Genomic DNA, 262,841 nt, shown 5'->3' with positions numbered 1-262,841 from the left:
GCATGAATGGCACCCTCTGGTGGGTAGATAGTGAACAAATAACTAAAGTAGGATAATGATGCTGTTGCTTTTCTGGATGCTTGAGCCAACAAGGGGTATGCTTTTTGCCCTTTAACAAAGGTTATGGCATACACCCACATACACCCACATACACCCACAATTAGATCCTATACAGCCTATGGCAGCCTTAGCCTATGGGCTATTACAGTTTGGTAATATTGTATAAGACATGTTCTTATAACCAATAAAGGGATGGCGTTTCTTCCCTCAAGATGAGGTATGCTGCTGTTATAAAATGCTAGTCATTTTAACCAAGTGACAAAGTAGTTATTTAAAGATAGACTAAGCGTTCTAACGTTGGCACAAGCAGCACCTCTTTCCCGCCTAAAATGCTTTTGTTTCGTAGTGCAGCATTGCTCCTTGTCAGTCTAGCCTGGTCTCATAGACGAGACGTAACATAGTAAAAGTAAATATTATTACTCTATTTAGAAGGATTTTATTGATTTTAGTATGGTTACATAAGACAGATGGTTACTTAGGTTACTTATAACCTGAACTTCTAGCAACCCAAAGGTTGTGAGTTTGAGTCACATTACGGACAACTTTAGCATTTTAGCTAATTGGCAACTTTTCAACTACTTACTACTTTTTAGCTACTTTGCAAATGCTTAGCAATTGTTGCTAACCCTTCCCCTAACCCTTTTAGCTAACCTGTAACATATAAGTTTAGCAAATTCGTAACATATTGTACATTAAGCAAATTCATAACATATAATATGAATTGTAATTTGTAACATACACTATATATACAAAAGTATGTGGACATCCCTTCAAATTAGTGGATTCGCCTATTTCAGCCACACCTGTTGCTGATAGGTGTATAAAATCGAGCACACAACCATGCGATCTCCATAGACAAACATTGGCAGTAGAATCGCCTTCCTGAAGAGCTCAGTAACTTTCAACATGGCACCATCATGGGATACCACCTTTCCAACAAGTCAGTTTGTCAAATGTATGCCCTGCTAGAGCTGCCCCGGTCAACTGTAAATTCTGTTATTGTGAAGTGGAAACGTCTAGGAGCAACAACGGCTCAGCCACGAAGTGGTAGACCACACAAGCTCACAGAACGGGACCGCCGAGTACTGAAGCACGTAGTGCATAAAAAGTGTCTGTCTTCGGTTGTAACACTCACTACTGAGTTCCAAACTGCCTCTGGAAGCAATGTCAGCACAATAACTGTTCATCGAGAGCTTCATGAGCCTAAGATCACCATGTGCAATGTCAAGCGTTGGCTGGAGTGGTGTGAAGATTGCCGCCATTGGATTCTGGAGCAGTGGAAACGCGATCTCTGGAGTGATGAATCACGCTTCACCGTCTGGCAGTCCGACAGACGAATCTGGGTTTGGCGGATGCCAGGAGAACACTACTTGCCCCCAGTTTGGTGGAGGAGGAATAATGGCTGGGGCTGTTTTTCATGGTTCGAGCTAGGCCCCTTAGTTCCAATGATGGGAAATCTTAATGCTACAGCATACAATGACATTCTTTTTGTTCATTTTTGTTCATTTTTTTTCATTAATTTTTTTGTTTTTAGAGGTGTGACTGCATCTAGGGTATTAAGCAAGGTTACATTTAGATCCTTGGTTAGGTGGATAACTGGGTAGATGGAGGGAGTCTGGAAGGGAATTTATAGCGCAGCTTTTTATAATCCTTGGTTGGGGTCTGAGCAGATAGGTTACGTTTCTTATTGGTATGTATTAATTTGTGGATGTCCATCACCCATTTCATATGATGCACTACATGACCAAAAATATGTGGACACCTGCCCATCAAACATCTTATTCCAAAATCATGGGCATTAATATGGAGTTGTTCCCCCCTTTTGCTGCTATAACAGCCTCCACTCTTCTGGGAAGGCTTTCCAATAGATGTTGGAACTTCTGCGGGGACTTGCTTCCATTCAGCCACAGGAGCATAAGTGAGGTCGGGCACTGATGTTGGGCAATTAGGCCTGGCTCACAGTCGACGTTCCAATTCAACCCAAAGGTGTTCGATGGGGTTGAGGTCAGGGTTATATGCAATTGGCTCTCCACCAAACTGGAAGTGTTAGCTTGGAAAGACAGTACCGTGCAATATCTAAGAGCCCTCACTGCTGCTCAATCAACCTTATTTTCTAACCTAATTGGGGAGAATTAAAAACAATCCAAAATGTGCTTTTGATACATTCACAAAAATAACTAAAAAGTAGCATTCCTCTTCACTTCAGCAGTGATGAATTCATTTACTTCTTAAATGAAAAGATCATGACTCCCTGTCCTCCAGATACGTACCAAACTCACTAAAAGGGGCAGTCATAAAGCCTCTCCTGAAAAAGCCAAACCGTGACCCGGAAAATTTGAAAAAAAACTATTGGCCTATATCAAATCTCCCATTCCAGAAAAAAAACATTGAAAAGCTGTTGTGCAGCAACTCACTTGCTTCCCGAAGACAAATAATGTATACAAAATGCTCCAGTCTGGTTTTAGATCCCATCATAGTACTGAGACTGCATTCGTGAATGTGGTAAGGGACCTTTTAATGGCATCAGACCAGACTGTCCTCGTGCTCCCAAACCTTAGTGCCGCTTTGACACCATCGATCAACACATTCTTTTGGAGAGATTGGAAAGCCTAATTGGTCTACACGGACAGGTTCTTGCCTGGTTTAGATCTTATCTGTCTGAAAGATATCAGTTTGTCTCTGTGGATGGTTTGTCCACTGACACATCAGTTGTATGTTTTGGTGTTCCTCAAGGTTCCGTTTTAGGACCACTGTTGTTGTCACTATATATTTTACCTCTTGGCGATGTCATTCGGAAACACAATCTAAACTTTCACTGCTATGCGGACGACACACAGCTGTACATTTCGATGAAACATGGTGAAGCCCTAAAATTGCCTTACCTGGAAGCCTGTGTGTCAGACATAAGGAAATGGTAGCCATTTGTTTTATTTTAAACTCAGACTAAACAGAGATAATAGTTCTAGGTCCCAAGAAACAAAGACATCTGCTGTTTGATCTGACAACTAATCTTGATGGCTGTACAGTCATCTTAAATAAAACAGTGAAGGATGCCTGCGTTAATCTTTTCTGACGAGCATCTTCATAACATTGCAAAAATCTGAAATGTTTTGTCCAAAAATGATGCAGCAAAGCTAATCCATGCTTGTCTGAACCACTAAATAAACTTCAGTTAGTGCTAAACACGCTCTCATGGAGCTCATGAGGACCACCACAGGAAAGAAAGACCCAGAGATACCTCTGCTGCAGAGGAAAAGGTCATTAGTTTATTTATTTATACTTTTTTATTAATATTTAAAACATACAATATACTTGCAGTGAAGCCGCTCAACAACTACATCACATTAGTCATCTAACAGACTCCCACCCAGAGCAACACACTGAAGCAACCAGGGTCAACACTCTGCTCAAGGGCACGTCTACAGATCTCACATCAGGTCAAAAACGGGGACCTGAACCAGCCATCCCATCAGCCACCGGCCCAAGCCCCCAACCGACAGGCCATCATCAGCCCTCCAAGATCCCCCACACAGTTCCCCAAGAGCTGCCCCTCAACCATCCGAGACCCCCCCACAGCCCCCCCCCCCCCCCCCCGAGAAAACAAGATAACAAAATAATATTCCATTCCCCACCATAACGAAGAAAATGAACAAAAGAGAAAAAAGAGAAAGACAAAGGAAAACAGAAAACAACAATGCAAATAACAAAACACATCAAGGACAACAAAAATCATATCAGCAAGGCATGTAGTGCATGTATGGCACTATTTACATGTGTGTCTCCGTGTATGTGCATCTGTGTGCATTTGAATGAGTGTGTGTGTATATGCATGTGTACAAACACCTGCACGGCATCAGCCTCAGGCAAACCGGCATTAGCTGTAAAAACACTGCCCCTTAGTGTCATTCAAACATACTTTTTGTTATGTTTTATTTTGACAGTATTTTTCATTTGAGTTACCAGCCTCAGAAATTGCATCCCAAATAAATGCTTCACAGAGTTCAAGTAACAGACACATGTCAACATCAACTGTTCAGAGAAGACTGCGTGAATCATGCCTTCACAGTAGAATTTCTGCAAAGAATCTAATACTAAAGGACACCAATAAGAAGCAGAGGCTTGCTTGGGCCAAGAAATACGATCAATGGACAAAAATAAAACTGTCCTTTGGTTTGATGAGTCCAAATTTGAGATTTTTGGTTCCAACTGCCGGGTCTTTGTGAGACGCACAGTAGGTGAACGGATGATCTCTGCATGTCTGGTTCCCACCGTGAAGCATGGAGGAGGTGGTGTGATGATGTGGGGGTGCTTTGCTGGTGACACTGTCTGTGATTTATATAGAATTCAAGGCACACTTGACCAGCTTTGCTACTACAGCATTCTGCAGCGATACGCCATCCCATCTGGTTTGCGCTTAGTGGGACTATCATTTGTTTTTCAACAGGACAATGACCCAACACACCTCCAGGCTGTGTAAGGGCTATTTGACCAAGAAGGAGAGTGATGGAGTGCTGCATCAAGTGACCTGGCCTCCACAATCACCCAACCTCAAACCAATTGAAATGGTTTGGAAGGAGTTGGACCGCAGCGTGAAGTACAAGCAGCCAACAAGTACTCAGCATATGTGGGAAATCCTCCAATACTGTTGGAAAAGCATTCCAGCTGAAGCTGGTTGAGAGAATGCCAAGAGTTTGCAAATCTGTCATCAAGGAAAAGGGTGGCTACTTTGAAGAATCTAAAATATATTTTGATTTGTTAAAAATAAATTGGTTACTACATGATACCATATGTGTTATGTCATAGTTTTGATGTCTTCACTATTATTCTACAATGTAGAAAATAGTCAAATGAAGAAAAACCCTTGAATGAGTAGGTGTCCAAACTTTTGACTGGCACTGTATGTACGTTTGAACATCTTGAAGAACGATCTGGCCTTAATGTCCATGCACATTTATAATCTCCACCCAGCACAGCCAGAAGAGGACTGGCTACCCCTCAGAGCCTGGTTCCTCTCTAGGTTTCTTCCTAGGTTCCTAACTTTCTAGGGAGTTTTTCCTAGCTATCGTGCTTCTACATATGCATTGCTTGCTGTTTTAGGCTGTGTTTCTGTATAAGCACTTTGTGACATCTGATGATGTAAAAAGGGCTTTATAAATTAATTTGATTTCAGCTGCTTTTATACTAAATAGAGTGTCTCGGATTGAGAACAGGTTGGTCAGCAAAGCACTGAAGAGCTACTACAGTGCTCTGTAGCGCACATCCATTCCACTGAGGCAGCTGGGATGGCACTTGGTAGTAAGTAGCCTGCAATTCACACCTCCCATGTAGATAGTGATAATTAGCATAACTGTCAGTGCTCCTCTTTCCCGCCCAAAATTACTTTGTTCATTGAGCAGCTTTGCTGATCAAGCCAGTAGGTGGAAACCAACTTCAGCGCTGCAATTCATTGCCATTTTGCCGACGTAGGCGATGACTCTACTTCCGTTGGTGGCAAAAAAATTCTTAACCGCTGGGACACTTTTGGGGGGGCTATGAACCCAGTGTGAACCGGCAGAGTTCTATCATGGAAGGTCTAAAGAATCAGGAGAGACTTGGATAATTGTTCAAGCAATCGTACTTTAATATTGATTAATTAGTACAATAATGAAGCTGGTCAACGAACCAGCCATAGGTGATTCGTTGAGAGCCCCACAATACAGGAAATGCAGACAGATGGCCGCCTCGCTTCGCGTTCCTAGGAAACTATGCAGTTTTTTGTTTTTTTTACGTGTTATTTCTTACATTGGTACCCCAGGTCATTTTAGGTTTCACTACATACAGTCGAGAAGAACTACTGAACATAAGAGCAACGTCAACTCACCATCAGTACGACCAAGAATATGACTTTCGCGAAGCGGATCCTGTGTTCTGCCTTTCACCCAGGACAACGGAATGGATCCCAGCCGGCGACCAAAATAAACGACTTCGTAAAAGGGGGAAACGAAGTGGTCTTCTGGTCAGACTCCGGAGACGGGCACATCGTGCACCACTCCCTAGCATTCTTCTCGCCAATGTCCAGTCTCTTGACAACAAGGTTGATGAAATCCGAGCAAGGATAGCATTCCAGAGGGACATCAGAGACTGCAACGTTCTTTACTTCACGGAAACATGGCTCACTGGAGAGACGCTATCGGAGTCGGTGCAGCCAGCTGGTTTCTCCACGCATCGCGCCGACAGAAACAAACATCTTTCTGGTAAGAAGAGGGGCGGGGGCGTATGCTTCATGGTTAACGTGACGTGGTGTGGCCACAACAACATACAGGAACTCAAGTCCTTCTGTTCACCTGATTTAGAATTCCTCACAATCAAATGTCGACCGCATTATCTACCAAGGGAATTCTCTTCGATTATAATCACAGCCGTATATATTCCCCCCCAAGCAGACACATCGATGGCTCTGAACAAACTTTATTTGACTCTTTGCAAACTGGAATCCATATATCTGGAGGCTGCATTCATTGTAGCTGGGGATTTTAACAAGGCTAATCTGAAAACAAGACTCCCTAAATTGTATCAGCATATCGATTGCGCAACCAGGGCTGGAAAAACCTTGGATCATTGCTATTCTAACTTCCGCGGCGCATATAAGGCCCTGCCCCGCTCTCCTTTCGGAAAAGCTGACCACGACTCCATTTTGTTGATCCCTGCCTACAGACAGAAACTAAAACAAGAAGCTCCCGCGCTGAGGTCTGTTCAACGCTGGTCCGACCAATCTGATTCCACACTCCAAGACTGCTTCCATCACGTGGACTGGGATATGTTTCGTATTGCGTCAGACAACAACATTGACGAATACGCTGATTCGGTGAGCGAGTTCATTAGAACGTGCGTTGAAGATGTCGTTCCCATAGCAACGATTAAAACATTCCCAAACCAGAAACCGTGGATTGATGGCAGCATTCGCTTGAAACTGAAAGCGCGAACCACTGCTTTTAATCAGGGCAAGGTGACGGGAAACATGACCGAATACAAACAGTGTAACTATTCCCTCCGCAAGGCAATCAAACAAGCTAAGCGTCAGTATAGAGACAAAGTAGAATCTCAATTCAACGGCTCAGACACAAGAGGTATGTGGCAGGGTCTACAGTCAATCACGGATTACAAAAAGAAAACCAGCCCCGTCACGGACCAGGATGTCTTGCTCCCAGGCAGACTAAATAACTGTTTTGCCCGCTTTGAGGACAATACTGACACGGCCCGCAACTAAAACTTGCGGGCTCTCCTTCACTGCAGCCGACGTGAGGAAAACATTTAAACGTGTCAACCCTCGCAAGGCTGCAGGCCCAGACGGCATCCCCAGCCGCGCCCTCAGAGCATGCGCAGACCAGCTGGCTGGTGTGTTTACAGACATATTCAATCAGTCCCTATCCCAGTCTATTGTTCCCACATGCTTCAAGAGGGCCACCATTGTTCCTGTTCCCAAGAAAGCTAAGGTAACTGAGCTAAACGACTACCGCCCCGTAGCACTCACTTTCGTCATCATGAAGTGCTTTGAGAGACTAGTCAAGGACCATATCACCTCCACCCTACCTGACACCCTAAACCCACTCCAATTTGCTTACCGCCCAAATAGGTCCACAGACGATGCAATCTCAACCACACTGCACACTGCCCTAACCCATCTGGACAAGAGGAATACCTATCTGAGAATGCTGTTCATCGACTACAGCTCGGCATTTAACACCATAGTGCCCTCCAAGCTCGTCATCAAGCTCGAGACCCTGTGTCTCGACCCCGCCCTGTGCAACTGGGTACTGGACTTCCTGACGGGCCGCCCCCAGGTGGTGAGGGTAGGCAACAACATCTCCACCCCGCTGATCCTCAACACTGGGGCCCCACAAGGGTGCGTTTTGAGCCCTCTCCTGTACTCCCTGTTCACCCACGACTGTGTGGCCACGCACGCCTCCAACTCAATCATCAAGTTTGCGGACGACACAACAGTGGTAGGCTTGATTACCAACAACGACGAGACGGCCTACAGGGAGGAGGTGAGGGCCCTCGGAGTGTGGTGTCAGGAAAATAACCTCACACTCAACGTCAACAAAACTAAGGAGATGATTGTGGACTTCAGGAAACAGCAGAGGGAACACCCCCCTATCCACATCGATGGAACAGTAGTGGAGAGGGTAGTAAGTTTTAAGTTCCTCTGCGTACACATCACAGACAAACTGAATTGGTCCACCCACACAGACAGCATCGTGAAGAAGGCGCAGCAGCGCCTCTTCAACCTCAGGAGGCTGAAGAAATTCGGCTTGTCACCAAAAGCACTCACAAACTTCTACAGATGCACAATCGAGAGCATCCTGTCGGGCTGTATCACCGCCTGGTACGGCAACTGCTCCGCCCACAACCGTAAGGCTCTCCAGAGGGTAGTGAGGTCTGCACAACGCATCACCGGGGGCAAACTACCTGCCCTCCAGGACACCTACACCACCCGATGTCACAGGAAGGCCATAAAGATCATCAAGGACAACAACCACCGAAGCCACTGCCTGTTCACCCCGCTATCATCCAGAAGGCGAGGTCAGTACAGGTGCATCAAAGCTGGGACCGAGAGACTGAAAAACAGATTCTATCTCAAGGCCATCAGACTGTTAAACAGCCACCACTAACATTGAGTGGCTGCTGCCAACACACTGACTCAACTCCAGCCACTTTAATAATGGGAATTGATGGGAAATGATGTAAAATATATCACTAGCCACTTTAAACAATGCTACCTAATATAATGTTTACATACCCTACATTATTCATCTCATATGTATATGTATATACTGTACTCTATATCATCTACTGCATCTTTATGTAATACATGTATCACTAGCCACTTTAACTATGCCACTTTGTTTACATACTCATCTCATATGTATATACTGCACTCAATACCATCTACTGTATCTTGCCTATGCCGCTTTGTAACATCACTCATTCATATATCTTTATGTACATATTCTTTATCCCCTTACACTTGTGTCTATAAGGTAGTAGTTTTGGAATTGTTAGCTAGATTACTTGTTGGTTATTACTGCGTTGTCGGAACTAGAAGCACAAGCATTTCGCTACACTCGCATTAACATCTGCTAACCATGTGTATGTGACAAATACAATTTGATTTAATGATTTGATTTGATTTGATATTGGACCTAAAAATGCTTAGTCATGGCTGGTTCCACCTTTCCCTGGCAGATCAGGGAAACAGAAGCTACCTTGTTTTCTTCTTGTGGCTATGTGTATCAGGTCATAGCGCACAAACAAGTGATAATGTTTGTTCCGTTACTCCTCTCTGTTCAAGCCAGCCTCTATTCTCTTCATATCTCCACACAGCGGTGCCCTTGGAAGACGGTAAAAAAACATGATGGACTGAAAAACTGTGGTCACTCTCAAGAGGCTCTTTGCCTTGACCGTGTGACTAAGTTGAACAAAGGCAGAGTGGAAAAATACCAGCTCCTTCTTACAAGACCATCAAACAGACAGTGGAAATGTACAAGTTTAAGGTTCATACAGTGCATGTGCATAACAAAGTTTAGCATTAAGAACTATTAAAGTAATTCTTTATTACATTGTCTCTGCTATACAAACTTAAAGAGGTTATACAGGATTTTTTTCCTCACAGTTCAGCCATTGGTGGTTTTGCATCACCTCACCTTAGCTGAGACCAACGGTGGATTGCATCAACCAATGGACAAATTCCTGTCGGTTCAAGCTGGTTTCATAGCCGTAAAAAAGTATCCCAGCAGTCCCAAAAAAGTATGCCGCCGACAGAAGTGGAGTCACTTCCTACGTCAGTGAATTGGCAGCAGCACGGTATATTATTTTGTTTTTTTTTTAGGAGTAGATCAGCTTTAATATTGCAGATAGACCGTGGCTAACGTGTTGGGCCAGTAAAATGATATCTATATTTTTTTTATATATTTTCCTTCATTATTATTTTCCCCTAACTCTACCACCCCTCCCCTAATTGGAGTAGACTAACGGACAACAATACTTAGTCTTACACTTCCAGCTTATGCATACTACATAAATTTGACGGGCAGTATATTTTACATTAGTTAACTTTAGTTTGTTTTTAGTCCAAGCCTTCAGTTATCCATCTTTTGCACATCTACCATTCCAGTGTTTAATTGCCATATTGTAATTACTTCGCCACCATGGTCTATTTATTGCCTTAACTCCCTTATTTGACCTAATTTGCACTAACTGTATATAGACTTTGTTTTCTTTTTTCTACCTTATTATTGACTGTATGTTTTGTTTATTCCATGTGTAACTCTGTGTTGTTGTACGTGTCGAACTGCTATGCTTTATCTTGGCCAGGTCGCAGTTGCAAATGAGAACTTGTTCTCAACTAGCCTACCTGGTTAAATAAAGGTGAAATAAAAAATTACAACAAAAAAACATAAATACCATTAACCCCTCCCATCTATCCCTGAAGACCATCCAGTTTTGATTTCTAGATGCCATAAATTTTTCCACTGTGCTGTGATGTTTCACAAAAGTTAGGAACCTTTCCCATTGTTTCTACAGATTGTGAATTAAAGATAAGCACATTTGCTAAGAGTATTATTATATTATTGATCGATTGACTATGGCTTTTCAAATCACCCACAAGTGCTATTTGCAGAGTTAGCTCTATGTAAATGTTGCAATTTTTCAGCTATTCCTGAACCTGTGACCAAAAACAAGCTACATATGGGCAGTACCAAAACAAGTAATCTAATTATTCTGTCTCTTCGCACGCAGCAAAATATGCAGAGCTGGGATGGGATGCATTCGGAAGGTATTCCGACATTCACTTTTCCACATTTTGTTACGTTACAGCCTTGTTCTAAATTGTGTTAATCCAAAATGTGGAAAAAGTGAAGGGGTCGGAATACTTTCTGAAATCACTGTATATATAACATTCTATTGGTTGTAAGAATTTTGATCAAGTATTTTAATTGAAAAACTTTACGTTTTGAATCCGATATCATTTTGTGTATCAGTTTGTAAACCATGTGCCATGGAATAAGTACATTGAAAATCTCCTCCCAACTATTTTGCAACCTGTATGGTGCAGCTGTCAAGTTTTTGGTCCTTAAATTAAACTGGTGTGCTTTTTTATTTATCACAATTTTCTTTAGCCAATTTTGGTCTTAGTTGCTCTACACTGCCTGGGCCATGCAGCAATGCTGCCCGGTTAACAAACAAATGTTAGGCAGGAAAGAAGGGCAGAGCACTGAGTGTTTTGCTTGTTATCGCCATCTACATGATGGGGTGTGAATTGCAGTCAATTACCACGTGTCATGCGCTCAGGTAAAAGCAATAAGCCATAGCCATTAGCCCAAACAAAGAAAACCATGTTTCAAATTTGATACACCCAGGTATACTTATGTGAGTGAGTCAACTTCTATGAATTGTATATAATTTAATACCTTTTATTAACAAAGTGTGCTCCATTTGAAGTAGAAATAAACATGATTAAATTAACACAATTTGTATTAATTTGACACTAAAGGAAATAGGTTGACTGTTATGTTAATAACTGTAGTCATAGCAGTCTTGTGGCTATTGTAGTCTTTTGAAAAAAAAACAACAAAAAAAACAGCAATCTCTAAAGTTGTCCCAGGTGAGGCATGCATTCAAGGGAGGGGCAATTACTCCTGTGCCTTCCACCACCTGAACAAGGCCACAGTCACGACTTCCCAGGTCGAAGCACTGAAGTTCCAATAACTCTGACAGCATGTGAACTCCCCCCATTAGTAACTTAGTAGGACTGAGAGCAAAACATTGAATGAAATATGTTTGTCCTATTGTTTTTGTTTACATTTTTTCACCTCCAACCAATGAGTAACAATGAGTCACAGGATCTGATGTGGTGTGTATTCATGGATGCCAAGGGAAGCCAGGCGTGCCAAAAACAATTTACAAATAAATTAACACAAATGATAAAAAAATGTATCTTTCTTCCCTCTGTGTTTTCATAATTGTCCTTCAGTTCGCAATTGGCTGTATCTATCTCACCGGAGAAAGCGCCCCTCTGTCTCAGAATGTGTACCACATGTATCTGATGCTGTCTGGACAAAAAGAGTACGACATGTTGCCGCCAAAGCGTTTGATTGATTGATGCCAGCGAGCATTTGGCCTCAGTTGATAAACCAATTCTAAAGTAATTAGCCAATCAGCATTGAGTTGAGCTCAACTCTGGGTGGTCCTGGCGCAGCAAAACACCCCCCAGGGGAGGCCAGTCTGGATTTGGCTTCACACCAAAAGCAAAATGTAATTGTCAGAAAAAAAATCTGTTTCTGGTCTGCTTGTTGTCCTAAAGTAGCTAGCTAGCTAAATCGGCCCTTTACTAAGCCATGGATGGAGATGGGAACTTGGACTTGCTATTTTTACTTAAATCTCCATACAGGCCAATGACTATAATGGCAATTCTGATCTAACTATAAATTCATACATTGTACCACTGGCCTGAGAAGATTTAAGTTCAGTATGTATCCTAGATGTAGTAGGCTCACGTTAACTAGCTAGCTAGTTTAGCTATGGATATTCAATTTAGCTATGGATATTCAAGTTGATATTCAACATGTCATGAGTCCTTCAGTTTTAATACAATGGAGAAAACGTGTTTATATGTCCTTTTGCGCGCTTGGCGCCATTTTGTATTTGTTACAATGCTTAACAATTCCCAACTCCTCTTCAGATTCATATGCAGATCGCTTAACAATTCCCAACTCCTCTTCAGAATCACATGCAGATCACCAGCTGGTCTGCTGACTTGCAGAAGGGTCTGATTTATGTCTCCTTAACCTGCTCAGGGCCATTCAGAGTTGTAAAGGGAGAAAAGAAGAGCAGTTTATTGGTCTTGTGATGGGTTGAATGGGGGCGCTGTCAATTACAGAACTGTAAATCTTGGCCTGGAGTGTGGTACTCTGTCCACTCGTGGGCTAACATTACAACATTCCCCTCTTGTGGTTTCAGCTTGGAAGGTTTCCCCTAGCTGTAAACCACAATGTAGGGCTGTCCACGAGTTGTAATTTTGATGCTGAGTCTCCTGACCACGTCGTCCAGTCAGCCATCTTGGTTGACCTAGGCAGTAACTTAGCTACAAAGTTAATGGCACATGACACTCAACCAATACACCATTCCTTTCCTATGAGTGGACGCTATGGCACTTCATTTGTGGTTGTATGGAAGACTGTTCATGGCAGTTTAGGCAAAAATAGGTAAATAAACACATTAATTCTGGTTACCACACATTAACTATCTACATTTTGGAAAAATTACTCTATTAGGACACTTGTCTAAGATGTCTTACTTAGGGTGTTCCTACTTCAGTGGTGTGTTGCTTAAGGCACTAGTATATGTGGACTTAGGGGCATCAGCTTAGGGAGCCTGCAGCTCTGGGGAGGCAGTGGCTGTACTGCTTATAGGACTCTCGCGATCACTTGTCAGCTAACCAAAGACTGGTATTGACTCGAACCTGGCACTAGTGATTCTAGTATAGATCCTTGTTGCATCCTCCATTGGGTGTGTGCGCCTAAGCATGTAGTAAGAACAGACGCCAAGGGCAACCAAGGATCATGATAGCGGTCAAAATACTGTCAGGCATTGTCTACGAGTGGGTGACGGACCAGTCTTTGGACTTATCATCAGCAGGGTTGATTACCAGGCCATCATTAAGTAGACTATGATCAACGACCATCGGTCCCTCATAACAAATTTGGTCTTGAATGGTACAGTTCAGCCAATTCAAGAGTGCGATTTGAAAATGAATCAGGGATTTTTATCTCAGTGTCCAGTCTGTCCCCGTGGAGATGGTACATAGCTAGGTCGCCTATGTGGACAATTGCTCCCTCTTGCACACTAACAAAGACAGTCTGGTTAGGAATGCTAATTTCAGTGATTGAGGTCATGAAAGTCATAAGTCATGGCAGTGGATGTGAATGGTGTGTTAACAAGCCACTTGTCTTCTACTAACTCCACCTGAGTGGTGGACACATCATCCCTGGTTGTCAGCCTTGCATGGCAGCACTCATCGCTGGCTAGGGGTTTAAAAATGTTTGGTGTTGTTCCTAACAAATGGTTCGCTAGGGCAAAAGTAATGAACATCTTTAGTTCTAGTACACTAATAGATTGTTTGTCAGATAAAAGTCTGGCCTTTCCTACTGGAAAGTTACAATCAGGGATGTGTTGATTTTCACGTGTGTTGTCTTGCCAGAACCATATGTTGAGTACGATTTTTAACCTGTAGATATTCTCTACATCAATGACAAAGAGTGTGAGCAGCAATCCCACATTCTTACCAGCTGTACATGGGCATAATCATGATTTATGACCTCTACCAATTTTCCTATTGAATGCATAGTTCTATTAATGAGAGTAACATGCATGTTACCCAGAATACTGCCTTGGAGTGTCTTTCCTACATGTTGTAACTTAAGTGACTGGGCTTTAATCTGCTGTTGGATCAGGGGCATCTCATCTGTTAGTTCTCTAACATAATTTTTGACAGTGGCCAGACAGACGGCGTTGACGGCAGTGGTACCTAAAGAGAGTAGTGACCCTAAAGCTCTTGCTACTGAGAGTAAGGCTCCAATGAATCGCTTCTGCCGTCTGGGCTCTGGTAATTCTTGGAGAATTTGGGCCAACATAGAGTTGGGCCAACATGTGAGCAGTGTCTAGCTGGGCGTGCTTAACTGCCTGGGGAATGTGTTCACGGTATACGTTCACAGAGTCCACTCTAGAGATTAGTGGACAACTGTGTACTCTACAGTTGGTCGTTAATAGTCCTGGATCGTTGTGCAGGATGATAACCGCTGGTGGTCTTCCCGTTAGTACGTCTGGTTGGTTAGATTCGACAATGGCACAGAGTGCCAGGATCAACCAGAGCAATCCCATCCTAATCTGGATTGACCTCCCGGGATAAGATACACCATTGCATTGTAAGGGTTCTTTGTGAAGGTTTGGAAGGTTGGAACTGGCAACAGATTAAGCATCCCTGTACGTGCTGTGTCACATCATGTTCCATGTGTGGCCAGTGGCCCACTTGTTGAAAGACTTCAGACGTAGCCTTGACCCCCTATGGCCTTCCGCAAGGCTCATTGTGGGCATGGGCTATCATCACCCCCCTTTGTGTCTTTGGGACCACACATCTGTGAGTGATGTTGGTGGACCGGGACACAAGCCAATAGGTTATGCCCAACTTTGGGGTGGAACAAGTGTGTGAGCAGGGTCCCATGTTCATGGGAATCATAGTTTTATTGAGGCCACCATCTAGGAACGATACTCATCAACTGGCAATGGGTCCAGAGCACACAAGAAAGCCTCCTTTTTGTTCAGGGGCTGGGTGAAGTGCCATGATTTCTCGTCCGCAATAAGGGATGCTGGAGTGACTGAGTGGCCAAGAGGGAAATCCTCTGTGTCTGGCTCGGTGTCATGGGGTGGTTGAGTAGCTGAAATCGGCTCTTCACTGTGGAGTACAGTGTTGCACCAAGTGTCTTGGGAAGGTGGTAAGGCCAGGGGAGCAGCTGTGTTCACTTGTCCACACTTGGTTCTTGGTCCAGTCTATCAAAAGGACCAAGCAATCTATTAAGTCTGACCCAATTAGCAGTGGCTCGGTTTCAAGGCTGGGAACGTACACAGGGCGAACAAGGGTCACTTTCTGGAAGGTTAGTTTTAGGAGAATTGTGAGAGGTGAAGTTGTTTGGTGTCACCTCGTTTCAATTTTAACTCACGTTTACCCGGGTTGACGATCCTTTTAAGGTCACCCAATAATGTCAGAGAATTAGGGAAATGGCAGAACCAGAATTGATCAGAGCTTCACAGGGCAGACAGTCCTCAGGGACTGTCGTAAAGGTAAGGCCTCTTAGAGTTGTTTTTACTTGTCATCTCCCCAACAAAGTGGAGAGGGGGTGTTTCATAGGGTTACGGCTCATCATTAGTTTTTGTTTTGATGGTTAAAACAGACGTGCTTATTTCAGGGTCTGGAAGTCACATGGTTGGATTTTGAGTGGAAGCGGGAGCAGACCTATTAATGTTATACTGATGTTCCACGCCTAGTGATAGCGATTTGTTTTCCCTGTTTAGCTGTTCACGTCTTTTCATCTCTTTGAGCAATTCTTCCACAGAGGCCGTGCTCAGCATTGCATTCCCATTCCATGTTTTGTTACCTTTTTGGTCTGACCCTTTGTCTGACTGATTAGCAACATGTGTTTTATTAGCTTGGCTGTCATGCAACCTATTTTGCGCGTACCGGTCGTTATTTTTATGCCTACCATGATAGGTGGGGGAGTTGGAATTATTGCGTTGTGGTTGGTAGTCAGGTTGATAATTTTGGGGGGTGGCCGCATTCCCTGTCTGTCGTGTAGGTGGCTATGGCAACGGATACAGAGGAGGAGAAGGTAGGTCCAACCGAAGTTTAGTTTTCCTCCATTTTTGCTCAGCTGCCCGCTTCCCTGTTTTGTAAGCTTGCAATGAGTCACTCATCCACGGGCTGGAGTAGAGAGCCGAGCCTGGAGGAAAGGAAACAGTGAGAGTTATGGGAGGAAAGGAGACAGTGAGAGTTATGGGATGCGGAAAGGGAGGAGAGTAGGGTCGAAGTGGCAGAATCAGGGGACAAGAGGGGAAATTATTTAGCAGAAGGGAGAGATTATAGGATAGAAGAGGAGAGAGTAGTAGGAGAGAGAGTGAACATTGCGACGGCGCATGGCAATCTGGGTAGGGCTGAGTGGTTAGGGTTGGAGGAAACGAAGACAGAAAAGGAAACAAAGCAATGATCAGAGTTGTATGAATACATTCAATAAAATGTGCAAGTTCAATTTTTTTTAAGTCAATTGACGAGTATGAATATTCTGCTGTGAATCAAAAATACACATGCAGATTGTCACGACTTCCGCCAAAGTCGGCTCCCCTCCTTGTTCGGGCGGTGTTCGGCGGTCAACGTCACCGGCCTTCTAGCCATCACCGTTCCATTTGTTTTGTCTTGTTCCCTGCACACCTGTTTACATTCCCTAATCAACTGCATATATATATTCCCCAAGTCTTTGTGTGGGATTGTTTTGTTACGTGTTTTGTATTGACGCGCCTAGCTGGTTTTTCCCCGGGTACTATGTTTCAACCCGGAGTATGTTTAAATTGTTAAACATGTTTGCTTATTTGTGACTTTGTCGAGCTTTGCACTTTTGCCTTTGGCTGGAGGATTGTTGGACACTGTTGCATCCGGCTGTTGTTTGCTTCTGCCGAATAAAGTGTGCACCTGATCACAACTCTCTGCTCTCCTTCACCTGACTTCAACACCAGTAGCGCATACGCTGACACAGATTTAGAATCTGCACATGCTCAGGGTTCTGTCACGTTACCAAGAGATTTGTTAGCTTGGAAAAAAGTTTTGTACGTTTGTAGAAAGAGATTTGCAAGTAACATTTTTATTTGCGCTCTGGGGCAGGACCTTTTACTCCTGACCAATCAGTTCCCTCTGCCAAAACCACAGCCGCCTAACCATTGGCTGGATTGTTTCATCAATCAAATCTCAGGATGTAGCTACCCACAGGATGAGGTAAATAAAAACAAGATTCAGTGCGGCTTGGCGGGGTCGAGTTTTGGAGGACGCACGGCTCTCGACCTTCGCCTCTCCCAAGTCTGTACGGGAGTTGCAGCGATGGGACAAGACCGTAACTACCAATTGGGTATCACGAAATTGGGGAGAGAATGTGAATATATATATTTCATACTCATAAATGGAATAGTTCTGAAATTATACCTGCAGATGTTACTGAATGTATTCAAATGTCAAGACCTTATTTCCCACCATTATTTGCAAATAAATTCAATAAAAATCCTACAGTGTGATTTTCTGGATTTTTTTTCTAATTTTGTCTCTCATAGTTGAAGTGTACCTATGATGAAAATTACAGGCCTCTCTCATCCTTTTAAGTGGGAGAAATTGCACAATTGGTGGCTGACTAAATACTTTTTTGCCCCACTGTATCTGATATTGGTGGAAAGCCGACATTCTTGTTAATCTAACTGCACTGTCCAATTTACAGTAGCTATTACAATGAAAGAATACCATGCCATTGTTTGAGGAGAGTGCACAGTTTTTAACATGAAAAGTTATTAATAAACAAATTAGGCACATTTGGGCAGTCTTGATACAACATTTTGTACTGAAATGCAATGGTTCATTGGATCACACTAAAACTTTGCACATACACTGTTTCCATCTAGTGGCCAATATCTAAATTGTACCTGGGCTGGAATAATACATTATTTTACTTACTTACTTACTGACTTTATTGTCCCCATGGGGAAATGTTGTTGCAGTGTCATGTACATGTTTAAAGTGGCGTTTAAATGCAAAAAAAATTGACAATACATTTTTCATAACAGTTACATACCAATAAAACATTATTTTTTTGAAGACTTAAAATTATTGTCTAGTTCTGTTTTTCCTGCTGAGGGGTGCCCTATACCTGCGCCCAGAGGGGAGGAGTTCAAAGTCCGGGTACAGGGGGTGGCTTGGGCCTAAAATGATTTTGCGAGCCTTGCGGAGGGCCCTGACCTTAAAGATCTCATCCAGGCCTGTCTGTTTGACTCCAAGTACATTGCTTGCTGTGGTGATAATCCTTCTCAGCATATTTCTCTGGCTGACAGTGGCATTGCCAAACCAACAAACAATACAAAAAGTTAAAATACTCTCAATGAAAGAATTGTAAAATATAGTCAGTATAGTACATTAAAAGATCCCAGCTTTTTGAGAAAGTACAGTCTCTGTTGGCTCTTTTTGTAGATCAGGTCTGTACATTTACTCCACTGAAGCTTATTGTCCAAGAGGACACCCAGGTATTTGTATTCCTCTACAATCTCTATATTTTGACCTCTGATAGATGTTTCAGAGATAAGTGTTGGACACTTCCTGAAGTCTATGCACATTTCTTTGGTCTTGTTGGTATTGAGGACCAAGTGTGATTCCTCACACCACTCTGCAAAGTCATCTAGGACCGGGCCATGATGTTCCTCGTCATCATGCAACAGGCTGATCAAGGCAGTGTCATCAGCAAACTTAAGGAGGTGTCTGTCACGATGGGAACTAGTACAACTATTAGTGTACAAGATGTACAGGAGTGGGGACAAAACACATCCCTGAGGAGAGCCTATGTTGGTATTGCGTATGTCTGACACGTGAGGACCTATTTTGACTCACTGTGAGTGTTGGCTCAGGAAGTCCAACAGCCACAAAACCAGCCCCCCATCTAAGGAGAAGTCCCGAATGAGTCTCTGTGCCAGAATGTAGGGCTGGATTGTGTTGAAGGCAGAAGAAAAGTCAACAAACAGAACCCTAACATGGGATTTGGCACCCTCTAGATGTCTATAGACCATGTTAAGGAGGGTAAAAATGGCATCATCAACTCCTCTGCTAGGCTGACAGGCAAACTGAAATTGGTCGAGAAGCTTCTGGGTGACGCTGAGAATATGACTTTTCACAAGTTTCTCAAGGCATTTCATTACTAAGGATGTCAAGGCGACAGGGCGGTAGTGATTCAGCACAGAGGGATTAGATGCTATAGGAATTGGTATAATTATTGAGTTTTTCCACAATACTGGCATGTGTTGCTGGTGTTGCTATTTTTCCTAGTGTGACATTTCACATGCTGGTGGTATGTACGCAGGACTTTGTGCAAGGTACAGTTGTTAAAATCCCCTAAAATAAATGTGGGTGCGTCGGGGGAGATGGATTCCAGTTTCTGTGTTTGATTATAAATAATCTCTGATGCCTTTGTTATATTAGCTTTCGGGTTGAATGTACACAACGGTAATAAACAATTGGGGGAACTCACGGGGCAGATAGCAAGGTTGCAGTGACACAGAAAGCAGTTCAATGGCGGGGGAACAGAGTCTCTCTCTTACCAGGATCGATTTACACCACTGGTCCCTGACAAGCAAGCAGAAAAATTAAAAACATAAAAGAACGCCACACCAAACACCACGCAACACCAAACGTCACACACACTGCAGGTATGCAACGGTACCAAGAAAATGCATATCCTTGCTTCAAGGCAATGTCATACAAGGCAAACATTATTTTTTTTAAGTGTCCGATCCTTAAGAGGTTTTAAGTCTTTCACACATCATGATACAAGCTTTCAAAATTAAATGACACGCTTGCGAATAATACTTGCAACCACGAATCTCAACGTGTGACCACGAAATTCTCAATACAAACGTAGTTCTGTCATCGCTATAATCCCATACACTAATTGCCTAGCAGAGGTGAAAAGCACACCTCCAGGTATTAATTGCTGATAGCCTAGAAGAGGAGAAACCACTCCCCCTCCAATACAGCGACTGATGACCAAAACAAATCACAAATTGCCCTGCCCTTTAATCCTGGTTGATGTGTGAAAAATCATCTGCAATTTATGAGTAGTCAGCCGTTCACACACCAAGTAGGCTACTGGGAAGACAGGCAGCACTTAAAGTAGATGGCCCTAGCTAGCAAAAAGAAAGTACTAAACCACAACAGATAAAGACAAAAATTGTACTTATCACTCCTGGGGATATCAGGAGTCCTCTAGCTATAGAATGAAGCACACAGCTATAGAATGACGCATACCATCACTGGACAGAGTCATATATAACATGTAATAGCATAACACAACAGATTAGATCAACTGGATTGACACTCTCACTCACGGTTTCACACAAAAAAGCTGGAAACAAACCACATCCCCAAATTCTCCTCTGGTGAAATAAAGGTTAAATGCATTTTTTTTCGCAAAATATTGCGCTGACGCCACTACATTTTTAATGATCACTAAAAGTTGAAAGAACCCTTTCTTGAATTGCAAAGAACCATTGACGGGCTCAAAGGGTTCTTTGGGTCAGTATGGTTCCACATGGAACCATCACCTTTCACAAAGAACCCTTGAGGAACCGTAATTTTTTGGGGGGGTGTGTACGCCACATCAGGATCTTATGCTTGAAAGATACTTGAATGTTTAATGTTTATCTAAATTTTAAAGCTTCACAAAATAGACAGGGATTAGTCAGACGCACGTGTTAGCGAATGTTACCATGCAACTTTTTGGAAAGAGCAAGATATCAAGACCCTAAATGAAGATGTACTGTATGAATGAATACATGTTACATGTACCTACGATCAGTAGATGGCGCCGTTATACAGCTGTGAGAAGGCGATACACTGTGCTATTGGAATTCTGGAAAAGCCTATGTATACTTATAGCCTTGGGAAAGTTATAATCAAGTGATCAACTTATTCACCAAGATGGCAAGTGGGTACAAGTTCCCAACAAAGAGACTGAATGGTGTGAAAATACAAATACATATTCGGTGTGTCACAGCATATTCCATACGAACAATGAATTGCCCCGTCAATACATGGATTCCTTTGCATAACTCAAGATAATGTGAAATCCCTCCCATTGTTACACTTGAGTGTAATTAGATATGTATTGTAGTTTTGACTCTTTCTTTCTTTGATTTGATGAGATTTGTACGTTTCAAGGTTAGATGTAATAGGGTATAACCCCATTTAAAGTACAGTGGGGCAAAAAAAGTATTTAGTCAGCCACCAATTATGCAAGTTCTCCCACTTAAAACGGTGAGAGAGGCCTGTAAATACTCATCATAGGTACACTTCAACTATGACAGACAAAATGAGGGGAAAAAATCCAGAAAATCACATTGTAGGATATTTAATGAATTTATTTGCAAATTATGTAATTTGGGAATGGTGTCTGCCCATTAAAATCAACCGGGCATATCTGATGAGTGTCTAGCACTAATGAGTTTGGAGAATGTGTTATTTCACGTGCCAACACTGAGGAGCTACTCAAAGTACATGAGACTGTTGAATTGGCAATCAAAATGACACAATTTCTCACTAAATGTATAAACATACACAGATCTTGGCACGACTGCTGGTGCCTTTTCTGTGAAGTCATTTGAAATTCTGGGCACTTGTGTAACAGGGTTGGTTAGGTTTCGACTTTCCACTGCAGATATGTATTCTATGTTTATGTATTCCGATTGGTTGGTTCGGAATACATAAACATTGAATATAAATCTGCAGTGTAAAGTCGAGGCTACCCTTGCAGATAGGGGGAGATTGCGAACGTCAATTCTCCCCAGGATGATGAGTCTATGCACGTGTGAGGTCACTTTCTAAACGACTGTATTCTATTTTCATTTTAATGTTTACGAGTTCACTATGTACATTTCCTGATGTGTGTGTGTATATTTGTGTGTATGTGTGTGTGTACACAGTGCCTGTTAGATATTGAGGGCTTCCTGTGCTTTTGTATGTATGATTGCTGTATGTGTGATAGTTAGCTAGCATGCTTGAGCTGTAACGATCACATTAGCCCCTGCTAATACACACAGTCCAGCGGGTAGGATAAATAATTGTTTCATTTTATGATACAAATATCAAACATGGTTCACTAATACTAAATGCCTTAATCAACATTTTAAAGATTGGAGGCAATCTGGGAAGAGTGTAAGTCAACCAGGTTAAACATCCAGGTTTTCTGTTAGCAGAAAATAGGGTAAAATCATTCCAAACAATATAAAAATGACTTTAATTTAATTTACCCACTAAATGAACTCCACAGATAATATAGACAATCATTCGGATCATAATGTACTCTTAAGACCTTAATAGGGGTCATATTGAGGTCATTTTGACCATAGTCCAGTGCATAAAAAATGGTGGACAAATTTCAAGTATTTTTGTAAATAATGCCATCACAGATTTTGTCCATTACCTCTCTGGTGGCCATTTCCAATATGGCCAGCAACCAGCGTTATTGGGACATATTGGACTAGATTCATTTGTCAATATGTCCATAAATAATTTGTAGATATAACCCAATGATGGCTTCAAATATTTGAGGGTGTCTGGAAAACACTATTTAAAAAAAAAACGTTTTTACAAACTTTGTGTTAAGGCTAAAATGTCTAATCATAAAAGTAGTTGTTAAAATGGGTTATCTGTCTCTCCTGTGTGATTTTACCTAAAGTGATGAGCACAGGGCAGGTTTCCTGTCATTTTTCATAAAATGTACACAAAACAGAATACCATATTACATATCATTGCAGTCAGTAGACTTCAGGAAACACACATTTTACTTTTTAGAGTGTGTACATGTAAACTATTGGAACTAATCGTGTTCACCACTCTTCTACTAAACGTTTAAATGATACGTACATATGGCATTATTGCGTTCTCCAGAGCCCAAATATTTTAAGCCATCGTTGGGGTGTATGCAACAATTATTTATGGAGACATGGCCAATATGGCCCTGTGCAGCTGGGCCATCACATGGCCATCATATTTCTAATGTTGATCATTGAAAGAATGTAGCCGGCTACATTTCCTAACGTTTTCCTTGAAGTTAATCTTGCATTTTACCGGGGGAAAAAGTAGGCTGGCTACAACGAGAGAAGTACAGGAGAAAAGTAGCTACACATCAGTCAGAGCGCTGTCTACTGATAGAATTCCCGTTAGTGCATCCAAATGGAAAAGTGCAACTGAAGCAGAACATTTGTCTGATGCCGAGCAGAAATTCTAATACGAAGTTTACAAAACTCAGCAAGATATTTCTATTTGTTTTATCTTTTTTTTCCTGCGTGAAAAATGCAGAATTCTGTGTTAACGCGACCCCTAAGTTTAACTTGCTAGTTATCTAAGTAGCTGAATTAATTTGGTGACGGGGCATCATATTGTGTAAGCTTTTTGCCATGTTTGAGAAGTCAAAGCCCTTTGGATTAGTTATTTGTACAGCTTCCACTCTTGATTTACATGAATTTTTTCTTAGCCGGTCTTCTCCTTCCCTCTCTTGTCCTGAGCAGAGCAGATAGCCCTGTTGCCCTAGCGACTCCAGACTCCACACAGACATAGAATATACACATTCTGCTCCAGAGCCAGTACTGTTCTTCCTTCAGACAGGCATGCATCAAAATGTTGTTCATTTTCACAAAATGTTGTTAATTTACATAATACCTCTTGTTCACATTCACTTGTAAATGTCCAAACTCACTAAAAATGATATTCGGTAGCTCCTACCTATATATGTATAACTTTATGAGCTGGATTACCTGTCTGCAATTAGTTTATTTATATTATTTAGCTAGCAGCCTCCATGGAAATTCCATATTACTTGCACTACTTTTGTTAGCATTCTGTTAATAGATGCCCAATTGTCTTTTTCTGCATTTTTTTGGAGCCCCCTTGTGTACTATGTATGTACTAGAGTATATCCCAGGAAGAGATAAGGACGGTATGACGACATGAAAATCTGGATACCGCCCAACCCTAAACATTACAAAGTCATTTTGATATTGTTTGGAAGGATTTTATCCTATTTACTTCAAACAGGAAATCTGAATGGCAGCCATTTTATAAAAAAGCCCACCCTGGTTATCTGACACACTTCCCAGACTGCCTCCATCTTTACAACGTTCCTTAAGGTACACTACATGACGAAAAGTATGTGGGAACCTGCTCGTTGAGCATCTCATTCCAAAATCATGGGCAGTAATATGGAGTTGGTCCCCCCTTTACTGCTATAATAGCCTCCACTCTTCTGGGAAGGCTTTCCACTAGACGTTGGAACATTGCTGCAGGGACTTGCTTCCATTCAGCCACAAGAGCATTAGTAAGGTTGGGCACTGATGTTGGGTGATTAGGCCTGGCTCGCAGTTGGCGTTCTAATTCATCCCAAAGGTTTTCAATGGAGTTGAGGTCAGGGCTCTGTGTAGGCCAGTCAAGTTCTTCCACACCGATCTCAAAAAACATTTTCTGTATTGACCTCGCTTTGTGCTGAAATAGGAAAGGGCCTTCCCCAAACTTTTTCCACAAAGTTGGAAGCACAGAATAGTCTAGAATGTCATTGTATGCTGTAGCCTGAAGATTTGCCTTCAATGCAACTTAGGGGCCTAGCCAGAATCATGAAAAACCGCCCCAGACCATTATTCCTCCTCCACCAAACTTTACAGTTGGCACTATGCATTGGGGCAGGTAGCATTGTCCTGGCAACGCTGGTCCAAACCCAGATTCGTCCGTCGGACTGAAAGTTGGTAAAGTGTGACTCATCACTGCAGAGAATGTGTTTCCACTGCATTTCATGAAGCTCCTGAAGAACCGTTATTATGCTGAAGTTGCTTCCAGAGGCAGTTTGAAACTCAGTAGTGAGTGTTGCATCTGAGGTCAGATGATTTTCGCAGATAACCCATTGTTGCTCCTAGACATCCCTTCACACAACGGCATGTACAGTTGACCAGGGCAGCTCTAGCTGACAAATTGACTTTTTGGAAAGGTGGCATCCTATGATGGTGCCACGTTGAAAGTTACTGAGCTCTTCAGTAAGGCCATTCTATTGCCAATGTTTGTCTATGGAAATTGCATGGCTGCGTGCTTGATTTTATACACCTATCAGCAACAGGTGTCACTTATTTGAAGGGGTGTCTGCATACTTTGTTATGTATATATTGTATCTATATAGTATTAGTGTACCAAGTTTGACACTTGTATCACAAAGTGGAACGAGCTCTTCTGGTATGTTTGGTTCTTAGCCACTGGACTAAAAGTTGTTTCCATGCTACAGATGACTCTACAGCCATCGACAGACTTCTTTCTGTACTGCATACTTGTTACTCTTGCTCCGAAGATCGCGTTAAAGATTCCCTGAGATAAAGTGAGAATAAAAGATTCCCTGAGATAAAGTGAGAGTAAAGAGAGAATGGACCGGGAGAGGGAGAGAGAATGGAGCAAGTGCGAAATGTAATTTCCAAAATTAGAAAGTTCAATTAGCGTCTCAAACATGATCCTTCCAGTGAACTATTTGTATTTTCTAAGACTGCGAGTAAAAATAAAACCTCCAGACCAAATCAAATGAAATCAGTTCATGGCGACTGTATTTCACTTGCCGTATTTCATAAACATTTACAAATAGAGCAATTATCAACGAGAGTAAGGGGACCTGGTCTGTTTCTACGGTTATGCCTGTTATGTGTGGCACAGGAGAAAGCACAACGATAATAATTAGAATTGGCAGCACACTCGACAGACACAGCAGCACAGGGACTACAGTAAAACTTGTCCCAGCTGCCGTGGTAATGTTAAAATAAAGAGTGTTGTTCAGACGACCCAAAAAGTAGGCGCGTCCACAAGAAGGGGGCGGGAGGCAGAGGAAAGGGGGAAAATGTGGGGTGAGCAAAATAAGAGGGACAGATTGAAAGGGAGACGGGGAAAGAAATACGGGATAGAGGGGTAGAGATCGGACGGGAGAGAGAAACTGCATGGGAGTCTCTCCAATTTGATAGGAAGAGTGTAGAATAGAAGAGCGGACTGGTGGTGCATGCACTAAGCATAGCCTCTCGATCAGAGCACTTGACTGCGCTCATTCAAGAAAAACACACGCATACAAAAACAGACACACACACAGGGGAAGGAGCTGGGAGCCGGGAAGGCAACTCAAGACGAGAAAAACCGAATGGGGCAAAACGCGTGAGTTTGAGAACCAACAGAAGTCGCAAGGGGGAGCGGGGGTATTCCATAGGGGTGGGGAGGGGGGGGGGGGGGCTCCAGACAAGCGCCAGCCAGCCATGGGAAGCAGAGAGGCGGGAGAGAGAGAGGGTAAACCAGAGGAACGTGTACCCAGCAGGACACAGACCCTCACCAGCAGCCCTGCAGCTTCACAACACCAGACGGCCACTTATCCCAGAGATGACAAGCGGGATGAGAGGGGGCCGGATAGCTAGCTCTTGCTCCTGAGCAGTTTAACCAGGGGTGGGAGGGGGGGTTGCAGTCCACAAATGTGGTCGTTGCGGAGGACCATGGGTCCATTACGGGGTGGCTGTTTGCTCAGTTGGCTGGGGTTGAAAATATGCCGCAGGAGCACGCTGGTGTTCGCCCTGCTCTGGTTCGGCACTTGGGTGTTCCTCAATGGCTTGGTGTTTGTGCATCGGACCATCCTCTCCGACTACTGCACGGATGACAAGAGCAAGAGGATACTGCAGAGAGTGGTGAGTAGCCTACGGGGGATGGAGGGCTCACGCTTACGCTTCTGTTTTGATGTTGACATTGAACTTGAGTTTAGTGTGTGTGTGTGTGTGTGTGTGTGTGTGTGTGTGTGTGTGTGTGTGTGTGTGACAAACATGCCACAAACCACATACTACAAACATGCCACAAACCACATACTAAGCAAAATAATATAACAGGTTAAGATACTGTAGAGTACACAGATTCAAATATTGACTGATCCAAACAAACTGACTTGGAAACAAAATATTTTCTCAGGGTAAAGTTATTTAATCAATCTGTCTTGGACAAATCCCTTTTTAATTCCACCAACCAACACTCACGCAATTAAGCTGAATTGACTCAACTGAATCACAACTCAATTGTAGAGCATTCCTAAGCAGTTGTAGACAATAAACCTCCCTTATTCTTAACCTCCTCTGGGCTACAGCACAGCAAATTAGCCAGTGTTATAATTTTTTTTTTTAACACAGAGTGTTAAATCAACACCAAAAGTGTCAAGACTGAGGACCTACATAGGCACCATAACAGTGTTAAATTAACACACTGTGTAAAGCCTTATTCAAATAGTTTTTTTTAAAGCTGAGTTCCTTGCCTTCTGAGTAAATTGTAGATTTACCACCCATGACTGTATTTGTTAGTGAGAGAGACATGGTTGTTGCATTTGGGCTTCAGTAAGTGATATTCTAAGTGAACATTTTATCATAATGTTTTTTTTATGAGCACAATTTAACACTGGTCTGGTGTGGTATGTATGTATGTATGTATGTGTGTGTGTGTGTGTATATATATATAGACAAAACACTTTGTGTTGATTTAACATGCTGTGTTATTTAAATAAAAACACTGGAAAACTTGCTGTGTGTATGTAGCCTATCACATTTATGCCTTTTAATACAATTGCTCTATTCGCCCAGAGTCCACAAACAATCCCAATGTTTACTTAGGAGACATAATTATCTCTGCGCTGCCATGCTCTCTACCAATTACACCGACTAATGTTTCAACCCCAGCATCTTTACGTAGCCCTAGAGGCATTTCACGGACTATGCATTTCGTGGACTGCAATTCTGTCTGGGATTACTTCTTGGTTCTAAAGTTTTCATATAAATCTCCCTTTGAACCAGTGGATTACACACAATGTTGTGAGTGCGATGAAATGGTGGAAAGGTGAAAAGTTCGCAGCATTTTTCCTGAAGGGAATTCCATTTACAGGGTAGAATTAAAAGATTAAACAAAAGTGACAAACAAGCGTGACAAGAGCAAACATAAGGATATAGGATAAATATTTGATTATCTATGCCTATTTGTGTACAATCTGCCCAATCAGATATACAGTGCCTTCAGAAAGTATACACACCGCTTGACTTTTTCCACATTTGTTATGTTACAGCCTAAATTTAAATTTGAGATTGTGGGTCACTGGCCTACACACAATACCTCATAATGTCAAAGTGGAATTATGTTTTTTGAAATTTTTACAAATGAATTAAAAAGGAAAAGCTGAAATGTCTTGAGTCAGTAAGTATTCAAGCCCTTTGTTATGAAAAACCTAAATAAGTTCAAGAGTAAAAATGTACTTAACATGTCACATAATAAGTTGCATGGACTCACTCTGTGTGCAATAATAGCGTTTAACATGATTTTGTAATGACTACCTCATCTTTGTCCCACACATACAATTATATGTAATGTCCCTCATTCGAGCAGTGAATTTCAAACACAGATTCAACCACAAAGACCAGGGAGGTTTTTTCAATGCCTCGCAAAGAAGGGCACCTATTGATAGATGAAAAAGACAGTGAATATCCCTTATCCCCTATCAATACACCCAGTAACTACAAAGATACAGGTGTCCTTCCTAACTCAGTTGCTGGAGAGGAAGGAAACTACTCAGGGATTTCACCATGAGGCCAATGGTGTCTTTAAAATGAGGATGGATCAACAACATTGTAATTACTCTACAATACTAACCTAAATGAAAAGAAGGAAGCCTGTACAGAATACAAATATTCCAAAACATGCATCCTGTTTGCAATAAGGCACTAAAGTAAAACTGCAAAAACTGTAGAAGAAATTAACTTTATGTCCTGAATCAACACAATCTCACACCAAATTTGTGCAAATATGTACAAAAAGTATTTCAGCAGATTTTGTGCGTTTTTGTGTGGCTTAATTCGTGTGAAAATACATTTTGGGGGGGCATACTTTTGAAGTTATTAGAGCAATGCATGATGGGCAATGGTGTTCTACACTTCCTTATTTCGTGTCCCACATTTATTTATATAAAAACCAACGTGTTAACAACCCACTATTGTTAATCAACCAGGTTGTCACCGCAATAATTATAATATAATAGTATCCTTACCTTTTTTATTAATGCCAATACGGTTTTCTATGCTTGGGATACTGGTGCACTTGTAGTCAGAAAGACTGTTTTTTCATGTAGTCAACAGTGGCCTAGATGATTTTCTTCATAACACATTTCATATTTTGTGGAGCCTGCATTACACACATTTCTTCATAATGCATTTAATACAAGGCTCCACTTTTTCGTGTTCATTACACAATGGCTTTTTTGGGGGGGGGGGGGGGGGGGTTTCGATGAAGGTATTCGATTGGGGAATGAGGATACATTATTATGATGGGAAATTATAATACACACTATGATACACACACACAAACACTTAAACACATATACAACACACTCACTCTGTTTGTACTCATGTTATAGCCAACTCTTGATTTTTGTCTGACTTATTTGTAATAAAATATTTTTAATCTAGTTGTCATGTATTCATTATCTTTAAATGTTGGTAGTTTGCATCTGTCAGTAATGACTAGCATGGTTAAACAGTCATACATCTCTGCTTGATTCAGCTTTTGATATATTTGGCATTTCTATACATTTTCTGTATTTCCACTGAAGAACGCAATAATTAATCAACACACTACTGGAAATAGCTATGGGTTTCAGCTATGGGTTTCACAACCTTCTAATAATGGTACAAGTTATATCAGCTTAAAAAGGGTTCATTTACAAAGTCTGGGGTAAAACATGTTGGGCAAAGTGGTACAGGAGAGTCTGACATACAACCCCTAACTTGAGTTCAGCCTTCCCCAATGAGAACCAAGAGCGGCCTAGCTTCATCCTTCACGACTGGGAAAGGCCTAAATTCTAGGCTGTAGACAATCCTACATCCATCTCATTAGATGCATAACCTTTATTTAACTAGGCGAGTCAGTAAAGAACAAATTATTATTTACAATGATGGCCTACCAGGGAACAGTGGGTTAACTGCCTCATTCAGGGGCAGAACGACAGATTTTTACCTTGTCAGCTCGGGGATTTGATGCAGCAACCTTTCGGTTACTGGCCCAACTCTCTAACCACTAGGCTACTTGCCGTCCCAGATCAGGACAAGAGGGATCAACAGAGATTGATATTACTGGTTTCCATCCTTAAAAAGCATAGTTGTGTTTTGCCACGTAACACACATTATTTGTCTACCCATATGATGTGGATCATTGTCAGGTTATTAGAACATCGTGGTTGCAATAACACTTTAAACAGGCTGCTTGTAAATGTGTAGAATGTGTTTGTTTTGGGTCCACACTGGTAAGTTTACTTATGTAAATTAGACAGTCACAGAGGATTTTCTTCTGAATAACTCACGTCAGGGTTTTGCACTTTCCATTCAGCTTCAGGCAACTTTTGTATAAGGCTGGATCGCACCTGTAGTGACTATTTATATCTGTCACACCCATTTATGCTTCTCCATTGTTCACTAGATGTAGCAATGTAATTACACCCAACGCAATGTTGAAAAACACAATGTTTTTATACCACATAACTAGACGTGAGCTGGACGTGATCCCTACACTGCCACCAATGTAGAGGAAGAAAGTGAAAGCTGCAACAGGGACTCTAACCAGGGCTTATACGTGGCAAAGTGAGTTCTAACGGCCGTTGACATGAAAGCCTAGCAGGCCTCTGGGCAGAGGCAGTATGCCTACAATGCTGGCATATGCCTTGTTACAATAGCCTAAGTATATAACATAATCGACACGACCGCAATAATCATCATGAAACAGCCTTGGAAGTGCCATAAGTGTAAGCCAACATAATTCATTATTTTACATTAATCTGTTTAACTACATTGATATGGCTTAATTGATCATAGTCCAGACTCGTTATTGTTGCAAAAACCATGCAGTTGCACCGAGGGAATTGAAACCAAACAGATTTTTTTTGCAAGTCTTCTGTGTCCCCACATTAATTGATTAATTAATTTCCCATCATGAAAATGAATCCCAATTCCCCAATAAATGCAACCCTCATAAAATCTGACATCACACTAGTATCCCAAAGTATTAAGCGAAAACAGCATTGACATGAATAAAAAAATCAAAAAAGATAAGGCTACTATTTTATTATAAGTATTTTGTTGACAACCTGGTTGATTAACAATACTGAGTTGTTAACAATTTTTTTATATATATAAAAAAAATGTGGGACACAAAAAAATGCAGTGTTGAACACCATTGCCCAAAATGCATTGCTCCAATAACTTTCATATGATATTCACATGAATGAAGTCGCATAAAAATGTGGTTTTCCCTACAGAAAAGCTTGGAATCTGCTGAAATACTTTTTGTACATATGTGCACGATTGAGTGTGAGATTGTGTTGCCTGAATACAAAGCCTTATATTTGGGGCAAATCCAAAACATAACTGATTACCACTCTTCATATTTTCAAGCATGGTGGTGGCTGCATCATGTTATGGGTATGCTTGTCAACGGCAAGGACTGGGGAGTTTTTTAGGATAAAAATAAATGGAATGAGCTAAGCACAGGCAAAATCCTAGAGGAAAACCTGCTTCAGTCTGCTTTCCAACAGACACTGGAAGAAGAATTCACCTTTCAGCAGGACAATAACTTAAAACACAAGGCCAAATATACACTGGAGTTGCTTACGAAGATGACATTGAATGTTCCTGAGTGGCCTAGTTATAGTTTTGACTTAAATCGGCTTGAAATTATATGGCAAGACTTGATAATGGTTGCCTAGCAATGATCAGCAAACATATTGACAGAGGTTAAAGAATTTTAAAAATAATAATTTGCTAATATTTTACAATCCAGGTTTGAAAAGCTCTTAGAGACTTACCCAGAATGACTCTCAGCTGTAATCGCTGCCATAGGTGATTCTAACATTTATTGACTCAGGGGTGTGAATACTTACAGTATGTAAATGAGATATTTCTGCTCTCATTTTAAAAAAAATGTGCTTTAATGACAAAAAAAGACAACATGTGGTAAAGGCAAACACTTAAGTACCAATTGCTTATTGCATTGCTACATATTTAAATCCCAATGAACATTGCGCAAATCATTTTGGTAGGCAAGCCTGAACAAACAAAATACACAAGGTAATAATAGCTAGATTTCGTATTATGATTAAATGCAGGCAATCCATTGTCTCCCTTCAACATTTACTCTGCCAACTTCATAAATAACGCCAAACATGCTTTGAAATTATGCAGCCATTCTAATAAATCATGTGGCGAGACAAGAAATGAGCACAAAATAGGCAAATATTGGTTGCTTTTGCAACAGGTCATCAGTCAGTCGTTTCTGGTTTTGGCTTTGTTGCAGGGCCTTATGTTGGCCAACCTTAAAATGTATCCCACTCTTTAGGGTCAAACTGACCAATGATTTACTGGTCAGCAATGTCAGCCAAGGTAGAACGCAAGTAAAAACACCCCAAATCTGTATTTGCTGTCTGAGACTATATTCCTATTCAGACAAAGTTCCTGTTCTGTCTGATTTATATTCATCATTAATTGTTTGAAATAGTTGCAACACAATCATACTATTCATAATATGTACACACATACAGTACTCAGTATTTACTCTGAGTACATTCTGGTAAAATGTACAGATAAAAACATGTTAAGGCTAGGTGTGTAGATTTTCACATTTTTAAGGGACATTTCATCATGGCCTATAGATTATTAAGCTTTCAATCTACATTTCATTGCAGAGGAGGCTATATATGTATATATATTATGTGGCTTGAGGCAACCACTGAGGATTGTAGCTAAATTGTATATAATGTAACAGTTAAGGGTATTTTTAACTAAGCTACGAGATGAAAACTGTCACACTGATACCTTGTGAACCTATTACTAAAACCACACACAATGAAGGCAGCAGGTAACTTTGAGAGCGGACCTTGACTGAAATGCCCAATATCCCGATGATACAGTTGAAGTCGGGAGTTTACATACACTTAGGTTGAAGTCATTAAAACTCGTTTTTCAACCACTCCACAAATGTCTTGTTACCAAACTTTTAGTTTTGGCAAGTCACTTAGGACATCTACTTTGTGCATGACACAAGTAATTTTTCCAACAATTGTTTACAGACAGATTATTTCACTTATAATTCACTGTATCACAATTCCAGTGGGTCAGAAGTTTACATACACTAAGTTGACTGTGCCTTTAAACAGCTTGGACAATTCCAGAAAATTATGTCATGGCTTTAGAAGCTTCTGATAAGGCTAATTGACATCATTTGAGTCAATTGCAGGTGTACCTGTGGATGTATTTCAAGGCCTACTTTCATACTCAGTGCCTCTTTTCTTGACGCGGGAAAATCAAAAGAAATCAGCCAAGACCTCAGAAAAAAAGTTGTAGACCTCCATAAGTCTGGTTCACACTTAGGAGCAATTTCCAAACGCCTGAAGGTACCACGTTCATCTGTACAAACAATAGTATGCAAGTATAAACACCATGGGACAACACAGCCACCAAACCGGTCAGGAAGGAGACACGTTCTGTCTCCTAGAGATGAACTTACTTTGGTGCGGAAAGTGCAAATCAATCCCAGAACAACAGCAAAGGACTTTGTGAAGATGATGGAGGAAACAAGTACAAAAGTGTCTATATCCACATTAAAATGAGTCCTATATCAACATAACCTGAAAGGCCGCTCAGCAAGGAACCGCCATCAGCAAGGAACCGCCATAAAAAAGCCAGACTATGGTTTGCAACTGCACATGGGGACAAAGATTGTACTTTTTGGAGAAATGTCCCCTGGTCTGATGAAACAAAAATAGAACCGTTTGGCCATAATGTCCATCATTATGTTTGGAGGAAAAGGGGGGAGGCTTGCAATCCGAAGAACACATCCCAACCGTGAAGCACAGGGGGTGGCAGCATCATGTTGTGGTGGTGCTTTGCTGCAGGAGGGACTGGTGCACTTCACAAATAGATGGCATCTTGAGGGGGGAAATTGTGGCTATATTGAAGCAACATCTCAAGACATCAGTCATGAAGTTAAAGCTTGGTCGCAAATGGGTCTTCCAAATGGACAATGACCCCAAGCATACTTCCGAAGTTGTGGCAAATGGCTTAAGGACAACAAAGTCAAGGTATTGGAGTGGCCATCACAAAGCCCTGACCTCAAGCCTATAAAAAATTTGTGGGCAGAACTGAAAAAGCGTGTGCGAGCAAGGAGGGCTTACTCACCTGTCTCAGTTACACCAGCTCTGTCAGGAGGAGAGGAATGGGCCAAAATTCACCCAACTTATTGTGGGAAGCATGTGGAAGAGTACCCAAAACGTTTGACCCACATTAAACAATTTAAAGGCAATGCTACCAAACACTAATTGAGTGTATGTAAACTTGTGACCCACTGGAAATGTGATGAAAGAAATAAACGCTGAAATAAATCATTCTCTCTACTATTATTCTGACATTTCTCATTCTTAAAATAAAGTGGTGATCCTAACTGACCTAAGACAGGCAATTTTTACTAGGATTAAATGTTAGGAATTGTGAAAAACTGAGTTTAAATGTATTTGGCTACGGTGTATGTAAACTTCCAACTTCAACTGTATATACAGGGACTAACATTGTCCCAGTGTTGCTATGGTTTGCTACGGTTTCCTGATGTGAAGTTAAGCATATCTACAGCTTGGAACAACTTCTCACATTGGTAAGGGGGCATATACACTAATTTCATCACTTCTCAGCTGGCAATAGGGACTTTGTGCTTTAGATAGCATCATGTAGCTATGCCTCTAAGCCCGGAGCAGACATGAAAGTGTCTGTATGTGTTCAGGACTATTGTCTATCTGTGAGGCGTTCAGTCAGAATAATCAAAGAACGGTAACATCCTCTGAGGATTTCCTCAGGTAGAGTCATATTTGTTTGTCAAGTTGCAATATCCATGAAATCTCTTTTCTCATCCATAGTGATAACAGACAAAAGCAAACGAAGGGAAACAAAACAACAACAAAAAATGTAGACAGAGCTGAACTTCAATTTGAATATAACCTAAAAAAAAACACTTTGGAATGCGTGCTTACTTCCTTACCTAACCACATAACCACATAAATACCTACAACACCACCCCACCCCTAGTTGTGCTACTGTATGTAATAGATAGTACTAGAAATATTCAAGTTTACAGGTTCTGATGTTGGATCTTAATTTGATCACCAGGTTTCAAGACAACTTTCCTGCAATGCAGGACATTTTGAACTTGTAGTGTATTTGAGGTTTTAAAAGGCATCTGCGGTTTGTAATTCCCACTTTGACTTGATTTTCCCTTAAGAAAAATGTATCAACCCCTACAAAAATGTCCATTCATTATAATCCACCTAATAATTCACATTTCCTGTTGCTACATGATTATTTTACTGCTCTAGCAAACTGGCACACATTAAGATCCTACATCTATCTGAATGCTAAATTAACTAAAATTAAATTAATCTAAATGAACTAAAACTAAATCTTAAAGGATCCCATTCAAAAGGCTATGTTGTGAGTCCTCTTTTTAAACAGTGGAGCCATCTTTTCGAAGGTCTTTTGGCAGCCTTTGCCAGTTGAACTAACCCCTTAAGATTTTTACTGCACACCTTAATAGCTTTCTGCTCCAGGGTTTACACTACAGCTTGGCTATTTTATTCTTTATTTGTGCATTTAACCAGGCACAGATGGCAATGCCTGGAGATAGGGAGTTGTACCAAGGCCATTTCAATGTGAATTCTAATGAGGGTTGTGTTTCATAGGATAATTACAGTAGGCTACTGTTTTAGAAAGTATACATAATATATATATTATACTTTATATCTGTAAAGTAACTGTAAATATGATATTGTGTTCCTTTTATACCATGCCATTGTGAATAATATGATTGCTTAATAATATTGTGACAATTCCACATTTTGTTGTGTTACAGCCTGATTTTAAAATGGATTATCTTGTGATTTTTCTGTCACTGGCCTACACACAATACCCCATAATGTCAAAGTGGAACAATGTTTTTTGAAAATGTTACCAATTAAAACCTGAAATGTCTTAAGTCAATAAGTATTCAACCTCTTTGTTATGGCAAGCCTAAATAAGTTCAGGAGTAAAAATGTGCTGAAAAAGTCACATAATAAGTTGCATGGACTTACTCTGTGTGCAATAACAGTGTTTAACATGATTTTCTAATGAATCATCTCTGTACCGCACAATTGTCTGTAAGTGAATTTCAAACACAGATTCAACCACAAAGACCAGGGAGGTTTTCCAATGCCTCTCAAAGAAGGGTACTTATTGGTAGATGGGTAAAAAAAAAAAAAAAAGCAGACATTGAACATCCCTTTGGGCATGGGGAAGTTATTCATTACACTTTGGATGGTGTATCAATATACCCAGTCACTACAAAGATACAGGCGTTCTTCCTAACTCAGTTGCCGGAGAGGAAGAAAACTGGTGACTTTAAAACAGTTACAGAGAGTTATGGCTATTATAGGACAAAACTGAGGATGGATCAACAGCATTGCAGTTACTCCACAGTACTAACCTAATTGACAGAGTGAAAAGAAAAAAAGCATGTACAGATATAAAATATTCTAAAACATGCATCCTGTTTGCAATAAGGCACTAAAGTAATACTGCAAAAAGTGTGTCAAAAAAAATGTGTCATTAACTTTTTGTTCTGAAAAAAGTGTTATGTTTGGGGCAAATCCAATACAACACATTACTGAGTACCACTCCCAATATTTTCAAGTATAGTGGTGGTTGCATCATGTCATGGGTATGCTTGTAATCGTTAAGCACTGGGGAGTTTTTCAGGATTAAAAATACATGTAATTGAGCTAAGCACAGGCAAAATCCTAGAGGAAAACCTGGTTCAGTCTGCTTTACACCAGACACTGTGTCACGCCTGCTCCTGTTCCTCCCCTCCGGCATACGAAGTCGCCAGAGTACTAACCACCGGTCCTGGGATTCATCATTACACAAACCTGGCTCTCATCATTACGCGCACCTGTGAGTCATTATGATTCACACATGTACTCCATTAACTTCATCATTTCCTCCCCTTTATATGTCACTCTCCCAGGTTCACTCACCAGTTGGTATTGTTCTTGTGTATCGGCATACTGCTTTATGTTAGTGTCATGTTCTTGGTTTTGTGGTTTTATTAAAACGTTTCACCTGCACCTGCTTCCAACTCACCGCCCCATCATTACACACTGGGTGTTGAATTCAATTCTCAGCAAGACAACCTAAAACATAAGACCAAATCTACACTGGAGTTGCTTACCAAGAAGACAGTGAATGTTCCTGAGTGGCGGAATTACAGTTTTGACTTAAATCTACTTCTAAAACTATGGCAAGACCTGAACATGGTTGTCTAGCAATGATCAACAACCAATTTGACAGAACTTGAAGTATTCTTAAAAGAATAATGGGCAAATGTTGCACAATCCAGGTGTGTAAAGCTCTTAGAGACTTACCCAGAAAGACTCACAGCTAATCGCTGCCACATATGCTTCTGCTAAGTATTGACTCAGGGGTGTGAATACTTATGTAAATGAGATATTTCTATATTTAATTTTCTATACATTTGCTAAAAAATATAAAAAAATTATGTAACTTTGTCATTATGGGTTATTCTGTGTAGATGGGTGAGCGAAAAAAATCTATTTTAATCCATTTTGAATTCAGGCTGTACCACAACAAAATGTGGAATAAGTCAAGGGTTATTAATACTTTCTCCTATGGAGATGGAACAGGTCATGAAAATAGAATATAATATTAATATAATGTATGTGGTAACTTTTGTGTTTTTTATTATGTGCTAGTAAACCAGCTGTTTGAGACTAAAAACAATATGACAAGGGCTTGAATCCCACAGCTAAACGATCAGATCATGCAACACTAGACTACTGAATAAAGGGGTTTAGTTTCCAAATAAGCAGCAATGAAGTTGTGCACAGTGCATGCATACATAATTATGGGATACTAGTACTTCCAGTGAACTGGACTTCTCGATAAAAAACAGGCCACCCTCTCAGTGCCCTCAAAATGAATGTATTTATTGTTCTTCTTCGTTTAAAATGAATAAACACAATAAAGTCCACCCCACATTCACACTCCACACAATAAGAGCAATTATGGCTTGATGATTTACAGTCCTGGCTTACATTGGCTGTGATGCGTGAGTCCAAATAATTATCACATTGTTTCCGTTTAGCAAATCGAGCCAAATGTATATAATCTAGGCTACAATGTATATATTTTAAACTATGGTCTGTCGAATAATGGGGAACAAAAGGTCTTCTCTGGACGTATTTGAGCATATCTTTGTTTTCGGACAAATTTTTCCAGTGAGAGAAATCTTAGTAGAGCTAAGGCCACTGTTGTAGGACATTCCAGACATGCCGACTCTGACCAGTGCTTGGGCCAGACTGCGCTCCGCTCAACGGTCCGCAGCACACTGGTCCACTGCACTTTTCTTGTGTGAAACTTGTGAACTGTCATGTGAACTGAAGCCACTACAGTTCAGCCATTTACAATAATTGTACAAAATAAGTATGCTTTTAATAACAGGAAACTAACCATATTTATGACACATGCATTGAACTAATGTAATTCCGAGGGATTCGTTTGTTATTACGTAAATGCGAAGGGACATTGCGTTATTTAGCTCCCTTACCCATTAGCGAATAAGATTACAGAATGGTGAGTACTGTAAAACCTATACTGCCACTTCCAGGTAGATTCTCTTCATGGGTAGATGGCTTCAGTTTTCATAATAAGAAGTGTGTGTAAACAGGCAGCAGTTTGTGAACTTTGTCTGTTTGATTGAATCCCAGTCATAGAATAGGAATAAAACATAAATGGTACAATTAAAAGGTAAATGTTTTATAATAGAAAAGTGGACCAATCTTTGCAGTGGTGCAGACGCTTTAGGAAACCTTGCCATTGGGTTAAATAAAACAATGAATGTGATTAGCTTTTATTGGGCCTTTTAAGGTCTATGTATTTGGACTTTAGTATATGGAACGTGCTCCAGAGATGGAGTTTGGGCTTTGCCCAGCCAGCAGCTATTTCCCTGATTCTGATTGATGGTCAATAAATGTTTGCTTTGTTCATTACCTTTTTGGGGATTTCGAGACATACAATGTAAAAGGAGGAAAAGAACAGAAAGCAAACACCTGCTGATTTGTTGTTGTTGTTGCTGTTTCGACCCTGTAATCATGATGATGTGACTTGGCTGGTCAACCGAAGGTTCATTAATGACTTGGACTACTTCAAAGTCTGGAGTGTGTTGTTTCCCTGAGCCCACGTATTCACGTCATTAGCTAGAGTTTGAAATGCCAAACAAACATGCTGTGGGCGCCAGCAGGGCTATTTATTGACTTGAACTCTTGTTGCCGTATTTTGGCTTCTCTGTACATATCCACATCTGACAGTATGACATGTGTAACTATAGCTGAAGCCACTGTTTCTCCACAAAGCAATTATATGTACATTGTAAACGCCAATGCTTATACAAAATGCCAGCAAAACATCATGACAGAGTCCAAACACCACAGTGGGAAAGTTTACATACAAACAGAAGCTAAAAACAGCTGCAGTCTGACATTATGCAAGTCCCAGGAAATCCAGGGAATTAAAAATGGATGTGCGGAACTTGGATGCCTTGCTGAGGAGGAAAAAAAAGAAAAGAAAATACACGATTTGGCCTGGGCTAGATGCCTAGGCTGGGATATTATAGCCACGGCACCGGTTAGCCTACACAAGGCCGAGAGATAGCAGGGGTGCATTAGGGGCCTCAAAATAATTGCAGAGGTCTCTGAGTTCAGCTCTCTGGAGATAAGGGGAGGACACTTAGGCCTTTCAGATGGCTGCAATGACCGTCAAAACTATGTGATACAGCTCAAGACAGGCCACTTTCATTTGTGTTGTCACCCAGCCTAACAGATAGCAAAGTTGGAGAGCAGGAAAGTCTTCCAATGCAACCATAGTATGAGACTCAATATCAGGCACAAGCCAAGCAGAGAAGGATGAGAATACTGCTAACTCTTTTTCATTTATTTTGTGAAATATACACTACCGGTCAAACGTTTTAGAACACCTACTCATTCAAAGGTTTTTCTTGATTTCTACAAGTTCCTCATTGTAATAGTGAAGACATCTAAACTATGAAATAACACATATGGAATCATGTAGTAACCAAAAAAGTGTTAAACAAATCAAAATATATTTTACATTTTAGATTCTTCAAATAGCCACCCTTTGCCTTGATGACAGCTTTGCACAAGCTTGGCATTCTCTCAACTAGCTTCACCTGGAATGATTTTCCAACAGTCTTGAAAGAGATCCCACATGCTTAGCACTTGTTGGCTGCTTTTCCTTCACTCTGTGGTCCGACTCTTCCCAAACCATTTTAATCTGGTTGAGGTCGGGGGATTGTGGAGGCCAGGTCATCTGATGCAGCACTCCATCACTCTCCTTCTTGGTAAAATAGCCCTTACACAGCCTGGAGGTGTGTTGGGTCATTGTCTTTTTGAAAAACAAATGATAGTCCCACTAAGCGCAAACAGATGGGATGGCGTATCGCTGCAGAATCCTATGGTAGCCATGCTGGTTAAGTGTGCCTTGAATTATAAATAAGTCAGCAGTGTCACCAGCAAAGCACCCCCACACCATCACACCTCCTCCATGCTTTACGGTGGAAAATACACATGTGGAGATCATCTGTTCACCTACACCGCGTCTCACAAAGACACAGCAGTTGGAACCAAAAAACTAAAATTTGGACTCCAGACCAAAGGACAAATTTCCACCAGTCTAATGTCCATTGCTTGTGTTTCTTGGCCCAAGCAAGTCTCTTCTTCTTAATGGTGTCCTCTAGTATTGATTTTTTTGCAGCAAAATCAACCATGAAGGCCTGATTCACGCAGTCACCTCAGAACAGTTGATGTTGAGATGTGTCTGTTACTTGAACTCTGTGAAGCATTTGTTTGGGCTGCAATTTCTGAGGCTGGTAACTCGAATGAACTTATCCTCTGCAGCAGAGGTAACTCTGGGTCTTCCATTCCTGTGGCGATCCTCATGAGAGCCAGTTTCATCATAGCGCTTGATGGTTTTTGCGACTGCACTTGAAGAAACTTTCAAAGTTCTTGAAATGTTCCGTATTGACTGACCTTCATGTCTTAAAGTAATGATAGACTGTCGTTTCTATTTGCTTATTTGAGCTGTTGTTGCCATAATATGAACTTGGTCTTTTAACCAGGTGACTTCCTCATGAAGCTGGTTGAGAGAATGCCAAGAGTGTGCAAAGCTGTCATCAAGGCAAAGGGTTGCTATTTGAAGAATCTCAAACATAAAATATATTTAGATTTGTTTAACACTTTTTTGGTTACTACATGATTCCATATGTGTTACTGCATAGTTTTTTCTTCTTCTACAATGTAGAAAATAGTAAAAAAAATAAAGAAAAAGCCTTGAATGAGTAGGTGTTCTAAAACATTTGACCGGTAGTGTACATATGATTATGCCACATGGACCAAGTTGTTGTTATGTTAATGATTTTGTAGCACATCTGCAATGAACATAAAACAATCACTAAATTGTAATGAATATAAATAGTCCACAACCACAGTTTTCAATTATTATCAGTGAAGTTAATGTTCAATTTCGTGTTATTTTACCAATTAATTAACTTCAATGTGTCACTACATTGTGTGCGTGTGAAGTATGACCTATGCTTGTAAGCTTGCAATTGCAATGCAAGCCTACAAGCCTAGAGAGGAAAGGGTGTGGAAGGACCAATAAACATCTGTGAGGGTTGGTGATAAGAGAAACAAAACTATGGCTAACGTGTTAATGCCATGCCACCCAGTCAAGGCTATTAAGCATCTCACTGAAATCTTGAGAGAATCAAGATGACAGCTGTTTACTTTGGAATGTAGGCAGAGAGGGAGTTTCTATGTAATCCCGCTAGGAACACTAATCATTTCCAACCTCTGGATGTACATCTATGCACTGAGATGTACACCAATCACATTGGCTCGCGAATCGGAGACATAAAAAGCAGGTTAAATAGAGGGCGAAGCTGTATTGTAGTGGGATGTAATTTAATTCACCATCAACTGGAACATTTTCAGAAAATGTACTGCCTTGTACAGGATTGTCCATTTTCATTTCAGTAGCACAGTAATACAGTGCCATTCCCTTATTAGGATGTGACGTAGACTACAAATCACATTTTTCAAATCTGCTGTTCAAAAATAGACGTTGTTTCCTGCAAAATTGTTGGTGCCTCGTCATTTTAGAAGAAAAAAAAGATGAGCAAAAAAAACAACAACAATGTTTTGTGACTCTGCCATGACAACCTTACTATGTACACCAAAAATAATGTGATTTTGTCTGTGTTTGTCTCTGTCTGTCCCAGTGTGAGGAGTACCGCGAGGGCGCCCTGACTGGTGACCTCTGCGAGGACCTGTGCGTGAGCGGCCAGGTTGAGTACAAGCGCTGCCTCTACTACGAGAATGGCAAGAAGGTGATCGAGGCTCGGTGGCGTGGCACTCCTGTGGTGCTCAAGTCCAAGCTGGAGAACTTCTCCTCCTACGAAAGCCTGGGCCTCCTGGAGTACCAGGACCCGGCCGAGGAGCTCGCTCCCCTGGACGTGGTCTTCTATGCCACCCTGGAGATCAGGAACTCCCTGGGGCTGGACATGGGTGGCAACGCCTCGCTGCCACCGCTGTGGGGCCAGAGGCTGAGGGAGCGTGGGCGGCCCTACTCGCGGGCAGAGCTGGCATCGCTTTGGTCTCTGCTCCAGCAGGAGGAGTACGTCTTCCTGAGGGTGCTGCAGGACCTCAGCCGCCACGTGGCCAAGGTGCTGGGTTCCTGCGGACACTTCTACGCTGTTGAGTACTTGTCGGCGGGCCACGCCTGGGACCAGAACATATTCTCTCTGGAGGAGTTATCGGCGGGCCCATGGACGGCGAGGGACATGGTGCACCGCATCGCCCTCAGCTTCCTGGACATGGCATGGCGCTTCGACAATGACTTCTCGCACCGCCTCCACCTGTGCGACATCAAACCAGAGAACTTTGCCATCCGGAAGGACCTTACGGTGAGCTGACCACGTTCGCACACATACACACACACACATATGAACACACTCACACACAGAGTACACTCATAGACACACACGCACATGCTTCAAAGCAATAAGTTGCTGACTCTTTCACACAGGAACGCTAAAACAGCATGGAAGTCTCATTTGGAGATAAACCTGTCATTAAAACTGTCCCAGAGCGGCTGCTTCGTACCCCTCACAGATCTGAGATCGGCTTCTTTTTAGTGGGGGAGTTCAGATTCTTTCTGTGTAAACAAGAAAAGGTCAGATTTAGCTCCCTTTTTTCATAGTAAAACAGTAATTAATCCACACAATAATACTGCAGCACATTCATCCGCAGAGTGCAAACCATTTGATGAGAACAACGCGCCATCTGAAGAATGATGAGGCTCCAAGTTGTTTAATTGTTTCCAACAAGGTTAAAAAAACAGCCGGTTGTGCCATTTTTCACAATTATATGACGTTGCTTTTTAACGTGGAGGAAGCCCATGATCCAGGCAACACACCGAGGAATAGGATTAAAGATTTATTTAAATATGCTTGTTGAGGACACCCCTTATGCATTCCACGATATAAGTTTGTCTGAGTTTCACCTGAGTTTCTCTGTGTGAAACCTATACACCTTTGGCTGACTCTGACCTATGAAGGACTGAGAGCAAGGTGCATATACACCTCACGTTGCATTATTGTACCCCAATTGTGCCATCAGGGTGTCAATAATCAGTACAAAACATGTTTTATTTCTGCTGATGGGGGATTCAAAGCATAGACAGATATCCAAATGAACTCTTTCTGAGTAGCCTAGATGAGACAAGAGGAATAAATAGTGAAAATCATTAACACAAAAGCATAGTGTTACCATAGAGGGTATTACAATTTATTAACAGTCCTCTCTGGTAGGCACCATTTTCATTTTATTTCCATAAAAATGTGATAAACTTGCCAGGGCCGTGAAGAATAAGCTGTTTGAGCAATCAATGAAAAACATATGTATTATCTTTAGAGTGAGTAGATTTATTTATATTTTTATACTTGGCTTAAGTTGCTGTACACCAATTGCTCATGTTGGCGGCGGTACCCGAAACTGGAGAACATTAGTTTGATGAGGCCCTCGATGAGATAACTATTGTTATAAGGACATCATTTAGTTTGCATAACAGTTAGCATGCCAAAAACCCAAATGATCTTTCGAAGTAAAAACAAAATATAAAAAACATGCAAGAAAAAAATAAAGATGGAAGCTTTTACAATTTATCGACAGCGTAGAAAGTAAAGCGATGACGCTGTTTGAAATGAAATATAACATTCTCGTCCCTATTATGGTTTACATCAACCGTGAGCTCATTTGATAGTGTGGACAAAGACCAGGAGGAAGGAGAGGAGTCCAAAGGAGACATGTTATTGTCTATGTTTCGGCTGCTGCGTCGTCAAAAAACAGTATCCTTTCAATCCCTCCTTTCTTTTTATCTCAAAAGTACATGTATATAGCTCCAGGTGATACTTTGTTTTTTTACCGTGCAGCTGATCCCTTATTTAGTTTTCTCATGTGATAATAAACAGAGGAAAGGAATTCTCTGTTATATACTGGGGGGGTATATTGAAAGGGTGTATTGTGTACAGTATATTAAATGTTGAGGGGGGGGGGGGGGTATACAGTATAGGGGCTATATTGTATATTGAAAATATATTAGGAGTATATATTTGGTTGGCTTGCGTCGTTGCATTAGCAGTGGTAAGTGATACATAGGATACCAATTATTATCATATCTGTCAGATCTACAGCCCCTTAAAGCGCTATGCTGATTTGGCTGGACGTGATGGATGAGTGAAGAGCAATGTCGAGAATACCATCTCTTATGTTCACTGATCACTAAGGGCCCTATTCAGTCTGTATCGCTGAAGCATCACAGATTGCGCACTAGAAAAATGAAGGTAATTTCCGATTGAGCCGACATACCGTGAATGCAGTCTCCTTGACCAGGAGAACATTGCCTTTAGTTGTCAATCACGCTATGAAGCTTCACCTTCCGCGATACGGATTGAATAGAGCCCTTAAGATTCTTTCTACCTTTCAGAATTCGACAGTGACTTGTTTTTTTGTTTGTTGGTCTTCTGACATGTTTGCTACAAATCAGCTGAAGCTGACATGAAGTGCTGCAGTGGCGTCATTCCTCACGGGCCGTCACTTAAGCAAAGAGGACGATTATAACAAGCCATACAGATGAAACAGAATCCCAACGCCCTTAAACAATAGCATGTGTGAATAAAAAAAAAGAAGATTTACTGTATAATTCCATGTCAATGAGATTCAAAATATCTCCCACAGGAATAGCTGCAATGTGGTTATTCTTGATTTATTCCTTTTGCTTAAAAAAAAGAACAAGTGGTGAAGGAAAAGGGAGGTAGATGAAAGTAGTGAACGTAAGTGAAGATACTGAAAATAAACGAGGCTAAATAAAAATACATTTGATTGATTGATACAGCTATTAAACCCTTGCCTCTGGGGTCAATGTGAGCTCCGGAGTTGGCAGCAATGAAACTCCGGCACTTACTCACCTCTCTCTGTGCTCTTGTGCAGGTGGTGGCTATAGATGTGGACATGGCTTTCTTCGAGCCCAAAATGCGAGACATCCTCGAGCAGAACTGCACTAATGACGACGACTGCAACTTCTTTGACTGCATCTCGGAATGCAACATGAAGACGAACAAGTGCAGCTCAAAGCGGAGGAATAGCAACCTGCAGGTAAGTGTGATTGCATCGAAATATGAACGTGATTGCATATTATTTTCAACTCACTCTACATCTCACCATTAAGTAAGTTATTCAATTATTGGGTTGGTTGCTCCTCTGAAGAGCTAAACAGGAGCACTCAACTTTTAATTATTTTTAATTATGAATGTGTAGTTGAGCGCTTCAAGGAATGTTAATTGCTTATGATAACACTATGGAATTTCAGTGCATGATTATAATACAAGAACCAACCCAAGATAGATAAGACCTCAAGAGACTATTTCCCACTTTCGCTGTAAACACAGAAGAAATCATTTTCGCTGTAAACACAGCAGTTGTCAGCTTTAGCAGAAACCACCTTTACGGCCCGGGATTCAATACGATCGTGTTTTTTGTCAGCATTTTAATTGCTATGTTTCCGCGTTTGCGGAGACTATATCCACAGTTGACCTTTCAATGTTGACCTTTCAATGGCACATTGTTCAAATCAGCGATCGGTTTGAAACCCGGCGCAATGCAGTACAAAAGCGCAACATGACTGCAAAAGAGACAGGTTGGAATGTCTGAGAAATTAGTGGACAAATGAAACTTTTTGGTAAATTAGTGGTGTTTGAATTTGTTGATAAAATGCGGGACATGTTGTCACCCTTGTCAATACCTAGTCTTTGACATAATATGCGTCCAATTGATAAGTTGAAATACTGTCGTCACTCATACTGCCGGATGCCCTGGAGAAGCAGAGAGCTCCCAGACAATGTCGCATATGTGATGACACCAGGTCCACCTCAAGGCCACAGGTGGCTGCTGCGAATGATACCTTTCCGCCGCTCCTGATCACTTATCGCGACCCTCGCTGACCCCTACCTCTCCATTGTACTGCCTGCCATCCAGGAGACAATGGTGGCTTTGTCTTTAAACGATTGTGGGGGTCAAGGAGACGATTTGTGTCTCGGGGGCTCTCGTCCCCTTCAAACAGGCGTGTAATAAGAATATGACTGATGATGGCCCCGGTGATAATGAAATAAGAACTAAGGAACAGTAGGTTACTCTCACAATGACCAACCCCCCTCCCCTTTTCTCTTGTCCACCCCTCTTTCTTCTCTGCTCTGACTGTCCACTTCTGTCATCCCCCCTCCCCCACTTTCCTTGTGTTTCTGACTGTCCCCTCCTCTTCTCTCCCCTCTCTGTTACCCCCCTTCCTCCGTTCCTCTTGGGTCTGCCTCACCCCCTCTTCTCTCCTCCTTTCTTCGCTCCTCTCTGGACTGTCATCCCGTCTTCTCTCCCCCTCTCTTCTGCTCTGGACAGGTGATCTGTCAGAAGATCTTCAGGCCCTGGTTCTCTCCCACACTGCTGGGCGCCAAGGCGGGCCTCCCCCTCCAGGTGGACCTCCAGCGGGCGGTGCAGGAGTGCGCCGAGACGCCCTGGGGAGAGGACGAGGAGCGTCCCCAAGCCGTCCAGAAGCGCTTGCTGCACCTCCTTACGCGCCTTCTCCACCAAGGGACCGCCTCTGAGCGTGGGGGCGCAGATGGAGAGGGCATTCACTCCCACACAGCTCTTAACTTCTGAGACATTGCACTGTTCACTCTCACAAAAACTATACACTGAAGAAAACAGTCATATTGGCTTCATGAGAGTTATTTAAAGTGTCTAGATGTTTTGTGATGTGGTTCCTGCGGACTGATACTGGTTGTTGATGTAACATAAGATGCACTGATGGTGGTAGTACTGACTATGTGTCTTTAGTACCTACGGTAAGCAGACAATGGCAGTTTCTGAGGTATAACTGAAGCATCTGCCAATAATTGGTGGTCTATCAAGCAAGTGGTTCTTATTTGAGTCATCATTACATTAAATAAATGCAGATACTTTCTTTGAACCCTTTTGTACAGTCGATCTATTACTATGATCTCATGTTGATCACTAAGGATATGCCCCTTTTCTTCAATTTCTGCCAAAAATGACATACCCAAATCTAACTGCCTGTAGCTCAGGCCCTGAAGCAAGGATATGCATATTCTTGGTGCCATTTGAAAGGAAACACTTTGAAGTTTGTGGAAATGTGAAATTAATGTAGGAGAATATAACACAATAGATCTGGTAAAAGATAATACAAAGAAAACATCTACAGTTCTTTTGTATTTTTTTTGTACCATCATCTTTGAAATTTAAGAGAAAGGCCATAATGTATTATTCCAGCCCAGGTGCAATTTAGATTTTGGCCACTAGATGGCAGCGGTGTATGTGCAAAGTTTTAGACTGATCCAATGAACCATTGCATTTCTGGTCAAAATGTTGTATCAAGACTGCCCAAATGTGCCTTATTTGTTTATTAATAACTTTTCATGTTCAAAATGGTGCACTCTCCTCAAACAATAGCATGGTATTCTTTCACTGTAATAGCTACTGTTAATTGGACAGTGCAGTTAGATTAACAAGAATTCAAGCTTTATATCAAATATGTCTATGTCCTGGGAAATGTTCTTGTTACTTACAACCTATGCATTAGCGTTAGCTCAACCGTCCCGTGGAATGGACACCGATCCCGAAGAAGTTAATAAAAAGTTACTTCAGTAACAGTCATGCAGTGTGACACACATAGCTTTTTAAAAATGTTTCCCAATATCTGTTTGATACCCGCTTGCGATCAACTAGCCAAACTCACAGCTGCCTGTTGTCAGATCTGCCTTTTGTTTCAAGTAACATGTCAACACCTTCCAGGCTAATGGACGGGGAGAAGTATAGATCAGAAACAGCGCTCGGTTCCCACCGTCTGGCCCGGTCGCTTGTTCCAATGGGAAATGGCGATGCTGTCGGGCAAGTACTCCCCTTTTCTCTACAGTGGACTTTAGCTTCCAAGAAGATCAGGTTCCCTACGCTCTCCAGCTGGTTCACCACAGGATAGGGGGAGGAAGGAGACGAAACCCAGGCTTTGGACGGGAAGGGCGGGTGGGATGAGGGGCAAAACCCATCCCATCCACAGGGGGCATCGAGAGTGTGACACGGACCTGGTAATCTGGTAACATCTTACCTGCAAGTGAACTCTGGCCCTATGGGGACCTACAGGGAGAGCCACTGATTTATGTTCAAGTGTCTCAGCTTTCTCTCAAAACACAGACCTCTGCAGCTCCCAGAGTCTCCAAGGTGATACTGAGGGTCTGGTTTGGATCTACTCCTAGGGACTAAGCCAGGGGATGGTGGAGATACTGTAGTATGAAGGAGAGTGAGAGATGAGTGGACTCTAGGTTCTAGGAAGGTCTTCAGCTGGATCACTGTCTCGTTCGGAGATAAACAGATTAGTTTAGATAGAGTTACTGTAAAAGGGAGAGATGGAAAAAAGGAATGAGAGCGCAAGAGACTCTTTCCAGTCCCTACTGTCAACATTCCACTACCTCATCTTCATGGGAAAGAAAAAGCCATGGGCTTTTATTCCTAGGTTCAAGTGTGCAGTGGAAATCTGCTGGCCTCTGTTTTTGTGTGTGCAGACACAGACCTCGTAAAACATTGAGTTTTATAAGATTGGATCATAAAACCGGCGTCATCAGCGGTTGCATCCTGTTCATACTCTAACTCTTCTAACAAACATAAGGGAAAGTGTCACTTGATATGCCTGACCAATGATGTTCTGAAGTTTTGTGCTGTCTCTCCCTGAAATCATGTTTAATATCAACCTATCAGTAATGTGATGATCACAATGTCCCAATAACTGTCTGTTTCATATTGGACAAGGCAGATTTCATGAGTTGACGAGATACTATAGCTTGGAATAATTATCTACATTTAATGATCAGAAACATTTGGGACTTGGGAGATAATGCCCCCCCAAGTGATTATTATTTTTTTTTAAAGAAAGGTTTGGTAAGATTTAGATATGTGCATAATGTCTATCCTTAGGCAAACACATTTTTAAGGGGAATAAGTGGGCATATTTTTGTTGTTATTCAATAGAAACAAAAACTTTAGATTTAGACCATTTCTGGGCAAAATGCCCCCTGAAGATTAGTGTGTTAAAATCCATTTTATTTAGTATTTTTTTGTAATTGACTCCTAAAAGATAAAGTCTAGGCATCTTATTTTAATGAAATAATCTCTGAAATAATCTCACTATTAATATCTTCACTATATTGAGGTTTTGATGTAAGTCAATGGTACATTTTTTATTAAATTTACATTTGTTCCCTTCCTGTCCAATCATCCTAAAGTTTCTCAAAATTGACTGTGTAACTCAAAGAAGTTACTTATAGATGATTTGAAAAATGATAATATACAGTGCATAAAAACCTCAAATATCACATTACATACATAAGTATTCAGACACTTTACTCATTACTTTGATGCACATTAGGCAGCGATTACAGCCTCGAGTCTTCTTGAGTATGACGCTACAAGCTGGGCACATGTATCTGGGTTTCTGTCATTCTTCTCTGCAGATCCTTTCAAGCTCTGTCAGGTTGAATGTGGAGCGTCGCTGCACAGCTATTTTCAGGTCTCTCCAGAGATGTTCGATCGTGTTCAAGTCCGGGCTCTGGCTGGGCCACTCAAGGACATTCAGAGACTTGTCCCGAAGCCACTACTGTGTTGTCTTGGCTGTGTGCTTAGGGTCATTGTCCTGTTGGAAGGTGAACCTTCACCCCAGTCTGAGGCCCTGAGTGCTCTGGAGCAGGTTGTTTTCTCTGTATATTGCTCTGTTCATCTTTGCCTCGATCCTGACTAGTCTCCCAGTCCCTGCCAGTCCCTGGTTTTCAGGCCAAATAGTTCAATCTTGGGTTCATCAGACCAGAGAATCTTGTTTTTAATGGTCTGAGAGTCCTTTATGGGTCTTTTGGCAAACTCCAAGCGGGCTATCATGTGCCTTTTACTGAGTCGTGGCTTCCATCTGGCCACTTCACCAAAAAGGCCTGATTGCTGCAGAGATGGTTGTCCTTCCGGAAGGTTCTCCCATCTCTGCAGAGGAACTCTAGAGCTCTGTCAGAGTGACCTCCCTGACCAAGGCCCTTTTCCCCCGATTGCTCAGTTTGGCCAGGCTGCCAACTATTGGAAGAGTCTTGGTGGTTCCAAACTTCTTCCATTTAAGAATGATTGAGGCCACTGTGTTCTTGGGGATCTTCAATGCTGCAGAAATGTTTTTGTACCCTTCCCAGATCTGTGCCTCTACGGACAATTCCTTTGACCTCATGGTTTGGTTTTTGCACCTTATATAGGCAGGTGTGTGCCTTTCCAAGTCATGTCCAATCAGTTGATTTTACCACAAGTGGACTCCAATCAAGTTATAGAAACATCTCAGGGATGATCAATGGAAACAGGATGCACCTGAGCTCAATTTCGAGTCGCATAGCAAAAGTACTTCCGTTTTTTATGTTTAATACATTTGTACAAATTTCTACAAATCTGTTTTCACTTTGTCATTGTGAGTTATTGTGTGTAGATTGATAAGGAAAAAATATATTTAATAAGGCTGTAACGTAACGCAATGTGGAAAAAGTCAAGCGGTCTGAATACGTTCCGAATGCACTGTATATAGCATATATTTGATGGTCCGAACACATTCTGTCCCTTATCAACAAGAATGACAGAAAATAGTCAAGACAACTAGCTTAATCGAGCCTGCGCCATGTATATCTTAATACTTTCTGAATGCACTGTAGGTACCATTGACTTGCATCGATTGCCCTAGGGGCATTTTGCCCCCACTGGATTTTGCCCCAAATTGTACTACTATATTAAACATCCAAATTCCCTCTTATTATTTAATTATGTAAGCAATAAGGCATAAGGGGAGGTGAAATATGGTCAATATACCATGGCTAAGGGCTGTTCTTAGGCACTACGCAACGCAGCCCTTAGAGGTGGTGTATTGGGCATATACCACAAACCCCTGAGGTGCCTTATTTCTAGTATAAACTGGTTATCAATGCAATTAAAACAGTAAAAAATATTTTTGGGTCATACCCGTAGTATACGATCTGCTATACCATGGCTTTCAGCCAATCAGCATCCAGGAGCCAAACTACCTGCTTTATAATTATCTTTAGGCTCCCCTACTGGTATTTTTTTTTTTACATGTATAGATCTAACATTTCTTAAAATTGACAGAAAACAGAATATCATATGATAGACTGAACAAAAATCTAAACGTAACATGCAACAATTTCAAAGATTTTACAATTACAATTCATATGAGGAAATAGGCCCTAATCTATAGATTTCACATGACTGGGAATACAGATCTGTTGGTCACAGATACCATAAAAAAAAGGTAGGGGCGTGGATCAGAAAACCAGTCAGTATCTGGTGTGACCACCATTTGCCTCATGCAGCGCAACACATCACCTTCGCATAGAGTTGATGAGGCTGTTGATCGTGGCCTGGGGAATGTTGTCCCACTCCTCTTCAATGGCTGTGCGAAGTTGCTGGATTTTGGAGGGAACTGGAACATGCTGTCCAAACATGCTCAATGGGTGACATGTCTGGTGAGTATACAGGCCATGGACAAACTGGGACATTTTCAGCTTCCAGGAATTGTGTACAGATGGGGGCAACATTATCAATCTGAAACATGAGGAGATGGAGGCAGATGAATGGCACGACAATGGGCATCAGGATCTCATTATGGTATCTCTGTTAATTCAAATTGCCATTGATAAAATGTAATTGTGTTCCTTGTGCGTAGCTTATGCCTGGCCATACCATAACCCCACCGCCACTATGGGGCACTCTGTTCACAACGTTGCCATCAGCAAACCGCTCACTCACACAACGCCATGTACACCGTTCGCCATCTGCTCGGTACAGTTGAAACCGGATTCGTCCGTGAAGAGCACACTTCTCCAGCGTGCCAGTGGTCATTGAAGGTGAGGATTATTCTCTAAAACGACAATGAAGCCGGCTTACGGTAGAGAAATTAACATTCAATTCTCTGGCAACAGCTCTGGTGGATATTCCTGCAGTCAGCATGTCAATTACACGCTCCCTCAAAACTTGAGACATCTGTGGCATTGTGTTGTGTGACAAAACAGCACATTTTAGAGTGGCCTTTTGTTATCCCCAGAAGAAGGTGCACCTGTGTAATGTTATTGATATTCCACACATGTCAGGGTGAATGGATTATTTTGGCAAAGGAGAAATGCTCACTAACAGTGATTTAAATACATTTGTGCACAAAATTCAAGAGAAATACACTGTATGTGAAATATTTTATATCAGCTCATGAAACATGGGACCAACACTTTACATGTTGCATTACATTTTGTGTATATCGTTTTGTTGGAGTAATTAAAAAAGTTGAGGTGAGGCAGATTTTATGTTGAGAATTCAGCGAAAGTGTTGAAAGAAATGTTGCAGACATAAAGCGGTTTCTGGGAGAATTACATGGGGTGGCGTGGGGACGTTTAACCCCAAGCCACCCGAATGCTATTGGATTGGGAAGAGACAGAAGTGTGAATGGGAAAATGTATGGCTAGTCTGTCATTTGGAAAAAATTTAACACAGTGTAAATTGCTGTGGGAGCGCAATAAAACCAGCGAGCTGTGACAAATTAAATAAATAATTTGCGAAAACGCACAGAGTTCCAGACTAACAAGCTGCTTTGCCAAAGTTAGCCACTCTTTTGTTTAGACAGCAGCACAAATAGGGAAAATGTGAATCATGAAATACGCACCAAATCCAAAATGCACATAGCTCAGTATTTTCCAGTAAGATATACACCTATGGAAAGAAATCGAACATACTGAGACAAAAACCCAGTTACTACTAGGTTCCTCTTTGCAGTTTCAAGCTTCCACACCTTGTCATTGGTGGGCTTAGAACCGCTGTTGTCATGGTTCTGTGGTGTGGAATGGCTGGGCCAGGCTTTGTTGCAATGCATATTATCACGTGTGACACTTTGAAGTTTCTGCACCCCTGTGATGTCGAGACTGGAGATGCGAGCCTGGCGAATTGCACACAGATGTGCGGAAATTGGTCACAAATTTTGAGCGTTATCGACTTCGCAAAAAAGCTGAGAAAGGTCAACTGTTATAATAGTTTGCGGAGACCTGAGCAAAATAAACTTTGGACTGCTATGCTACAACCCACATGAACAGAATACTATAGTATTCCCTGTAGTGTTTTTGCGGACTAATGAATTTACTTCATTGTCTTTGTTTGATTATCTTTGACATAGAAGGTTTCACGTACAGAATAAATAATAAAAGAGTACATTTTCCATAACCTGTAGGTAGAACTGGGGCCTGACCAGATAGCTCAGCACTTCTGCTGTTTTATATGACATTTAGAGAACACAATATATGAAGTATATTTGGCATGAAGGTTTCTCATTTATGGGTGGCACAAATTACGGTATGGGGAGGGGAATGGTATATGTAAATGAAATACTGTAGCATTGACAATAGTTTAAAAAGTGTAGTGTTTATGCGGACTGTCGTGTTTTTGCAGACATTATTATAGTTTTTACTACAGTATTATCCGCAAAAAACACTGTAGTATTTACTATAGTATTTTACAGTATACTAAAACATTATATAGTAAGTACTACACATGATCGGGGGATATTACAGTGTGTAGTATAATATTCTATAGTATTCTATTGTAAACTGTAGTATTTCATGTGGGAGGGTGGCAACACAACAGCAGTTTTCCAAACAGCAGTAGTCCCAAAGTAGTGATAGGAAATGCAACACAGAAAAGCTAGCTCAGTGCAATTATTAATCTTATCACTATTGCAATTGCCTCACTGCAATTTAAAGGGACAATACACTTCAAAATCTAAGTTTTTCCTATATTTTCAGACCTCACTAACGATCTTCTGTTTAAATAAATCCATGCGCCAGGCCATTTGTTTTGTACATCCAGTTATATAGCACAACCCAAAATAAATGTAAAAGATAAGCACAAAGAACCTGGAAATAATATGGTGCTTATCTTTTCAACTCAGATGGGTTTGCGGCGGGGGGAAAAACTTTTGAGGTTTGAAAATATTCGAGAAACTTTGATTTTGGAGTGTAATGTCCCACTAACTAGATACATCTGCATAGATAAATAACTGGCATGTTCTCATATCCTGTTCAGTTGAGAATCTTGAATGGCACCATCCATCTGGAAGTCATAGAGGAAATTTGTAGCAAGGACTTGATCAACTGCTATCATATGGGCCACCGACTTAATATAAGGCTGGTAGGCCAAACTAAACAGTTTCACATGTCTCCGGCAGAGATTCTCCGTTGCGCATCAGTCGTCTGGGCAATTTTAGCAATGGGGCTATGGAAGGAAATATGTGGGTGAGGCAAAATTCTCTCACTGACTTTATATCTAGTGATGGATTAATGTGTTGACAATCATAAGTGTGCTTTGGGAACCAGCGCACCGCTGTGGATTGACTAATATGGACTCTTGACCAAAAAGTCAAGAGTTCAAATGTTGGTTAGGAAAATGTTACAATCTAAAAAAAGGCTGGGTTAAAAACAACCCAATCTGGGTAAATATTGGACAGAACACATGTTGGATTATTTTGACCAAGCCAGTTGGCTCACAAACAACCTATTGCTTTCTTTAAATGTGGCTGCTGAGGCTGGGTTATTGAGCTATGAGCCACTGGGTCAGATCAGAAAACTGGATGTATGGCTTAGTAGGGGCGTGGCTTTCATGTAGTTATTTTTCGCCACCCGTGAGAGTAAATGTCAATATGCTCTGTTTTATGGTCAACACATTCAAATCAAATTGAATATTATATGTTATATGTTATATGTTACTGTAAAAAAGTATCACATTCCTTGTGTATGATCATATATTTTGATACATTGAATGTTAATATTGTGACACTATGTTATACATTTTGTACCTCCTGTTTCAGGAAGTGATGTGACTGAGTACTGCCCCAATATATAGGACCTTCCACCCCCACCTGGGATTTGGATGTCTGATGAAGACCTAACAGTCGAAACGTTGTTGTACATAAATATCACCTGGGAGGATGAGCAGCAATGTGCTGTGTTTTCCTTTCTGTTTTCCCTGAAATAAAAGACCCCAGAATTTTTTCATAATCCTCAAAAAGCACATTTCTTTTTTTTTAAATGGCACAAATGTATTTACATCCCTGTTAGAGAGCATTTCTTCTTTGCCAAGACAATCCATCCATCCACTTGACAGGTATGCCATATCAAGAAGCTGATTAAACAGCATGATCATTACAGAGGAGCCCTTTGTGCCGGTGACAATAAAAGGCCACTCTAAAATGTGCAGTTTTGTCACACAACACAATGCCAACGATGTCTCAAGTTTGAAGGGAGCTTGCAATTGGCATGCTGACTGCAGGAATGTTCACCACAGCTGTTGGCAGAGAAGGAATGTTAATTTCTCTACCATAAGCCGCCTCCAATATTGTTTTAAAGAATTTGTCAGTACTTCCAAATGGCCACACAACCACAGACCACGTGTAACCATGCCAGCCCCGACCTCCCCATCCGGCTTCTTCACCTGCAGGATCGTCTGAGACCAGCCACCTGGAAAGCTGATGAAACTGAGGAGTATTTATGTCTGTAATAAAGCCCTTTTGCGGGGAAAAATTCATTCTGATTGGCTGGGCCTGGCTCCTCAGTGGGTGGGCCTATGCCCTCCCAGGCCCACCCATGGCTGCAATAATAAATGTAAAAAAATTCAATTGGCGCTAATCTTTGGATTTCAAATGACTGGGCAGGGGTGCAGTCATGGGTGGGCCTGGGAGGGCATAAGCCCACCCACTGCCTGCACACCTGCCCGGTCATGTGAAATCCATAGATTAGCGCCTATTGAATATATTTGAATTGACTGATTTTCTCATATGAACTGTAAATTGTTGCATGATGAGTTTAAATAATTTTGTCATTTGTATCAAACTGGGCTGAACTACACTCCAATGTTTTTTGTAACAAGATGCTTTCGAGAGCTGTAATTTTTATTTTCTAAATACAAAATACTTTTCTATACCATTTATTATAGCGGTTCATAATTTTGTGCCCCCCTTTCACCCTGCATTGGTATCCGAAGTCTGATGGCACTATGGTGTGATAAGAGTGTCTGCTAAATAACTAAATATCAATGTATATGTAAAAATTAACAATTGCAAAGCATGCTGAGTATTTTTCTTATGAGCTCCTCCCCAAAACAAGGCAAAAATAATAACACTCAGTGTGCTTTGCAACTAATTTTGCTATGTTCATTTTAACATATACATTTTGGTCATTTAGCAGAAACTCTTATCCAGAGTGACTAACAGTCAGTTGAACACAGTTCAACTAAGGAAGATTAACAACAACATATCACAGTCATAGCAAATAAAACGTTTCCAGAACTGTTACTGAGAATGTTGTTGCAGTTTGGGCCAGCTACTTTTAAAATACTAAATACTGTTGAAGTCGGAAGTTTACATACACCTTAGCCAAATACATTTAAACTCAGTTTTTCACAATTCCTAACATTTAATCCTAGTAAAGATTCCCTGTCTTAGGTCAGTTATGCTCACCACTTTATTTTAAGAATGTGAAATGTCAGAATAATAGTAGAGAGAATGATTTATTTCAGCTTTTATTTCTTTCATCACAATCCCAGTGGGTCAGAAGTTTACATCCACTCAATTAGTATTTGGTAGTATTGCCTATAAATAGTTTAACTTGGGTCAGACGTTTCGGGTGGCCTTCCACAAGCTTCCCACATTAATCACAAAATAAATTGGGTGAATTTGGGCCCATTCCTCCTGACAGAGCTGGTGTAACTGAGTTAGGTGCCTTGCTCGGAGTCAGGCCTCCTTGCTCGCACACACTTTTTCAGTTCTGCCAACAAATTTTCTATAGGATTGAGGTCAGGGCTTTGTGATGGCCACTCCAATACATTGACTTTGTTGTCCTTATGTCATTTTGCCACAACTTTGGAAGCATGCTTGGGGTCATTGTCCATTTGGAAGACCCATTCGCGACCAAGCTTTAACTTCCTGACTGATGTCTTGCGATGTTACTTCAACATATCCACATAATTTTCCTCCTCATGATGCCATCTATTTTGTGAAGTGCACCAGTCCCTCCTGCAGCAAAGCACCCCCACAACATGATGCTGCCACCTCCATGCTTCCCTGTTGGGATGGTGTTCTTAGGCTTGCAAGCCTCTCCCTTTTTCCTCCAAACATAATGATGGTCTTTATCGCCAGTTCTATTTTTGTTTCATCAGACCAGAGGACATTTCTCCAAAAAGTACAATCTTTGTCCCCATGTGCAGTTGCAAACCGTAGTCTGGCTTTTCTATGATGGTTTTGGAGCAGTGGCTTCTTCCTTGCTGAGCAACCTTTCAGGTTATGTCGATATAGGACTCATTTTATTGTGGATATAGATACTTTTATACCTGTTTCCTGCAGCATCTTCACAAGATCCTTTGCTGTTGTTTTGTGATTGATTTGCACTTTTCACACCAAAGTACGTTTATCTCTAGGAGACAGAACGTGTCTCCTTCCTGAGTGGTATGACGGCTGCGTAGTCCCATGGTGTTTATACTTGCGTACTATTGTTTGTACAGATGAACGTGGTACCTTCAGGCGTTTGGAAATTGCGTTTGGAAAGGATGAATCAGACTTGTGGAGGTCTACAATTTTTTCTGAGGTATTAAAACAAGTTTTAATGACTCCAACCTAAGTGTATGTAAACTTCAGACTTCATCTGTACATTTATTTTAATTCAAGACATCTCAAAATACAAATATTTTGTAGTTTATTTTGATAAATTGATCTTTATGGTATTCTGTAATTGTATTTTGCAATTATTTTTTACATTTTTGCCCGTCCCTGCCTACAGTAATGTATCCCTTTCCTTGTGGTATATAGCTGAGAAACATTTGCTATGTCCAATCAACAAAATTCAGGAAAGGAAAAGGGTTCCTCATCAAGTAACCGAGACAAAATTCATCAAGAGGATGGGGAGAAGAAATCCTTTTGATGCACAAAACAAGCTGTTTGTTTGATCTTATTCATAATCTGGCCCTGCGAATGAAATGAAATGCTTAGTGAGATGAAGTCTCCAGTCGCTTCATTAATCCTCATGGTTCTTAATACAGTTTCTGAGAGAGCAGCCGAGTTGAAGCAAACGTGTTGACCATAAATCATATCGTCTCTTCGCAAATCCTTATGAACAACATAGCTGTACACTGTTAGACGTTTTTGTAATTTTATCAGTAAGTTACTGTACTAATCAACAGTATGATTCTGTATAAACTGAATACAGTAGATTACTGTAGAATGCACAGTAAAATACTGTATATTTGTACGGCAGCACACTAACACCTATCTGTCATTTCAACAGTAAAACACTGTAGAATGCATAGTAAAATACAGTAAATGTGTTTAACAGTGTTAGTTATGGCACATTGTGAGAAAGTGTTGTGGGTGGGGAAATAGTCCCTGGCTCATTAACGTATTTTAGAGGCTATATTTGTTGCACCTGTGAGTGAGAATCCTATACCCCCACAGAATATAGTAATATACTGTATTTTTGTAACGTGGGATTCGGGAAGCAAGTTCAGGGAGTGGATCATTTAATAAACAAATGAACAAAACAAGAAACAATAACACCTGAGGAAAGAACCAAGGGGAGTGACAGATATAGGGAAGATAATCACGGAAGGGATAGAGTCCAGGTGAGTGTCATGAGGCACAGGTGCGTGAGACGATGGTGACAGGTGTGCTGGATAATCAGCAGCCTGATGACCTAGAGGCCGGAGATGGCGCATATGTGACAATTTTATGGATTCTCCAAACTAAACAGTAAATTACTGGCCAATTGCTGCCAGTAATGTACTGTAATTCAGAATACAGTACCATACCGCCTTATTGGAGCTACAAAAATCATTCTCACTCGTTAACATATTTTGAAGAGTCTTGTAAGAGGCTATATTTGTTGCACCCATTATGTGGTAGTGGTTCCCTAACAATTAAATATAGGGGACAGAGCCGAGTGACAGCAATTCTCAAACCTTTAATGGTTCGCCATGTCCATTTGATCTGGTTTGCTATGTAGTCACTGTCAGTTTAGAGGACTTTGTTAAGGCCTGAAGTGCAAGTGATATTAAACACCAAATGTAAGCTGGTATGCTGTAATGTATAATACAATATTCACTATTAGCAATTGCTGATTTTATGTTCACTACAATTCAACTACAAAGTGCTGTTTTGCTATATTTTTTTTTACAGCATACTGTAAATTATGGTGCATTGTGGAGAATTATTGTGGAAGGAGAATCTCTGGCTCATTAACATATTTTAAGTCATGCCTTGTACAGTAAGTGGCTATATGTTTTGACCCGTTTGTGAGTCCTGTACCAATTTAAGTGATATGTGGTAGTAGTTCCCTAATAATTGAACAGATCAGAGTGGTAATGGGTATTAAACCTTTTCATAGTTGAATATTTACTCATATCCAATTAATCTGTTTTGCCCTGTAATCAATACCATTTTAGAAGCCTTTATTTATGAGGCTAGAAGTGCAAGACATATAAAACACCCAGTATTCATAATTATGCTTTAATATTTAAAGACAACCTGCTTGTGCTAATCCCTTGTAATTACAGTAAAATACTGTAGAAATAATTTACAGTTAATGGTCACTTTTACTGTATTGTATTGTGAGTCATTGCTCTGGCATCAAGTTACTGTGAATATCTCAGTATTGTATTGGGGCTCCCGAGTGGCGCAGCGGTCTAAGGCACTGCATCTCAGTGCTAGAGGCATCTCTACAGACCCTGGTTTTATTCCAGGCTGTATCACAACCTGCCATGATTGGGAGTCCCATAGGGCTGCGCACAATTGGCCCAGTGTCGTCTGGGTTAGGGTTTGGCCGGGGTAGGGCGTCATTGTAAAGAAGAATTTGTTCATAACTGACTTGCTTTGTTAAATTAAGTTTATAAAAATATATATATTTTTTAAAACTATCCAACAAGATATCTTGTTGTAATTACAATCACAATGAAGACCAATGTATCCTTAACTACAACAATTTTCAGTAACAGTTATGGATACTTTTTACTTGCTATGACTGTGATATGTTTTTTTTATCATCCTGTAAATTACCAAGGACAAGAGTGCCCGCTAAAAAATCTAAATGTAAACTTGCAAAGAACACTGTAATATGCCGCAGCATGGGTAATTCCAATAATATACCGTAAATTAGATTTCAGTAACATTTCCGGTACTGTAAATGGATTACCGTAAAATGGATTACAGTAGCTGTGCTGTAACATAAATTACAGTAACTTACTGGACAATTGCTGCCAGTAAGTTCCTGTACATTTTACAGGAAATATTTTACAGTGTAGTCATGGAAGGATATGGAAAATGGTTGAAGTTAACTCATAGGCACAAAAGTATCAATAGCAATGATAATCAAATTGCATAAATACACTAAATATTTCATGCACGCAGTCTGTCATTTATTCAGGCCTAATACATATGAAGTTTTCAACAATGAAAGTGGAAAGTGCATAATAATACCCGATCGGAGGGATATCGGCAGTCACATAGTGCTCATGTATGGCATTCTCGGCCAAAAGTCTTGCATTCCTTAGTGAGATTAATTGGCTAAAGTAACTGCATCTAAAATTCGGAAAACTTCTCAGTCAAGACCGTGTCATTCACTACATGTAACCTTGCCAGAGTAAAATGATCGGTAGGAATGCATTCTTTGAGGGGAAATGCATATCATTTAAAGCACTTGTGTTTTTTTTAAAAGGTGCTGAGTGAATGATGGTGACGAATCAGGGAAAGACTCTAGTCATGTTCCCAAGTAAGGCTATATATTTCCAATGTGATTGCACAACAGTGGTACAATTTAAACAAGTGTCCAGAGCTGAAATGTATTTACAGTTGAAGTCAGAAGTTTACATACACCTTAGCCAAATACATGTAAACTCAGTTTTTCACAATTCCTGACATTTAATCCCAGTAAAAATTCCCTGTCATAGGTCAGTTAGGATCACCACTTTATTTTAATAAGAATGTGAAATGTCAGAATAATGGTAGAGAGAATGATTTATTTAAGCTTTTATTTCTTTCATCACAAACCCAGTGTGTCAGAAGTTTACATACACTCAATTAGTATTGGTAGAATTGCCTTTAAATTGTTTAAATTTGGTCAAATGTTTCGGGTAGCCTTCCACAAGTTTCCCACAATAAGTTGGGTGAATTTTGGCCCATTCCTCCTGACAGAGCTGGTGTAACAGTCAGATTTGTAGGCCTCCTTGCACGCATACGCTTTTTCAGTTCTGCCCACACATTTTCTGTAGGATTGAGGTTAGAGCGTTGTGATGGCCAATTTGCGACCAAGCTTTAACTTCCTGACTGATGTCTTGAGATGTTGCTTCAATTTATCCACATCATTTTCCTCCTCATGATGCCATCTATTTTGTGAAGTGCACCAGTCCCTCCTGCAGCAAAGCACCCCCACAACATGATGCTGCCACCCCGTGCTTCACGGTTGGGATGGTGTTCTTCGGCTTGCAAGCCTCCCCCTTTTTCCTCCAAACATAACGATGGTCATTTTGGCCAAACAGTTATATTTTTGTTTCATCAGACCAGAGGACAATTCTCCAAAAAGTACGGTCTTTATCACCATGTGTAGTTGCAAACCGTAGTCAGGCTTTTTTTATGGCGGCTTTGGAGCAGTGGCTTCTTCCTTGCTGAGCGGCCTTTTAGGTTATGTTAATATAGGAGTCATTTTTACTGTGGATATAGATACTTTTGTACCTGTTTCCCGCAGCATCTTCACAAGATCCTTTGCTGTTGTTCTGGGATTGATTTGCACTTTTTGCACCAAAGTATGTCCATCTCTAGGAGACAGAACGCATCTCCTTTCTGAGCGGTATGGCGGCTGCGTGGTCCCATGGTGTTTATACTTGCGTACTATTGTTTGTACAGATGAATGTGGTGCCTTCAGGTGTTTGGAAATTGCTCCCAAGGATGAACCAGACTTGTGGAGGTCTATTTTTTCTGAGGTCTTGGCTGATTTCTTTTGATTTTCCCATGATGTCAAGCAAAGAGGCACTGAGTTTGAAGGTAGGCCTTGAAATACATTCACAGGTGCACCTCCAATTGACTCACATGATGTCAATTAGCCTATCAGAAGCTTCTAAAGCCAGGTCGTAATTGTAAATGAGAACTTGTTCTTAACTTGCCTACCTGGCAAAATAAAGGTGGACAAAAAAATAAAAAATGACATAATTTTCTGGAATTTTCCAAGCTGTTTAAAGGCACAGTCAATTCAGTGTATGTAAACTTCTGACCCACTGGAACTGTGATAGAGTGAATTATAAGTGAAATAATCTGTCTGTAAACAATTGTTGGAAAAATGACTTGTGTCATGCACAAAGTAGTTGTCCTAACCAACTTGCCAAAACAATAGTTTGTAACAAGAAATTTGTGGAGTGGTTGAAAAACGAGTTTTAATGACTCCAACCTAAGTGTATGTAAACTTCCGACTTCAACTGTATATGAAGTGTTCCTGGAAAGTGTTACAAATTCGAGGCTTTAAAAAACAAGGAATTGCAGTACAATAACTACAATAACCAATGACCTGCATCACTGACCACCAAACCCTTTCAATGGGGGAAATTGCCACCTGCATACTGGTAAGTGATAGCATGTTGCAATTTCAATGGAAAACAGGAGGAACCACTGAACTAATTATTTTCGTTGGAACTGTCAGTGTGTTGCCGCCGGCTTCCATTTATTTTTCCAGTGTGGTTAGGTTTGGAAACTTCACTGGCCTTCTGCCATGATGGGAATCACCTGGCCAACAGTGGAGAGTGTTGGCAATTGTGATGAGCATTTCATAAAGATTGAGGTTCCATGAATCTCCAGTTGACATCTGTGATATAGAAGTTTATCCAAGGATTCCAAACAGTGGCTGTTACAGTAGGTTTCCCAGATGCAATAGCAACTTCATAACATTCTCATAGAAAAATACCTTTCACTGTTGATACCTCTTATCAAGTGCATTATTCATACTGTTATGTAGATGGTACGGTGAACCACACTAATGTAATGAGTAGACCTGAAGACGTATGTTACGTCCCCGAGCTAACGCCTAGGCAGGTCCTCGAGCGGATGCCTAGGCTTTAGCTCAGCGGGATAACACAGCCCTGTGGTGTGCTGCAGACCCAGCTTTGTGCCCAGTCAATCACACTACTGTACATACCACAAGTAGAGTCTACACAGTATTGCCCTAAAATATTCAACCGTTTTTGTTTGTCTGTTTGTGATAAAGGAAACTTCTAAAACCTCCTGTGGTGCAGTGCAGAAGATGAGGAGAACACAAATTATGCATCACCTCATTGAAGTAGTGTGGATGGGAAAAGCAGGGGAACATGAAACATTCACCCAATGAATGTCAAGTAATGGAATTTAATGATCAATCACTAGTATTTATAAAGCCCTTTTTTACATCAGCAGATGTCACAGTGCTATACAGAAACCCTGCCTAAAACCGCAAACAGCAAGCAATGCAGGTGTAGAAGCACGGTGGCTAGGAAAAACTCCCTAGAAAAGGAGGAACCTAGGATGAAACCTAGAGAGGAACCAGGCTCTAAGGGGTGGCCAGTCCTCTTCTGGCTGTACCGGGTGGAAATTATAAGAGTACATGGCCATTTAAGGCCAGATTGTTCTTCAAGATGTTTAAAAGTTCATAGATGACCTGCAGAGTCAAATAATAATCACAGTGGTTGTAGAGGGTGCAACAGGTCAGTACCTAAGGAGTAAATATCAGTTTACTTTTCATAGCCGAGCATTCAGAGGTCAAGACATCAGGTTCGGTAGAGAGAGAGAGAAGGCCGAAAACAGCAGGTCCGGGACAAGGTAGCACATCCGGTGAACAGGTCAGGGTTCCCTAGACACAGGCAGAACAGTTGAAACTGGAGCAGCAGCACGACTGGGTGGACTGGGGACAGCCAGGAGTCATCAGGCCAGGTCGTCCTGAGGCATGATCCTAGGGCTCAGATCCTCCGGGAGGGGAGGGAGAATTAGAGGGAGCATATCTAAATTCACACAGGACACCAGATAAGACAGGAGAATTACACCAGATATAACAGACTAGCCCCCCGGCACAGACTATTGCAGCATAGATACTGGATACTGAGACTGGTGTGGGTCGGGAGACATTGTGGCCCCGTCAGACGATACCCCCGGACAGGACCAACCAGGCAGGATATAACCCCACCCACTTTGCCAAAGCATAGCCCCGACACCACTAGAGGGATATCAACAGACCGCCAACTTCCTACCCTGAGACAAGGCTGAGTATAGCCCACAGAAGATCTCTCCCACCGCACGAGCCAGAGGAGGCGCAAAACCGGTGTAGTCAAACACCATCAAATCATGGGGGTCTCGGCAAAGAACAAAAAAAACTAAAAAACTTTGATGGCTATCCTGGCAATCTCGACAGACATTCCAATATAGATAGAGAAGCTGACATTTTTTTAATTTTTTTTTTTATTTTTACCCCTTTTTCTCCCCAATTTCGTGGTATCCAATTGTTGTAGTAGCTACTATCTTGTCTCATCGCTACAACTCCCGTACGGGCTCAGGAGAGACGAAGGTTGAAAGTCATGCGTCCTCCGATACACAACCCAACCAAGCCGCACTGCTTCTTTACACAGCACGCATCCAACCCGGAAGCCAGCCGCACCAATGCGCCGGAGGAAACACCGTGCACCTGGCCACCTTGCCCAGCCCGCCACAGGAGTCGCTGGTGCGCGATGAGACAAGGACACCCCTACCGACCAAGCCCTCCCTAACCCAGGCGACAAGCCCTCCCTAACCCGGGCGACGCTAGGCCAATTGTGCATCGCCCCACGGACCTCCCGGTCGCGGCCGGTTACGACAGAGCCTGGGCGCGAACCCAGGAACTCTGATGGCCCTTAACCACTGCGCCACCCGGGAGGCCGAGAAGATGACATTTTAACTGCTCTTGTAATGCACACTTTTTCCACCGCCATACATTGTCAAATATGAAGGGCATTGACTATCACTGCACAGAGAAAAGGATGGAGAATCAAAAAGGTGAACTGATTAATTAAAGGGACAGCTTGCGCTCCGAATTTCTTTGAAAACTGCAAGTTTTCAGGACAAGCCATTAGTGAAAATTGAGAAATGTCACCCAACAAAGGCAGGAGTTTGGCTCAGTGAGTTCAGACAGTTGCCAGTACCTTTTTATGTTCCAGGTCAGCCACACACCAAATGAATAAGTCCTTTCTCTGTCCAACCTTTGTCAAGTCAAATAAAAGAAGAGGGAAAACTTGATAGATGATAGATGACATAATTTACAATAATCCCCTGTGCTTATTTGATACATTTGTTAAATGTATTGTCCTCATTTATCCTAATTTATCTAAATTGAAGACAAAGATCAAAAGTAACACCTTTCTGTGCACCCACCTGGGCAGTCCCTGAGTATTGTATGTTGAACGATAGTGAACTGGCAAAAAAGGAGGGAGGGACATTGTTTCCTCAGAGCTTGAAGGATGGCCAATGTGTTAAATGTGACTTGCTAAAGAAAGAGTGAGCTCAGTCATCTCCATCTGCACACTCTTGAAATAAACAATGTTGTAATTACCTTCAAAGTTGATTGCATTTAGTATAGCAGGGTGTAACATTTTTCAGTTCCCTAGGCATTTTGCACCTATGTTGAGGCAGGTCTCTCTCCACACTTGGCTAATAGCTCCCTAGGGGCTGGATTAAGTCTGCAGAAGCTCCATGCCGGTCTCCACCTGTCCTGCCATCTCCACAAGTCTGAAGTTCTACTCAATTAGAGGATTTCCGATAATCCTTCTGTTTACCAGCTTGTAGACAGCCTTTTCATTGTGGGGGCAATCAGGGTTTACAAGGATATTCCCATTAATATTGGCCTTGGCCTGCAACAATCTAGCTACCATCTCGCAAAAACAAAAGCAGCTTTGTGATGTCTGGCGCCTCTTTCCCATTGGCTGACGCCAGCTCCTTGGGAAATAAAAACAAGTAGCAGCCATTCAATATAATGCTTCTAAATTTAGGAGCAGGCTTTCAAACAGGAATCCATTAATTTTGGGATGACAAGTTTCCACTTGCTCTGAGGCCAGTGCTTAATTAAAGGGAGTCAGAGTTTCAGTGCAGCCAAGAGTCCTGGTTTTGTCTCTGAAGTCTTGAATTCCTGTAACGTGAAACCAAGTAGTAGTCTGCACAGTAAATAACAGACAATATTCAATGTTTCTGAAACATTTTCCTGAGGGCACAAACTCTGATGAAAAGGCCACATAAGTCACAACACGTATTCTGAATGGTACTGTGTCTGTCATCCTTATCATCGGAGTTTGAACCCTCAGGAAAATATAGACATGCTGAATATCAGGTTATGTCCAAGGCAGACTCATTGACCATACCTTCAGGTGACAAGTATGTCAGATTAGATAGAGGTGAAAAGTTTAGAGGTTGAGCTATCAGTATATTTTCTCTGCTATCTTTTCAGCTCTTAGTTTATTTGCCCAGAGGGGCCACCTAAACCCACCGGTCCTAAATCAGTCACATTTACTACAGAGCCTCATCGGCTGCGAGTAGAACAACTGGCCCATGAGGTTATACTGACAGGGAAAATGCAGCTAAATCTTTCAGCTATTTTCTCACCTGAAAATATGACCTGTGACATATTTGATCAAATGTGGAGAGCCAGAATGGGTCTGCAAAGTCCATGGAGAACGATAGAGCTGCAACTCCTTTTCTTCAGGCATTTGAATTTCAGATGATCTATCCCAAGCCTCTATAAACTGTGAGCTGACATTGAGACAGTTCAGAGGGTGTAAGGCAGGGGGAGGGGTGTGAACTATCCTGTGATGCCTCACTTCCGAGATATGTTCCATATCTGGTTCTCTGAAAAACGTTGTCCCTCTACAGTACAGATATATCCAAGTGAAGGTATGTGTCCATGCAAGAACAGATTCCCATCCCTGATGGCTAATATTTTATTTCGGGAGGCTGGACGGGAGGCTTCATCCCCGGTGAGGAAAGCCAGGTCAGGAAGCAAGGAATGTCACGCGGCGGATATGACAAGATTAGGGGAAAGTATCTCTTGGCTACTCCCCAAAATGTAGCTGAGCCATCACCATAAAAAGTACAGCGAGAATGGTTTAAGTGAGGGAGCGGTCTCCAAGAGACAAGTGGACCAGATGTAGTGAAATGTAAGCAGGGATGGGGGAGCACTGATATGTTAATGCTGGGAGGGCACAGGAGTACAATGATTTCACCTGTATGGAATTTTACTATACTTTAAAGTTGAATTGGCACAGCCAACTCTTGAATGAACAATGCAAAAATATTCCCATAAGGTAAATAATGGAAATACATTCACCACATGAATCTGTTTGTGAGCTGCAGAGCAGGAACTATGTGATTTTGATTGAATCAATCCAAACCTTATCATAACATTAATTTGGACACATTACTTTGGAGGGGACATTATAATAATATTCGGGGATATTTCTAAAGGCCATAGATGACTCTTAGAAACTTAGGTAATGAAAACCTAATTTGCTAAAATCTGATTTTTTCTTTACTTTATTTGTTTGAGAAATTCAAACAACTGAACTCGGCATTACTGGATGTACAGTGCAGGAAAGTATTCAGACCACTTAACTTTTTTCACGTTGTTATGTTACAGCCTGATTCTAAAACTGATTAAATAAATGTTTTTCCTCATCAATCTACACACAATACCCCATAATCACAAAGCAAAAAAAGGGTTTTAGAAATTTTTGCAAACGAATAAAAACTAAATAACTGAAATACCCTATTTACATAACAATTCAGACTTTGCTATGAGACTCGAAATTGAGCTCAGGTGCATCCTGTTTATATTGATCATCCTTGAGATGTTTCTACAACTTGATTGGAGTCCACCTATGGTAAATTCAATTGATTGGACATGATTTGGAAAGGCACACACCTGTCTATATAAGGTTCCACAGTTGCCAGTGCATGTCAGCGCAAACACCAAGCTACGAGGTCGAATGAAGTGTCCGTAGAGCTCGAGACAGGATGGTGTTGAGGTCTGTGCTTCTACACCTGCATTGCTTGCTGTTTGGGGTTTTAGGCTGGGTTTCTGTACAGCACTTTGAGATATCAGCTGATGTACGAAGGGCTATATAAATAAATTTGATTTGATTTGGAGAGACCTGAAAATAGCTGTGAAGTGATGCTCCCCATCCAACCTGGCAGAGCTTGAGAGGATCTGCAAAGAATGGGAGAAACTCCCCAAATACAGGGGTGCCAAGCTTGTAGAGTCATACCCAAGAAGACCCGAGTAAAGAGTCTGAACACTTATACAAATGTGATATTTCAGTTTTTTATTTTTAATGCATTTCTAAAATGTATAAAAACCGGTATTGTGTGTAGATTGATGTGAAAAAATCTATTTAATAAATTTCAGAATAAGGCTGTAACATAACAAAATGTGGAAAAGGTCAAGGGGTCTGACTACTTTCCAAATGCACTGTAAATGGAAACTAAAGGCTAGGATAGTGTATGTATGGACTTCCCAAGGGAAAAGCCAAGAACAGCAACATTAATCCATCAGGACTATAATATTAGCACATTTGTCTATGAAAATTAGAATTTATGGGTCACAAAGTGATATCAATATTCTGTAACAAATCTTTACTCATTGATAATTTGAGGCCAAAGAAAACATAATTTGTGCCAATTTTGAGTTTTTTCGTTTGAGGGATTTATTTTCCCACCAGATAAAAATGGTTCCACAGCCAATGCAGCTGGCCTCTCCCTATCAAAATCCAGCAACCCTCTTATGGCAGTGTGGAAATGGACTCTCCAGCTAACAAAACAATAACTAGTACATTACATGAACTGCTCTCTCAAAAATGAGAAAATAATAAGTCCCTGTGAATCTCTCATGTTCATTAACTATGGGAGTGCAATAGTCTGGGTCCCCAGCCCTTTAAATCGACAGAGGAACCAATACTTATTACACTCGAGTCCTTTATGTGAGGCTAGCCCTTCTCCACCTACTCTTTTCTCCTCTACTGCCCTTTGAGTACAACCTCGTGATTGTTTCAAATCCAACCCTTTCCAGCCATGATTCAAACCACCAAACAGTACAGTGTCTTTTGTTTAAGAGCCACAGAAACATAAATACAGTGAGTGTTTGGTCAGTACTTAGTTGTCATTTAACCTTTATTTATAAAGGTTATTCCCATTTAGATAAAATATATTTTGCAAACGAGACCTGTTCAAGTCTCCCAACGTTATTGATCAACCTATGTGGGGGGGGGGGGGGGGGGGGGGGATGTTTTGGGTGACACATTTTCAAGAACTGCCCTCAGGGGTGACTGGGTAACATCAAAGGTATCCCATAAGAGCACCTCGTTGTTACTAGCTTGCATCGAGAATCAGGGGTCAGAGAAAGGGTTAAACAGATGTATTTGGATGGAGCGGAGTGGGTAAATGAAGCCAGCTGCCACCTGCTGCAGAGCTAACACAGCCCGACTAAAGCTGTGGTTGAAGATGGAAAAGGGATTCTAATAGCAACCAGCGTTGCTACTTGAACTATTATGTTGTCTTACACCTGTATATTTTCAACCTAGACTAAAGCGTGGTAATGGCGATGTCCCAGTGGTAGTGTTACCCATATTGCAGGAACATGAAGGAACCAAGAAGAGCGTATCCTGCTAAGTGTGTCAGCTTCGCAGAGAGCTGCTGGACTGCTTGTATGCTGATGAGCAACTCTCACCACAGGAAAAAAAGCACCCATGAGAGAAAGTTCTTGATGCCCAAGTGGGTTATAATCAAATCAATAGCTGGATTGAAATGGCAGCATACAGCATACAGTATATGGGTAGAAGTAAGAAAGGTAAGTGCTACACAGTGGATTCGAATCCTCTGGGGCTGTAAAGAAAAACAACAAGGCCTTTCTCACTTCAGGGCCATACTTGCAAACATTAGAAAAAGTAAAAATGTTAGTTTAATCAGCAGCCAATTAAAATAGTCAAAGTAGTTGGATATGATCCAACGCTTGTTCATAAAAGCCTCTTTAACAGAATTACTACAATACACAAAATTACTACAACACACAAGAAATGTATACTGGATAATTAGCTCAAAGTGTAGCTAGACTAACTTCTAGTACTTTTCACCATACGCAGCAAGTCCAAATCCCAGGTGAGGTTTTGTTTTTTCCTCTTTGAAATGTAGAATTGCATTTGTTGTGATAGTGTGTTGTGAAGGGAAGTTCAGCCAAAACCTTGTAAATTAATATTACAAATATATTTAATGAGGAACTTCTTGGAATCCCTCTTGCAGACTGACACATAGGCTACCGCTACACAGGGGTGCAGTTTCTGCCAGTGTCGCCACATCTCAGAATGGTGCTGGTTTAACGTGGACCTGAGGAAGAGTAGCTACTGCATGTGCAGTAGCTAAAGGGGATCCAAATAAACTAAACAAAACAAATAAAGTTGGCATCAAAGCTGAATCAATGCCTCGCAAGATCATTTAATAATGAATTAGTATTTTACATAGGTTCTAAAATAGCGAATACAACAGCATAGTAAAACGTACTGTTAGACCAAAAACATCCCTTAAATTGTGTAGGCTACACTTACATACACAATGTTTTATTTGCATTATTATAATCATCCACTTCGTCACATATGCGTTATTTGAATACAGCATCAAGGATCGGTAGTAGATGTTTTTTTCCTTAACAAAAAAGCAAGACAGGAGGGGGGCTCGTAAAAGCAAATGGATGTGCAGTACCAGTCAAAAGTTTGGACACACCTACTCATTCAAGGGTTTTTCTTAATTTGACTATTTTCTCCATTGTAGAATAATAGTGAAGATATCAAAACTAAGAAATAACACATATGGAATCATGTGTTATTTATGGGCTCCTGAGTGGCGCAGCGGTCTAAGGCACTGCATCATAGTGCTAGAGGCTTCACTACAGACCCTGGTTTGATTGCAGGCTATATCACAAGTCCCATAAGCCAGTGCACAATTTTCCCAGCATTGTTAGGGTTAGGCCAGGGTTAGCTGACATTGTAAGTAAGAATTTGTTCTTAACTGACTTGCCTAGTTTAAAAAAATAGAAAAATGTTAAACAAATCCAAAATATATTTTAGATTCTTCAAAGTAGCCACCCTTTGCCTTGATGACAGCTTTGCACACTCTTGGCACTCTCAACCAACTCCACCTGGAATGTTTTCCAACAGTCTTGAAGGAGTTCCCACATATGCTGAGCAATTGTTGGCTGCTTTTCCTTCACTCTGCAGTCCAACTCATCCCAAACCATCTCAATTGGGTGGAGGATTGTGGAGGTCAGTTCACCTGATGCAGCACTCCATCACTCTCCCTCTTGGTCAAATAGCCCTTACACAGCCTGGAGGTGTGTTGGGTCATTGTCCTGTTGAAAAATAAAATAGTCCCACTAAGCGCAAACCAGATGGGATGGTGTATCGCTGCAGAATTCTGTGGTAGCCATGCTGGTTAAGTGTGCCTTAAATTCTAAATAAATCACCAACAAAGCACCCCCACACCACCTCCTCCATGCTTCATGGTGGGAACCACACATGCGGAGATCATCCGTTCACCTACTCTGCATGTTTTCTTTTGTTCTACTGTATTATTGACTGTATGTTTTGTTTATTCCATGTGTAACTCTGTGTTGTTGTATGTGTCAAATTGCTACACTTTATCTTGGCCAGGTCGCAGTTGCAAATGAGAACTTGCTCTCAACTAGTCTACCTGGTTAAATAAAGGTGAAATAAAAAAATAAGAATACATCTCACAAAGACACGGCGGTTGGAACCAAAAAGCTCACGTTTGGACTCATCAGGCCAAAGGACAGATTTCCACCGGTCTAATGTCCATTGCTCGTGTTTCTTGTTCCAAGCAAGTCTCTTATTAGTATTGGTGTCCTTTAGTAGTAGTTTCTTTGCAGAAATTCGACCACAAAGGCCTGATTCACGCAGTCTCCTCTGAACAGTTGATGTTGAGATGAGTCTGTTACTTGAACTCTGTTAAGTATTATTTAGGCTGCAATTTCTGAGGCTGGTAACTCAATTGAACTTATCCTCTGCAGCAGAGGTAACTCTGGGTCTTCCTTTCCTGTGGCAGTCCTCATGAGAGCTAGTTTCATCATGGGGTTTGATTGTTTTTGCAACTACACTTGAAGAAACTTTCAAAGTTCTTGACATTTTCTAGATTCTGACCTTCATGTCTCAAAGAATGAATTGTCATTTCTCTTTGCTTATTTGAGCTGTTCTTGCCATAATATGGACTTGATCTTTTACCAAATAGGGCTATCTTCTGTATACCCCCCTTGCTTGTCACAACACAACCGATTGGCTCAAATGCATTAAGAAGGAAAGAAATTCCACAAATGAACTTTTAACAAGGCACACCTGTTAATTGAAATGCATTCCAAGTGACTACCTCATGAAGCTGGTTGAGAGAGTGCAAAGCTGTCATCAAGGCAAAGGGTGGCTACTTTGAAGAATCTCAAATATAAAATATATTTTTATTTGTTTAACACTTTTTTGGTTACTACATGATTCCATGTGTTATTTCTTAGTTTTGATGTCTTCACTATTATTCTACAATGTAGAAAATAGTAAAAATAAAGAAAAACCCTGGAATGAGTAGATGTGTCCAAACTTTGACTAGTACTATATGTGAAACAGCTAAGCAAACACGTGTGATTTTGTCATATATGAAAAAACGGGCTTTGTCTAACATAAAATTAGTAAGTAACCTAGTCAAGGATGATCATGCAATACCTTGAATTTGGAGGTTTAAATATATCTTTGCTAGGCTGATGCAAATTTGTTACAGGAATCAATCATAGCCACCTAGTAAGGTTAGCATAAGGCTAAATGTGGCAGGTTATGTAATGGGAACAGCTAACGTGAAGCCTTTGATCAGGTGCAACTACGTCAACAATTTTAGTTGGCTAATGCTTAAACGAAACTTTTTCTCATGTTCACTAGTATGGCCCCAGTGCCTTTTTCATTGAGACAGACTTTGTTGCAAAAACATTGACGCCAACATTAAACAGTCCCCCCGAGTTCCCTTTATATCCCACTGTCCTTGTTTTTCTCTAAACATGTATGGGTAAACATTGCATATGCAGCAAAAAGGAACCCTGGGGACTATTTGCAGCCCACCGTCTGATTTAATGACACCCCCTAAAGTTTCCAAACTTTCCAACTCTTACATACCTCTGTTTCCAAGACTATTTGAAAGGAATACAAATATGTTTGAAGGAAAAAGTCTGTCAGTTAATGCTGTTTAGTCAATGAGTTAATGAGCAACTGCTGGAAGCATGCGACTACAGTACAGGCTAAACATGGGTGTAATATACATATCTTTTAGGCCTCCTGACATTTGCCTTGAAAGGAAAACAAAATCACCATTAAGGAACACACAACAAGGCTGTAATAAGGGAGCAGAGACCTTAGTCTCATTAGTCTGTGGATGGTGATCATTAACAGTATGTAGGTTACGTAGATCAGGTAAACAGAGCATTGTCATGCAGCAGCCCGTGAATAAACTGCACACCGGTGCGAGACACGGCATGCCTCAGCCCGCGGAATGTGCACTCCAACCCTGGAGCGACAGCATTTAAAAATAGGGTGTTTCTGAGGAACTCAACCTCCGTCTCCTCCAGCTACGCTGCACACCTGTCTGTACTCCTCTCTTTTTGTATAGTCTCTGTCTCTACACCTCTCTGTCTGTGTGTCTCTAACTCTTCAACTGTTTGTCTGTCTGCACCTGTCTGTCTCTACACCTCGCCGACTGACTGTCTGCACCTGTCTGTCTCTACACCTCTCTGACTGTTTGTCTGTCAGTCTGTCTCCACACTGACAAGAGATTAAGGCCAATAGCTTTGATGTGATTTTGGCCTCCATTTCTCTCCATAGCATGCCACACAAACACCTTATTGCCAAGCAATCGCACCCCATAGTAATTGATAGTACCCGTAGGTATTGTAAATGAAATATGAAACCCATATTCGACAAAAGGTATGTTGGACTATGGCATAGATGATGTCTCTCTGTAAGACGAGTGAAACACAACTACTGTACTATGGGTAATGAATTGTTACATTTTTGTCATTATCAGACGCTCTTATCCAGAGCGACTTACAGTTAGTGCGTTTATCTTAAGATAGCAAGGTGGGACAAACATACATTCGGAAAGTAATCAGACCTATTGACTTTTTCCACATTTTGTTACGTTACAGCCTAATTCTAAAATTGATTAAATAACCCCCCTATAATAACCCTCTACACACAATACCCCATAATGACAAAGCAAAAACAGGTTTTTAGAAACTCTTTGTTGAAGCTTTTTTGGCAGCGTTTACAGCCTCAAGTCTTCTTGGGTATGACGCTACAAGCTTGGCACACCTGTATTTTCTCCCATTCTTCTCTGCAGATCCTCTCAAGCTCTGTCAGGTTGGGTGGGGAGCGTCGCTGCACAGCTATTTTCAGGTCTCTCCATAGATTCAATTCCGGGCTCTGGCTGGGCCACTCAAGGACATTCACAGACTTGTCCCAAAGCCACTCCTGAGTTGTCTTGGCTGTGTGCTTAGAGTCGTTGTCCTGTTGGAAGGTGATCCTTCGCCCCCAGTCTGGAGCGTGCGGAGTGGAGTGTGCGGAGGAGCGGGGTGACATGGGAGGATTTAGGATGTTTGCAGAGAACGACAGGGTGTTGTCCAGGGCCACGCCAAGGTTCTTTTGCACTCTGGGAGGGGGACACCGTGGAGTTGTCAACTGTGATGGAGAGGTCTTGGAATGGGCAGGCCTTCCCCGGGAGGAAGAGCAGCTCCGTCTTGTTGAGGTGGTGGGCCAACATCCAAGATGAGATATCTGCCAGGCACGCAGAGATGCATGTCGCCACCTGTGTGTCAGAAGGGGGAAGGGAAAAAAGTATTTGAGTGTCATCCGCATAGCAATAATTGGAGAGATCATGTGAGGATATGATGGAGCCGAGTGACTTGGTGTATAGAGAGAAGAGGAGAGGGCCTAGAACTGAGCCCTGGGGGCTAGACAGAGATCCTCTCCATGTCACATAGTAGGAACGGCCTGCCAGGTAGGATGCAAACAAAGAGTGTGCAGAGCCTAAGATGCCCAGCCCCGAGAGGAGGATCTGATGGTTCAAGGTGTCAAAGGAAGTTGATAGATCTAGGAGAACGAGAACAGAGAAGAGTCTGTCAGTTTTGGCAGTACAGAGAGCCTCCGTGAGACAGAGAAGAGCAGTCTCGGTTGTGGCCTGACTGATTAGGGTCAAGAAGATCGTTCTGAGAGAGACAGGGAGAGGGTTAGTCAGAGACAGTACGCTCAAGTGTTTTTGAAAGAAAAGAAAGAAGGGATACCGGTCTGTAGTTTTTGATGTAGGAGGGGTCGAGAGTTGGTTTGTTGAGGAGGGGAGCAACTCTGTCCATTTTGAAGTCAGAGGAGACTCAGCTTGTGGTCAGGGATGAGTTGATGAGGGAAGTGAGGAAAGTGAGGGATGGGAGAAGGTCTCTATAGGTGGTCTGGAGAAGGGAGGAGGGGATGGGATTGAGCGTACTGGTTGTTGGACGGCCAGACCTCCTCGCTAGTCGCAGGATTTCATCTAGAGAGAGAGGGGAGAAAGAGGTCAAGGCGTAGGGTAGTTCTGTGTGAGTAGGACCAGTGGACTCAATAGGCTGAGTGAATGAGGAGCGGATGTCGTCTACCTTATTTTCAAAGTGGTTTACAAAGTCGTCCTCAGATAGGGAGAAGGGAAGGGGGAGGAGGATTAAGGAGAAGGTGGAAAATAGTTTCCCAGGGTTAGAGGCAGAAGCTTGAAATGAAGAGTGATAGAAAGTGGCTTTAGCAGTGGATACAGAGGAAGAGAAGGTAGAGTAGGGAGTGAAATTAGGTAATGACTAATTATCAAAGTAATATCACATTACTGTCACAAAGAGCACATGCATCCATAAAAGGACCATGATGCTTGGAGCCATTAAATCTAATGCCTAACAGTTGTCCTTAAAGCCAAGAAAGGGAAGAGAAAAAATTCACACGGTCTGTTTCACATTAAAAACTGTGATGTATGATATACCACCCCTCCAAAATAATGGCTTTAAAAAACCTTGAAAGAAAAGTTGAAACTCAATGCAAAGCTCTCGATGTCAGATTTGTACGGATCATTAAGCTTTTGCCTGAATAAACCACAAAGAAAGAGCTTTAAGTCTCCTCTTTGAAAGACACGCAGTTTGGCTTCTGATGCTTGCGATCGAATTTCACACAAATGCTTTTTACTCTTTTGCAGTTGATCCAGACTGAGGGTATCATTACAGATGTCTCCAACAACCATCGCAGCGCTTTCCATCATACTTAGTTATACAAAACTTTTGTGCTGTCGCAATAGCCATCACACTCTAGAATTCTGTCTCTAGCTAGGGTACCATCCAACTACGGACACATTTTCATGCGAATATTCTAAAATCTGCATGAAAACAAAATGCGTATTTTCCCACCAGAGATGTGTTTCCATCAAATTGACTTGTTATGGATAATAGGCGATGCGTGATGACATAGTTCACATGAAAATAACTTTTTTGATTAAATTCACATGTGCCGAATAAAGTTACATGGGTTTCCATCGCATTTTCAACTCTGCTGATGGTTAGGTCACAATAAATTATATAGCTAATGTGCCCACTCTGGTCTTGGCACGTGTGCTCTAGACAACAGCTCGCAGATACAGTGCAGGTATAGCCTACATGATGAAATGATTATGGACGAAAGAGCAAGATTATTTTTATTTGTCAAATGGCAGCCAAGCATCAGTCACCAGAATAAAACCCTCGATATTTATTGAAAAGGAGTATCAAGCTCAATACCTTGCACTTTCACCACCCATCATCATAACTTATTTCATCTGTAGCCTAATAAACTGCATGCTTTCCAGAGTCATAGTTGGAGGACCACACAACATATCATTTCATGACTCCAAGATTACTTTGATATAATTATTATATCAATATTTGTGCATAAAGGCGCTTCCACCACCATTTCTCACATAATTTAAATATCCCACCTTGTCTAGCGTATTTTGGTTTGTCGACATTTGGAAAGTTTAGCGACAAATTAGCTGTTTTCATCAGGCTTGTCATTACATTTTTTATCCGACATGTACTTTACTTGCATATAAAGGTTGGATGGAAACCTAGCTAGTGAGAGAGGCATTGAAGAGAATTTGTGAGTTGACTGGCTGGCTCAGTAAACATAGCACACTTCAATCAATAAGGTCAGAGGTAGACCTGGGTTCAAATTCTATTTGAAATCATTTCAAATACTTTATTTGTTTGCCTTTTGCAGTGGAACTAATAGAAAAGTCCCCAAAGAGCAAACGCCGGCCACCTGGCACTCCTGTAGGTTAAAGAAAACGCTCCCACAAAAAAAAAAAAAAAAAAAAAAACGATTTGAAGATTTTCGAATAGTATTGGAATCCAGGTCTGGTCACAGAACATTCACTCTGCTGAGAGCAAACGGTGTAAGGGGGCCATATACATTTTACATGGGGAATCTTTTCTATTTAATATTAAAAACATCTTTGTTTTATTATGGCAATCAATGTGTATGCACAATTTCAAAGGATCTGAATATTGAATAAGTACTAACAGACATTTGCTTTGATCTTTTCTGAAATAAAGCTCAAACATACTACAGAAAATTACATCTTGAACAAGAAAAGCAAGAAATGGGGATTAATAAAAATTACTAATATATAAAACAAAACTATATAAATAGGAGATATATTACTCTTTTTATGTTAAACAAATAAATAAAATAAATATATTACATAAAATTATCTGTTCTTACCTCAAACTCAAGGCCAGAAACATCTTACTACCTCAGTTGAATTGACTTCTGTGCCCAGTGGGTATTAACTTCATAACAAGAACACCATACAGGTACAGTACATATCATTCAAGAATGATAACACAGAGACCTGATAGCAATACAAAGCTCACTATCAATGACCCTTAAAACCAGCCTGTTCTCTGTGATGTTGAATAGTGTAAAATGACCCTCTCTGTGTCTGTCTGGAAGGCGACCCTCACTACTCAAGATTCACTCAGGCAACGCATGACCTTTGACACCAGCTCCTCTTTCCTTTCCTTGGACCGTACCACCACTCCGCGGCTCTTCAGCCAGGCCTGCAGGGTCGTCACATTGATCTTCGACAGCTGAATAAATAGCAAACAAGACATGTTCAATCATAAAGCCAATCAATCAATAAAATGTATTTCATAAAACCCTTCTTACACTTTTTATCCTACTGTAGGTCAAGAAAAAAATCTGAGGTGGTAGAGAATTTCCTCACAGGTATACTGTAATCTTTGTATAATGTCATCTTTCGGACGCTTACTTTAGTTTCTGAATTATAGCTCTCAAATTGGACCGATAAGGATATATATATTTTTTAAATCCTTCATCTTAGTTTACAATTAGCGGTTTGAGAGTGATGTCATCAGACACAGTGGAGACACCTTCACCTTCTGAGGGGGGAGCACATCAAACATCAAGACATTTCTTATGTGAATCCTCCATACATTATGTGTTGAGATCCTTAGTTTTGTTCAATCTTCATTGTACAGGGAAATGTACTTTATGTTGATTGGGTGTAGATGTTGGCAAATTTCCTGGTTCCATTGGGTGTTTGCTTACAGAGAAAAGTATAAATGACCTAAAAGATCAAATCTACTCGGACTTCCATAGTTTACCTTACCTATGTTTATTCAAATAAAACCAAAAACAATGCAGCTACAAAAGATAAATGACTGCAGTTGTAATAATGAACTATGCAGACGCTGTAAAGTCATTTTGAAGAGTAACATCCCTATAGATTACATCTGGCCCTCCCTGAAGTATATTAGGTAAGGTCTCTATGTCCATTCAGTGCCCATCTGTGTCCCAGTCCGAAAGCGAATCCTTCAAAATGACAGCAATCATTCTAATAAACTTTCCCCCGGCTCCCTCGTAAAAATGATCAACCGAGTCGTAACTTCTGTGAAATAGTATCTGTAAAAAATGGTATCTAGCTCGAGAACAAGACACAAGACGGATCTCATTTAGTAAAAGCTTGTAATGGAATTCACTCAGGGGTGTAGTGGGAAAATCTATTCGGTTTATGGATCTTGCTAAACATTTACTCTGATGTATCGTCCCCTAATCAACCTGCTTTGGTGGGATGTTTTGCCTCCCTCAAACCATTTGTCGAATTTATCACCTCTCTCAACACGCAGAACATTTGCAAAATACATACTTTTCACTGTAAATCAAAGCTATTGTAAAGATCAAGGTAAAAGTATAGTAAAGGACATACCTGGTTACTTCTCGCGTGCTTCTCCACGTCCACATCCTGCACTGCAGACTTTGGCTTCTTTGGTTTTGACTCAAACCAGTCCCCCTGAGAGGTGAGAACCCATTACTTTAATTACAATACAATATATCTTTATATTTAAAAAAAAATATTTAAAAAACTATTCAAATCCTCAGCAAATACACACACAAAACATATTTGACTACTGAACAGTCTCAAACATACAGTACAGGGACAAATCCTCACCTGGGAAAAGCATTGACTTCACGCAAACAATCAAGCACTGAATGCAATGGGAGATATGCCCTTATATTTAAATTAGGCGAGCTAATCTTAATTCCTAAGATTGAAATCCCATCGTAGTCCTTTCCTGCAGTAAAATGACCTAGTGGCCTCATGGGTGGAATGTTATTCCTATTTTTCATAATTTCAACATGAATAAACATTATTTATTTTTTAACGCTTCAAATACAGTGTTTCTGTGTCAAATAGTTTTGTTTTCAGTTTTCTGTGATGTATAGTATATATAGTGTAACGTTGGGATGCAAACAAAAAACTCTATATCTGATATGGTCTTCTTTTTTAAAGCTCATAACCATGTGTGTGAGGTGTATACTTTTGTTTCAAAAGGAGATTTGTTTAAGACTACCAAGAAACACTCGGTGTGACCCTGATTTAGCCCACTGCAGTAAAAAGTTCAACTGAAATGTGATTGGACTAAATCTCAAATTACAATTACATCTAGAGTGTGTTTGGTGGTGACTCACCCCTCTGTTGCCTAGCAGACCAGATGGAAGAAGATGAGGGGGACCTGAGGCGATCTCGTCCCTCACTCTGAAAGCTCTCTCACTGGCGTGCACCTGGGAGGAATGTGGGGAAACCCCTTCAGGCTGCGGAAAGGGGGTCAAGTGAGGCATGGACGCTGGAGTGGGCCGGCGGGCTTCCTCTGTCCACTTGGAAGAGGTAGACGAGGAATGCAAAGAGAGGGGAACAGACGAGGAGGAAAAGGAAGAGGAGGAGAAGGCTGGGCAGGCCCTCTTCTGTCCCGACACAGGTGTCTGCCGTTGCTCCTCGGCTCTCTTCTGCTGCTTCTCAGCCAGAAGCTGGGTGACATTGACATAGCGCGGGAGGGCCTTGTTCTTGAAGATGGGTACCATCTTGGTTCCAGTCAGTGGGGCCTGGCTGTGTTGGGGGTGTGTGGTGGGTTGGGGAGGGGCAGCACTGGGATAGAGAGAGGAGGAGGGCAAGCCTCTCCCTGGGGTATAACTCTGAGTGGGAGTGGGATGGACCCCCTGGGTTCTTCCAGTGCTGAGATAGCTGCTGCTGCCACTCTGTCCCACTGGCTGGCTGAAAGTCTGGGCGCCTGGTGCCCCCCCAAATGAGGGCTTGAGGGGGCAGGAGGCATGGAGTTGACTCAGCACGGGCCTGCTAGCTGACTTGGTCGTCAAGTTCACCGGTTTGCCACTAGCCACCTGCGACCACAAAGGAATGCACAGCGCAGTGATGTTGGAACATGGGAACATACAGTTCTGGGAATTAAAAAAGTGAAACTGTACTGCAGTTCAATAAAAAACATTTGCTTCAAAGTGGATGTACTGTAACTGCACCGTCATTACATGTTGTATTGCAAATTATTAACTAGCATTTGGCAGCATGTTTGTCACATTAACAATGTACCTTCATGCTGCAGTAGGGCATTTTGAAAAAATATGATATAATGGCCAGAGTTGCACCAGCTTTGTATCTTATAAATGTATGAAATGAATCTATAATGACTCAATAATACCTATGAACCATATATTACTGTTACCCCAAATCTAGGTTCATATACAGTTATTACTCCTGTAAAACGGATGATTACTGTGAGTTCAAGTTCTACTTCATTAACTTCTTAATTAAACACTGTAAATACCCACTTGGCACACACTGGTTGAATCAACATTGTTTCCACGTTATTTCAATGAAATCACATTGAACCAACATGTAAAAGACATTGAATTGACGTCTGTGGCCAGTGGGTAGGGTGTTTCAACAAGCTCCCACATAATTTGTCAAACTTTAATAACAGCGTCCCGTTCCAGGTCCAGCACAAATAAACCTCCATTCACTTTGACAGCGAGAGCTTCCAGCACCAACATCTGTGGGCAATAACAAACCAGGATCGTATTCACTAGGCACCAAACTGACGCAAAACGGACTGAAACAGGGAGGGACTAACCTGAAGTTATCCAATATGAATCGTTTGTTTTCATTGCAAAACCTTTTGCTACGGTGAATACTAATGAATATGACCCAGGGAAGAGGATATGACCTAGCTGCTAGCAGAACGCTTTGCCATTGTTTCAACTTGAAAATTCAAGGATTTTCTCTGCCTTGTACTATTCACCCAGATTGTACTAATCAATCACCAGAAAGGGTGGGTGGATGGAGGAGGGAACCTGAGCCTTCTCTCTCTCTTTCTGCTCGTTTCTCACATCCTATCGGGAGGACCCAGACATTTATCATCACACCTCCTTTCTGACAGTTTGGAATAACAAAAAACTGTCAAACATAAATTTGGATCTCGAGAAATGTAAGGCGTAAATCTTATTTTGTGAAGATAAATTGTACAGATAAAACTAATGTGGGAAATATAAAAAATCTACTTCAAATAAAATCTTTATCATGAATAGTGTCTCTTTTGTAAAACTTCTAAAACGTAGAAATCTTGAATGTGTAATTTGAAATACCTGAGAAATATGAGCAGCACCAAGGCACAATATAGTACCAGTATGTGCGTCTATGTGTGCAAAATGACATACGTTGTATCAACGATAGTCTGTAGTCCTGTACCTGTGAGTGTGTCTGTGTGCACGAGTGTGTGTGCAGTGTGCAATAGTGATGCGCGGGTTGACTCATAACCTACAGTCCAAGTGGAAACCGCGGGCTGGATGGGTTTAGGGTAATTCAATATAGTGTAGATTTTTTTATTTTACCTTTATTTAACCAGGTAGGCAAGTTGAGAACAAGCTCTCATTTACTATTGCGACCTGGCCAAGATAAAGCAAAATAAATAAATACAATAGGGGAAGAGGTAGCTGTTTGGGGTAAATTATAGATGGGCTATGTACAGGTACAGTAATCTGTGAGCTGCTCTGACAGCTGGTGCTTAAAGCTAGTGAGGGAGATAAGTGTTTCCAGTTTCAGAGATTTTTGTAGTTCGTTCCAGTCATTGGCAGCAGAGAACTGGAAGGAGAGGCGGCCAAAGGAGGAATTGGTTTTGGGGGTGACCAGAGAGCTATACCTGCTGGAGCGCGTGCTACAGGTGGGTGCTGCTGCGGTGACCAGCGAGCTGAGATAAGGGGGGACTTTACCTAGCAGGGTCTTGTAGATGACCTGGAGCCAGTGGGTTTGGCGACGAGTATGAAGCGAGGGCCAGCCAACGAGAGCGTACAGGTCACAGTGGTCGGTATTATATGGGGCTTTGGTGACAAAACGGATGGCACTGTGATAGACTGCATCCAATTTATTGAGTAGGGTATTGGAGGCTATTTTGTAAATGACATCGCCAAAGTCGAGGATCGGTAGGATGGTCAGTTTTACAAGGGTATGTTTGGCAGCATGAGTGAAGGATGCTTTGTTGCGAAATAGGAAGCCAATTCTAGATTTAACTTTGGATTGGAAATGTTGGATGTGAGTCTGGAAGGAGAGTTTACAGTCTAACCAGACACCTAGGTATTTGTAGTTGTCCACATATTCCAAGTCAGAAACGTCCAGAGTAGTGATGTTGGACGGGCACGCAAGTGCAGGCAGCGATCGGTTGAAGAGCATGCATTTAGTTTTACTTGTATTTAAGAGCAATTGGAGGCCACGGAAGGAGAGTTGTATGGCATTGAAGCTCGTCTGGAGGGTTGTTAACACAGTGTCCAAAGGGCCAGAAGTATACAGAATGGTGTCGTCTGCATAGAGGTGGATCAGAGACTCACCAGCAGCAAGAGCGACATAATTGATGTATACAGAGAAGAGAGTCGGTCCAAGAACTGAACCCTGTGGCACCCCCATAGAGACTGCCAGAGGCCCGGACAACAGGCCCTCCGATTTGACACACTGAACTCGATCAGAGAAGTAGTTGGTGAACCAGGCGAGGCAATAATTTGAGAAACCAATGCTATCGAGTCTGCCGATGAGGATGTGGTGATTGACAGAGTCAAAAGCCTTGGCCAGGTCAATGAATATGGCTGCACAATATTGTTCCTTATCGATGGCGGTTAAGATATCGTTTAGGACCTTGAGCGTGGCTGAGGTGCACTCATGACCAGCTCTGAAACAAGATTGCATAGCGGAGAAGGTGCGGTGGGATTCGAAATGGTTGGTAATCTGTTGGTTGACTTGGCTTTCGAAGACCTTAGAAAGGCAGGGTAGGATAGATATAGGTCTGTAGCAGTATGGGTCAAGAGTGTCCACCCCTTTGAAGAGGGGGATGATCGCAGCTGCTTTCCAATCTCTGGGAATCTCAGACGACACGAAAGAGAGGTTGAACAGGCTAGTAATAGGGGTCGCAAAAAAATTTGGCAGATAACTTTAGAAAGAAAGGGTCCAGATTGTCTAGCCCGGATGATTTGTAGGGGTCCAGATTTTGCAGCTCTTTCAGAACATCAGCTGACTGGATTTGGGAGAAGGAGAAATGGGGAAGGCTTGGGCAAGTTGCTGTGGGGGGTGCAGTGCTGTTGACAGGGGTAGGGGTAGCCAGGTGGAAAGCATGGCTAGCCGTATAAAAATTCTTATTGAAATTCTCAATTATAGTGGATTTATCGGTGGTGACAGTGTTTTCTATCCCCAGAGCAGTGGGCAGCTGGGAGGAGGTGTTCTTATTCTCCATGGACTTTACAGTGTCCCAGAACTTTTTTGAGTTTGTGTTGCAGGAAACAAATTTCTGCTTGACAAAGCTTGCCTTGGCTTTTCTAACTGCCTGTGTATATTGGTTTCTATCTTCCTGGAAAGGTTGCATATCACGGGGGCTGTTCGATGCTAATGCAGAATGCCATAGGATGTTTTTATGTTGATTAAGGGCAGTGAGGTCTGGAGAGAACCAAGGGCTATATCTGTTCCTGGTTCTAAATTTCTTGAATGGAGCATGCTTATTTAAGATGGTGAGGAAGGCATTTAAAAAAAATAACCAGGCATCCTCTACTGACAGGATGAAGTCAATATCCTTCCAGGATACCCCGGCCAGGTCGATTAGAAAGGGCTGCTTGCTGAAGTGTTTCAGGGAGCGTTTGACAGTGATGAGTGGAGGTCGTTTGACCGCTGACCCATTACAGATGCAGGCAATGAGGTAGTGATCACTGAGATCTTGGTTGAAAACAGCAGAGATGTATTTAGAGGGCAAGTTGGTTAGGATAATATCTATGAGGGTGTCCGTGTTTACGGCTTTGGGGTGGTACCTGGAAGGTTCATTGATAATTTGTGTGAGATTGAGGGCATCAAGCTTAGATTGTAGGATGGCTGGGGTGTTAAGCATGTTCCAGTTTAGGTCGCCTAGCAGCACGAGCTCTGAAGATAGATGGGGGGCAATCAGTTCACATATGGTGTCCAGAGCACAGCTGGGGGCAGAGGGTGGTCTATAGCAGGCGGCAACAGATAAACAGATAAAGGGCGGGTGGGTTGAATAGAGAGAAAACAATACCTTACAAAATCCATAAATGTATCACTCTTGTGCAATTTATATTTGCAGACTCATGAGCCACTGTTCTCATGAGACCCATGAGCCACTGTTAACCATCCCTGATCTATAGGCTAATATAGTTTTTTCTCTCTCATTATTTTAGGCTATCTGGCATTAGTGCACAAGCTTAAGCTGTGCCAAATAGCCTATACACCAATCGCCAAATGCTTTTGGGAACGGGCAGAAAAATTTCAGGTCAAACCACGAAGGCAAAAAGGGCAATGTCGGAGTTTAATTGAATAAGAGAAAAGCTGTGAAAGGGGAGTGAAAGTGAAGGGAAGGCCAGAAAAGTAATGTTTGGGAAAGATTGGTTGAAGTGCTAAAAGAGGATGATAGCAATGCACTATGTTATGTGCATACACAGTCACAAGACAGTAGACTTCAAATAGGCCTATGGCACGTCAAGGGAATTGTAGCCTGCTGTTCAAATGGGTTAAATGGAAAGTGAAATCTGGACCTCTCACATAGCCTTAATATTAACTCCTGCAAAATTAACCACTTCTTGCAATAAAATAATAACCTACACCAAATGTAGGGAACATTTTGACTCGGGAACAGGAGTGGAGAAATATGATTTCTGTCTTTCAGCATCTTGAGAGAATGCTAATGCTCAGTTAGATACCATCTGTAGAGGTACTATATTTATCAGCATCATAAAAGCTGCTAGTATTTCAACCACATAAAATATGCATCCAAGCCAACCTGAAATCTCATCAGAAACATGTTGGATTGTTTTCACAGCTTTCTATTTCCTTACAACAGATCAAACTGATGTCATTTTTTGGGAGTTACTGCATTTTCTCCTGGTCCCTAAAGGTCTTTGCTCCATGAAAGCATTTGACAGAGAAAACTTTGTCAACTAGATTTAAGCATTCATTCTATCGATTCAAGACATTATTCTGGTGAGCAAGGGTTTATTTAGTCTTCTAGGGCAACATATAATGACAGAAGAGAAGCTGCATGGATCTAGTTGACGAACAAATAGCCTACCAAAATGTCCTGCACCCTGTCCAAAAATCTTTCCGCAGTCTTTGACTGTAGCCTATAGAGCATTTTCTATATCAGCGGGTTAGTGTCGGGTGCGGGCCTCAGATTTTCACTTCATCACATATAGTCGGGCGGTTGTGGATTATTAGCAATTATGGGCATGTGCGGGTGAACAAACAGCTGACCCGCGCACCACTTGTGTGCACCCTGTACCTGTGCTGAGGCAATGCTGAGCAGGCTGGTGGTGTGGTAGCAGGGCTTGCTGGTCATGCGGGCTGGGAAGCCACAGACAGTCTGCAGGCTCTCCCTCAGGTGGGATAGGAAGGAGCTGAGCGCCCCCTGGAGGTCCACCCTGGGACAGCGCTGCACCGGATCAGTCCGGATACAGCTCAGAGGGTATCTTAGCAGACTAGTTAAAGGTCCAATGCATCTGTTTTTTATCTCAGTATCAAATCATTTCTGGATAACAATTAAGTACCCTACTGTGAATGTTTTCAATTAAAATGGTCAAAAATTAAGCAAAAACAGCTTCTTAGAAAATAGCAATTTCTCAAGCAAGATTTTTGCTAGGACTGCCTGGGAGTAGTCTGAGTAGGGAGGGGAAAACATCAAATGAGCTGTTACTGGTTTGGAACTCTCTTTCTATTGGTCTATTAACTGTTGACTGGTGATGTCACCAGGCAGGCCTAAACTTCATCCTACCTAAACAGGCTGAAACGTCATGCAGTCTTTTCAAACAGCTCTTCCACTAAAAGGGCATTATCAACATTTTCACAATTTCACAGTATTATTCAACCTCATAGTGTGGAAGTATATAAACTCAGCATAAAAATAAACGTCCTCTCACTGTCAACTCCGCTTATTTTCAGCAAACTCAACATGTGTAAATACTTGTATGAATATAACAAGATTCAACAACTGAGACATAAACTGAACAAGTTCCACAGACATGTGACTAACAGGGGTCAAAATCAAAAGTATAAGTCAGTATCTGGTATAGCCACCAGCTGCATTAAGTACTGAAGTGCATCTCCTCCTCGTGGACTGCACCAGACTTGGCCGTTCTTGCTGTGAGATGTTACCCCACTCTTCCACCAAGGCACCTGCAAGTTCCCGGACATTTCTGGGGGGAATGGCCCTAGCCCTCACCCTCCGATCCAACAGGTCCTAGACATGCTCAATGGGTTTGAGATCCGGGCTCTTCGCTGGCCATGGCAGAACACTTACATTCCTGTCTTGCAGGAAATCACGGACAGAAAGAGCCGTATGGCTGGTGGCATTGTCATGCTGGAGGGTCATGTAAGAATGAGTCTGCAAAAAGGGTACCACATAAGGGAAGTGGAGGTCTTCTCTATAACGCTTTGAGATTGTGATTTCCTGCAATGACAACAAGCTCAGTCCGATGATGCTGTGACACCCCGCCCCAGACCATGACGGACCCTCCACCTCCAAATTGATCCCGCTCCAGAGTACAGGCCTCGGTGTAATGCTAATTCCTTCGACGATAAACGCGAATACGACCATCACCCCTGGTGAGACAAAACCGCGACTCGTCAGTGAAGAGCACTTTTTGACAGTCCTGTCTGGTCCAGCGACGGTGGGTTTGTGCCCATGAGTGCCGTTGTCGCTGGTGAAGTCGAATGAGGACCTGCCTTACAACAGGCCTACAAGCCCTCAGTCCAGCCTCTCTCCACCTATTGCGGACAGTTTGAGCACCGAAGGAGGGTAGGTGTGTTCCTGGGGAACTCGGGCAGTGGTTGTTGCCATCTTGTACCTGTCCCGCAGGTGTGATGTTCGGATGTACCGATCCTGTGCAGGTGTTGTTACACGTGGTCTGCCACTGCAAGGACGATCAGCTGTCCGTCCTGTCTCCTGTAGCTCTGTCTTAGGTGTCTCACAGTACTGACATTGCAATTTATTTCCCTGGCCACATCTGCAGTCCTCATGCCTCCTTGCAGCATGCCTAAAGCACATTCACACAGATGAGCAGGGAACCTGGGCATCTTTCTTTTGGTGTTTTTCAGAGTCAGTAGAAAGACCTCTTTAGTGTCCTAAGTTTTCATAACTATGACCTTAATTGCCTACCGTCTGTAAGCTGTTAGTGTCTAAAAGACCGTTCCACTTGGGCATGTTCATTAATTGTTTATAGTTCATTGAACAAGCATGGGAAACAGTGTTTAAACCCTTTACAATGAAGATCTGTTATTTGGATTTTTACAAATTATCTTTGAAAAACAGGGTTCTGAAAAACCCTGAGCTGAGTTTCTAAAACACAGGAAAATCTAGTTTGCCTGAACAGGGCCTTTAAAGAAACGTAATATGTTCACTGTCTGAATGGAACTCACTTTAAAGGACCCATCTGGGATTGGTACATCCATTTTTTGATTTGAAAATTAATGATGTATAGCCATTGATGTTTGAAAAATATAACTTAGAAATTCCTCACGAGTTTAGTTCAACTGTTGTACCCCATCAGAAGCCAAAATATAAGCTTGTTTACTTGTAAACAATGTAATTGCCCCTTTAAGATGAATTGAAATGTCTGCCAAATTTGAATGAACTTAAAGAGTGAACACTGGCTTGAAGAACACCATATGTGAACCATTTTACACTGTTTGTTTTGTTATTTTCCCTCTCCAGAGTTCGATTCATGTTTCATTTTACAACCTATCAAGGGACAAATGCTGGTAACAAGCAGTTACAAGTTACAAGAAAACACTAACTGTGCCTTATCACAATAACAGTTGCATGAGTAGACATAAACGTGACAGTTTGAATCAGTGTAACAACATAACAGTCAACAGGTGGGCCAAAGGTGGGCCAAAGGATGGTCCCCAATCCATACCACAGGCTTAAAAGGATACGTGAACAGCCTTTCTCCAACCAGTTTGAAGTATACATTGCAATAAATCACTTCTTCCTCATCAATTTGGGGGAGTTGGTAGCCATACTGAAAAATAAAAAATAAACAAGGAAGAAGTAGTAAGGACAAATACATTAACTGTGTGTGAGTGTGCATTGTGTGTGTGTGTGTATAAGCTAGCAGTGTCAAACAGAGGGGGTGAGTAGACGACACAGCAAGGAAGATTATTTGTTTGTGACCCGTCTCTGAATGTCAAGCACTCACCCAGATGTGACGACAGACCAACACCAACACTGACGTGTCGAGCATTACTATCAGCCAGCTGTCCCGTCCATTTGTTCTATCCACTGGCCCAACCACACAGGCCAGTGAGAGCTCTTGTTCAAGGCTGAGATACAATAGTCATACAGCACTATAATATACTTAATTAACAACACATGTTGGAGAGAGGGCTTTGGCAATGCATGTTTATCATTGGGAATTTTATAAGCAAAAGGACCTTAATTAACAACATGATGGTAGAGTAAACTGTTAGGTAGCGTGGGTGTGAAATCTGATGGCTTGTTTCCAGCCAACGTTAGTGAGTCATACTGAAGGGCCAAGTCCACACAAACACGCACACACATTGTCACACACACTCACACGCATACAGGCACACACAAGCACACACACCGCGCCGGACCAAGTCCATGTTTAGTTGCTGACAGATGTTGACAGACAGGATGTGAGCAATGGGATGTCATTCACCACCATCAAGTTTGGTCCTGTGGTTGTAGTTAGAACAACAGTTCCCTGGAGTAGTCCACGTGTGTGTGTGTGTGTGTTGTGTGATGCCAATGTGAGTTTGCATTATTGTTGACATAACAGAAATCAGTTGATGCCAAATAACTTGACATGGTTGTGACACTACATATCATTTAGGTAATCTAGCAAGCAGGCGTTATGCCTAGCCAATTACAGTAGGTAACCTATTAGTGAATAAGTCTGAATTGATAGTGACACATGGTTCACTAAAGTGAGCTTGACCCAACCTGGAATCATAACCTTTAACTAGGGCCCAGAGCTTTTCCTAGTTTTTCCTAATCTCGTAGTTATGACATATGAGATGTCTCTTTCATGGCAGCTTTATGCAGCCTTATTAAGAGTAGTTAATGTGAAGAGTAACTTACCTAGCCTGGTCTCAGATCGGTTTGTGCTGTCTTGCCAATTCCTATGGCCATTGTCATTACAGTGATTAAAGGAGTTGGCAAGACAGCACAAACAGATGTGGGACCAGGCTGTGACCTACCAAACTGCTCCAGTGATTCTGGATGTCAGCGTAGCACTGGAAGGGGCTCTCGGTGGGCATCCGGTGACTGATGCTGACGATCTGACCCCTTTTCATGCTACACACAACACAGACGGAAGCTATATATCAAGTGTACCTATAACATATCAGTAAAGACATACAAGATTGACAGGTTGTACAGATGTCGGACCTTAATTTGGATCTTAATTTGTCAAATCTGAGAAAGTTTTGAGAAAGGAAAATAATCCCGGAGCAACAGGAAACATGAATTATTATTTGATTATAATTAAATGGACATGTTTGTAGGGTTTGATATACTTATCGTAAGGGGAAATCAAGTCTGAAATTTCAAAGTGAAAATTACAAAACTTCAGAAGCCCTTTTAAACCTCAAATGAAGATTCAGCAAATTCAGGAGGTAAATTGAAATTGCAAAATGTATGTTCACTTCCTGAATTGAAATGGAATTGAACCCAACCCTGATTTTGATGTTCTTACGTTTTATGTTATTCTCTGTTCATACATAAGTATTGAAGTTCCATGACATATCAACAGTTCAATCCAACCTGTCATCGCAATGTTTTTTTCTCTCAATTTATGCCATTCCAGCCACTACAATGAGCCTGTCCTCCTATAGCTCCTCCCACCATCCTCCACTGGTTTACACGGTGTCTTCGTTTTCAAACTCCTGCCTGTGTGCACGTATCTGTGTACAAACCCCTGCCCGTGTGCTCGTAACACTTGTTATTATGTATACAGAAAGAATCTGCATGGTGCTTACAACGCTAGGGTTGTGGGTTCGATTCCCACAGGAGACCAGAATGAAAAAAATAAGAAAATGTACAGTGCCTTCGGAAAGTATTCAGACCACTTGACTTTTTCCACATTTTGCTACGTTACAACCCTATGAAAGAATCCTCAGCAATCTACACACAATAGCCTATAATGACAAAGTGAAAACAGGTTTTTAGACATTTTTTGCAAATGTATTAAAAATACAAAACAGAAATACCTTATTTACATACGTATTCAGACCCTTTGCTATGAGACTCAAAATTGAGCTCAGGTGCATCCTGTTTCCATTGATCATCCTTGAGATGTTTCTACAACTTGATTGTAGTCCACCTGTGGTAAACTCAATTGATTGATCTAGAAGAAAAAGAAACGCACGCCTATTTAGCCGAGGTGCTGGCTAGCGGAGTGGAAAACTTGAAAATAAAGGAGAGCCACACACTCCTGTCTATATACGGTCCCAACAGCTGCAGGGATGCAAACTGGTAAAGGCCCAAAAAGGTGACACCTTTTTTTGTTGGGCTGAAACATGCACAAAATCTCTGCTAGTGGGAAATGCAGGTTTTAACTAATTAAATAGCAAAGAATATATGAGCTACATGATCAGTCTCTATGTGTAAAATAAAACATTTAAAGAAAGTAATCCAATCTTATTTGTTGCCTAGACTTTACTGCAAATGACACTCATGTCTTGAGAAAAGCAATACTGTCACGAGTCCGACCGAGGGTGTTTCCCTTTCCCGGGCAGGTGGCGCTCGGCGGTCGTCGTCACCGGCCTATTAGTTGCCACTGATTGTTATTCCTCCCCCTCCTTGTATGTTGAGTGGTAGCACCTGTGGATGTTTAATTAGTTTGTCTTTATTAGACAGCCGGCCCGCCTGGTTGTTGTGCGGGATTATTTCTATGTAACCTTCGGCTCTGTGGTATAGGCACGTGTTAGTGCCCGGTCGGGATTGTTTCCCATTGTTCATTTTTGATTCCCTGTGTTTTGGGAACGTAACTTTTTTGTGAGCACCCTGTGGTGCGTTGGTGCGATTAAAAGACGCGCAGCATTGAACTCTCTGTCTCCTGCATTTGACTCCACACCCACGACACCCGGAGCATTACAAATACACTAATATTGCAGTTAGCCATGACAGCCTTTATAATAGAACGCTTGTGACCACACACGTCTAAATATTGTACTTGGGAAAAAAACATCTTAAAGTAGAAATAGAATGAAACAAATAGGCATTCTATTTTTGCTCTATTATAGTGGTCACTATGGTAGACATTGATCAGGTGCACAAGGCTACGTGTGCAAAAGTAATAAATGTAATAGTCCCCTCTCACTCACACACAAGTGTTACTGTAAATTTCAACACAATAAAAGCAATATCTTTGGACTACATTGCACATTATTACATTGTACACTTTCTGCCTGTGGACATCTGTTCTACAATGTGCCAGATACCCTTTGTTGACATAACTGATCTCTTTCAGACAGAGAGTACACCTGGCATACCCCTTTTAATCCCCTGTTTTGAAAAAGTGAGAAAGAGGGAAAGTGTGTGGTGTTCCTTTCACCTCTGTAATGATGTGGCCCTTTCAGGGTATAGATCGCGGAATCCCCCTCCTTCTCTCTCTCTCTCTCTCTCTCCCCTACACCCATGTTCTGTTACCGCAGGTCATAAATTCCTGGAGGAGACTCTCTCCCCCTGGCCATGCAGAAAGAGAGACATATAGAGAGAACAAAGGATTTCACATGGCGAACTCCTAAATCCCCAAAATGGGAATTTGATACAAAATGTCCACTTGTGAGAAGGTGCGAATGGTCTGCGGACACTTAAAGGACGGGTATGACGAGTGTGTTTCATTTGGTGACCTCAGAGAGGACAGGAAACAAGTAACCATATCTACTGTTTGTTTTTCTATGCATTTCTGTGATTATTTAGTTAGTTAGTAAATAAATGATTAAGACAATTGGGGTATGGATGATTCATAGTAAAGGCTGGGTTCGTGTAGATAACCAACATTTTATGACGTTTGGAATGAGACTAATGTGAGGTAAAGAATAATTCATAAATTAGAAGACTAATTGATCAGATATTAACATATCTGAAGAGTTATATTAGGAAAATTATAACTTTGCAATCTGAAGATTTTCCTTGGTGCCCGAATTCCTAGTTAATTACATTTACATGATTAGTTTAATCACGTAATAATAATGACAGAGAATTTATTTGATAAAATAACCGTCTTCACTTTAATGATACCAAAGACACAACACCACTGTAGTGGCATCCAGCATAAGCCAGGCCTAGCTCCAGCTACACTTGATCCCTGAATCCACTTGTTTCACAAGTAACGCCTCATTTTCACCTAATTCACTCATTTTGAAAATTAACCACATACTGTCGAGGGAAAACATTAGTTCACTGATAGTAGATAGTTCATTTGCTAGTTAACATTTCACACAAATTGCCAGGGTCCAGTAAGTAACTAATGCGTTATAACTTGAGGAACGGCAAGGAGTCGTATACATGTTAATACTATAGCCAATTGGTTAGGTTACTAACGTTAGCTCATCTGATGTTGTAACGTTAGCTAGCTGTTATTAGCCAGCTAATTTTCACACCAAAAACTCAACTATTTGATCAGTTAAGTTGGCTAATGTTGCTCAACATTTCTCTGGCTAGCTAATGCAGAATTCAATCCAGCTAGCAAGATACTTAACAATGCTAACAATTCTTGTTCCACCACACTTTCTCCCTCACCTCAAACTTTCTAAATGCCAGTTGTTTTTCAGTTACAGCTCATGAAGTACGCTTCATCACCTTCTCACCCCTGTCTCCGTGGTCAGGCTTCTCACCTACGTCTTTGTTATCGTTCAGGGGATGCGTTTCTGTAACTTGGAAACTGCCTTTCCAATCTCTGCTGTCTTTCAGAGCGAGCACTGATGCTGCAAATTGGTTGTCTCTTCAGTAGCATGCTGCATTCTGTTGTTATGTGAACGATTGGCTGAGCCTTGGGTACAGTCAGTATTGCTCCAAATGCGCATCACTCGTTCGCTTACAGCCCGTAGTGATCCAAAGCCCCCATTTGATCTACACAAATCACGTAGGTCACCTATTTTGGATTCAAAACAGCGAATTTCACCGAAAGGTGACTAGTTTGCAACCCTGCACAGTTGACAGTGCATGTCAGAGCAAGAACCAAGCCATGAGGTCGAAAGAATTGTCCGTAGAGCTCCGAGACAGGATTGTGTCAAGGCACAGATTTTGGGAAGGGTACCAAAACATTTCTGCAGCATTGAAGGTCTCCAAGAACACAATGGTTGAAGGTCCCCAAGAACACAGTGGCCTTCACCATTTTTAAATGGAAGAAGTCTGGAACCACCCAGACTCTTCCTAGAGTTGCCGCCCGGCCAAACTGAGCAATAGGGGGAGAAGGGCCTTGGTCAGGGAGGTGACCAAGAACCTGATGGTCACTGACAGAGCTCTGGAGTTCCTCTGTGGAGATGGGAGAACATTCCAGAAAGACAATAATCTCTGCAGCACTCCACCAATCAAGCCTTTATAGTAGAGTGGCCAGACGGAAGCCACTCCTCAGTAAAAGGCACAAAACAGCCCGCTTGGAGTTTGCCAAGAGGCATCTAAAGACTCTCAGACCATGAGAAACAAGATTTGCTAATCTGATGAAACCAAGATTGAACTTTTTGGACTGAAGGCCAAGCGTCACATGTGGAGGAAACCTGGCACCATCCCTACGGTGAAGCATGGTGGTGGCAGCATCATGCTGTGGGGATGTTTTTCAACGGCAGGGCCTGGGAGACTAGTCAGGATTGAGGCAAAGATGAACGGAGCAAAGTACAGAGAGATCCTTGATGAAAACCTGCTCCAGAGCGCTCAGGACCTCAGACTGGGGCAACGGTTCACCTTCCAACAGGACAACGACACAAAGCACACAGGCAAGACAACGCAGGAGTGGCTTTGAGTGGCCCAGCCAGAGCCCGGACTTGAACACGATCGAACATCTCTGATGAGACCTGAAAATAGCTCTGCAGCAACACTCCCCATCTAACCTGACAGAGCTTGAGAGGATCTGCAGAGAAGAATTGGAGAAACCCCCCAAATACAGGCGTGCCAAGCTTGTAGCGTCATACCCAAGAAGACTCAAGGTTGTAATCGCTACCGAAGGTGCTTCAACAAAGTACTGAGTAAAGGGTCTGAATAGTTATGTAAATGTGATATTTCAGATTTAAATGTTTTATACATTTAAAAAATGTTTAAAAAACTGTTTTTGCTTTGTCATTATGGGTTATTGTGTGTAGATTGATAAGGGAATTTGTTTTAATCAATTTTAGAATAAGGCTGTAACCTAACAAAAATTTCAAAAAGTCAAGGGGTCTGAATACTTTCCGAATGCACTGTCTAGCTACAGCATATTTTCAGATATTATAAGATTCTCTCTATAAGCACTCTCTACTGTAAATCGCTGTGTATAAAAATGTCTACCAAAACGTGATCACGTGACCGCTGTGAAATTGCTGAGTCTACCTTTAAAAGGAAAATAAAACGTGTCAAAGTGCTGACCTTGGCAGAATGTAACACCAGTTGCTGGACATGGAGGTCTGGATAACAGCATCTGGCTGGCTATGGAAGTTCCTCAGGACCATGGGAGGGATGTCAAAATCTGCCAACTAAAAGTCAACCATACAATCCTTAAAAAGTAAATGTTACGGAGTACAACTAGAGATAACTAATGAGAACAAATTATTATAATGACAACCTGATGAATGGTTAAGGTAGAAATACATGATGAAGGTGTGTGGTTTGTTAATGTCTGTCTGGCAGTGTGATGCATGGTACAAGATATTGTGTTGGAGGGAAACAATTGCCAGTGAACCTACTTCTGTTTTAGCAGTATTCTATGGAATATCAGGCAGTGAGACAATTGCTTTTTTTTACTGCAATATTTAACAGATGGCTGTGTGTGTGTGTGTGTGTGTTTGTGTGAGTATGTAGGGTTGTTTTGACTGGCTGCTGGGCTCACCCTGATTGGAGGGAGTCGGACAGTGTTTGCCTCCACACTGACACACAGCTGGCTTTCATTGGCACTCAGCTCGATCACTGGCAAAGGAAACATAGAACCTTGTCATTCTGCTGGATTAGAGGCCAGTAACACTTCATTTTAAAGTGGCCTAAATAACCCAAAATATAATTCAGTATAATTCCATCAAATACATATGATGAGGACTGTACAGTACAGGGGCGAATCCTAACATCTTTCTACTCAAGTAGATTTTTCCCTTAGTCATGCCATATCAATGTCAGGTGGAAGTTTATATGTACAGTACAGTCCTGTAGAGTCATCACCATATGTATTTCGACAGTAAAGCTATACTCCAGCAATTTGAATTGGATATCAAATCAAATTTAATATGTCACATGCGCCGAATAAAACAGGTGTAGCCCTTACTGTGAAATGCTTACCTTCAAGCCCTTAACCAACAATGCAGTTCAAGAAATAGAGTTATGAAAATATTTACTAAATAAACGAAAGTAAAAAAAATGTAATAAAAAGTAACACAATAAAATAACAATAACAAGGCTATATATAGGGGGAACCGGTACCGAGTCAATGTGCGGGGGTACAGGTTAGTCAAGGTAATTAGTACATGTAGGTAGCGGTAAAGTGAATATGCATAGATAATAAACAGCGAGCAGCAGCGTGCAAAAACAAAGGGGGGCGGGGTGTCAATGTAAATAGTCCGGGTGGCTAGTTACTTGACTGTTCAGCAGTCTTATGGCTTGGGGGTAGAAGCTGTCAGTATCTGGTGTGCCCACCATTTGCCTCATGCAGCGCGACACGTTGTCCCACTCATCTTCAATGGCTCTGCAAAGTTGCTGGATATTGCCGGTAACTGGATCAAGCTGTCGTACACGTCAATCCAGAGCATCCCAAACATGCTCAATGGGTGACATGTCTGGTGAGTATGCAGGCCATGGAAGAACTTTGTTTCAGAACATTCTCTAGCAATAGCTCTGGTTGACATTCCTGCAGTCAGCATGCTAATTACACGCACCCTCAAAACTTGAGACATCTGTGGCATTGTGTTGTGTGACTAAACTACACATTTTAGAGTGTGCTTTTATTGTCCCCAGCACAAGGTGCACCTGTGTAATGATAATGCTTTAATCAGCTTCTTGATATGCCATACCTGTCAGGTCGATGGATTATCTTGGCAAAGGAGGAATGCTCACTAACAGGGATGTAAACAAATCTGTGCACAGAATTTGAGAGAAATACGCTTTTTATGCGAATGGAAAATGTCTGGGATCTTTTATTTCAGCTCATGAAACTTGGGATCAACACTTAACATGTTGTGTTCATATTTTTGTTCAGTGTAATAAGTAGTCTAGCAGTATTTGGTCCCATATCGCGTGAACCCAATGACATCAAGATTGTGACTACAAACTTGTTGGGTGCATTTGCAGTTTGTTTTGGGTGTATTATTTCCAATAGCAACTGAATGGGGAATGGTATCTGGAGTAATTTTCTTTGTAAATGAGCAGAGATGTTTCTGAACACTTCTAAATTCATCCTGATGTTGCCATAATTCAGATAATCCATGAATGGATCATGAATAATGATGAATATAAAAGTTACAGAGGCTACAACAACAGATGCTAAGCACTCACCATGACGAAAAACTGAAAAGTTAGCATTTTTTCAGGGGTATCATCTTTGTGCCTCTGTAACTTTCTCACTCATCATCATTATCTCAATCATGATTTTTTTATTAACATGGCAGTATCCAATGAATATAAGAGCGTTTATAGCCATCTTCTATTTTCACAACTCTCAATTAAAAGGTGACATTCAGTGCTGTCGCCTCATATGAACTAATTTGATCTCAAATATAAAATGCTGGAGTACAGAGACACTTTTTTTTATATTTAGCTTCGCTGTCCAAATACATCGTGAGAACTATATTTGAATTAACTTTTTGAAATGACTAAGATTTGTAATTTACTGAGCAATTAATAATAACTCAGAGTTAAGCCTAATGCACTTGGCTAGAGCAACTAGAATTGTCATTATAGCCTTTCCACTATAGGAAACCTTCAACCCAGAGCCATATACAGTGCCTTGCGAAAGTATTCGGCCCCCTTGAACTTTGCGACCTTTTGCCACATTTCAGGCTTCAAACATAAAGATATAAAACTGTATTTTTTTGTGAAGAATCAACAACAAGTGGGACACAATCATGAAGTGGAACGACATTTATTGGATATTTCAATCTTTTTTAACAAATCAAAAACTGAAAAATTGGGCGTGCAAAATTATTCAGCCCCCTTAAGTTAATACTTTGTAGCGCCACCTTTTGCTGCGATTACAGCTGTAAGTCGCTTGGGGTATGTCTCTATCAGTTTTGCACATCGAGAGACTGACATTTTTTCCCATTCCTCCTTGCAAAACAGCTCGAGCTCAGTGAGGTTGGATGGAGAGCATTTGTGAACAGCAGTTTTCAGTTCTTTCCACAGATTCTCGATTGGATTCAGGTCTGGACTTTGACTTTGCCATTCTAACACCTGGATATGTTTATTTTTGAACCATTCCATTGTAGATTTTGCTTTATGTTTTGGATCATTGTCTTGTTGGAAGACAAATCTCCGTCCCAGTCTCAGGTCTTTTGCAGACTCCATCAGGTTTTCTTCCAGAATGGTCCTGTATTTGGCTCCATCCATCTTCCCATCAATTTTAACCATCTTCCCTGTCCCTGCTGAAGAAAAGCAGGCCCAAACCATGATGCTGCCACCACCATGTTTGACAGTGGGGATGGTGTGTTCAGGGTGATGAGCTGTGTTGCTTTTACGCCAAACATAACGTTTTGCATTATTGCCAAAAAGTTCAATTTTGGTTTCATCTGACCAGAGCACCTTCTTCCACATGTTTGGTGTGTCTCCCAGGTGGCTTGTGGCAAACTTTAAACAACACTTTTTATGGATATCTTTAAGAAATGGCTTTCTTCTTGCCACTCTTCCATAAAGGCCAGATTTGTGCAATATACGCCTGATTGTTGTCCTATGGACAGAGTCTCCCACCTCAGCTGTAGATCTCTGCAGTTCATCCAGAGTGATCATGGGCCTCTTGGCTGCATCTCTGATCAGTCTTCTCCTTGTATGAGCTGAAAGTTTAGAGGGACGGCCAGGTCTTGGTAGATTTGCAGTGGTCTGATACTCCTTCCATTTCAATATTATCGCTTGCACAGTGCTTCTTGGGATGTTTAAAGCTTAGGAAATCTTTTTGTATCCAAATCCGGCTTTAAACTTCTTCACAACAGTATCTCGGACCTGCCTGGTGTGTTCCTTGTTCTTCATGATGCTCTCTGCGCTTTTAACGGACCTCTGAGACTATCACAGTGCAGGTGCATTTATACGGAGACTTGATTACACACAGGTGGATTGTATTTATCATCATTAGTTATTTAGGTCAACATTGGATCATTCAGAGATCCTCACTGAACTTCTGGAGAGAGTTTGCTGCACTGAAAGTAAAGGGGCTGAATAATTTTGCACGCCCAATTTTTCAGTTTTTGATTTGTTAAAAAAGTTTGAAATATCCAATAAATGTTGTTCCACTTCATGATTGTGTCCCACTTGTTGTTGATTCTTCACAAAAAAAATACAGTTTTATATCTTTATGTTTGAAGCCTGAAATGTGGCAAAAGGTCGCAAAGTTCAAGGGGGCCGAATACTTTCGCAAGGCACTGTATAGTATGGTGACCTCTATATCTCTATTTATGGCTCTGCGTATACCACTGTGGTTCGAGAGCTAAAGGTTAAAGGCTTTGAGAAATAGCTTAAACAGCTCAAATAACTTCTAAACCAATGTTGTAAAGGATACTGAAAGTGTAACAGCTGAACATTCACACTCAAACACCTACCAATGGCGTTGAGCTTCCCCGAATCAGCCAAAAAATCCCTCCCTAGAAAGTGAACAAGATCAATAGACATGGTTAAGTAATCAAACCTAGAGTACTACATTGTTGCAGTACAATGTAGTTGGATTAGTACTAGTCATCTATTGATGAGTGTGTGCGTTTCTCTCTATGTGCGTGTATACGCGTGTGTGAGACTTGTGTGTGTGTGTGTCTCTCTGTCTGTGTGTGTGCGCGCCCATGCATATGTGGGTGTCTACGTGTGTGTCATTCTGGCAGCCATGAAAGACTAGATTTAAAATAATAAAGTTGGCAAGGAAGGTCGCGTTTAGCACGGAACAAACTCCCAAGTCGAAGGACAGTCTGGCCTTCCCCCGGTCTGTTATCATAAGACATGGACACGCTTTATGTAAAACATTAAGGTTTTGGAGGACCTCAGATACATTTTCTCTCTTCTTGGCCAGGCTCTTGAGATGGGAGTCATAAAATAATCATCTTCATTTATTTATAGATTATGGGGGCTGGAGGGTCTGCAAGAGAGGAAAGGGCAGTAATGATGCAGCATTAATGATAACATTACTGTAGTTGTCTAAGCAGCGCTGTTGTCATAGTCGTAATCTAAATAAGTGCCAGACAGGCTGTTCATGGATCCCATCCATTCAAATAGCGGAATATTTTGGAAGGCAACTAAAGGCAATCCAGGTTAAGTGCAAGTACATTTTCACTTTTTTCTCGTTTCAGTCAAGGGCAAGAAAACAGCGGCCTGTATGTAGGCCTTCATTGTAAATAAGCATTTGTTCTTAACTGACTTGCCTAGTTAAATAAAAGGTTAAATAAAAAAATGAAAATTGTACTAGTCATCTATTGATGAGTGAGAGTGTCTCTCTCTGTGTGTGTGTGTGTATGTGTGTGTGTGTAGCGCCCTTTGTGAACTCAGAATCAAATACACACTATCATATCAAATAGGCCCAAGGTGAAGGTAATGGAGGGTGGTGTAACATATTTGCAGAGTCACTGCGATTATAGACATGCCTTCTCAACAGGTCTGCGATTAAACAGTGACCTTTGCAACCGCCTGGCGAAATCACATTTCACAAAAGAGGGAAACAATTCAATGTTATCAGGCCCAGCTTATTAACTATCCCCTTTTCTTACTTTGTAAATGACAAACGCTTTAATTGGATGATGAGCCATAAAAAAGAGCAAGGGAAAATACCAGGGATTAGGGAGGGGCTTTCAAAAGGGGCTGCAGTTAGGGCCTGCGCTATGGTAAGGGTTAATGTTTTTAAAAAGTGAGACTAGGGTTATGGTTGTGAAAAAGGCTGGAGATATGGGAAGGACTGTGTTTGCACCACTGTCAGATTACTACAGCATGGCCGTTTCTGGGGTTTGTTACTGTGTAAATGTGAAATTCTGTCACCCATGAGCTGTTTAAGCTCTCCTCTCCTAGATAAAACAGACTGGTGATAGGCTAACTACTGCATATCATAATAACTAGCCCATAACAATATTACTAAGTTAAAACCATTATATTAATTCCATATTCCTTTATACAGTACTAGTACAAACCAGCAATAAGGAACTGTCCGACTTTGTTCCAGTTTGGAGCCAGCCTGCTGGTCAAGGAGTAGGACAGACAGGTCTGCAGAATACCAGGGAGAACCCTCTGAGGAGAGCCCATCTGCCCAAACACAACACAGAGAGACTACATGTAACTTAACTGACTAGACGGGACAGCATCCACCCGTCTATGATACAGCATTCTATATCAGTGATTCTCAACCAGGAGACCTAGTACTGAGCCCTGTGGGGCCTCTGTGAGTTTTCAAGGGGTCACAAGATAAGCAGGGAAAGACCTCTCAAGTAGTAAATAACAGAAGTAAGAACATAATATCTCACATTTATCTCACATTTATTTAAAATGTGGATGTGGATCATGAATGTAAAACTAGCATACATGTAAAAATGTATCTGAATTGGTTTCTAAACTTGGTTAAAATTGCAGAAGTAATGAGTGAAAGGGAATGACAAGTAGGCGAGCCCAAGCTTACCTGCAGACTGTGTCGTTGTACATAAGCTTGTACTATTCCTCTTTTAAAAAAGGGAATCTGTTGGGGGAAAAGTTTGAATTCAACAATATGAAACAAACAATTATTTGGTCAAATAAGGGATCATTGACTCTTCTGATAACACACTCGGTTAAAGGGATAGTTAAACAACTGCAACACAGTCAATGATTCACCAGAACTGTGTTTATTTATTTATTTTAATTTTACTAGGCAAGTCAGTTAAGAACAAATTTTCAATGACAGCCTAGGGGCTGTTCAGGGGCAGAGCAACAGATTTGTCAGCTCAGGGATTTGAACTTGCAACCTTCCGGTTACTAGTCCAACGCTCTAACCACCAGGCAGCCTGAAGTAGCACTAGTGAAAGCAAATGGAGTGCTGGAGCAGATGCACAATGTCGATTACATGTTTACATGCAGTTAATTAATAATGTGGATTTTCCAGTTAGGATTAGGGAGGGGCTTTCAAAACCATTGATTGTTTTTGTTTGAAATTAAGATTCAAATATGGAGAACCTGTTGTTTTTGTAAAGCAGCTCAAACCGTTATACGCAGCTTAAAATGATATTACATATTGGACAAATCTAATATTGTTTTTGTTTTTCTATTATTTTGGCTACAATCCAGAAGGGGTGAAAAAAATGACAGTGTTTGGAATGCAGACCAACTATTTTGGGTTGCATGCAACATGCCTCTGCACGATATGTTTAGGCACGCACACACATACGTTACACTCACTCACACATTTCTAATTTTCTCACACACTATTAACCTGTTTACATCATCCATTTAAACCAGAGAACATATTTCAGCGGATTAATGAATGAATGAATGAAAGAGTACCCTTTTATGTTGCATTATGCTACCCATTCCATGTAAGATTAGTAAACACTACTATTTAATTAGTTACAATGATAAATTAGAGAGAGAAGCCAATTCTGTAATCGTGCAATGTGAAACAGGGTAAATCCCTCCTCAAAATCCCAAGAAAATCCAGGGTCGTGTTCATTAGGGCATGCAAAGGAAACTGCTTTCAAACTTTTTGCAACTGAAATCGACAATGAGCGTTTGTTATAAATCCACAAAGTCCTTTCCCATTTCAGTCCATTGTCTTCCATTTGGTGCCTAAACCACCCTCTAAGGAAAACAAACAATTTCCTATGACTGGAGAGTCGTGACAAAGCCTCCCTTGCGTGCACACCTGGTTGGTGTCATGTTACATGGCATGTGAAGGTGGTGTTTTACTCACTGTGCACTTACATAACCTCCAACAATTGGTAAACAAGCCAGATCAAAGGCTCCAATGACCTGCTTTAGTGCAGTCATTGGTAACCATACTAATGAAAGTGTATGAGACAAAGTATACAGGGGAACTAATGACAATACTGAGTAAAATACATTTCACAGAATTCATAAATGCATGATTTCCAACTGATTGGTTCAAAAAGTGTATCATCATCTTCATCATATATGCAGGAGAAAATGTATTGTGTTGGCTGGTTGCCACAAGTACATTTAGCCAAACATGAACCAGAAGTAAATTCTTGTGTAACTTGGTCAGCTGCCTGAATCATTTCTGTGTTCAAATGTGTTAGAAATTGAGTGTTCCGGCAAAAATGAAGTCTTCACCCTCACAAATGCAAACTCACAGCCAAATCACCCCTCCCCCCCTTTCCGATCTGTGTGGGCACACGAACAAAGCACTCGTGGGCAAGCGGTTTAAGCACCGCCTTCGCCCAATCCTGATATGTCCAAATTTTTGTCTGTTTCGTGGACTATTAAATACAGACTTGAGTGCACACTTACCGCCATCACCATTGTGATCTCCGAGAAGCACCCCAAAACCGGAGAGGCAATGATGTCTGCATACAATAACAACAGCTCCCTGAAAGTGAATATAGGAAAGTTAATTAAAATGGTCTGCTTATTAACCTGAGAACAGCAACAATGCACTTTAATACAATATAAAAAGTTGATTTTAAACTAGAGAATAACTGTGCAATCTTTCTGTGCATCCTTTCTGCATCTCAAAAGTTATTATATTTCATTCAAAAAACAACCTGAGTTTCTTACAGAAAGATAAATACATTACCATTGGGTTAAGAAGAGATTGGGCATTTTGAGGTTTGCATTCCTTTAATTCATTAATCAAAAAATAAGAACCTGTATATATTCAAGCAACCTCCAAGCAAACTCTGAGCAGCTGTCTCACCTGCATGTTTTCACCTGCTTGTTTCTCACTTCTCCATCATCAGACTGCAAGGACAGGGTGACACAGCACAGCTTCCTCAGGTCAGGGAGAATTAGAAAGAACAGGGACTGCTCTCCACCTTCAGTTCCACTCATCCTGCTGAAAGACAGAAATCTAATTGAAAGGGTCTTAGCCTGTGTCAAGCAATGAACAATTGCTCTGTTGGCACAGTGTCATACAGTGGCTTGCGAAAGTATTCACCCCCTTGACATTTTTCTTATTTTGTTGCCTTACAACCTGGAATTAAAATAGATTTTTGGGGGTTTGTATCTTTTGATTTACACAACATGCCTACCACTTTGAAGATGCAAAACATTTTTTATTGTGAAACAAACAAGAAATAAGACAAAAAAAATGAAAACAAGAGCGTGCATAACTATTCACCTCCCCAAAGTCAATACTTTGTAGAGCCACCTTTAGCAGCAATTATAGCTGCATGTCTCTTGGGATGTGTCTCTATAAGCTTGGCACATCTAGCCACTGGGATTTTTGCCCATTTTTCAAGGCAAAACTGTTCCAACTCCTTCAAGTTGGATGGGTTCCTGATGGTGTACAGCAATTTTTAAGTCATACCACAGATTCTGAATTGGATTGAGGTTTGGGCTTTGACTAGGCCATTCCAAGACATTTAAATGTTTCCCCTTAAAACCTCTTTGGGATAGGCGGGACGCAAATGTCCCAACTGGCCAATTGCCAGGGAAAATGCAGAGCGCCAGATTCAAATAAAATACTATAAAATTCAAACTTTCATTAAATCACACATGTAAGATACTCAATTAAAGCTACACTCGTTGTGAATCCAGCCAACATGTCAGATTTTAAAAATGCTTTTCGGCGAAAGCATAAGAAGCTATTATCTGATGATAGCACCAGCAGTAAACAAAGGGGTTAGCATATTTCAACCCTGCAGGCGCTACACAAAACGCTGAAATAAAATATAAAACATGCATTACCTTTGACAAGCTTCTTTTGTTGGCACTTCAATATGTCCCATAAACATCACAATTGGTCCTTTTGTTCGATTAATTCTGTCCATATATATCCAAAATGTCAATTTATAAAGCGCGTTTGATCCAGAAAAAAAACAGCTTACAAAAAACACACCGTCACTACAAAATATTTCAAAAGTTTCCTATAAACTTTGCCAAAATACTTCAAACTACTTTTGTAATACAACTTTAGGTATTTTTAAACGTTAATAATCAATCAAATTGTAGACGGGGCAATCTGTGTTCAATACAGGAATGAAAACAAACCAGCGCTACTTTTCACGTCTTGCGCAACTCACAAAAGTGTTACTCAGTTCCTAGTTGGCCTACTTCTTCATTGCACAAAGGAAAAACCTCAACCAAATTCCAAAGACTGGTGACATCCAGTGGAAGCTGGATGTGGAAGCTGGATGAAGCTGAAAACAGGTTCCTAAGAAATATCCCTAGGCAATGACAACTCAGGGAACAGAGAGAGGGGAAAAAAATAATCTGAACAGTTAGTCCAGGTTTTGCCTGCTACATAAGTTCTGTTATACTCACAGACATGATTCAAACAGTTTTAGAAACTTCAGAGTGTTTTCTATCCAAATCTATGAATAATATGCATATCTTATATTCTTGGCATGAGTAGCAGGAAGTTGAAATTGGGCACGCTATTTATCCAAAAGTGAAATTCTGCCCCCTAGCCCCAAGAGGATTTATTTTAAACCACTTGAGTGTTGCTTTAGCACTATGCTTAGGGTCATTGCCCTGCTGAAAGGAGAACCTCCGTCCCCGTCTCAAATCTCTGGAAGACTGAAACAGGTTTCAGGTTTCCCGCTACCAAGACCTGGCCGTCCCTCTAAACTTTCAGCTCATACAAGGAGAAGACTGATCAGAGATGCAGCCAAGAGGCCCATGACCACTCTGGATGAACTGCAGAGATCTACAGCTGAGGTGGGAGACTCTGTCCATAGGACAACAATCAGTCGTATATTGCACAAATCTGGCCTTTATGGAAGAGTGGCAAGAAGAAAGCCATTTCTTAAAGATATCCATAAAAAGTGTCGTTTAAAGTTTGCCACAAGCCACCTGGGAGACACACCAAACATGTGGAAGAAGGTGCTCTGGTCAGATGAAACCAAAATTGAACTTTTTGGCAACAATGCAAAACGTTATGTTTGGCGTAAAAGCAACACAGCTGAACACACCATCCCCACTGTCAAACATGGTGGTGGCAGCATCATGGTTTGGGCCTGCTTTTCTTCAGCAGGGACAGGGAAGATGGTTAAAATTGATGGGAAGATGGATGGAGCCAAATACAGGACCATTCTGGAAGAAAACCTGATGGAGTCTGCAAAAGACCTGAGACTGGGACGGAGATTTGTCTTCCAACAAGACAATGATCCAAAACATAAAGCAAAATCTACAATGGAATGGTTCAAAAATAAACATATCCAGGTGTTAGAATGGCCAAGTCAAAGTCCAGACCTGAATCCAATCGAGAATCTGTGGAAAGAACTGAAAACTGCTGTTCACAAATGCTCTCCATCCAACCTCACTGAGCTCGAGCTGTTTTGCAAGGAGGAATGGGAAAAAATGTCAGTCTCTCGATGTGCAAAACTGATAGAGACATACCCCAAGCGACTTACAGCTGTAATCGCAGCAAAAGGTGGCGCTACAAAGTATTAACTTAAGGGGGCTGTATAATTTTGCACGCCCAATTTTTCAGTTTTTGATTTGTTAAAAAAGATTGAAATATCCAATAAATGTCGTTCCACTTGTGTCCCACTTGTTGTTGATTCTTTTGAAGCCTGAAATGTGGCAAAAGGTCGCAAAGTTCAAGGGGGCCGAATACTTTCGCAAGGCACTGTATATATATTTTTTAAATTAACCTACCTATGAACAACCAAAACATAAACATGGAGTTGAAGCTAGCTAGGTCCTTTTTTGTTGTTGTTGTTATGAATCATAAGGTGTTAAAGCAAATTGTAGAGCAGGTGTACTCAAACCTTTTTGGGTCGGGGACCCCTTTTGAGATCGCAAATTCATCAGGGACCCCCTCACAATCGGAACACAACTCGAGTGAGAAAAAATAGCATACAAGGAGTTTTACTCTGACATCGACAGTGCATGGCCGGACAAACCAAGTCTCAGGCCCTGGGAAGGAACACTTTAAAGGCCTGGCATGGGAGAGAACATTTTGCACATTTCAAGCTATTGTGATTTCCTGCAATTCTACACATTTTGTTGTTGCAGCTTTAAAGGACGCCACCAGAGGGCAATGCCAGCCCTATTTCAACGTAATTCCTGTTCTAGACTAGAAATGTAGAGTAGTCTTCATTATCGCCAGGGGGCAACTAATTTTGCAGCGCATAGTAAAAATACATGAACACATAACAATAAATATACACAAAAACAATATATACAGCAATATATACACAACTACCAGAAATACTAGCTTATTGGGCAAGCTGTTAGCAGCTGGCATGAAGGAGAGTTTAACCCTATTAGTTTACTTGCTCGTTTAGGTTCCACCTCTGAAGAATGACTTATACACGATACTTATAAAAAATATTCACAAATTGGGGGTGGGAAGGAACGCAGAGGTGATTTCCAATTGAAGTGGAGAAACATCAACAAATAAGGCACTGATAGCTGTCAGTGTAGCTAACTATGTTAACCTTATCTAGCTAACCTTATCTAGTTGCATTATTTCCAAAGTTTTGGCATTTTCTATAAATTGTGGCCGCAAATCCGCCATAGAAATAGTAATAAGATGAAGCTCTGGTAATATGGTTAACTATTGAAAGGTTTAGAGACATGCGTTCTTCTACATTGGAATGGACAAGGTGCCACCTTTGGAACAGTAGGTAGGCTGCTGGCAGGCTTCGGGTGTGGTACAGCAAAACCAAATCTTCCCCTGCTCATGGTTCTCACAAGGGATGTGAAATGATAGGTTACAATGACTTTGCTCATGATGCACTTCACAAATGACACCTAACAACACCCTGAGCGAATCGGACTCGAAGCACTAATACAAATGTAACAACAGCACACCAAAATAAGTAAAGAGGTTCCTTGAATTTTATTTTGCGGGGCCTTTTCATTATAGGACCGACACTTGTGGTTTCTAGATGCACCAACCAAAACAGTGGAGCATGTAGTGAAGCAAAACTTTAGTGGTCAAAATCATTCATCTTGGGGTGACGGGGGAGAGAGAACTCAATCATATCACACAATTATACAAAAACAAATGTAAAATTAAATACAGACTATCTCAAAAATAAGTGAAAATGTACAGATTATCCAATGGATTTGAATCATTTCTGGTAAAAAAAAAAAGTGTAGCTGCAAAAACAAGTTTGCTCCCCCTATTTTAATTTGCTCCATGGCTCAGGCGGCCAAGTGGAAGAAAGGCTGTTTGGCTCAGCTCAGTAGCGAAGATGAAGAACTTTGCAGCTGTTTCTGATTAATAAACAATACCACGCTGGTGGGTGGTAACGAAACGTTGTCTGAAAAGTATTTGAAAGTCATCTGATAAGGAAACACGTATTTCCACAAATCTCCCACTTCGGATTTCCCACTTCAAGCCAAATATATCATACTTTGACTAAAACAATGACTTGTTTACTTAAATCGGTGTGCAACATCATGAGTAAGCTCTGGGCATCGTCTTTCAGTTGAAAAAAAGTCAATTTTCCGCTGGTACTTTCAAGCTAATATCCTGCAATTCTACAAATTTGCCATGAGGCAGAGAGAAAACTTTGCAGTTTTAAATCTTAAATTGCAGCGCATTTATGTTAAAGAAAAACACAATTTTGGGGGAATACAAGTATTGAGTTGAAAAATAGATAACTGGTCAAGTACTGTTGATACCAATATCCCTGTGAGCCTCGCACATAAATTGTAGATTAATAATATTACATTATATTGTATTGAATTACACCCTCTAAACTTATTTTGCTGATCCATTGGCCAAAATGTGTTTAATCTGTCCTTAGTAATATTGATTCAAAAGACGACGCTGACAGAGAAGAGCGACATCTTACGAGTTCCAACCCAACTTTTCTATTTAGTGTTTACCTTAACTTTTTGTATAGAAAGGTCATACTTTTATCACATATGACCGCCAAGCACTTCTGGACATGAGATTGTCAGTTACTAACCTCGATTTTGACATCAACTCTGACTGAGCTGTTTCCCTGTTCATACCGGACCCTATCTATTCCTTTGTTCCATGGGCTACCAAAGCGCCGCAAGCATAGATGCAGTAGAAAAGCTGGAGTCCTGGTGAAAATCTAACGGCGCTCTCCTCCGTTCTATTGGAAAATGTCCAGTCACTCGAGAATAAGCTGGATGAACTTCGTTCGAGTCTCCTATCAGAGAGACTTGAAAAGCTGCAATATTATACCAGCTCTCACAGTCTCACGTCAGAATTAGACATTCATCCATGCTTCTCAAACATAAAATGTTGAAGTTCTTCCAAACGTCAAATCTCAAAGTGTTTGAGGTTAAGTTTAGCGTTAAGTTCAGGCATTAACTCTAAATTCTTAAGGCTAGGCATGAACTCCGAATGGTTAAGGTAAGGGTTATAAGGTTTGGGATTGGCTTAAAACACAAAAAAACTTTCCCCAACACCATAAACCTACTTGAAGGTAACTAGTGGCCGGTTTACACGTCATCTCCTGACGTCCTCAGACATGGATGGACATCGAATACTGACTTGTATCACGATTGACCTGGCTGGCAATATTATGTCTTACAGGGATGTGGCAGGATGATGACACGTAGTACTTAGTGGATTCTTCATGCAGCAGCATGATCGGACGGTGGCTTCAGGCAACTCTAAATGCATAGACGATGTCGTCCCCACGGTGACTATATGAACATATAAGAAACGAGGCACAGACATGGACGCATACAAGAATGCATGCTACAACCTCCGACGAGACATCAAACATGCAAAAGGACAATATAGGAGGAAGGTGTAATCTAATTACACCGGCTCCGACCCTCATCATATGTGGCAGGGCTTGCAGACGATAACAGATTACAAAGGGAAACCCAGACGTGAGTTGCCCAGTGATGCAGAACTCCCATACAAGCTAAAAGCCTTTTAAGCTCGCTTTGAGGAATACAACACTGTGTCTTGCATGAAAGCCCCTGTTTTTCTGGATGATCTCGAGCACCGTGGCTGATACGAGCAACATTTTTAAACAGGTTAACAATCACAAGAAATAACAGGGCGCGTTCTCAAAGCATGCAGACTAGCTGGCAAGTGTCTTCACTGATCTCTCATTGCCCCAGTCTGTAATCCCAACATGTTTCAAGCTGACCACCATTGTCCCTGTTCCCAAGAACTCCAAATTTAACCTGCCTAAATGACTATCGCCCTGTGGCACTCACATCTGTAATTATGAAATGCTTTGAAAGGCTGCACATGACACACATCAACACCATCATCCCAGACACCCTAGACCCACTCCAATTCGCAATACCGCCCCAACAGATCCACAATCTCAATTGCACTTCACACTGCCCTGTCTCACCTGGACAAGAGGGGAAATAACTATGTGAGAACGGTGTTGATAGACTACAGCACAATGTTCAACACCATAGTCCCTACCAAGATCACCACCAAGCTAGGGACCCTGGGACTGAACTAGAGGTCGACCGATTAATCGGAATGGCCGATTAATTAGGGCCGATTTCAAGTTTTCATAACAATCAGAAATCGGTATTTTTGGGGCGCCGATTTTGCTGTTTTTTTCTCTCCATTTTTATATACCTTTATTTAACTAGGCTAGTCAGTTAAGAACACATTCTTATTTTCAATGACGGCCTAGGAACGGTGGGTTAACTGCCTTGTTCAGGGGCAGAACGACAGATTTTCACCTTGTCAGCTCGGGGGATCCAATCTTGCAACACTAACAGTTAACTAGTCCAACGCTATAACCACCTGCCTCTCGATGCACTCCACGAGGAGACTGCCTATTACGCGAATGCAGTAAGCCAAGTTAAGTTGCTAGCTAGTATTAAATGTATCTTATAAAAAACAACCAATCAATCATAATCACTAGTTCATGGTTGATGATATTACTAGTTTATCTAGCATGTCCTGTGTTGCATATAATCGATGCAACGCTGGGGGATGATTTAACAAAAGCGCATTTGCGAAGAAAGCACAATTGTTGGATGACTGTACCTTTGTTGGAATTGTTGGATGACTGTTCCATATTGAAATGGAAGGAGTATCAGACCACTGCAAATCTACCAAGACCTGGCCGTCCCTCTAAACTTTCAGCTCATACAAGGAGAAGACTGATCAGAGATGCAGCCAAGAGGCCCATGACCACTCTGGATGAACTGCAGAGATCTACAGCTGAGGTGGGAGACTCTGTCCATAGGACAACAATCAGTCGTATATTGCACAAATCTGGCCTTTATGGAAGAGTGGCAAGAAGAAAGCCATTTCTTAAAGATATCCATAAAAAGTGTTGTTTAAAGTTTGCCACAAGCCACCTGGGAGACACACCAATCATGTGGAAGAAGGTGCTCTGGTCAGATGAAACCAAAATTGAACTTTTTGGCAACAATGCAAGACGTTATGTTTGGCGTAAAAGCAACACAGCTCATCACCCTGAACACACCATCCCCACTGTCAAACATGGTGGTGGCAGCATCATGGTTTGGGCCTGCTTTTCTTCAGCAGGGACAGGGAAGATGGTTAAAATTGATGGGAAGATGGATGGCGCCAAATACAGGACCATTCTGGAAGAAAACCTGATGGAGTCTGCAAAAGACCTGAGACTGGGACGGAGATTTGTCTTCCAACAAGACAATGATCCAAAACATAAAGCAAAATCTACAATGGAATGGTTCAAAAATAAACATATCCAGGTGTTAGAATGGCCAAGTCAAAGTCCAGACCTGAATCCAATCGAGAATCTGTGGAAAGAACTGAAAACTGCTGTTCACAAATGCTCTCCATCCAACCTCACTGAGCTCGAGCTGTTTTGCAAGGGGGAATGGGAAAAAAATTCAGTCTCTCGATGTGCAAAACTGATAGAGACATACCCCAAGCGACTTACAGCTGTAATCGCAGCAAAAGGTGGCGCTACAAAGTATTCACTTAAGGGGGCTGAATAATTTTGCACGCCCAATTTTTCAGTTTTTGATTTGTTAAAAAAGTTTGAATATCCAATAAATGTCGTTCCACTTCATGATTGTGTCCCACTTGTTGTTGATTCTTCACAAAAAAATACAGTTTTATATCTTTATGTTTGAAGCCTGAAATGTGGCAAAAGGTCGCAAAGTTCAAGGGGGCCGAATACTTTGCAAAAGCACTGTACTTATTGACTCAAGACATTTAACATTTTCATTTTGAATTAATTTGTTTTAAAAAATAATGAAAAACTGTATTCCACTTTGACATTATGAGGTATTGTGTGTAGCCCAGCGCCAAAACCAATGTAATGTAATCGATTTTAAATTCAGGCTGTAACACAACAAAATGTGAAAAAAAAGTAAAGGTGTGTAAATAACTTACTTTCTGAAGGCACAGTATTTACCTAAACTACCTCGTACCTCACATTGATCTGGTACTGGTACTCCCTGTATAATATATAGCTCCATTATTGTGTAATTAATTCCATTCCTGTTGTGTTACTATTTTCTTTTACTCTGCATCCTTGGGAAAGGTTCAAAGCAAGGATTTCACAGTAAAGTCTACACCAGCTGTATTCGGTGCACGTGACAAAAAAAAAGTATTTTCATTTCATTAAAATAATTCCATGTAAATATAGCTCGCTATGTGTAACGTTATACTTTGAGATCTGGGCATGGACCCACTGCACTGCAGTACCTACACAGACCACTTTGAGAAGTCCTGTTGTGGAGAACACAATCATGAGCTTTGGAAACCTTTCACCATCATTGTAGAGTTGAACAATGCAACTTAGCTAGGTATCTCCCAACAATGATAACTCACCTGCAGAACAGTTGTGTCACAGATACGTTATTGGGTGGAACTGGATTCTGTAGCTAGCTAGCTACCGTTAGCTAGCCACCTTTATTTAGTAACCTTGTCCTCTTCTTTGACTAGCTAGCTAAATAACTGACCTGGGTAGGCTACACAAGTCTATAAGCAAGAACACTATCTGGCTTGACTGGCTAACAATATTTTACTATTGTATGACCGCTAACTAGCTAAGCTACCAACGAAAATATCAGAAAGCATCAGAAATTCGAAATAGCCAACTCTTCGTGGCACAGTCATGTTGCTAATTCTGGCGGGAAAACCATCGCGTGCAACCCGAACCATGCTCTGTCTGCATCATGTTATCATCAGTCATCACAAAAGAGTACTCTGCTGCACAATGTTTCATCAAGTGTGTGGTTGCAATGTTTAAAGTCAAAATTGTTATCAGTGCATAGTTCCCTAGGTAATCTAGCCGATGTATAATCAATAGCATTCACTGTAGCCCATACATAACGCATATACGTTTTTCTTTTTGTTGTTTCTGTATTTATTGATTTATTAGACTAAGCGAAAGAGTCGCCTAAACAGCATTTCGTTTAACAGGCTTGCACACAGTAGGAAAGGACAATGCCTTTTTGCACTTCACATTGTTATTTTGTTGCATTTTTTTTGTTGCAACATTCCTGTTTTGAAGCAATTTACATACACAACGCACAGGTAGAAATGAATGACCATGTTATTGCGTGAGAGATAGGTTTATCCGGATGAACTTTTGTCAACCTTAGCCGAGTCACCCTGCGTGCTATTTTGTCAGGGACAGACTGACATGGAGTACACCAATAAGAGCGCCTCAGAATGAAAAGGAAATATTAAAATAACCAATCACCGCATTCGTGGGCAAGTCTGGGGGAGTTTCCTGGTGCGTGCCAGGAATTACATAGAAATCTCTGAACTCACTTTGTCATCTAGGCTAAATGTCGTTATCTGTGTACTTGTGCATAGTCACTGCATCGAATTATTTGTAAGATTGGAACATAATTATTTCCTGGATTCACATTAGGTGTATTTATTGAAAATATAAATGGAGGATAAAGGGGAGAACGGACAAGCTGTAAAATACTACCGACTGTCAGAAATCGAGGAACAGAATACGTTCAAGAGTACATGGATTATAATCAATTTTAACGTCTACGATGTCACCAAATTTCTGGAAGAGGTGAGAAAGTTAGGCTACACGAATGGTTCATATTATAGCCCATCAAATGTTACTTGATTTAGGCTAATGTCCATATGGCAACAGTCAACTAAACCAGTGTTTCTCAAGCCTAGGACCAGGATTAAGAAACACTGGCCAGTTTTTCTCAGCAATCATCCAAGGCTTAATTTCGTATAGGCCTACGATTGTGTGAACATCACATAAATCATTTTTTTTCATGTGAGGATAGTAACGTCACATTGTAGCATGACTAACTATCGGACCATTCTTTAGCAATCAAACTTGCTGAGGGTTTGTAGCATTTTGGTTCCCGGTAGCCAGCAGATTGAGACCCTACCATTTCGCTTGTTTACACTGAGCTGCACTGGGGTCGGAGCGCAATCACGGTTACTTTAAGAGCTGTGGAGCCAGCGCTGAATGTGGGTCGTAAAACGTACCTCAATGCAGGGATGGGATGTGCCACTGTACTCCAAATTGTACCGTTATCCACACTGATACATTGAGAAGATTTACAACTGCTAGTTGTCCCAGAAAACTGCCCTTTTTGTCCTCATGCTAACTAGCAGTAGCCACATGGAATGGCACTTGCGTTGAACAGCAAATGAGCTGATTAGCTGACACTGCCATTCCTAAATGGCTACTTCTAGCTAGCATGAGGACGAAAAGGTGTTTCCAGGAAAACTAACAGTATTTCAATCTTCTCTGTGTATAACATTTTAAGTTTTTCACAGATGAAATGTCTAGGATTATAGGGTTTCCAAATGGACTGTTATAAATTGGTTCATAGCACAAAGCCATAATTAACTAAATTTACACAAATATGATTGGTCTAAGTCAGCTGTAGGGTTTTAAGAAGGTATCTTAAAAACAGTTTATAGTGGAATGTGGGGAATCCTTATTTAGCCCAATAGCACGCAGTCAATAGGTCAAGCATGACACATCTTACTGTTCTATTATTAAATATTTGAACCTGTTATACAGTCTCCAAATGTAGGTGAGTGTTCTAGACTTTTTATGTTTCTGTATTATGCAAAAAATACTATGTTTACATTATTGCTTCCGGTCCTCTCCTTTCCCAATTGTCCATTTAGCTACAGTTTAACATTAGCATGGTTGAGAATTAAACAGTGATATGCCCTCAATAAGCCTAAATTGCTTGAAAAGATCTACTCTGACATGTACAGTATATTACAGCACCCAGGTGGAGAGGAGGTCTTGAGGGAACAGGCGGGCGGCGATGCCACGGAGAGCTTTGAAGACGTTGGGCACTCATCGGATGCCAAGGAGATGGCTGCCAACATGGTCATTGGAGAACTGCATCCAGTAAGCACTCTTCATGTTTCAAATATGCCTTTTAAAAGCTTTACCTAACTTTAGTCTCTGGCAATCAGAAACGGGGGTTCTACCGAGTGTTATTGTAGTATCCCAAAACCCCATAATATGGTGTTATTTGGTCATGGGGAAGAGAGGTATGTTTAGGGTACTACAGTGTAAATGCTCTAATTTGACATTACTACAGTATACTAACAACCTGTATACAAAACTATTTTTAGCACTTGCGGTACTGGTTGCACTATTATTCAACTGGTAGTGTTTGTCTTAATGAATTCCAAAAGTAATTCATAGGTTGTTATTGTTTCTAAGTAAGTACCCGTCATCTTCTTTACCGTAAAATTAAGTTGTATAGGTTTCAGAGTTAGCAGGCAAATTCTTCTCTCTTTTGAGGCATGATACTGGATTGTTAGAGTACAATATGGTATTGTGGTTGTGTTTTCCACCCTGTTGTGTTCATTGAATATAAGCATACTGACATTGGCTATCCTTCCATGTTCTATTTGTCATCTTGATTGAAGGCATATGACCAAGATGTTGTGTAGGACATTTCAGTGGTCCCATTGTCCTGCTATGGCAATGATATGGAAGAGACCTCTTAATTTTAATTTGGTATATTTGTTGAATAATGAATCATTCTGGTTTCAGTTGGCTGATGTGACACTCAATAGCTCTACATTTTGTCTGTTTTTGTGAACTGCTTTGCTGCAGTATATATAAATAATTTAGTTCTCAACCTTCATCAGGGTTGCAAAGGGTCTGAACTTTTCTGTACATTTCCTGAATTTCTCCGGAAATTTTCCTTGGTAAGTTAAGACCCGGGAATTTTGCATAAATTCATCAAAAAACTTAGCTTATAACCGTGAACCTTTTTTATGGGATTTACATAAGGCAATTCTATGTATTGTGGCATATTTTGGTTAAACAATCCCCAATTCAATGGAATTGCAAACCTCTGCATGCACAGTGCATTCTTCCATCACATGTACAGCTGATTCTCAAGATCTTGCACACTAATGAGATGCTATTGAGCCCACACTACACACTGTGTGAGCCAAAGACTACATGTTTTCTGGTAAGTTTTGATTACTAGGTGGGGTGGAAATATTTTATATGACATACATGATTTTTTGTTAACTAGTAAATAGTGGCCTACAGTAAAGTGTGTTTAAATAATTTCTAACTTGTTAACAATTTCTGCTAGTTAGTTTTCTCTACCATGTGGGTTTTAGCTTGCTTGAGCCTGCTAACTGATGAGTGTTAATTCACCTGTTTCCATACATGTTTCATTTTAAAACATTTATCTTACGAAGTAGTTGTTTAATCTAACTGCTTAATTATCTGTACATGGAATTCTCTCTATATTTTTTTGGACTTCTTCTTCTAATCTTTACAGGAAAATGCCACAAGCACTATCTGATGTGTGGAGACATTTCACTGCAGCTAATGTAGAAGGAAAAGCTGTGTACATTTGCAAATACTTTGCCAAATCATACGTGAAGAATTCAACAAAGATGCAGAATCATCTGGCCAAGTGCATAAAGTTCCCTCAGCGCTCACAACAAGCAACCTAAACTTCTATTCGAGGTGAAAATGATGAATCAGACACCTTATCGATAGCAACAGCTCATGGTCCTCCTGGAATCAGAGGAAGGAACGCAGTCAGAGAAATGCTGATTAATGTCTGGTTCACCTCTGATGCTCATAGTCAATGTGCATTAGAAGAGATTTCTGAATGTTCTTCGCCCAGCGTACACCCCTCCAACCAGACATGCTTTATCTACTAATTTGCTGGATGCAGAGTTCAACAGAGTTCAAGTGAAGGTTAAGCAAATCATAGAGAAAGCAGAATGTATTGCAATAATCTCTGATGGGTGGTTGAAGGTTTGTGGGTAAGGAATAATTAACTACATCATCTCCACCTATCAACCAGTATTCTACAATAGCACAAACACAAGGGACAACAGACACACCAGTCTCTACTTTGCAGATGAGCTGAAGGCAGTCAATGACCTTGGAACACAGAAGGATTTGCACTGGTGACAGACTGCTACGAACATGAAGGCTACTTGGTCTAAAGTGGAGGAGTCCTACCCTCACATCACACCCATTGGCTGTGCTGCTTATGCATTGAATCTGCTCCTCAAAGGCATCATGGCACTGAAAACAATGGATACACTCTACAAGAGAGCCAAGGAAATGGTTAGGTATGTGAAGAGTCATCAAGTTATAGCAGCAATCTATCTCACCAAGCAAAGTGAAAATAATAAGAGCACCACATTGAAGCTGCCCAACAACACCCGTTGGGGTGGTGTTGTCATCATGTTTGACAATCTCCTGGAGGGGAAGGAGTCTCTCCAAGAAATGGTCATATCACAGTCTGCCGATATGGACAGCCCCATCAAGAGGATCCTCCTGGATGATGTATTTTGGGAGAGAGTGGTAAGCAGCTTGAAACCTATAGCAGTAGCCATTGCACAGATTGAGGGAGACAATGCCATCCTGTCTGATGTTCAGACTCTGCTTGCAGATGTAAGAGAATAAATCCATACTGCCCTACCCACTTCACTGTTTCTCTAAGCAGAGGAAACTGCATTTCTGAAATACATCAAAAAGCATGAAGACCTCTGCCTGAAGCTCATACACACACATGTTTGGACCACAAGTATGCGGCAAGAGCATCCTGTCTGGTGCGGAGATCATCACTACCGTGTCTGGCCACCTTGGCCTGAATGAGGGCAAGGTTCTTGGCAGTCTTTGGGATGGAGATGCAATATGGCAGTCGTGCCAACATATCTCATCAGCCACCTGGTGGAAGGGACTTTGTGGATCTGAGATTCTTTCCCCTGTTGCCTCCATCATCCTCCAAATCCCACCAACATCAGCCGCCTCAGAACGCAACTGGTCCTTGTTTTGGAACACACACACACCAAAGCACGCAACAGGCTGACCAATACAAGGGTTGAAAAATTGGTGGCCATCTGGGCAAACTTAAGGCTTTTTGAGCCTGACAACGAGCCATCCTCAACAAGGTTGGAAAGTGACAGTGAAGATGAGGCCTCAGAGTCTGATGTTCAAGATGTGGACATTGAGGAGGTCCAGGGAGAAGACATGGAAACCTGAGAGGAAGACAACCAAAGCTTTAGTTTCTAGACTATCATTTTACAGATGTATGTTGAAAATGTTTTTGGGAGATGCGATGGATGATTGGGGATCATTCAATATTTCCTTTCTTTTGTTGTTCAGTGAAGTCATTCCATGTGAAGAGTCAACTCATTTAATTAAAGTTAAATTCCTAACTAATTTTTTTATTTATTTCTATTGGAAGGATTTAATTATTTGCAATTATGTCTACTTATGATAAGGTAAAAGGTTTATGTTTCTGTCTCCATATGATTTGGTAAATATATCCCATGCAAAACAATCTACATTTAAATGGTATTAATATTAATTTGCATATATTCCCATTAATTCCCACAGAAAATTTCCACCTCCGAATATTCCCCAAAATGTGCAACCCTAGCCTTCATCCACATCTAGTGTAATCTAAAGGGGAAGGATGGCCTGGTCTTATTTTTTTTTATGCCTGCCAACTCATAGCATAATAAACAACCTCTCCCTCTCTTCCTTCTTCTCTCTTGTGTAGGATGATCGGCCAAAGATGGCCAAACCTTCAGTAAGTTAAACAACGATCTCAAATGTGAAAAGTTACACTACTCAAATTTAAGCACACGTAGGAAGGCGTGACCATATGTTTTTGATCCGATGATAATAAGTCACTGACATTTTGATGGCAAGCTGCCTTCATCCAGGTTTATTTTGAAAACTGTAGTTCACATGTACAGTACATATAAAACAATAAAATGAATCATAAAGATAGGTTTACTCAAAGATTTGTGAGGTCTTACAGACTTTCCTTTTCTAACAGGTGTCACTTGCCACCACAATCGAGGAAACCTCAAGGTATGTAGCCCTGATGCCATTTTCATATTCTTGGTTTTGAATCAGGTTGAAACAAAACTGATTAAAATCTGAATTTATTTTAGCAAGTTTGCATCTGCATGAGCTATGGATATTTTCTACATTGTAGAATTATAGTGAAGACATCAAAACTATAAAATAACACATGGAATCATGTAGTAACCAAAAACATGTTAAACAAGATTTGTGATTTTTCAGAGTAGCCACCCTTTGCCTTGACGACTGCTTTGCACACTCTTGGCATTCTCTCAACCAGCTTCATGAGGTAGTCACTTGGAATGCATTTCAATTAACAGGTGTGCCTTGTTAATTTGTGGGTTTGATGCGTTTGAGCCAATCAGTTGTGTTGTGACAAGGTAGGAGGGGTATACAAAAGATAACCCAATTTGGTAAAATACCAAGTCCATATTATGGCAAGAACAGCTCAAATAAGCAAAGAGAAACAACAGTCCATCAATACTTTAAGACATGAAGGTCAGTCAATCCGGGAAAATTAAAAGAACTTTGAAAGTTTTTTCAAGTGCAGTCGTAAAAACCATCAAGCGCTATGATGAAACTGGCTCTCATGAGCATAGGAAGACCCATAGTTACCTTTGCTGCAGAGGATAAGTTCATTAGAGTTACCAGCCTCAGAAATTGCAGCCCAAATAAATGCTTCACAGATTTCAAGTAACAGGCACATGTCAACATCAACTGTTCAGAGGAGACTGCGTGAATCAGGCCTTCATGGTCAAATTTCTGCAAAGAAACCACCACAAAAGGGCACCAATAAGAAGAAGAGACTTGCTTAGGTCAAGAAACATGAGCAATGGACATTAGACCGGTCAAAATGTATCCTTTGGTCTGATGAGTCCAAATGTGATAACTTCAAGACTGTTGGAAAAGCATTTCTTATAAAGCTGGTTGAGAGCATGCTACTTTGAAGTATCTAAAATTCAAAACATACTTTTTTTTGTCCCTACATGATTCCATATGTGTCATTTCATAGTTTTGATGTCTTCACTATTATTCTACAATGTAGAATACATTGAGTGTGGCCAAACTTTTTACTGATTCAGATTTTTCAAGTGCAGGTTGGCAGAACTATTGTTTGCTATTCTATGACATTAATGTTCATCATTTTTGTACCGTTTCAGCTGTCCGTTTTACTGATGTACTATATCTGAGTTCTTGTTCTTCCTCTACCCTCAACAGCTGGTGGACAACCTGGTTGATCCCCGGTTTGGCCGCGGCAGTTATCACAGTTATGTACCGCATGTACACGGCCGTGGAGCAGTGACCGTGCCATCGGTCCATCACCTTTGCCAATCAAATGTAAATCACAATCACTGGTTACAAAATGAACGCTACAGAGGCTGCATTTGACCCCTGAGAAACCACTGCTAGTTTTTGGGGGATTTGGACAGCTCATATGCAGCATTGCAATATCCATGATTCATTTAATGTTTTTCATCCAATCACTCGGCATCATGATAATGAAGGCTTATACTTTTGTTATTGTGTTAATCTTACTTTTCCTCTCCTGATTTACATAATGATATTTTAGACAGATTAACATGAATGTATTCAGAATGTAAAATTGTTATGTTATTGTAATATCTTACGATTCACTATTACTCGAACGTACGGTAACCCTGCGATTGAATCTGAAAATTGCAGTTTAGCTTAAAAGAGCAGGCTACATCTTACCTGTGCATAGCTAGACTGAATTTACCTTCATTTTGGAACGGAACTAATGAGTCTGCAGCTCAACCCACTGCCATTTAAATTCAAAGGGTCAGGTTACATAATGTTTTGCATTAGCTGTCTTGTTTTAATCAATATGCATATAGCAAGAGACATGCTTTAAATTGCACAATGTATGTCAGTAGAGTACTGTGTGCATAATATATGCTATAAAGAGTGAATGAGTTCAATATGCAAAACTGTAGACCCAATGGTCCCACATTTCTGGTGCCATTGGTATCAACATTCCATAGACCAAGTAGGCCAAAAGCTTGCATTGTGCAACAACTAAGTGGGGATTAAGTTGACCCCATGTGACTTCCCTTGAACTATACAATGTGTTTTTTGAAATGGAAAATATCCTGGTTGTCTCTACTTGCTGCTAATGTGTGTAAGAAGCTCACCACTGAATTCTCTAATCGACAGTCCAATCAAATGTAATTGTACAGCGGCCATTTTTTTTTTTTCAATAAAATGATTAATAAAAGTGTTACAGTTGTCTAATTTTACCATAAACAATTGTGCAGTGGTACACAGTGGGTATTAAACCATCAACGTATGCTAATTTGTCACATGCCTAACTTTATCACACTGATTAAATATTCTTTTTGCAAAACCAACCTCTGTGCAGGCTCATTATACTGTTAAGTTTGTACTTGTAGATTGTGATAGAGCACCATCTACTGGATAAAAAGTTGCTGTGATGAGAAAAGTTTTATTATAGAGCCAACACCTAGGATTTTGCTTGTCATCAGGAAATCTTTGGTTGTTCACGCAATCTCACTTGTGTCAGTAGTTGTAAAAGCGAATACAGCTTTTTTTAATGTGTTTTATATATATTTTTTCTTTGTGGAGATAGTGATAGGCCTATATTTGAAAAAGGGGGAGACCGAGAGAGGTACAACTTTTCACTTTCATAGTCTGGATGAAACATTAACCTAAGAAGTACTGACAAACATTGAGGCACTTGATATAATCTACACAGAGACACAAAATAGGCCATTTGATGACATGCGAGTCAGCAGATATGAAAATAACAGTACGTACTAGATGTCGTTGATGTTAACAGATATCCCCACTTGCTTGAACAAATATGGTGAGAAATCTAACAAAAAGTTAACCAAATGTTGTAGGTATGATGTGCGTGCAACTGACCTCTATTGATTTTGTTAGTGGTTTTGTCTACTGTGACGCAACTGGAACTAAATCACTTATGCAATCACTATCACTTATGCAATTGTGTTGTTTTGTTGGCTTAAATAACAGCCATGATCTTTTATCAGAGTAAAAACAATTGGTAACACTTAATTTTAAGGGGTACTTATTACAGTGTAATTGCATATGTAATTACACTAACAAGTATTGTAGTTAACTGTAATAACTCATATTCACACTGTAATAACAGGTAACTGGTTGTAATTGCAGTCTGTAATTACAGAGGTGTTCTTGTTACAAATGGGCACATTTCCACTAAATTCACCAATTTTAGTTTATTCTAAGCTGCATCTGATTCACTCTTGTGGACAGATGGGCTGGGTATCCGAGATTGCAAAGATTGGAGGCTCAATAGGCTCTAATTGGATCCCCAGACAGATTCATGTAAGATTATCACTGTTTCGTTCCGTTTGCTTCTGTTTAAGAAACATTTTTCAACAGAATTGGTGGAATTAATACACCCCTGATCACAAGCAAACAGGTCACTTTCATAGCAGCCACATAAAAACAGTGTGATCACTTTGCTCGTTGTATATATATATACAGTGGGGAAAAAAGGATTTAGTCAGCCACCAATTGTGCACGTTCTCCCACTTAAAAAGATGAGAGAGGCCTGTAATTTTCATCATAGGTACACTTCAACTATGACAGACAAAATTAGAAAACAAATCCAGAAAATCACATTGTAGGATTTTTAATGAATTTATTTGCAAATTATGGTGGAAAATAAGTATTTGGTCAATAACAAAAGTTTATCTCAATACTTTGTCATTGCCAACAAAGGGTATATAACAGAGGTCAAACGTTTTCTGTAAGTCTTCACAAGGTTTTCACACACTGTTGCTGGTATTTTGGCCCATTCCTTCATGCAGATCTCCTCTAGAACAGTGATGTTTTGGGGCTGTTGCTGGGCAACACAGACTTTCAACTCCCTCCAAAGATTTTCTATGGGGTTGAGATCTGGAGACTGGCTAGGCCACTCCAGGACCTTGAAATGCCCGGGTGGTGTGTTTGGGATCATTGTCATGCTGAAAGACCCAGCCACGTTTCATCTTCAATGCCCTTGCTGATGGAAGGCGGTTTTCACTCAAAATCTCACGATACATGGCCACATTCATTCATTCCTTTACACGGATCAGTCGTCCTGGTCCCTTTGCAGACAAACAGCCCCAAAGCATGATGTTTCCAACCCCATGCTTCACAGTAGGTATGGTGTTCTTTGGATGCAACTCAGCATTCTTTGTCCTCCAAACACGACAAGTTGAATTTTTACCAAAAAGTTATATTTTGGTTTCATCTGACCATATGACATTCTCCCAATCTTCTTCTGGATCATCCAAATGCTCTCTAGCAAACTTCAGATGGGCCTGGACATGTACTGGCTTAAGCAGGGGGACACGTCTGGCACTGCAGGATTTGAGTCCCTGGCGGCGTAGTGTGTTACTGATGGTAGGCTTTGTTACTTTGGTCCCAGCTCTCTGCAGGTCATTCACTAGGTCCCCCCGTGTGGTTCTGGGATTTTTGCTCACCGTTCTTGTGATCATTTTGATCCCACGGGGTGAGATCTTGCGTGGAGCCCCAGATCGAGGGAGATTATCAGTGGTCTTGTATGTCTTCCATTTCCTAATAATTGCTCCCACAGTTGATTTCTTCAAACCAAGCTGCTTACCTATTGCAGATTCAGTCTTCCCAGCCTGGTGCAGGTCTACAATTTTGTTTCTAGTGTCCTTTGACAGCTCTTTGGTCTTGGCCATAGTGGAGTTTGGAGTGTGACTGTTTGAGGTTGTGGACAGGTGTCTTTTATACTGATAACATGTTCAAACAGGTGCCATTAATACAGGTAACGAGTGGAGGACAGAGGAGCCTCTTAATTTTTTTTACTCATTTTGTCTGTCATAGTTGAAGTGTACCTATGATGAAAATTACAGGCCTCTCTCATCTTTTTTAAGTGGGAAAACTTGCACAATTGGTGGCTGACTAAATACTTTTTTGCCCCACTGTAATTCCTTCTCGCAACTATATGTACCTTTTCCCTTCGCTTGTGGACCTCAGTGCACAACACATCAGCTGTCACATCAGCTGTTTAGGCTAAACTAGCTAACTATAGCTGCATTCAATAGCTAAGTGAAAGTTTATTAAAAAAATACAAACAAATATAGCTAACTCTCTCTATTTTGCTACTCCTTAATTTTGGAAGAAATGTATTGTTTCAAAACTGTTCAACTATTGTCTTTCTCTTAGACAACTACTCACCACATTTTATGCACTGCAGTGCTAGCTAGCTGTAGCTTTATTCTCTGATATTTTGATTGGTTGGACAACATGTCAGTTCATGCTGCAAAAACTCTGATATGTTGGAGGACATCCTCCGGAAGTTGTATTAATTACTGTGTAAGTCTATGGACCGGGGTGAGAACCATGAGCCTCCTAGGTTTGTATTGAAGTCAATGTACCCAGAGGAGGACAGAAATAAGCTTTGCTTCGGCTACACCATGGTGCTACCCTACAGAGTGCTGCTGAGGCTACTGTAGACCAAAAAAAAAGGTGTTTTAATAAATTATTTGGTGACATGAGTGTCGCCAATATTTAATCTATTTTTACCTCAAAAGGATAACTTTTTAAATGTTTTACTATTTTTGTTTTTATGAAATTCACTGAGGAGGATGGTCCTTTTCAGAGGAGCCTCCACTGCTTGTGGTGTACTTACTTGTGATTATTGTGTACCTACAAAGTACTTTACCCATTCTGACAATCTCATCGTCAGCTTCTGAAAGTGCCATCCAAGTGGGGAAAAACACACTAATACACCACAGAGTACATATCTGTAATATCTACATAAGTACAAGGTTGTCACTAGTTTTTAAACAGGATTTAGCTATTTAGAGTGTAACCTGAGCAATTTCTATACATAATTACTTATTACTCATTACCAAGTGAAAATACCTACAAACAAAAGACAAGCTTCTACTTTAAGTCAACTTTATTGCCACATGTAAACAGACCTTACATTTCTTACAGAATAATAAGGATTTTTATTGTTAGATTCATAATTTGATTAATTAGATTAAGCAAAGATACAGTGCATTCGGAAACTATACAGACCCCTTGACTTTTTCCACACTTTGTTACATTACAGCGTTCTGAAATGGGTTAAATAATTGTGTTTCCTCATCAATCTGCGCACAATACCCCATAATGACGAAGGTTTTTAGACATTTTTGCTAATTTATTAAAAATAAAAACAGAAATATCTTATTCAAATAAATATTCAGACTTTTTGCCATGAGACTCGAAATTGAGCTCAGGTGCATCATGTTTGCATTGATCATCCTTGAGATGTTTCTACAACTTGATTGGAGTCCACCTGTGGTAAATTCAATTGATTGGACATGATTTGGAAAGGCACACACCCGTCTGTATAAAGTCCCACATTTGACAGTACATGTCAGAGCAAAAACCAAGTCATGAGGTGAAGGGAATTGTCCATAGATCTCCGAGACAGGATTGTGTCGAGGCACAGATCTGGGGAAGGGTAGAAAAACATTTCTGCAGTATTGAAGGTCCCCAAGAACACAGTGGTTTCCATTATTCTTAAATGGGAGAAGTTTGGAACCACCCTTCCTAGAGTTGGCTGAGCAATTGGGGGAGAAGGGCCTTGGTCAGGGAGGTGAGTTCCTCTGTGGAGATGGGAGAATCTTCCAGAAGGACAACCATCTCTGCAGCACTCCACCAATCAGGCCTTTACAGTAGAGTGGCCAGACGGAAGCCACTATTTAGTAAAAAGCACATGACAGCCCGTTTCAGCGGCAGGGACTGGAAGACTAGTCAGAATATAGGGAAAAATGAACAGAGCATTGTACAGAGAGATCCTTGATGGAAATCTGCTCCACATTGCTCAGGACCTCAGACTGGGGTGAAGGTTCACCTTTCAACTGGACAACGATCCTAAGCACACAGCCTAGACACTGTAGGAGTGGCTCCGGGACAAGTCTCTGAATGTCCTTGAGTGGCCCAGCCAGAGCCCGAACTTGAACCCGATCGAACATCTCTGGAGAGACCTGAAAATAGCTGTGCAGTGATGTTCCTCTTCCAACCTGACAGAGCTTGAGAGGATCTGCAGAGAGAATGGGAGAAACTCCCAAAATACAGGTGCGCCAAGCTTGTAGTATCATACCCAAGAAGACTCGAGGCTGTAATCGCTGCAAAAGGCGCTTCAACAAAGTACTGAGTAAAGGGTCTGAATATTTAAGTAAATGTCATATTTCAGTTGAATATTTTTATACATTTGCAAAAATGTATAAAAAACAGTTTTTTCTTTGTCATTATGGGATATTGTGTGTAGATTGATGTGTTGAAAAATGGAAAAAGTCAAGGGGTCTGAATACTTGTTTTATTTTTTTTATTTCACCTTTATTTAACCAGGTAGGCCAGTTGAGAACAAGTTCTCATTTACAACTGTGACCTGGCTAAGATAAAGCAAAGCAGTGTGACAAAAACAACAACACAGAGTTACGCATGGGATAAACAAACATACAGTCAATAACACAATAGAAAATCTGTATACAGTGTGTGCAAATTAAGTAAGGAGGTAAGGCAATAAATAGGCCATAGTGGCGAAGTAATTACAATTTAGCAATTAACACTGGAGTGATAGATGTGCAGATGTGTAAGTATAAATACGGGTATAAATACTGGTGTGCAAAAGAGCAGGAAAAAATTACAACAACAAAAATATATATGGGGATGAGGTAGGTAGTTGGTTGGATGGGCTATTTACAGATGGGCTGTGTACAGCTGCAGCGATCGGTAAGCTGCTCTGACAGCTGATGCTAGAAGTTAGTGAGGGAGATAAAAGTCTCCAACTTCAGTGATTTTTGCAATTTGTTCCAGTCATTGGCAGCAGAGAACTGGAAGGAAAGGCCAAAGGAGGTGTTGGCTTTGGGGATGACCAGTGAAATATACCTGCTGGAGCGCGTGCTATGGGTGGGTGTTGCTATGGTAACCAGTGAGCTGAGATAAGGCGGAGCTTTACCTAGCAAAGACTTATAGATTACCTGGAGCCAGTGGGGTTGGCGATGAATATATAGCGAGGACCAGCCAACGAGCATACACGTCGCAATCTTGGGTAGTATATTGGGCTTTGGTGCCAAAACGGATGGCACTGTGATAGACTTCATCCAATTTCCTGAGTAGAGTGTTGGGGGCAATTTTGTAAATGACATCGCCGAAGTCAAGGATCGGCAGGATAGTCAGTTTTACAAGGGTATGTTTGGCAGCATGAGTGTAGCCTATAGCATGGTGAGTAGCCTAGATAGCTGGCTAAATGGGATTGTATTTTTCTTCCCTTTTTAACAATACAAGTAACAATGGAAATCGACAACTGTGTCTTTGTCTTCAAATGTTTCTTGTAAGCATTTTCCCTTCCTGGACTCTGAGAACTTGTGGGAATCTGTGGTAGAGAAGAAGAATGTATGTTATCGTCATTGTGATTTCTATAGTTTAGGCATATAGCTAGCTATGCCTAACTAGTTGTTGTGTTATCCATCTAGCACTAATAGTGCTGGTGTTGACACAAGTAGCCTGCTAGCTAGTTAACATGCTGAGTGTCTCATGTAATACCCTTTGGGCATGGATAGCCTGAGAAATAGGTTCAGGGAAGATAAGACCATATAGCCCAGCTAACGTTAGCTAGCGAGTAGAGACCATAGCCTATTTGTCAGCTTCAGGTAGCTAGCTACAAATATAAACGCAACATGCAACAATTTCAAAGATTTTACTAAGCTACAGTTGAAATAACGAAATCAGTCAATTGAAATAAATTCATTATGCCCTTATCTGGATTTCACATGACTGGGAATACAAATATGCCTGTTGGTCACAGATACATTTTTAAAAAGGAAGAGGTGTGTGTCAGAAAACCAGTCAGTATCTGGTGCAACCACACTTTTGCCTCATGCAGCGTGACACACCTTCTTCACATCGAGATGATCAGGCTGTGGAATGTGGTCCCTCTCCTCTTCAATGGCTGTGCAAAGTTGCTAGATATAGGCAGGAACTGGAAAACGCTGTCGTACACGTCGTTCCAGAGCATCACAAACATGCTCAATAGTTGACATGTCTGGTGAGTATACAGGCCATGGAAGAACTCAGACATTTTCAGCTTCCAGGAATTGTGTACAGATCCTTGCATTATCATGTTGAAACATGAGGTGATGGCGGCGGATTAATGGCATGACAATGGGCCTCAGGATCTCGTCATGGTATCTCTGTGCATTCAAATTGTCATCGATAAAAAGTAATTGTGTTCATTGTCCGTAGCTTAAGACTGACTGCTGCCATGGGGCACTCTGTTCAAAACATTGACATCAGCAAACCACACTACCACACAATGCCATACAGCTGTCTTCCATCTGCCTGGTACAGATGAAACTGGGATTCGTTGTGAACCCGTTTTTGCCATGGGGCCTATTGCATAGTTGTGTGAATGAGGTGGTCGGTTTTCAACTGATTTACACGTATCACGTGGTTTGTGCAGGCTGAAATATGGTGCATCTGGATGCTATTGGATAAAATGTTTACATTTGTAACAAGCACTGTAATAAGCAATCATTGTACTTACAGACTACAATTACTACCAGTTGCATATTGTTAATACAGTGTAACTATGCATTATTTTAGTTAATTACAATACTTGCTAGTGTAATTAATTATGTTTTTTTACACTGTAATATGGACCCCCTAAAATGAAATGTTAACAAAAAGGTATGCAAGGTTATTTGAAAGAGTTTGAGTGTCGCCAATTTAGGTCTATTTTATTCACCAAATTATATGTATCCTAGATGTTGGCATAAAACAGTCATTTTTTTATAGTGAATATTGAAAATGACTTATTGGTAATGAATAATTCGATGACTTTGTAGCCTAATAACGCGCTCCTGCGCGCTGGGCAGGTGAGCTGTTGTTTGTAAACTTGAATTAGGCCTACGTTGCAATGACGTGTTACAATGACGCTGAATACAGCACTAGGCAGTTAGTGGTATGATGAGCTTTTAAGTGGGCGTATCACTCTTAAGTGAAAAGTTCCATCGAGAATCTAAACTCCCGGAACTGTTCCGGTGCATATCCATAACGCACGCATTGCCGATATGTCCGATTCAGCCCTCCTGCGTGATTCCAAGCAGTGTTCTCCAAATTCAGGGGGAACCATGCTATCAGGGAGTGAAGATGAGCCAACGGAGAATGGTGACGAGGACATGGAAGATGGCTTAATCGAACCACCAGAAATGTATAAGAAAGACAGGCGAAGGGCGAAATCTCTGCCCGCATATCCGGAGCAGGCTATGCTTTTTGAAGAAATAGCCAATAACGGCCGAAAACGGGTGAAGTTCGCAGACTCCATGGGGCTTGATTTAGCAAGCGTGAAGCACTTCAGCACAGCAGAAGACCCGAAAATCCCTTCCAAGGTTTTGTCGAGATTGCAGAGCTTTCTCCCTCAACCACAGGACCGAGAGTATACAATCGGGGACCTGTGCGTAAACTTTAAATCTACCTTGTCCATGAACCGTCTCATCCCAACTTTCAAGATGCCAGTTGAGGCTGATGATTTTGAAACCAAGGTATTGCAGCGGCACGTCCACCTGGAGAAGGTGACCATCACTCAGTTTGACATCCGTGGGCAGATTCGGACGAATACTCAAAACTGTTGCAAGAGGGAAGTTGGTGTGAGGTACACATTCAACGAGTGGCTCTCTTTCGTGAACGCGCAGGCGATACCCATGCCTTTCGATGAGAATACAGTCGGTGAGCGCTACACATTTACCATGTACACACCTCCATTCCTAGACCCATCTTCCTCTGTGCACTTCGCCGTGTACACCAGGAATGACCAGGGCGAGTTTTGGGATAACAACCATGGACAAAACTATACCTTGAAGTATCACTGTGTAGGTATGCCGACCTACGAGAGCGCAGCATTCCATGCCACCTGAAATTCGCCTTTACGCACGTGCGTAAAGATGGTGTCGCTCAACCAGGTCTCTTATGAAGTTGTTCTCCATCACGTGGATTGATATATACTTTTCAGTGAAGTGAATGTATTTTCTTCTTGCTCTCCGAGCCCACCGTTTTGTTATCAAGGTGTTCATGAGTTCATCATGATTGTTATGATGTTAGGCCGACTGTACCTTCCTTCTTTAAAGTAAAACATGGAGTTGCCAAGTTTGCCTCTGTCCAATTGTGTCTTCTGTTCTGGAATGACATTTAATGACACAAGAATTTACAATAATAGTCGTTGGACTGATTTGCAGTTAGATCTCATTTTCTGAAATGAGGAAGTCAACAAATCAGGACCCATGGATGGACTGATGAACATTTCTCAGCTACACTGCCAATGGGGTCTACACAGACCCGAGACTACACAGACACGGGACCATACTAAAATACTTTAAATTAGTCATTTTAGGATACATGATACACAGTACATCTCATATCCAAGAGGACTTCACCTGTTCTACATCACATTTGCCTATAATGTCGTCAAATCAGGAGAGCTATCTTACTGTGCTGAGTTGTGGATTCAGTTCAGTCATTTATAGGAATTGTGTTGTGTTATTCATTTTCATGATTTTGCTAAAACTTGTGGCACCCTATTTCCTATAGATAGCACTACTTTTGACTAAATGGAAGGGCTGGTCAAAGTAGTATACTTTAAAGGGAATAGTGTACCATTTCAGACATTGCCTTTGATTCAGAGCCCAGAATAATGCAGAGTATGAACATGTGTGATTTATCCAAGTCATAATGCCATCATGGGAAGCAACATCTTTCAAAGAGTTCTCTGCCATGAAATATATGATTTCTTGTTTATACTCCCCTGGGCACAGAGGAATGATTAACGAGCAATCTGTCTGTCATATTAGTGTGCGTGGCTACTCAGTGAACAGCTTGATCAAATGGTCTGATGCAGCAAGTCCATGGAACATGATGCACAAAACACGTTTACTGCTCTGTAGAGCATTGGTTTCCCAGTGTTGTTAACAGCATTTCTGTCCCAATTACAGCTATGACTGCATTATATATATTTTACATGTTATGTTTGGGAGTCCTAATAGTTATCAACAACTGTATATTACAAAGCATACATTACACATCTACGTAGCTATAAAGTCATACAATAGGCCCATTACAATATTCTGTAATACAGTTGTTTAATGTAAAACATATCTGTTGACATTATGACATCCATACAATTATATAGGATCTGTATATCACCTTATCAAAACTCCTCCACTGCTTTCTCTACAATCAGAACATTCAAAGGGTGTTTGTAATACTGTTGATGGGTATGGGAGCAGCACACGACTGATACCAGTGATGTTACTTCCCTTGTTTGGCCTGTCATGTACCCTTTAATAAAATACTACATGGTGGCTGTCAGGTTGTTGTCCCATACCTGTCCCCTGACCAAAGTTCAAGAGACAAATCAGCAAATCACGTGGAGCTGTTTACTCCGTCAACAGCGAATGGCTAGTTTCTAGGCTTCAGCTCTGCAGTGATCTCACCGGGCAAGATCCACACAGGCCTGGGTTCAAATACTATTTGAAATCATTTAGAATAGTTTTAGCACCCAGGTCTGGCGTCCGGACAACATCCATGCTGATGGAGCGTGTACTCGTTCATGTAACTGTTCAGTCGGTCTCAGAATCTTGGGGCTACTGAACTGAATGTAAAAATAGACTATAGACAATGTGAAAATGCAAAGTTAACCCCAATCTTAAATGGTACATGCATGTATGTTGATGTAACAGTAACATGATATGGTGACATTAACCTTGGGATTCATGCACTGTACATGCCATCAACTGGGCTATTGAATATCAACCAATAAAATAGACCACATTTTCAAATGCAGAATCCTCTTTTTTTTCTTCCAACAGTACATGACATATTGAAAATGATTATAAACTGTCCTTTATCAAGTATCCTTTCATATTATTCAAATGCCATCAGTCCCAGTTGTTTTACAGTGATGCCTCCTGGGTTTAAATACTATTTCAAATCTTTCAAATACTTTTGAGTGTTCGCGCTAGCCTGCCTGGAGTACTAGATGTTCGAGGCTTGCCGTTTGGGACTGTTCTATTGGATAAAGTATAAAGTATTTCAAACAGTATTTGAACTCAGATCTCCTCTCCTTGATGTTCATGTATTTCAAATCGGCCTTTGTTGATCACCCTAAAACGCTGATCAGAAGCAGAAAATATATTTAGAGAGGGACCTCTGGGGGAGCTTTCAACTTTGACTCTTATTTGTTGAGTAATATGATCTTTACACCCGTCTCGATCGAGTACTAGGCCACTGCTCATTCAAAACAAACAAAAGGGGCAATGTTTTTTTATTTAGAACAGGTGGCCTTGTGGGATACATTCACCCTCTTACCCAACCCGGATTTCAAATAGACAATATCATCCATTTCCATTATTATTGGCCATTGCATATTATTATTCTGCTGGTATAATGTGTTGTGATGCAGATTTAATGCATTATAACACTTATGGTAGAATAATAATATCTGCCATTTAACAGTTGCTTTTATGTGAAGCAACTTAGTCATGCCTGCATACATGTTACGTATGAGTGGCCCCAGCAGGAATCGAACCAACGACCCCTGGTGTTGCAAGTGCCATGCTCTACTGACTGAGTCATGCCTGAAGAATAGAGAGACAGTAATTCAATTCAGATATGCATATCTTTAATCCATTTATACACCATCTTACATGACGACAAATCATACATACAATGCACAATTAAAAGACTGGCAAAAATATAACTAAGAAATCAAGGCTGTCTGCACGCTCTCTGTTGCACTGTTACGGCTCACAAAAGAAACGTGGAAAGCGAAATATACTATGGTGAAGAGAGGGTATATAGTGACCAAGAGCAATAGTTATGTAATCGACGCAGGACAGTTGCCCAGTCCGAAATCAACCAACCCCTCACCTCTTCCCTATTCCCACCTCGTATTATACTTTGAACCTAGTTGCCTCCCACAATGCTTTCCCCCATATCCATCCAAAGGTTGCGGGAAACTAAGCTTCCGTGTGGAAAGTGAAGTTAGGTTGAGGTTCAGTGCTCCGTCTGCCATGGTCTCTTAGACATCGTTTCCTATCGTTTTAAGGCAGTCCATTACTGCCCCAATGCCCATCAGAGGCTCCTCTTTGACCCCTACCCCTCAACGATAGTCTTCTGGGTCAGGTACAGCTTACCTATGGTCACCTGTGGAGAGAAACAAAAAGTGCACAATTTGATATGTTGTTCTTCATATTGAGATGTGTTACGGTAAGTTGTGTTGGAAATCTAAACAAAAAACTGGTTGATTTTGTAAATTTACGTCACTTTATAGGGAGCATTTGTGTGCCAAAAAATACTGTAAATACTTGGCTGGTGAGGATGTCAGACAACTAAGACTTCATTTCCCCACAACATTTCAGTGATTCAGATAAATACTGTGGGGGAGACTATGTGTAACAGATCAATATTGAACTGTAACCCTGGGAGCAAAGCTCAGCTCATCCATACTACAAGTTAGAACAGTGACCGACAGTATCAATATCTGGTGACCTGTTCTGACAGTCCGCTGTGAAATTGGAATAGACAGTCCTGACTCCTCATGAGTGCACATTAGATAAATGTTCAATCTGTTTAAATGTGCTGCCAGTTCAACAGTTCAGATTCAAATGCATTTCTTGCACTTGCATATAATGCACGGATTCATGACAGTCACCAGCTATTGCAAATATCAAGATTCAACTATCATGGTCTATCCTACACACAGCCTTTGCTGTTAAGTGTTAAGTTGTTCACAGCTTTTAACTCTTATCAGCACTCAGTACACATACGGCACACACAAACACACACACACACACAAAAAAAACTGCTGTATCGACAGAACCAAAGCAGCCCATCCATCTCTCCCCCCTTGCAAACACTTTCTTGACTGACACCGGGGCTAAACCTAACATATGGCTTTGGCATTAAAGACACCTCAAAGTGAGTCAAGGAAGCCATTGGTTAAAAGCCTGGCTTGTAAGTGCGGCAAATTGTTGCCCCCGCGGGAAAAGGGAAAAAGCAGAAGTGAGAGAGAGAGGGGAGAGCGACGGTCAAAAGATGCAAGGTCAGCTAAGGCTGCGCCCGTTCATTTCTCAAAGAGATGGCTCAGCAAAGAGGAGCATTAAGATCCATTTCGCCGAGCCCCCGCCCCTGTGTAAATATGTCCCGCGTCCTGTTGACATGGGCCATCCGTCAGAACCCCCTACGGCTGCCTTTAAAAAGAGCCACAGCCAGGACAGGGAGCACAGCCATCTACTGTATGTGGACATATAAACCAACCAGCCTTGTAACTGTATATCACAGTTTGCACCTGCTTATATGGACGGTTAAAAAAAAAGTAGAGCTTCACTACTGTGCCTGTTTATAAACCCCCCCCCCCCCCCCCCCCCCCCGGCTTTAAAAGAGCAGGGAGTACTGCAGTGTTCCCCTCCCCCACCAGAGTGGCTTGTTCACAATTTTGATGCCAAGGGGTCTTGGTGTTATTTTAGGAGGTCTTTCCCTGGACATTAAAATATCTGTTTAACTGTATAAAGGCCTGGGTCCTGGTTAGGATTGTGTTCTGTGCTCCATTTTTGCCATTTTGTAGTATGGGACCGGTATAAGAACCCATTCTTGATTGCATATTGAACGCCAGTTCAATATCATGTTTTAACCAAGACAGCCCAGGGTTTGCTGTGTGTGATACAACTATACGTTCATCTGGTATGTGCTGTGCTGCTCAGTGTATTATTTATGACTGACTGCTCAGGCGGGTGACAAGAAGAAAAAAAACATTAATTTTTTTCATTCACCCAGCACTCTGCATCTCTCTCTCTATTGCACTCTATCACACTTGCATTTTTTCGCACAAGTCTACACACGCCTGTTTCTCACCACCGTCGTTTGCTGGGCTTCTCTCCGACGTGGGCATTGAATAGTAATAGCACACCCAAAAGCGGACCACTGTTACGCTTTCTTAATGGACAGAGTACAATAGGTTCATGGCATAGCGGATTCTCATACTAGAGAAGGGGCAATCACCAACCTATTCCTTATATACTTTTGACCAGGACCTTTCATAGGGAATAGTGTGAGATTTCAGACTCAGACTTGCCAAGTCTACCCTCTATGCTCTTACCCTTGCCCTGTGCCATCCCTACAGTGTTTCAACCTCATGCCCTTTAACAGTGTGCCAGTCCTGCAGTGCTACTTGCCCTGGGGCCAATGTGGAGTGGCAATGCAGTTCTCTTTTTCCTTGACATCAGCAGGGCATGGGGATGGCAGGCACCCCAGGGGGGCACCTGTGTTCCCGCAGATAAACTGCAGTCAGGCAGACAGGCAGTCGGGCGGGCATGCCCTCGCCCTTCAGCTCCTACATCAGTGGCAGCAGATATTCTTCTCCTTTGCCCATACCTCAGGGTTAAACCTGCTCTGTCTGGATACAAATTGCCAGTAAGCACTGGGTATAGATCTAGAATCAGCTTACCCTCTCCCGATTTCAACCTTAATCATTAGCCACATCTAGGATCAATCGTAACCTTTAGTATTAGTAGACACAGATCTAGAATCCGTTTTCCCTCCCCCAATCACAACCTTCGCTATTAGCATGCACAGATCTAGGATCATTGTCCTGCCCCAATCCAATCCTGAACCATTAATCACAGATCTAGAATCACTTTGCCCTCCTCCAATCCTAACAATTTCTGATCAGTCTAGAGGCAACTGCGTTTGACTTATACAAACCAACCCACCATACATTAGTTCCATCACAATAGTACCCGTTGCTGCTTCAACAGTATAGTCATTTGGGTGTACGTGCGTTTGTCTACAGCCTTTATGTAGATGTCACTATTCGGGTGGCACAAAAATAATCTTCTGGGAAATACCACAACCACCACCGCTGATCATTTGTGTACTGTGCTTAAAACTATATTTACAGGTGATACCATTGCAATTTAAAGACATGTTCCCGAGACAGACACGCTCTTTATAGGTTTTTATTTAGCAGTGCTATTTCTCGAGGTGAAGAACATGCTACGGTGTGGGGAATACGGTGTGGGGAACCGTTATCTCGTTAAACTCACACGCATTTCCCGACCTCCTAGTGCTTTTTCTATATTTAATCTCCTCGCGGCTGGTGCGAGGCCAGATGTTTCCAGCGAATTTCAAAGACGTGTGAACAGCTGGTTGTGTGTCATACAGGGAAGACTTTTGAAGGGCGAAAGAGAGAGAAGGTGGGGGAGAAGAGAAAGAGGCGGGTAAGGGAGAAGGAGAGAGAGCGAGAGAGGTGAAATGCATCGTTCCCTCCCCCGCTAGAATACCAATTCCTTATCTGACAAAGTTTGTACCATAGTTTGTACCATATTGCTCTCACCGATCAACATCAGCAAACTCCTCAGGGAAAGAAGGAAGGAAGGAATGGAAGGATGCCCTTGGTCGTATTGGAACGGGGCCCATCCTTCAGCCTGGCTGATTGTCCCCTCCTCTCAACCTGTCCAGGGTTGCCACAACTAGGAGTATCTCTACATTCTGACACTCCCCCTCTAACGAGCCAGTGCTGTCAATAAACACCTCAATTAGGTGAATAAACACGTGTGTATGCCTGTCCTCTGTGGTGCCATTAGAATCCGCCCCAATTTACATGGCAGACCATACGGGTTGGGAAAGCCATCTGAAGTAGGGTTGTCACGATAGTCAGCTAGCAAGGAAACTGACTTCATTTCTTGAGGAAATTAGTCCTAATGTTATGGGGGGAAAAAAACACCTTATGTTGACTTAGTGTCACATTTGCTTATTTTACAAGCTAAAGCACACACTATGTCATAAAGCAGGTTCTTAAAGTGGCAAAGAGTGAAGTCTACTTTGTGTTTTCTATTTTGCCATGAAAAATCAAATATCATAGTATGGTGGTACCATATACTCTAATCTGAAGCAAGCTTGTTGGGATCAGGCCTGCAACCACAGGGTCGCTGGCTCCTTGTCCTAGAATCTGCTGCTGTTGTGCCTTTGAGCATGGCACTTAACCCCTAAACAGCATCTGACCCTGTGCTTCAACGTGTGTGTGTGTGTGTGTGTGTGTGTGTGTGTGTGTGTGTGTGTGCGTGCTGACAAATCTCTGTCCTGTGACAATAGACGATAAAGCAATCTTCTTCTACCCATTGAATGTCAACAAAGCGACCCCATTCCAAGACAAAGCCTACGTGGAAAAAGTTATCCCCCATTGGACAAAAAATATACAGTGGGGCAAAAAAGTATTTAGTCAGCCACCAATTGTGCAAGTTCTCGCACTTAAAAAGATGAGAGAGGCCTGTAATTTTCATCATAGGTACACTTCAACTATGACAGACAAAATGAAGATTTTTAATGAATTTATTTGCAAATTATGGAGGAAAATAAGTATTTGGTCACCTACAAACAAGAAAGATTTCTGGCTCTCACAGACCTGTAACTTCTTCTATAAGAGGCTAATCTGCCCTCCACTCGTTACCTGTATTAATGGCACCTGTTTGAACTTGTTATCAGTATAAAAGACACCTGTCCACAACCTCAAACAGTCACACTCCAAACTCCACTATGGCCAAGACCAAAGAGCTGTCAAAGGACACCAGAAAGACAATTGTAGACCTGCACAAGGCTGGGAAGACTGAATCTGCAATAGGTAAGCAGCTTGGTTTGAAGAAATCAACTGTGGGAGCAATTATTAGGAAATGGAAGACACACAAGACCACTGATAATCTCAATCGATCTGGGGCTCCACGCAAGATCTCACCCCGTGGGTCAAAATGATCACAAGAACGGTGAGCAAAAATCCCAGAACCACACGGGGGGACCTAGTGAATGACCTGCAGAGAGCTGGGACCAAAGTAACAAAGCCTACCATCAGTAACACACTACGCCGTTTGGGACTCAAATCCTGCAGTGCCAGACGTGTCCCCCTGCTTAAGCCAGTACATGTCCAGGCCCATCTGAAGTTTGCTAGAGAGCATTTGGATGATCCAGAAGAAGATTGGGAGAATGTCATATGGTCAGATGAAACCAAAATATAACTTTTTGGTAAAAACTCAACTCGTCGTGTTTGGAGGACAAAGAATGCTGAGTTGAATCCAAAGAACACCATACCTACTGTGAAGCATGGGGGTGGAAACATCATGCTTTGGGGCTGTTTTTCTGCAAAGGGACCAGGACGACTGATCCGTGTAAAGGAAAAAATGAATGGGGCCATGTATCATGAGATTTTGAGTGAAAACGATGCAAGGGCATTGAAGATGAAACGTGGCTGGGTCTTTCAGCATGACAATGATCCCAAACACACTGTCCGGGCAACGAAGGAGTGGTTTCGTAAGAAGCATTTCAAGGTCCTGGAGTGGCCTGGCCACTCTCCAGATCTCAACTCCATAGAAAATCTTTGGAGGGAGTTGAAAGTCCATGTTGCCCAGCAACAGCCCCAAAACATCACTGCTCTAGAGGAGATCTGCACGGAGGAATGGGCCAAAATACCAGCAACAGTGTGTGAAAACCTTGTGAAGACTTACAGAAAACGTTTGACCTCTGTCATTGCCAACAAAGGGTATATAACAAAGTATTGAGATAAATGTTTGTTATTGACCAAATACTTATTTTCCACCATAATTTGCAGATAAATTCATAAAAAATCCTACAATGTGATTTTCTGGATTTTTTTATTCTCATTTTGTCTGGCATAGTTGACGTGTACCTGTGATGAATATTACAGGCCTCTCTCATCTTTTTAAGTGGGAGAACTTGCACAAATGGTGGCTGACTGAATACTTTTTTGCCCCACTGTACATATATATTTTTTAAATCAACAAATTGTCTAGGCCCAATGTCTGGCACGCAAACGAGTAACAACAAACAGCAAAAAGGCAGTATAACTCAGGGGAGACGGTTGCGCAAGCAAGACATGCAAGACAGTCAGTCAAGCCAAGAAACATGCTTGCTAGACTCAGACAGCCCACACAAATGCCTTGTTGTTGCCAGTGGCTTTTCAAACAGACATGTTTGATGTTTCCAGTGGCTCCATTGAAAAAAAATGATGTATATCTCAAACGGGACTCGTCTTGGTTAAATAAAAGATGCATCAATAAGTTCATATGTGATTTATATAGGAGGGTTAGTCTGGCCTTTGCTTGGAATTGTAGGCCTCCCTGAATGGGTGATGCTGTTGTGTGGTCATGTTTCAGCAGTACCACAAGAAGGCAGCAGTTACCTACTCAATCTGTGTAAGTCTCCTACTACTTCATTCTGTCGTTCACATTCTTTCCGTCTCCCTCTTTTTCTCTGACGCACACACACGCACACACACGCACACACACGCACACACACGCACACACACGCACACACACACACGCACCATTCGCTTGTGGGTGTATCCCGGTACGTGAGATGCATCCCGAGCCTCCAGAAAAACACACACAAATGGTTCTTTAAAATCCTCCGATGTGTGGCTGTGAAGTGGAGGGGGAGGGAAGGCGTGACTTGTTGCCGCTGTAGAAAGCAGGCGGCTGATGGCAAGGATGTCACACCGCGGATTCCCAACACGTGCACGCACGTACACACACACTGTGCAAAGACAAGCAAACTGAAGACACAAACCTTTCAAACATGGCACTGTGATGTGATTGTACAGGAGAACCACACACACCATGCCATGCATCATGCCATGATCACATATGATCATGAAAACCCCACCAGTGCACAGACAGAGAAAGGTACAAGAAGAAACAGAACCATGTTCAGTACATACAAACACCGTTCTCTCTGTAGTCACACGCTCGCATGCACGCGAACACACACACATTCCTCTCTCAACTCTCGGTTGGCTGGGAGAAAGGGGGAATCACGACTCAAACAACAGAAAGGCAAACAGAAAGACAAACAACACAGCTTCCAGAGTTGAAGGTTAATGTTGGATTCCCTCTCTTTCACACAAGTCGTGACTGCTTCTGTACCGAGCCCACACACACACACACAAACACACACACACACACACACACACACACACACACACACACACACACACACACACACACACACACACACACACACACACACACAAGGTTATTTATTATTCACAGCATTCAGTGTAACCTTAAAATAAGACTGTGTGGTCTCTCGGCAAATAAAAGAGGCACATTATATTATAAGTGGAGAAGACACCGATAGATATTGGGAGATACCGGTATCGGGTGTCAGGCATGGATGGTGTGTGTGTGCGTGGGGGGGGGAGGAGGAGACAGAACAGAAGGTCAGGGAGGGATTAGGGATTCCCCTCTTCTAAGGGAAGCTCCTAACTAGAGTAATGAGGTCAGCTATGTTGGACTAGGTACGCCTCAACACCCTCTATAATACACGTTCCCTGTCCTCCTCATTATCCTCACTTCGAATAAAGGGTGCCATTCCGTACGGTTGCCTCATGTTCACCATTTTACCTCCAATCCAAATTGATGGAGTATAGAGCTTCACTGTCCAAACACTTATGGAGGGCTCTGTATCCATCTGTCTGTCCGTCTTGGAGTGGTATTGTACTGATATACCCGACAAGGCCGATTCTTGACAATACTTTGTACTTTTACCAGGGGGATTTCAATATAGAGCTGGTAAGTGGTAACTGATATAGTATGAATCTCTAGTCATCTTCAGAAGGTCATCAAAAAAACATTATGGTTTCAAGTAGGGACTATAAAAAGGTACGAAGCTGAATGGGAGAGCAGTCATCATTTACAAACCTAACATGCAGAATTCATAGTAGAATCATGTTCCTTAGAGTCATGTCTCAAGGTAAAAGCTATTTTTAATCCGACCACTTCACATTTAACAATGTGCAATAAGAGGATCTCTTTATCACTGGGGTTGACTGCAGCACAGCGGAGTCCAAGGACCGTGTTACACAATTTTAAATATTAATAGTAAGCGCTCTTTCAATCACTAACGCAAGATTCCAGCTAGAGTAGGGTTGCGTTCATTAGGCACTTAAATGGAAGAAAACCAAGTGAATCGGGAAGGTACTACCTGGACTTGTCCAATTAGAAACTTTTATTTTCATTTTCGGTTGTGAAATGTTTTAAAATGTTTCTGTTGTGTGCTTGTCTATTGATTACAACCCAGGTGACGAAAACGTACTAGAGGGGCGACAGACAAGATGGAGTCCACGGGTGAAAAGAGAGTGGGAGAAAGATAGCTGGAGATGGGAACATAGAAAGAGAGAGAAACCCCAGACTTCAGTCAATTAAAAAGAGCGTTTTGCTTCCTACTGACAATTTTTGTGGAATAAACAGGCCCTGAAGAAAACTGAGTATAGCGTGTCAGATGTCGCTTGTCAGATCTCTCTCTCACAGAGTTTTTGCCCATCCTCAAGCTAGCTTTTCAGCAGGCGGTAAGCTGCGGGTAACACAGCCACAGAACATTAACAGATTTTTTATTTTTATTTTTTTAAAGCAACTCAACTTGAGCGTATGTCTGTGTTTTTTAAAATATAAATAATAAACACGAGCTGGGGCTGGTTACGTTCTCAACAGCTTCTCAATCTCGTTTCAATTTGTACTTTTGTTATCGCTCTCTCGCTCTCTCTCTCTCAAAACACACACTTTCTCTAAGTCACACACTGACACACATATAAACACACAAATGCACGCACACACCGCAAAGTCTTCTCACTACTCTGCAGCACAGCGCCTCTCTACAGGAGCGAATGCAATGAGACCCTCCCAGAGCGCCTTGATGGAGTGCAGAGCAGCAGGAGCCACGAAAGAGTAGAAGGGTGTAACATCATCACACGCAGCGGTTGGCCTTTTTGGACATCTATCCCCCTCCACCCGACCCTCCTTCATCCAGCTCCTGTGTCCCAGGAGTGGGGTTCTGGGACCTCTTTGATTCCAGTTTTCATCTACAGTTGCCGTAGGCACCATTGACTGTGGAGACAAGCCTTTGAAACCGGGGGAGAGCGATGCCCCCATTGTCCCCCAGCTAACTCTGCCTCTCATAGGGTTACACTAGCGCGCTGCTGCTCCACTGCACACAAAATGGCTGCCATCCACTCCCCTATATTAGTTACGGTATCTTCTCGGCCAGAAGTATGAAAAGACAGACAAGATAGGTTAGCATGTGTGCGAATGGGAATGTGCGTAACTCAAATGAACGACACTACGCGTCAGTGTCATGGCTCCACCCGGTCAAGGGGGAGGAGTATTTCTTCTTATCTTCTTATTTCTCCTTGTCCATGTGGTGAGCTGTGGAAAGATTTCCCTCTTGATGGATAACAACAAACAAATTCATTCATATAGGTTAGTACACGTACAAAAGACCAAGTCAGTCAGAATGTAAGACTACTATCACTGACCTTTTGGGAGGAGGGAAACACTAGCACCTGTACTGCGTTTGGTGCCGGCGTGCGATTACAGTTCTCTGCTTTTACAAATGTACATTAAAGGGGAGTGTGCAGTGGTTTTCTGACGGTCACACCCCTCTCCAATCTCCCTCTCCACACACACACACACACACACACACACACACACACACACACACACACACGCACACACACACCTCTCATCTCTCTGCAGCGGTGGCATTCATTATAGTTTAATGATGTGTTTTTCATGGCCACGGGCCTGCCACTAGTTTTACTCATCGTTGTTGATGGTGTGTCGATGTTCAGTGAGTGTGTGTGTGTGTGCGTGTGTTAGTGATTCTGATGTCTTCATGGCTTGGTTTTCTGATGGCTAACAATATCTGTTTTAGGTCTGATAACGGAGGAAGGAGAGTGAGGAAGAGGGAGGAAGATTTTTTTATGGTGGTGCCCATATCACAGCAGCCTCGGGCACTCCTGTACAATTCAATACCTGGGTCCCCCTGCATTACCTCCTTCCTAACGTTTCGTATATCGCATAACGGCTGTTTACTGAATCAAGGCTATTTTCAGGAGAGCCTCCAGCTACAAGACTTGGGCCGCATCACAAATGTGCGCCTATTCTCTATATAGTGCACTACGACAAAAAGTTGTACACTTAAAAAAAGGGAATAGAGTGCCATTTGGGACGCTGACCTGGCTGGCGGTGGTTCCATGTCCAGAGTACACACGTGCGGAGAGAAGCTCTCCACTGAGAGGAAAAGCAATGCAATGGGGCTCGTCTGAAAATGGAGAGTGTTGTTTGTTTTTGGGAGATAGCGGAGGCCTAAGGCCATTCGAACTGCGGCATAACTGAACACACCTGTTGTTGTGGACAATGGCCCAGTAGGGTCCTTAGAACAAACACACAAGCACACACACACACCAGTTAACAGGTCTTCAGGTCTGCTTCACACTGCACACACTTGCAGGACTGAACAACGGCGATCGTTTCCCTTTTTCGAGGAATTCGTTCTCCCCGTGCCCGTAAACTACATATTAAAGTCACTGCTCTGTGGCTGGTTGCCAGTTGATGAATAATGAATTGCATATAAAACTGTTCTGAAATGACTCCCCACGTTGAAGCGCCTTTTAACAAGATATGCAATCTGTTAAGTTCCACCTCCACGCCGCTCTGAGTGCCGCAGTGATAAAGCCGATTTCATTAACGACCCAATCCCCGGCCCTGAAGGGGGAAAAAAAAGGGAGACGAACTTTCAGTTGGCGGCCAAATTTAAACAAAAACATATTTTTCGAGACCGATGTAGCATCACGCCCAACTAACTTTTTGCAGGCTGCATGAAATTTAGGGACACTGTGCTAAACAAGCTAGCTCGTCTGTGTGTTTGTCGTCTAATTGGGCCCGCACGCACGCATACACAAAGGCCATGGCCCAATAAGCTTTGCCTGATCAAACGACGGGAACCAATGAAATACCATTATGCCTAATTCGAATGAAGTCACCCTAACCGATTAGCTCTTGCCCGGTCTGACCACACCCAGCTAATAATGAGGTATAACCACGTCACCAAAATAAAAGTGGAGGTTCATTCAAGCTTCACCCCAATCAAAAGAGCTTTCTCCACATCCACACACGGGCTTTACTAAACTAATGAGCATGGCTTCTCCGCTATAGTGAGTGAGTGCGTGTATGTGTGTTTGGAGAACTGAGCTGTCTCTGCCTCATATCTCATCACATAGAACACACATGCTCTAATTGGGGATGGTGAAGAGATGAAGACACCCCAGTGGCACCGTGTGTGTGTGTGTGCGTGCGTGTGTGCGTTCATGGTGTTCCCTCAGCACCACTGTTCACACAGACTAGCTCTGATCCTTCGCTTCAGTCCACTGCACAGCACAGCATAGCGAAGAGTGCGGGTTAAAAATAGCTAGCCCAGTTAAACTCTCATTGTTCTCCAGCTCTCTTTCTGAGGCTCCTCATATCCAGCCTCTTCTCATGTTTCTGTCTGAACAAAACTTATGTGGGAGTTTTGCTGCAGTGAGAGGTCTGGACTCTGTTGGGATCAAATTCCAGGGGACCAGGCACTGGCTTGGCGCACTGTCCCTTAAAAAGGGCTCCATCCATTTAAGTGAGCTCCATCCCCTTCAGTGGCTGTAATCAATAAGCACTTAGGGGCCACTGGCCGACAAGGCCTATCCAGCACAGCCAGGCCAGATGTAGGCGACTGGCTCTTGACTTGCTCTCTCAGAGCCGAAAGGCCATCTGATCCCAAGTGGGAGAAAGAAGGATGGAGAGAGAGAGAGAGAGAGAGAGAGAGAGAGAAGTGGAACAGAAAGAGAGATGGCAAAAGGGAGAGAGAAGGGGGGAGGAAAAGGGAAAGAAATGGAGGAGTAGAACAACGGAAAGAGAAAACCAATGAGAGTAGGCTTATGTGAGAGACAGCAAGAGAGGGAGGGGAATGAGCAACACAATTAGAACCAACCAAATCATGAGAAAACAAAAATATCATTCTTTCCATTGTGTCAAGTAACAAAAAAACAGATCAAACTAGAATGCTATTTGGCCTTAAACAGAGAGTACACAGTGGCAGAATACCTGACCACTGTGACTGACCTAAACTTAAGGAAAGCTTTGACTATGTACAGACTCAGTGAGTATAGTCTTACTATTGAGAGCGTCTGTCATAGGCAGACCTGGCTCTCAAGAGAAGACAGGCTATGTGCTCACTGCCCACAAAATGAGCTGCACTTCCTAACCTCATCCAAAATGTATGACCTGTTGCCACAAGAAAGGGGCAATCAGTGAAATACAAGCACCATTGTAAATACAACCCATATTTATTTTCCCTTTGTACTTTAACTATTTGTACATCGTTACAACACTGTAGTAAGCCATAATATGACATTTGAAATGTCTTTATTCTTTTGGAACTTTTGTGAGTGTAATGTTAACTGTACATTTTTTATTCTTTATTTCACTTTTGTTCATGATCTATTTCACTTGCTTTGGCAATGTAAACACATGGTTCCCATGCCAATAAAGCCATTTGAGAGAGCGAGAGACATGCAGACTGAAAGAATGAGAGAGAGAGAGAGAGAGAGAGAGAGAGAGAGAGAGATGAGCAGACCGAAAGAGATTGAGTGGCAGACTGAGAGAGAGAGAGAGAGAGAGAGAGAGAGAGAGAGAGAGAGAGGGGGGGGGGAGAGAGAGTTAGGCAAAGAGTGGGAGAGAGCATGAGATGGGCAGATCGAAAGAGGTGAAGAGAGAGAGCTAGGCAGACCAAAAGAGAGAGCGAGAGTGAGAGCGACAGGCAGACTCACCGACCTCAACCCAGAGTCTCCCAGAGCCTTCACATACAGCCCACAAACACATCTCTCAGACCACAGTAAAATCACAGTTTATCTGACAAGAGCGGAACCTAACCATGAAGCATCATGGCCCAATAAATGACATGCCACTAAACAGGCCTACAGATGGAGTGCAAACAGTACAGAAATCAAAAATAATAGATCATGAAAAATGGTCTGATAATGATTGCGAAAATCTAAGAAAGTCATTGAGAAATACATCTAATCAAAAACACAGAACCAGACAACAAAAATACACACTTTCAATATGGGGAAACAACACAAACACACCCCAAGAACAAAAAAGGAACAGCACATTAGAAATAAGCTGGATGGAATTGAGGAATTGAGGAATCCATAGAATCAAACCACTTCTGGGAATTGGAATAAATTAAACAAACCACATGAGATATTGGCTATCCATAATGGTGATATGTGGAGAAATCACTTTGCAAACCTCTACAGCAATATAACAAAGAGCCCAAAACAACAAGATATACAAGAAACATGACAAATCCTTGAATCAGAATAAGAATGATCAGAAAAACGATACACTCCACAACCCCAAAAGGCCTGTGTTGCTGATGGTTCTTCAAATTAAATTATTACATTTACAGACCACAAATTCAAATTGGCTACACTCAAACTTTTCAACATGATCCTGCAGGCATTTTCCCTGATATTTGGAACCAAGGATTGATCACACCAATCTATAAAAATCGAGACAAATTTGACCTAAATAATTAATGAGGAATTTGCGATAACGGCAACTTGGGGAAAATCCTCTGCAGTATCATAAATAGCAGACTGTCATTTCCTTGATGAACACAACATCCTGAGCAGAAGCCAAATTGGATTTATAACAAATTACCGGACAACAGACCACATATATACCCAACACACTATAATTGACAAACACACTAAACGCAAACAAAGGCAAAATCTACAAATGTTTTGTAGACTTCAAGAAAGCATTTGATTCAATTTGGCACAAAGGTCTTTTTTAAATGAAAACTAATAAAAAAGTGGTATTGGAGGGAAAACGTACGTTATTAAATCAATGTACACTATAAACAAATGTGCAGTTAAAATTGGCAACTAGCAAACATACTTCTTCTCTCAGAGACGTGGAGTGATACAGGGCTGCTCAATAAGTCCAGCACTATTTAACATCTACATTAATGAATTGGCAAAAACATTTGAAGAATCTGCAGCACCTGGTCTCAACTGACAACACTGAAATCAAGTGTCTGCTGTACGCAGATGACCTGGTGCTGCCGTTTCCCACTAAGGAGGTATTAAAGCAGCATCTAGATCATGTGCACAGGTTCTGTCGGACCTGGGCTCTGACCGTTAACCTAAATAACTAATATAATGATATTCCAAAAGAGGTCTGGAAATCAGGTTCACTAATATAAATTCTATTTGGACAAAGTTCTATTAGAACATGGTAAAAACTACACATGCGTATCTAGGACTAAATAGCAGCACAGGTTTCACATGGCTGTGTACGAGCTGAGAGACAAAGCAAGAAGAGCATTCTATGCCATTAAAAGGAACATTAAAAATTCCAATTAGAATCTGGCTAGATTTTCCAATCAGTTATAGAACCAATTGCTCTATATGGCAGCGAAGAATGGGGTCCATTCTCTTAAAAATGAATTTACCAAATGAGACAAACAGCCAATCGAAGTATTGCAAGTGCAAAGAAAAACTCCAAATAACACATGTAGAGCAGAATTGGGCCAATATCCCCTCCTTATTCGAATAGAAAAAAGAGCCATCAAATGTTGCAAGCATCTAAAAACAAGCGTTCCCGAAACATTTCATCACACAGCCCTACAATTTCAAGAGATGAAACAAGAGAAGAAGAGTCCCCTCAGATAGCTGGTTCTGAGGCTCAGTTCACTAACCCAAACCAGCCCCATAGAGCCTCAGGACAGCACTCAGAAATTCTGGCACAACCAAATCATTACAAAGCAAAAATAAAAAATATATCAACTATTGGAAAGACACCACAAAAAAAATGTAAGTAAACGTCAATGCTGTTAGGCTCGAAACAGACAGTACATGGTGGCAGAAGATCTGACCACTGTGACTGACAGAAAACTGAGAAAAACACTGATTAGGTACGGGGAGAGGTAGAGACAGAGCTACATTTCCTATTACACTGTGACAAATACTCAGATCTAAGACAATCTTTCTTTCCCAAAATGTTAATTCAGTCCAAAGAATTTGAAACTATAAAATAAGAAGAAAAAAATCTAATATTTATTGGGTGAAAAGCCAAAATGTGCCGTTTTGGCAGCCAAGTGTGTCCTCCTGCCACAATCTGAGGGACGGCCAATGAAAAGTGCAATGTAATGTCGATAATATTCCCCATTTTGATTTGGCTTTCATACCAGGCGGCATTTCAGTCATGTTAAGACTGGCCTAGTACTATTGCTTTAATGTATTATTATTCTCATTAATAATTGTTGTAGTTGCTGTTAATGGTAATACCATTTCCACTACTACTATTATTATTGTGCCTTATTGCTGTTGGTCCCACCATTGTTGTACAGTTGAAGTCGGAAGTTTACATACACCTTAGCCAAATACATTTAAACTCAGTTTTTCACAATTCCTGACATTTAATGCCAGTAAAAATTCCCAGTTTTAGGTGAGTCAGGATCACCACTTTATTTTAAGAATGTGAAATGTCAGAATAATTGTAGAGAGAATGATTTATTTAAGCTTTTATTTCTTTCATCACATTCTCAGTGGGTCATAAGTTTACATTTACTCAATTAGTATTTGGTAGCATTGCCTTTAAATTGTTTAACTTGGGTCAAATATTTCAGGTAGCCTTCCACAAGCTTCCCACAATAAATTGGGTGAATTTTGTCCTATTCCTCCTGACAGAGCTGGTGTAACTGAGTCAGGTTTGTAGGCCTCCTTGCTCGCACACACTTTCTCAGTTCTGCCCACAAATTTGCTATAGGGTTGAGGTCAGGGCTTTGTGATGGCCACTCCAATACCTCAACTTTGTTGTCCTTAAGCCATTTTACCACAACTTTGGAAATGTGCTTGGGGTCATTGTCCATTTGGAAGACCCATTTGCGACCAAACTTTAACTTCCTGACTGATGTCTTGAGATGTTGCTTCAATTCATCCACATAATTTTCCTGCCTCATGATGCCATCCATTTTGTGAAGTGCACCAGTCCCTTCTGGAGCAAAGCACCCCCACAACATCATGCTGCCACCCCTGTGCTTCATGATTGGGATGGTGTTCTTCAGCTTGCAAACATCCCCCTTCTTCCTCCAAACATCACGATGGTCATTATGGCCAAAAAGTTCTATTTTAGTTTCATCAGACCAGAGGACATTTCTCAAAAAAGTACGATCTCTGTCCCCATGTGCAGTTGTAAACCGAAGTCTGGCTTTTTTATGGCGGTTTTGGAGCAATCGCTTCTTCCTGGCTGAGCAGCCTTTCAGGTTATGTCGATATAGGACTCATTTTTACTGTGGATATAGATATTTTTGTACCTGTTTCGTCCAGCATCTTCACAAGGTCCTTTGCTGTTGTTCTGGGATTGATTTGCACTTTTTGGACCAAAGTAGTTTCATCTCTAAGAAACAGAACGGGTCTCCTTCCTGAGCGGTATGACGGCTGCATGGTCCCATGGTGTTTTTACTTGCGCACTATTGTTTGTACAGATGAACGTGGTACCTTCAGGCATTTGGAGAAAAAAATTATGAGGTCTTGGCTGATTTCTTTTGATTTTCCCATGATGTAAAGCAAAGAGTCACTTAGTTTGAAGGTAGGCCTTGAAATACATCCACAGGTACACCCCCAATTGACTCAAATGATGTCAATTAGCCTATCAGAAGCTTCTAAAGCCATGACATCATTTTTTGGAATTTTACAAGCTGTTTAAAGGCACAGTCAACTTAGTGATGTTATCTTTTGACCCACTGGAATTATGATACAGTGAAATAATCTGTCTGTAAACAATTGTTGGAAAAAATACTTATGTTATGCACAAAGTAGATGTCCTAACCGACTTGCAAAAACTATAGTTTGTTAACAAGAAATTTGTGGAGTGGTTAAAAAACGAGTTTTAATGACTCCAACCTGAGTGTATGTAAACTTCCGATTTCAACTGTAAGTAATTTAACTTGCCATGTCAATAATGTCTACTGAATTCAATTAAGAGCGATGGGCAGACCGAAAGAGAGCGAGAGCGAGAGAGCGTGAGAGAGATGGGCAGATTGAAAGAGAGTGAGCGAGAGAGATGGGCAGACCGAGAATGAGAGTGAGGGTACGAAAACAAGAAAATACGAGAGAGCGAGAGAGCTGTTTAAAACACTAAACAACCCTGTTGTCCAAAACACACAGAGAAATCAATCAAATTGTTAAAGAAATGCAAACCACATATTTGACAAATTGGGAAAATGAAACAAAAACACAGAATAAGATAAATTGCTATTTGGCCCTCAAAAGAGAATACAAATTGGCAGAATATCTCTACTCTTTCAGATATACAAAACAGAGACAGATACAGATCCTGATCAAATACAGGCTCAGCGACCACCGATTGGCTTTAGAAAAAGGGAGACACAAAAAGACATGGCTACCCAAAGAGGTGCTTCTGTGTAGACACCACACGACACAGGAAGTAGAGCTAGAGATGCAATTTGTATTTTACTGTGAGAAATACTCCCAAATAAAATCCTATTTTTTCAAGAAAATATCTCAAACGATTCCCAACTTCTGTGCATTTACTCACCGCAAATACTCCCGACAGACATGTATGAAGTATTATTGCCATAGCCTGAGGGACATCCCATGACCATTAACTCCTTAAAGTATTTACATAGTATATAACTTACAAGTAATACATAGCTATAACCATCATCCATGTACATTTTGTTGTTTATTTATTAGCCATTCTTACATTCTTTTTTATAATCTTATTTAATTAAATGTATTGACCGAAGATTACATAACAGAACAGCAGTAGTGATGTGCCTGTATACATGATAATACCGTTTATAAAAACAAACATGCTTCCTCATGTACAGTACCAGTCAAACAATTGAACACACCTACTCATTCAAGGGTTTTTCTGTATTTTTTTACTATTTTCGACATTGTAGAATAATTGTGAAGACATTAAAACTATGAAATAACACATATAGAATATCATGTAGTGACCAAAAAAAGTGTTAAACAAATCATATATATTTGAGATTGATTTTAGATTCTTCAAAGTAGCCACCGTTTGCACTCAACCAGCTTCACCTGGAATGCTTTTCCAACAGTCTTGAAGGAGTTCCCACATATGCTGAGCACTTGTTGGCTGCTTGTCCTTCATTCTGCAGTCCAACTCATCCCAAACCATTTCAATTGATTTGAGGTCAGGTGATTGTGGAGGCCAGGTCATCTGATGCAGCACTCCATCAATGAAGGTGTGTTGGGTCATTGTCCTGTTGAAAAACAAATGATAGTCCCACTAAGCGCAAACCAGGTGGGATGGCATATCGCTGCAGAATGCTGTGGTAGCCATGCTGGTTAAGTGTGACTTGAATTCTAAATAAATCACAGACAGTGTCACCAGCAAAGCACCCCCACATCATCACACCTCTTACTCTATTCTTCATGGTGGGAACCACACATGCAGAGATCATCCGTTCAGCTACTCTGCGTCTCACAAAGAATCTCCAATTTGGACTCATCAGAACAAAGGACAGATTTCCACTGGTCTAATGTCCATTGCTCGTGTTTCTTGGCCCAAGCAAGTCTTTTCTTCTTATTGTTGTCTTTTAGTAGTGGTTTCTTTGCAGCAATTCGACCATGAAGGCCTGAATCACGCAGTCTCCTCTGAATAGTTGAGTTGTGTCTGTTACTTGAAATCTGTGAAGCATTTATTTGGGCTGCAATTTCTGAGGCTGGTAACTCTAATGAACTTATCCTCTGAAGCAGAGGAAACTCTGGGTCTTCCTTTCCTGTGTCGGTCATCATGAGAACCAGTTTCATCATAGGGCTTAATTGTTTTTGCGACCGCACTTGAAGAAACGTTCAAAGTTCTTGAAATTTACCGGATTGACTGACCTTCATGTCTTAAAGTAATGATGGATTGTCGTTTCTCTTTGCTTATTTGAGCTGTTCTTCCCATAATATGGACTTGGTCTTTTACCAAATAGGGCTATCTTCTGTATACCACCCCTACCTTGTCACAACACAACTGATTGGCTCAAACTCATTAAGAAGGAAATAAATTCCACAAATACATTTTTAACATGGCACTCATGTTAATTGAAAAGCATTCCAGGTGACTACATCATGAAGATGGTTGAGAGAATGCCAAGCATGTGCAAAGCTTTTATCAAGGCAAAGGGTGGCTACTTTGAAGAATCTCAAATATGAAATATATTTGGATTTGTTTAACATGTCTTTGGTTACTACGTTATTCCATGTGTGTTATTTCATAGTTTTGATGTCTTCACTATTATTCTACAATGTAGATAAAAAGTAAAAAAATAAAGAAAGACTCTGGAATGAGTAGGTGTCCAAACATTTGACTTGTACTTTATGTACTTAATATTAATTAATATTACTTCTGAAATTAACTGTATTTCATTATTCTCTTTGCATTGTACTGTATTTAACCAAAGTGCTGTACCACTATACTGTTTTGGCAATATCTACAAATTGTATTTCATGCCAATAAAGCAATCTGAATTTGAGAGAGAGAGAGATGGGCAGACTGAAAGAAAGTGAGAATGAGAGCGTTGGAGAGAGAGAGAAAGAGAGATGGCAGACAAATATATTGAGAGAGAGATGGGCAGACTGAAAGAGAGAGAGAGGCAGAGAGAGAGAGAAGCAGAGAGAGAGAGAGGCAGAGACAGAGACATCTATCGGCAAACCAAAAGAGGGAGAGAGAGCGAGAGGCAGACTGAAAGCGAGAGGCAGGCCGATAGAGAGATGGGCAGAATTAATTATATTGAGAGAGAGAGAGAGAGAGGCAGAGAGAGAGCGAGAGGCAGAGAGTGAGAGGCAGAGAGCGAGAGGCAGACCGAAAGGGAGAGAGTGCGAGGCAGACCAAAAGAGTGAGAGAGAGAGCACGAGGCAGACCGAAAGAGAGAGAGAGAGCGCGAGGCAGACCGAAAGAAAGATGGGCAGACTGATTTTAAATTGAGAGAGCGAGAGCGACCGAAAGAGAGAGAGAGCGAGAGAGAGAGAGAGAGAGAGAGAGAGAGCGAGAGGCAGACCAAAAGAGAGAGAGAGCGAGAAAGAGCGAGGTAGACAGAAATACAGAAAAAGAGAGAGCGAGGCAGATCAAAAGAGAGATGGGGAGACTGAATTATATTGAGAGAGAGCGAGAGCGACCGAAAGAGAGAGAGAGAGAGCGAGTGAGGCAGACCGAAAGAGAGAGAGAGCGAGCAAGGCAGACCAAAAGAGAGAGAGATGGGCAGACTGATTTTATATTGAGAGAGTGAGAGTGACCGAAAGAGAGAGAGAGAGAGAGCGAGAGGCAGACCAAAAGAGAGAAAGAGCGAGGTGGACCGAAAGAGAGAGAGAGAGACCGAGGCATATCGAAAGAGAGCGAGAGAGAGTGAGGCAGACCGAAAGAGAACGCAAGGCAGACCGGAAGAGAGAGAGAGAGCGATGCAGACCGAAAGAGAGAGAGCGAGGCAGACCAAAAGAGAGAGAGAGAGCAAGATGCAGACCGAAAGAGAGAGAGAGCGATGCAGACCGAAAGGGAGAGAGAGTGCGAGGCAGACCTAGAGATAGAGCGATGTAGAGCAAAAGAGAGAGAGAGAGAGCGCAAGGCAGACCGAAAGAGAGAGAGAGAGTGTGAGGCAGACTGAAAGAGAGAGAGAGAGAGCGTGAGGCAGACTGAAAGAGAGAGAGATCCAGGCAGACCAAAATATAGAGAGGCACCCGGCCTCACCCTACTAGAATCTGAAGTCAAATGTCTACAGTTTTCTGATGCTCTGGGGCTTCTGTCCCAACCAAGGAGGGACAAAACCAGAACCTAAATCTTCTGCACAGATTCTGTCAAACCTGGGTCCTTACAGTAAATCTCAGTAAAACTAAAATAATGGTGTTCCAAAAAAGGTCCAGTTGCCAGGACCACAAATATAAATTCCATCTAGACACCATAGTCCCCCTGGAGCACACAAACAACTATACATACCTCGGCCTAAACTAGAGTTCGACCGATTAAATTGAATTAATTAGGGACGATTTTTCGGAAATCGTTATTTTTGGACACCGATTTGTCTGTTTATTTTTTTTTTTACACCTTTATTGAATCTTTATTTAACTAGGTAAGTCAGTTAAGAACACATTCTTATTTTCAATGACGGCCTAGGAACGGTGGGTTAACTGTCTCGTTCAGGGGCAGAACAACAGATTTTTACCTTGTCAGCTCGGGGGATTCAATCTTGCAACCTTACAGTTAACTAGTCCAACGCTCTAACCACCTGACTACATTGCACTCCACCAGGAGCCTGCCTGTTACACGAATGCAGTAAGCCAAGGTAAGTTGCTAGCTAGCATTAAACTTATCTTGTAAAAAACAATCAATCAATCAATCAATCAATCATAATCAATAGTTAACTGTCCTGCCTTGCATATAATCGATGCGGTAGGTATCGTTGCTCCAATGTGTACCTAACCATAAACATCAATGCCTTTCTTAAAATCAATACACAGAAGTATATATTTTTAAACCTGCATATTTAGCTAAAATAAATCTGGGTTAGCAGGCAATATTAACCAGGTGAAATTGTGTCACTTCTCTTGCGTTCATTGCACGCAGAGTCAGTGTATATGCAACAGTTTGGGCCGCCTAATTTGCCAGAATTTTACGTAATTATGACATAGCATTGAAGGTTGTGCAATGTAACAGGAATATTTAGACTAATGGATGCCACCCCTTAGATAAAATACGGAACGGTTCCGTATTTCACTGAAAGAATAAACTTCTTGTTTTCGGGATGATAGTTTCCGGATTCAACCATATTAATGACCTAAGGCTCATAGTTCTGTGTGTTATTATGTTATAACTAAGTCTATGATTTGATAGAGCAGTCTGACTGAGCTGTGGTAGGCAGCAGCAGGCTCGTAAGCATTCATTCAAACAGCACTTTCGTGCGTTTTGCCAGCAGCTCTTCGTTGTGCTTCAAGCATTGCGCTGTTTATGACTTCAAGCCTATCAACTCCCGAGATTAGGCTGGTGTAACCGATGTGAAATGGCTAGCTAGTTAGCGGGGTGCGCGCTAATTACGTTTCAAACGTCACTCGCTCTGAGACTTGGAGTGGTTGTTCCCCTTGCTCTGCATGGGTAACGCTGCTTCGAGTGTGGCTGTTGTCGATGTGTTCCTGGTTCGAGTCCAGGTAGGGGCGAGGAGAGAGACGGAAGCTATACTGATACACTGGTAATACTAAAGTGCCTATAAGAACATCCAATAGTCAAAGGTTAATGAAATACAAATGGTATAGAGAGAAATAGTCCTATAAATACTATAATAACTACAACCTAAAACCTCTTACCTGGGAATATTGAAGACTCATGTTAAAAGGAACCACCAGCTTTCATATGTTCTCATGTTCTGAGCAAGGAACTTAAACGTTAGCTTTCTTACATGGCACAGATTGCACTTTTACTTTCTTCTCCAACACTTTGTTTTTGTATTATTTAAACCAAATTGAACATGTTTCATTATTTATTTGAGGCTAAATTGATTTTATTGATGTATTATATTAAGTTAAAATAAGTGTTCATTTAGTATTGTTGTAATTGTCATTATTACAAATAAATAAAAAATAATCGGTATCGGCTCTTTTTGGTCCTCCAATAATCGGTATCGGCATTGAAAAATCATAATCGGTTGACCTCTAGCCCAAACATCAGCTCCACAGGTAACTTCCACAAAGCTGTGAACAATCTGAGAGACAAGGCAAGAAGGGCCTTATTTGCCACCAAAAGGAACATAAAATTTGACATACCAATTAGGATCTGGCAAAAAATACTTGAATCAGTTATAGAACCCATTGCCCTTTATGGTTGTGAGGTCTGGGTTCCGCTCACCAACCAAGAATTCACGAAATGGGACAAACACCAGAGAGAGAAGGAGAGAGAGCTAGAGGCAGACCGAAAGAGAGCATGCCAGATAGAGAGAACCAGACCGAAAGAGGCAGACCGAGAGAGAGAGAGAAATGGGCAGACTGAAAGATATTGAGAGAGAGAGAGAGAGAGAGAGAGAGAGAGAGAGAGAGAGAGAGAGAGAGAGAGAGAGAGAGAGAGAGAGAGAGAGAGAATGAGAGAGAGAGAGAGAGAGAGAAAGATGGGCAGACTGAAAGCAAGTGAGATGGGCAGACTGAAAGCGAGTGAGATGGGCAGACTGAAAGGAGTGAGATGGGAAGACCAAAAGTGAGTGAGATGAGCAGACCAAAAGAGAGTGAGATGGGCAGACCAAAAGAGGGATGGGCAGACTGAAAGAGATATGGGCAGACTGAATTATATTGAGAGAGAGCTAGAACTACCGAAAGAGAGAGAGAGCGAGAGCGACCGAAAGAGAGTGAGCGAGAGCGAGAGGCAGACTGAAAGAGAGAGAGCAAAGAAAAGAGTCCCCTCATCCAACTGGTTCACAGACCTGTTCTACTAACACACTGAATTAGGGCTGGGCGATATGGCCAAAATCTCATATCCCGATATAGGTAATTTCATATCCCGATAACGATACATATCACGATATAGCACATTTTCTGTAAATTCAATGAATAAATAGTTTATATAAAATGACCACATGTAAAGGCCTATTTCTTATTACATTTTGAATTCTACTCAACAAACTTACACTTACTCACACTTGATTATGTCTCCTTTCATTTAGAACCTTTGTGCAAATTTTCAAATAAGCATGTAACAAAATATAAAATATGAATGTTTAAAATCTAAAAAGGTAAATAGAAAACACTTCAACTATAAATAAATATTGGCCTAAAATATATAATATCTTTTTTTAGGGGCTTGCCTGTTTTGCATGTTATTTTGGCATTAATACGTATCACATATCAATTTGCATTTGGCACCTTGGGTCGAGTGTTAGCACCAACTCACGAAACCCCTGTTGCTCGACCTCGTAAATTGGGGCCATGTCTTTGCAGATGAAAGTGGTAACGGCAGCTGTTATCTCCTTCCATCTTCGTGATACTTTGCCATATGGTGTGCCGCGGGCAAAAGCCTCTTGCAACGTATGAGTCGTGGGTTTGTTTTGAGCACTTTTTTGGGTCTCATCCGTTGACTCTCTTCGTACTGTTTCACAGGATACTTGCGTAGGTGGTAAAAGAGGTCAGTGGTGTTTGAGCCTGTTGTCAGGACCGGCCTGCGGCATATTTTGCAGAGGACGGTTTTCTGGTCCCTGTTAGACTTTTCATACCCAAACCACATCCATGTGACCAAAGTAGCCCGTCTTTTAGGTACGGTCTCCGTGCTCTGTGTCGCAGTGTGGAAGAACACAAAGCGGCGTCCAATTGACGGAAAATATTGCCGTAGTGTGTGATTTGCAACACAACAAAATAAACGATAGAGCATAATATGAAACGATAGACGTTTTCCTATCGTCACACGATATATCGTCAAATCGCCCAGCCCTACACTGAATCCTCAGGAACAGAACATCCAATCAATCAGATCAAAACTAATTACAACACAGTCAAAACAAAACTACATAACTTATTGGGAAAAACAAGGACAAGCACAAAGCAAAATGCAGTGCTATCTGGCCCTCAATCGACAGTACACCGTGGCAAACTATTTGACCATGGTTACTGATCAAAACACTAGAAACCTTGACAAAAGTGCAGGTTCAGTGAGCACAGCCTTGCCATTGAGAAGGGTAGACAGGAAAACATGGCTCCCTGTAGAGGAAAGGCTGTGCAACTACTGCAAGACAGAGCTGCATTTCCTGATGAAATGTAAAAAAATATATAAAACAATTAAAGAGTGTAATTTCCCCAAATTTGAAACCCTTACTCAAGGTTTCAAGACCTCTCTGATGAGGACGCAGAGAGCTGTGGGTTGGCAGCGCACTACATTGCTGACTGCCATAAGATGAGGGATGGTGTCTGACAGACCAACCAACCTGCACATGTCGTCTATGCTTATTGTTATTGTTCACTGTATGGTTATTTTGACCCTTGGTTATTGTTGTTACTGTTGTCCCGTTGATTATTATTATTATTTATGTTAATATTTTAAATGTACAAAGTAAGTTTTGGCAATATGTACAATGTTACATCATGCCAATAAAGCAAATTAAATTGAGAGATTGGCAGACTGAAAGAGAGAGAGAGATGGGCAGACTGAAAGAGAGAGAGATGGGCAGACCAAAAGAGATTGAGAGACAGAGGGAGACAGAGAGACAAAGCATGCCTTTACTACTACTAAGTCCTCATATTTTACACAGAGGTAATTGATATGGCCATTTGCCGTATCAATAACCCTACATTTCCACAGTAAAAAACATCTGATGCTGAGTGAAAAAGTTTCAGGATATAACCTATCTTTGTTTATGCGGCCTTGTCTGCTGAGTACAGTTAGTGTTCGTCTCATAGGGGATTTATTTCAGGAAATAGGACAATTTAAAGGACTGCATTTCTGGAGTGTAGGTCAAAGCCTTGGACTGCAGTGGCTAGGTTGATTTTGCACAAAGTGGTATGGTGATTTGGACCAGTAATTAGTAGATTTCTTATTAACATCACCCCCCCTTAGCATTTTTCAGATTTTGTTGCCTTACTAACTAGAATTCAAATAGATTTATGGGGGTTTGTATCATTTGATTTAAACAACATGCCTACCACTTTGAAGATGCAAAATATGTTTTCTTGTGAAACAAACAAGAAATAAGACAAAACTGAAAACTTGAGTGTGCATAACTATTCACCCCATAAGTAAATATTTTGTAGAGCCACCTTTTGTAGCAATTACAGCTGTAAGTCTCTTGTGGTATGTCTCTATAAGCTTGGCACATCTAGCCACTGGGAGTTTTGCCCATTCTTCAAGGCAAAACTGCTCCAGCTCCTTCACGTCGGATGGGTTCCGCTAGTGTACAGCAATATTTAAGTCATACCACAGATTCTCAATTCGATTCAGGTCTGGGCTTTGACTAGGCCATTCCAAGACATTTAAATGTTTCCCCTTAAACCACTCAAGTGTTGCTTTAGCAGTATGCTTAGGGTCATTGTCCTGCTGGAAGGTGAACCTCCTTCCCAGTCTCAAATCTCTTGAAGACTGAAACAGGTTTCCCCAAGAATTTCTCTATATTTTGCGCCATCCATCATTCCTTCAATTCTGACCAGTTTTCCAGTCCCTGCTGATAAAAGACATCCCTACAGCATGATGCTGCCACCAGCATGCTTCACTGTGGGGATGGTGTTCTTGGGGTGATGAGAGGTGTTGGATATAGCATTTCCCTTGATGGCAAAAAAAGCTCAAATTTGACAGGAGTACCTTCTTCCATATGTTTGGGGAGTCTCCCACATGTCTTTTGGCGAACACCAGACATGTTTTCTTATTTTTGGCTTTTTTTCTGGCCACTCTTCCTTAAAGCCCAGCTCTGTAGAGTGTACGGCTTAAAGTGGTCCTATGGACAGATACTCCAATCTCCGCTGTGTAGCTTTGCAGCTCCTTCAGGGTTATCTTTGGTCTCTTTGTTGCCTCTCTGATTAATGCCCTCCTCGCCTGGTCCATGAGTATTGGTGGGCGGCCCTCTCTTGGCAGGTTTCCATTTTTTAAATAATGGATTTAATGGTGCTCCATGGGATGTTCAAAGTTTCTGATATTTTTTTATAACCCAACCCTGATCTGTACTTTTCCACAATTTTGTCCCTGACCTGTTTGGAGAGCTGCTTGGTCTTCATGGTGCCACTTGCTTGGTGGTGCCCCTTGCTTACTGGTGTTGCAGACTCTGGGGCCTTTCAGTACAGGTGTATATTGAGATCATGTGACAAATCCTGTGACACTTCAATAAAGTCCACTTGTGTGCAACAAACTAATTATGTGATTTCTAAAGGAAATTGGTTGCACCAGATCGTATTTAGGGGCTTCATAGCAAAGGGGGTGAATACATATGCACACACCACTTTTCCGTCTTTTATTTTGTATAGTTTTTTTAAACAAGTTATTTTTTAAATTTCACTTCACCAATTTGGACTATTTTGTATGTCCATTACATGAAATTCAAATGAAAATACATTTAAATTACAGGTTGTAATTAAACAAAATAGGATAAACCCCATGTGGACACCCCTTCAAATTCGTGGATTCTGCTATTTCAGCAAATCTCGTTGCTGAACGGTGTAAAAAATTGAGCACACAGCCATGCAATCTCCATAGGAAACATTGGTGCAATCTCCATAGGAAACATTGACAGTAGAATAGCCTTACTGAAGAGCTCAGTGACTTTCAATGTAGCACTGTCATAGGATGCCATCTTTCCAACAAATCAGTTGGTCAAATTTCTGCCATGCTAGAGCTGCCCTGGTCAACTGTAAGTGCTGTTATTGTGAAGTGGAAACATCTAGGAACAACAACGGCTCTGCAGTGAAGTGGTAGGCCACACAAGCTCACAGAACAGGACTGCAGAGTGCTGAAGTGCTTACCCTGAAAAATCGTCTGTCCTCAGTTGCAACACTTTCTACTGAGTGAAAAACTGCCTCCGGAAGCAACGTCGTCAGGTGCTTCATCAAATGGCTGAGCAGCCACACACAAGCCTAAGGTCACCATGCACAATGCCAAGCATTGGCTGGAATGGTGTATAACTTGCCGCCATTGGAGCAGTAGATACGCGTTCTCTGGAGTGATGAATCACGCTTCAACATTGACAGTCCGACGGACGAATCTGGGTTTGGCGTATGTCAGGAGAACGCTACCTGCCCGAATGCATAGTGACAGCTAGTAAGTTTAGTGGAGGAGGAATAATGGTCTGGGGCTGTTTTTCATTGTTTGTGCTCGGCCCCTTAGTTCCAGTGAAAGGAAATCTTAACACTACAGCATACAATGACATTCTAGACGATTTTGTGCTTCCAACTTTGTGGTAACAGTTCGGGGAAGGCCCTTTCCTGATTCAGCATGATCATTTATTATTTTTTTTATTTATTTTTTTAACTTTATTTAACTAGGCAAGTCAGTTAAGAACAAATTCTTATTTTCAATGACGGCCTGGGAACAGTGGGTTAACTGCCTTGTTCAGGGGCAGAACGACAAAATTGTACCTTGTCAGCTTGGGGATTTGATCTTGCAACTTTTCAGTTACAAGTCCAACGCTCTAACCACTAGGCTACCTGCCGCCCCAATTCCCCCGTGCTCAAAGCGAGGTCGTTTGTTTCAATGTTTCAACATCTAGTGGAAAGCCTTTACAGAAGAGTGGAAGCTGTCATAGCAGCAAAGGGGGGACCAACTCCATATTAATGCCCATGATTTTGGAATGAGATGTTCGACGTGCAGGTGTCCACATACACTACATGACCAAAAGTATCTTGATCTTGGAAAGAGATACAGTTAATAAGCTACTTTAAACACCTTTTCAGAACTAGTTCCCAGATCCAAAGCACGTCTCTACTCCGAAGTCCTCATATTTTGCACAGAGGTCAGTTGCCATTCCATACTGATGAATGGAACATTTTGAAGGGCCATTTGCCGTATCAATAACCTTACATTTCCACAGTAAAAATGTCTGATGCTGTTCTAAATTATAGACACAAGTGTGTAGTTGCTAAGTGAAAATGTTTCAGAATGTTGCCTATTGTTAATTTGGCAGCATTGTCTGCTGACATAGTTTGAGTTCATTTTGTGAAACAAGATTAGGGTTAGGGTAGAGACCGGTCTCAAAAAGGCCCCACTGGGATGCAAATCCATGATTATCTGAAAACAAAACATTTTTTGTCATTCAAACGTCACACACTACAGTATGTAATAGCATGTTCTAAAAGAGCCATCAACATGATTCTAGAAAACATACTGTTTAGCTATAGTTTGAGTTAATTTTGTAAAACAGGGTTATGGTTATGGTTCGAAAGAGGCAATTTTTAAAATCTTAGTTATTTTCATAGTTAAAAAAAATGATAACACATCGTAAAGTTTGTAGTTGGAAGGAGACCAAGGTGCAGCGTGGTAGGCATACATCCTTTTTTTTAAATGTTCCACCAAGAAAAACAATACACCGAACGAAAAGCTTCGTCGCGCAATCTACATGCACTCAAACAAAGACAAGATCCCATACTGAAAGAGGGAAAAAGTGCTGCCTAAGTATGAACTCCAATCAGAGACAGCTGCCTCTGATTGGGAACCACACTCCGCCAAACACAAAGAAATAGAGAACATAGAATGCCCACTCAAATCACACCCTGACCTAACCAAACATAGAGAATAACAAGGATCTCTAAGGTCAGGGCGTGACACATATACAGTTGAAGTCGGAAGTTTATATACACTTAGGTTGGAGTCATTAAAACAAATTTTTCAATCACTCCACAAATTTCTTGTTAACAAACTATAGATTTGGCAAGCCGGTTAGGACATCTACTTTGTGCATGACACAAGTAATTTCTCCAAAAATTGTTTACAGACAGATTGTTTCACTTATAATTCACTGTATCACAATTCCAGTGGGTCAGAAGTTTACATACACTAAGTTGACTGTGCCTTTAAACAGCTTGGAAAGTTCCAGAAAATTATGTCATGGCTTTAGAAGCTTCTGATAGGCTAATCGACATAATTTGAGTCAATTGGAGGTGTACCTGTGGATGTATTTCATGGCCTACCTTCAAACTCAAATTTCCATACGCCTGAAGGTAACACGTTCATCTGTACAATAGCACGCAAGGATAAACACCATGGGACCATGCAGCCGTCATACCGCTCAGAAAGGAGATGCATTCTGTCTCCTAGAGATGAGCGTACATTGGTGAGAGAAGTGCAAATCAATCCCAGAACAACAGCAAAGGACCTTGTGATGATGCTGTAGGAAACAGGTACAAAAGTGTCTATATCCACAGTAAAACGAGTCCTATATCGACATAACCTAAAAGGCTGCTCAGCAAGGAAGAAGCCACTGCTCCAAAACCGCCATAAAAAAGCCAGACTTCGGTTTACAACTGCACATAGGGACTAAGGTCGTACTTTTTGGAGAAATGTCCTCTGGTCTGATAAAACAAAAATAGAACTGTTTGGCCATAATGACGTTTGAGGAAAAAGGGGAAGGCTTGCAAGCTGAATAACACCATCTCAACTGTGAAGCAAGGGGGAGAGCAGCATCATGTTGTGGGGGTGCTTTGCTACAGGAGGGACTGGTGCACTTCACAAAATGGATGGCTTCATGAGGAACGAAAATTACGTGGATATATTGAAGCAACATCTCAAGACATCAGTCAGGAAGTTAAAGCTTGGTCTCAAATGGGTCTTCCAAATGGACAATGACCCCAAGCAATGGGGCGGCAGGGTAGGTTAGAGCGTTGGACTAGTAACCGGAAGGTTAAATCTGTCGTTCTGCCCCTGAACAGGCAGTTAACCCACTGTTCCTAGGCTGTCATTGAAAATAAGAATTTGTTCTTAACTGACTTGCCTAGTTAAATAAAGGTAAAATAAAAAATAAATACTTCCAAAGTTGTGGAAAATGGTTTAAAGACAACCAAATCAAGGTATTGGAGTGGCCATTACAAAGTCCTGACCTCATCCTGCAGAACTGAAAAAGCGTGTGCGAGCAAGGAGGCCTACAAACCTGACTTTGTCAGGAGGAATGGGCCAAAATTCACCCAACTTATTGTGGAAGGCTACCTGAAACATTTGAACCAAGTTAAACGATTTAAAGGCAATGCTACCAAATACTAATTGACTGGATGTAAACTTCTGACCCACTGGGAACATGATGAAAGAAATAAAAGCTGAACAAAAATAATTCTCTCTATTATTATTCTGACATTTCACATTCTTAACATAAAGTGGTGATCCCGACTGACCAAAGACATGGAATTTTTACTAGGATTAAATGTCAGGAATTGTGAAAAACTGAGTTTAAATGTATTTGGCTAGGGTATATGTAAACTTCAGACATCAACTGTATTCAGTTGTTTGCCATGAACATGGAATGTGCCTAGTAAATTCCTACAACAGATAAAGCATGAGTATGAAAATATATGTATATTTTTGTATATATATATATATATATGTATATTAATATATATATATATATTTTTTGGTACATCTGACAGGGCCTCTGTTACCTATGACCGATGTTCGCTCCAATTATTTTCGGGAACTGAGCAAATTTCAGGTCTGCTGAGTAACTTCTGGCATGTTTACTGTGAAAACTTAAAGTGGGTACAGCCTCAGTGACCGTTTTAACAGTGGCAAAGTAGGCTACTGTGGCAATTTGATCACAATGTAGGCCTACCAGAGTGGCCTACCATCAAAAACAATGGAGAAAAATGCTTTCCCATAACATTTGAACATGGAAATAGCTGTTCTATCATTCAGCCTACAGTAGCAGCCAACGTGTGGTGTTCAATGCCTACATTCCATTAAACAGGCTTCCATTACAAGGGCTTGAGTTGTTCCAGTCCAATGCGCTCTGCCTACAAGAAAATCTCTTGCACAGTTAGTTTTGCATACTAAATTTAGCATAGTTCGTTGTGTTTCAGTATATTACAAGTGGCTAATATAGTGTTGATTCGATCACAATTGCCACAGTAGAGTGAAACATTGATAGTGTTAACTAAAGGGGAAAACTGTGGAAAGTTAAGTGAAGTTCAATCTCCTGCTCTGCCTGTGCTCATATTTCTTCTGCGAGGCAGTCCGAGGTGAGCTGTGCAGGCACAGCTAGATGGACCATGGAGAGAATAAGAGGGAACAATCTGATTAGTAGCTACCTAGTTTATAGCTTTCAAAAACATGTTATTCTCTCCTTCTCCGGAACTTCTCTCTAATGTAATTTCATGTAAAAGTTACATTTTACAATAACAAAGTAATTTTTCTAGCTTTGAAAAAATAGGAAAAGAATAATCATGTGTCACATAACCAATATGATTAAATTGATTAATTTATACATCAAGAGAGAGAAGGTAACAAAGAGGCCCTATGATACATCTAAAGAGAGCGAGAGAAAAGGTAAAAAAAAGAGACCCTGTGATACATCTAAAGAGAGAGCGAGAGTGCGAGAGAGAGCGAGAGAGAGAGAGAGGACCCTCTAATGACTGACATGACCGGAGTCCAGTGCTGCTGAGCTCTCCTACAAGCCAATCGATCAGACACGACAGTCCCTTTATCCAGCATAGCGCCTGTCCACTACGGGCCACGATGGCAGCTGTCCCTGCTACCGACTGTATCACTCACTATCAGAGGTGTAATGGCCGTCTGGATGGATTGACACAAACCATATCAGCGCAAATGCATGTTTCACTTAACACTAGCCTACACCTAGTTTAAAATATAACAGATCTAGACAAAAAATTGTTACAATACATGGTACAAAGGTTTGAGAGGTCGGTATACAATGGGATATTGGAAAGAGTAAGCCAAAATACTGTATCTGGGAACAAAATAGGTATTTCAATTAGAATAGACAGACAGAACATATGAGCACAGAGTAGATAGATGGGTCGAGTTCATTAATGGTGACTCATTGCATACATCTTGCATTTTGCCCAAGCTGTGAGGAAGCGAGACTTGCGTTACTGAGTTTTCTTCTCTGGCGCAGCTCGCGGTGGGGGTCCACATGAGACGTGTCCACCCAGGCAACACATACTGGCAGTGTTCAACCGGCCAATATACTCGCAAAGCAATTTTCACCCTTGGCCTACAACAAAAACAAAAAACCCTGGGTTTCGTTTCAAATCGTAACTCCCCCCACCCCATGCACAAAGGAACATTTCGGTCTTTTTGAGAAGAACACAAAAGTCTCAAATAAATCTTCTTCCCCACACCACCTCGTCCTACTCCATTCGCAATATTGTATCCGTGTGGTGAACGACAGTCAACGGATGAGAGACATTAAAACTGTGTGTTAATAGAAAAGATAAGAAAAAGAAAAAGAAAATGAAAGAAAGAAAGAAAGAAGACCGAAAAATAAATGTGGACGACAAGTGGTTCTGGGGGATTGAAAAACATGACTAAGAAATGTATCTGACCAACTAATTTGGCCACCCCTGCCTCGAATGACGGATATACCGTAGCACACTTGATGGAAGTCAACTCCATTGGAATTTCATTCCACTCAGATGGGTCCATTTGTATTCATGTGGATGGAATTCCAAAGAGCACAATCATTCACTTTTATGGAGTATTTGGCTGTTAATATGGCATTAATAACTGCTAGGCCTAGCTCATTCACTGGCCTATTCCATTATGTCCCAACTCTCCTTCTCTCATACGTAACCCTACATAGGCACGCACAAGGACACAAACATTTTCAAACATGCACATAGCAAACAAGTGGACACACAAGCTCAGGCACAAACACACATGGGCAAATCGTACAGGCACACACCGATTAACACAAACAAACACACACACACACAGATTGGAATCACACGTCATCTACAGTAGCCTAGCCTAAATAGCTTTCCAAAAGCTAACTAAGAGCAGTCAAACCGACAACATATCCTTGTAGCACATAATTTTTAGGCCCAGATATACTGTAGGTAGGTCTTGATACCCTTACAGGGTGATGAGGTATTGGAGTTAGGCTATACATTTTGCCGATGTCCTCTTGCTGCTGTTTCAAAAATTTTCAGCAAGCTCTCACTACTGGTTCTTACCTCGAGCCTCTTCCTAGCCACAGCGCTAATGCCAATATCACTCATTCTAATCACACACGCTAAAGAAGTTATTAGCCCCATTACAGTTATTACTGGGAGGCTACGCTAACATCGCTAGCATAATCATTGTCATTAATCAAACGTCTCCATCTCATAAACCCACAAAATGAACGTCGGCTGAAACTCATCAGTTCGTCATTTGATGTGTTTTTGTAATCAAACACGCTTAGAATGTGTGAGGCTACTGAGGCAACACGTTTTTGAGGATTCCAGGTAGAGTAGCTTGAACCAACTGTGCGTCTTAGCCACAACATCTAGTTAAACCTAGCTTTTTACACCTGATTCTCTCCCCTGACGTCTACCTCATATTGTTCTTCACATTTAAAATCCCTGGCTCATTTGGAGCCTCAGCTCTACCACATCATGATTCGTCAAATGGGCATGCAGATCCCCCAAAAACCCTCATTTTTGTACTTTTATTTATTCAGGGAAGCCCAATTGAGACCAGTGTCTCATTTGCAATGGTGCCCCGAGGACAAAAATACCATCAACACAACAACAAAAGATAAAAAACTACAAAACATTACCCTCAGGTTATTACAACAAGATATAATAGTCAATAGAAACCATTTCACACTTCAGTAAACTCACTTAACAACATGGTTTAAAATGCCCTATCAGCACAATGGAATCCAGGTGTAATCTGTTTTGTAAGGTATGTGATAACTGTGGTATGATAAAACTAAAAGGTGGATTTACCAAACTTTGTGGAGACAAGCTGGACCTCATGAGTCCACCAAACCCTGCAAATGGTATGTCATATTTTTATATTTCAACAAGGAAGTGAGGTATGTTGGATGCTTGTGGGGCAGAGCTTTGTAAACAAGAAGGGAGTAATGAAGTGATGTACAGGACTTTAGTGAGGTCTAGCTGACCTGTTTCAGAATGCTGTGATGAGTATTAAAACTGCCACCTGTAACAAAGCAAAGGGCGCAATGGCAGACGGCATTCAACGATATAAAAGTAGTGGCTGCTGCATTCTGGTAAATGGTGTCACTGTAGTCAGGAAATGGCAAGAAAGATGACTGCACAATCTGCTTCCCGCTGTTCATGGAGGAGGCCAGATCCAATTCTAAAAAAGAAGCCCACTTTTTTAAGCTTTGTAACTAGCTCATCGTATGCTTTTTAAACGTTAGCGCTTCATCAATCCAAACGCCCAGATATGCTATTTTTAGGCTGCAACCTCCTTGATGAGAGAGCCATCCAATGAGTGAATATATAGAAATGAGAAATGTTGTTGTAAATTACAGAACATATTTAGTTTTTTCCGTATTAAGTACACATTTTAAATCAACAAGGGCTTTCTGTATTGCAGCAAAATCCGATTGCAACTCTAACATACAGTATATATACAATATGAACGCCTTTAAAATAGTGGACTCGGCTATTTTAGCCACACCTGTTGCTGACAGGTGTATAAATTCGAGCACACAGCCATACAATCTCCATAGACAAACACTGACAGTAGAATGGCCTTACTGAAGAGCTCAGTGACTTTCAGCGGGTCGCCGTCATAGGATGCTACCTTTGAAACAAGTCAGATCGTCAAATTTCTGCCCTGAACAGCTGCCCCGGTCAACTGTAAGGGCTGTTGTTGTGAAGTGGAAACGTCTAGGCCACACAATCTCACAGAATGGGACCACTGAGTGCTGAAGCATGTAGCAAGTAATAATGGTTTGTCCTCAGTTGCAACACTCACTACCGAGTTCCAAGTACTGTTCGTCGGGAGCTTCATGACATGGGTTTCCATGGACGAGCAGGCCACATGCCAAAGATCACCATGCACAATGCCAAGACTCTGGAGCAGTGGAAATGCGTTCTCTGGAGTGATGAATCACACTTCACCATCTCGCAGTCCGTCGGACGAATCTGGGTTTGGCGGATGCCAAAAGAACTGTACCTGTCTCAATGCATAGTGCCAACTGTAAAGTTTGGCGGAGGAGGAATATGGTCTGGGGCTGTTTTTCATGGTTTGGGCCAGGCCCCTTAGTTCGAGCGAAGGGAAATCTTAATGCTACAGCATACAATGACATTCTAGATGATTCTGTGCCCTTTCCTGTTTCAGCATGACAATGCCCCTGTGCACAAAGCTAAGTCCATACAGAAATGGTTATCAAGATCGAAGTGGAAGAACTTTACTGGCCTGCACAGAGCCCTGACATCAACCTTATCGAACACTTTTGGGATGAATTGGAACACCAACTGCAAGCCAGGCCTAATCACCCAACATCAGTGCCCTACCTAACTAATGCTCTTGTGGCTGAATGGAAGCCGGTCCCAGCAGCAACGTTCCATCATCTAGTGGAAAGCCTTCCCAGAAGAGTGGAATGGCATACATAACCGTAGCGCCTGCATACAGCAGATGAATATTACAGGATTTAATACATACACCAATATTATTTTGGGAAATCGTATGAAAAATGTCACTGTATCTGTTAAGTTTTCTGGCAGAGATAGATAGAAAAAAGAACAGATGGACGGAGGAACACTGTATTGAAGCAGCAGCAGCAACAACAACGTTCGGTGGTTGGGGCTCAGGAAGAATATCTGCCTCCGCCCAGCTTTTATCTGCAGAATATTTGGTATTTGGCAGCCCCTGCCAGGCTCTCCGCAAACAATTCCACTTTTATTGGGCACTTTACAGCCTCACGGCCCACAGGTGCTCAAATGCATTATTGGACAAGAGGCTAGCGGTCCGGATCCCGCTGTCAAAACTTTATTAAAACCGATAGAGAAACACAGTCGGATCAATTGTGGGATAATTTTATTGGATTCCTCAAAGTACCTGGAAGGAAACTGTGTGAGCCACGTTTTTTCATTCATTGAACCTTTAATGCAATGTAGCTAACTCCTTGACTCTGTAGTGGAGTTACGGAAGGAATATATCGACCAGTAGCGAATCAGGTCAAGATGACCCCATTCTGACCATTTGTTTCTACGTGGACAGATGATATATCATCTAGCCTATATTATAATATTTTTCTCTAAGCACCCCACCCACTCACACACACCCTTTCTCCCTCCCCCTTTGTAACTATTTAGCATCTTCAATAGCGGATGACCACGTTTAGACATAGGACACAAAACTGTCTGACTATGCGACTACGTGGGAGGTTAACTGACCTCACGAGGGCAGCGACTAGAGCAACGAGGCAGCATGGGTAATGACTCACGGGTGACATCCTGGTGTTCTCTCAATACCTGCCTGCTTCTCGAACCCCCTCTGTTTTCCTACTCAGTGAGCAAGGACGAAGAAAATAGCCATTTAAAGCTTGTTTAGCCCTGAATAAGGAGTGTTGTAGACGCCTGGTGTTGCCTCCTACGGATGTGCTAATGTGTTTACTGGGTTATGCCAGTCACTCTGCTCAAGGCCCATACACGTACAAGCGTGCACACACACACACACACACACACACACACACGCATACATGCACACACACGTGAACTAGTGGTGTGCGGGTCAGCTGTTTGATCACCAGCACCCGCCCGCAATTGCTAACAACCCATCCGCAACTAGGCTAGTCAGAGATAGCGGAACAATTTTTATACAGTGGGTGCAGGTTTTTTAGTGTGCCTAATTTAGATAGGTTTCTGATGCTAATTTCAGAAATGTTGGTAAACTATAATTAGATACAGGCAGTTCACTCAGTCAACCCTGCTTCTTTCGCAGAGACGTTCAGGGACCTGCGAGAAAATGCAATAACATTTCCGCAAAATGTCCTAATGGCATCAGTTTGACCAGTTGTAAAGAAATAGAAAGCTATGAAAATGACCCAACATGTTTCTGATAGGATTTCAGTTCGGCCTGGATGCATATTTTATGTGGTTGAAATACTATCAATACTATGGAACCCTGACCTGTATACCGGACGTGCTATTTGTCCCAGACCTGCTGTCTTCAACTCTCTAGAGACAGCAGGAGCGGTAGAGATACTCTCAATGATCGGCTATGAAAAGCCAACTGACATTTACTCCTGAGGTGCTGACTTGTTGCACCCTGAACAACTACTGTGATTATTATTTGACCATGCTGGTCATTTATGAACATTTGAACATCTTGGCCATGTTCTGTTATAATCTCCACCTGGCACAGCCAGAAGAGGACTGGCCACCCCTCATTGCCTGGTTCCTCTCTAGGTTTCTTCCTAGGTTTTTGGCCTTTCTAGAGAGTTTTTCCTAGCCACCGTGCTTCTACACCTGCATTCTTTTCTGTTTGGGGTTATAGGCTGGGTTTCTGTACAGCACTTTGATATATCAGCTGATGTAAGAAGGGCTATATAAATACATAAATACATTTGATTTGATTTGTATGGTGCTGATAAAGATAGCACCTCAAACTGATGGTATCTAACTGCACATTCACATTCTCTCAAGATGCTAAAAGAAAGAAATAGATCTTTCCACTCCTGTTCCTGAGTCAAAATGTACATTTTGGTGTATCATTTTACTGCAAGAAATGCCAAATTCTGCAGGAGTTAATATTAGCACTATGTGAGAGGTTATAGACCTACAGTTAGTGTCCAGATTTCAGTTTCCATTTAACCCATCTGAACAGTAGGGTACAGTTCCCTTGACGTGACATAGGCATATTTTAAGTTTTGTATTTGTATATCACCTCACCATTATCACACAACACATGCACTCCAATCATCCTTCTTTACCACTTCAACTTTCCATTTCGCAGCTTTTCGCTTATTGAATTAAACTCCGACTGTTCTTTTTGCCTCAGTGGATCAAAGTTAACTTTTTCTGCCCGTTCCCAAAAGTGCTTGACGATTTGGCAAGCGTAAAGTTAGGCCCTAAAGCTTAGGCTTATGCATACATGAATAGCCTAAAAAATAATTAAAGAAAAACCTCAATGTTGCCTATAGATATAAATTGCACAAGAATTATACATTTATGGATTTTCATGTATATTCTCTTTATTCATCTCGACCGCCACCCACACGCCCTTCATCCACAGAATATTTAATGACCCTTAACCAGCCCGCCCCGCGGATAACCGCGGAGACTGCAGGTTATGAGTCAACCCGCGCATCACTAACTTTAACACATATTCACACACAAAAATGTTGTGTGCTCATTATCACTACAATGAGATGCAAGTTGTTTTCCAAGATGCATCTTTCTTTCATTTAGAGTAGACTATAGAGCTTGCATAAATCTTTTGGAATCTCATCTTAGCCATGAAAATGAAGTGATTATCATAATGATGTGTCTGCAGTTATGAAAGCTATTTTTTCACTGAAATTGTGTACCGTAAAAAACTATATTAAACATGAGTCTCATATAGCCAACTGCCTGTCCCTTTAAATCGCTGGGCGACAGCACACATTTCAGCAAATAAACGTCTGTTTCAAATAAATGCCAGGTTGAAAATTGTTTACAAGGTATTCACGAATTATCATGAATCGTTTACGAGGTTTAATGTTTGACTTGTTACATTAAATATTTCAGTAATGACTCAAAAAAATGATGGCAATCATCCGTTTTTATCACCAGTAATAAACTGCTAGGTAACTGGAAAGCACCAAAACAGTCAAAAAATGTGGTAGTACAGACCCCTGGAAATCGTCAGATAGTGGTGAAAGTAAGAACTGCGGAAAAAGCAGAGTCAGAAAAGAATAATTATGTCAAGGAAGTTATAAGGCATAATAAAACAAAATAAATGTGACAGTGTGTAAATGATAACACAGTGCAGGAAATAAAACAACTGACTAAAATGCTGGAAGTGAATTCTGGGATTAAACAATGAACTACACAAATGCGCAAACACTGTGTGCTTTAAGGAAATTGCCTGTCTCAAATAGAAGCCTGTATCTAATAGGCGTCTGTTATATTCCGTGATTTAAGCAAATAAACACCCAGGCTATAAATACAATTTTTACAGTAAGTAAAACTATGTTAACCACGACAATGTGGTTGTGAGAATTTTTATGAAAACGTTGAATGAATACATGTGATACTAATATATTCAAGGTCTCCAAAGATGGATTCTGTACTATTTCAAAGATCTCCACAAGTGACCTAATAGAAAGCTATTAGTAGCTAAGAAAACACTGTCAATCTCAAATAAAATGTCATTTCATTTGTCACATACACATGGTTAGCAGATGTTAATGCGAGTGTAGCGAAATGCTTGTGCTTCTAGTTCCGACCATGCAGTAATATCTAACCAGTAATCTAACCTCATCATTTCACAACAACTACCATATACACACAAGTGTAAAGGAACACATAAGAATATGTACATATAAATATATGGATGAGCGATGGCCAAACGGCATAGGCAAGATGCAGTAGATGGTATAGAGTACAGTATATACATATGAGATGAGTAATGTAGGGTATGTAAATAGTATATAAAGTGGCATTGTTTAAAGTGGCTAGTGATACATTTATTACATACATTTTTCCATTATTAAAGTGGCTAGAGTTGAGCCAATATGTTGGCAGCAGCCACGCAATGTTAGTGATGGCTGTTTAACAGTCTGATAGCCTTGAGATAGAAGCTGTTTTTCAGTCTCTCTGTCCCCGCTTTGATGCACCTGTACTGACCTCGCCTTCTGGATGATAGCAGCGGGGTGAACAGGCAGTGGCTCGGGTGGATGTTGTCCTTGATGATCTTTTTGGCCTTCCTGTGACATTGGGTGGTGTAGGTGTCCCCTTGGGTTGTGCCGTGGCGGAGATCTTTGTGGGCTATACTCGGCCTTGTCTCAGGATGGTTGAAGATATCCCTCTAGTGGTGTGGGGGCTGTGCTTTGGCAAAGTGGGTGGGGTGTTTTTGGTGACAAGAAGGCGCTGCTGCGCTGACGCTGTCTGTGGGGGTGGACCATTTCAGTTTGTCCGTGATGTGTACGCAGAGGAACTTAAAACTTACCACCTTCTCCACTACTGTCCCGTCAATGTGGATAGGGGGCAGCTCCCTCTGCTGATTCCTGAAGTCCACGATCATCTCCTTTGTTTTGTTGACATTGAGTGTGAGGTTATTTTTCTGACACCACACTCCGAGGGCCCTCACCTCCTCCCTGTAGGCCGTCTCGTCGTTGTTGGTAATCAAGCCTACCACTGTTGTGTCGTCCGCAAACTTGATGATTGAGTTGGAGGCGTGCATGGCCACGCAGTCATGGGTGAACAGGGAGTACAGGAGAGGGCTGAGGCGTGGGGCGTGGACACATAGCTCAATTGTTATCAAGGGACCTAATGTGTGCCAGAAAACATTACACACCGTTACACCACTGCCACCAGCCTGTATCGTTTCCATCAGGCAGTATTGGGCCATGGACTCTGTTTACGCCAAATCCTGACTGTGCCATCAGCATGACACAACGGGAAACGGGATACGTTGGACCAGGCAATGTTTTTACACTAAATTGTACAGTGTTTGGTGATCGCATGCCCACTGGAGCCGCTTCTTCTTGTTTTCAGCTGATAGGAGTGGAACTCGGCGTGGTCATCTGCTGCAATATCCCATCTGTGATAAGGACTGACGAGTTGTGCAAACCGAGATGCCGCTCTGCACACCACTGTTGTATTGCACTGTTATTTGTCTGTTTGTGGCCCGCCTGTTGACTTGCACGATTTTTGCCATTCTCCTTCGACCTCTCATCAACAAGCTGTTTTTGCCCACAGGACTGCAGCTGACTGGATCTTTTTCGTTTGTAGCACCAAACCCAAGACACTGTCGTGCTTGAAAAGCCCAGGAGGACAGACGTTTCTGAGATACTGTAACTGGCGCACCTGGCACCGACGATCATACCACGCTCAGTCGCTTAGGCCACTTGTTTTGCTCATTCTAACGTTCAATCGAACAGTAACTGAATGCCTCAATGCCTGTTTTATATAGCAAGCCACGGCCACATGATTCACTGTCAATAGGAGCAACCTATTTTAGTAAATGGGTGGTGTCTCTAATAAACGTGCCACAGTGTACATGCAGTGTGACATCACATCACTAAATTGCTGGCAACAGGGCAGCCATCTTGTGCCGGTAGCGGATAGCCTATAGAGCTTTGTGTCACAGCACAGTACGTCAGATATAATTCACTAAACTCTCTGACATTTCATCTTCATTGACCCAGAATGGTCGAAAGGCTTTGACATCAAGTGCCATTAGTAGCAGCCACTTGTGATGGATTGTCCTGCGGGGTATAATATTAGCGGGAACATTGGAGAGGTAAATCAGATCAATAGTTTATTTCAAAACAAGAGTGCAATGGAAGTCATGGTCATAGACTTGTCACTCGCTGACAAAATCCCTTCTCAAGGCTCCGACACGGGCTGGCGGACGACGTCTGGCAAGGACGCGTGCAGTTGTGGAAGTGCGCACATGGGCACACACACACACACAAAAATAATAACAGACAGAGATAGAAAAGAGAGAGAACAGAAAGTACAAAAGCAGATTAGTCTACTGGCATTTGTACAAAGAGCTATTTTTCATTGTTCTCCCATTAAAAGAAAGGCCTTAAAAGAAAGGCCACATTTGTTTTGGCAAGATGATCCTGCCGTTCCCTACATAAACACCATCCTGCAGGTGCCATCCATCATAATTACATTTAAGCCGACTTATAAAAGACTGACAATGTACTGCTGCAAAGGAACAAGAAAGGGCAGAGAGGAGAAATGATGGAACTTTGAAAGAATGGAAGAAGAGCAAATTTTAAACAGAGGTGTCTAGCGGAAAGACTAGTAACTGACATGACTCACATGAGGGAAGGGGCACTTTCAAACCCCCAAAGCCTAGCCCCATAAGAAAGATTAGCACACCATGACTGGTCTCAGGGGCCTGATGTGTTTGAGATAACAAAACACCACCACAGTGGCTGAATTGATGGGAACATAGGGCCAACATTTGCCACACATTATGAATGTGAAGTTTGAAGTGTAAATCTCACGGATAATGACTACAATATAGGGATAATGGCAATATTAGAATATCCTAACATTAGATTGTCAAGTCCTATACTCCACAACCAGACTGGTTTCAAATGCCTTTTGAATTCATTTGAAATATACTTTTCTGTGCTTGATTGAGCTAGCCTGGTTTAATGGACCAATAGAATAGTTCCAAAAGTGCAAGCCCCACCAGTCTGGCACTGGAGTGAATTAAAACAGTTTTTGAACCCACATCTGAGCTCCATTGAGAGGTGAAGTTGTGTCCTCCTGAGCCGGGGACATTGATCCAAAACGTCTGGCTGAAATGTTTACCTTTATTTAACTCGGCAAGTCAGTTACAAACAAATTCTTATTTGCAACGACGGCCTAGTGGGTTAACTGCCTTGTTCAAGGTTGGAACGAAAGATTTGTACCTTGTCAGCTTGGGGATTTGAACTCGCAACCTTTTGGTGACTAGTCCAATGCTCTAACCACTAGGCTACCCTGCCTAGACCCAGCCTGTCTTTCCCCTATACATTACTGCTCTATCTGAAATATCCTGCGATGTTAAATTGTGTTATGTTAAATCCTCTCCCATTGGAAATTGCCCCCTCACTATAGTGCAGATTTACAAATGGGTGTAGCCCTGAAAGCAAACTCATTGAGCTCAGCCACCAGTGAAACATGCACTGTAAGGTGCAGGGCAAAAAACGTTCATGGCATGAATCAATTAACTTTGAATGCACTATCTGACATTATCATGGTTTTAGCAGACAAATTCACACATCCAAGTCAAAGGGTGTCAACATGAGCCCTGGCTATACTATAAACGTGACTTGTTTGTCACATTCACTCAGGTGGCTGGTTATACTGTTGTTAGCCAAAGTGCTCATCAATGACATCCACTGTTTCTCAATGGGGGAAATGGAGTAGGCTAAAATGTTAGCTTGCGCCAAAATGATCTGAAATACATTAGCCTGCATCACAATAAAATGATATTCAAGGTGGGGACACGCTGCCAAGCATGCCATTATAGGAATGGGAATGTGGTGGTGTGCGTGCTATTGCTCCACCTGAGTCCAGATATTTAATGCTTCTAACGCCGCCAAATAAAGTGCATTTGGAATTAGGGGGCATATTAATAATGCATATATCCTACATTTACTTTAATATTTACTCCCGGGCATTTTTGGTAACAGTGTGTAAAAGCAAGGATCATGGTGGAGCCGACAAAATAACAAATGGCACAAAAACGCCCAGGTAAGCCACGGCTGCCAAAAAAACAATTCAACGTGGTTGATACCCATGAGGTTAAGAGGAGAGCCAGCAACCTGAGGATTACTGGTTCAAATCCCAGGGCTGATGAGAAAATCTGCCATTGTACCCTTGAGCAAGGCACTTGCTCCATTCTGTATGCAGTGTGTCAGGTTGGTTACTGTCTGACAGCAACAGAGATTGTTGATGCAAATGGATGAACAAAGATCTAGCCTCTCCCTTTGAAGCTGGGGAAGTCTGTGGATACAAGGACTAGAGAGCACTTGGGTTGTTCCATGAAAACACCACCTTTTGCATCCCTTTGATATTTTAAGTAGAAATTGTGCACCATTATTGCATTTTAAAAGCATGTTATATTAAATTAAGTGACCCTTAATGTAGACCACATGTAGAATTCAATAAATCAGATTTTTATATATGAATAAAGATGTGCTAAAGTCCCATATTTCATCATTTTGACATGTCCCTCCATTCACCCTCTGTGACTACTAGAAAGATTTTAACCCACTTTACACCAACATTGCTCCAAGTGTTGACCATCATTGTAAAGCCCTAGTTACTTTATTGTTTTGACGAATTCATATCTGACTATTATTTATTTAATGTGATTAATTCACATCTGTTCCCCATTTTAAAGGCAACACTGTTAGGTGAACTGAACTCTCGTTTTAATATGGTGAAACTGTTCTGAGTGGCACAGCAGTCGAAGGCATTGCATTTCAGAGCTAGAGTAGTTACTACAGACCCTGGTTCGATCCCGGGCTGTATCACAACCGGCCGTGATCAGGAGTCACATAGGGCGGCACACAAATGACCTGGGTTAGGGGAGGGTTTGGCCTGGGTAGGCCGTCATTGTAAAATAAGAATTTGTTCTTAACTGACTTGCCTAGTTAAATAAAGGTTAAAAATAAATAAAATAAAACGTTTTCAAGAAGAAACATTGAACATCAAACAGTCAAATCACAGCGTCAAAGCTATAGAAAAATGGCCACGCAGTCATGGGTGAACAGGGAGTACAGAAGGGGGCAGAGCAGGCACCCTTGTGGGGCCGCAGAGTTGAGGATCAGTGAAGAGGAGGTGTTGTTTCCTACCTTCACCACCTGAGGGCGGCCCTTCAGGAAGTCCAGGACCCAAGAAGGCGCAAAAGTGTCTCTTCAACCTTAGTAGGCTGAATACATTTGGCTTAGCACCTAAAACCCCCACAAACTTTTATAGATGCACAATTGAGAGCATCCTGTCGGGCTGTATCACCGCCTGGTACGGCAACTGCACCACCCGCAACCGCAGGGCTCTCCAGAGGCTGGTACGGTCTGCCTAATGCATCACCGGGGGAAAACTACCTGCCCTCCAGGACACCGACAGCACCCGAGGCACTGCCAGTTCACCCCGCTATCACCCAGAAGGCGAGGTCAGTACAGGTGCATCAAAGCTGGGACTGAGAGACTGAAAAATAGCTTCTATCTCAAGGACATCAGATTGTTAAATAGCCATCACTAGCACATTAGAGGCTGCTGCTTATATACATAGACTTGAAATCACTAGCAACTTGAATAACGTGTACATATTCTTGCATTACTCATCTCAGTATGTATATACTGTATTCTATTCTACTTCATCTTAATATATGCCGCTCTAACATTGCTCGTCCATATATTTATATATTCTTATTTCCACTCCTTTACTTAGATTTGTGTGTATCGTTGTGAATTGTTAGATATTACTTGTTAGATATTACTTCACTATTGGAGCTAGAAACACAAGCATTTCGCTACACCCGCAATAATATCTGCTAAACACGTGACCAATCATTTGATTTGATTTTGAAGCAGGTGACCTGGTTCTACTCTTTTTTGCAATTTCTGGTGTTTTGTGGTGGAAAACCAAGGTCGCCCCATAACACGTCATCCCTGTTACCTATAGATAGACAGGCTAGAAATGTTTTAACAACAATTTTTTGTTGTTGTGAATGTTAGGGAATAGGTTAGGCAACTTGTTAGGCAATTTAGACAACACACTACAGCTCACTACCACTTCCACACTCCATTCCCCCAGGGGGCAGCAGCAACCTTGTCCAGATGCTGAGCCTGATTGATAAGAACATCAAGTGCTGCCAATTAGGGTGATCAGTCAGACTGCCAGCTTGGAGAGCTGTGAGGCTGCTGGTTGGTTTGGTGGCTGGAGGTCTTTCATTTGGTTGTGAAAATGGTCAAATTAAAAGTTTAATGTTTTACCTAGTTAAACATCTCAAAAGGCACCAAATTGGTTGAACGACCTACTTGGTGAGCAAGTGAATAGCTTAGTCATCCACGTGGCAGAGACACAGATCTGTCATTATAAAACACACTAAAAATATGACTTTACCATGTCGTGTGAGAATTCATGTGTATGCAGCAGGGCCTGCGTGTGTGTGTGTGGTTGAGGGGGTGGGTGGACGTAGTGTGACTCACTCCAACCAAACACAGCCAGCGCGGTGTCACCCCCACATTACCCACCTCATGCCCACCTGCATTGGCTCCCACACTGTGCCTGCTAGAGAGAGGCAGAGAGCCAATAATATTCTCTGCGTCAAAATTGCCATACTTCCTTGGGCACACAAGTTAGAGGTTGTCACGACATGCTTGGTGTGTATACGTACACTTGAGCATCCATATGCGCACGTGTGTGGGAGGCGTGGGCCTTGCCCTCTCCATAAGACTATTGCATCTGCAGGGATATTCAAGCACACACACACACGTGCACACACACGTGCACACACACACAGCTGCTCTATTCTGCTGCTTAGCACTCTCACCAGTGACAGAGCAGTGGGCAGTGCCACCCACACAGCTTCACTTACGCACTTATTTCACACACACACTCACATCTGAACAAAACCACACTGTTTTATGCAGACTTGCAGTTCATTTCAGTGACTGTACAGAAAATAACTGTCTTAACTGGACTAGTCTCTCTTTATAACAAGTAGCTTGAGAAGGCTTGCGAGATGTGGAGTTTTGTTACTTTATTGTATGAATCTTTTATTTTCTTTCTATATTCTTATTGAATAGGCCTGTGGGATGATGAATATATTGTTTTTATACATAAATCGGAAGAGCTCCAAGCATTTCCAAGCAAACATTCTTCTTTGTAGGTCATGTAGATTCTTCTTTGTGGGTCATGGACCAAGTCTTTAATTCCTGCTGGTTATCAGCACAACTGCAAAACACTGGACCTAGGGGAACCAAGGTTAGGTGTTCGATAATATCGTCCACCAGCCATCTCTCTGTTGAACTGTCTGGTTTCACAGCACCTCCGAATGGGAATTGACTGGAAGTCTAAGGTAGGAGCGGATGAAAAAAAAACACTTCATAATTGGCTGATCTCTGTCCACCACCGAGCATAACCCTTAGAACCTCCCCATACATTGTGAACTCCAAAGCATGAGCAGAGAAAAATATTTAAACTGAGGTTCACTGAAAGTACACATCTTGGAATTAGTTTTCACATGAACTTCTTATGCCCGAACCCAATCAAAATTGGGCTTCTCAAAAATAATGGTGACTAGAGCTAGGTTTCCATCCAATTTGTGACAGATTTTCATGCAAATATTCAAAAATCTGCATAAAACAATATGCACATTTTCCCACCAGAGATGTATCCATAATACTGCATTTTTCAGGATAAAAGGCTTTGTGTGATGCAGTGCACATAAAAATAACTTTTGCCGTGAAATTCCCAGGTACCGAATTTGAGTTTAATTCATGTTAATTTAATTCAAGAACTTGTTGGCTGCTAGCTAGCTAACGTTAGCTAGCTATGTTGGGTTAATTCTAGCTAACGTTATCTAACTAATGGTAGGTAGCTAGATAAACATCTATGTGTTTGTATTCGAAAATAGATTATTGGTTTAGACCAGGAAACAATTGAAACCTCACTACCTAGCTTAAAGAGACTTGAGGTAATTCGAGCTAACGTTAGTTTTGACCAGGTTTTGAGCTAACGAGCTAACGTTAGTTTTGACCAAGACCAGGTTTGAATAACATTGTAGCCTATATATTAGCTAGTAACAATAGAGCCAGGTATGTTCATTATCTAGTTATGCAGATATGCTATTAGTATGTTCATTAGCTGATTGATATACAAATTACACAGAATTGAGAAGTGTCATTTGATGTCCCAGATTTTAGCCAACTAAGTTCAAAGATTCACCCACCCTTTCTCTCTCTCCCCACTCTCCCTGATTGTCAGTTTACAGAGCTAAACTACAATAATCCCGAGACAGAGGAGAACCTGTGCCAAGGTCCATAACTTAACTTAGCCAGTGTAATTTAACTAAGCCAGTCATGCACATGCCATCTTTCCACTGTATTTTCTCTCTGTCATGTGTGCAGAGCAGACACCAGCCATTTGATTTGTTTCTAAAGCTACAGCTGTGCAGTCCTTCACTAGTTGTCTTCCCTCTGTGTTAGTCTTGTTTTGTGCGTAGATCAGTGTCTTCCATCCTCTGAGGGAACTACTATAATAAAATTTCAGCAAGTGTACAGTATATAGCAGTTGCTTCTCTTTACAGAATCCTACAGTACAGCCACATTTACTTGTCTTCGGTCTCTTTCTCTCTCATAGTCTTGACCATCTCAGAGCCGTCACCAACCCTGGTCTCACTGCTCGGATCGGACTCTTCCTCTCTCTGAATGATGGAATCTCCTGGAAACATGTAAGTCCTCCTAAATGAATGGTTCTCAACCACTAAGAGTTATCTTGATGTAGTTGCAAGAGTGTTTTGTGGTGCTTTACAGGGCTCATCCGAAAAAGAGACCTTGGTCTCAGCACTGACTCCCTGTCAAAATAAAGGTTAAATACAAAAATATATATATGGAACCAAAAATGAACCTTTGGATAACCTTCCATGTCTATATACATACAGTGGTTTGTCCTTTAAAAGTTACAGCTTGCATTGTGCCGCAGAATTCTATGGCACGTTATTTAAGTGTCAACCACTGTTACCATTAATGCTAGTTAGTGCTAGTTTGACCAGCAGAGGGCATCTTTGAGAAGCATTTGATAGCCTTCAATAGTGGCTGTACTAGAGAATTGAAAACCTTTTTTGTAAGAACAGTATATGGGACTGATTTGAAGAAATTTTGCTTAATTAATTTGATTAACAGTATGGTGTTTCTATTCCAAGAAAAATGAAAAACCCTCTGGGTTTCCGTTAGGATGGAATGGAAAATATGGAGCTGAACAACGTGACGGTCGGGAGTAGGCTACAGTACTGGCCTATTTAGCTAAAGAATCCCTGTGTTGTGTGGGCACACGGGAGACAGGGGTTCAATTACCCGACAGGGAGGAAGGAGTGGGCTGTCCTTGCAAATAAGAATTTGTCCTTAACTGACTTACCTAGTTAAAGGTTACACTAAGAGCATAACATTTCTACACCCTAATTGTAGTCTAACTAATACCCAAACGGAGATTCAGTGAAAATAAAAATCTAATTGAGTTATCAAGACCAGTCCCCATGCTTGTCTCAGAGCAGCGCGAAGCGGTGCTAAAATAGTTGTAGGCTATTGCTTCAAATCCTACTGCTTCTAACTTCAATATGCTCTTTAAATAAATAAGACCTACACCACTTTTAACAGCACATTACTCAACACTAGTATATGTCATGTCTCCTACGGCCTGCAGTATATAGAAAAATATGACGTGACACTCCGCCAATAATTACATAGAGAATTGGAGGATTCTCAATTAAAACCAAAAGCCTCCTGCCTCATGGGTCTCCCGGTGGCGGCAGGCACAGGTATCGAACCTGCATCTTCAGCAACGCGTTTTGCACTGTGATGCAGTGTCTTAGACAGCTGCGCCACTGGGGAAGCCCCATCCACAAAGCATCAAAATAAAGAGAGGTGTTGCTAAAGGTATATTGTCCTGCTAATAGCCCATAATGGGCTATTATAATGGTGTCCAGATCAGGATAACCAAAACATTTATTTATTAAAGACTATCAGAAAGAATGTTGGTACATATTTATTTTGATCCAAAACCATGAATGATTGAGTCACTCAGCTTTATGTAGGTGCCAGGCTATATGACTGTGCCATCAACTTGATAATATAATGATTTGAGGTACAGTGGGGCAAAAAAGTATTTAGTCAGCCACCAATTGTGCAAGTTCTCCCACTTAAAAAGATGAGGCCTGTAATTTTCATCATAGGTACACTTCAACTATGACAGACAAAATGAGGAAACATTTTCCAGAAAATCACATTGTTGTTTTTTTATGAATTTATTCACAAATTATGGTGGAAAATAAGTATTTGGTCACCTACAAACAAGCAAGATTTCTGGCTCTCACAGACCTGTAACTTCTTCTTTAAGAGGCTCCTCTGCCCTCCACTCGTTACCTGTATTAATGGCACCTGTTTGAACTTGTTATCAGTATAAAAGACACCTGTCCACAACTTCAAACAGCCACACTCCAAACTCCACTATGGCCAAGACCAAAGAGCTGTCAAAGGACACTAGAAACAAAATTGTAGACCTGCACCAGGCTGGGAAGACTGAATCTGCAATAGGTAAGCAGCTTGGTTTTAAGAAATCAACTGTGGGAGCAATTATTAGGAAATGGAAGACATACAAGACCACTGATAATCTCTCTCGATCTGGGGCTCCACGCAAGATCTCACCCCGTGGGGTCAAAATGATCACAAGAACGGTGAACAAAAATCCCAGAACCACACGGGGGGACCTAGTGAATGACCTGCAGAGAGCTGGGACCAAAGTAACAAAGCCTACCATCAGTAACACACTACGCCGCCAGGGACTCAAATCCTGCAGTGCCAGACGTGTCCCCCTGCTTAAGCCAGTACATGTCCAGGCCCGTCTGAAGTTTGCTAGAGAGCATTTGGATGATACAGAAGAAGATTGGGAGAATGTCATATGGTCAGATGAAACCAAAATATAACTTTTTGGTAAAAACTCAACTCGTCGTATTTGGAGGACAAAGAATGCTGAGTTGCATCCAAAGAACACCATACCTACTGTGAAGCATGGGGGTGGAAACATCATGCTTTGGGGCTGTTTTTCTGCAAAGGGACCAGGACGACTGATCCGTGTAAAGGAAAGAATGAATGGGGCCATGTATCGTGAGATTTTGAGTGAAAACCTCCTTCCATCAGCAAGGGCATTGAAGATGAAACGTGGCTGGGTCTTTCAGCATGACAATGATCCCAAACACACCGCTCAGGCAACAAAGGAGTGGCTTCGTAAGAAGCATTTCAAGGTCCTGGAGTGGCCTAGCCAGTCTCCAGATCTCAACCTCATAGAAAATCTTTGGAGGGAGTTGAAAGTCCATGTTGCCCAGCAACAGCCTGGTTTAGAGGAGATCTGCATGGAGGAATGGGCCAAAACACCAGCAACAGTGTGTGAAAACCTTGTGAAGACTTACAGAAAACGTTTGACCTCTGTCATTGCCAACAAAGGGTATATAACAAAGTATTGAGATAAACTTTTGTTATTGACCAAATACTTATTTTCCACCATCATTTGCAAATAAATTCATTAAAAATCTTACAATGAGATTTTCTGGATTTTTTTCCCTAATTTTGTCTGTCATAGTTGAAGTGTACCTATGATGGAAATTACAGGCCTCTCTCATCTTTTTAAGTGGGAGAACTTGCACAATTGGTGGCTGACTACTTTTTTGCCGCACTGTAATTTCGTTTAAAAAAAAAAAAAAAGTGAGCATTTGTAATGCTCTTTTCTGGTGGATTAAGCTGAAATTGCATCCAATCACAGCCAGTTGTGACACAGCCAACCGAAGTAAGAAATACATTTGACAACAGAATTCTCACCCTACCCTCCTTCTAGGCAAGTCTATTGTCCAGCTACCTGCTAATAGCCATAATGGTGCTGTACAACGTGACCGTGTGTGTTTGAAAGAGTATTTTCCAGTAAGCAACAATTTTTTTACCTTCATTAGACAACTTTGTTCCAATATTTCTGTAATTCAGTGACATTTTCTCACATAGTAATCCGTTATGGATCCATACTAAATAAACATTGGCATTTTGAAAGAGTATTTTTAATCATTTTATTAACAACAGCATTAAGATACTGATGAAGAAATACAGTACAGTATATGCTTTTACATTTGGATAATAAAGCGTTTAAAGCATTTAAGATAAGCCAACTGCATTTGTTTATTAGGCTATAGCAGAACAGCATAACGGTCCGGACGGCCCTTGCTGTGCCTAGTGAGCAGTTGGTCAAGTTCTGTTGTCAGAAGAGGAATGGAAATGTCAGGGTGAACCGACAACCTGATGAACCGCCAGGCATGTTGACTGTCTGTCGGATGTGGAGTTCTAGAGCTCACAGGTGTGCCTGGCATGGATTGTGACTCCATCTCATTCCTCGCACTCTTCAACGCGCCATTCTCTGCCTGAATCTCCGCCAATGCCACCTGGCTCTAGACCAATGTGTCAGCTGTTGCCCGTATCTCTGCCCTCAGATAATGTTTCTCTTTCTGCTGGTCTGCCTTCAATCTCGGTCTTCAAAGTTTGAATCTGATCCATACGCACCTTCAGATGAACAGAACGGTACCGCCCTGAGCCCCCTTCAATTACAGTGGCCTATGATAGAAACGGTAGATCAATTAAGAATTAAAAGTGACTCCAACACACAAATGCTGTGTACACATTTTAAGAATCTATCAAAACTAACCGCTTTCTTGGCAAGGATGCGTTTTTTCGGTGCGGCCTGATGTCCAGCCCTTTGTCAACTGATCTCCATGGATGGTTGTCGGCATGGTTGTATGCTCTGCAAAAACACATTCACGTTTTTAGTACACAATATGTTTTATTTAACCTTTTTTTGGTTATCGATTTTATTACACAGTATGCCTACAAATTGATAGGCTATATAAACTCAGCAAAAAAAAGAAACGTCCTCACTATCAACTGCGTTTATTTTCAGCATGTGTAAAGAATTGTGTGAACATAAGATTCAACAACAGAGACAAACTGAACAAGTTCCACAGACATGTGACTAACAGAAATTGAATAATGTGTCCCTGAACAAAAGGGAGGGAGGGGGGTCAAAATCAAAAGTAAAAGTCAGTATCTGGTGTGGCCACCATCTGTATTAAGTACTGAAGTGCATCTCCTTCTCATGGACTTCACCAGATTTGCAAGTTCTACTGTGAGATGTTACCCCACTCTTCCACCAGGGCACCTGCAAGTTCCCGGACATTTCTGGGGGGAATGGCCCTAGCCCCCACCCTCCGATCCAACAGGTTGCAGACGTGCTCAATGGGATTGAAATCCGGGCTCTTCGCTGGCCATGGCAGAACACTAACATTCATGTCATGCAGGAAATCATGCACAGAACAAGCAATATGGTTGATGAAATTGTCATGCTGGAGGGTCATGTAAGGATGAGTCTGCTGGAAGGTTACCACGAGAGAGGAGGACGTCTTCCCTGTAACGCACAGCGTTGAGATTGCCTGCAATGACAATAAGCTCAGTCCGATGACGCTGTGACACACCGCCCCAGACCATGACGGACCCTCCACCCCCAAATCGATCCCGCTCCAGAGTACAGGCCTGGGGGTAACGCTCATTCCTTCGACGATAAACGTGAATCCGACCACAACCCCTGGTGAGACAAAACCGTGACTCGTCAGTGAAGAGCACTTTCTGACAGTCCTGTCTGGTCCAGCGATGGTGGGTTTGTGCCCATAGGCAACATTGTTGCCGGTGATGTCTGGTGAGGACAAGCCCTCAGTCCATCCTCTCTCAGCCCATTGCTACACGTGGTCTGCCACTGCGAGGACGATCAACTTTCTGTGCGGTCTCCCTGTAGCGCTGTCTTATGCGTCTCACAGTACGGACATTGAAATGTATTGCCCTGGCCTCATCGGCAGTCCTCATGCCTCCTTGCAGCATGCCGAAGGCACATTCACGCAGATGAGCAGGGGTTCTTTCTTCAGAGTCAGTAGAAAGGCCTCTTTAGTGTCCTAAGTTTTCATAACTGTGACCTTAATTGCCTACCGTCTAAGCTTTTAGTGTCTTAACGACCGTTCAACAGGTGCATGTTCATTAATTGTTTATGTTTCATTGCACAAGCATGGGAAACAGTATTTAAACCCTTTACCATGAAGATCTGTGGATTTATTTGGATTTTTACGAATTATCTTTGAAAAACATGGTCCTGAAAAAGGGACGTTTCTTTTTTTTGCTGTGTTTACATGTTTTTTTAAAGAACATGCACTGAAACCAAAATACCTTAAGTTTTGGCGCCGGCTCATTTTCATGTCCTCTCGTGGTTATGGTCCTAACCCTGGAAAGGGTAGCACCAAAGAAAGAAGCTGGCTTGATGAAAACGATTTCCATTTCGTCTGTTCTCTTTGGTTGCAATGTAATTTATTTTCCAGATAAACAGCTCGTTTTTGAATGGTAACTGTGTTAAGGTTGGGGCAGGGTGAGAAGTACTGGAAAGGTGTGACTTTCACACCTACAGTAGTCGGGCTACAAAATAATATTGTCCTGCTAATCGGCTTAAAAAAAAGTGTTTGAAAACCTGTTTTCAAAATGCCATCAGCTCTCCATTTCCACTGAAAATAAAAACACAGCATCTTGTTTACATCTTTAATGTAACCACAATGTCACAAATAATTTGCATCTACCTTTCAAATCACTTTTACAGTTTGGGATTTACAAATGTAAGTTCGGATTTAAGTATAACTTTTGAGTGACGCCTTTAGTGAGAGGTCTAATGCTTTAATATTTGCCCTCCGAATTCATATCTAAGGGGCATTTTTCGCGCCATTATTAGTTACATTGTTTTAGTTTGAACATGCAGACTGACACTAAGAACAGCGGGAACATTTCCGTAGTCAGCGTCATTATTAGCGCAAAGCCCCTTAATGTGTTGCTCCATGCTACCCCATGGGCTAGGTCTGTCTTCTGTGCGCAACTCTGCGGCCCATACCGTGCACCCTGCCCTCGTGCCTTGAACCTTGCGCGCCCACCTCTATTTCAGTGGATACAGCTAGAGAACTGCAAAGCAATCCCATTGTGCACCACTTGGGGGCTATGACCAATATTTATTGTCCTGCTAACAACAGGGTTAATAATATATATATATATATATGTGAGAATATCCTAGGGGCTTTTATATAATTCTAAATGTAAAAATCGTGTTGTTAAATAAAAATAGATCATGTCGTTTTCAAATAACGTAAAATGAGCGAGAAAAAGGCTATTTTTGAACATGGGGTGAGACATTGTTACTAATTTGTAAATAAAGCCTCTGTTATTTAGAATTATTTATTTGTGTTTTTAGAGGAAGAGAAACCAAAAACCTACAGTCATTTCATGGAACTCCCAGTTGAGGCCGGCACGGGTATTGAACCAGCATCTGTAGCAACACAGCTTGCAGTGTTTTACACCAAGGCGATGTACAACGTGACCGGTCGGGAGTAGGCTACAGTACTGCAGAGACACAGCAGCGCCTTGGGACCCAAAAGCATAATCAGTGCTCTAACTCCCCCTGTTCTGGAGCAATGGGGTAGTGACGCAGGGTACTGTACTAAATCACAAATTACATCTAAGTGCCGCAGCATAATCTCTAAACTTTTAGTAGAGCAACCACTGTACAGTAGCGAATCAGCCTCTAAGGTGCAAGGTTGAGTAACTGGGTGGTAGTCAGCTAGTGATGGCTATTTAAAACTTCTTAAGGCTAGGGGGCACTATTTTCACTTCCGGATGAAAAGTGTGCGCAAATTAAACTGCCTGCTACTCAGGCCCAGAAGTTAGGATATGCATATAATTGGTAGATTTGTATAGAAACCACTCTAAAGTTTCTAAAACTGTTAAAATTATGTCTTAGTATAACATAACTTATTTGGCAGGTGAAACTCTGAGGACAAGCCATCCAGGAACATTATTGTTTTTGAGGTCACTCTCTTTTCAATGGGTTTCAATGTGGATCTATATTTCTAAGGCACTTAGAAAGTATTTAGTCAGCCACCAATTGTGCAAGTTCTCCCACTTAGCTGACGAGAGCATACAGGTCGCAGTGGTGGGTGGTATAAGGGGCTTTGGTGACAAAACGGATGGAACTGCATCCAGTTTGCTGAGTGGAGTGTTGGAGGCTGTTTTGTAAATGTCATCGTCGAGGATCGGTAGGATAGTCAGTTTTACGAGGGTATGTTTGGCAGCGTGAGTGAAGGAGGCTTAGTGGCGATATAGGAAGCCGATTCTATACAGTGGGGCAAAAAAGTATTTAGTCAGCCACCAATTGTGCAAGTTCTCCCACTTAAAAAGATGAGGCCTGTAATTTTCATCATAGGTACACTTCAACTATGATAGACAAAATGAGAAGAAAAAAAATCCAGAAATCACATTGTAGGATTTTTAATGAATTTATTTGCAAATTATGGTGGAAAATAAGTATTTGGTCACCTACAAACAAGCAAGATTTCTGGCTCTCACAGACCTGTAACTTCTTCTTTAAAAGGCTCCTCTGTTCTCCACTCATGACCTGTATTAATGGCACCTGTTTGAACTTGTTATGAGTATAAAAGACACCTGTCCACAACCTCAAACAGTCACACTCCAAACTCCACTATGGCCAAGACCAAAGAGCTGTCAAAGGACACCAGAAACAAAATTGTAGACCTGCACCAAGCTGGGAAGACTGAGTCTGCAATAGGGAAGCAGCTTGGTTTGAAGAAATCAACTGTGGGAGCAATTATTAGGAAATGGAAGACATACAAGACCACTGATAATCTCCCTCGATCTGGGGCTCCACCCAAAATCTCACCCGTGGGGTCAAAATTATCACAAGAACGGTGAGCAAAAATCCCAGAACCACACGGGGGGACCTAGTGAATGACCTGAAGAGAGCTGGGACCAAAGTAACAAAGCCTACCATCAGTAACACACTACGCCGCAGGGACTCAAATCCTGCAGTACCATAGGTGTCCCCCTGGTTAAGCCAGTACATGTCCTGGCCCGTCTGAAGTTTGCTAGAGAGCATTTGGATGATCCAGAAGAAGATTGGGAGAATGTCATATGGTCAGATGAAACCAAAATATAACTTTTTGGTAAAAACTTAACTCGTCGTGTTTGGAGGACAAAGAATGCTGAGTTGCTTCCAAAGAACACCATACCTACTGTGAAGAATGGGGGTGGAAACATCATGCTTTGGGGCTGTTTTTCTGCAAAGGGACCAGGACGACTGATCCGTGTAAAGGAAAGAATTAATGTTTTTCTGGATCAAACGCGCCAAATAAATTGACATTTTGGAAATATAACGACAGAATTTATCGAACAAAAGGACCATTTGTGATGTTTAATGGACATATTGGCGTTCCAACAGAAGAAGATCTTCAAAGGCATAAATTATATTGTTATTTCTGACTTTTGTGTCGCGCCTGGCGGGTTGAAATGTGATTTTCATGTGTTTGTTTGATGGGGTGCTGTCCTCAGATAAAAGCATGGTTTGCTTTCGCCTTAAAGCCTTTTGGAAATCTGACACGGTGGCTGGATTAACAAGAAGTTAATCTTTAAACCAATGTATAACACTTGTATGATTCATTAATTATTATTATGAGTATTTCTGTTTTTAAATTTGGCGAAGGGATCACTAAGAAGTTAAGTCTGATGGCCTTGAGATAAAAGCTGTTTTTCAGTCTCTCGGTCCCAGCTTTGATGCACCTGTACGGACATCGCCTTCTTGATGGTAGCGGGGTGAACAGGCCATGGCTCGGGTGGTTGATGTTCTTGATTATCTTTTTGGCCTTCCTGTGACATCGGGTGCTGTACCACCCTCTGGAGAGCCTTGCGGTTGCGGACGGTGCAGTTGCCGTACCAGCCAGTGATACAGCCCGACAGGATGCTCTCAATTGTACACCTGCAAAAGTTTGTGAGAGTCTTAGGGGCCAAGCCAAATTTCTTCACCTTCCTGAGGTTGAAGAGGCACTTTCTTCACCGCACTGTGTGTGGGTGGACCATTTGTCAGTGATGTGTACGCAGAGGAATTTGAAGCTTTTCACATGCTCTCTTGGTTGTCTCCTGAAGTCCACGATCAGCTCCTTCATTTTGTTGACATTGAGAGAGAGGTTATTTCCTGGCACCACTCTGCCAGGGCCCTCACCTGCCTGTATGCTGTCTCATCCCTGTTGGTAATCAGGCCTACTACTGTTGTGTAGTCTGCAAACTTTATGATTGAGTTGGAGGCATGCGTGGCCATGCAGTCATGGGTGAACAGGGAGTATAGAAGAGGGCTGAGCACACACACTTGTGGAGCCTCTTGAGGATCAGCATAGTGGAGGTGGTGTTTCCTACCGCCACCACCTGCGAGCGGCCCGTCAGGCTGTCCAGGACCCAGTTGCACAGGGCGGAGTTCAGACCCAGGGTCCCAAGCTTAACAATGAGTTGAGGGTACTATAGTGTTGAAGGCTGAGCTATAGTCAATAAACAGAATTCTTACATAGGTATTCCTCTTGTCCAGATGGGATAGCCTCTCAAAGCACTTCATGATGACATGGGGCAATAGTCATTTAGTTCAGTTACCTTTGCTTTCTTGGTTACAGGCACAAAGCAAGTGGGGACAGCAGACTGGGATAGGGAGAGATTGAATGTGTCCGTAAAATACCAGCCAGCTGGTCTGCACATGCTCGGAGGACACGGCTAAGAATGCCGTCTGGGCCGGCAGCCTTGCGAGGGTTAACACGGTTAAATGTCTTATTTCACATCGGCCAAGGAGAACGAGAGTCCACAGTCCTTGGGAGAGGGCCGCGTCGGTGCCACTGTGCTATCCTCAAAGCAGGCGAAGAAGGGGTTTAGCATGTCTGGGAGCAAGACGTCAGTGTCCACGACATGGCTGATTTTCCCTTTGTAATCCGTGATCGTCTGTAGACCCTGCCACATATGTCCTGTGTCTGAGTCATTGAATTGCGACTCCACTTTGTCTTTGTGCTGACGTTTTACCTGTTTGATTGCCTTATGGAGGAAATAACTACACTGTTTGCATTTAACCATAATCCCAGTCACCTTGTCGTGGTTAAATGAGGTGGTTTGCGCTTACAGTTTTGCGCAAGGTTTTAATAGTCACAGTAGGAACATCCCCTATACACTTCCTTTTGAACTCGGTCAACGTGTTATTCTCAGAAGCAACCTGGAACATGTCCCAGTACCCGTGATCAAAACAATCTTGAAGCATGGATTCCGATTGGTCAGACCAGCGTTGACTAGACCTTAAACAAGAAGTACACATGCTGAGTTTCTGCCTATCGGAAGGCAGGAGCAAGATGGTGTCCCGGAAGCGTTTTCCTCAAATTTGCTATAATAATATTTCAGCAAGTGTATATAGCAGTTGATTCTCTTTACAGAAGCCTACAGTCATTCAGTACAGTTAAATTTTGTTGTCCTTTCTCAGTCTCTTTCTCTCTGATAGTCTCGAACATCTCAGAGCGGTAATCAATCCTGGTTTCTGTGCCAAGACCTGCGACTCTCCTCTCTTTCAGAGTGAGTTACTAATATTGATATTACAACTAGTAGTTGTTATGCAGTTGCTTCTCGCCTCAACATGTGAATGACTATACTGTTTTTCCTCTCTCCTAGTCTCGATCACCTAGTCTCTGTGCTGTTACTTTTCCTTCCAACTGTTTGAGGTTAGTTTTTCACATAGTTGCTTGAACAAAAACATTTATATTTATAACTCAACAGGCTGAAAGCTTGCTCTTGTGTCTTTGAAATTTCATTTTTAGAAAATAGAAATGAATAGGAAGACAGCACCAGTGTCTAACTCGACTAAGGCAGAGGGCATGTGTAGACTTAGATAGGTGACTTGGACACATTAGGGATGACTATAGGATGGGTGTAGCAAGTGACGTAGGCCTAGCTGTAGATGATGAATCAGTTGCAGAAGGTGACTGACCCCATAGACAACTCTGATCCCATAGATAATGAGGACATGGATACATATCCTGGTGGTTATGAGGATAATGTAGATTGGTATGAGGAAATCTGATTCAAAATCAGGATTCTGATTAACCATATTTAGAACCACCAAGTAACCTCACTGATAGGCTATCCAACTGGGCCCTCACCTTTGGCCTCTCAATGGTTGCTTTGACAGCTCTACCGAGTCTTATGGTTCTACCACCGGGACCTGCCTAAAGATGCTAGGACTGTGCATAGGACCAAAACTCAATACACCATCCTTGAAAAGGCTGGAGGTCAGTATCAGTATTTTGGAATTCTTACATCTCCCTAAAAAAAAAGGCAATCGTTAAAACAGTAGCGTCCACTACAGATGGCTGTACCCTCTTACAAATCAACATAGATGGCTTGGCATTCTTTAAGAGCTCCAGCATTCAACTATGTATGGCCCATCGTAGGACTGTTAATTAGTGCAAACATGAAGGAACCTGTTGTAATTGGACTTCACTGTGGACCTAAAAAAAACACTGCGTTTCCGTTTGAAAATTACCTTTACAAGATTTGTGAGGAAGCCAGAATACCCCCTCACCCAGGTCATTTGGAGACTGTCTGAAGTAAAACAACATATTGTGAAGAACACTGGTTTGGTCTGTCCATTGAAAAAGCAACACTTTGTTGGTCTTATACTAAGTGTTTTTTCAGTGACAGCACAATATCAGGAAATGTACAGCGAGCAATGGGCCATTAAAGTATCAATAGGGGATATTGTTTTTATCATTGGAAACAATGTGTGTCATACACAACATTGTCAAATGTAGTGATGGAGTGTATGTTACGTACAAAGTTCTCAGAGAAGTCACAATTCTTCAGTTACCCATTCAGCTTAACCTTCCTTAACATATCCAGAATTTACCAAACATCAGAAACACTCAAATTTGCCAAAGTATCTTCCAGAAATGCATAGTTCTGCCCCATAGGGAGGGATTTGTGACCTTACCTCTAATGCATATTTAGGAATAAAGCCAAAGGAGTAGTGGGGTGGGTGTCACTTTTCAATTATTTTTATATTTTTTATGAAGTTTAATTGATATTAAAAAAAAATATTTAAAAAAAAAACACAAAAAAAACACTGCCCCTTAAGTATTATTTTGAGTGTGGTTAGAAGGGTTGACTTAATTCGAATGTTACTGACTTTCACAGCGTTCATCACTTGCTTCTGGACAAAAAATAGACATATGTACACTTTGATAGAGTATGACTAACACTAGCTGTACTTGTATCACTGTATTTATGGAATGCTTATTTCCTGTTCTGTCTTCTCAGATGTTTTTGTTAGTACATTTCACTTTAAGCAAGGACGCCAATATTGTGCCAGAGGAATGATTTCAAGACGGTGTGACCTTCTAGCCTAGTTGTAAGAAAGATGACCGAATTGTCACTGCACATTTGAGTCTATGTATGGTAAAGCTGGTATGTTGACAATGCATTCTTTGTTGTGTGCTCTGTTTTTGAAGATCTGTTTTGGAAGTGCAGCTGCCCTTAGAAGCATCACCTAGTAAGGGAAGTTGAGGCTGATGTACACAGTACATCACTATGGTCAATCATTTTGCTTGACTGTTTAATGTCATAATAGTTTATATTCCAATAACATGCTATTCAACAAATGTTCCTTTTGGGCAAAGTTGACAATTCAATTGAAGTGGCTACTGGTTAGTTATTTTGCAATCTTCCTTGTGTCCTGCTAATAGGTATTTAACAGAATACACATTTATTTTTAGACAATGACTTGCGAGCCAGGCAGAAATTGAAGGCTTTGTTGACCTGTGAGTTGTCAGATTTACAGTCCGAAGCTGAGGTGGGTGGAGGCAGGGGGGAAAGGAAAAAGCAAAAAAAAATCTTGCCACATTTACTCAAATCACCATCACCCACAGATTAATTTGGACTTGTTGGTGATTTGCTGAGCTTGTAATGCATCTTTAAACGATTAGCTACAACATAGCCAATTCATATTAACCATATTTCTCCTTAGTCAGTGTGATGTACTGTATCTGTACTTGTCATGTACTGTGTGAATGTTACTGTTATACACCCGATGTTCCCACTGGGACGTTACTCTGATAAAAGTCTGTGTTGTCTACCATTTTAGACATACTGACAGAGCGACTCCCAATGGAGGGAACAGTTATATTCATATACAGTATTACACTAGCTAATAAGTATATCCCCTCGATCTCACTATGTAGAAACATGGTATGGAACTCAAATTCTATCAATCTTGTTTTTTTTGCAGCAGCAGCAGCTGAACTCCACATCCTAACACTGATGGAGCACATGAAACCTCAGCAGTCACAACTTCCTGCAACGGTCAACAGCCTAGATGGGAGGATGGAGAACAACTTGCCCCAACCCGATGATGACCTAGAACAGTGGCTACAGGACGGCACAAATGCCAGGATCAAAACGCAACATTCTTAACACATTAGGACTATGTATGTGTTAGTAGTACACTACATGATCAAACGTATGTGGACAACTGCTCGTCAAACATCATCCCAAAATCATGGGCATTAATATGGAGTTGGTCCCCCATTTGTTATAGCAGCAGCCTCCACTCTTCTGGGAAGGCTTTCCACTAGATGTTGGAACATTGCTGCGCGAACTTGCTTCCATTCAGCCACAAGAGCATTAGTGAGCTCGGGCACTTAGGATTAGGCCTGGCTCGCAGTCGGCATTCCAATTCATCCCAAAGGTGTTCGATGGGGTTCAGGTCAGTGCACTGTACAGGCCAGTCAAGTTCTTTCACACAGATCTTGACAAACCCTTTCTGTAAGGACCTCGCTTTGTGCATAGGGGCATTGTCATGCTGAAACAGGAAAGGGCCTTCCCCAAACTGTTGGAAAGTTGGAAACACAGAATCATCGAATGTCATTGTATGCTGTAGTGTTAAGATAGTAGTTAGTGTTGCAACCAAGGACAGACAATTTTTACACACTACAGCACTTGGTGGTCCCGTTCTGTGAGCTTGTGTGGCCTACCACCTCTCGGCTGTGCAGTTGTTGCTCCTAGAAATTTCCACTTCACAATAACAGCACTTACAGTTGACCGGGGGCAGCTCTAACAGGGCAGAAATTTGATGAACAGACTTGTTGGAAAGGTGGCATCTTATAACATTGCCACGTTGAAAGTCACTAAGCTCTTCAGTAAGGCCATACTACTGCCAATGTTTGTCTATGGAGATTGCATGGCTATGTGCTCAATTTTATACACCTGTCAGCAACGGATGTGGCTGAAATAGCAGAATCCACTAATTTGATGGGGTGACCACATACTTGTGTATATGGTGGTTCCTCCTTTAAATGTTGCGAGCTTACACCGCAAGACTTAGAGGTACCCAGCATCAGGGCTTCATTGCTCCAGGCAACCACAAGGGGGAGTTAGAGCACTCATTATGCATTTGGGTCCCAAAGTTTTTATATTACCAATTATATCGAGTGGTTCCAATGGCGAATTTGACGCGAGCCACCCCTCCCTTGTGGCTTTCTTCAGCAAAGATGGCTGACAAAACATTACGGGGGAAGCAAATGTAAGTAATTATAACATCATAACGAGTCAAGCTAAAAATGTACAATTGAGAGGAATATGTTCGTTAATGTAGAGGCAAACGATTGTGCATATTTGTCATAAAGTTAATTTATGAAAATCGCTATTTAGCAAGTTATCTGACTAGCTAACATTAGCCCGCTTGCTAGTGTTAGGAGAATGAATTTGTCATTCTTGTTGTTTAACGTTTTAGGGACTCCTGAGAAAAGCAGCAAACCAGGCTGTCGTCTTGTGAAACAGTGGATGTAAAGAATCTAGCTAGATAAAGCATTTACTGCAAATTGAATGTACAATGGTGTAAACTTGCCTTGCAATGCAGCTCAAGTAACATAGCTAGCTAACTACTTGCTTATTGTGTAGTGCAGGATAAAAATAACTGTATGCCTATGGATGTGTAGCTAGCGACAGTATGTAGCCAATCTGTGTAAGGACCCTAAAACGTTTGGTATGAGTATTAGTTCAGAACCCATCTATCTATGAACCTCAGCTATCATAGTGGTTGTATCAACTTCAAGTCTGAATGGCATTAATGAAGCCTATGGATAGAGTGGAATATAATAACTTTATTGTGCCAAGGATGCAAGTCCTATATACATGTACTGTAGTTATTACCACACATGAGATCATTGTAACTATGCAATAGACTAGAAACATGATTTAAAAGCTTATTTGTAATTCATGTATACAAAAAAAACCCGATGCATATCTAACTCCCTTCATCTGCATTAATCTGAATATTTCAATGAGATACTTAATGTCAACCAGTGGAGAATGTGAAATGATTTATTGAAAGTTCATCATCCAGGTGTTATAAATACATAATACATGCTTTATAATAATTGTAATATTAGAAATACAAGTTAAATCTGTATTTCAATGCACATACAGTGGACAGAACAAGTATTTGATACACTGCCAATTTTACAGGTTTTCCTACTTACAAAGCATGTAGAGGTCTGTAATTTTTATCATAGGTACACAGAAGGGCTTCTTAAAAGAAAAACGAACAGGTCTGTGAGAACCGTAATTCTTACTGGTTTGTAGGTGATCAAATACTTATGTCATGCAATAAAATGCAAATTAATTACTTAAAAATCATACAATGTGATTTTCTGGATTTTTGCTTTAGATTCCGTCTCTCACAGTTGAAGTGTACCTATGATAAAAAAAATTACAGACCTCTACATGCTTTGTAAGTAGGAAAACCTGCAAAATCGACAGTGCATCAAATACTTGTTCTCCCCACTGTATGGTGTGCACTATAAAAAAAAGAGGAACAAAGATGAGGTGGGGAGAGAGGTGTAGAAGACAGAAAGGGAAAGGTAAGAACAGAGGCAGACAGCATATGATTAATGAATTACAGTGCTACCCTAATATTCTCTCAGTTCATCACAATTACATAGTGTCTCTAGCGGTATCTCCTAACCAGCCTTGGGCTCCCAGTTGGCCCGAAGGTTATCTTATCTTAAGAGCGGGTGAGGAGGCGATGACGGGACTGGCTTCCTCTCTCACATCAAAACCTACCTGCAGGCGAGAGACAGATGGATAGAGAGAGAGCATGATTAAGCATTGTTTAAAACAAATTCTAACTCAGTCGGTCAGTCAATCATTTCACCAACACAGCTGATATAACCTAGAGGATTTAGGGAGAAAGGGGAGAGGGATGAAGTGAAAGAGAGAGACTTATGTGTGTGTGTGTGTGTGTGTGTGTGTGTGTGTGTGTGTGTGGTCTCACCTGGTGTCCACACTAAGTGGTTACAGAGTACTTTATGCTGAAAAACAGACACGAGATCAAACAATAGAAGATAATGTCATTACTTGACAAATACTACTTGAAGCTTGTAAAAAAAGCTAACCGTAACTCTGTCATGAAATATGATTATATATCGACTATGAAACAAATATGACATGGCCTGCTTATGAGTTGCCATGAAAATAAGTTAGATTAATGCAACTGAAAATGGCAAGAACAGGTGTTCGTAGCTCAATGGTTTTGGTTAGCTTGAGAATAATAATTGCATGATTTATCATTCTACAGTATGTTTGTATGTACAGTGAGGCAAAAAAGTATTTAGTCAGTCACCAGTTGTGCAAGTTCTCCCACTTAAAAAGATGAGAGGCCTGTAATTTTCTTCATACATACACATCAACTATGACAGACAAAATGAGAAAAAAAATCCAGAAAATCACATTGTAGGATTTTTAATGAATTTATTTGCAAATGATGGTGGAAAATAAGTATTTGGTCAATAACCCAAGTTTATCTCAATACTTTGTTATATACCCTTTGTTGGCAATGACAGAGGTCAAACGTTTTCTGTAAGTCTTCACAAGATTTTCACACACTGTTGCTGGTATTTTGGTCCATTCCTCCATGCAGATCTCCTCTAGAGCAGGCTGTTGCTGGGCAACATGGACTTTCAACTCCCTCCAAAGATTTTCTATGGGGTTGAGATCTGGAGACTGGCTAGGCCACTCCAGGACTTTGAAATGCTTCTTACGAAGCCACTCCTTCGTTGTGTTTGGGATCATTTTCATGAAAGACCCAGCCACGTTTCATCTTCAATGCCCTTGCTGATGGAAGGAGGTTTTCACTCAAAATCTCACGATACATGGCCCCATTCATTCTTTCCTTTACACGGATCAGTTGTCCTGGTCCCTTTGCAGAAAAACAGCCCCAAAGCATGATGTTTCCACCCCCATGCTTCACAGTAGGTATGGTGTTCTTTGGATGCAACTCAGCATTCTTTGTCCTCCAAATACGACGAGTTGAGTTTTTACCAAAAAGTTCTATTTTGGTTTCATCTGACCGTATGACATTCTCCCAATATTCTTCTGGATCATCCAAATGCTCTCTAGCAAACTTCAGACGGGCCTGGACATGTACTGGCTTAAGCAGGGGGACACGTCTGGCACTGCAGGATTTGAGTCCCTGGCGGCGTAGTGTGTTACTGATGGTAGGCTTTGTTACTTTGGTCCCAGCTCTCTGCAGGTCATTCACTAGGTCCCCCGTGTGGTTCTGGGATTTTTGCTCACTGTTCTTGTGATCATTTTGACCCCACGGGGTGAGATCTTGCGTGGAGCCCCAGATCGAGGGAGATTATCAGTGGTCTTGTATGTCTTCCATTTCCTAATAATTGCTCCCACAGTTGATTTCTTCAAACCAAGCTGCTTACCTACTGCAGATTCAGTATTCCCAGCCTGGTGCAGGTCTACAATTTTGTTTCTGGTGTCCTTTGACAGCTCTTTGGTCTTGGCCATAGTGGAGTTTGGAGTGTGACTGTTTGAGGCTGTGGACAGGTGTCTTTTATACTGATAACAAGTTCAAACAGGTGCCATTAATACAGGTAAAGAGTGGAGGACAGAGGAGCCTCTTAAAGAAGAAGTTACAGGTCTGTGAGAGCCAGAAATCTTGCTTGTTTGTAGGTGACCAAATACTTATTTTCCACCATCATTTGCAAATAAATTCATTAAAAATCCTACAATGTGATTTTCTTGAATTTTTTTCTAATTTTGTCTGTCATAGTTGAAGTGTACCTATGATGAAAATTACAGGCCTCTCTCATCTTTTTAAGTGGGAGAACTTGCACAATTGGTGACTGACTAAATACTTTTTTGCCCCACTGTATATATGTATGTAATATAGTAGAATGTTATGAACCGACACTTCATCGTAGGAGCTAACTACTAGCTAAGTAGAAGTTGGACGGAAGAACGCCCAGTGCTGCTTACCTGAGATGCTATCATCACAGTCCTTCGTAGGTGCCCGCTATGACTTCCTTTGTGTCGGAAAAAAGTTGCTTTCAGAACAGATTTTTTGATTGAAAATAAAACATTTTGCTCTCGACAAAAAGACACAAATGTACCTCCATAGCATATAACAATTTGCCTTTGAATAACCACACCTTCATACAAACGTGCTACTGTATGCAGAATTCTTGATGCACAACCGAAAGGTGCTGCCATATCCTGCCAGCAAGCGAGCCACTCTGTGGAAGAGGGTTAGGAACGAGATGGGAATAACAATTTGTTGTAAATCGGGGAGGGGGACTAATAGCTGAACAATAGACTATTCTTTAATAAAGGCTGCAAAGTCTAATAGCAGATCTTGGTATGAACTCCCCCTCCTATCACAGACCAGATTTGCCCTAATGACCAAGGGGTAGCTTGCTACTCAATGTAATGACATTCAAATAAGTTACCTTACACGTTATATTAGCTGACAATTTGTTATCTACGCTGTCCATACGAACCACATAGCATATACCAGCAGTGTGTACCGGTATGTTAGCTAGCTACTCCGTTAGTTATACATCAAACTTGCCAGTATATTAACTATAGACTAACTACCCAATGTTTTTTGACTTGATTATTCCCGTCATTCTTAGCTTAGCTTAGCGGTATAGTCGTTGTGCGTTCTCAATGGACATTCAGGTGCTTTCGTAAATTCGCTCTGGCTATCTACACCGATTTCAGAGCGCTCTCGTCTGAGTGTACCAGAGCGCAGAATAATGAATTTGAGCGCTCAACACCCGTTGAATATGGCCGGTATCAGTAAACTTCGGCAAAAAAACAAACATAATTTAATTGTTTCACACCTACCCATTTCAGGATTTTTCTATATTTTTACTATTTTCTACATTGTAGAATAATAGTGAACACATAACAACTATGAAATAACACATATGGGATCAGTTAAGAACAAATACTTATTTACAAGGACAGCCTACTCCTTACTCCCCGTTGGGGGATTGAACCCCCGCATGCTTGTAATATGGAGACTAATCAAATGCTTCTCAAAGATGCCCTCTGGTGGTCAAAATAGCAATAACTTTCATTAACAGAAAAAATGTCTGACATAACGTGCCACAGAATGCTGCAACAGCCCGCAAGGTGTGACGTAGTATGACACAACTTTTAAAGGAAGAACAACTGTATATAGTGTATATCTAGGGATGCTTCTTCACTTGCTTCAATGACTGTTACTTTGGCCAGAAGCTGATGACATCAGACATTGTCTAGCTTTCCTCAGGTGTTTCGACCCTGAACTGTAACACCCTCCCATTGGCGGGTCAGAAGTGGTGGCCAGATCACTGCTCATCTCTTTTGAACTCCTCAGGCGTTGGATCTCCCCTCTGTTGACTGGTGTGCAGTTCGGTTCTCCTTTTCCACTGTGCCAGAGCATTCTCTCGCCAGATAAGTGATTTGCGAAGGAGTCAACTTTCCATTAAGCTGTCCCGCTAGTGACTCTAGGACTTTGTTGAGGTCTTGGTCTAGTTGGTTCCATTCCTTGGTTTTTGCTAATCTTGGGCTATTTAATTATCTTGTTGCTTGGGTTTCTGGGGTGGCATCAGATGGGTCCCTCTTGCGGACTTGAGGTGACAAAGGTGCTGTGAGATTTCCAGTGCTGTGGAGTGCTTCCTGACTGGAGTTCTTGTGTCTTACGAGGTGTTACTACTTTGTGCTGCACGTGCATCTCCCCTCTTCAATACTTGGTCCTGGCTTGTTGTATTTTCAGCCCCTATCAGTTCTTGGTCTTTCCGCAGTGCCACTTTACTTCTATTACCTGATTATACCGGGAAATTGTTAATTATTTGTAATGTCATAATGCAACATATGGAATTCCGTTGCATTTAAATATGGAAGTTGTGCGAGAGCTCTGACGAAGGCCTTGAGGCCGATACGTAAAGCTTCATCTTATTCAACTTTTACCATGCACCTACAACAAAGACAGCTCAGATGTGGGAGTGCCTTTTGAAATGTGATTCTCGTCAATTATAGAAAAATAATATCTCAACGTGTTTGTGTCCATATGACCGATTCGGTAGGACCAAACATCAAATGCAAATAGTAAGTTGAAACCACTTGTTGTCAAAGAGGATCTTTGATCTTTCATCTTTGTTGTTGTGAGTAGCAGGAGCTTGGTGTGTGTGTGTGTGTGTGTGTGTGTGTGTGTAAATGGGAAGGTGTACAGTCACAGCAGAAGAAGCAAAAGGAGATAAGACGAACAACATGACAACAAGCGGACGGACGTAAGTGCTCATAAAAAAAAAACAAGTTGATGCTTGCGACACAGACATTTGGAATAACGTGATAAAACAACCTCAAATTAATTCGATATATCGCCCAGCTCTATGATACCTATTGCGATTCGATATTGCGAATTGATGTTCCAAACTTATTGCTCACTATGTCTTCTGCAGAGAGACGAGAGAGCATGAGAACGAGTTTTGATCATTGAGGGAAATAAAACTGCTGAGAGGATTATCACTATATAGAAGATGGAGAACAAGCTAAAGGATGAAAAATACTAGCGTTTTGGCACAGGTATAGCAGACTAGCACTACCCCACAGTATGTATGCATGTACAGTGCCTTGCGAAAGTATTCGGCCCCCTTGAATTTTGCGACCTTTTGCCACATTTCAGGCTTCAAACATAAAGATATAAAACTGTATTTTTTGGTGAAGAATCAACAACAAGTGGGACACAATCATGAAGTGGAACGACATTTATTGGATATTTCAAACTTTTTTAACAAATCAAAAACTGAAAAATTGGGCGTGCAAAATTATTCAGCCCCCTTAAGTTAATACTTTGTAGCGCCACCTTTTGCTGCGATTACAGCTGTAAGTCGCTTGGGGTATGTCTCTATCAGTTTTGCACATCAAGAGACTGAACATTTTTCCCATTCCTCCTTGCAAAACAGCTCGAGCTCAGTGAGGTTGGATGGAGAGCATTTGTGAACAGCAGTTTTCAGTTCTTTCCACAGATTCTCGATTGGATTCAGGTCTGGACTTTGACTTGGCCATTCTAACACCTGGATATGTTTATTTTTGAACCATTCCATTGTAGATTTTGCTTTATGTTTTGGATCATTGTCTTGTTGGAAGACAAATCTCCGTCCCAGTCTCAGGTCTTTTGCAGACTCCATCAGGTTTTCTTCCAGAATGGTCCTGTATTTGGCTCCATCCATCTTCCCATCAATTCTAACCATCTTCCCTGTCCCTGCTGAAGAAAAGCAGGCCCAAACCATGATGCTGCCACCACCATGTTTGACAGTGGGGAGGGTGTGTTCAGCTGTGTTGCTTTTACACCAAACATAACGTTTTGCATTGTTGCCAAAAAGTTCAATTTTGGTTTCATCTGACCAGAGCACCTTCTTCCACATGTTTGGTGTGTCTCCCAGGTGGCTTGTGGCAAACTTTAAACAACACTTTTTATGGATATCTTTAAGAAATGGCTTTCTTCTTGCCACTCTTCCATAAAGGCCAGATTTGTGCAATATACGACTGATTGTTGTCCTATGGACAGTCCCACCTCAGCTGTAGATCTCTGCAGTTCATCCAGAGTGATCATGGGCCTCTTGGCTGCATCTCTGATCAGTCTTCTCTTTGAATGAGCTGAAAGTTTAGAGGGACGGCCAGGTCTTGGTAGATTTGCAGTGGTCTTATACTCCTTCCATTTCAATATTATCACTTGCACAGTGCTCCTTGGGATGTTTAAAGCTTGGGAAATCTTTTTGTATCCAAATTCGGCTTTAAACTTCTTCACAACAGTATCTCGGACCTGCCTTGTTCTTCATGATGCTCTCTGCGCTTTTAACGGACCTCTGAGACTATCACAGTGCAGGTGCATTTATACGGAGACTTGATTACACACAGGTGGATTGTATTTATCATCATTAGTCATTTAGGTCAACATTGGATCATTCAGAGATCCTCACTGAACTTCTGGAGAGAGTTTGCTGCACTGAAAGTAAAGGGGCTGAATAATTTTGCACGGCCAATTTTTCAGTTTTTGATTTGTTAAAAACGTTTGAAATATCCAATAAATGTCGTTCCACTTCATGATTGTGTCCCACTTGTTGTTGATTCTTCACAAAAAAATACAGTTTTATATCTTTATGTTTGAAGCCTGAAATGTGGCAAAAGGTCGCAAAGTTCAAGGGGGCCGAATACTTTCGCAAGGCACTGTATATCTCCATCGGTCTGTCTTCTAAGAGAGAGGGTTGCAGCCTTCGCCATGATCCCCTGGGAATGGGTTTGGAAGTTGGAGTGCATTATGGGGACAAAGCAGCCAACAGCAGGGCATCAGCTGTGATTAGCACTCTGTTGCAGCGGCACTGCGGGAGAGTCGACAGGTAGACACTTAACAGGTGCTCATCTACATGCATCTGGACATGTTTGTGTAGATGGGTTACCCGAGGGGGAGTGAGCAACGTAGGAGGATGGGTAATAAGAACCCCCACTGTAGAAACTACAGTACAGAGAAATGCTGGCCAGGGGACATTTTTGTGGGTGATTAACAGAAAACATTTCTTAGAATGAATGATTGTTGGGGGAAAATATGATGCTGTGAGCATCACAATCCTCACTGGAATAACTCTGTTCTTTCATGAACCAGTGTGTGTGTGTGTGTTGCTTAGCCTACCTGTCTTTGGTTGATGTCTAGGTTACCCCTGCCCTGGTTTAAGAGCTGCTCCACCGTCTTAGGGTCTTCTACACTCCGGTTCGCCCTGATAGAATCCTGCACCCGGCGCAAGGTATACATCCTGAATGAAAACACACAAATGATCAATCTACAAATACAACGCTGGAGGAAAACATATCCGGCATTCAGTATACAAATCAATAACAAATCTGAAGCAATGGGGGGGGGGGGGGGTTTACAATTATTTTAAATCGCTATTTAACGCCTCTAACGTTGTAATGTAGGCAACGCACAATGAAAATTTGTAAACCCCTGCCAAATCCGGTTCAGTGCACATTGAGCCCCATTATAAAATCCCCAAATCCCATTGACAGGACTCATTTATACAGAGTTTGGCGGCGCAAATAACCGGTTTAATTTGATAAGGAAAAATGCTGTTAGCCAAGGGGCTGTGTCATGTGAATGACACGAGATGCTAAATCAGCTTTCTAGTTAAGGGGTTACGGATAATGGGGGTGGGGTTATTCGTTTACTGGGAAACAAGAGGCTGGAAATGAGTGGCTGTTATACCCTTTATCTGGTATCCCGAGCTCTGTGTGAAGCGGGCAGGAAGTGCAGTGCCATGAGAAGATCAAAGAGGCTTCCTGGCACCCAGGGATGCTCTTCTGCTGAGAGATGAACTGACGAGCAGCTCCTATTGACAGCCAGGACCCAGCTTTTTTCTCAAAACAAGGTGGAAGATGAGGAGAGAGTGAACGAAGGAGTGCGAAAGAGAGGGGTAGCTCAAAACCGGTTGAGGAGCAGTTGAAAAACTGGTTGACAAAATAAAACATTTGCTCACTGAAGAAAAAGTAGCATTGCTGTTCTGTTCATGTTAATTTGTCTAACGTGCACTTGCATTATCTAATTATTAGTTGCTTAGGAAGTAAAATTGTATCTGCTAAAACATTGCAAAATATGTTTTTAACATGACTGAGCAAGATATTTTATTTTCAGTTCACCAAGTAGAAAAAGTAGGCCAAAGGCTTTTAAAGGCTAACCACCAACAGAACACTACAGGACAAATCCAAAATCTAAAAGATGCATGGAACTCGTTCTTCGGAGAAAAACTTTGTACATCGAAGCCATGATTCATTAGAAATTGTACTTCAACGTAAATTAAGATTAAGATCACTATTGGACACAAGGGCCAATTGAAATTTGACTCCTGCTAATAACCCAACCCCCCTGAAAGATAGATATCTGTCATATATAAACAGTGGGGCAAAAAAGTATTGTCAGCCACCAATTGTGCAAGTTATCCCACTTAAAAGGATGAGAGAGGCCTGTAATTTTCATCATAGGTACACTTCAACTATGACAGACAAAATGAGGAAAGAAAATTCCAGAAAATCACATTGTAGGATTTTTTATGAATTTATTTGCAAATTATGGTGGAAAATAAGTATTTGGTCACCTACAAACAAGCAATATTTCTGGCTCTCACAGACCTGTAACTTCTTCTTTAAGAGGCTCCTCTGTCCTCCACTCGTTACCTGTATTAATGGCACCTGTTTGAACTTGTTATCAGTATAAAAGACACCTGTCCAAAACCTCAAACAGTCACACTCCAAACTCCACTATGGCCAAGACCAAAGAGGTGTCAAAGGACACCAGAAACAAAATTGTAGACCTGCACCAGGCTGGGAAGACTGAATCTGCAATAGGTAAGCAGCTTGGTTTGTAGAAATCAACTGTGGGAGCAATTATTAGGAAATGGAAGACCACTGATAATCTCCCTCGATCTGGGGCTCCACGCAAGATCTCACCCTGTGGGGTCAAAATGATCACAAGAACGGTGAGAAACTTAGTGAATGACCTGCAGAGAGCTGGGACCAAAGTAACAAAGCCTATCATCAGTAACACACTACGCCGCCAGGGACTCAAATCCTGCAGTGCCAGACGTGTCCCCCTGCTTCAGCCAGTACATGTCCAGGCCCATCTGAAGTTTGCTAGAGAGCATTTGGATGATCCAGAAGAAGATTGGGAGAAAGCCATATGGTCAGATGAAACCAAAATAACTTTTTTTTAAAAATTCAACTCGTCGTGTTTGGAGGACAAATAATGCTGAATTGCATCCAAAGAATACCATACCTACTGTGAAGCATGGGGGTGGAAACATGCTTTGGGGCTGTTTTTCTGCAAAGGGACCAGGACGACTGATCCGTGTACAGGAAAGAATGAATGGAGCCATGTATCGTGAGATTTTGAGTGAAAACCTCCTTCCATCAGCAAGGGCATTGAAGATGAAACGTGGCTGGGTCTTTCAGCATGACAATGATCCCAAACACAACGCCCGGGCAACGAAGGAGTGGCTTCGTAAGAAGCATTTCAAGGTCCTGGAGTGGCCTAGCCAGTCTCCAGATCTCAACCCCATAGAAAAATCTTTGGAGGGAGTTGAAAGTCCGTGTTGCCCAGCAACAGCCCCAAAACATCACTGCTCTAGAGATCTGCATGGAGGAATGGGCCAAAATACCAGCAACAGTGTGTGAAAACCTTGTGAAGACTTACAGAAAATGTTTGACCTCTGTCATTGCCAACAAAGGGTATATAACAAAGTGTTGAGATAAACTTTTGTTATTGACCAAATACTTATTTTCCACCATAATTTGCAAATAAATTCATTAAAAATCCTACAATGTGATTTTCTGGATTTTTTTTCTCATTTTGTCTGTCATAGTTGAAGTGTACCTATGATGAAAATTACAGGCCTCATCTTTTTAAGTGGGAGAACTTGCACAATTGGTGGCTGACTAAATACTTTTTTGCCCCACTCTGTGTGTGTGTGTGTGTGTGTGTGTGTATGTATATATATATATATATATATATATATATATATATATATATATATATATATATGACAGATTTGTTTGAAGCTGTGCGGGGAGGCTGAGAGTGGGCGCCCGGGGAAATGTTGTGGGGGTTAAGTGTCTTGCTCAAGGGCACAATGGCTCTAAATATTTTTATAAACTGGGTGGTTCGGATGATTGCTATTATAAACTGGTTAGCAACTGAAATAGCGACGGAAAAATGTATATATTTTGTCATAACCGTGGTGGGGGTAGGGTGGGAAATCGATACAGTATATCGTATTGTTTAGACAAAACTAGATTTCTTTTGACCTAGTTGGCTGTACCTGCACCAAAACTTCTGAATTTTCCCTTCATAGCTTGTTCTCCTTCTTAAATAATTAGTTCAGCAATTTTATTAACATGACTAATTAAAATTAGTTTCGCATGGCTCTCTTGTCCCTCTGCAGCAGACATATGGTGAGCAATATGTTTGAAACATCGAATCGCAATAAAAATCACAGACTTAAAAGGGAAACATGTAGCTCTCGTGGTAGATAAACTGTACATTGATAAGCAACTGTTCCGAGACAGACTACTCCATGGCTATTCTAAATAATACAAAGCTCCCATAGAAGATTTGAATAATGGAACACCCAATAATATCCATGGTAGGGATTGTAATAAAGATTTGACTTTAAAACAAAATACAATTGATAAAGAAAAACTACAAATACACTATACCACTCAAGACAAGGAATGTTGTAAAATAAATAGTAATCAACTTTCTATTTATAAATGTGACCCAATTAAGGAAACAAGGTGTATGTCGCAAGTCATGACTTCACAGGAGAGCCGTTTGAACGCAAAACATATTTTGGCAGAAATGTCTTCTGGAACATGTGAACTTTCATGGTATACAAGTTTGTTATTAAGGCACATCTGTAAATACAAATTGTTAAATTACGAGCCTTGTTGGTTAAGCCACAGAAAAAGATAGTCAATCATGGCTAGTGGGGAGGTTGCTGAGATAATGAGTGGGTTGGACATGCCGAGTTCGTAGTTTGGATTCTTCTGCCATATTCAAGGCGTTCGTCAGTGTTTGTAATCCTGTCGAACGGAGATTTTAAAAATTGTTATTGTATAGTGAAGCTGCATAAGTGTAGCTCTCACTTTTTTTAGGATCAAGTTTTGAAAATCAGTGGAATTAGAGTATGATAGCTAAAGATATGGAGAAAACGTCTGTCTCCGGATTACATCTTCAAACTAAGGGCAACCCGTGGTATGACATTCCTGACAGGGAGACGTGTCCATCATGCATAATGTGTGATAGCTAGCTACATGTTCAGATATTACACATTTCTAATTTTGACAAAGTGGTTTTATTTCAAGCTAAAGTGTACTGTTAGCTAGCTAACTTTAGCTGGCTGGCTCCCTAGCGGAGGTTATTTTTCGTTCCCCAGAGCTGTTTGCTTTTCTAGTTAGAGCCTAATGTTACGCAATGTTGGAACTTTGTTCATTGTTGTTTAATTAGCTAATGTTAGCTGGCTGGCTCGTTAGCTAATGTTACAACACCCGTTGATTATGGCCGGTGTCTGTAAAAAAGCGTAATGAAATTGTTGCCAGCAGAGCTGGTTTAGGCTGTTTATGTTATCCAGAGTGAACAAATACGCCAGATCGTCAAGTGTGTGCTCTGAGAGCGAAACGAGATCGGTGGGGCTAAAGCGCAAGATGGTGTGAACGATGTTGAATGGGTGTAGACAGAGCTCTTCACTAGATAACATGCAAATACTATTTTCTCAAAATGTGAGTTTACAAGTTGATCAACATGCAAGGCAGAATTACTTTCCAATTGTTCCTCAAATCCAGTGTATGATATACCATTTTGTAGCTCTGAGTCTTTACTTTTACGTAATATAAAAAACACAATTTCCCATTTTGCTACATAAGACCGAATCCAGGTGGTGAGTCACATAGATAAGCCAGCATTAGTAGAAAGGATCATTATTGAAATAATACATCTTCAAATTTAAGAAACTGGAACACAAAAATACTCAAAAGCCTGAAAATGAGGTCAGAATCAACATGTTGGGGATAAAAACACAGCAAACAGGACATAGAACGTACAGTATCTGGGTATGTGTGGGTGTAATGCGATGGAAGGTGGGGTCTGTGTTTTTGTCTTTGGAAAAGCTTGGTGTTGAGTTAAAAAGGAAAATGGTTACAAATGCCAAAGCCCATGCGTGTCTGCAAGAAAGCGTCGTGAGAGCTTTCATTTTGTGCAGATATGAGACATGCATTTTAAAATAAATGACAAATATAGCGTATTTATTGTCCTATCATGATGGAACAGACCCCAACCCTATACACCCACCTGAGCGACCCACTCACTGAGGAGAAGTCATTATCTGTTTTATAGGCCTATGGCAAATAGCCTATACCGAAAGATTAACGTGGTCACAGACACACTAAAGCAGTACTGCCCCAAGATGGGTGAGCATAATATACAAGGAATTTCTCAAAGCTACTAATGAGAACATTTATGACCTTGTACCTAGCCAGTGGGAATTGCAGCGGAGTGGCCCCACCCAGCTAGTGGCAGTGCTGGCAACACTAGCTGCAGTAACCCATGGTGAGGTGGTCACACTCAGACAATCAAATAAAATGTTATTAGTCACATGCGCCAAATGCAACAGGGAAATGCTTATTCAAGAGCCCCTAACCAACAATGCAGTTAAAAAAACAACAACATATAAGTAATTAAAGAGCAGCAGTAAAATAACAATAGCGAGACTATATACAGGGGGTACCGGTACAGAGTCAATGTGCGGGGGCACCGGTTAGTTGAGGTAATATGTACATGTAGGTAGAGTTAAAGTTATAATCAAAGTAGGCTGTGATTCAATGATAAATTAACAGGCGTGCAGTCATGAGTGAACAGGGAGTACAGGAGGGGACTGAGTACACACGCTGAGGGGCCCCGTGTTGAGGATCAGCGTGGCAGATGTGGTGTTACCCATCTTTAGCACCTGGGGGCGGCCCGTCAGGAAGTTCAGAATCTAGTTGCAGAAGGTGGTTTTTAGTCCCAGGGTTCTTAGCTTAGTGATGAGATTTGAAGGCACTATGGTGTTGAACGCTGAGCTGTAGTCAATGAATAGCATTCTCACATGTTCCTTTGTCCAGGTGGGAAAGGGCCGCGTGGAATGCATTAGAGATTGCAACATCTGGATCTGTTGGGGCAGTATGCAAATTGGAGTGGGTCTAGGGTTTCTGGGATAATGGTGTTGATGTGAGCTTTCAAAGCACTTCATGGCTACAGATGTGAGTCCTACGGGTCGGTAGTCATTTACCTTCGTGTTCTTGGACACAGGCACTATGGTGGTCTGCTTAAAACATGTTAGTATTACAGACTCGGACAGGGAGAGGTTGAAAATGTCAGTGAAGACACTTGCCAGTTGGTCATGCTCGGAGTACACGTCCTGGTAATCCATCTGGCCCTGTGAATGTTGACCAGTTTTCCAGTCTTCCAGAACAGCTGCTGCTCTCATGCATGTTGTTTCAGTGATAGTTGCCTCGAAGCGAGCATAGACGTAGTTTAGCTCGTCTGGTAGGCTCGGCTGTGCTTCCCATGCCCTGCCACATCCAACGAACGTCAGAGGCGATGTAGTACGGTTCGATCTTAGTCCTGTATTGACGCTTTGCCTGTTTGATGGTTCGTCGGAGTGCATAGCGGGATTTCTTATAAGCTTCCGGGTTAGAGTCCCACTCCTTGAAAGTGGCAGCTTTACCCTTTTAGCTCAGTGTGGATGTTGCCCTTAATCCATGGCTTCTGGTATGTACTTATGGTCACTGTGGGGACGACGTCGTTGATGCACATATTGATGAATCCAATGACTGATGTGGTGTACTCCTCAATGCCATCGGAGGAATCCCGGAACATATTCCAGTCTGTGCAAGCAAAACAGTCCTGTAGCTTAGCATCAGCTTCATCTGACCACTTTTTATTGATCTTGTCTCTCGTGCTTCCTGCTTAAATTCTTTGCTAGTAAGCAGGAATCAGGAGGATAGAATTATGGTCAGATTTGCCAAATGGAGGGCGAGGGAGAGCTTTTTATGAGTCTCTCTGTGTGTGGAGTAAAGGTGGTCCAGAGTTTTTTTCCTCCTCTGGTTGAACATTTAGCATGATGAGAGAAAATGGGTCAAACAGATTTAAGTCTCCCTGCATTAAAGTCCCCGGCTACTACGAGTGCCACCTCTGGGTGAGCGTTTTCTTGTTTGCTTTTGGAGGTATACAGCTCATTCAATGCCGTCTTCGTGGCAGCCTCAGTCTGTTGTGGTATGTAAACAGCTGCAAAAAATACATATGAAAACTCTAGGAAGATAATGTGGTCTACAGCTTATTATGAGATACTCTACCTCAGGCTCAAGTCTTCCTTAGATATCGTGCACCAGCTGTTATTTACAAATATACAGTCCGCCGCCCCTCGTCTTACCAGATGCCGCTGTTCTATCCTGCCGGTACAGCGTCTAACCAGCCAGCTGAACAGTGGAAGTTTACATACCCCCTTAGCCAAATATATTTAAACTCAGTTTCACAATACCTGACATTTAATCCTAGTAAAAATTGCCTGTTTTAGGTCAGGTAGGATCACCACTTTATTTTAAGAATAAGGAATGTCAGAATAATTGTATAGAGAATTATTTATTTCAGCTTTTTATTTATTTCATCACATTCCCAGTGGGTCAGAAGTTTACATACCAAATACTAATTGAGTGTGGCATTGCCTTTAAATTGTTTAACTTGGGTCAAACGTTTCAGGTAGCCTTCCACAAGCTTCCCACAATAAGTTGGCTGAATTTTGGCCCATTCCTCCTGACAGAGCTGGTGAAACTGAGTCATGTTTGTAGGCCTCCTTGCTCACACATGCTTTTTCAGTTCTGCCAACATATTTTCTACAGGATTGAGGTCAGAGCTTTGTGATGGCGATTAACCAGACGATTAACCAGACTTGTGGAGGTCTACAATTTTTTTTCTGAGGTCTTGGCTGATTTCTTTTGATTTTCCCATGATGTCAAGCAAAGAGGCACTGAGTTTGAAGGTAGCCCTTGAAATACATCCACATGTACACGTCCAGTTGACACCAATTATGTCAATTAGCCTATCAGAAGCTTCTAAAGCCATGACATAATTTTCTGGAATTTTCCAAGCTGTTTTCAAAAGGTACACAAGTTGACTGTATGTAAACTTCTTACCCACTGGAATTGTAATACAGTGAATAAGTGAAATAATCTGTCTGTAAACAATTGTTTGTGTCATGCAAAGTATATGTTCTAACTGACTTGCCAAAACTAGTTTGTTAACAAGAAATTTGTGGAGAGGTAATAAAACAATAAAAGTTTTAATGATTACAATATAAGTGCATGTAAACTTCCGACTTCAACTGTATGTTGATAGTGCCGTCGTTCAGCCACTACTCCGTGAAGCAGAATGTCCCGTTGGTAATTTAATCTTCCGTGTAGGTCATCTATTTTATTCTCCAAAGATTGCACATTTGCTAGCAGGATGGAAGGAAGTGGAGGTTTATTCGATCGCCTACAAATTCTCAGAAGGCAGCCTGCCCTCTGGTCCCTTTTCTCCACCTCTTCATGCAAATCACGGGGATCTGGGCCTGTTCCCGAGAAAGCAGTAGATCATTCGAAGTGGGGGTCGCCAGACTCGTTAAAGGAGAAAAAGGATTCTGCCAGTCCGTGGTGAGTAATCGCAGTCCTGATGTCCTGAAGTTATTTTCGGTCATAAGTTACAAATAACGCAAAAAAAAAAAAAAAAAAAAAAAAACAATCATTTGGGGACAAGCAAAACATCAGCCTTCTTCTCCGGCGCCATTGTTACTGGGGGAAAATGATTGTGGGCCTGGTGGCACAAAATAATTCAAGTCTGTCTGCACAGAGATGCTTGGTAAAATGGTCACAATGGGGGACCAGCATGTGTGTTTCAGGGTAGGGGGTTATATCTGAGCTCCATCAGCTAGAACTTGACATTGGTGAATCAAATTGCCCCATTCTTGCTCAATTGTGCATGCCTTCACAAACAGCTACAACTGTATATGCTTCCGCACATCAAGTCTTCATGAGTTGGGCTCGAGTATGGAACAACTATTTGATATTTGAGCTTGTGGTTGTTTGCGGGGGAAGGGTGGGGATTGTGTGCGTGTCCCACATCTACAGGATTCACCCCACATTGCCTAATGTTAGGGACACTACAGGGTGAATCCCAATAATTGTTTGCCCAATTGTTTTTGAATGCCAATCCTGGTTATACAGCTAGATCTCTGAAGTTGTTATTTTGCAAAGAGGCGGAGCCAGGAAACACAAAATAATCACCTATCCCGTGCAACTGAGTCAGCGGTAATCTGTGTCCTGATGATAAAAGCATTTGCTTGATAAAAGGCATCTATCTGCCCATTGACTCTCAAATTGATAGATAGTAGTTATTTACATAAACATGTTTTCAGTATTAGCTGCTTGATGTGCTATCAACAACAAAAAAGACACCCTTATCCTACAAAATGGTGTGTTTTTACTTAAAAGCAGAAAATGATGCATGTGTGTACAAAAAGAAAAACATGACTAAAAACAAAGACAAATTGACATTCAGAACAACCGTTTAGTCATATGGTGTAACCGGAATTTCTGGTGACTGCAACTGATCATTTTGGTTATACTGTATGACTTTTCACAATAAACATGTTTTAGAGGCAACTGCTTGCATGTGAACACTTGACTTTGACATCAAGTATGTATCTTGAGTATTTCAATTAAATAAGCTTTTCAGATAATTCTATTTCTATTGGATTTTACCGTTCACACCGCATGATCAGATTTTGGGAATAAAACCCGACAGGAAGTATAAACTTAAACATTTACGAGAGAGACTTGCTAATCTTTATTCTTAACCAAAACAGGCATCTTAATGGATGGATGTATATATATATATATATATATATATATATATATATATATATATATATATATATATATATATATATATATATATATATACACACGCATATATACACACACGCACCAAAATATGCATGTCACACCCAAGTGTTGTTATTGTGAAGTGGAAACGTCTAGGAGCAAAAGCTCTCAGAACGGGACCGCCGAGTGCTGAACCATGTAAAAATCGCCTGTCCTCGGTTTGCAACAATCACTGAGTTCCAAACTGTGTTTGGAAGCAACATTAGCACGAGAAATGTTCGTCAGGAGCTTCATGAAATGGTTTTCCATTGCCCAGCAGTCGCACACAAGCCCAAGATCACAATGCGTGATGCCAAGAGTCTGCTGGAGTGGTGTAAAGCTCGCCGCAACTGGACTCTGGAGCAGTGAAAAAATGTTCTCTGGAGTTATAAATGTCGTGGAAATTCAGTTGGTCATGTCGTCAAACAATCATCTTAATTTAATATTGATTATTTATTGCAATAATGAAACCATCAGCCCAAAAGTCTTGACTGTTAGGCTGAGAGCCTACCCTTTACAGACCATGCTGTTCCTTATATACAGTGGGGCAAAAAAGTATTTAGTCAGCCACCAATTGTGCAAGTTCTCCCACTTAAAAAGATGAGAGAGGCCTGTAATTTTCATCATAGGTACACTTCAACTATGACAGACAAAATTAGAAAAACAAATTCCAGAAAATCACATTGTAGGAATTTTTATTTATTTATTTGCAAATTATGGTGGAATATAAGTATTTGGTCAATAACAAAAGTTTCTCAATACTTTGTTATATACCCTTTGTTGGCAATGACAGAGGTCAAACGTTTTCTGTAAGTCTTCACAAGGTTTTCACACACTGTTGCTGGTATTTTGGTCCATTCCTCCATGCAGATCTCCTCTAGAGCAGACTGTTGCTGGGCAACATGGACTTTCAACTCCCTCCAAAGATTTTCTATGGGGTTGAGATCTGGAGACTGGCTAGGCCACTCCAGGACCTTGAAATGCTTCTTACGAAGCCACTCCTTCGTTGCCCGGGCGGTGGGTTTGGGATCATTGTCATGCTGAAAGACCCTTCAATGCCGTTGCTGATGGAAGGAGGTTTTCACTCAAAATCTCACGATACATGGCCCCATTCATTCTTTCCTTTACACGGATCAGTCGTCCTGGTCCCTTTGATTTTCTGGAATTTTTTTCTAATTTTGTCTGTCATAGTTGAAGTGTACCTATGATGAAAATTACAGGCCTCTCATCTTTTTAAGTGGGAGAACTTGCACAATTGGTGGCTGACTAAATACTTTTTTGCACAACTGTATGCATGTATGTATGTATGTATGTATGTATGTATGTATGTATGTATACACTGCTCAAAAAAATAAAGGGAACACTAAAATAACACATCCTAGATCTGAATGAATGAAATATTCTTATTAAATACTTTTTTCTTTACATAGTTGAATGTGCTGACAACAAAATCACACAAAAAATGATCAATGGAAATCAAATTTATCAAAATTAAAATGGAAAACCACACTACAGGCTGATCCAACTTTGATGTAATGTCCTTAAAACAAGTCAAAATGAGGCTCAGTAGTGTGTGTGGCCTCCACGTGCCTGTATGACCTCCCTAAACCACCTGGGCATGCTCCTGATGAGTTGGCGGATGGTCTCCTGAGGGATCTCCTCCCAGACCTGGACTAAAGCATCCGCCAACTCCTGGACAGTCTGTGGTGGATGGAGCGAGACATGATGTCCCAGATGTGCTCAATTGGATTCAGGTCTGGGGAACGGGCGGGCCAGTCCATAGCATCAATGCCTTCCTCTTGCAGGAACTGCTGACACACTCCAGCCACATGAGGTCTAGCATTGTCTTGCATTAGGAGGAACCCAGGGCCAACCGCACCAGAATATGGTCTCACAAGGGGTCTGAGGATCTCATCTCGGTACCTAATGGCAGTCAGGCTACCTCTGGCGAGCACATGGAGGGCTGTGCGGCCCCCCAAAGAAATGCCACCCCACACTATGACTGACCCACCGCCAAACCGGTCATGCTGGAGGATGTTGCAGGCAGCAGAACGTTCTCCACGGTGTCTCCAGACTCTGGCATGTCTGTCACATGTGCTCAGTGTGAACCTGCTTTCATCTGTGAAGAGCACAGGGCGCCAGTGGCGAATTTGCCAATCTTGGTGTTCTCTGGCAAATGCTAAACGCCCTGCACGGTGTTGGGCTGTAAGCACAACCCCCACCCGTGGACGTCGGGCCCTCATACCACCCTCATGGAGTCTGTTTTTGACCGTTTGAGCAGACACATGCACATTTGTGGCCTGCTGGAGGTCATTTTGCAGTGCTCTGGCAGTGCTCCTCCTGCTCCTCCTTGCACAAAGGCAGAGGTAGCGGTCCTGCTGCTGGGTTGTTGCCCTCCTACGGCCTCCTCCACGTCTCCTGATGTACTGGCCTGTCTCCTGGTAGCGCCTCCATGCTCCGGACACTACGCTGACAGACACAGCAAACCTTTCTGCCACAGCTCGCATTGATGTGCCATCCTGGATGAGCTGCACTACCTGAGCCACTTGTGTGGGTTGTAGACTCCGTCTCATGCTACCACTAGAGTGAAAGCACCATCAGCATTCAAAAGTGACCAAAACATCAGCCAGGAAGCATAGGAACTGAGAAGTGGTCTGTGGTCACCACCTGCAGAACCACTCCTTAATTGGGGGTGTCTTGCTAATTGCCTATAATTTCCACCTGTTGTCCATTCCATTTGCACAACAGCATGTGAAATGTATTGTCAATCAGTGTTGCTTCCTATGTGGACAGTTTGATTTCACAGAAGTGTGATTGACTTGGAGTTACATTGTGTTGTTAAGTGTTCCCTTTATTTTTTTGAGCAGTATATATATATATATATATAAATAAGTGAGTACACCCCTCACATTTTTGTAAATATTTGAGTATATTTTTTCATGTGACAACACTGAAGAAATAACACTTTGCTACAATGTAAAGTAGTGAGTGTACAGCTTGTATAACAGTGTAAATTTGCTGTCCCCTCAAAATAACTCACACAGCCATTACTGTCTAAACCGCTGGCAACAAAAGTGAGTACACCCCTAAGTGAAAATGTCCCATTCCAGAGGGTGAATGGGAAAGGCAAAATATTTAAGAGCCTTTGAATGGGGTACAAAGCTACTTGTATACATTCCAGACACTAACATTGCTCGTTCTGATATTTTGTCATTTATATTTTTGGGATTATTGTTTTGCTAGGTATTACTGCACTGTTGGAGCTAGAAACACAAGCATTTCACTTCACCTGCGATAACTTGTGCTAATCTCTGTGCATGACCAACTAACTTTGATTTGACACAAGGATCATTCCAAGATTGAGTTTTGCCTAAGTGATCATAATAATAGCAAATAAATTATGGATGATACTTTAAACCATGCTGCATTCTTTATTTATAAAGGCTTATTTTCCCCCTACATTCCATATGCCGGTTTTCTTATGAAAAAGAATTCAGACCATGGCCCAAATTTCTCAAACAGGCCTATATCTATAAGCTTAGTAACCTATTACAAGTGTTGATGGATCAGATGTGCCATTTCTTACCAGAAGGCCATTTCTATGAGCATTTGATAAATGAGGGCCATTGGTTATTATGAGTGAGTGAGAGCCATTGTCATTCAAACATTAGAACGGCAGAGTGGGTTGTTGGAAGTGAAAAGTGGCGTAATTTGTGGCCAATACTTTTGCTCACAATTTAAAATGTTTCCTGTTGTGTGCCTTAATGAACAACACCCACATGAGCATGTAGGTACACAAATGGCAGGCTTTTCTGTTGACATTGGTGTCATACTTGCAAAGAATTTGTATTTTAATTTTATTTATTTATTTTTTTAATTATTTATTTTTTAAAATTTTACCCCCTTTTTCTCCCCAATTTCGTAGTATCCAATTATCTTGTCTCATCGCTACAACTCCCGTACGGGCTCGGGAGAGACGAAGGTTGAAAGTCATGCATCCTCCGATACACAACCAACCAAGCCGCTGCTTCTTTAACACAGCGCACATCCAACCCGGAAGCCAGCCGCACCAATGCGCCGGAGGAAACACCGTGCACCTGGCCACCTTGGCTAGCGTACACTGCGCCCAGCCCGCCACAGGAGTCGCTGGTGCGCGATGAGACAAGGACACCCCTACCGACCAAGCCCTCCCTAACCCGGGCGACGCTAGGCCAATTGTGCGTCGCCCCACGGACCTCCCGGTCGCAGCCGGTTACGACAGAGCCTGGGCGCGAACCCAGGACTCTGATGGCACAGCTGGCGCTGCAGTACAGCGCCCTTAACCACTGCGCCACCCGGGAGGCAAGAATTTGTATTTAAAACAGTTTGTCCGGCTCAAAATGAGCATCAGTCAATTAACATTTACTTGGACGTGACAGCGTGCTAAATTGTAGCTGGTCCCATCAGATAAAATGCTGCATGTTAGCCATAAACTAACATCACCAGGTGGCAGTGATTATATAATGGAACAAGTTCATCAGCCAATTAAAAATCATTGCAGTAGTTGGACGTGTTCCAACACTTGTTCATGGAAGCGTCCTTAACATACTTCAGCTCAACAGCATGTTCTGATCATCAAAGCAACTATCACATGTATTTGACTGACAGGTCAAATTACTTTTTGTAAAGTTCCTAATCCATGTAATTGTTGCAGAGGGGTTCGGCAAGGGGTTCGAATCTCACATGAGTTTTTCCGCACTTTGACATTTACATGTATTGTGTTAATGGGTTGAAAAAGGTCATCACCTTAATTTTCAAGCTGTAAGTGAAGAATTGATTGAATAAGGAGAAAACTCTAATCCTTGCACAGAAACATACTGCTATTGCCTAGGCTATATTCAGTGGTGTAAAGTAAAAATACTTCAAAGTAGTACTTATCTGTACTTTACATTAAAGAACCTTTACTTCACTACATTCCTAAAGAAAATGTACTTTTTACTCCATACATTTTCCCTGACACCCAAAAGTACTCGTTACATTTTGAATGCTTAACAGGACAGAACTGTCAAATTTGCACACTTATCAAGAGAACATCCCTGGTCATCCCTACATCCTCTGGTCTGGCGGACTCACAAAACATAATTTACAAACAAGGAATTTATGTCTGAGTGTTGGAGTGGGACCCTGGCTATCCATACATTTATTTTTATTGTTTTATTGTGCAGTCTGGTTTGTTTAATAAGGAATTTTAAAATATTAATATTTAGGTATATTTTAGCAACTACATTTATTTTTTATACTTAAGTATATTTAAAACCAAATACTTTTACTCAAGTAGTTTTTTACTTTTCACTTTTACTTGAGTAATGTTCTATTAAAGGCATCTTTACTTTTACTCAAGTATGAGAATGTAGTACTTTTTCCACCACTGGCTATATTACAAGGATGTGTACATTAAATGTAGGCCTACATTGTTTTATAATTGTCTGCTTTGTTACATATGCATTATAAAGTATACCTGTACATTGTGTTGAAATTGTATTTTATGTCTGAGAAATATAGCTAATTGTCTACTCACTTTATAAGTACATATGTATTCTCGACCTGGCTCATCCTATACAACTACTGCCATTTACTGGTTCCAGTCTGCCGTGAAGCGTTCATCCATGTAGTAAGAGTCTAGCTCCATTTTCAGATATAAAAAGTTGAATTATCAAAGTCATTTTCATTGCAAGTTAAAGCATACCGTTAACTAGCGAACGTTAGCTTGCTGGCTCACTAGTAATATTATTCAGATCAGAAACCCATTTGCATTACTAGTTATAGCCTAATGTTAGCTAGCTGACATTGAACCTAGTTGCTAAGCTTTAGCTACCTGCAGATTCATATTGCAGCTATGCTATTGTAACAGTATAACTTTAGACCGTCCCCTCACCCATACCCGGGCGCGAACCAGGGACCCTCTGCACACATCAACAACAGTCACCCACGAAGCATCGTTACCCATCGCTCCACAAAAGCCGCGGCCATTGCAGAGCAAGGGGAACCACTACTTCAAGGTCTCAGAGCAAGTGACGTCACCGATTGAAACGCTATTTAGCGCGCACCACCTCTAACTAGCTAGCCGTTTCACATCCGTTACACTATCTGTTTGTATTGGTAGTAGTAGTGGTACGAGTTGGGATTATGCCGGTTCATTGTTTAGCTAGCTACATGTCTAACCAAAATACTCCACTTCACCAGATGATTACATCACCCATCAAGTTAGCCAGGTGTGTCTGGGGGTGTTTACGGCAAAATATTTTATTTCAAGAATATGTGCACATGCCTAGACAAGTGACAATAGTGCAAATATGCAAGTAACCATTTCACTGTACCGTTTACACCTTCCGTATCCTGTGCATGTGACAAATACACGATATCAAATCAAATCTAAGTTTGTGTTCAGAGACGGTAATGTGAAGAACATGACCTGCAAAGTCAGATTAGGATATAGGCCAAGGACTAGATCAAGTGTATTTTTACCTGGAGTTTTTCCCTCATTGTAGGCTTGTACTTTTAGTCTTGAGAATGGTGGGGCTAAGGCTTAAGAGGGTGTGAACAATGCTGCATTTGCGTAGTAGACAAAGAAGCACTCTCCAGTAGGTGTACCAAAACATTCAATGGACATTTTCTCAAAAGTGGATTTACAAGTTTATCAACTTTCAAAGCAGAATTACTTACCCATTGTTCTTCACCAGCTTTGTATGACATTCAATATTCTAGCTCTGATTTTCTACTTTTATCCAATGTAAAAAAATATATGTCTAATTTTGCATCATATGACCTAATCAAGGTGGTGGCTCACATTTGACAAATCCATAAGGCTTTATTATATATATATTTTTTTATTGAGTACGATAAATTTACATGTTGTAAAGTCCTCATATTTTTTCCATAAAGTACATGGATGTGTGAGAAACAGAAACAAAAAACGGGAGATTGTCATATGCGAAAATGTTTAACATGAGTAATAGTGAGTAGCCTAGTCAAGGATGCATCAGCGTAATATTGGCACACATTTTGTTACCGACCAAAGGAACAAAAGTAAACCTTGAACTTGGAGGTGGCAGGTAGCCTAGTGGTTAGAGCGTTTGGGCAAGTAACTGAAATGATTGCTGGATCAAATCCTCGAGCTGACAAGGTAAAAGTTAAGGCAGCCCCCCACTCCTCTCTGATTCAGAGGGGTTGGGTTAAATGAGGAAGCTATATTTCAGTTGAACAACTGACTTGGTATCCCCCTTTCTCCTTTAAAATATTCCTCTAGTGGCTAGTACTGGAAGAAATGCCATTAGTTGGTGAAGATCATTGATAGACTAAATTCTTCATCAATCACTGCCGCATGGTGAGATTAGCATAGGGATAATGTGTGCCATGTTATCTGATGGGATCAGATACAATTTAGCATTCTGTTACGTGCAAGTAAATCTACGATTTTAACTGGCAAATAGGCATTTAAGCTGTAGAATGTTAATGTAAATGGTTGCTTATGTATGGCCTAACAGTTGTCTTTAGCACTGATGTGCGGTATTCTTGATGTTAAGAGTTCACAGAAATGACCCCTTTGAAACCAAAATGACTGACACCCCTATTGAGGGAGGCTCCACTCTACAGCATGAGACAGTGATTAGTGATCTCCTGATGAATCTCTCCGAACAAGGAATGGGAAAGAAATCAAGAAGTAGACAGAAAAAAAAAGAAAAAGAGGCTGCTTTGAACTGACAAATACTAAAATATGAATCAATGACAATACAGTCTAAGGTGTTAAGGCCAAACATCAAGGCATACAGAATTCTGTACTGTTTGAAGACAAAACATCGTCTGCGCTGCACCCTATAGTTGTGAACATGGCTGAATATGGACACACTCCAATCCCTCAAACGCGACAACATGCCTGCAGGGAAACGCTCAGATGGATATGGAGAGATTTCACAGGGAATACTCCATGTGGTGGGAGGATGGATTGCCGTAATCACTTATTTTTCAAGTTAACACTTGACAGTCTGCTTTATGACTAAGAGCCGGCGCAGAGCCGCACATGACTCATCGCAGACTTCACGCTTACGTAGTGTTACCGCCAGAAGCCACGGGGGAAAATGTTATTTTTAATAGGCTAGACACTTTTCTTTACATACGCAAGAGATGGCCTACTTCTGCCAGTCCGCTCATTGTGATATGGTTCATCTTCTGCAATAAACTCTGCATCTCTCCCTCACGGAATATCACCTCTGTCTTACTTTCCCTCAGTCACTTTTTTTCTCTGTCCCTCTCAGTCTCCCTATCTCCAGAGTTGATTTTTTTTCCACAGTCTCGGTCTACCTGATCTTCTCTCTCAGTGCAGCATCTCTGCTATTCCTCCACTCCCTCTCCCACTCTCGTCTGCCACCTCAGTCTTATTCTATGGCTATCACACGGCATGCCTTACATCCCCTTCTGAATTGTGAACATGCACACTCCCCATCATGGCTTGAAATGGGGTAAGCTTCAGATGGAGGGAGTTTCCACCATTGCTAATCCATAAGAGGGAGTGAGAGTTGGAAGGGCCTCAAGCGCTTTCTTGTTCCTCTTCTACATTTGCAGGTGAATGCAGTGTTACTGCTACCTACAATTTAGTGCAATGTCTAGGGACACACCGCATTTGGAAAGTATTCAGACCCATTCCCTTTTTCCACATTATAATAAACTCTAAAACAGATACACCCCCCCCCCCCCCCCTTCCCCTCAATCTACACACAATACACCATAATGACAGAGAAAACAGGTTTAGAATTTTTTGCAAATTTACAGTATCAGTCAAAACACCTACTCATCCCCCTGTATAGCCTCGCTATTGTTATTTTACTGCTGCTGTTTAATTACTTGTTACTTTTATTTCTTATTCTTATCTGTATTATTTTTTTAAACTGCATTGTTGGTTAGGGGCTCGTAAGTATGCACTTCACTGTTGTATTCGGGACATTAACTAATACAATTTGACTTGAAAAGGTTCTTTATTTTTACCATTTGCTACATTGCAGAATAGTGAAGACATCCAAACTATGAAACAAAATACACTACCGTTAAAAAGTTTGGGATCACTTAGAAATGTCCTTGTTCTTGAAACAAAAGCAAATAACATCAAATTGAAGAGAAATACAGTGTAGACATTGTTAATGTTGTAAATGACCATTGTACCTGGATCATCGCAACTAGCTAGCTGCTACCGAGTGGCAAATGCCCTTGTCCCGAAGCTAGCACCAGTTAGCCTTGAGACAGGCGCATCTCCCGGCTAGCAAACTAAATTACTCCAGCTACAATACCTCTTTTGCCAATTGGCTTGGACACTTTGTCGTTACGGAGCACTGTCGATCCATCACGACTGGTCTGCCAACGTAATTCCCTCCAATGTGCCCTCAACAGGCCTTTGTCAGACGTCGGTGAAAACGCTTCTGCTAGCCCCGGCCTGCTAACTTTATGAACGCAGTGTCTCCCACTTGCTAGCGTAGTAACGACTTCCCTGCTTCATCTATTGCTGTTCACTGGACCCTATGATCACCTGGCTACATAGCGGATGCCTGCTGGACTGTTCATTAATCACGGTACTCCATTTTGTTTATCTGTCGGCCCCAGCCTCGAACTCAAGCCCTGTGTGTAGTTAACCTACCCTCTCTGCACATTCATCGCCATTTTACCAGTAGTTGTCTTAGCAGATTAGCTGTTGCGGTCTTACCTGTTGTGGTCTTAGCTAGCTCTATCAATCAACACCTACGATTGCTATAGGTCTCTCTAATGTCAATATACCTTGTATAATGTTTAGGGTAGTTGTTTTAGTTTACTGCAGAGCCCCTAGCCCCACTCAACATGCCTCAGATATTTATTTTGTCTCACCTCCCACACATGGGGTGACCTCACCTAGCATAACTAGAGACTCCAGAGATGCAACCTCTTATCGTCACTCAATGCCTAGGTTTACCTCCACTGTACCCGCACCCTACCATACCCATGTCTGTACATTATGCCCTGAATCTATTCTACCATTCTCATAAATCTGCTGCTTTTATTCTATCTCCCCAACGCACTAGACGACCAGTTTTGATTGCCTTTAGCCGTACCCTCATCCTACTCCTCCTCTGTTCCTCGGGTGATGTAGAGGTTAACCCAGGCCCTGTGTGTCCCCAGGTGCTCTCATTTGCTGACTTTTGTAACCGTAAAAGCCTTGGTTTCATGCATGTTAAACCACTTGGAACTACCCATCCCGGATACGGGAGAATTGTCATCAACTGACACTAATTAGCATAACGCAACGGACAAAAAATATTACTAGAAAATATTCATATTCATGAAATCACAAGTGAAATATAGTGAAACACAGCTTAGCCTTTTGTTAATCACCCTGTCATCTCAGATTTTGAAATTATGCTTTACAGCCAAAGCAAGACAAGCATGTGTAAGTTTATCGATAGCCTAGCATAGCATTATGTCCAGGTAGCAGCAGGAAGCTTGGTCACGAAAATCAGAAAAGCAATCAAATTAACCGTTTACCTTTGATGATCTTCGGATGTTTTCACTGACGAGACTCCCAGTTAGACAGCAAATGTTCATTTTGTTCCAAAGATTATTTTTATAGCCGATTCACGTTCGGTTGAGAAATCCACCGGAAATTGCTGTCACGACAACACCGAAAAATATTCCAAATTAGATCCATAATAAAATCGACAGAAACATGACAAAAGTTTTTTATAATCAATCCTCAAGGTGTTTTTCAAATATCTATTCGATAATACACTGCTCAAATAAATAAAGGGAACACTAAAATAACACATCCTAGATCTGAATTGTATTAAATACTTTTTTCTTTACATAGTTGAATGTGCTGACAACAAAATCACACAAAAATGATCAATGGAAATCAAATTTATCAACCCATGGAGGTCTGGATTTGGAGTCACACTCAAAATTAAAATGGAAAACCACACTACAGGCTGATCCAACTTTGATGTAATGTCCTTAAAACAAGTCAAAATGAGGCTCAGTAGTGTGTGTGTGGCCTCCACGTGCCTGTATGACCTCCCTACAATGCCTGGACATGCTCCTGATGAGGTCGCGGATGGTCTCCTGAGGGATCTCCTCCAAGACCTGGACTAAAGCATCCACCAACTCCTGGACAGTCTGTGGTGCAACGTGGCATTGGTGGATGGAGAGAGACATGATGTCCCAGATGTGCTCAATTGGATTCAGGTCTGGGGAACGGGCGGGCCAGTACATAGTATCAATGCCTTCCTCTTGCAGGAACTGCTGACACACTCCAGCCACATGAGGTCTAGCATTGTCTTGCATTAGGAGGAACCCAGGGCCAACCGCACCAGCATATGGTCTCACAGGGGGTCCGAGGATCTCATCCTGGTACCTAATGGCAGTCAGGCTACCTCTGGCGAGCACATGGAGGGCTGTGTGGCCCCCCAAAGAAATGCCACCCCACATCATGACTGACCCACTGCCAAACCTGTCATGCTGGAGGATGTTGCAGGCAGCAGAACGTTCTCCACGGCGTCTCCAGACTCTGTCACGTGCTCAGTGTGAACCTGCTTTCATCTGTGAAGAGCACAGGGCGCCAGTGGCGAATTTGCCAATCTTGGTGTTCTCTGGCAAATGCCAAACGTCCTGCACAGTGTTGGGCTGTAAGCACAACCCCCACCTGTGGACGTCGGGCTCTCATACCACCCTCATGGAGTCTGTTTCTGACCGTTTGAGCAGACCCATGCACATTTGTGGCCTGCTGGAGGTCATTTTGCAGGGCTCTGGCAGTGCTCCTCCTTGCACAAAGGCGGAGGTAGCGGTCCTGCTGCTGGGTTGTTTCCCTCCTACGTTCTCCTCCACGTCCCCTGATGTACTGGCTGTCTCCTGGTAGCGCCTCCATGCTCTGGACACTACGCTTACAGACACAGCAAACCTTCTTGCCACAACTCGCATTGATGTACTATCCTGGATGAGCTGCACTACCTGAGCCACTTGTGTGGGTTGTAGACTCCGTGTCATGCTACCACTAAAGTGAAAGCACCGCCAGCATTCAAAAGTGACCAAAACATCAGCCAGGAAGCATAGGAACTGAGAAGTGGTGTTACATTGTGTTGTTTAAGTGTTCCCTTTGTTTTTTTGAGCAGTATATACAGTGCCTTGCGAAAGTATTCGGCCCCCTTGAACTTTGCGACCTTTTGCCACATTTCAGGCTTCAAACATAAAGATATAAAACTGTAATTTTTTGTGAAGAATCAACAACAAGTGGAACACAATCATGAAGTGGAACGACATTTATTGGATATTTCAAACTTTTTTAACAAATCAAAAACTGAAAAATTGGGCGTGCAAAATTATTCAGCCCCTTTACTTTCAGTGCAGCAAACTCTCTCCAGAAGTTCAGTGAGGATCTCTGAATGATCCAATGTTGACCTAAATTACTAATGATGATAAATACAATCCACCTGTGTGTAATCAAGTCTCCGTATAAATGCAAACTAAAATATATTTAGACCTGTGTAACACTTTTGTTTATGACATGATTCCATAGCTGTATAGTAGTTTGTCTTAACTACTTTGTCCTCATCAATTTTAGAATAAGGCTGTAACGTAACAAATTGTGTCAAAAGTCAAGGGGTCTGAATACTTTCCAAAAGCACTGTACTTGCTTGAGGTTCTGTGACCATGAGGTCTATTACACTTTACAGCACTAGGTGCAACACATTGTTTCTTTAAGCAGTGAGAAAAACAGTATTTTCTTTAAGCCTTCAATTATTAATCAAGGCTGTTTTTTGTCGCAGACAGCATCATCCTTTGTTGCACAATGTAACATTATTCAAAAATGACTTGAGTGGAAACACTGCGCACAGCTTATTTTGTTATTGTCAAATATAATTTGTTCTCAATTACTCACCTGTCTAAATAAGGCGCTGCATAAATAGACCTATGCCTTAATAAGAAACAACCCATTGAGCGGTGTCATTGAGCTAAGCAACTAGATTCAGCCTCGAGATGTTTTTTGTAGTAGAGAATTGTAGAATAATGGCCTGTTGGAAACGACATAGTTTAGATTAAAAATGTTGTCCGGTCTGTGTGGAGCAGACATGGAGGGGTAGAGCCAAGAGAAGAACGTGCGATTGAGAGCAGTTGCTTCACGAGGTATCTCTACCTGAAAATGCATGATCTACAGTTGAAGTCGGAAGTTTACATACACTTAGGTTGGAGTCATTAAAACTCGTTTTTCAACCACTCCACAAATCTCTAGTTAACAAACTATAGTTTTGGCAAGTCGGTTAGGACATCTACCTTGTGTATGACAAGTCATTTTTCCAACAATTGTTTACAGACAGATTATTTCACTGTATCACAATTCCACTGGGTCAGAAGATAACATACACTAAGTTGACTGTGCCTTTAAACAGCTGGAAAATTACAGAAAATTATGTCATGGCTTAGAAGCTTCTAATAGTCTAATTGACATCATTTGAGTCAATTGGAGGTGTACCTGTGGATGCATCTCAAGGCATCTCAAGGCCTACCTTCAAACTCAGGTAGGCCTACCTTCAAACTCAGGTAGGCCTACCTTCAAACTCAGGTAGGCCTACCTTCAAACTCAGGTAGGCCTACCTTCAAACTCAGGTAGGCCTACCTTCAAACTCAGGTAGGCCTACCTTCAAACTCAGGTAGGCCTACCTTCAAACTCAAACTTTGCTTGACATCATGGAAAAATCAAAAGAAATCAGCAAAGACCTCCACAAGTCTGGACCAACCTTGGGAGCAATTTCCAAATGCCTGAAGGTACCACATTCATCTGTACAAACAATAGTACGCAAGTATAAACACCATGGGACCACACAGCTGCCATACCGCTCAGTAAGGAGACGGGCTCTGTCTCCTAGAAATGACTGTTGTGCAAAAAGTGCAAATCAATCTCAGAACAACAGCAAAGGACCGTGTGAAGATGCTGGAGGAAACGGGTAAAAAAGTATCTATATCCACAGTAAAACAAGTCCTATAGCAACATAACCTGAAAGGTCGCTCAGCAAGGAAGAAGCCACTGCTCCAAAACTGCATAAAAAAAGCCAGACTTCGGTTTGCAACTGCACATGGGGACAAAGATCGTACTTTTTGGAGAAATGTCCTCTGGTCTGATGAAACAAAAATAGAACTGTTTGGCCATAATGACCATCATTATGTTTGGAGGAAAAGGGGGAGGCTTGCCAGCCGAAGAACACCATCCCATCCATGAAGCACGGGGGAGGAAGCATCATGTTGTTGATGTGCTTTGCCGCAGGAGGGACTGATGCACTTCACAAAATGGATGGCAGCATGAGGAACAAAAAATTATGTTGGTATATTGAAGAAACATCTCAAGACGTCAGTCAGGAAGTTAAAGCTTGGTCGCAAATGGGTGTTCCAAATGGACAATGACCTCAAGCATACTTCCAAAGTTGTGGCAAAATAGCTTAAGGACAACAAAGTCAAGGTATTCAAGTGGCCATCACTAAGCCCTGACCTCAATCCTGTAGAAAATGTGTGGGCAGAAGTGAAAAAACGTGTGCAAGCAAAAAGGCCAACAAACCTGACTCAGTTACACCAGCTCTGTCAGGAGGAATGGGCCAAAATTCAGCCAACTTATTGTGGGAAGCTTGTGGAAGGCTACCTGAAACTTTTGACCCAAGTTAAATAATTTAAAAGGCAATGTTACCAAATACTAATAGTGCATGTAAACTTCTGACCCACTGGGAATGTGATGAAATAAATAAATAATTCTCTACTATTATTCTGGCATTTCACATTCTAAAAATAAAGTGGTGATCCTAACTGACCTAAGACTGGGAATTGTTTGTAGAATTCAATGTCAGGAATTGTGAAAAACTGAGTTTAAATGTATTTGGCTAAGGTGTATGTACATTTCCGACTCCAACTGTAAGTGATAGATAGCACCCATTCAGCAACTACTAAAACAGTGATTTTGTCAAGACAGGAGGGGCAGTAGCTCTATAGAGATGAGGATATTTCATTAAAGTAATGTGAATTCATGGTTAATAAGTGATAATGGGCAGTAACTACCATCATGGGACTTTTATTAAATTGTTTCATTCTGTGTTACAGAATTCAACCCACATAACGTAAAAATGTTTTCTAAACCGAGAAACGTGATTATTTAAGAATCAAACCAAAATGACCTAACTTAGCATCTTGAACCTAGTCAGACCATTACTGTTCCAGCTGGCTGATAGGCATTCCAAACAGAAGTACACAGGGTTCATGACGGGTGAAACAGCAACTACCCCACACAAAATTTACATCAACAAAACTGCTCATTGATTTCCGGAGGTAGTTAGACCCAAGTGAGCCACCTAGACCTGGGTGGTGAAAAGGTAAAGAGAATGGGGAGTTAAGTACCTGGGAACCATCATGGACAGCAAACTAATTTAATGCCAACACTCAGAACATCAATAAAAAAATGCCAACGACAACTGTACCTCCTGTGCAGACTGAAAAAACTATGTCAACACCTGGATACTCTCCAACTACTACACCTGCCATATAGACAGTGTGTCAGTGGCTAATAAGGCTCCAAGCTCTGCAGGCTGCAGTGGAGGGGAGTTCAAGGACTCTGAAAAACGGCCAGGGACAAGGCCAAACGCATCATGGAGGACACCACACAAAATCTTGCCCAATGTTTTTAGCTGCTGTCCTCAAGGAGATTCTGAAGATTACTGACGGTTCTCACTGTTCAGTAAGAGTAGGAGCAAGGCAAGTTTAATTTCATCAGCCATCGAGCTGCTGAACAGTGGGACATAGGACAGATGCAGGCCCAATACACGTTTGGACAGTAGGCCGCAGATACTTGAATATGTGAAATGGAAATGTGTGACTTGTGAACCAACTATACAGTTTTCTGTACTGCATGTAATGTGTATTTACAGTGCCTTGCGAAGGTATTCGGCCCCCTTGAACTTTGCGACCTTTTGCCACATTTCAGGCTTCAAACATAGATATAAAACTGTATTTTTTTGTGAAGAATCAGCAACAAGTGGGACACAATCATGAAGTGGAACGACATTTATTGGATATTTCAAACTTTTTTAACTGAAAAATTGGGCGTGCAAAATTATTCAGCCACTTTCAGTGCAGCAAACTCTCTCCAGAAGTTCAGTGAGGATCTCTGAATGATCCAATGTTGACCTAAATGACTAATGATGATAAATACAATCCACCTGTGTGTAATCAAGTCTCCGTATAAATGCACCTGCACTGTGATAGTCTCAGAGGTCCGTTAAAAGCGCAGAGAGCATCATGAAGAACAAGGAACACACCAGGCAGGTCCGAGATACTGTTGTGAAGAAGTTTAAAGCCGGATTTGGATACAAAAAGATTTCCCAAGCTTTAAACATCCCAAGGAGCACTGTGCAAGCGATAATATTGAAATGGAAGGAGTATCAGACCACTGCAAATCTACCAAGACCTGGCCGTCCCTCTAAACTTTCAGCTCATACAAGGAGAAGACTGATCAGAGATGCAGCCAAGAGGCCAATGATCACTCTGGATGAACTGCAGAGATCTACAGCTGAGGTGGGAGAATCTGTCCATAGGACAACAATCAGTCGTATATTGCACAAATCTGGCCTTTATGGAAGAGTGGCAAGAAGAAAGCCATTTCTTAAAGATATCCATAAAAAGTGTTGTTTAAAGTTTGCCACAAGCCACCTGGGAGACACACCAAACATGTGGAAGAAGGTGCTCTGGTCAGATGAAACCAAAATTGAACTTTTTGGCAACAATGCAAAACGTTATGTTTGGCGTAAAAGCAACACAGCTGAACACACCATCCCCACTGTCAAACATGGTGGTGGCAGCATCATGGTTTGGGCCTGCTTTTCTTCAGCAGGGACAGGGAAGATGGTTAAAATTGATGGGAAGATGGATGGAGCCAAATACAGGACCATTCTGGAAGAAAACCTGATGGAGTCTGCAAAAGACCTGAGACTGGGACGGAGATTTGTCTTCCAACAAGACAATGATCCAAAACATAAAGCAAAATCTACAATGGAATGGTTCAAAAATAAACATATCCAGGTGTTAGAATGGCCAAGTCAAAGTCCAGACCTGAATCCAATCTGTGGAAAGAACTGAAAACTGCTGTTCACAACTGCTCTCCATCCAACCTCACTGAGCTCGAGCTGTTTTGCAAGGAGGAATGGGAAAAAATGTCAGTCTCTCGATGTGCAAAACTGATAGAGACATACCCCAAGCGACTTACAGCTGTAATCGCAGCAAAAGGTGGCGCAACAAAGTATTAACTTAAGGGGGCTGAATAATTTTGCACGCCCAATTTTTCAGTTTTTGATTTGTTAAATAAGTTTGAAATATCCAATAAATGTCGTTCCACTTCATGATTGTGTCCCACTTGTTGTTGATTCTTCACAAAAAAATACAGTTTTATATCTTTATGTTTGAAGCCTGAAATGTGGCAAAAGGTCGCAAAGTTCAAGGGGGCCGAATACTTTCGCAAGGCACTGTATATGATGTCACAATGAATTTCCATGTAAATGGACAATAAAGTCTATCCTATTGTAATTAGGTGGGTAATGTTAACCGTAGCACAGATCACTTTTGACCAACCTTTAATTGGCGATACTTCCTCAATTCCCAACTTAGATGACAACAATGTATTTTATACTTCCATGTCTAGTTGCAGGGTGTTCCTTTGAATTTAGAAAATGTTCTGTTATTAAATTAAGTAAAATATTTTGCTCCATGAAGTAGGCTAATCCAAAAATGTGTACGCTGCCATCTTGTCAATTTCAAATCTCTCATTGATCAAGTCAGGGGTGTAATCATTAGTCCCAACAGTTGCAAAACAAAGAGTTTATATTTGTCAAATTTAGGTAGGTCCCGCCATGTTTCACTCCGTTTGCCTTTATTTAAGAAACAGAATCGGCATCATGTGAGTGTCATCATGACATATGGCACTTTGGGGTGCACCTGTCTCAATCAATGAGAGAAGATTTGAAATAGACAAGTTGCTTCCGCAGGTCTTAAAAAGCTAAATTAGCATTACGCGAGCTGAATAAAATGTAAAAGGCTTAAGCTCAGTGCTATGTTGACATTTCACAGAAATACCCTTGTTTATATTAGAAATATTTTTTAAAAGGAAAGGAATTTCGCATAAATATGAAACGTGTATACTAAATTATGAAAATACTACGTCTCAAAATCAATATCCATCTTACCTCTACTTCCGGATTCGAAAAAATTACAAGTTTAATGGTGAGCCTGTCGATTAGCTGATGCATTGCCATTTTCCTGATTTTTTACAACTTTTTTTTGTCTGGCCATTGATTTAGTCACCCTTATTTTGGCCATCCTTCAAGGGTAATAATTCTAATAACTTTTGAACAGATGATAGACACAAGGTTTGGACCATTGGTTTTCTTCCACCTACAAAATGAACATACACTACCGTGCAAAAGTTTGGGATCACTTAGAAATGTCCTTGTTTTTTATAGAAAAGCAAATTTTTTGTACATTAAAATAACATCAAATTGATGAGAAATACAGCGTAGACACTTAATGTTGTAAGTACCTATTGTACCTACTGGAAACTGTATATTTTTTTATGGAATAGCTACATAGGCGTACAGATGCCCATTATCAGCAACCATCACTCCTGTGTTCCAATGGCATGTTGTGTTAGCTAATCCACGTACATCATTTTAAAAGGCTAATTGATCATTAGAAAACCCTTTTGCAATTATGTTAGCACAGCTGAAAACTGTTGTTCTGATTAAAGAAGCAATAAAACTGGCCTTCTTTAGACTAGTTGAGTATCTGGAGCGTCAGCATTTGTAGGTTTGATTACAGGCTCAAAATGGCCAGAAACAAATACCTTTCTTCTGAAACTTGCCAGTCTATTCTTGTTCTGAGAAACGAAGGCTATTCCATGTGAGAAATTGCCAAGACACTGAAGAACTCGTGCAACGCTGTGTACTACTCCCTTCACAGAATAGCGCAAACTGGTTCTAAGCCAGAATAGAAAGAGGAGTGGGAGGCCCCGGTGCACAACTGAGCAAGAGGACAAGTATATTAGAATGTCTAGTTTGAGAAACAAACGCCTCACAAGTCCTCAACTGGCAGCGTCATTAAATAGTAGCAGCAAAACACCAGTGCCAGTGATGTCTGGTGAGGACCTGCCATATAACAGGCCTCCCTCAGTCCAGCCTCTCTCAGCTTATTGCGGACAGTCGGAGCACTGATGGAGGGATTGTGTATTCCTGGTGTAACTCCGGCAGTTGTTGCCATCCTGTACCTGTTCCGCAAGTGTGAGGTTCGGATGTACCGATCCTGTGCAGGTGTTGTTACACGTGGCCTGCCACTGCGAGGACGATCAGCTGTTCTCCCTGGAGCGCTGTCTCCCTATACGGACATTGCAATTTATTGCCCTGGTCACATCTGCAGTCCTCATGCCTCCTTGCAGCATGCCTAAGGCACGTTCACGCAGATGAACAGGGACCCTGGGCATCTTTCTTTTGGTGTTTTTCAGAGTCAGTAGAAAGGCCTCTTTAGTGTCCTAAGTCTTAATAACTGTGACCGTAAGCTGTTAGTGTCTTAACAACCGTTTCACAGGTGCAAGTTTATTAATTGTGTATGGTTCATTGAACAAACATGGAAAAGAGTGTTTAAACCCTTTACAATTAAGATCTGTGAAGTTATTTTGATTTTTACAAATTATCTTTGAAAGACAGGGTCCTGAAAAAAAGTGACATTTTTTCTGAGTTTAATAGATTCACAAAGCAAACCATGGCTTAGTCTGATTAATCAGGATTGGCCAAGGGTGCTAAACAGCTAAACCCCAATTAATGTCTTGTTCTACATTGGCAGCTTGAAGTGACAAAAAATGCATATCTGATGGAGCTGGTTCTTCTTCCTCCAGTCTGAACAGCCAAAAAGCACATGGAATGAGATATTTCTATCCATCTTCGTAGGTGGTTTGAAATAAGATGCAAATCTGATTCCTGGCCATGGGACTAGTATTTGAACAATCAAATCTTATTTACACTCAAGCGGTTTTTAGACTGTTACTTGGCATATCTTGTTGCTTGGTAGCTACTCTGACAAGAACATGTGGTAGCTAACTACCTTAATTATTTACCAAAAAAAAGCTAAAAAACAGCTAACGGATTGCTGTGGCTAGCCAAAAAAAAGACAACATTTGGATAATCTTATCCTTTGAGGCTTTTATTTTTAACATTCAAAACAACTGGTAAATGTCAATGGTAGGCATTGTTATCACCTTAGCTTACTAGCTTCATAACTTCTGAGTGATAGGAAGCACGAGGCTGTGCGGCTCGCTATCGTGCAAAAATATATTTTGTCCCCCTATACCAAACGCGATCACGACACGCAGGTTAAAATATCCAAACAAACTCTGAACCAATGACATTAATTTGGGGACAGGTCGAAAAGCATTAAACATGCATGGCAATTTAGCTAGTTAGCTTGCTAGCTAATTTGTTATATTTAGCTAGTTTGCTGTTGCTAGCTAATTTTTCCAGGGATATAAACATTGAGTTGTTATTTTACCTGAAATGCACAAGGTTTTCTACTCCAACAATTAATCCACACATAAAACGGCCAACCGAATCGTTTCTAGTCATCTCTCCTTCCAGGCTTTTTCATCTTTGAACTTATATGGTGATTGGCATCTACACTTTTACCACAACCAGCAAAACATTCCGTCTTTCAATCACCCACGTGGGTATAACCAATGAGGAGATGGCACGTGGGTACCTGCTTCTATAAACTAATGAGGAGATGGGAGAGGCAGGACTTTCAGCGCGATCTGCGTCAGAAGCGACGTGTCAGGTCTGGTCAGCATGTAAGCCTACACATACCGTCGTTACTATGCGAACTAGCTTAGACATGTCAGCAAAGGACTGCTGTCTGAAAGCACACGCACACTGTTTGGAAAGGCAGTATTCCAAAACAAATTTGGAAAACAAAACGGATTGAGAATTAACACATGCAGTGTGAACAAGGCTTAAATTATTTGTCCCATTATCCCATTCATATAAACCAGTTTTCATTCAAATCCAATGTCAGTTCTGCACAAGCCAATCTGTCAGTTTGTTGGCCAGCAATGAGGCTATTTAAACAAGGTCTCTCCCTCGAGAAAAATACACTGACAGCTTGTGTGATTTAGCTACACAGACAGTAGGAAAACAGCAAAGCCTTTACTTGTAGTTAGTTATAAGAGGATAATTTCTTGCTTTCTTTCATAAGCAAGCGATACAGAGAAAGCACCTGCGCTCTTAAGGACGCTACCATCTTGAAAATAACGGTTAGCCCTTCGGTTTCAGACCGTACCGAACCCCAACTAAACGCGGTTAGTGAGCGCCAGTATATAATCACTCGTTTAAGTTTAGCTTTTGAAAGCATCTAAGAAGCATTACCATAACAAATGTTCACTAAGAAACGGAAATGGCTATATTTCATTCCTAATATACACAAACATTTTCTAAAACAGTTGTAAATATTTCTCAATTTATGCAGGCATATTTTCGGTAGTCACATAACAATCCACACCGTTCCACAGTGGTGGTAAAAGGTGAGCTTTCTTTCTGCTGCGCTTTTTGTGAATACAACTGAAAACACCTTTTCAGATATACAGATATTCAATGTCTTACTGGTAGGAATGAGTTTACTTGAAATAAGATTACCACAGATGACCTTCCCATGATGAACTGAATAATTATTCAACAAGAGCATGTTTATGGGCACAAGTCATCATAACATATATTTTTTATTTCACCTTTATTTAACCAGGTAGGCAAGTTGAGAACAAGTTCTCATTTACAATTGCGACCTGGCCAAGATAAAGCAAAGCAATTCAACACATACAACGACACAGAGTTACACATGGAGTAAAACAAACATACAGTCAGTAATACAGTAGAAACAAGTCTATATACGATGTGAGCAAATTAGGTGAGATAAGGGAGGTAAAGGCAAAAAAAAAGGCCATGGTGGCAAAGTAAATACAATATAGCAAGTGACCCATGCCTATACATTTAATACATTGGTCAGAATTATAAATAACACTCAAAACGATTTAGCTGTTGATATCGCAGAGTTATTGCATGTTAGTTTACTGTTTACCCTTATTCATGACTCAAATTCCATGTCATTACATCTAGGGCTGGGTAGCTATACCCCTTGAGTTCTTGAGAGCTACCTTACTGTTACAGTCTTTAAGGTTTCCAGTTATTTAAATATATCTCATGAATAGGCTAGAATAATTTGGCATACCTTTATGGGATTAGCTATTTTAGCTAACTAGTGCAAGCAGTATTAGTACAAGAACAGCATAGCTGTTTTTTTCTCATTAGGCTTTGCAAATAATAGTAGCACCATGTTTAAATAAGTATACTGAACAACAATATAAACGCAACAATTTAAAAGATTTTAATGAGTTACAGTTCATAGAAGGAAATCAGTCAATTGAAATGAATAAATTAGGCCCTAATCTATGGATTTCACGTGACTGGGCAGGGGCATATGCCCACCCACTTGGGAGCCAAGTCTACCCACTGGGTTGCCAGGCCCAGCCAATCAGAACGAGTTTTTCCCCCAAAAAGGGCTGTATTACAGACAGAAATACTCCTCAGCACCCCTAAATCTTCTATGTGCACTTGGAAATGTCATGCACTGCACTTGCACCATTGCATTTTTGTTGGTGGCTTAGGTCTACTCTGATGGTGCAGACCATACAGAGGGTGGCTGTAAAACATAACCAGCCTTTGGGAAACAAAACCTCTGTGCTCAAGTCTTCCTGTAGCATAGAAAAGGTCAGCTAGCCTAGTGTCACAGTAATTTCACCTTTACCAACATCAGAAGTAGACTATTGTCAGAGTTCAGAGTGCTGGTGGGGCCATGCTAACATCTGTAGGGGGTGGCAGGTAGCCTAGTGGTTACAGCATTGGACTAGTAACCAAAAGGTTGCTAGATCAAATCCCGAGCTGACAATCTGTCATTCTGCCTCTGAGCAAGGCAGTTAACCCATTGTTCCTGGGCTGTCATTGCAAATAAGAATGTTTTCTTTACTGACTTGCCTAGTTAAAAAAAAAAAAAGTTAGAAGGCTTACCTGCTACCCTTGAAAAATGGCATTGAATCTGACCAGATGATATGCCTATTTTATTTTAAAACATTAATGCTCAATACATTGGGAAATTTGGACAATCCAGTAGGAGAGCACACGTGGCTGCTACTTATACAATATTTATTTTAGCCTGGAATCCATGGTGAAATGAAGCATATCATCTTTATCCATCCATTTGCACATACATTCTTTCTTCTAAGTACCCAACCCGGCATACCACACAGCCTACACACTGCAGGCTGGGAGCAGCACAGCTGGGTTAGCAGTTTTGGGTTTATTTACATTGCTCAAGGGCACAACGACAGGTGGTGCCTGGGATATTGATTGATTCAACGTACAATTGTAAAGTAACCAGCTGCAATAGGATTTTGAGTTTGCTCAACAAAATGGTCACACAAATTTTTTGTTTTGAGTTAGCTCAACAATTTTTGTTGACCAATCTCACAATCCTATTGCACCCGGTTGCATTACAATTGTACTTTGAATCTCTTTATTTTCAGTGCACATGCATCCTAGGTATTCAACAAGATGACCAAAACATTTGTGCATTCATCATTTACACAGTGACAAGCAACTAATCAACAGATTTAGCATCACTAATGCTGAGAACCCAATCAGAACGGGCCCTTCAATCCCCGATAGATACCTAATATACAGTGCCTTGCGAAAGTATTCGGCCCCCTTGAACTTTGCGACCTTTTGCCACATTTCAGGCTTCAAACATAAATATATAAAACTGTATTTTTTTGTGAAGAATCAACAACAAGTGGGACACAATCATGAAGTGGAACGACATTTATTGGATATTTCAAACTTTTTTAACAAATCAAAAACTGAAAAATTGGGCGTGCAAAATTATTCAGCCCCCTTAAGTTAATACTTTGTAGCGCCACCTTTTGCTGCGATTACAGCTGTAAGTCGCTTGGGGTATGTCTCTATCAGTTTTGCACATCGAGAGACTGACATTTTTTCCCATTCCTCCTTGCAAAACAGCTCGAGCTCAGTGAGGTTGGATGGAGAGCATTTGTGAACAGCAGTTTTCAGTTCTTTCCACAGATTCTCGATTGGATTCAGGTCTGGACTTTGACTTGGCCATTCTAACACCTGGATATGTTTATTTTTGAACCATTCCATTGTAGATTTTGCTTTATGTTTTGGATCATTGTCTTGTTGGAAGACAAATCTCCGTCCCAGTCTCAGGTCTTTTGCAGACTCCATCAGGTTTTCTTCCAGAATGGTCCTGTATTTGGCTCCATCCATCTTCCCATCAATTTTAACCATCTTCCCTGTCCCTGCTGAAGAAAAGCAGGCCCAAACCATGATGCTGCCACCACCATGTTTGACAGTGGGGATGTTGTGTTCAGGGTGATGAGCTGTGTTGCTTTTACGCCAAACATAACGTTTTGCATTGTTGCCAAAAAGTTCAATTTTGGTTTCATCTGACCAGAGCACCTTCTTCCACATGTTTGGTGTGTCTCCCAGGTGGCTTGTGGCAAACTTTAAATGACACTTTTTATGGATATCTTTAAGAAATGGCTTTCTTCTTGCCACTCTTCCATAAAGGCCAGATTTGTGCAATATACGACTGATTGTTGTCCTATGGACAGAGTCTCCCACCTCAGCTGTAGATCTCTGCAGTTCATCCAGAGTGATCATGGGCCTCTTGGCTGCATCTCTGATCAGTCTTCTCCTTGTATGAGCTGAAAGTTTAGAGGGACGGCCAGGTCTTGGTAGATTTGCAGTGGTCTGATACTCCTTCCATTTCAATATTATCGCTTGCACAGTGCTCCTTGGGATGTTTAAAGCTTGGGAAATCTTTTTGTATCCAAATCCGGCTTTAAACTTCTTCACAACAGTATCTCGGACCTGCCTGGTGTGTTCCTTGTTCTTCATGATGCTCTCTGCGCTTTTAACGGACCTCTGAGACTATCACAGTGCAGGTGCATTTATACGGAGACTTGATTACACACAGGTGGATTGTATTGTATTGGATTGTATTGTTATCATCATTAGTCATTTAGGTCAACATTGGATCATTCAGAGATCCTCACTGAACTTCTGGAGAGAGTTTGCTGCACTGAAAGTAAAGGGGCTGAATAATTTTGCACGCCCAATTTTTCAGTTTTTGATTTGTTAAAAAAGTTTGAAATATCCAATAAATGTAGTTCCACTTCATGATTGTGTCCCACTTGTTGTTGAGAAATGTAGGCCTGTTGGCCAGTATATAACCCAGTATATGTTTTGCGATGAGGTGTTGCATCGGCCGAGGTCTGGGGAGGGGCTGTTAAAGGCATGCGCTCTTTAGCACGATGGGGATAGGTTCACCCGACACATCCTGTTAGCTGACCTTTTGGCCTTTGAGCAAAAAGGGCCCGAGGGGAGGGAGGGGGGGGGGGGTAATTGATTAATCACAGGCCCAATTAAGGTAGGGAAATGAGAAACCCGAGTTAAGATGTTAGGCAGGAAAGGAAGGATGGCTAAATAATGACTGATAATGCTACCGAACATCCGAATCAACGAGGAAGAATTGTTTCTTTATTGTGGTCACCATCACACATCTTTTAGCTATTATTAGGTGTTCCTTGCATTGTTGTTTAATTAAAACACTCAGTTTGTGAATGTCAGGTTTCCATACAAAATATCTATTTTAATTTGGCTACCGTACCACTACAAGGGCAATTGATATATCGGATTTCTGCTAAAGCTCTTTGTCATCCATTGAAGTCCACCAAAACAAAGCAGATAAAAGGTAGCCTAATTAATCAAATGGCTCCAAAGCTAATGTTCTTCTTACATAGGCTCTATACTGTAAAACGGAATGCTTGGAACCCTCAGGCTACTCAAGAGGGTGTCAGAGAACCTCTGCCATTGAGTAGGCCTGTCAATGAGAGCACTCGTTGCAGCTGGATGCCTGCTGTGACTCTACACGCGCAACACACCCACTCACTCCCTTTCCAGCACCAGGCAGAGCCTGCTGTCTGACTGTCTGAACACCAGGTAGCGTGGAGCGGGGGCAATGAAAGCTCAAGCCCCCCATCACTGAGGCTGACTGCATTGAAGAGCCATAACACAGGTCTGCAGCCACTTGTCCCCTTCAGAAGACAAGTCAGTCAGTCAGTCGAGTCTCCCCCTATTGAATTCCAATGGGCCACTCGTTACCCGGTGACATAGTGTGGCTCGCAGTTGCTGAGAGATTCAGGCCAAGAGAGGTGGCGCCTTCTGCCCGGCATGCATCGTCGAGGGGTTTGCGTGTGGGATGGTGGGTTGTGTATGTGAGAGGAGATTACTGCTTCTTTTCGAAAAAGCGATGAGAAATGGTCATCCCCCTTACAATGAATTAGGAGCAAAAAGAGAAGTTGGTAGGAAATGTTGATTTCCTAATTCCTATAGTAGAATTGTTATAGGTGTACACTACATGACCAAAAGTATGTGGACACCTGCTCGTCGAACATCTCATTCCAAAATCATGGGCATTAATATGGAGTTGGTCCACCCTTTGCTACTATAACAGCCTCCACTCTTCTGGGAAGGCTTTCCACTAGATGTTGGAACATTGCTGTGGGGACTTGCTTCTATTCAGCCACAAGAGCATTAGTGAGGTCTGGCACTGATGTTTGGCGATTAGGTCTGGCTCGTAGTCAGTTATATTCATCCCAAAAGTGTTTGATGGGGTTGAGGGGCGGGGCTCTGTGCAGGCCAGTCAAGTTCTTCCACACCGATCTCGACAAACCATTTCTGTATGGACCTCGCTTTGTGCATGGGGGCATTGTCATGCTGAAACGGGAAAGGGCCTTCCGCAAACTGTTGACACAAAGCCCCAGACCCTTATTACATATGGTGCTATGCATTCAGGCAGTTAGCTTTCTCCTGGAATCTGCCAAACCCAGATTCATCCATCGGACTACCAGATGGCGAAGCGTGATTCATCACTCCAGATCGTGTTTCCACTGCTCCAGAGTCCATTGGCGGCGAGCTGTTCACCACTCCAGCCGACGCTTGTCATTGCACATGGTGATATTAGGCTTTGTGCGGCTGCTCGGCCATGGAAACCCATTTCATGAAGTTCCCCACAAATAGTTATTGTGCTGACGTTGCTTCCAGGGGCAGTCAGGCCTGTCTACTACACCTGACAAAACCAGCTTTTGATCAAATCAATTTTTACTCATGTGCAGGCGCCCAGAAGGATCCAGGCCAGTGGGTGCGGGCTGTGACCAGAACTGGAAAATAACACATACACCGTCCCCCTCGCTACTCTCATCCTTCGGAACGAGAGCCCAAAGTCTTCTGCACCGTTCACCCTGGAAAGGTAAGTACCTGGCATGCTGCTTTGCCGATGTTGAACATTTTATTGATCTCCTTGTTTTGTTGTCTTTTTTTACTTGGTGCACTGTCACATAGCACAGTAGTTGGAGTGACCTGTCCGGTAGGAGGGTGTGTGACTTGAATAGTGTGACACTATGATGGTTATATTACTTAAAGGGGAAGTTTAGTTGAAGCAAATCTCTATTTTCAATGCAAATAGCATGTTCTAGAAGAAGTGTTGACACTTTTTTTGCAGTCTCACTTGTTTTTGAGAAACCTACCCCTCAAGCGATATATACTTCCTCAATCTTGTTCAGCAGTTGTATGGGCACATAAAAACATGAACAAAGGCTCCAAAAACACCCAAATATGTCCCTTTAGAAACAGCAACGCTCTCAGTAATCTTTCAATAGTGCTGCAAGTCATTAGATGTTGTAGACATGAAATTGTGTCATTCCGAACTTTCTCCGCAAAGTGCTGCATGGGCTACACTGAGAAGCAGCACAGCTGGTAGTGGAAACCGCTCGAGCTGTGTTTTTGGAGCCTTTTTGTGCTTTGAAAATAGTAACCTCTTTATGCTGTCAAAATTTCACCCTACTACCTCATCTTTCTGAATGCCTTGTTGTGTACGTTGACAGCCACATAATTGCTTATACTGGAAACTGATGCATTAAAGTCATAGGTCACTATAATTGTATGTTTTTGAGTGCACTGCTAGGCGAGTCTTCCCATTACCATTGCTATATGTTTCTAAAATGCTAGCTAGGAGATGCTAGGCTAAATACAACTTTTAAAAACTGTTTATATTAAACGAAAACACCCTAGGTAACTGGAAAATAAGAGTAAACAAAAAGAGTGAACTCTCCCTTTAAAGCAGTTCACCTGCTTACAGCGGGAGCGCCTAGAGTCTATTTTGATGTCTGAGAGGAATTTGGTTATTACTTCACCCCAGTCTTTTACCACAAATTAAACAAGTCCATCTTAACTCTGTTGCCTCTTGGCGGTGAATCAGTCAGATGAGCTCGACATGAGCCTAGATTGCCAGTGAAATGTTTATTACCTCACATTTGTTTCGCAGGCCATCATCAAGCTACATTTAGGAGGTGTCTCTCCCTCTTTAATTCTTCACTTGGAGAGAGCTTGAGTTTCCCGGGGAATCGGAAAAAACCTCACTCTTTGTCCTCTCGTACACCAGCAAGGAGAAATCATAGCCACTAGTCAGATCATCCCAGTCCCATGATGAGGGGGAAAGCAAGAAAATTAAAAATGCCAGAGAGAGGGCAAAAACAAACAAGAGGAGCTTCCTTATGAAGAAATGCAAGCCATCCAAATAAGGATTGATCCAACCTGCCTGCGGTGCCATCTGGCAAGGGAGGTTGACGTGAAAGGAAGCAAACAAACTTAAACAACAGACGGGACTAACCGCTTTATTCCAAGGGAAAACGGAAAAGAAAACAAATCAGCTCCTAGCCCCTGGCAGAAACCATTACTAGGCTGCTTACAAAAAACAACAGTTGCATTTTGCTAGACATTTCCACAGTTCAGGGCTTAATGTGAATCCATGCTCGAGTCCAAACCATCAACCAGGCAACCACACCTGCCTTCTTCTGACAGCAATCAATAGTTAACCATTAGCATTTTGGAGCTATAGCTTAGCAACACAGTAGGACTGAGGGTATTAGCATGGGTATTGGATAAATAGCAGGTGTCCATGCATTATGACCATGGCCACCGCCTCGAGCCGTATCCAAAGTGACCTTGATAAAGCAGGAGCTTAGAGACCATGTAACACCTCTTTTATCAAAGGGACCGTAGACCTGGGCTATTAACGGAATTGTACTGTGTACATCATAGTGTTACAGGGCCACAGGCAGTTTTGAGTGCTGTTCCCTTGAGTGTAATTGTGTTGCAGAGAACCTTAATCATTTTTTTTTTTTTTTTTTGTGGAGGTTTTGCAAGATGTGAGTAAATACATAAGCTGGAAATTCCCCGGTAATGACCTTGTGTGCTGGGTTGTGGCATTTGTTTAGCTGGCACCAAGACAAATCAGCCAGTTTGATAATTGTTGGAAATTGCCAGAAATGCATTGGGGCAAGGTGCGGCATCTCGAATTGCCCAGTCCAACTCAAGAAGGGACACAAGTGGGCCCCATATCCATGTTCTTAAAACTCAACGTGGTTGGGAGTGATGCAAATTTCCCTTTATATGCAAACGCATGAGTAAGATAATAAGACCTTGATTTTTTTACCAAGGTTGTCAGGGAGGTTGCCTGGTAAAAGGAACTGAAGCTACTCTTTCGGTAGGCCTCAAGATCTTGATCCCTGATCGGCCAAGCTCTCTAGAGGTTGCGGTTCTACGGCCTTAAGGTTTGAGTCAAACCTAAACTCTTATTCTAGCAAGTTTTCAATGGTTTGCTCTCGGAGGGATCAGTGAGTTTTTGGTTATTATTTTTCTCTGGCTTGTGGTAGATAACATCTGCAGTACATTAGATTGTAATTAGCAAACCACCAGTGGGATGTTGCCTGTTTTATACCAGTTTGGAGCAAACGCTGCACTGAATGTTTGAAGTGTTTCAGTTCTGTTGCTGTGTGGTGTTACTGTTTTGGCCACAGCAACGCAACGGATTCCTCGGAAGCACGCTTGTTCAACCCTTTAGAGTTGCTATAGGCTTTATTACCTTGAGGCGGGTCTCTCCTCTCTCGGGTGTATGGCGATGTCTCGGTCGGTGTCCCCCATCTGCTCAGTAAAGCTCTTCCTGAACCCGCTGTGCCCCCCAGCACCAAGCCTTTGCCCGCGAGCAGAGCCACACACACTTACACAGCCCAGAAAGCCAGCTGCCCTATGATGTAACATGGGAACGCACCCTGCCCTTACCCCATTCACCTACGACAACGCACGCACACACACAAGACCATTTAAAACAAACACACCCTATTGGTCTATTCTATGCACATGACATACATCTTAGCATATACAGTGGGACCTACATGCATGCCTGTGTGTACAGTACAGCACACACGCATATCACAATAATGTCTATGAGACACGTACTGCACACGTACTGCACACACACACACACACACACACACACACACACACACACACACACACACACACACACACACACACACACACACACACACACACACACACACACACACACACACACACACACACACACACACACACACACTGCAATAATACACAGGCTTGGATGAGTTGCACTCCATGTATTATTAATTTAAAAGCTTGTCAAGGCCCACATCCTGGCTTCGATACATAATTCAGCAATCGATTTCATCACTTGTTCCCTTAAAGAGATCATGTTAATTGACTTAGGGCTCTGTTATGGTTGCTGCTCAAGTCTCTCATAAATCATAAACTCTTCGTTGTATTAGTACCTTTTTAGATTAGAACATGTCTTGTTAAGCGATAAGCGAGTAAATGGCTTTTGTCATTTGCCAAGTCATCCATTGTAGCTCATCACACTCTGACCTGTTTTTTAATTTGGCAAATGGCAAAGGACAGCGGAGCTCCTGTAGATTTTATCCCCTTTGGCATTTAGCTTAATTCTGCTCTTGGTAGATTCACATTGAGATTGAAACTAACTGTTCTGGGTTGAGACTTCATTTGACTGACCTGAACTTTAACTCACTTCTTTGAGAGTGATCATGTTTGAGGACATTTTTTGACAACTGGCTCACAGATCAGGTGATCTTTGTTCATATACTAGGATTAGTGAGATGATGGTTGACTTCAACAACCTTAAACAATGACCTCAAGCCATAGGCCTAAGCAAGCAATAACAGAATAATTAAGCAGCCTTGCGTCGTCCAGTCGTCCACAAAGCAATAGTCATTGGAGAGCTAGCTCGGTTTTCCGCCATTTCTTTTCAGGGAGAAGTTTTAGCGCTCACATACAAGATCAGAGTCTTACCAAGGCACTTTAAGTTTAAGGGGACCGTTGTGTTTCAAAGACGGGCTTTCTTTTCCCGAAAGAAATCCACAGGTCATGAAAAGTGGATTTGGAGTAAAAAGAAACCATCGGATAACCGCGGCTTTGCTCAAACTTTGATTAAAAAAATCTAAGGCGATGTAAGAATACATCCCTGTGCTGTGTGGGCTCCCTTTGTAGTGTCCTGTGGGGCTTTCACACAAAAAGTTCTCAAGGGCGGTAGTTAGGAGTTGATATGTGGGCTGAGCGGTCGCTGGGTCGAGGCTGCAGAGAATTGTTCACTATTTCTCTGTTAGAAAGCAATCAATATGTTCCACATGCAATGCAATCATGTTCTCCCAGGTTGCAGGAGACCAAATGAGTAAACGAATAACAAAAAGCCCAAGCATGATCCTTGATAGATGGGTTCTCGTGAACAGACAAACTCCAAAATTGGTTTGGAGTTGTGCACACAACATCTGCATGACAGTAGCTTGAGAGAGAGAGAGAGAGAGAGAGACTAGGGATCCAATGATGGATGTGTTCAGGCACTGTTGTATTCTTTGGAGGGCGCCAATGCCAATCAGACCCCTTGGCACTGGTTCAGCTGGATATCGTGTCTCCCTGTGGGGCAAGCCCAGAACTATGTAATATCAACTTGCTTTACAATGGTCGTGTTACACTCTTTCGATTCCCCTTACCATCCATTTCCGGACAGAAAGCAGTGCAGTTTGTTACTGGTGGTCAGTGTGCAATAACCTTTCAGTGACAGCAATCAGATACAGTGGTGTCAGTGAAATGTGTGTGCCGGCGTGCGAGCGTGTGCATGCGTGCACCTCATCTCCTCCCATCACCCGCCTCCTTGAGCACCTGCCCTGTCCCTGCTAGTATTAGTACGCCCACACCACTTCCAACAACACAAGGTGGTCTGCAACTCCCTCGCTGTTTCTGCTATTTTAGTGTTCCCTCTCAGTCCATACCTCTTATCCAACCCTTCTGTGTAGTTCAAAGATGGCACAACAGGTGTGTTTGCTTAGTAGCTTCCTATATACGTTTTTTTTTTATGCTGTACCAACACTAACACTCACTTAGACACCTTCCCTACCTAAAATAATTCCATGTTTGTATTTCACCAAAGGAATAATTCTGTTATAATGCTACTGCATAAATACTGCAACGAGCGCTTGATTGAATTGATTCCTCAATATCCCTTAAGAGTAGAATGTCACCTGAATCCATAACTTCCATTCAAGAACAAATGCTCAGGTGCTGTGTCTCACGCTTGTGTTTTTATTTAGACTTTAAATCCTGATAAAGGACCCTCAGGACCAACACTCTGACACTTTGATCTTGTACGTGACATAGTTGAGTGAGCTGAGAATCTCTGAATGCTCTAAAAACAGCAGACTACACACAAACCCTGCCGGCGGAGTCTTTAATGACTTCTCAAAAGGAGAGCTGCCTGCCGCGTATTGAATCAGCCCTTTTTACATTTGTCGCAGGAGGAATCGAGTTGCGTTTGCCCCTGTCAACCCTGAGATAGTGGCCGTGTTTGAGAGGATCAAAACAGTAATGTATTATGGCTAAATTGTGACTGACTGACTGATCTACAAATAATAAGGAGTAGTTATTTATGATGCACGGGTTCTTTGTAGATCAGTCAGTTGGCAGTCGCCTGCACTGTCAGTTGCAATGTCGAACAAGCCCGCAGTCTCAGGGAAGAAATCCAGTTTATTTCCTCTCACAATGACATGTCCCAGGGAAATGTAGACTCTATTCCCACTACAGTACACCATGTCCCCTTAGAGCAACATGGCCTCACCATGACTCTGTATCCAATGCCAGTCACTTAGAGATGCTCGATAGCACAGTGAAAAGATGAGCCACACCTGAACATTTCGCCACAAGTAGAAAGTGTGTAGTAAGTTGCATACCGGAGGACGGTTTTGTATTAACGTTATGTTAGCGTTATTGCATCCGACGATGGAAGTTGTGCTATGAAGTTGGAAAATAGACAAATAGAGCCACGGCAAATAGAATGTGTTTGGCCTCCAAGGGCCAGTGGGGTAGTGCCTGGCTTTGATGGTGTGGGGTTGTGACATGTTGTGAGGAGAAACAAATTGAATATATGGGGTGGGAGTGATGAGTGAAGAGTGCAGCCTCGCACATTTCTCAGCCCCCCATAAAACTTTACCTTGTTTGTGCTGTCTTCGACCCACAACTCCCACTCTGGCCTCAGATAATTGCTGTGTGCGGTGCTTCTGCAAGGGAGAAAAAAACCTCTTTATTGCATTTGTATCCCTGGCATTGCAAGTTTAATCGAATATCGTAAGTCAAAAGTTGTTTTGTTCTCTCTGCGTTAAAGGTCATAGAGAGAACGAATGACATTGAGCTTACTGTTACTGTAGATGCAGTTTTTTTTTTTTTTACAAGCCGAGTAGAAGGCCACATGGTCAGTTCTGAGCACTATGTGAAACACCAGCAGGCTAACAAGGTAAACAGGAAGAGTCGCAGGCTTCGCAGGAAGCAGTGTTCTGGCAGTGGCAGGAGAAACGCCATCCATGGGTGCGTGGGCGAGAGATCGGAGTGGAGCTGCCCCTCCCTGGCTGGTGGTACAGGGCCTGCCTATGGGGGGTGGGGGGGGGGGGAGAGAGAGAGAGGGAGGGAGGGAGGGAGGGAGGAGTGGGCACCACCTGTTACTGGCATAGTGCCCAGATGTGACCTCTCCGCAGACGCCATGAGGGCTCCTCGCCTCGCGGCTTCCTGTATCCATGGCCAGCTCATCCGCTCATCCACATCCCTGTGCGTGCGGTGAGGGGGCGTTGACCACAGGGCAGTTTTCTCCTGCTTTCCTGAAGCCGCTTAGGCCTAACCCTCTCGACCCACACACCATCTGAGGTGCGAAGAAGCAGTGCTTCCCTGTTATTTCTGAGTTTTACTTGAAATCAAAATAATATAGTAGTGGCAACAGCACCAGGTGAGAAAGGGTGCTGTCTGGTTGAGGCTAAGGTAAGGGAAATACTGGTATGAAGAACATATGCAACTGTACCTCACCATGCCATCATTGAATCCCTTGATCGAGTCATGTGTTACTTGTTTTGTAATATTTCCCGTAAAATATTGAACACATAATGTCTCTTTCAACGTCAGCAACTTCGACTGGCAGCAGGGTATTGACGTATGTCGTTCGGTGCCATGGCCGAGTTGCCAAGTTATTACCTCATTGACCTTGGGTGGCTTTTTATCTCTTACTAATTCCTGTCATGTCTCTCAGAAGATGGCATGATGCCACGGTTTGCCACCCCAAATAACAACAACATGGTTTACACCCGGACTGCAGAGGCTGATTTAAACGGAGTATACCAAACATTAGGAACACATTTCTAATATTGAGTTGATCCCCCCCCCCCCTTTTGCCCTCACAACAGCCTCAATTCGTCGAGGCATAGGGATGCTGGCCCATGTTTACTCCAATGCTCCCCACAATTGTGTCAAGTTGTTAACTGGATGTCCTTTGGGTGGTGGACCATTCTTGATACACATGGGAAACTGTTGAGTGTGTGAAAAACCCCAGCAGCACTGCAGTTCTTGACAGAAACGCGTGCGCCTGGCACCTACTACTATACCCCATTAAAAGGCACTTAAATGTTTTGTCTTGTCCATTCACTCTCTGAATGGCACATTCACACAATCCATGTCTCAATTGTCCCGAAGCTTAAAAGTAATTCTTTAAGCTGTCTCCTCCTCCTTCATTTACACAGATTTGAAGTGGATTTAACAAGTGACATCAACCAGGGATCAGTAGCTTTCACCTGGATTCACCTGGTCAGTCTATATCATGTAAAGAGCAGGGATTCTTAAAATGTTGTATACTCAGTCACTGTCCCCCGAATAACAGTTTTATAGGGTGAAATCCAACCTCCACATACTACGAGGCACCAGGAAGTCTCCTGCGTTTGAATTGTTTACCACGTTGAATTTGGTGGAATTTGGTGAAATGTGGTATTGATCTCTGTTGTTTCTGATCTAGTTTGTTGATTTGATATATGTTCGTGGCAGGGCCGGGGATGCTTGAGTAGCTGGATTATGGTTCCATTTCTAGAGGTTCGGGTGTTTCTCCTCCGCTCAGCATAGCCCCAAATACCATTGTTGATCAATCAATTCTTATCTGATGAAGTAATTATTGCAAGGGCAAACCTGAAAAACACCAACACAACAGAGTTGTAGGCCTGCTTGCATAAATAACGTTTCTATAAACACTGGGCGCCAAGAGACTGCATACAGCGGTGAGGTGGGCCAAGGTTAGTCGTGAATTCACCTCAATACAAAAATATTGACACAGTTACACATCACAATATTATTTTGAACGATGTTATATTGATACTTTGACTCCAAAGCACTTTTATTTCCGTGATTGTCCACCCCCCCCCAAAAAAATTATCATTGGCTCTCTCTTGTCTCTCGGCAGCAGACCCACAGTATAGTGAGCAACATGTTTGTAACATCAAATTGCAATAAAATCGCAGTATCGAATGGCAATACATATATAGAATCGTGAGAATCGCAATACATATCGTATTGGCAACTAAGTATTTGCGATACTATCGTATCGTGAGGTCCCTGGCAATTCCCAGCCCTATTTAATACCCAGTTCCACTGATTCCTTCTTGGCCTCTTACCATATATCTTTTGGAATTGCTACTGTCGTTATGTCTGTTTCAGTATTTTATTAAATCAAATACAAAAAAAGAAAGAATATGTTAAAAGGAATAAGAGACCTGTCAGAGATAGTCCTCTTTAGTTTCCAGTTGTGTTGAAGTCTTTTAGCAGTCTCTTGGCGCCCAGTGTTAACACACAGGCTCGTTTCTTAGTTAATATTATGTAAGTACCATCTTAAACTGTAAAAATAAAGTGTTACCAAGTCCTATTTGTGTCTCCTGGACCTATGGTAGCTCTTCCTGTTTTACTTTCCGGCAGGTCTCTGACACAGGTCCGCGCCAAGCCACTGACTAAGTCTGGGTGAGTTGGTTCAGCCTGTAGTGCTCAGGGATAGGAGAGGTGTGTACGTTAGCCAAGCGGCCATGGAAACAAGCGTATGGCTCAGCGACCATGCCAGCCTGGTCAGCCTAAAATAGAACACAGGGAGCAGAGGAGTAGCCTTTGGCTGCTGTCCTGTTCCTCTGTCGAGTGCGTCAAGCACTCCTCTACCAGGGTGAATGAGTTGCACTCGTCTACCAGTGTGGACAGGAGTCACAGGACAGGTGGAAGACCGCAACCTTAAACAAAGAACACAACCAACTTGTAAACTGCGGCCTGATTGTGTATCAGCGAAGAATAAGACTTATTTAGGCTTTGTAGCATCTAGAACTTCTAGCCCTAGAAATGATACCATGCTCCCACCATGCTCCCACTAGGACAGTGGTCGTTTTTCCGAGTCAAGATCACTTTCGCAGTCAAAAAGCAACCTGAGATCTACCGCTCAGATAGTTTTTGAAACATGACTTAACATTTTTTACATTAACCTAATAAAAACATTTCTGTACTGATGAGGTTTGGGCAGTAGGCCTAATACAATATCACAGCATATCCGCTATATGCTTGGCCTGACAATATTGTTATTCTCAGACCATATTATATTTCAAAACTCGAGCTTTGATAACAAAATAGATCAGTTGGTGTAGCACTTGCGAGGCACTGCGGCGCATAAATTTAGATAATTCGCTTTTTGATTTGACTGCTGATGGTACATACACCTGATGGTCATGCCGCTTTCAAGACAACTGGGAAATCGAGAGAGAAAAAACTAGGGCAAATCATGACGTCAGTGATCTTCAGGTCAGAAAGTCTGAGCTCTAGAAAGATGCCTCAGTTTCCTACTTGGAATTCTGAGCCGGATGACCGTTCAAAACTGTTTTTCCCAGTTGTCTTGAACACACGGAAGTCGGAGGTTTACGAGTTCACAGTTGTTTTGAACACAGCATTAGTCTCAGCGGCAGGAGGGGGAGAGCAGCAGAGACCGTGAGAGGCAGACCCTCTCCTTCCTTCCCTCCGGTGAGACTGACCAGGGAGAGAGGACACCATCTTCCCGCTCAAGTCGCACCGGATCTGCCTCATGCACAAATTCATGTTGGTCCTATGACCAGAGAAAGTGAAATATTCCTTGATATTAAAATAGACCCGATGAGCTGCTAATGATAATAAAAACGCTATCGATGCACTTGGCTACTCGTTCATTGCAACTGCAGTGCGAGTGGAAGTACAGAGAAAGCACATTTTATGTTATGTAATAGTGCTGAATTAAAAACTTCAACGTGAACTCACTCATACAAACAGCAGCTCATTGCTGTATTCTTTGACAGTCTCTCTGCGGTCATGGTGGTATTAGGCACAGTGAATTGAGCTTTCCGATTGGCCAGCGCAGGAGGCAAACTGGATTTAACCACTGATCTCCCGATCCACCGGGTTGGCAGAGTTTGTCTTTTCAAACAATGAAATGGTTCAAAATGAGAGCACTTTGCTTGCCTGGTGCACATGGCTTCTAAATCAAGTGCACCTTCCGCAAAGTTGGCTTTTCTACAGAAGTGTTTGGCGATCGACTATGAATGCCTTGAAGATCGACCAGTAACTGCACTAGGACATTCTGAACACAAACCATAAGCCCCATTTGCCAAATGTGTCCGATAGTAGAATGCCTTTTTTTTTTAAGACATTCTACCCAAAAATGCATGAAAATGTAATTATGTTGACAACAAATATAACTGATGTTCGCCATTGCTCTGTACGGCGATGATGAGGAGCAAACGATGGCCTTATGCTCGTGGCTCATTCACCACACTGCTCGTTCTGTTAGCAACAAATATACATTAAAACTTGTCACTCTGATCTTTTTCTATTTACCCAGAGTCAGGTGAACGAATGGATATATTTTCCATGTCTATGCACGCTAGTTAGCAAATGCGCTGACACTAATTAGCAAATTCCTTCAAACTAAATGCAGAGACATAAAAATGGTATCCATTAATTAATCTGACTATGGGTAAGTAGAAAAAGGGCTTAATTGACAGTCTTGCACTATCCATTTAAAAGCACGTCTCGGTAGAAATATGTCTATTTTTTACTACTAGTGTGGTTTAACAGTCATATCCCAATAGAGTTCCAGAAACGTGTAGAATCTATGCCAAGGCACACTGAAGCTATTCTGGTGGCTCGTGTTCTGGGGGCTCGTGGTGGCCCAACGCCCTATGCAGACACTTTTCTGTTGTTGTTCCCTTTATCTCAGAAGTTACCTGTATCTTATCAGTGTCCTTCTCCAGTTGTCATTGTAGTGGTATGCTTTGACACTACTTTCACACCATTTGGTTCCTCGCTGGTGGTTGTGCTTCAGCAGCCACGTAGCTGTCGGGGCCTGAGAACCGGTGTGAAATATGACTCCACTGGGCCCCTCGGCAGGGCCTTGCTCATTGAGCAGACATCCACGGGAAAGGCCGGCGTAATTCTCGCCATCAATTACAGTTGCTCTCCTGGGCCCAACGACAGCCGTGAGCCGCATCCGCGTGCACCCACACGCCTTACCGTGGCTCAATGAGGCGGGGCACGCCGGGGAGTAAACGAGAGCGTGTAGCCATCCGGTAAATACCAAATCTATTTCCCCCTCCTCTCTCGCACCATTTCTCTCTGTACCTTCCCACTGTGAGTGATTTTTCTTCCTCTTTTATTCTCTCCCTCTTTGTATCGCTCAGTGTCTCCACTTCCTTATTCTCTCTTTTTCTTCCCTCTCTCTGTTACTGTCTCTGACTTTCTCTGTTCCCTCTTTCACTGCTTCTCTGTTGTTCTCGTCCTGCATCCCCCTCTCTCTTTGTAGAAAATCGTTTCCATTTCAGATGATGCCCTCTTTTCTCCTGTCCTTTTTATTTGTTCACTCTGTCGTCCAACTTTCAGAGACTGTCTCTCTCACTTCCTTCTTTACCTGTTATGTCCTCGTCTATCCTTTTATTCTGTTCTCTCATCTCTACAGATTGAATTTTCGCTCCCTCCCTGTCATATCATTTGATGCCTGATGAAAAGATGATCGATTACGTCAGACTCTCTGCCATCAAGGAGATGATATGTTCTTGTGAAGCGGAGTCTCCCCACAAGCAGGCTGGCTCAGAAGACGTCCAAATTGGGTCATCCCGTCATCTGAACACCCTCCTCATTTATCCTCTTCATGGCTTCTGCCGCATCGCTGACATTGCTACTGGTATTTCTACTGCTCTTTGACGTCATCACGGATATCATGATTAGGTTTAGACTGAATATGTGTTGGCGGAATCTCCCTAAGCCCCCAACTGAACATAGGGATTGTCTGGTGTCCTACTCATGATCATTGTCAGCTTTGTCATCACATATTCATCATAACCACTGTTGTTGTCATCATCATCATCACCGTTGCCATCATCACCATCACCACCACCTTAATCATCATTACCTTGGGCATCATCACTCTTGTCATCACAGTCATCATCAATACCACCTCCGTTGATCGCATCCTAATTCTCAGGTAACTGGTAGTGGCTGCTTGAATGAGTCTGCCCGACAGTTGTTTTTCACGGCAGACGTATGGAGAGCGAGATTGCGATCACCACCCGCTGCGATGATGTGGCAAAGCGCTGCTCGCCTCTCTAAGCCAAGACATCAATAAAGGGACTGCAACAGTGGCTCCTTCTGCCAAGTGGAGTAGAAGGGCTTTGAGCGCCACAGTGTTTCCCCACGTGAGACTCCTCTCCTACAGAGTTGTTCCACGACGAAGACTTTCCCACCAATTAGATCAAGTGCTAGTCTCTTAACGGTGCTGTCATATTATGGGCGGCTTGTGCAAGCGACTGTTTGAATAGAGATAGGTGCACATAGAATCGCTTTAATCGGAATGTCCCTACTAGGATTTATATTTCTATGGTGTTGCTAACTGAGCAAGTGTGCAGTCGCTAGTGATTTAGAAAAGGGGACAAGTACACGGAGCGGGGTTAGGAGGGGAAAGGGCAAGCTGCAGTGGGAAAGAGATGGCGTTTCAGCCCGTGGAGAAAGAGTGGGTGTTGCGGCTTTGGGGGGTTAGCTGTTGGGAGTGAAGTAATAGACCATCATGCCCATTTATATTTGTGACCTTTTACCCTTTACAGCTCCCACACACACACTGAACTGTGGAGTGTGTAGACACCTCCTACTACCTCTTCACTTTGTTTACCTTTAAGAGTGCTGAAGGACTTGTTTGGGTTGGGGGGCCCACTGGATTTAGGTGGCCCGGGCCTGAAATGCGTTAGTCCGGCCCTGGTTAGCTCGCTAACGCGATCTAGGTAGTGTATCTATGTAAGTGTTGGTACTGGAGCAGGCATTTAGCTGTTGTAGCTGGTGTGGACAGTGCATTTTGATTTAGCCCAATCTGCCTCCTCATTTAGGGCTCAAGGAGATGAATTGCTGATTGCAAAACAATCAGCTGCTGCCACCTCTGCACAATTCCGCCTACCAACCTGACACACACCCACCCTCAACGCAAGCACGCTCAAATGCTGACCACAATGTTGATTTTGTCCACCCACACCAGATGCGATCATGTTGCTAGCTAATTTGTCCTGGGATTTAAACATTGGGTTGTTATTGTACCTGAAATGCACAAGGTCCTCTAATTAATCCACAGATAAAAGGGTAAACCGAGTTTGTTTCTAGTAATCTCCTCTTTCAAGCTTCTTCTTCTTCATTGGACTTTATATGGCTGTTGGCAACCACCTTTAAGGTGCATTACCACCACCGACTAGAGTGTGGACCTCAGTTCATCTTTCAGTCACCCAATGTGGGTATATACTCCTAAAAACAAATGAGGAGATGGGAGAGGCGGGACTTGCAGCGCGTCTGAGTATATCAAACATTAGGAACACCTTCTGAAATTGAGTTGCACCCCCCCCTTTTTTCCCCCTCAGAACAACCTCATTTTTGGGGGGGTCTCTAGAAGGTGTCAACAGCGTTCCACAGGGATGCTGGCCCATGTTTCCCACAGTTATGTCAAGTTGGCTGGATGTCCTTGGCGTGGTGGACCATTCTTGATACACAAGGGAAACTGTTGAGCGTGGAAAACCCAACAGTGTTGCAGTTCTTGACACAAACCGGTGCACCTGGCACCTGCTACCATACCCCGTTCAAAGGCACTTACATTTTTTGTCTTGCCCATTCAACATCTGAAGGGCACAAACACACAATCTCATATCTCAATCCTTCTTTAACCTGTCTCCTCCCCTTCATCTACACTGATTAAAGGGGATTTAACTAGTGACATCAAAAGGGATCATAGCTTTCACCTGGATTAATCTGGTCAGTCTAAGTCATGGAAAGAGCAGGTGTTCTTAATGTTTTGTACACAGTGTACATACACGTGCGCGCGCACGCGCACACACCCTATTGGCTCGTACACCTATTCTAGTATCCGCTCAATGCCTTCATAAATCAAGCATTTAGTAAATGACTTTGCGCTTAGATCAAACAAGTTTGAGATCAAATGGAGAAACAAAACATTCAATGTTCATTTATTTTGTTTGAAATACGGCCCGTCAGGATTCAAATGCTTTTAGATCCTGGAAGTAGCACCGGCATCCGGTTCTCCCAAACGTGACTAATTGCATGTCTGTAATAGAAATGTGTCTCCTATTACACGTGATCCTCACTGACAAGTGTAGCAGATATGAGCAGGCGTGTCATTGCTAGTATCCATTGTGTGGTGACAATCAACCGTCTTGGGACCTGGAGTAGTCTCACACCCATGCCCAACGAAGACCTTGGTTGGGTAATAGTTATCACCTTAGCTATGGGAGTGTGTCATTTGTGTTGGTCTGTGTCCATGGTCTGCCAGACAGAGACTGTCACAGTACGTTAGGCAAGCGCACTGACATACAGTACACTACAAGCAGCAACAAAGTCCCTTTCATTCATTATTGCAATGAGAGGTCCCGGCTCGATCTGCCAGGTTATCTGTGACTCAAAGGCAGCTATTTCAGGTGACATTACCTCAGGTCTTATTCAAAGCTCTGTAGCGAGATGTGCTGTGAATCAAGTGGTGTCCCTCACCATGAATTATGCAGGACTTTTCTCTCTCTCTCTCTCTCTCTCTCTCTCTCTCTCTCTCTCTCTCTCTCTCTCGCTCTCTCTCTCTCTCTCTGCTATGTAGGGGTACAGTCAGAAGCAGGTGACGAGTTAACAGTTGTTTTGAGTGCGGCAAAAATCATGTTTCATTGACAGCATGGCCAATGTTGAATGTTTATAATTTTAAACTTGGAAAAAAGCCCCTTAATCCCAGATTTGGGACCACACAGCTACTCCACTGAATAGCAGGCTAGTGATTGCTTTGCAATGCTTACAGTTAGCCACTGTCACTGATTCCTTCCAAACCACTCATTGTTGAATTTGTGATTTCCAACTTGTTGTGTAATGTTTATGGCGGATGAGCACCGATACGCACCATAATTTGCAAATAAATTCATAAAAAATCCTACAATATGATTTTCTGGATTTTTTTTCTCATTTTGTCTGTCATAGTTGAAGTGTACATATGATGAAAATGACTGGCCTCTCTCATCTTTTAAAGTGGGAGAACTTGCACAATTGGTGGATGACTAAGTACTTTTTTGCCCCACTGTATATATATATATATTTTTACATTGTTTGCTAACTGATACGTGACATGTATTAATGCCTAAATAACATTTATTTTGCCAAAAATGTGGGGCTCAAAATTGAATGACCGGTCGCCACTGCCTCGGTAATTCTCTTGCCCATTAAAACACGTAATGTGAAAACGTGCCTGATATTCCAAGAATTGATTCTTGTTGGGCCCGGCCTAGGTTAAAGTTTTGCGCGACATTGTAGCCTGTATAGGCCAACACATGGCCATTGCTGTGGTGAGAGAAAGAAGCGCACCTGTATCTCTCACAGAACTAGAATAAGATTCACTTTCCCTCTCTGCTCTGATCGACATGTCCCTGCAACTCTCACCTCTCCAGCGTTGCACTTCATTGCCGCGGTAACCCTGATAAATTGAAATACATTTACCAAAGTTATAGAATTACTCCTGTCTGTTCAGAAAGAAATTCAATCTTTCAGAATACTACACCAGGAGTAGGCCTATAATTTAGCCACAGCGGATCAATAGCATATTATTATTTGTTTTTGTTATACAATATGTGAGTCTCCACACACCTAGGTCTATGCTATTGATGGGTTCAAGAAAAGGTTGTTTTTATTGATCTCAGTTTGTCAGTGTCAAAGTAGCCATTTCGTTCATTTGTGAGATATTAAAAAAGATTCTGCTAAAGTCTCCAGTCATCTAAAATAATGTACATTTGCATGAAATGCATTTATAAAAGGCCCATGTATGCAAGCACCTCTACTCTACTGCTCTATGCCAGCACGCAAAACCGGTGATATGTATGCACTCCTTTATTCAACTTTTTTTTCTGTTACCTCAGAGGCCCCCAGGTCACCCCCCTCCCGGCACCTCCCACTGGGGTTAGTGTTAGTGTTAGGGTTGGGTTTAGGGTTAGGAGTTAGGGCTAGGTTTCGTTTTAGGGTTTTGGAGTTTAGGTTAGGGAAAATAGGATTTTCAGTTGTTTGGTCCCCTTAAGGATAATAAAATAAATGTTTGTGAGGATTGGTGTGCGTGTGTGTGCGCGCACGCGCGCTCGTGCATACAGCTAGTGAGTTATGCTCATGAGGGCCACACCTTGTACAGCCCACGATTTAGATCTGGCAAAAGCTTTCCAGATCAAGAACCATAATCCACTTTGCTGCAATGCCCCTGCAATGCAACATCCTTTGTCCTTAGTCTCTCAGTGCGTGTGTGTGTGTCCCTAGTGTCGGTGTGTATGTGCGTGCGTGTGTGTCTATTTCACCATTGCGTGCCAGCAAGAGAAAGTGAGAGGACCGTGGTGGAAGAAACTCAGATCCCCTCCTCTCAGCTCATGAAAAATTGCTGGGAAAGGGCAAATATTTGAGCGCAGCCGATAGAGCGCTACGGTTAGTCCCTAATACATACAGCTCAATTCTCCCAGGTGCTCCAATGCAGTCTTCTCCACTGAAGCAAACCTGCCTGGAAAAATGCTTACAGCTGTAAGAAGAGTGAGAGAAAGAAAAAGAGGAAGAGAGAGACACAGGGTTGATTGAATTAAGTCGTTCTTAAATGAATCGCTGCTTTTGCCCGCCGTCCAGTATTATAGCTGTGCTCATAAATGTAAATGGGACACGCACGGGTATGTATCCGATTTTAGATGAGCTCATAGTGTCTGCCCTGCAGAAACGTCTAGCCTCTTGCCAGAGTGTTCACAGATATATTATTTAATCAAGAAAGGCATAGAAGTTCATTTGAGCACCGTCCAGTCCAACATGAAGACATTCAGTAGAGCTCAATCCAACATGAAGACAATCAGTCCAGCTCAATCCAATATGAAGACATTCAGTACAGCTTTACATGATCTCCCCTTATTTTTTGGCCCTCTAAAGCTTCTTAGGGCTAGGGTCCTTTTTTCCCAATTTCCGCCTGAATGACGTGCCCAAAGTAAACTGCCTGTTGCTCAGGCCCAGAAGCCAGGATATACATATAATTGGTACCATTGGAAAGAAAACACTTTAATGTTTGTAGAACTGTTAAAATAATGTAGGAGAATATAACACAATAGATATGGTAGGAGAAAATCCATTCCTACACTTGTGACGACTTCACCAACGTGACCAGCAAGATCCTGGCCAAGGTGGGCCGCAACCTGCACAACCAAGCCCACCATCCTCTCTGGCTCATCATAGAGCAAATCAAAGCCCACTTCTACCGTGCCTGCATCATGCACTAGGGAAACCCGCTGTACTCGGTCCACGACAACCTCAGTCCGGTGGTGACGACGGAGCAGAATTTCGACAGCCTGCTCATCCGGGCCTAACACTCCCGCCGGAAGCGAGGCGTCAGCTACTACCTCAACCGGGGCACCATGCTGCACGCTCACATCTCGGTCCACCAGAGGGAGCTGGGTGTGCTCGGGACTGGACCGCTTCCTGCTGGCGGGCGAAGTGTAACCGAGGGACGAGATTGACGCCAGCCACTACCCCGTGTTCCATCAGATGTTGGGCGTGCGCCTCTTCTCTAACCACCAGGTCAGTATTGGGCTTTTCACACTAATGAGCCGAACCAAGCCAAGGCAAACCAATCTGCACTGAGTTGACCTGGTTGTGCATCCACCATAGTTTCTGGAACCCTGCTGAAAAGGACAATGTGAAGAAGAAGAAAGAAGAAGAAAAATCGTAGCAAGAGGACAGCTTAGGTCAGGTGAAAAGGGTATAGGGTTGTAGTAAAAGAGAACTAGGGAACTTCAGTATCATGTCCCCATAAAGCTTTTGAAATCAAAACAAATGCTGGTGGAGTTAAGGTACGGGAACATTTAAACTAAACATAACACTGCCTTGAGTCGCTACAGTTGTATTGATTAGCTTCTCCTCCAGACCACAAAGTCACGGCCTTCTGTGTAGGGTCACAACAAGGCCAAAGAGTTGGACTCACAATGTAGGATGAATACAGTATCCCATTGTTACACAACATGGAGCGCTACAGTTTTATCGATTGCGTTTGCTTTGCTGAGTACTGCAAAGACATTGAGAAGTAAACTTAGATACACATACAATAATTCATTCTACATGAAGTCCAATCATCAGCCATATTAACAGCATTAGCAGCAGGGTTGTTTTGAAGAGTTGTCTCTGAAATATATGTCTGCGTGTTTTTCAGCTGCTTGCCAA

At 41.8% G+C, this 262,841-nt stretch overlaps 5 protein-coding genes across 5 annotated transcripts in view; 4 read left to right on the top strand and 1 right to left on the bottom strand.

Moving 5' to 3' along the window:
* Positions 1–26,349: 26,349 nt before the first annotated feature.
* LOC139367226 (divergent protein kinase domain 1C) lies at positions 26,350–48,195 on the top strand. Its single transcript, XM_071105445.1, has 4 exons — positions 26,350–27,126; positions 42,899–43,582; positions 46,167–46,331; positions 47,625–48,195. Exons 1-4 carry the CDS (start codon positions 26,917–26,919, stop codon positions 47,883–47,885), a joined length of 1,320 nt encoding a protein of 439 aa, XP_070961546.1. The 5' UTR covers positions 26,350–26,916; the 3' UTR covers positions 47,886–48,195.
* Positions 48,196–79,453: 31,258 nt separating this feature from the next.
* c15h18orf63 (chromosome 15 C18orf63 homolog) lies at positions 79,454–206,443 on the bottom strand. The gene is made up of 14 exons (XM_071104488.1): positions 206,356–206,443; positions 105,549–105,690; positions 105,143–105,221; positions 103,323–103,379; positions 102,841–102,952; positions 101,278–101,319; positions 97,380–97,456; positions 96,920–97,026; positions 91,555–91,651; positions 90,268–90,353; positions 87,617–87,803; positions 81,480–82,184; positions 80,716–80,799; positions 79,454–79,576 (listed from the first exon to the last, which is right to left on the bottom strand). The coding sequence occupies exons 1-14, from the start codon at positions 206,441–206,443 to the stop codon at positions 79,454–79,456; spliced, it is 1,986 nt and encodes a 661-aa protein (XP_070960589.1).
* LOC139367225 (cytochrome b5 type A (microsomal)) lies at positions 115,439–123,257 on the top strand. The gene is made up of 5 exons (XM_071105444.1): positions 115,439–115,755; positions 116,950–117,078; positions 120,734–120,763; positions 121,016–121,050; positions 122,263–123,257. Exons 1-5 carry the CDS (start codon positions 115,621–115,623, stop codon positions 122,345–122,347), a joined length of 414 nt encoding a protein of 137 aa, XP_070961545.1. The 5' UTR covers positions 115,439–115,620; the 3' UTR covers positions 122,348–123,257.
* On the top strand, positions 131,079–133,996 carry LOC139367224 (protein phosphatase 1 regulatory subunit 3G). Its single transcript, XM_071105443.1, has one exon. It carries the CDS (start codon positions 131,154–131,156, stop codon positions 131,994–131,996), a length of 843 nt encoding a protein of 280 aa, XP_070961544.1. The 5' UTR covers positions 131,079–131,153; the 3' UTR covers positions 131,997–133,996.
* A 44,051-nt stretch (positions 206,444–250,494) lies between the features above and the next one.
* Positions 250,495–262,841, top strand: part of LOC139366837 (phenylalanyl-tRNA synthetase 2, mitochondrial) — a 125,932-nt gene continuing 113,585 nt past the window's right edge. The window contains 7 exon segments of the mRNA XM_071104531.1: positions 250,495–250,610; positions 250,778–250,856; positions 256,418–256,584; positions 260,531–260,570; positions 261,746–262,078; positions 262,080–262,202; positions 262,831–262,841. The exon segment at positions 262,831–262,841 is cut by the window's right edge and continues 62 nt beyond it. Of these exon segments, the coding sequence (XP_070960632.1) occupies positions 250,495–250,610; positions 250,778–250,856; positions 256,418–256,584; positions 260,531–260,570; positions 261,746–262,078; positions 262,080–262,202; positions 262,831–262,841 (869 nt within the window).

This window comes from Oncorhynchus clarkii, chromosome 15 (genome assembly GCF_045791955.1).
Source record: "Oncorhynchus clarkii lewisi isolate Uvic-CL-2024 chromosome 15, UVic_Ocla_1.0, whole genome shotgun sequence".
NCBI lineage: Eukaryota > Metazoa > Chordata > Actinopteri > Salmoniformes > Salmonidae > Oncorhynchus > Oncorhynchus clarkii.
Note: the sequence above shows the minus strand (reverse complement) of the source record. Positions and strands in the feature narration are given on the sequence as shown.

Bases quoted from the DNA above. Each gene is read 5' to 3' on its own strand.
- LOC139367225 (XM_071105444.1), top strand. From the start codon at position 115,621: ATGGAGGATAAAGGGGAGAACGGACAAGCTGTAAAATACTACCGACTG. The intron at 115,756-116,949 runs GTGAGAAAGTTA...AGTATATTACAG, and splicing joins TCACCAAATTTCTGGAAGAG to CACCCAGGTGGAGAGGAGGT. The intron at 117,079-120,733 runs GTAAGCACTCTT...TCTCTTGTGTAG, and splicing joins TCATTGGAGAACTGCATCCA to GATGATCGGCCAAAGATGGC.
- c15h18orf63 (XM_071104488.1), bottom strand. From the start codon at position 206,443: ATGCCCTGCTGTTGGCTGCTTTGTCCCCATAATGCACTCCAACTTCCA. The intron at 97,457-101,277 runs GTAGGTGTTTGA...TTCCTTTGCCAG, and splicing joins GGGGAAGCTCAACGCCATTG to TGATCGAGCTGAGTGCCAAT. The intron at 82,185-87,616 runs GTACAGGGTGCA...TTGTGGTCGCAG, and splicing joins TCAGCATTGCCTCAGCACAG to GTGGCTAGTGGCAAACCGGT.
- LOC139367224 (XM_071105443.1), top strand. From the start codon at position 131,154: ATGTCCGATTCAGCCCTCCTGCGTGATTCCAAGCAGTGTTCTCCAAAT.
- LOC139367226 (XM_071105445.1), top strand. From the start codon at position 26,917: ATGTGGTCGTTGCGGAGGACCATGGGTCCATTACGGGGTGGCTGTTTG. The intron at 27,127-42,898 runs GTGAGTAGCCTA...TGTCTGTCCCAG, and splicing joins AGAGGATACTGCAGAGAGTG to TGTGAGGAGTACCGCGAGGG. The intron at 43,583-46,166 runs GTGAGCTGACCA...GCTCTTGTGCAG, and splicing joins CCATCCGGAAGGACCTTACG to GTGGTGGCTATAGATGTGGA.